The sequence below is a fragment of the Pelodiscus sinensis genome, chromosome 12 (assembly GCF_052426305.1).
Source record: "Pelodiscus sinensis isolate ZL-2025 chromosome 12, ASM5242630v1, whole genome shotgun sequence".
NCBI lineage: Eukaryota > Metazoa > Chordata > Testudines > Trionychidae > Pelodiscus > Pelodiscus sinensis.
Window position 1 is genome coordinate 40,911,349 of NC_143063.1, and position 246,623 is coordinate 41,157,971.

At 44.4% G+C, this 246,623-nt stretch overlaps 3 protein-coding genes and 2 long non-coding RNA genes across 7 annotated transcripts; 3 read left to right on the forward strand and 2 right to left on the reverse strand.

The window, feature by feature from the left end:
- The first annotated feature begins 16,381 nt into the window (after nucleotides 1–16,381).
- Nucleotides 16,382–115,401, forward strand: PLCG2 (phospholipase C gamma 2). Of its 2 annotated transcripts, XM_075939997.2 has the most exons (33): nucleotides 16,382–16,523; nucleotides 24,351–24,590; nucleotides 46,240–46,380; nucleotides 52,390–52,483; nucleotides 54,231–54,278; nucleotides 60,949–61,033; nucleotides 61,699–61,782; nucleotides 63,710–63,753; nucleotides 65,204–65,276; nucleotides 66,565–66,666; nucleotides 66,846–66,964; nucleotides 69,495–69,580; nucleotides 70,936–71,056; nucleotides 72,029–72,197; nucleotides 77,499–77,603; nucleotides 77,895–77,984; nucleotides 80,195–80,373; nucleotides 81,151–81,351; nucleotides 82,868–82,987; nucleotides 85,141–85,321; nucleotides 85,910–85,978; nucleotides 86,842–86,951; nucleotides 88,077–88,173; nucleotides 89,225–89,291; nucleotides 89,559–89,716; nucleotides 94,492–94,594; nucleotides 95,903–96,112; nucleotides 97,263–97,408; nucleotides 100,511–100,625; nucleotides 102,380–102,547; nucleotides 103,440–103,528; nucleotides 110,615–110,799; nucleotides 112,386–115,401. In XM_075939997.2, exons 2-33 carry the CDS (start codon nucleotides 24,374–24,376, stop codon nucleotides 112,426–112,428), a joined length of 3,819 nt encoding a protein of 1,272 aa, XP_075796112.2. In that variant the 5' UTR covers nucleotides 16,382–16,523; nucleotides 24,351–24,373; the 3' UTR covers nucleotides 112,429–115,401. The 2 variants fall into 2 exon arrangements, 1 of the variants encoding a protein (XP_075796112.2); XR_012906659.2 differs by lacking the exons at nucleotides 103,440–103,528; nucleotides 110,615–110,799; nucleotides 112,386–115,401 and having other exon boundaries at nucleotides 100,518–100,625; nucleotides 102,380–102,520.
- Nucleotides 115,402–115,542: 141 nt separating this feature from the next.
- Nucleotides 115,543–128,063, reverse strand: SDR42E1 (short chain dehydrogenase/reductase family 42E, member 1). The gene is made up of 3 exons (XM_006122665.5): nucleotides 127,931–128,063; nucleotides 123,690–123,796; nucleotides 115,543–122,234 (listed from the first exon to the last, which is right to left on the reverse strand). The coding sequence occupies exons 2-3, from the start codon at nucleotides 123,755–123,757 to the stop codon at nucleotides 121,127–121,129; spliced, it is 1,176 nt and encodes a 391-aa protein (XP_006122727.3). The 5' UTR covers nucleotides 123,758–123,796; nucleotides 127,931–128,063; the 3' UTR covers nucleotides 115,543–121,126.
- LOC142831052 (uncharacterized) lies at nucleotides 127,999–145,993 on the forward strand. Its single transcript, XR_012906660.2, has 3 exons — nucleotides 127,999–128,295; nucleotides 130,781–130,857; nucleotides 145,604–145,993. It is a non-coding gene; the product is annotated as an uncharacterized LOC142831052 (long non-coding RNA).
- A 3,193-nt stretch (nucleotides 145,994–149,186) lies between these two features.
- Nucleotides 149,187–164,413, reverse strand: LOC142831050 (uncharacterized). 2 transcript variants are annotated; one of them, XR_012906657.2, is made up of 4 exons: nucleotides 163,768–164,413; nucleotides 160,340–160,407; nucleotides 150,621–150,788; nucleotides 149,187–149,341 (listed from the first exon to the last, which is right to left on the reverse strand). It is a non-coding gene; the product is annotated as an uncharacterized LOC142831050 (long non-coding RNA). The 2 variants fall into 2 exon arrangements; XR_012906656.2 differs by having other exon boundaries at nucleotides 149,187–149,345.
- Nucleotides 164,414–179,043: 14,630 nt separating this feature from the next.
- On the forward strand, nucleotides 179,044–206,762 carry HSD17B2 (hydroxysteroid 17-beta dehydrogenase 2). The gene is made up of 5 exons (XM_006122663.5): nucleotides 179,044–179,474; nucleotides 194,132–194,344; nucleotides 194,974–195,159; nucleotides 198,825–198,962; nucleotides 204,324–206,762. The coding sequence occupies exons 1-5, from the start codon at nucleotides 179,162–179,164 to the stop codon at nucleotides 204,680–204,682; spliced, it is 1,209 nt and encodes a 402-aa protein (XP_006122725.4). The 5' UTR covers nucleotides 179,044–179,161; the 3' UTR covers nucleotides 204,683–206,762.
- Nucleotides 206,763–246,623: the final 39,861 nt, after the last annotated feature.

Consider the following 246,623-nt stretch of genomic DNA (forward strand, 5'->3'; position numbering starts at 1 on the left):
GGTGCTGGTCCCTCCCCTGCAGGTGTCTGCCCTTCTGCTTCACCCCCAGAATCCCCTGGCACCTGCACCTTCCCTTACCCCTTCACCCTCCTGGTGCCTCCCCCTTCCCTCACTGCCCCTGCGCCCTTTGTCCTGTTTTTCCCTGATGCCCACCACATCACCACCCTCTGCCCCCATGCTTTCACACATGCCTTGCTCCATCCCCACCTTCCTCATGCCCACCCCTCCTTTCAAGCCTTCTCCCAGCACCTCCCTCTCCCCCCTTTAGCCCTCAATGCCCTTACCCTCTCCTCTCCCAGCATCACCTTGTCCCCCCCTCCCACTGACACCTCCCCTCCTGCCCTTTTCCTCATTGTCTCCACTTGGCCCCCTGGCATTTGTCTCTCCTCCCCTTTCTTTTCCTGACCTGCCCCTCTCCCCTCAGCACATGCTCCTTCCTCTGCCATCCACCTTATGCCTTCCAGTGTGCAGGGTGGCTGTGGCCCAGGCTCCAGGCCACATGCCGAACTGTGAGGTGCAACGCTGGGCCGCGCGGTTTTGAAGTCCCAGGCCAATGCCACGCCACGCCATCTCCCCTCTCAGCTGTTGCGTGGCATTTCAGCACGCCGCGCATGTGCTCACTCGGCCCCACGTGGCCCATACTGGCCGGCGCCGGGGAATTTCAAAAGTGCGGGGCTGCGGGGCCCCGCCATAATCCCCCCGCTCCTCAGCAGCTGCCAGCTGGCCCTTCGGCAGACTGCCCACCGGGAAATTCCCAGTATCCTGCTGGGCCAGTCCGCCCCTGGCGCTGGCGTGGGGCCTGTTGAAGCGCGGGGCCCGGGACAGCCGCCCTGCTCGCCCTGCCCTATATCCGCCACTGTCACTCATTATTGTTCACAGGATTAAAAGAAAACTCAGTGTTGCCCTTCCAGGACTGGGCTTAAGTGACCCTTGATGAGCAGCTGAAGGTTCTGTTATCTAAGATAGTTGGGTTTGGACTGTCTCCTACATGCATAGTAGTTAACACAGTAGTTCTTAGCAACAGGATGTCCGAAAGATAAGGCTCGGATTGACAGTGCCTTCGTGTTTCATGAGGTAAAGACAGTGGTTGTCATAGGAGGGCATTAATATTCTTGAAAAAAATCTTACAATCCGCACAATGGTTTTAATAAAGGGAAACTCAAGGGGAACTCAAAAAGTTTGGATATTTATTTTAAAAATTGTGGTATAATACAGAAAAAAATTGGTGTAGGTCTGCCCTTTGCATGAATGAATGTGGCAGGGTATGCATGGTATTCTCCTGTCCAATACTGAGTGCTGTGCAGAAGGGCCAGAGACAACCACAACCACTATGCTCCAGGGTGCACAGTGCAGATTGCCCTTGGAGAGGACAGAATAGGGCTATGAAAACACCGTGACCCGCTGAAGATTGCCAACCATAGAGAAGAGCATTCTACTCCCTCCACAAACGTAGAGCAGGTTAGGTGCATCACTAGTGTTGGATAGCAAGGATACCCCTCTGCTAGTGATGCATAATCCTTCCTGAGATTCCCCCCATGGCAGGTTAGTTCTACACTGCCCCCAGCAAAAACCAGTAGCTAACTGCCACAATCTGTTCCTCTGTTTTGTTATCTTGCTCACTTCTGTTTGTCCCCATGTTCCTTCTGCTTAAATTCTCCTTTTCAGCCCAGCATTCCCCTGACGGCTCACAAGGATAATGAATGAGAGCAAGAGGCTAATGATGGGAACGGAGTGACTTCTGCTTCTGTACTTGCTTACTGCAGTGTTCTTGCCAGTGGATAAGTCATGGAAGGGTCAAGGGATTACTGAACAGTGGTTCTAGGCTCTGTTTTGCTGAGCTGCAATGCACTTGAAAGCACCATCAAGTGCTGGGTTTATCAGAATTGGCAATCTGCCGCTACTTTTGTTCCTGCAAAATGGTTTTGCTTTATTGGCATGAAAAAAAAAAGTACAGTAAAACTCCAACTGTCTGGCATCCAGTGGTCCGGCACTCCTGATAGTCCGGCACTAGCTGGAACCGGGAAGTGCTCCGGACAGCAGGACAATTGGAGCTGCTCTGCCCCGGCTTTCCCAAGTCAGCCGCTGCTGAAACTGACCAGCGGCTGACTTCGGGAAGCCGGGGGCAGAGCAGCCGCCCTTTCCCATGCTGCGCAGTTCCCCGCCAACCCCCCACCCCCACCCCAGACCCCTCATAGCCCCCCTCCACCCCTGCTGCTGCAGGCTCTTTAAATTGCTCTGGTAGTACTGCACCATGTGCTCCGTGCAGCTCTGAGGGCTGGCTGCCCTTGGCCCCGCCCCTTCTGGGAATGCATTGTCACTCCCACCCACCTTGCCCATGGGCCCATGAAGGCTATGGGCTCCCCTGGGAGGGAAAGGAAGAAGGTAGAAATGCAGTTGGGAGTGGAGGTTTTTAGTGGGCTATAGATTTTTTTATTGGGCCTTAAACCCAGTGTCTTTATTCAGTCCATGATTTTTGGTGTCTAGCAAAGTTATGAATTTAAGCTCTCAGGCTTGTCATTTGAAAGCGTTGAACAGGTTTCCTTGGAGCCTGAGGACTGATAGCTCAGATAAAAAAGTGATCACCCACAGGTGATAGGGTGTTTTTATCTTTTATCATTTTTCTGTGAGAGTTCAATTGGGAGCATAGTGATTGTCTGGTCTTATCCACTTAGTGTTACTTGGGCACTCAGCACACTGGATGAGGGGCACTACATATTATGATAGGCATGTGTAGGATCTTGAAAGGCAGGTTGTGTGTGTGTGGGGGGGGGGCTGTTTGATCATTGTTGCAGTGGAGCTATAGTTGTTGGTTTGGCATCTGTTGTTCTGGTGCTGCTGTGACTTGGTATGGCCCTGTCAGTAGGGGCTTGCTTCTGATGATCAGTTTAGAGAGGTTGGGGGCAATGTTCTCAATAATTTTTTCCATCTATGTGCAGAATAAATGTTGTTGGGTGCAAGATGTGCAGATGTGAACCACCAATAGAAACACATGCTGCCGGCAGTGGGTGTCTGTGGGCAATCTTCTAATGGCATTTGAATTTCTCCTTAGCAGCCACCCAAGCGCACAGCTTACAGAGAACACTGGTGTGTGTGGGGGGGGGGGGGGGAGGGGAAGGGGGAGGCAGGGAAGACAGTTGTCTGAAGGCCAGAGAAAGGGGTTCAGGAAAGATTTCTTTCAGGATGGGAGATCCATATGAAGGACAGCCATTCCCCAAACATTCATGTGAGCCAAAAAGCCAATTTCATAAAGGTTTGCAGATTATAAGAGGATGAGAAGATGGTAGAATTCAACAGCCATTTAGTATTTTGGGATTCAAATGTATGTCCCAGCCATTTATTTAAAAGCATAAAATCCATTCTCTCCTATGCTAAGTTTTCCACTACTGCATTTGAATAGTAGACTTTATATCGGTATTTACTTTTAAATACTATGATTAGGCTACAAAGATTTATGATGATTAAAATGTAAATCAGTAAGAACGGGGTCAAATAACTTCAACCACACTTTAAAAGAAAACCTCTTTCAAAGGAAATCTGGATTCAGTCCTGTTCAGAAGATATGGTGAGAGGATGCTAACATGATTCAAAGTGTGAAAATGTGGCCATGTCTGTAGCTGGCTCCTCTTTGCTGCCCCTGTACAATATGCTTGATGTCCAGATATAGTCTGTCAGAGCATTTAGATATGCAGTCTAGGTTTATTAGTCCCTCTGGATAACAAGCATTTTTTTCAACCTGTTAAGGGAGCCACATATATTGTGATAATATACACGAGGTTTGTTCCAGATAGGAAATGTGCATCCAAAAAAAAAAAAAAGGAATATCTATGACTACAGAGCAATGTTTCCTCTAATTTTTCCATCCATCTGTGCAATAAACGTTGCATACACTAAAGCATATAGCATGGGTGTATCACCAGTAGAAACACCTGTTGCTGGCTGTGGGATTCTCTGGGCATTCTGCTAATCAGTTGGGCAGCATTCTGGGCCGGCCTGAGGTATGGGCGAGGCGGGCTACCGACAGGGGCACCCCATTGTAGGGGGCTCTGCGCGGGGCTGCCGGGCCGGGTGGGGGCGGTGGCGGCACCGCACATGCTCCGCGCACCCGGGACAGGGCTACGCATACGCCGGGCGCCCGGGGGCGGGGCCGCACATGCGTCACACTCCATGGGGCGGCGCCACGTTCCCGGAGCCCGGGGCATGCTGATAGCCACCCAACCACTCAGCTTACATTGAACACTAGTGCAGAGATGTTAAGGGAACACTTCACCTTGCATGGTCTCTTAGAATATATTAACTACTAAACAATCGACACCACCTCACATTTGGCTTTGACATTCCATCAGACTACCTTTCCCAGACCTGAAGAAGAGTTCTGTGTAGCTTGAAAGCTTGTCTCTTTCACCAACAGATGGTGGTCAAATAAAATATATTACATCCACCACCTTGTTTCTCTCTTATCTGGGACTAACATAGCTACCACAACACTGCAAATGTCCCAAGAGGGTATTATTTGCACCTAAGAGGAAGTACAGGTATAAGGACAGGCAGTATCCTAGAGAAGTTCAATGAGTACATGAATTAGAGCTATAAAACAGCTTCTTTCTATGAAAACAAAAAAGCATCTTTTGAGTTGCTAGAAGTCCTAGTAGTCAGATAGTTTGTATTAGACTCCAGTATCTCGGTATGTAAACCTTTTCAAAGAAGTAACAAGCAATTCTGTAGGGAGATGCCATTCAATTTATGGGAGCTGCTGAACCCCAATAAACTGTCTGCCTATCTCCTTATTAGATCTCCCTGGTTCATAGGAATAGTCTATGAAAGTGGTATGAGATTATTTTCTGTGTACTGTGCCTTTAATTTTCCAAGGTCATTATAAAAATCTTATAAATATTTCCGAAAGTTTGTTTGTTTGTTTGTCCTGAAAGATCTCCGAAATGGTGAACTAGAAACACCAAATTTTGCATGGATACTACTGATTTCCTAATTTAAATAACTAGATTGGTTATATCTCGAAATCGGGTCCCCAGGGCCCCAGTTGGGCCCACTGATAATTCCAAAAGATCTCCAAGATGGTAAGAGCTAGAAACACCAAATTTTGAATGGATACTACTGATTTCCTAACTTAAATAACTGGATTGGCTATATCTCGAAATCGGTTCTCCCAGAACCCCAATTGGGCCCACTGATAATTAGCTTTTAGTAGTGCCTGATCATAGAAACAAAATTTTGCATGGATACTACTGATTTCCTAACTTACGTAACTGGTTTGGTTATATCTTGAAATTAGTTCCCCCAGAGTCCCAGTTGGGCTCCCAGAAACCCAATTGGGCCACTAATTAGCTTTTAGTAGCACCTGATCATAGGCATTTACTGGTCTCTTCTGATAAGCGTGTCACATAAACTGCAATTACAAGATCCTTTACCTATGATAATAGAAAAAGCACTAGCTATGTTCCTTTCTTAAAGTAATATATAAAAGAAAAGTATTTCCAATAAAATATGCTATGTTAATGTCATTGACGTAGTTCATTCATCACACTGTGACGGGGTCTACCCACCCCGCACTGCACAGGAGGGGAACAAGCACACCTATTGGGTGGAGTATGCCCCTCCCCCACGGCCCTGCTGGGCATGCTCCCAGGGAAGCCTAGGTATAAAAGCCCGCAAAGCAGCTCAGTATGGGCTGACCTCCAGAGTGGAAGGAGCTGCTGCATGAGCGCCGGGGCCACGGCTGCTGCAGCCGGAGCAAAAGCTGCCAAGGAAGCCTACCCCTACCCCCCACCCCCACCACTATCATACCCAGGCCGGGCACGTCCGCAACACCGGCCACTCCATACAACCCACCTATCCGCTGTTGCTGCACCAGCCGTGGATACACCAGACACCGTGCCTGCCAACGCCACTGTCGCAGTCAGACCCTCATCTCCAGGTGGGACCTCTGCCGGTCAGGGGGAGGAGGTAGGAAGCAACCCAGGGCGGGGAGCAGGAAAAACCCCGGCGGGCTCGGCACGTTTCGGGGAAAATTCCCCACTGAGCCAGTGGTGGAAACCCCCCCACCATTGATAGGGCCCTGGGTTGGGGCCCGGTGGAGAGGGCGGGCCCCCCGGGCAGGTCCCCCCCGGCCCCTCCTTCTTCCCAGACCCCAGATTAAGCGTGGAGGCTATAAAGGACTAGGCCGCAGGGCCTGTGTTTAAAGGGACTCGACCCCAGGTCCGAGCCGTGCGGGGCTAGACACCCCGCCACACACACCTTTTACTATATTTTCCCCGGGCGATGCCAGGTATATCTGCTAGTATTGAATAAAATTGGTCCCAAGCCTGATCCTTGAGAAACTCCACTAATAACCTCTCACTAGTCTGATACAGGCAGTCCCCGGGTTACGTACAAGATAGGGACTGTAGGTTTGTTCTTAAGTTGAATCTGTATGTAAGTCGGAACTGGCGTCCAGATTCAGCCGCTGCTGAAACTGACCGCCAGTTCTGACTTACATACAGATTCAACTTAAGAACCCCAAGCTTCCCCAAGACAGCTGCTGCTGAAACTGGTCAGCGCTGATTCCAGGAAGCCTGGGGCAGAGCAACTCTGCCTCGGGCTTCCTGTAGTCAGCGCTGGTCAGTTTCAGCAGCGGCTGACTTGGGGACGCCTGGGGCAGAGCAGCTGGGGTGCTGCTGGGTTGCTCCAGTAGCACCGCTCCTCGGCGCTACTGGACCAACCCAGCAGCACCCCAGCTGCTCTGCCCCAGGCGTCCTGATTCAGCCACTGCTGAAACTGACCAGCAGCGGCTGAATCAGGACCTGGGGCAGAGCAGCTGGGGTGCTGCCGGGTTGGTCCAGTAGTGCCCAGAGCGGGCGCTGCAGGACCAATCCGCAGCGCCCCAGCTACTCTGCTCCAGGGTCCAAAACAAAAGCCTGGTCTGCTGGGGGGGGGGGCACACTAGCTGCGCCCCCCCCCCCAGCAGACCAGGGACACGGGGAGCAGAGCCGCAGCGGCAGCGGGGTGCCGCGCCTCTGAGGCTTTGCTCTGGCAAAGTCTCAGAGGCGCGGGACCCCCCCGCGGCTGCGGCTTGAGTCCCGGTGCCTGTTGTCTGCTGGGGACGGTCCCTAGCAGACCACAGGCACCGGGACTCAAGCGGCAGCAGCGGCGGTTCCCCGCGCTTCTGAAACTTTGCCAGAGCAAAGCCTCAGAAGCGCGGGAACCCGCCTGGTGCCTCTGGTCTGCTGGAGACTGGAGACGGTCTCCAGCAGACCAGGGGCACCGGAGCAGCTTACGAATGGAGCTTTCTCGCCCCGGAGCTCGCAGGTAGCAATCCGCTACCTCGACCTCCGGGGCGAGAAAGCCCCGTTCGTAAGTGCGGATCCGACCTAAGTCGGATCCGCGTAAGTCGGGGACTGCCTGTAGTTGATCTTTCAGTACAAACCATTGCCCTTTCCCACTTTAATTCCTTGCCCAACTAACAACTATTGCATAAATCCCTATCTTCTATAATTTAACTAATAATTACTTAGGTGGTACCATGTCAAATGTTTTGCTGATGTCCAAGTATATTAGGTATACTGCTTTTCCCTGGCTATGGATTACAAGAAGAGAGAGATGCCTGTCTCCAAAAGAGGGGCAAGATTTAGGACACACCACTCTCATTGGCATTTTCCATTTGCTAGCTTATGTAGCTCCCTATCTTCAATACTGGCTTCTGAGAATTCCATTCTAAGGCACCTATCTCCTTCAATTTGTTGTAGGATATGAGGCACTTAACTTGGGGTATGTGGATCCCAGTGTTGTTCCAGTGCTTTCCTAGGAACCAAAGGACGCAGCTGCACTGTAAAAATAAAGTCATGGCAACAAGTCTCAAACCCTGGGTCTACACAGAATCGGCTCATGGGGCTCATGCTATGGATCTCAAACGTTGTGAGCTGTAGATATTTTTTAGGGCTGTAGCAGGAGTTGACGTCTACAGACCCAGGTTCTGAGACTCACTGGTGTGGCTTGTTTGTTTTCACAGTGGAGATAAATCTCCCAAGTCCCTTTGTGGATCTGGGTCTCTTTCCTTACCCACAAATTAAGAGAGTTTCCCATCTTAGAGTTTGCAGAAAGCAAAAATATTACATGAGAAAAAGCACACACCAAACCTATGCAGCTGTATGACTGAGATCTTAATTATGTCCAGCAAAGCTTAGGAATTCAGTGTGGAATTTAATCCTCTTCCACATATGTAATATGTTTTGTGACTATGAAACTTTTTTTTCTTTAAGACAAAGTGCTAACCATATTTTCCCAATGCTGAGTACAGGACACGTGGTAAAGGTACTCGGATTCAAGGGAGTCCAATGGCAATCAATCAGTCACACAACCATTGAAATTAACTGATCCAAATTAAAAAGAAATACTGCATAGTTGAAGTCTCTTTATTTACCTTCTTATCTTTAAGGCTTTAGGGCAGGGATGGGCACCCACGGCCTGTTGGCTGCATCCAGCCTGCAGGGAGGAAGTGGCTCTGTGTGCTGCGGTTCTCCCCACCTCCCTCCCCTCTCTCTAAAGGGGGAACGAACAGCAGCACAGGGAAGCTCTGTCCCACGCCTGCTTTCAGGTTCCACCCCCATTGCTCCTACTTCAGCTATGTCACACCACCTGCCCCCCACTCACAGGTGGGCAGGCAGCTGGCAAGCAGGAATCCAATCAGCAGTACTGACAGGAGGAGGGAGAGACAGACAGTATGGGACAACTTGCCCAGTTTTAAGAAAAAGTTTGGACACCTAAAGGCAGAGCTGTCCTATCCACAGGATGGACCAGAGCAACCACACTGGGCCCTATGCTTTAGGGGTTCTTGTGCTGCAGAAGGACATGGAGGGCAGAGTGGCCTGGGGAGTTAGCGGAGGGAGGGAGGCCTAGCACTAGCAACAGTGAGCAGCCTGGCTTCAGCCCACTCCACTGGCTCCTGGTGTTGATGGGGCGAGGAGACGGAAGCCGGAAAGAGATGGGACCGAGGCTGGAAGGAAGGGGTGGAATGGTGGCAGCGTCTAAGGTGGGTTGCCCTTGGCGTTGCACTCCCACAAAGATGGTCTTGCCTGCAGAAAGGCTTAAATACAGGCAGTCCCTGGGTTACGTACAAGATAGGGACTGTAGGTTTGTTCTTAAGTTGAATCTGTATGTAAGTCGGAACTGGCGTCAGCCGCTGCTGAAACTGATCAGTTTCAACCGCGGCTGAATCTGGATGCCAGTTCTGACTTACGTACAGATTCAACTTAAGAAACCCAGGCGTCCCCAAGTCAGCTGCTGCTGAAACTGATCAGCGGCTGATTCCAGGAAGCCTAGGGCAGAGCAACTCTGCCTCGGGCTTCCTGTAGTCAGCCACTGGTCAGTTTCAGCAGCGGCTGACTTGGGGACGCCTGCGGCAGAGCAGCTGGGGTGCTGCTGGGTTGCTCCAGTAGCGCGGCTCCTCGGCGCTACTGGAGCAACCCAGCAGCACCCCAGCTGCTCTGCCCCAGGCGTCCTGATTCAGCCGCTGCTGAAACTGACCAGCAGCGGCTGAATCAGGACGCCTGGGGCAGAGCAGCTGGGGTGCTGCCAGGTTGGTCCGGAGCGGTGCTGCGGGACCAACCCGGCAGCCCCCAGCTGCTCTACCCCAGGGGTAGGCAAGAAAAGCCTGGTCTGCTGGGGGAGGAGGGCACTAGCTGCACCCCCCCCCCCCCAGCAGACCAGGGAGACGGGGTGGCGGACCGCCCAAGTCCTCCACGGCTTTGCTCCGTCTCCCTGGTCTGCTGACCTGGGAGACGCAGAGCAAAGCCGCAGAGCACGCGGGCAGCGGGACAGTCCAGGCACGCCACGGCTGTCCCACTGCTGACGTGCTCCAAGGCTTTGCTCCCCATCTCCCTGGTCTGCTGGTCAGACCAGGGAGACGGGGAGCAAAGCCGCAGAGCACGCCCGCAGTGGGACAGCCGCGGTGCGCCTGGGCTGTCCCGCTGCGGGCGTGCTCCGCGGCTTTGCTCCTGTCCCCCTGGGAGGCTTTGCTCGTTTGCCCGGGAGCAAAGCCGTCCAGGCAGTGGCTTTGCTCGGGTGTCCCTGGTCTGATGGGGGGGTCCAGTGGCTTTGCTGGACCCCCCCAGCAGACCAGGGAGACCGGGAGAAGCTTTTCTTACCCTGGAGGACACGGGTGGTGACCCGCCGCCCGTGAGCTCCGGGGCGAGAAAAGCCCCGTTCATAAGTGCGGATCCGACATAAATCGGATTCGCGTAAGTCGGGGACTGCCTGTATGGGACTGCCCCTTAAAAACAGGACATCAGGTCATCATCTAATTAGAAGCGCAATATAGCAGAGGTACTATCGCAAGAAAGAGTGAAACTAAGAGTTCTGCAACATAGAATCATAGAACACTAGAACTGGAAGGAACCTTGAGAGGTCATGGAGTCCAGTTGTCTGCCCTCACGGCAGGACCCAGTACCATCTAGACGATCCCTGATAGATGTCTATCTAACCTGCTCTTAAATATCTCCAGAGATGGAGATTCTACAATCTCCCTGGGCAATTTATTCCAGTGTTTAACCACCCCTGACAGAAAGGTTTTCTAATGTCCAGCCTAACCCTTCCTTTCTACAGTTTAAGCCCTTGCTTCTTGTACTATCTTCAGAGACCAAGGAGAACAATTTTTCTCCCTCCTCCTTGTGACACCCTTTTAGTACTTGAAAGCGGTTATCATGTCCCTTCTCAGTCTTCTATTTTCCAAACTAAACAAACCCAGTTCTTTCAGTCTTCCCTGATAGGCCATATTTTCTAGACCTTTAATAATTTTTGTTGTTGGTGATTCAGTACAATTAGTATTCCTTCTGAGTCAACAGTGAACCACTGCATTAGCATAGTACTAGGCAAAGCCTTGTATACGCTGCAATAAGTTGTACCTAATTTCTACAATTAGAGCTCTACAATTAATAGTTAATAATGCTGAATTTTTAATAGTAATTAGGTTTCCCAAGGCCCAGACCTCTGAGAGCTATTGTTTCAGGCTAGCAACAGAGTCTGGAAAGCAACAATGTCTAGATTTATGCTCAGTTCACATTTTCAAGGGTTTTGGAAGAGTTTTTTTGTTTTGTTTTGTTTTTTCAACCATAAGAGCTAGAAATATTTTTAAATTAAAATATTAGACCCTGAAGCATAATTCTACATCAAGGGAACAGCACTGGGTAGATACTTCAACAAATTCTGCTGCCATGGATCACACGGGCTCTGGACTTTGGAGGTGATAACTTTTGAATATGTGCAAATCTGATCCTGAGAACCTGTGATGATTAGGAATTCTGTGCCACATTTCAAACAGATAAAGATATTAGCTGGTGTGTCCAGAAAGAGTTTCCCACACTTTTCTTAGTTTACATAACCAGTGGTTTTTGTGAAATATCATGAGTGGAGGTGCAATGAATGTGTGACAAACTAGTAGCAGTAAGTGAGTGTTTCTATTTCTTGGCCCCAGTCTTATTAGATTGATCCCCCTAAAAAAAAAGCCAAGTCCTTTGTCATTTGTACTGACTTTTCAGGGTGGATTGATTTAAATTAGCAATTGAAATAATTTAAATAACCAAGTGGAAAGCCTCAATTTAAATCAATTTGTACTGTGCTTCTTTTCTAAAGAAATGTGATTCTCATTGGTTCATATGACCATAAAATATGTTGATTTTGTAAGTAAATAGCGTCCATATTGTAGATTTTGCTACCAAGAAGGGTACATAACTACATTTGTTTAGCAATTATATAGATATTTTCAGATTCTTATTAATTGTACATTTTTATGTTAGAAAATGGCAAATGACATTGCTTACTAGATAATTAACTTTTTTCTCATGACTTATGTGCAATACTAGGATGGTAACTGGAATTTAAACACAAAAACTGTGTATAAATGAGATTTTAAATATTTTAAATAAATGCCTCTTATCAAAACATTTCACACTTATAACTAAATTATATTAAGCTTAGGCCTTAACATATTTTCCATTTAATTCAGATTTCATTTTAAACAGATTTATTTTTAATAAGAAAAGCTTATAATTTAAGTAATACAATAAAAAATTCAATGTAAGTAAAAAAAAGATTTAAAAAGAATCACTGATTTGTATCCATCCTGCTCTTCTGGTAACCCATTCATCTGTGCATTGAAAGGAACTGATATAGTGTGATACGCTGATATAGTGTGATACACAATTACAAAATGGCCAAAGTGAAATTATGACTTTAATTATCTTACCTGGAATCTTAAGGTGAGCAAACTTCAATTTACATCATTACTCATTTCATTGTGCAACATAACTATTTCAGAAAGAATGAGTAATCTACTACTAACTAAGTTTCAGAGAATAGCCATGTTAGACTATTTCAGCAAAAACAAATTTATCAGGACATAAGCTTTCCTGAGATATAACTCACTTCCTCAGATGCTTGAAGTGAAAGAAAGGAATATAGAAATGGGAATGTAACATCGGTGATAATTAAATCAGGGTGGATGTGCCTCACCTCCCATAGTGATGAAAAGGTGAGAGTACTAATTTTAATGGGAGACATTCCATATCTCTATTCAAACCAATCCTGGTGGTATTAAATTTGCAAATAAATTTCAGCTCAGCAGTTTCACATTGCAGTCTGTTTAGAAGCTGTTTCTCCCCCCCCCCCAAAATGGCAGCTTATAAGTCAATAACTATGTCTAGGAAGGTTAACATGTTCCCCCACTGGTTTGTATGTTGTCATTCTTGATGTCTGATTTGTGTCCATTTATTCTTGTGCGTAGAGAAAGACCAGTTTGTCCAATGTGCATGGCAGAGAGGCATTGCTGGCACACAATGGCATATATTACATTAGTAGATGTGCAGGTAAATGAGCCTTTGACGTGGTTAGGTCCTGTGATGGTGTCACTATGGTAGATCTATGGACAGAGTTGGTAATATGTTGCAGGAACAACAGTTTGTTTATCCAGTTTGTTGCAAGAATTGGTTCTGTTTTGAGATGTGAAGTTGGTGGTATTAGTTTCAGGTTGCGGGGGAAAGGAGGTTGTTTGTAAGTGAGGACTGGCCTGCCTCCCAAGATCTATACTGCAGTAGATCAATAGATCTAGATCCACAGAATCACAGAATACTAGAACTGGAAGACACCTCGAGAGGTCGAGTCCAGTCTCGTGCAGTAGATCAGATTCTTGTGTACTCATGGCAGGACCAAGCACCATCCCTGATAGATGTACGTTAAACTTGGACTACAAGTGAACTCAAATCTCATGTGGTTCCTATTCCTTCCTGTTCCTTATAGTTATTACATACAGGCAGTCCCCGGGTTACGTACAAGATAGGGACTATAGGTTTGTTCTTAAGTTGAATTTGTATGTAAGTCGGAACTGGTTCCAGATTCAGCCGCTGCTGAAACTGATCAGCAGCTGACTACAGGAAGCCCCAGGCAGAGTTGCTCTGCCCCCAGCTTCCTGGAATCAGCCGCTGATCAGTTTCAACAGCGGCTGAATCTGGACTCCTGGGACAGAACAGCTGGGGCACTGCCCGGTAGGTCCCCGCAGGACCAACCCGGCAGCACCCCAGCTGCTCTACCCCAGGCGTCCCGCAACAAAAGCCTGGTCTGCTGGGGGGGGGGGGGCGCACTAGCTGCGCCCCCTCTCCCCTCAGCAGACCAGGGAGACCTGAGCAAAGCCGTGGAGGCGCAAAGGTCCTGCCGCCTGTGCGGCTTTGCTCCTGTCTCCCTGCTGTGCTGGGGGGGAGTCCCCCCCAGCACAGCAGGGAGACCCGAGCAAAGCCGCACAGGCGGCGGGACCCCGCTGCCCGTGCGGCTTTGCTCCTTTGCCCCGGAGCAAAGCTGCACAGGCGGCGGGGTCCCCTGCATCTGCGGCTTTGCTCCTGTCTCCTTGCTGTGCTGTGGGGGAGTGCCCCCCAGCACAGCAGGGAGACCCGAGCAAAGCCGCACAGGCGGCAGGACCCCGCTGCCCGTGCGGCTTTGCTCCTTTGCCCCGGAGCAAAGCTGCACAGGCGGCGGGGTCCCCTGCCTCTGCGACTTTGCTCCTGTCTCCCTGCCTGTGCGGCTTTGCTCCGGGGCAAAGGAGCAAAGCCACACGGGCAGCGGGGTCCCGCCGCCTGTGCGGCTTTGCTCGGGTCTCCCTGCTGTACTGGGAACACACCAGGGAGACAGGAGCAAAGCCGCAGAGGCGGGGGACCCCGCCGCCTGTACGGCTTTGCTCCGGGGCAAAGGAGCAAAGCTGCACGGGCAGCGGGGTCCCGCCGCCTGTGCGGCTTTGCTCGGGTCTCCCTGCTGTGCTGGGAGCACACCAGGGAGACCCAGAGCAACTTTTCTCACCCTGGAGGACGCGGTGGCGGGATCACTGCGCTCTGGGTGGTCCCGCCGCCCGCGAGCTCCGGGGCGAGAAAAGCCCTGTTCGTAAGTGCGGATCTGACATAAGTCGGATCCGCACAAGTCGGGGACTGCCTGTACTTGGCACCATTCCATGTCAGTATCCATGCTTTGCCAGAATAGGATCTCTTGGGCTCTGCTCCTGAATCTGTGTGATCCCGTGGAGTGTGGCACTGTGACATAATACTCTACAGGAAGGATTCCATTATTTGTAGTAACTTCTTCTCTACAGACTATAAATTTGTATGCTTTTTCCCCCCATTGGTCATCCAAATAGAGTTATCCGCTTGAGCTTTTGTTGGGTTATTGGGAGTAATTCTTGGTTAAGATTGTCAAATTAGAAATGGTCAGCTTTTGAGTCATATTTATTTCCTATCTTTGGTAGTTTAGGCTTTGGATCATCCCTTTCAACCCAGAGATCAAAGAGCTTTTAAAGTAGGTCAGGCAAAGGCTTCCGGTTTCCTCAAGCAATACCTACTGCTGACTCCAAGAAATGAACCAGATTGTGCCAAACAGCTGACCTCACCCAGCAGTAGGCAACTGGGAGCCAAGGGATGAATATTCCTGTATGTGCTAATGGAAGAGCCCTGCCTGAACTGAGGGCAGTTGCATCAGTGTTGCAGCAATCTTGTCTCATGATATTTAGCCTTATCCCTGAAGCCCCAGCAGATGGAGTCCATTTGTGTGAATCTCAACTTTTAGTCAAACAAAATTACGTTTCTAGCCCTCAGGGCTGCAGAGTAATGTTCTTGCACAACGTCTTGGTAGGCTCCAACACCAGGTGGCAAAAGACTGGGAACTCAGTATTAAAAAACCCCCAACAAAATCCAACCAAAAATGGCCTGGGATTTCCAAACCAGACCAAGCCTGAGGTAGGCTTAGTCCTCTTGGGATTGGTCTGATTCTGGTCTCTACCCTTGGGGTTCCAAGCGGCTCCAGTCCTGGTGGGTACCAGTTCCTGCCTCCTCAGATCCTAGCCAGTCCTTGGCCCATGAGGAGTCAGCCCGTACCTGGCCCGGAGTGTGTGCGTTTGCGTGTGTGGGGGGGGGGGAGAAGGGGGAATCCTATCTAGCCATCTGCCCTCCTGAGGGGAGCTGCCCCTAGGGTTGCCAATCTTCCAGGATTGACCTGGGGTCTCCAGCAATTGAAAATTAATCTTTCATGAACGATGGTGAGGTGATGACATCTCCAGGAATACAGCCACCCAAACCTAGCAATGCTGGCGCCCAGCCCTCACCCCTAGGGGTCCGGCCTGGCCCTTAGCCAGTGGGGCCCCGTCCAGCCATCTCCACTCCTGAGGGGCCCCTCGCTGGGGGAGTCCCACTGGACAGCCACCCCTGAGGGGTGCTGACCCCCATACCCTAGGGGTCCTGCCTGGCCCCTTGCCGTGGGGGAACTGCCTAGCCCTTCCACTCTGGAGGGAGGCCAGAGTGAAGGTCTAGAGACCATGACCTATGAGGGAAGGCGGAAAGAACTGGGCTTGTTTAGTTTAGAGCAGACTGCGGGGGGGACAGGAGAGCCGTTTTCAGGGATCTAAAAGGGTGTCCCGAGGAGGAGGGAGAAAACTTGTTCATCTTGGCCGCTGGGGATAGGACAGGGAGCAAGGGGCTGAACCTGCAGCAAGGTTGGACATTAGGAAAAAGTTCCTACCTGTCAGGATAGTCAGACACTGGGATAAGTTGCCCAGGGAGGCTGTGGAATCCCCAGCTCTGGAGCGATGTCTCTCAGGGATGGTGTAGACGGAGCTTGGTCCTGCCTTGAGGGCGGGGGGCTGGACTCGATGACCCCTCCAGGCCGCGTATTCCATGATTCTGCACCCTGGGGGTCCCCACTGTTGAAGGGCGCTGGCAAGACTCCCTGAGGCGCGCGGGGTGGGGGGGGGGGGGACCGAGGTTCCCGTCCCGCCTCAGCCGCCCCCGGGCCGCGACTCGCCTCCCCGCACCGCCAGTAGGTGGCCGGGCAGGTCACATGACCCCGCGGCCGCCGCCGAAGCAGAAGCGGGGCGCCTCGCAGAGTCCCAGGCAGCGAGCGGCCTGGCAGCGGCAGCGCGGCAGGCACCGCCCCTCCCACCCCCCCTGCAGCCCCGCCGCCGCCAGCGCAGCCACCGGCCGGGAGGCTCCCGGGCTGCAGCTCCCCGCGCCCAGGTGAGACGGGGCAGGGCGCGGGGCGGCCTGGCGCCGGGGGGGGGGCGGTTCTCCCCGGGCCGCACCTGTCCCCGGGCCGGGGGCTCCGGCCGGCGCTGGGCTCGGCGGCCGGGCTGGGGCTGCGGCCGGGCTGCAAAAAAGAAGGAAGGAAACTCTGCAGCGCTGGGGCGGCTTTGACAGCTGCAGGCGCGGCCCGAGGGGGCTGGTGCGGCCGGGGCTCGCTGCGCTGGGTTGGGGGGGGGGGGCTCCGGGGCTCGCCGTGGGCTCGGTGGGGCGGCAGCTGCCTTCCCCGCCGTGCGGCCCGGGGCCAGCCGCTGTGCTGGGAGCCGTGCCCCGCTGTGCGAGGCGCTGCACAGAGAGCCACGACACGATAGTGTCAAAGCGGAATTCAGGGCGCGCATCCATCTGAAGTGGCTTGCCTGAGGACATGGCTCTCCAGAGGTCACTGCCAGACCGTCCTGACGGTCCCACCGGGGAGGGCTGGAAAGTACCTGGGCACATCATCAATGCGGCAGCATTTACCGTCCTCATCCATGCTGCAGCAGCTCAATAACCTACCCAATTTGGGGTTAGTGCGGGTCTTTCCCCCTCCAGCTTTTCAAAGGTCTGTGCGCAGGGAAGTGTACAGAGCACTTGCTATGCCAAGAAGTTGTCTTCACAAATTATGAAGCACTCTAGGCAAGTGGAACTAAAGTTGCAATGATCTGAATAAAAAGACGGTAGTATTTCTTATTTCTGCATGAAAGTTCTTAGTTATTTGCAAGGTTTTTTTTTTTTGTAGCTTTTGCTGCAAATTAGTGAGGTAACAGAGTAGGTTCAGTGTTCCCATTCCTGCAAGGAGAGGTGTGCAGGACCTCCAGTCAAGTCAATTGACTGCCCACATCACAATTGACTGTTGGGAGTAGGATGGGATTATCTAAAGGATTTGGGACTAGATTTGTGTAGAGGAGACCTTTGTTGGATTCCCAGCTGAGTGAGAGTCTTTTTGTGACCTTGAATTGATCATTTTTTCTCCCCCTTGCACCTGTTGACTGTACTGTAAAGGAGGAATAATACAGCCTTTCCTCACAGCAATATTGTGAAGTTAAAATCCATTGACTGTGGCATTTTTAGATATTGTGATTGATAAATGCTCTGATGAAGAGATGAAAAAAATCGTCATAGGTCAAACAGCACATTTATGCAGATCAGTGCATGGTTGTTACCAACATCACTTGTGGTGTTCTTTGCCCAGTCTAATCTCATGTGCTTTCATCATTTCCTTTAAGGTTTTAATACGTTTCATAGTTGAGAAACTCATTGTGATATTATTTTAAATGAACATGAAAAGTATTTTAAAGTTACTTTAAAGTAAATATGCGTAGATCACTTTGAAAGGTGAGGAGTAGGACTAAAAGTAGTGAAAAGTTGTATATTGTAGGAAGCAATCCTTCTTTGGTCAATGTATGTTATTTAGCCTATCCAAGAGATCTTTTCCCCTTTCTGTTCTATGAAATAGATACAATAACATTTAGAAGATTTCAGAGTACAGTATCTGATTACTGGTATATATCTTGAAATTTAGAATAAATTATCAAATAACCAATGAAGATGCTTACATCTTTAGGAGAACAAGATAATGTTTTATAATTCTCAGAAATTTTAGGAGTGGACATTTGTTAAAACCAATGTTCCATATACATTTGAAGTACAGCTTGTACCTTAACTGGGACTCTCTGGTCCGGTAACGTCCGTGGTCCGGCAGGACCACAGATGTTGCTGGACCACAGAATCCAGGTATAGGGAGGTCTGGCTGTGGGGTAGGAGTGCACTGGGGGGGGGGGGGCGGAGGGACACTTAGCCAAGAGCCCTGTGTGTGTGCGGGGAAGAAAGGGAGCTCAGCAGGGAAATCTGTCCCTAACAGCTGGGCAGTAACAGGGGGCCAGCAGCAGCGGTGCAGCTCTGGTCCCGGTGGCAGCCAGGAAGCTCTGTCCCTGAAGGCAGCTAGGGAGTTCTGGCTTTGGCTGTGCAGCTCTGGCACCAGCAGAGGACATGCAGCTCCAGCCCTGGCAGCTGCAGGGCCAGCGGAAGCTAGAGAGCTCCGGCTCAGGGAGAGACCAGGCAGCAGTGGAGTGGGCTGGAGTCTGGAGTGGGGGCGGAGGGAAGAAATGGTTTAGCACTGTCCAGGAGGGGAGAAACCTCCCCTTGTTGGGCAAATCCCCTCATTTGAGACCAGTTAGGTCCCAAGGGTGCTAAACCAGGGAGGGCCAACCTGTGTACAAAAGTCCACCCTTATTAGACAACTTACTGTTTGAAGAGATTCCCCCAAGCATTCTTCAAATGAAGTAAATTTAATTATTTTTACCTTACAGCCACTGGTTCTCCCTATTAAAGACAGATCAGATCTGTTTTGTTATTTTCATTTAGAACGCAGGCACTTGATTGTATGTAATTCAGTGGAGCATTAAAAAACAAACGTCTAAAAGTTATTTTTAAAAAACTCTGTGCAAGAGCCGCTGTTGCAAGTTCGAAAGTCAAAGTCAGATCATGGCTTGAATTTATTTTTTTTGCATGCATTGCCATTATCTTCTGTTATGGAAAGTATTGAAACGAAGGACTTATAGTTAGACCATTAGATATGAATCCACAATAATTTCTTGAACAAATTATCTAATTTCATTTTATAGAGACTAAAGAGTCAGTTATACTTTTGGCTAAATTCTACCCATACAATGACCCTGAAAGGTAAGTTGTCGTCATTCCCTGAGGTTTGCAATATATAACTCTCATTAGAGTTAATAGAAGAATTTAATATGAATAAATGGGTACAGAATACCATAACATAGGCTAAGACATGGGTTCATGCTTGAGAGAGCTTGGAATCTAATATAAAATGGGATAACAGTGCAGGTAAGAGATTGTTATCCTGTTCATCAGTGTACTGGATTCAGTGAAGTGTTATTTAAGAAGGGATTTGAAAGAGAAGGGTGACTGTAGCAGAGAACTTTGAGAAGGTTGGGAATGGGACACTATGAACGGAGTGGGTGGTGAGATGGCGAGAAGAAAGCAAATAGTTCTGGTGGGGGAGGAAAATCTGAAGAGAACAAGAGCAGTTCAGGATACAGTGATTAGGAGGAGTTGGGTTAAAGAAGGAGGTTACAGAAGGGAAGCAAGAAGCAGCAGAGCCAGATTGGTTATAAACATGGAAACTGAAACTGCTCACAGTGAAGGGTAGTGGATTGAGGCGAGAGGAAGAGAACCAGAGGAGATTCGGGAGCTGGTGATTGAAGCTGCTTGAGGGGCTTTTTAAAGCTCTTCCTGCTCCTGAGCTCTGAGGGGGGATGGTCAAGAAAGCTGTGGTGACAGCCACTGCTTCTTGTGTGAAAATTAAACCACTTCCTCCTTTGCTCACAGAAGAAAGAATACCTCCGCAGTGTCCATTGTGTGCAGCATTCTGCACTACTGCGGAGTGCAACCATGATGGCAATTAGTTCAGAGCTGCGATGGTGTGCTGGAGATTGAGACACAGAAGCCTGTTGATATGTATGAGAGTTGCAGGACGTGCATTGGGCCTGTTGTGTCTCAGTGGTGTTTAATTTGTGCCGGGGTTGTGCCCTGGAATCTTTGGGAATGGTTGGTCATAGCTCTGGCACCTCTGGCTTTGCTGCATCAATTATGAATGTAAAAATATTGCTTGCGCCTTGGCACCTAACTGCATGAGCCCTTGTACCTCTTTCATTGCAAATTAAGCAATGTGTCAGCAGTCTCCTTCAGGAATCTAAAAACCAATTAAAATAGCTAATTAGTTAAATGATTAAATGTACATCATTTAACCAGTTAACAACTATGCCACGGGCAGCGGGGTGCTCTGATCCTCTGCACTATGGGCAGGCTCTAAGAGGCTGAGCCTGCCATGGCCACAGACTGGAGGCTGTTCTGGGTTGATCTGCTGTGGTCACAGGCAGCGGGTTGTTCTGGCCCACTGCACCGCAGTCCAACTGTGTGGGCCCACCATGGCTGGGAGTGGGGGCTGTTCTGTTCAAGCCTGTTACCGGGTAAGCCAGGCAAGAAGCCTTTTGCTTACTGGGTAACCAGTTAACCTCTTACATCCCTAGTCTCTTGCTTGATGGCTGTCATATACAGAAATATGTGTCATCTGTCACATAAATAAGAGATGAGGCGACACGTGGAGATGTTAAGTACCATATGGTCATAAAGCTTTAAAGGTTAAAAGACTGATAGTAAATACAATATTGTTATTTGCTTGTATTTTTCCCCATTAAAGGATCAGATCCTTAGCTAGTGTAAATTGTTATAACCCTGCTAATTCCAGTGGAGATTTGACAATTTACACCAGTTGAGGAGCTGACCTTTTCTTCTGTTATCCCATGTTTTAGTGACTACCTTTCCGGCAGCATTCTCAGCTTGATGTGGTGTAGTGCAGGGCTACGTAACACTCAGCCCGTGGCCCATTTGTTTTCGGCCTGGAGTGCGGTTTGGGTTTACATGGGGCTCAACACGTGGCCTGCAGGTGGAATCCTTTGAACGTAGCCTCCAATGGGAAAATGCTCCATAACAGCGAGGTGTCTCCCAGGCGGCGTGAGCATTGAAAGATGCAAGCAGAAGGGCTGGCTGGAACAGATGGGTACAGGGTGTCCGCGTTTCTAGCCCCCAGGGAGGAAGTGCTGGGAGTACCGGGGCATTTTGGGAAGTGCTCTGTATTCATGCCTGTCAGTGTGAAAGAAGCTATTTGCATAGATTTGCATATATATTTGCATGTATGTGCAACCACACTGAAGTTGCGGCCCTCGACATGTGCTGTGAGTATCATTGTGGCCCCTGGGACTACCAAAGTTGAGTAGCCCTGGAAGAGAGAGATCACTAATTTGGATACAGCCAGATTTCTAACCAGATATCAAAGACCCCCTTTAGTATCAATTAGTACTTTCTTTCTAAGGCAGAGTAAGAGCAAGTTTTAGCCTCTTCCTCCCCGCATCTGGAGATGTTAAATTTCAATTAATTAACTGTCAGATAGTCGATAGGATTCCCATCGAGTATTTGATTAGTCGATAAGAACGTCCACGTTCCACCTTTGAAATGCACAAGAGCCCCAGCAGAGCTGGAGCTGGGGAGAACCAGGTTTTAAGCTGGCTTCCTCCAGCACCTCTGCCTCTTCCCCTCAACCCCTGGTGCCTCTTTGTGATAGAGGCAGCAAGGGTGGGAAGCGACTAGTCGACTAATGTGTCAGCTATCTGATAAGCTTTTGGTTATCAGATAGTTGATTAGTTGCTTACATCCCTACCTGCATCCCAATTAGAAATGATCCAGATTTTCCCCCAAGCAGTTTATAGGCAGCATTTACGCTTTGTGAGAAGGCCAAACTCAGAGTTAGGGATGGTAAGATTTTAGGGCTACTTTAAAACTGTTGCAGAGCCTTATGTTCCCTTATTGATATCTAAGCTGCTTTGATCTTAATACTCAGGATGTAAAAGATTTCTAGAGATTTCTGACAGCAGAAGACATTGTAATATCTTGGCTTTCAGGCTCAAAGGGTATGTCTTGGGCTGGTGACTGGGAGGTGGGAAGGTCTAAGGTCTCAGACTGCAGCTCAAGTTGGAATGTCTAAACCACAGCACCTCAGCCCAAGACCTGTGAGTCCAACCAGCCATGAATGTCTAATTACAGTATAGTCCTGCCTTGAAAGTTTTTAGTTTGCACATACAACACTGGGAAAAAGCTGATATAGAATATAAATATGACAGTATTCTAAATGACAAGACGTCTTATCGGAAAAAAGGAAGCACTACTTTCAGATTTGGAATAGAGCTGCTACTGTCTCTCTGTGCGTCCCTATTATAGAAAATTGCCAAGAGTGAAGGGTTAGTGGTCTCATTCCTTGTAAAACAATTTAAAAAAATGAAAAGCTGTTCTAACGATTATTGGAGAGCTGGGCCTTGGGGGTGAAGGAACATTGTTTAACATACGCTGGGAGTACCTAAAGGAAGCCAAATTCTAGACATTTGCTTATGATTTAATCTTTGAATTCATCAGATCCAGACTGCATTGAAACCTTTAGTGATACTTCTAGATCACCCTGTAAAAGAGAATAATTTGCTGAATGAGTCAAAGCTATTTTTCACCTTTTGGTGTCAATGAGATGCACCTTAGTAAAAGAAAGAAACTGGATTGGAGACTATTCTGTGGTGTGAAAGGACCCAGGGATAGATCTAATGGGGGAAAAAAGCTTACAATACAGTTTGGATCAATTATTTATGGCAAATCTACCCTAGAAAATGGTTGCCAGTCTAAATATATTTTTACAGTTATAGTAGCAAATTCTCTTGCTGACACCGCTTATACTGAAGAAGTTATTTTGCTAGTATATTTTATCATGGTTTGGTGAGCGAAATAAGATATACTGGTAGTTCCAGAAATGCTCATCTGTATTGCTGCATTATACTAGGGTTTTTGCTGCTTCAGAAATGCTGAAAACAAATCACACTTCTACCTGACATTCCTATAACAGCAAATGTTTCTATTGTAGACCTAGACTTAACATTTGAACAAAATAATTCCTCACACATATCTGGTTTTTTGATTATTTTTAGTTGCTTTCTTTGTTATAAGATAGGCAATCTTCTCTTGTGTACATCTCCTTTTAGTTTCAGATGCTTTCTCTGTCACAGCACAGCTGACACTCCTCTTTTATCTCCTCTTAAAGGGTTTTCTTTCCCATGTCTTCTCTGTTGTTTCTGGGGAGAATCAGATAATCCACTGTGTGAAATACAATTTTGAGCATCATAATATTTTAAAGAGACAGATCACATTTGTAACTGGGTATGAAGTCAAGGATCATGCATTTACGCTACCTTTGTGTGCTTGCAATCCCAGCTTTCCTGCCTACACCAAAGAGATGAGGGAGAACATTTATTCACATACTGCTGTGAATTTGGGCCTGAATGACCTTAGCTCACCTTAAGTTACTGTGGAACATTAGATAGTACACGCTGAACATCTTCAGTCTGGCATTAGTGCCAATCAAGAGAATATGCTGACCCACAGGAGGTCAATACAGAATATGAACAGATCTCCACAGGCAAGGAAAATAGAGGAACAGAGGGGTGCTGCGGCACTCCCAGGCTTTGAACCCGCACCTGGTGGCTGCTCTGCCGCTGCCAGGGGTTTTCTGATGCTGGCCTCAGGTCCCAGCCAAGGGCCCTCTGCTGCTGCCTGGAGTCCCTGCCTCCTCCCCAGTGCTCTGCTCCTGGACTCCACAGCTGCTGTGGTCCCAGGTCTAGTGCAGTGAGGGGCACAGACAGGAATAAGAGGCGGGCGTGGTACTCTGGAAGTACTGTGATGGAGGGGGAAGAGTTAGTGAGCTTAGGGCTGCCTGCGTGCGAGAGCCCTGGAGCATGCACAGAGTCGGTGCCTGAGTGCTGAACCACAGATATTACTGGACCAGAGTATGCCAGATCAGACAGGTTCAACCTATAGGTGGCATTGCATTGTTGATCAAACAGAGAAGTTCTTGTTTGGTTTAGAATCTGATATCATATTTCATTGACTGCTAGGGCTGCTCCACCCAGCTGATTGTTCTGAGTCCTGCTCCTCTGGATCACTGGTCTTTTCCCCAGCAAAACACTTTTCTCCTTGAAAACCTCACAAACTAGGTAGCACTGTTGTTACGGTTAACCAGGTAGCTGTGAGACTGTATGCTTGTACCTGAATGGCAGTGATTCATGTTGATCTTTTTTCAACACAGATCTTTTTTATTTTTTTTGTTAAATTGAAGGAAATAAAACAAAAGTGTTAAAATATTAAATTTTGCTCCCTTCTCCCCTTTTTCAGCACATCGGGATCGTATCAGTTTGATGAAATTTGATTTTTTAAAAATGTCCAGAAAGAGCATAGACTATGGAGTGCTACCGGAGTATGAGAAGAGCCAGATCAAAAGAACTCTGGAACTGGGAACGGTTATGACAGTATTCAGCCTCAAGAAGTTTACTCCAGAAAGGAGGACCATCCAAGTCATAATGGAAACTAGGCAGGTGGCCTGGAGCAAGACAGCAGACAAGATTGAAGGTTTCTGTGAGTATTGGCAAGACATGCTAGAATTTGGAGTTTTATTACAGATAAATGTAATTGACAAAGACTCATTTAAAGCATTTGACAATATGCATATTTTCACCTGAGCATAGTTAAACTTTAAAAATTACATTCTGCAAGCTCTTTTGGTTTCATGTAATGTAAACCAAATGTCTCATATAATTCACTAGTTAGTCTTCAGCAGAGCTAGCTGCTTAACTTATTGCTATTCTACTGCTTTTCTTCCTAGAGGCCTTTTGTCAAAGGCTAACAATTCAGACCCTGATCTTGCAACCTTACTTAGACATGGGTAAGCACTAAATTGAATAATTAAAAGTTCTAAGATCAGGCTATGAGTACGTACTGAAAACAAATGAGCAAATGTAATATACTGGGAAGAAACTTAACACAAGGTCTTGGGCTTAGAGCCTATTTTTTCAGAGCGTTGAGTTTGGATGAATTTGGGAGGATGTGTTGGGAAAGCCCATTTGCAAACTTTTGTGGTTGTTTTCCCTTTAAACAGTGACTCATTAATGTTTTTATAAATAAATGTTTTACAGATCATTCCTTTAACCTAAGAGTTTGACTTTTAATATATTTTCAAGTCAGAGCCATTTCATTACAAGAAGGAGAAAAATATTCTGAGTATCTATGGTAAAATGAGATCATGCTTTAATTGTAGGACTTTATTTTTAGATTTGCTTTAAAAATATTTCATTATAGGTTGAACCTCTCTAGTTGGGCATTCTCTGGTCCGCCAGCATCCATGGTCCAGCATGATTCTAGTTAGACTTTTGTCCACTTATCATGGGTGTGGCCAAGTTTCCCCTGGTCCCATAAAGTTTGTTTACAGCAGTGTTTCTTAAACTGTGTTCTGAGGCACACCAGTATCCCGTGGAGAACAACAGAATTCAAAATGGCTGCCTTTATAGGGGCAGGCGACTTTTTTTTTTTTGGCCCAACCAAAAAAAAATAAAAAATCCTTGGTGTTCCTCATTAAAAAAAAAAAAATTGTTTGGTGTTCCTTGATCTTAAAAAGAAACACTGGGTTACAGCAACCAGTCCTGGTTCTCAGTTTTATGTGCTGTCATATAGCTCTAATTTACTCTTAAATATCTTCTAAGAGCTCTTTGAGCAGTGGAAGTGTTGGACAGTATTAATCTGTAGTTTGGCCAATTCTCAAGTTCGGCATTGGTCACATCCGAATGGTGCTGGATTAGAGAGGTTCAACCTGTAGTAAAGCTTCACGGCCATCGTCTCTGTGTATAAAATAAAATAAAAATCATTTCTCTATATATGGATCTCTTAATCTTCTAAAAGAAAATCAAATCACAAATAATTAAAATACAAACCAGGCAACAAAAATAACACACAAAATGAAACTATCCAACACAAACTTTGTTGGGAGCTGAAAGAAAAGGACAAAAGAATCATAGAAATATAGGACTGGAAGGGGCCTTGAGAAGTCATTAAGTCCAAACACTGCACTGAGGAAGGACTGAGTTTACCATCCTAGACCATCTCTGACAGGTGTTTCTGTAACCTGTTCTTATTAACCACCATTAGAAGACCATTTCAGAAATCAGCTATCCTTATAATTAGTAAGTTTTCCCAACATCTAAACTATATCTCTCATGCTGCCGTTACTTCTTCTCCTACCTTCAGTAGACATGAAAAATAATTCATCCAATTTATAATAACTATTTTCAAATATGTTAAAGGCTATTAGATCTCCTCCCAGGTTTTCTTTTCTCGAGACTAAACCTGCTCAACTTTTTTAATCTTTCCTCATAGATAAGGTTTTCTAAACCTTCTGTCATTTTTGTTGCTGGTCTCTGGCCTCTCCAATTTTTAGTACTCCAGACTAGGACTCACTAGTGTTGAGTACAGTGGGACAGGTACTTGCCTAGTCTTACATAGGACACTTCTGCTAATTACTATCTAGAATTATATTAGCTTTTTTTGCAACCATATCACATTGTTGACTTGTATTCAATTTGTGATCCTCTAGAACCTCCAGAGCCTTTTCAGCAGTATTACCACCTAGCTAGTTATTCCTATTTTGAGGCTGTGCATTTGATTTTTTCTTTCTGAAGCAAAGTACTTTATACTTCTCTTTATCGAGTTTCATCTTGTTGATTTCTGGACTAATTCTCTAATTTGTCAAGGTTGTTTTGAATTTGAATTCTGTCCTCCAAAGTAAAGCAACCCCTCCCAGCGGGGTGTCAACCACTGATTTTGTGAGCACGTTTACTCCATCATCCAAGTCAGTAATGAAATGACAACCAGTGCCAAACCCAAGAGTGAGACCTGTGAGACTCCACTGAATACATCCTCCCAGTTTAAGTGCAAACTGTTGATAACTGCTTTTTGAGTATGTTCTTTCAACCCGTTACCAACTTGTTTTATAGTAATTTCATCTAGGCCATATTTCCCTAGTTTGTTCATGAGAGTGGCATGTGGAATTTTGTCAAAAGCCTTACTAAACTCCAGCTATATCATATCTACTGCTTCCTTTCATCCACTAGGCTAGTAACTCAAAAGAAGGAAATTGTTTTGGTTTGGTGCAATTTATTGTTGATAGCACCATGCTGGCTATTCCTTATGACTAGGGATGATAGCATGGCTAGCCAGCTAACCATTTAACTGATAAGCAATTGGTTATCAGTTAACGGCCCAGTTAACCGCGACACTCCTCCCAATGTGCTCTGCTTTTAAAACTTGGACCAGCAGGCTGGCTCAGTCCCAGCCGGCTGGTCCAAGTTTTAAATGAAGAGCATAGAGGGGAGCTGCCTGTCTCCCCATGCTGCTGCCTCTGATACAGGAGCCGTTCCTTGCGGGGAGCCAGTTAAACACCCCCGTGGACAGGGACTGCTGCCACCCTGCGCTGCTGCCTCTGTATCAAAGGCAGCAGCGTGGGGGATGGCAGGCAGGAGACAGTTTTTAAACTGGCTCCCCCTCATGGATTGGTTCCCGCCTGCCATCCCATGCTCCCGCTGCATGGGGTGGTGGTGGGGGGGCTCTTTGGGAGTGAGGCTGAGAGAACACTGGCTGCTGGCTTCGCCCTTGGGGGAGAGCATTTTTGTAATTGTGTAACTGTTAGTAACTGTTGTGGTTACATTATTATTAAAGTCATGGGCATCTGGTATGTTAGGTGGGGGAAGGCTTTGCTTCCCAAGCCACCAGGCATAGCCCTGCTCACACTCCACTCCCAGAACGCCTGTTGTAGGTGTTCTGCGGGCAGAGTGTTGCTGCCCCCAGCGCCCTCCCTCCCAGTGCTCTGGGGCTGGGGAGGCTGGGGCCATCGTGTGTCCTCTGCCTTCCTCACGCAGCTTGCCCTCCTCCATTCCCCAGTGCTCCGGAGCTGGAGACTCGGGGCTGAGCTGTGTGGCATGCACTCCTCCTTCTCCTGGTGCTCCAGGGCTGGGCCAGGGCAGGCCCTGTGACATCGCGTGCCTTCCCCCGGGGTTAGGTAGACTGGGGGCATGCTGTGTGCCCACTGCTCCCCTCCCTGTGGTTGGGAGGGGGGAAGCGTGTGTGTGGTGCGCTGCCCCGCCTCCCCGTGGGGCGTGGGCAAGGGGTGAGGCCTCAGCATAAGGTTGGGGGCTAGAGGTAGGGTTGGGGGCTTGTGTCCCGCAGCCCTGCCTTCACCAACCACCCATGATTAAAATAAATTATTTCTAACAACCCTACTTATAACCCTATGGTCTTTTAGATGGTCACAAATTGATTGTTTAATAATTTGCTTCAGTATCTTTCCAGCAATCTGCATTCAGCTTCTTGGTCTATAATGCCATGGGACCTCCTTGTTTCCCTTTTAAAAGATAGGTATTGGGTTTACCCTTCTCCATTCCTCTTGAGTCTTCCTCCATCTTCCACGAGTTCTGGAAAATAATTGCAAATGGTTCTAAGTTTGCGCCAGCTGCTTTTTTATGTATCCTAGGATAAATGTCATCAGCCTCTGTCCATTTAGCTTATCTAAATAGACTTTAACCTGTTATTTCCCCATTTTAGCTTGCATTTCCTACTCCTTATTACTGTTAACTGTGTTGCATCTCTGTTCATCATTAACTGTTTTAGTGCAGACTGAAGCAAAATAGGAACTGAACCCCTTTGACATAATTTTTTTGCTTTCCTTTGCCGCTAAGAAGAGGACCAATATTTTCCTTCATCATTCTGTTGCTTCTAATGTAGAAAGTAGATTCAGAGTACTCTAGTAGCTTGGCATTATGGACCATGGCTAATTACTTTCTCCTTGTACCCCGTCAGTCCCTTGTGCCAAATTCCATTACAGAGTCCACTTGACTTCAGTGGGATTTCTAAAATAGTGGATCTATATTTGCAGGATTAGGGACATAATCTGGAATTTACAGGTTTGTGTAATTTTCCCCTGGTCCTCTCCCTTAATCCAGTGGCACAAATATGAATTACCATAGGAGATCTCTAATTGTAGAATATCACGTGCAAATACTTTGTCAATGTAGTGCAAGTTTCTGGAAAAGTGAAAACAATAATTTGTGGCATAAAAGGTATTGAGAGAGCCACTGTTTGTATATAGCATCAATTTTGGTTTAATATCTAAGGCTGATACCATACTTTGAAGACCATTTTTATTATACTGTTTTTGTCTGCCTTCTTTTTTTATATTATTGTACTGTGTCAGAAAACAAAGTAGTTAAAATGACTGCAGTGGTGTGAGAAAATGACAGGAATTAGACAATGCTCTTACCAGTATGCATTTATTGACAAAAGATTACTTTCTTTTTGCAAAGTGGTTTATGTTTATTTGCTTTTGCTTTTTCAATGTGGTCTCTGCTGCTGCTTCATGGTATACTTCTGCTTCTATATGAGGAGTACGGTCAGTTCATAACTTCTGTGTTCATATCTCTGAGGTTCTTCTGTAATCCTTTTTAATCCTTTACGTTGTATTTTCTAACTTTTCATAGCTTGGTGAGAGCAAACTTAATTCATGTTAAAAGAAACTTTTTTTTATGAATACCAGTATGATTCCCTGTGTAGATACTCATATTCTGATGAGGGAGGGGGAGGGGCGGGGATATATGAATGTAACTATAGCTGTTTATTTTTACTGGTATAACTGGGAGAGTCTCCTGTGTAGATAAGTCCTGAGTCTCAGAGCGTGTCAATATTTACATGATTGAAATCCTGTTTCCTCTTGTGATTGTGTTAATTTCTGTATAACAGTCTGTAGGTCTTGAAAGGGATGCTGGAGTTTCTAAAACTGCTTTTCATTTCTAGCCCAATGTAAATGGTTGCTGCTGGACAATTAACTTTTGGTTGGAGATACTTGCCTGGTAGTCCCAGAACAGGTGATCTTTTAAAGCCTACATACCTGAGCCTTACACATAGTACAAATAGGGTTGCCAGACGGTTTCAACAAAAATACCGGACACACTTGACATTGCATCACAATCTACATTACATCTTAGTTAGAAAATACTGGACATTTATATTTTCTCATTTGTATTTTCTCAATTTGTTTCCCGGGCAGGAAGCTCAATACTGGACTGTCCAGTTCAAAACCGGACACTTGGCAACCCTAAGTACAAAATGGGCATACCCAGAGTCCAGAAAATCTCCATTTTCATAGTCCTCATCTCCACTATGGTATTTAACATTCTGTTTTAAATTTAAAACTGCCCTCTGCCACCTTGACTGGACAAGCATTTCATTATTGAGCACATCAATCGACTTAAATGTCACTGTGCACAAAGATTTTTTTTTTGCCAAAAAGCGATTTGTGTGAGAATTTTGTCTGTGTTTCTTTGTCTCCAAATTTGCAGATTACTCATGTTCTCTTGGAAGGAAGTGCTGTGTAAATGAAAGATTACTGGGCTGGATTTATAGGTGAAATACTTCACTGTTCAGCAGAGCTACACCGATGTAGGCCAGCTAAGAATCTGTCTCCATGTGTTTGGCCTATGCATTAGCCTAATGGAAAGGAGACTGTTTCTTCTAATATTTTTGGGATTAAGAATACTTTTTCATTAGGGGTGGAGCCTGACTTTACAGAGCAGCCTGAACAAGGGAAAGCGCATTGCAATCTTGTTCCTGTTTCCCCTTGCTCTGTATGGGAGGAAGAGGAAGTAATGTGCCCCAGCACTTCTGGCAAAACTTAGTTCCCACTCTGCCTGTCAGCACTAATATTGCTAAGTGCCTTGTTGACAGAAGAAGCAGATATCACGCAACTGATGTTCGTTATCAGTCTCCTCTTTGAACCTGGAGAATGTCTTGCTTTATTTAGTGTTATGGCATCTGAGGTGAATCTAAGGGAATCTAAATTGTGCAAGAAGATTAAATTTTACTATGTACTCTAGAAATTCCAAAGCTTTAAGCAAATGCACTGTGGCTGGCATGTGCAGGTTTCCAGCTGTGCTGAAATTGAGGTATCAGATCAACTGTGTGCTTTCCTTTCCAACTCCATTCTCTGTTGTAGAGGAATAAGAGTTGCCTTCTAGTTGCAAGATGAGAGGTTGCCAATAGGGAATCAAGCATCTTCCTGTCCCAGGCTTCTTGGCTAGGTTTAATGTGTCCCTTAAAGGTTTCTGATCCCTCTTCTTTCCACTTCCAAGATTTTATTACTGCAAGATAGCTTATGTAGACCTACTGCTAACTATGCTATGTAAAAATCAAATGTAGCCTGTAGTGCAGTTCAAAAGTCAGGCAGACTGAAGAAAATAACATACCTTTGTGGTAGAGCTTTTCACAGCAGGTGCTGGGCACACAGGATTTCATTAACTTATTAAAACCAACAACATGTGCATCCTTATGTGGCAACGCAAAGTGTTATGTAAATAGATGTCTGTGAAAAACAGATCTGAGCTTGCATTGTCTATGTTCACCCATGCTTTTTAGCCATCTTGCTAGTGTTCTGCACTGACACACATTTTTTAGGTTTGTGTAGTACTGAGTTCCCCAAGATACAAAACAATGAGATGAGCCTGTCTGCAAAAGTTGGCCACAAAATGACAGGCCTTCTTTCAATACTGTTTCTAATAGCCCCTCAGTTAACTCTTCTGACACCTTAGAAGCTGTCATACGGGTGAGATATTATAGAGGGTATTGATAATCAGCTACCAAACCTCTAAGTTACTAATTCAAACCATCCTATATCCACAGCAATGAAAAATTATTTAACCTTTAGTGGCTGAAACTTTGACCTTAAACTGGTTCCCATTGTACTTAAATACTACACGCTTCCATTAGCAGTATACAGGATAGCCCAGTGTTCAGAAACCTTCATTCTGTTTGTATTTCAAACTAGAAGATTTACTCGGTATTGCTCAGATCCTTAACTCAAATAAGTTTGTTTTTCTTCATTTAAAGCATTGTGCAGGGTTGGAGTTGGGGGTGAGGGGTTCAGTATGCTGGACAGCCCCAGCTCTTGCTCACCGCAGCTTGGGGCCAGGAAGAAGCACCTGTCCATGGTTGCTGGAGCTCCAGCAGGCACAACCAGGGGAGGGTTGCTTGTCCTTGGCTGGGGGACAGAGATACATAAACAGACAAACTCTCTAAAATACAGGAAAGCCCTGCCTCATGACAGCCCAAGTGGCGACCTCCCACACTTACGACCATTTTTGTAAGTGTGGAAGGGGCTGAAACCCCCGACTTATGTCCTTGGCCTGCATTTATGATGGCGCACGATGCCTATCGTAAATGAGTTACAACGCCCCCGACTTGCGACGCTTCCCCAGGAACTGACCCTGTTGCAAGTCGGGGGCTGCCTGTATATCATAGATAGCTGTTCCTTTCTCCACTCCTGCCTCCTGCTGGCCCAATTGAGTGATAACTGTTCTGGTCCCCATCTCAACCCTCTTGCTTCATTCTGCATATAACTGTCCCTCCTGCCAGATTCCCCCTTTTCCATTTCATGAAAAACAATCAAATTCCAGGCACATCCTATCCCCTGGGTTTGGTTTAAGTTATGATACGAGGAAGCTGCATACCAAATTTGATAGTCCTAGCTTTTACTGTTTAGGAGAAGTTCTTGAAGAAACAGATTCACAGATGGACGGGCAGACAGATGGACATTTCTAAAATATATAGTAAGATATTTGGTTATGCTATGGATATTGGGCTCCATCTAGCATCCACCAAAGTCCATGGGAATTTTGTCATTGATTCCCATATTACTTAAGTGGATTTGCGCTGGGGTTGTAAAATCCTATTTAATCAGTTAACCGGTTATCTTGCAGTCAATTCCCCCCCCCCCCCCCTTTGCTGCCTCTGTTAAATAGAGGCAGCAAAGGTGGGGGGAAGAAGGGGTACTTCAAAGCGGCAGCGCCACACAGCTGATCCTGGGCTCAGCTGTGCGGCGCTGCCCCCTTTGAAAAGCTGCCTGGGAACTTAGGCTCAGGGCTAAGAGGCTACAGGACTCCTGCTACATTTCAAAGGCAGAGGCACAGCAGTTGGGACCCAGCGCGAGCAAGGACTGCTTGAGTCCTTGCTCGAGCCATTTCCCCACTGCACCTCTGCCTCTCCTGCCCCTCCTCCCCCCTTTAAACCGGCTCCCTCCCAGCACTAGCTTCTGCTCTCTCCCCTTGCTGCCTATGCTTATCGGGTAGTTGACTTGTCAACTAGTTGCTTACATCCCTAGCCCTACCCCCGCTGCACTACTGGTGGTGCTGGGGACTTCCAGGGGGTTTTATGTCATCCAGAAGTGGTAGGCAAAGTTGGGGGAGCATGCAGGCTTGCAGGTGGGGCTGGGAGATGCCGGGTGGGGGAATGCCCACTAACTCACTGGGAGGATTTGAATATGGACACTGGTGCTAAGGTAAACGGAGTCTGAGCCTCCTGGCTTACATCAATCTAACTTATGTTTCTCAAAGGTCTGAAAAAGACACTCCCTTAGGTGCCAGAACAAGGTGGACCTGGGCAGGGAGCCATGGCTGTCCCTCTCTTTACCAGCTGTAAGGACGAGCGACAGGGAGAGGGGCCACAGGGGAAGAGGTGGCATGGGAGTGGGGCGTGGAGACAGTGTGACATGATGGTAGGGCTTCAGGGTTATGGGTGGAGTGGGGGTAGGGCTTAGGGAAAAGAAAAGGCATGAGGGTGGGACCTTGGGAGAATAGGGATGGGGCGATGGAATGGGGGCCTGTGGGCCTCCTACTTACAGGATGTTCTGCTGCTCCTGCCCTGAATGAGAGGGAACCCTGCTTCTGAGAGAGGTAGAAGCTATGTTGGTAGAAGAGAATCTCTTGCTGACACAGCGCCAGTGTGGAAAGTGCTTAAGTTGCTGTGACTAGCAGCCCTCACTAATCACAGCAACTTCACTTTCCATGCAGGAGTTTCTCTTCCACCAACATAGTTTCCATCTCTCCCCGAGGCAGGGTTCCCTCTAAGCTGTGTGCTTGTGTGGGGCCACTCAGGAGAAATTCAAATCCTGTGCATCTGATTAGCTAGGCTTTGTTTCTACGGGTGGCACCGTCCCATGAGCCTTGGTGCACATAAAAATTTATTCTGCACATGGAAAAGATTAGAAGGAACTTTGTGCAGAGGTGCTCTCCTGTCAGCATAAAGTGTCTTCACCGGACCTGCTACAATGGCACAGCACTTAGAACTGCTTAGATCTTTTAATCACTGTAGCAAAGTTGAAAAAAGATGGTGGTTCTATGGCATAATCCAGAGAAAAAGGCTTGAAGTGTCTGATGCTGGGTGCCTTATTTTGATATTTGAATTTGCAGCAATAGTTTCTGTTTTGTCCACACCATCTTAGAGATGTTGAGGATGCAGTTGCAAGGTTCTAACTCAAGCAGACTTTGGGTTAGCAGTGCTTTGTTTGTTATGTAGTTTCCTTGTAGTTCTGCTGTGTATTTGCCATGCCTCTCCGGCCTTTAAGAATAAGTATGTGTATGGCTACTTTTGAACTTTATGAAAGATTGGAGATCTCTTCCACTGTGAGTATGCTAGCGAAAGTGTATTTTCGCTCCAATTTCTTCTATCCGTGTAATATGAGAATAGCTAGTGAGAGTAGCAAGCAGTTCTTTTCAAGCCAGAGCCTGGATTTCCTATAATAATAATTGGACTATTTTCATCTAAGCCTGTCTAATTTAGCTTCACAAATCTGGTATTATGTCTTTTGTATTGAAGTGCAAATCGAGACCCAGAGAAGTTATGATTTGCTCTGGATCATGCAGCAAGCCACTGACAAGATCAGGGCACCAAGGAAAGAATACAGGCAGTCCCCGGGTTACGTACAAGATAGGGACTGTAGGTTTGTTCTTAAGTTGAATTTGTATGTAAGTCGGAACTGGCGTCCAGATTCAGCCGCTGCTGAAACTGACCAGAGGCTGACTACAGGAAGCCCGAGCCAGAGTTGCTCTGCCCTGGGCTTCCTGGAATCAGCTGCTGATCAGTTTCAACAGGGACTGAATCTGGATGCCTGGGACCAGAGCAGCTGCTCTACCCCAGGTGTCCCCAAGTCAGCCGCTGCTGAAACTGATCAGCTGCTGATTCCAGGAAGCCCAGGGCAGAGCAACTCTTTGAGAAAAGCCCCGTTCGTAACTGCGGAGTCGGATCCGCGTAACTCGGGGACTGCCTGTATACAACAGCCATTTTATCCTTTGACTGCATTGAACTGCTTCATAGAAAGCTTTTGAGGGAAAGTGTAGTGGTGAGTAGGTTCTGTTGGAGTCATTGGAAGATTTGCATTTTTCTGCAGACTTTTCTCTGGATTCTCACTACTTTACTTCCTGTTGGATGATTCACAGCTGTGGGAACTTACTCTCAGATGGGTTAATAGAGTCTCCGTTGAATGTGAGAGTGTGTGCATGCCTGCATGATTTTAAAAGAAGCTTTTTGCTGAACGTGAAAGGCAGGATTTTCTTGACATTTTCTTTAACTACTTGGCCATTTTGAGAGCACTTCTAATTCTCTGTAAAATGACTTCTGCAAACCTTTTTTTAAAGAAAAAGGAAGCTGACCTCGATTGTCAGTGTTTTTGATTTTTGACCATATTGGGGTTGAGTTAACTTTCAGATATGTGGAAATATTTATAAAAGGTGACACCTAGCAGTAAGGAAGCAGAGAAAAATTTGGGAAATAAATGCCAAGAGTTTGGTCCTATAGTTTGGAATTAACATATGATGGACAGACTCCTTCCCAGGTGTTTGTTTCCCTTTCCCACTTGTCAAATTTAAAAAAGACTTTGATTTTAAAGATATCCAAACTACAGTGGTAAAATTTTAAAAAATAAATTAATTTATTAAAAAAAGTTAACTATGGGTTTATTACTTAAAAATAAATCTATTTAAAATAAATTTGAATTTGACAATATATGTTATAGCCTAAGATTATAATAATTTACTGTTATAAATTAAATTAAATACATAAATGTTAAGCAGTATATGTGTGTAGGGTTGCCAGGTGTCTGGTTTTGAACCGGATAGTCCAATATTTGAGCTCTCTGTTTGGGAAACAAATTGAGAAAATATAAATGACAAAATATAAATGTCCGGTACAGTCGCTTCCCGAGTTACGAACAAGTTACGGATCAACAGTTGGTCTGTAACTCAAAGTATTTGTAACTCAGGGTGTGTCTAGACTACAGGGTTTTGTCGACAAAAGTCCACTTTTGTCGACAAAACTAAACCTGCGTCTACACTACCGCTGAGTTCTGTCGACATAACGTCGACAGAACTCAGCAGTTTTGTCGACGCTGGTAAACCTAATTTTACGAGGAATGACGCCTTCTGTTGACAGAAAGCGTTATTGCATCTAAACTGTCCTTTGCGTCTGCACTGTCATGTCGACAAAGCAGCTTGCTTTGTCGACAGAACTGAATGTAGTCTAGACGCTCTTTGTCGACAGAAGCTTTGTCGACGGTATCTGTCAACAAAACTTCTGTCGACAAAAGCCTGTAGTCTAGACGTACCCTCAGATCCCATAGAGTTACATGGCGATCGTGCTATTCATAAGAATGGATCGCCGTTCGTAACTCGGATCCGCATTTATGACCGCTTTGGTCGTAAGTGCGGATGGTTGTAAGTGGAGGTAGTCGTAACTCGGGGAGCGGCTGTATTTTCAAACTAAGATGTAATGTAGATTGTGATGTAATGTCAAGTATGTCCGGTATTTTTGTTGAAACCATCTGGTAACCCTATATGAGTGCAGTCAAATTAAAAAAGAACAACCCACCGAAATGGTGGAAGTTACCAGCTCCTGCATGCAAGGGGGGGCGGTCGATGGGTCTGTGGGAATCAATATGTGCCAGCTCCCTGCACCTATTGACTCCAGCCTGCCCACCTCACCCTCCACGCTGCTCCCTCTTTATCAGTGGTGGCAGCATGAGGTGGGGGTAGCGGGTGAATCCCGTGAATCTGGTACAGAGGCAGCAAGGGTAGAGTGAGTGCGTGTAGTCGATAGGATTAACTGATTGTTTACTTGACTATACACTAACATCCCTAGCGGGAAGCTTGCCTGACTGTCCTGTTGGCCCATGGGATGTTGGCGGGCCACATCTGTCCCATGGTCTGTATTTTGCCTGCTCCTGTTGTAGAAGGATGTGTTTTTGTCCAAGGCGCTTACAGTTGAAGTATAAGACTGGAGACAACAAGTAGATACGGCAAATGTATGAGTCAAGACAGCAAAGGGATATTTATCAAGGGTCATACACTGTGGTTATGGTGTATCAGGTGTCAGACTATTGTCTGCTATGGGTTTTTTTTTTTTTGGTCAGGCATTATATCCGAGGGAGTTTCAAGGAGATCAGTTAGGTACTTTTTCTATTGGTCTTTTTCTGCAGTTCTTCTTCTTAAAAAGTTAAATAGCTGTGTTTGTGGGTGTCAGACATAATCTCCCGGAGGCTTTGCACAGATAAGGGGTTTACAGTTGCTATACACTGGAATATAAACTTCCAGATCAAGGCTTTTAATGTTAATGATGTGCCTCAGAGTAGAGCATAATAACCGTTTCCTTTTTCTTCAGATTAGTGCTACCTTGATGCAGTGTAAGAGTGAGCCTGCTACTTTCTTCATTTCTAGTGGAAGGATGTGAAAAGCACCATAGTACAGCATCCTACTTTAGTATAAATAAAAATAAAATACTTATTATTTAACATAACCTCTCTACCTCAATTTCCTTATTTGTAAAAAAGACATAATTTTAGTATTCTAGCTAAAAATAAATCTGGCTATGGAGACCTCTTTCTACTTAGCTCTCCCCTTTCAAGTACTGGCATGAAAATACATCTTTATAACACATGGCCTGTGTTTTCTGATTGCAGTTAAACTTATTGCACATTAATATTTTAAACATTTTGGGGAAGCATTGTGGAGACACAGGGCTATGCTAAGGTCAGAAGATTTTTGAGGTCTATTCTGGCTCCTCCATTGACCTTCTGGTTGATTTCAGCATGTGACTGCCTCTTTGTATTCCTCAGTTTCCCTGTCTGTAAAATGGGAATAATGATACTGCTCAAGCCCTTTGACATCTACTGATGGAAAGCTTTCAAAAAGGGCTTGTATTCTTATTTGTGCTTGTAAATTGGGTGGATAAGTTCTCAGCTATCCATCGTACAATCATGAACCATATGGGTTTTTGTGAGAACACAAACAGAAACTCTAAACAGATTTAGAGTTTATATTGTGGAAAATGAGGGCTCAAGAGTTTGTTGAAGCTTCACAACAACCCTGTGAAGTATGTGAACAGGCACTATTCTACCCATGCAGTCCAAGAACCTTGAGAGTCCCTTCCTGACAAAGGGAATTCCTGTTTCTACACACACATGTGCACACACACAAACACGTGCTTTCTCTTCCTTCCAGCCTGTCTGATAGGTGGAATTTTCATGTTCCATTACTGATTACTCTCTTTACAGTGAATGAATTTAAGGCAGAGAATTAACCTGGAAAGTCCGTGGCAGAGACAGAAATACAATCTAGGAGTCCTATTTTACAGTTTCTGGTTCTGCTCATGAAATTGCACTGCCTTTTTTCTTATTCTTAGTTTGGATTACTCTGTACAGTAGGAACATCTGCCTGAGAAACTTGTCTCTTGCAGTATATCATCCTTTTAAAGAGGATATTTGATTATCAAGGTTTGCAAGCACTGCACTACACAGAAACACTGCAGCTGTACTGTGATTATATGGAGAGCAGCTGCAGACGGAGCAGCCATCAGGACAGAGCAAGAGGAGTTTGACCTAGATGATACATTCATATCTATAGTGCTAAAGATAGTGCCTCTCTGCTTTCTGAGGGTGGATTTCTTTTAAATACTCAACTGTATAGCTCTTGAACTTTATACTGTCATGCAAAGTGTGTTTCTGAAAAAGTAACTTAATTTTAGATTGAGAATCTTTGTTAATGGCCTTAAGTGAGAGAACAATTCAATTGTACACAACTCCTCAGCCTTCACAGACAGCGGTAAACACTTGTGAGCGCTGTTTTCAAAGTGATGGAAGTCCTGCTCTGTTGTCCGTTTCATGAGGCATACCGGAGCATATCGTCCGGGGGGACGATCAGCTGATCGTCGGCACAGCGCAGTGGCCGTTTTTATTTTACTATTCCGAATAAACTATATTACATGGCTCCATCGACTGAGCCATGTAGTCTAGACGTACCCTTACGGTCCATGCTTCAGATTGGAGCAGCTCCGCTATGTGTCTCCCTCTCCCTGACCCCTGCACTGGAGAGAAGGGGTGCAGGGGGAGGGGAGGAGAACACCCTGACTTCAGCACTTCCCCCCCCCCCCCACTGGCTCTGCACAGCTAGCAGGAGAATCCTGGGAGCAGCTTGGCTGCAGGATGGAGCAGGTCAGGGAAGAGGCAGCTGAACACACGTTGTGCATGCTCCGCTGATCAGCTGGGTGGGCTGGAGAGACAAGCTTGGTGGGCCGGATGCTGCCCGTGGGCCAGATTTTGCCCACCCTGATCTTTCTGCAGGGAACTTGCTGTGTTGTGGGAAAGTCTCTTTCCCCTTCATATGAACTGATTTAAAGACCAAAAATAAACGTGCACACCATCTACATCTTTTGGAAAAAGCGGTGAATATTTTGCATGTTTTCCTATTGAAAAGAAAAGGTTTCTATTGTGTTTAAAACAATAGAAGTGCTTCTGTTGGCTGAATTTAAGGGTTGATTATGTTGGTTTGTAGGAGTAACATTTTTTGGTTTTCAGAGCTTTGTCATTTTTTCTTCTGTCTGAATTTCCTTAATTAGCAGTGTATACAAACAGATAAAGTTTTACCACCCCAATCTCTATACATTGCATTCCATCACATCCTTTCTCTTGTACATCCTGAATGGCAACTCTCTGTTTAAATTCACTTTTTAAGGTGGGCTAATGTTACTTTTTGTTCTAGATGAAGTTAGTTTTCAAAGAGACATTAAAATTCACTTCTTTTTTTAAGTGGATCTATTTCAGTTCTTACCCAGGGGACTCTCAAGTGCTTTGGTGTGAGTGTGTGTATGTGTGTGTTTTTTCAGCAGAGTATTTAGAGCTTGGTTTCTGTGGTAAGTTGAACATGTGTAGCCTTTAACTGCTCTGTGATCACTTCTTCCCTTCAGCAGCTCATGCACTTTGTGTTTAAATGCTAATTTACAAAGGCCAGACTTCCTGTTACGGCCAGTTAGCGAAACAGGGACAGTGTTAAATGAACTTCATAAAACTTCTGCACCATAAATATTCTAAGCATCCACAACTCGCATTGCTTTACATCAGTATTTTATTTTTCAAAGCTTAGGATTCCCTTACCATTAAACATTCAATTTTTAAATTTTTATTTGATGGCTAGGGATTTAACACACCCCTCCCCCGCCACTTTTGTGTGTATACATGAAATGTTACAAAGTGGAATAGAAACTGTTGCATGTTTAAGGTGACTTGACTTTACAGTTAAAGCCATAGCCTTTTCAAAGTGACTGCTGCCTAATCTGAAAGATCCCAAACTAGAGACAACAAAAAAAAAAAAAAAAAAAAAAGTCAGTAAAGTTTTGCTGAGTTGCCTAATGAGAAGTCTTCAATTTAAAATGTAGTTACAGTCAGGAGAATGGTACTTGTCCTTAGTGTACATGACAGCTTTTGTGTGACCTGATTTTTGTTAAAATGTGCATATTAGCTGTGTACCTCCTACTAGGAATGTTAAGTTTCATTTAACTAACTAATCACATCAACTAGTTGATAAGCAGGGAACTGCAGCAGGGTTAGCTCCTAGTCCTAGGAGCTGACCCCGCTGTGGCTCTGCCTTTTAACTGTATTACAAGTCTGCTGGCTCTTAATACATTTAAAAGTCTGGAAGCTCAGCAAGGGAGACCCTGTGTGAGCCAGGACAGCTGATTCCTGGCTCGCACTGGGTCCCCCTGCTGCGCACCAGCCTTTTATAAATGTATTAAGGGTCTACCAGCTCTTAATACATTTAAAAAGCAGAGGCGCAGCATCTGGGAGCAGGCATGAGCTGGGAATCAGCTGATTCCTGGCTTGTGCCCGGTCCCCACTACCTCCTGCCCCTTCCCGCCCGAGACAGTGCTGGGGAGAACTGGCTTTTCAGCTGGCTCCCACCCAGCACTGCTCCTGCTCTGATAGAGGCAGCAAGGCAGTGGAAAGGGACTAGTCAACTGTCCAATAAGCTTTTGCTCATCGGATAGTCGACTAGTTGCTTACATCCCTACCTCCCATTAGCATCAGTCAGTCGGTCACATGGCTAAATTCCCTCTCATTGCTTTGGAATTTTAGCCCTTTGTGTCTTTGGCATTGTATCATCTCAAATCCTTAGGCTTTGTAATTGCTGTAAATAGTTTTAAGATTTCAGGGTGTGTGTACTGTCTGTACGCTTTAATGAAAAATACTGTTTTGCACTCACAGCCCACCATCATGTTCATGTTTTGACTAAAACAACAGATGTACAATGGCACACCTTGTCAGTGGCTATTTGATAGCTAAATCTTGGGTTATGTGGAAGTGAAAATGGAGCCATTGTCTCTGCTAACCACAGCAAGGTGCATTTACAAAAGGAAACTAAAAAGACTTTTTCATTTGCTGGGTGCTCATTTGCACACTTTCCTACACTGCAGAGTTCTGTGTGTCTGTTGGGTCAAGTCAGGTTTCTTCCCCTCCAAAGAAGAAACCTTCTCAAATACATGAGCAAAACTTTGGTTATAGGCAAAACCGTGCTCTGTTCATGTGTTTATTTATTTACTAGAAGATTTTGCTTGCTCAGGTCCTTTAAGGCAGGGTTGTGGGAAGTGTAGGAGTGCAGGGATTTGGGAATGTTTGTGGGGGAGGGGGGCTCAGGACAGGGATCTGGATGTGTGAGTGGGGGTGCAGGAGTTAGGATTAAGAGGTTAGGAAGGGCTCAGGGCAGGTAGTGGGGGAGCAGGAGTCAGGGCAGGAGTTTAGAAGGGGTGTGTGTATGTGTGAGTAGGGAGGGGTTTTGGGAAGGAGCGGGATGGCCGTTGGCTGCTTCCTGGGGTGGCAGGGACTGTGCAACCCAACTGCCGACTGCTCCCCGGAAAAGGATATAAGGGAGTCATAGTGGATCACAAGCAAAAATATGAGTCAATAGTGTAACACTGTTGCAAAAATGTAAACATGGTTCTAGAATGTATTAGGAGGACTGTGGTAATCAGGATACCAGAAATCCTCCTTCTGCTCTACTCTGCCCTGATTAGGTTTCAGCTGGAGTATTGTGTCCAGTTCCGGGTGCTAGAATTCAGAAAAGATGTGGACAAATTGGGGAATTCCAGAGAGGAGCAACAAAATGTAACCAATGATTACAGGTCTAGAAAACGTATGAGGGAAGATTGAAAGAACTGGGTTTGTTTAGTTTGGAAAAGAGAATACAGAGACAAGAGCTTTCAAGTACCTAAAAGTTTGTTGCAAGGAAGAGGGGAAACATTATTCTCCTTAACCTCTGATGACTGGACAAGACACAATGGACTTAAATTGCAGCAAGGGAGGTTTAGGTTGGGCCTTAGGAAAAACTTCCTAACTCTCAGGGTGATTAAACACTGGAATAAATTGTCCAGGGAGGTTGTGGAATCTCCATCGTTGCAGATTAAGAGCAGGTTAGACAAACATTAGTGAGGGATGATCTCGATGTTGCTTGTCTTCCCATGAGTGCAGGGGACTGGACTTGATGTCCTCTCAAGGTTTTTTCCAGTTCTGTGATTTTATGATTAATACAAAATAATGGCTCTTCTATAGGGTGACCTAGATTTAATCACCGTAGAAAATGCAACAGAGAATTATATCTCTTATATAAAATTTAACAAGGTAGTTAAAAACACCCTTATAGAATGTTGTCACACTCCCATCTTGGTATCTTGCCCCTCTTTTTTCTGTCTTAGGGGTTGTACTAATACAACTATATTGAGCTAAAAAAATCACTCCTCTAAGCAAAATAACCCATACACATCAGAGCGGGGAAAAAGCATGAGCATGTGTTATCAGGGTTATAATGCAGGGAAAAGAAGATAGGGAAATGTTTGCATGCACTCAATAGAGGGAAGAAATTAAGCAAGCTTGTCTCTCTGTGTCAGAGGTTAGTATGGGGTAACTCATAATGGTAACAACAATTAGGGTTGGGAAATGTTTGTTTTTATCTCTGGGTTTTGTGCATCTTGTTCAGTAGAATTATAGTCAAGTCAAAGTATCCCCATATCGGGCTGACGTGGTAATTAAGGCACATCCGTTTCATAGTTCTGAACACAAGGGAGTGATGTGGCCAGTCGTGCCCTTGTATAGTTGGGTGAACTGAAGGTGGCCTTTCATTATAAGATCCAGCAATTCTCAACCCCCCACCTTCAAGACTGGCGATGTGGAGTGATGGGTGAGTGACTAAGGCACTCAAGTAGAGTTACAGGGAACCTGATAAATGTTTCCCTGTTGGCTTACTTTAATTGAAATCTGATCTCTGCACCCTGATGGATCTTTGACAGATTTCCTTTGAAATGTTTGGTAAGTAACATCAACATTTTCAAATGTGGACACCTGACGATAGGCTCTGATACATGTTAGGTACCTAAGTAAGGATTCCAGAGAGCCTGATCACTCAGTGAGAGTTCTTCATTGTTCAGCAGGTCTGAAATTCAGGCTATGTATTTCAATGTCTAAATGTCCTCTGGCTTAAACTGCAGCAAGGGAGGTTTAGGTTGGACATTAGGAAAAAGTTCCTAACTGTCAGGGTGGTCAAACACTGGAACAAATTGCCCAGGGAGGTTGTGGAATCTCCATCTCTGGAGATACTTAAGAGTAGGTTAGATAAATGTCTATCTGGTATGGTCTAGACAGTATTTGGTCCTGCCATGAGGGCAGGGGGACTGAACTCGATGACCTCTCGAGGTCCCTTCCAGTCCTAATATTCTATGATTCTATGATAAATGGAGGTTCAGGGGCATACTCCATGCAGCCACATTTGAAAATATTGGATGGAAATTTTTCCTACACTGTTCTTACTGGGGATTTGGGGGTAGAGTCTGGGAGAAGGAGTAGTCGCTTTATCTTGCAGATGACTATCTGGGGAAAATAAAACTCCTTGGGGCAGGGACTGCCTCTTTATTCCATGTTTCTACATTACCTAGCACAGTTTATAAATGCTGCCTCAATAAGAAATAATAACCCCCCCACCTACCTAGTAATGTTCTCTGAGATAAGCAAATCAAATAGTCCAATAAGTTTGCCTGGGAATAGTTTCACTCACGGTAAGAAATTCCAAGATGTATGAATATTCCACCATCGAGGCTTTGCTGATCAACCCCTCCAGCGCCCCACGCCAAACCATATCACATAGTAATTAATCATTCTACAGAGATTTTTAAAAAGTGGTCAGCCCCTCCCCTGTTTCCCTTTAATTCACAACATTTAATAGGTTGTGATCCAGTAGCAACAAGGTTTATCTTTTAAAATATGTTATTGGTATCACTGAATTGTAAAACACAGAATCCCCCACTCAGTTTCCTCGGACACCATAAGGTTTCATAAACACATTTCAGGAGCAGCTGTGCAACTAACTTTTCTTTTTGTTCACTCCGCATCCTGCAACCAGTAACTCTTGACCTGTCAAAAGTAGGAAGAGTCTTGGGTGCCTCTGTCCAGTCTACAGGCAGAACAAAACCACTTCCTCTGTTCTCCAATGAATATCTTATCATAAAACTGCACATATTCTATTTCAGTGCTGCCTCTCAAATATTATGCAGACCCAGGCTTCAGAACATGAATAGCAGAAGACTGACTCTAGGCCACATGTCATCACAGTATTCTCACTTCATGATTCCCCTTTAAAGGGTAGCGATGCTCTGTGGGAAGGCCTAAGTCAGTCAGCAGAAGGTTTTTTAGATAGCGGGTAATAGAATAGTCGAGTAACTGCATGAATTCTTATTGGTTACTCAACTGTTCTATCAGAGGCAGTGCAGGGTGACAGGCGGGAGCTAGAGCCAGTTTAAAAACCATGCAGATGACAGCAGCCCCAGTCCATGGAAGTCCAAGCTCCCCATGTATAGAGACTGCTGGGCGGGGAAGGTAGGCTGCTTTGTCCGTGGTGGCCCTGGGCTGGTTCGGCAGCAGTCTTTATCCGTGGGGGGTCCGAGGTCCCTTCAGACAGAGGCTGTTCCGCATCCCGTGGAGCAGCTTCTCTCTGAAGGACGCAGATCAGCCTCTGTCTGCAGGGAGCTCAGACCTTCTGCGGACGGGCTGCTGCCATGAAGCAGCCTCTGTCCACGGTCTGCCTGGGTTCACTGCAGATAGACTGTTCCACGGCAGCCTCTCCCGCTTCCCCCCGCGCTACTGCCTCTGATAGAGGCAGCAGGGAGGGGTGGAGGAGGTGGCACCATGGATCTAGTGCTGGGGGGGAATTGAGTTTTAAGCCGGCTCCCCCTAACACGAGGACTGGCTCCTGCTCCCCTGCCTTGCTGCCTCTGATACAGAGACAGCAAGGTGGTTGGGAGCAGGAGCTGGTGCCCTAATATAGAGGCAGCAACGGAATGGGGAAGGTGAGTAGTCAAGAAGATTATCCGAAAAGCCTAGGCTTATCGGTTAATCATATACTTGACCACTTATTTAGCAGTGCTAAACGTTGTGTTAAAAGACAGACACCTGTTTGGATCTGAACAGAGGAAGGCTCATAAAAATCTTAATGGTTTCTTTGAGGTTTAGCAAAAAAAAAAAAAATCCTGAAATATAAATATAAAATGTAATTTTCCATTCAAAAGCTGGTCAAGTTCCGCAGACCAGAAAGTTCAAGTTGGTTTTGTGGTGCAAATAAAGGAACATCAGGTGGTGGCGGTGGTGTTTGTCCATGTAGAGTGCAATGGAACAGTTTGCCAGTCAAAAAGGGAGCTCCAAGGTCAACAACACTTGCCAAAGTATGTGGATAATTCTTCTTGGTGAGATTTTAAACATACCTTGGTCAGTGGAGAGAGTCTCACAATGACAGGAAAGTTTTCGCTGCATTCTTTGGAGTTTCTGCCAAAAAGCTACCCTTTTCTTCTTCCTCTTCTGCTCTCCCCTGCTCCAGCCTTGGGTGCAGAAACACAGTTAGGCAGTCACCGCAATAACAAGTCCTAGATGTCAGACTCATATCAATTAATACATTAATAATAATAATAATAATAAATGTTTTGACGTGTTTGTCTTCCTGCATTGGTCTCTGCTGTAATTTTGGAAACAGAATTTGTACTGATGCATGTTGTTTTCTTTCAGTGGATCTGATGGAAATAAAGGAAATTCGCCCTGGGAAAAATGCAAAGGATTTTGAGCGTGGGAAAGCAACACAATGTAAAGATCATTGCTTCACTATTTTTTATGGTACTCAGTTTGTTCTCAACACCTTAAGCTTAGCAGGTACTTTTTTTTTCTTTCTTCTTTAAACCTTAAACCATAAATCCTCCAGTCTGGGATCTATAGCATTGACAGAGCAGTAATATAAAGATTAGGCTGTTCCTTCCCTACTCCCCTAGCCTTCCTAATATACATCAAACCTTTAAAACTGTGTGAGTGTGAGAGAGAGAGAGATTTTGATCTTACTGTTCTTAAGATCATTGTATTATGCAATTTGTAATTTTTGTGTAAAGTAATTTATTAGGTATGATTGTTTTTCCTTGTGTTGTTTAAACTGATCATTTTCATGGTTATTAGTGGGTCATTTTAGGTGTCTGAATTGTCGCAAGCAGTCTCGTATGTTTTAGCAAGATGAAATGCCTTTCTCTACTGCTAGGCACAAGTATAAGTGAACTATAAACAGAAAATACATACTAAATCCCTGTGTGTTTCTGTTGATCCATTTCTTTATACCCTGCAGCTCCCTGATGCTTCTTTAGAAGGAACATTGTAGAGAGTCTCTTTTATGAAACACATATCTTTGATTCGTTCACTCAGGTTTAGGAGTATAGATCATTTGCAGTTAAACGTTTCAGGTGAGACTAACACTGGAGATCTGAGTGAAATCATGGCCCTATTGAAGTAAATGGAAGTTTTGCCCCGAGTCTGAATGGAAGTTTTTCCCTGAGTAAAAATGAATTTAAGATTCATAGACTACTTCTTGAAAACCACATCAGAGGAATCTACCACACAACAGACTGGGTCTGTTTACTTAGGCCATGTCTGCACTGTAAAAATTAAGCCAACCTAACTTACATCAGTATGTGGCCATGGCAGAAATTATGTTATTTGAATGTGTCTGCACTTTGCACCTTTTATCAGCAATAGGGATGTTAGCATATACACGTTTAAACGATTAACTGATAAGCTTGGGCTTATTGGTTAATCCAAATGATTACACGCAACCCCCCCCCCCTGCTGCCTTTGTATCAGAGACAGCAAGGTGTGGGGGACGCAGGAGACAGTGCCTGAGAGTAGCTGTTTTTTAAGCCAGCTCCCTGCGCGGCCAGTTCCTGCGGAGCTGCATGGCCCCCCTGTGCCTCCCACTGAGGCAGCAGCACGGGGGCACACACGGGCCAATGCTCAGAGGAATCTGGCTTAAAAACTGGCTCCCCGTGAGCACTGGAGCCCATGGAGACACCTGCCCCTCACCCCCATGCTGCTGCCTCTGATCGAGAAGCAGCAGCATGGAGGGTGAGGGGGACAGGCAGGAGGCAGTATTCACGTGAAGCAGGCTTTCAAGCTGGCTCCCCATACATATTGGTTCTCACAGAGCTACCTGCTCTCCTTCCTCCCCAGTGTGCTGCTGCCTCTATCTTGCAGAGGCAGCAGCATGCGGGAGGGGCAGGCGGGAGCCAATATGCGTGTGGATCTGGCTTTAAGCTGGCTCTTTACATGCTGGTTCTACAGAGATTCCTATATCAGAGGCAGTAGTGTGCAGGTGGGGATGGAGGTGGGGGTAGGGCTGCTCCGTGGGATACCGGAGCAGCCTCTGTCCATGGACAGTTCCCTGGGAGTGGGTCCGGTAACTGGGAGCACACTGGCTGCCGTCTCCTCCCCCAGGGTATGTCTACACTACCCTCCTAGTTCGAACTAGGAGGGTAATGTATGCATACCGCACTTGCTAATGAAGCCCGGGATTTGAATTTCCCGGGCTTCATTAGCATAAGCGGGGAGCCGCCATTTTTAAATCCCCGCTGCTTCGAACCCCGTGTAGCGCAGCTACACGGGGCTCGAACTAGGTAGTTCGGACTAGGGTGCCTATTCCGAACTACCGGTACACCTCGTTTCACGAGGAGTAACGGTAGTTCGGAATAGGACCCTAGTCCGAACTACCTAGTTCGAGCCCCGTGTAGCCGCGCTACACGGGGTTCGAAGCAGCGGGGATTTAAAAATGGCGGCTCCCCGCTTATGCTAATGAAGCCCGGGAAATTCAAATCCCGGGCTTCATTAGCAAGTGCGGTATGCATACATTACCCCGCTAGTTCGAACTAGCGGGGTAGTGTAGACATACTCCCAGGGAGTATTTTAGTAACTGTGTAACTCTTAAAAATTGCTGTGGTTACACGGTTACTAAAAAAATCCGATATCTAACATCCCTCGTCAGCAGTGTGCTTCCTTACCAGGAGTGTTTCTGTTAGTTGTACTGTCAGTGTGGGGCATTGTGGGATGGCTTCTGAAAGCCAGTAACAGTCCATGTAAACAGTGCAGAGTCTGTGTCATACTAACTACATGACTGTGACTCACCACTCCTCACGGAGATAGTTATTAAGTCGACATAGTGGGACTGTTACATCGGTGGAAGCAAAACATAAATGTAGGCACTTCTATAGTTAGGTTAATGTAAGCTGGCTTACATCAACCTAATTCTGTAGTGTTGACCATACCCTTGGTGAGACCAAGGACTGGAATAGGAAGTGAATTGCATGTTCAAGTGCACTGTAAGGGCAGTGCATGTCTATATGAGGTGAAGGAATGTTAATCCAATTGAAAGGTGGAGAACTAAAAACTAAAACAAGGAATACTTTTTTATGTTCATCACAATGCTATGCTACAAATCTCTTTGCCACAAGATATCATTAGGCAAAAGGTTGGAAAGATTAAAAAATGGATGGGATATTTTTATGGAAAATGAGACAATCAGATTACATTAAAAAAGGATTTATTAATAACAAAACTGGAGTTTTGGATTTGATAGATATCCTTGAATCTTCTTGGCACAGAATTACATGGGCTGCTGGTTTTATCACATATGGGAATTCCCTTGGTACTAGTTTGAGCATCACTGTCAGGTTTATGGGCATTACATTCATTTGTAAAATTGTAATAAAAACTGCAGTACTGTTCAAGACATTCCTAGTAGACTAGACACATGATCAGAGCATTGTGAGCATTATAATCCTAATAGCAGCCATAGAGGTGTTTCAACATGTGGAGTGATGTGCTCCATAGCTGAGGTTCTTTCCCATGTGTGTAACTCTTCTGCCAGGTAATGCCGGCAGCAGCCAGGGCTGGGTTCAATGTCTAGGGGTCCCTTTTTATCCATCTCACACACAACTGGCTCAAGCCCCCACCCAGAAGCCTGGGAAATTCACACACCCCTGGGCGCCTCTGAGAGGCAATGTTTCCCCACTCGCAAGCACAGAGTCTGAGCGTAGAAAAGAAACTTTTAATGAAAGAAAGAGAGAAGTCACATGGCATTAGCTTGGGAAAATACCATAACCAGAGTCCATAACCCACCCATGAGTAATCATCCAAGCTCACATGAATTGAACAATGTCCTTTACCTCTCTGGCTCACTAGTTCAACGATTTAAGGGTCCCATTCACCTACCCAAACTGTCTCCGTGCCCCACTTACAGCTCTGTCCAGTCAGTGCAGACCCAGACACATCACCCTGATGATTCCACTCACTGAGCCTGAGGCCATGCCACCTTTGTGGTGCTCCTGTGGTCCACTTGCTCCACCAGCTGCCCATCCGCTGGTCACTTCCACCAACCGTCCTGGTTGCTCTCACTAGCTTCCTGCCGCTGCTCCTACTGCCTGCCCGCCGGTCACTCTCACCAGCCATTCTGCTGGCCGCAATGGGTCTGGCTCCAGGCTGAACCAGTGACTTCAATTCTTTAGCCACCACCTAGGCTGGCAAAGAGTTTGCAGCTTTCACTGGAATAACAAAAAGACTCCTGATGGAGTCTGCTTTAGGTCTGTCCTTAAAAAGGGAGGGAAGAGACAGGTTGAACCCTTACAGCTCACACCTGGCAGGCATGAAGCAGGCTGGCTCAAGCCCCCTTCTCCCCTACCTCAGTTCACTCAACTTTGGAAGGGGGAGGCTTGTTTATCTGAGACCCCTTACAATGATGGCGTCTCTCCTGCAAGCACTGGTGTCATATTTTACAGTTCCTACATTTAGGGGTAGCATGGTTTGTGACCACACAACAGCCCCAATTAGTTACAATACATCACATTCCATTCTAACAACCGAACTGCCATCAGCCCTGAATGAACTGGATTTACATACCCACACCCCGGATTCCTTCCCCATTCCAGCATGAGCTGTATTTACATGTCAAGAGTTAATTTTCTTGCAGGGCTAAGCAACTTGAGCTGGCTGCATTGCAAGCAGTCCTTCAGACCCTTGGCTTATATGTGCATAAGCAAACTCCATATAATACAAAAAACAGGACTAAGTAGCACTTTATAAAATGCTACATAGTCCTGGTTTTTGTTTCAGCTACACCAGACTAACACAGCTACATTTATATCACTATTCCATATAATACTTGTGAAATAATGTACAGTTAATTGCACAGAGGATTGGTGAACTCAAATGTGGGTTTTGTGTGCTGAAAACTAATGGCTGCTTGTGAAAATTTTGATCCCTGTACCAGATTTCAATTTAGATTAAGACCATAGTATCCCTGAAATTTCAGATTCTTTAGTATCACTTTAAATATAACAGTGCCTTGAACACTCTTGGGCAGTGTTTTTCCTGTTGCTTTTTTCTCAAAATCTGGTCTCTGCAAGTACTTTGAGAACACTCAGTACCAGGAGGTATGTTGCCATAACACTCTGAATCTCAGAACAACATGGCTGATATTTTCAATATCAGGAAAATCCTTTTACTTTGCTAAAGCCCTTTCTCTTGGTTTCTGAGAACAATACAAATTAACTGTTACTTACGGGGGAATGGCAGCTTTTTTACGGGCAGAGTTGCTTTGGGACAGTAGACTGGCAATGGGTGGTGTCTGTCCTTCCTGAAAATGTAACTAATTAAAAACTATTTCCACAGGAATCTGAAACTGGGGCTCTGGCTTCAGTTTTGGAGAATACAGTATTGTTTGAAAGTAGACTTTTAAAAACAACCTGTATCTTTTGAGAGACTGTTTTTGTTTGAAAAGCTATTGTGGAAGTTGCTTAAGTTGGAGGTATTGTCTGGAAATAGTTCTTCAGGAGGACTGCTTTGTTCCAGGGAAGCTTTGATGAATTTCTGAACTGGAATGCTGTAATGCAGTCCTGTCCAAATTCTGCCCAACGGAGGGCTGCAAAGTCTGCAACTAATCTGCAGCATGAAAGAAAAATTACAGCCCACCCACTCACATCTTTAATAATACAAGTTTGTCCCACAGGAATGGTAGTTCCCAGCATGCAATGCATGAATTTAATCAGACTAGTAAACACTCAGATCATGTTAGATCAGTACCAGTAGGCCCTTCTGGTTTGCGGGTACTCCAAGTGCAGATGCAAACTCATTTTGGGATGAAATAGCATTTTCAGCCATTTTCCTTCTAAAAATAGACTTGAAAATGTAAAGAGAAGTATGAAAGGAACAGGTAGCTGAGCTCTAATTCTGCAGCAGGAGTTTGAGGGAACTTTAAAACTCTTCTCCCAAATACACCTTTTAGGCAAGATAAATCACTGATGTGAACTTTTCTCCAACTCCATAGTCTGACATTGACTGTGTAGCAGTGTGATTATGGCAGCCAGGGTAAAGGTTTTGTTTTTCAGGTCACTCAGAAGAGTTAAGGGCTGGAGCACTGCATGCTGGAATCTGTAGTATCCACAAGACACATGTTCGTTTTAAAGGCGAGGGTGGCTACCGTGTCAGTCTGGGGCTACAGTTCAGCCCATGGCAGGCACTTCGGCCACCTTCAGAGAAGAAGAGGGAAAAGCAAAGATTTTGCTGTATCACATTGAGGGTCTAGTGGCAGGTTTGCAGTATTTCTGCTGCAGCGTTGAAACGTCCAATATTCTGATCAACTAAGTTTTGAAAAGAAATGTTTTTTATAGATCTAGCAGTGATTTAAAAATATCCTTAAGAACTAACATTGGTGTTTCCTTTGGAATGTCTTGGATTGGCAGTGTAAATTTCACTGTAGTGAGATTATCAGAGAATGGACAACTAACCCATTTCGTGCACTAGGGATTATGTCTTTGTTTTGTATTAATGTTTCTCACAGTGTATTAAACTTTGCAGCTGATTCCAAAGATGATGCTGATAAATGGCTGTGTGGCTTGAATATCTTGCATCAAGAGGCTATGAACGCTCCCACACCTGCAATCACAGAGAGGTACATGAAAATTTCCCTCTTTTGTTTGAGAGATGCTTTAACAGTTTGACACTTCTTTGCAGTTTGACAATGAATATCTGAACAGACATTTTCAAGGATAAAACAAGCGTGGTCCATCAGTTACATTAAAAGCAATTACTCTGCAGAAAACATGCTATACTTAGAAAGCGTGGTCCAAATTCACATCTTGTAGAACCGTATGCCACTTGATAGTCTTCTGTGAAGTCTTGGCTACGTACACTGCAATGGATTTGGCTCTATGGGTGGTTAGTTGGATTTTTAATATAATCTTGCCATGTTCCAGGTTTGGCTGCAAAAAAAAAAAAAAAAAAAAAAAACTTTAAAAAGTTCATGGGAATGTCTGGTCTGTGTGTTGGCCTTTGAAAGGATTCTAGTGATCCAGAGTTTCTCAGGATCTCACACCTAGAATCTTTCCTCCCTCCACCCAGCCCTGGGCAGAGAATCCTTCTCTTCTCAACAGGCTTGAGCCACCTCCCAGACTTGTCACCCCATTCACCTTTATTTCACAATGGGGGAAAGCTATGGCCCGTCTTTCTTCCTCTGTTGTTGGTCCAAATTTCAGCTCAGGTATTGATGCGTTGCCTATCTAAGTCCAGTTCCAACTGGGAAAAAAGGATTCCTCGCATCCTGTCTTTAACTTTTGTATGATGTTGCTCTGTGCTGTTCTCCAGTTGCTGTGCATCACTCTAGGGCTATGTCTACACTGGCGGGTTGTTCCGCAAGAACATCTTGCGCAAGACTTCCTGCGCAAGAACTCTTGACAATAACACGTCCACACAGCCATGTTCTTTTGCGCAAGAGATGTGTTTTTGCGCAAGAGCATCCATGGCAGTGTGGACGCTCTCTTGCACAAAAAAAGCTCTGATGTCCATTTTAGCCATAGGGCTTTCTTGTGCAAGAAACCCCTGCTGCACGTCCACATTGCCTTCTTGCGCAAGAGCTCCTGCGCAAGAGAGCTTATACCTGTTGGAAAAGAGCGTAGCTCTTGCGCAAAAAGCCCTCTCTTCTGACGCCGTACTGTAAATCTTCTTGTGCAAGAGCGGGCGGGCAGTGTGGACGCTCTGTGGACGAACGGCCGTTCTTTCGGAAGAACCTGCTGGTGTAGACATAGCCTAGAGGTGCCTACATTTTAGCAACAAAGTGATTCTTGAATAGACAGAGCTTATTGGTTTCTATATCTTTTGAGGTGAAAGATGACATACGAACAGATCTTCATTGTCAGTATTGCTGATATCACTAAAGGGATGTTGGCCTGAAAATAGACACTTTTGCCTGATTTTATATTTTTTAACCTAAGATTGGTAAAAGATTATTACATCTGAAAGAGATTAAGCAGTTTTTTAAAAAATTTTTTACTTCATACAGTTGATGATTTATGGGACTAGATCTTCAATGTAGTTCCACTGATCTAGTGGAACTGTGTCAGTTTCTACCAGCTGAAAATGTGGCTCTTTTTGCCCAGTTATTTTCACTGATATGGTTAGTCATTTCCCCTTGTTTATGTGGGCTTGTTACACAGCACCAAGGGGAGAAAAAACTTTTGTTTTGAAAATATTATTGTAAAGCTACACAATTAAGATGATGCAGCACCTGAAAACACTTGAATAATTTTTCAGAATGTGCTAGATTTCTAGTTACTGATTACGATCATCCCTGAAACTGTGATAATGAACAGTTCTGTTTGTTCTTAATTCTTAAAACAACTTTTCTGTTGTTTTTTTTAAAGCTGGCTGAGAAAGCAGATCTACTCTGTTGACCAGAGTAGAAGGAACAGGTATGAATCTCACTCTTTTTAGGTTTTGCTTAGTTTTTATGGTCCGTTTTCATGATCCGTTTTCCTACACAAAGTATGGAAATAGAATTTAAAATAACAGACATCATTTTGCATGAGAAAGATATGACCTACATGCCCACGTGAGAGTCCGGGACAGATTAATTAGGAATTTTTGTTCTGTTATGGGGAGATCAATCATATGAAATTCACTGATGTGTGTGTATATAGTGTAACGCAGAAGGAAACAATCAACACGTGTCATTTTGTTCTTTGTCCTTTTTTTGCCTGACTGGAATTAGCATGAGTGTAGTTTTAGGCCAGGAAAGGGGATACCTTCTTCCTCCTGCTTTCCAGTCTTCAGTCCTTCCCCTCCCCTGCTCCCAGCAGCACCTAGCTGCTTCTTTTGTAGAGGCTGTTGCCCCTTGGCTAATCAGTTGGGAACCCAAAGGCTGGGTCTCTGCTTTCCTGCCTCGGCTTTGCCCCCAGCACTGCCTGAGAGGGTGAAGAGAGTGAAGTGGGGCACAGATGAGTTTACCCAGCAGCAGCAGCAACTTTCCGTCCTCCCCACAGTGAACCAGAGCCTTTCATGGGGTTACGGGGAGTGGGGGGAAGAGCATGATGGGGCAAAAATAAAGGGGGATCCTTGGAAGATGAGGTAGGGACAAGGAGATCTGTGGGGTACAGCCTGAGGAAGAACAGAGAGACCAGTTAAGGGGGGAAGGTCATCTTTGAAATCCCAGGAGGCAGACAGGCTAGGGGGGCATACGACATCCCTTGCACTTAGAGGTGGGAGGAAGCCAGGGATGGCCTTTGAAAATTAGATTGAAGGCTTTGGTGCTAATCCAGAGAGTTTGTGGATTTATCACTTGCAAGGACTTACTTTGATAGCTATAACTTGTGAAACTAACCTGGTTGTGTGCGACTGTCACGCTGCAGTGTGTCAGGATAGACCTAGGCTTAGGACTCGTGCTTCTCCACTGAGGAAGCTGCAGCATGTTGTAATTATGGAGGTGGCAAATTCGGGTTCCTGTGGGAAATGGAGTCTGTTCACTGCAGGCTTATGCAAAAATGGTGCAGATTTTAGTCTTCCAGACCTTTATGGTGAGTGAGAGTGAATCCTTGCCAAGGTGCCGTGTAGCCTGCTGCAGTGCAGAGGATGCTGACTTGCAAGTTCTGCTGCATATTTTACATTAGAATTGATGTAATTTGCATGATTCCTTAAAAAGGAAAAGTGGCACATCAGTGCAGCTTAGCTACCCCGCTTCTCCCAGCAGCATTAATGATTGTGCTTCTTATTCAGTACAGAAAATAACATTCGTTTCCTCTCATTTAGCCTTGTCCTAAGAGTAAAACAAAGCATTCTTTTATTGTGTGCCTGAAAACATGTTATTGCAGGAAATAACACCATTCAGCAGGCAATATGTAGAACAGGGCTACAGATTGCGGTACAAACTGACAGATGGAAGGACATGAACAGAACTGGGTTCCCAAGCACATGGGTTCAGAGAGATTTTAGATCTCGGAGACTGACTCGTTCAGTGTGGCGGGGAAGGATAAAGTGTGCCAGCTGCACCAATCTTTACTGAATGCCAGCTCACGTTGCTACACTTGGCACCTGCTCTCCTGTATTTAAGAAAGTGCCACAGGAGAGGGGAACCATGGAACAAATGGTTATGTTAGCTTTATCACTGGAAGGTGATAAAGCTGATCCCACTGGGATTGGAGCTGTACCAGGAGGTGATGATGATTTCACTTTTCCCAGAGAGGATTCCTACCCATGGAAAATCCAGGAATCAGATGAATGCTCTGATTAACTTTTTAAAAAGTTTTAAAATTTTTAGTTGGTTAATTATAAAGCTGGTATTTCCAGGCTACCCCCAGCAGGGAAGCATTGAAGTCTCAATTCTGGGGGAAGGCCTTTGCTTGTTAGTCCTGAAGGTGCAGTTGGGAGGCATTGTGCTCAGGCCGGGGGAGGGAAGAGGAGACAGTGCAAAGGGAAAAGTGCATGTTCTTATGGTGTAACAACAGGATCAAGAACCAGGACCTTCCCGAGCTCTAATCTCATTCTGGTCACCAACTCTTGTGTTGGCTCTTGCCTGCTCTGCCTCAGTTATCATGTCTGCAAAATGGGGATGATGGCAACTCACAGGACAGCTGTGCAGATGGATACTTGTAAAACACTTTGAAGATCAGAAGGGTTTCATAGAAGTTGTTTTTTGCTCTCAGGTGACTATTCTTGGTGATTCCTTTCACACAGCAAGCCTTTGAATGTGACCCCCGTTTATAAATTTAAAATACATTTTTTATATTTAACTCTATGGGCACGCCTAGACTACAGACTTTTGTCGACAGAGGCTTTGTCGAGAAACACTGTCGACAAAGCTTCTGTCGACAAAGCGCATCTAGACTATATCCAGTTCTGTCGACAAAGCAAGCCACTTTGTTGACATGAGAGTGTAGATACAATAATGGGACAGTGTAGATACAATAATAATGCTTTTGTCGACTGTCCACTTTTGTCGACAAAACCCTGTGTGGACAGCACCAAATTTTGAAATAAGCTATTTTGAAATTACCTCGAAATAAGCTATGCAATTTACTTATTTCAAGGTAAGGGTGCTGTGTAGACGCACCCTAAATGTTGAAGGAGAAGCAGGATTTGAGGGTGGAGGCTGATGGCTCAGGCTACACCCCCAGATAGTAACCTCACAATCCCCTGAGGTGGCTGTCACTGGAGCCCTGCAACTCCTCAGATATCAGCTTTATATCTGCGGGTGCAGATGTGGATCTCTGAGACTCACTTTTGCAGATAAGGATGTGGATGGGGATACAGGTTTTGTATCCGTGCAGGGCTCTAGCCATCACTGCGAGTTTGAGAATCCCTAATCTAAAAGGTCACAACAAAGGCCTAGAGCTTGAGGCCTTGATTCCCATCCCTGCTGTGCCAGAAGCACTCAGTGTGACTACTTAGCTGTGGGGTGCTCAGTTCACCACCTGTTGCTGTGTTGTGAAGATATGGAAATTAAAGCTCATGACGCACTCTGGGAACTGCATAATTATGGCCATATAAGCATCTAAGATACGTTGCAGCCACAGCTGGAGTGGATGAGGGAGGTGTGTAGCCCTATTTGCTCCTCAACCACAGGAGGAGGGATCACTGTATAGAGAGGTGCTCCACAGTTTGTTAAGCCCCTGTGCATCAGCCCCACCACTGAACCTCACCCCCTAAACCCAGAGGCCCTCCCGCTGAGCCCCCTGCATGCAAGCCCCTGCCTTGCCAAACCCGCTGCATCCAGACCCCCATCCCTGCACCCAAGCCACCCTCTGCTGAGCCCCCTACACTCAAAGCCCTACCCCAAACAGCCCCACTTCCTGCACCTGGACTGCCTCACAGAGCCCTAACCAGCTGCATCTGGGTCCCCACTCGACCAAGGAATTGTGACTGGCAAAGGATGTGAAGGGTAACAAGAAAGGTTTCTACAGGCATGTTAGCAAGAAGAAGGTGATCAGAGAGGGTGTGGGCCCCTACTGGATGAAGTAGGTAACCTAGTGACAGATGATGTGGGGAAAGCTGAAGTACTCAGTGCTTTCTTTGCCTCTGTCTTCATGGACAAGGTCAGCTCCCAGACTAATGCACTAAGTGATGCAAGATGGGATGAAGATGGACAGCCCGTGGTGGGTAAAGAACAGGTTAGGAACTATTTAGAAAAGCTAAACATACACAAATCCATGGGTCCGGACTTAATGCCTCCGAGGGTACTGAGGGAGTTGGCAAATGTCATTGAGGAGCCTTTGGCCATTATCTTTGAAAAGTCGTGGAGATCAGGAGAGATCCCGGATGATTGGAAAAAGGCAAATGTAGTGCCCATCTTCAAAAAAGGGAAGAAGGACGATCCAGGGAACTATAGGTTGGTCAGTCTTACCTCGGACCCTGGAAAAATCATGGAAGAGATCCTTAAGGAATCCATTTTGAGGCACTTGGAAGAGAGGAAAGTGATCAAGAATAGTCAGCATGAATTCACAAAGGGCAAGTCGTGCCTGACCAATCCGATTAGCTTCTATGATGAGGTGACTGGCTCTGAAGACATGGGAACGTCAGTGGATGTGATGTACTTTGACTTTAGCAAGGCTTTTAATACGGTCTCCCACAATATTCTTGCCAGCAAGTTAAGGGAATGTTGATTGGATAAATGGATGGTAAGATGGATAGAAAGCTGGCTAGAAGGCTGGGCCCAGCGGGTAGTGATCAACGGCTCGATGTCAGGATGGCGGTCGGTTTCTAGCGGAGTCTCCCAAGGTTCGGTTCTAGGACCGGTTTTGTTCAATATCTTTATTAATGACCTGAATGAGGGGATAGATTGCATCCTCAGCAAGTTTGCAGATGACACTAAGCTAGGGGGAGAGGTAGATACACTTGAGGGCAGAGAGAGGGTCCAGAGTGACTTAGACAAATTGGAGGATTGGGCCACAAGAAATCTGATGAGGTTCAGCAAGGACAAGTGCAGAGTCCTGCACTTGGGATGGAAGAATCCCAAGCATTGTTACAGGCTGGTAGCCAACCAGCTAAGTAGTTGTTTTGCAGAAAGGACCTGAGGATTACGGTGGATGAGAAGCTGGATATGAGTTAACAGTGTGCCCTTGTAGCCAAGAAGGCTAATGGCATATTAGGTTGCATTAGGAGGAGAATTGCCAGCAGATCCAGAGATGTGATTATTCCCCTTTATTCTGCTCTTGTGAGGCCACATCTGGAATATTATGTCCAGTTCTGGGGCCCCCACTACAAAAAGGATGTGGACGCATGGGAGAGGGTCCAGCGGGGGGCAACAAAAATGATTAGGGGGATGGAGCATATGACCTACGAGGAGAGGCTGAGGGAGTTGGGTCTGTTTAGTCTGCAGAAGAGAAGAATAAGGGGGGATTTGATAGCAGCCTTCAGCTTCCTGAAGGGAGGTTCCAAAGAGGATGGAGAAAGGCTGTTCTCAGTGACAGATGGCAGAACAAGGAGCAATGGTCTCAAGTTGCGGTGGGAGAGGTCCAGGTTGGATATGAGGAAAAACGATTTCACTAGGAGAGTGGTGAAACACTGGAATGGGTTACCTAGGGAAGTAGTGGAGTCTCCATCCCTAGAGGTGTTTAAGTCTCGGCTTGACAAAGCCCTGGCCAGTTGACAAAGCCCTGGTTGATTCAGTTGGGATTGGCCCTGCCTAGAGCAGGGGCTGGACTTGATGACCTTCTGAGGTCTCTTCCAGCTCTATGGTTCTGTGATTCTGTAAGTCCCACACCTCCAGCACGTGGAGCCTCCTCACGCTTGCAGTCCTCCTGAGCCTGCCCACCTCACGATCATGTTCACCTCTCTGCAGAATCCCATTACTCCCTTGGATCCAGAATCCCTCACTGAGCTGCTTTGCGTCCAGATCCACCACACCGAGCTGCCTGCACCCAGGTTGCCCCACACAGAACCCACTCATCCCACAGCTGGATCCCCTCACTAAGCTTCTCCATGCTTTAATCCCTGCTGGGCTGACCCTGTCTGCCTCATACCTGGATTGGAGACCAGTGATGGGCATGCTTTGAGACTCTGTCCCTCTTGCTTGCTACCTTGGTGCTCTTGGAATGGAGGGGCAGGGGTCTGGCAGGCCCAGCCCTTGCGTGGTGTCTGTGTCCTGGGGGGCTGGAGAGGGGCAGCACAGTGATCTTCCACCTCCATGCAACCAATGGCTTTTGCCCCTCCCACTGCCATCCTGGAGCCTCTACATTTATTTATTGACAAATAAAATATACAGAATTTTGTAGAATTGTTATTTTTTTGGCACAGAATTCCCTCTGGAGGCTCTTCTCTGAATTCTCTCCACTTTATCCAATTCTGAATTGTGGACACTAAAGCTGTGTCTTCTAAGGAACAACTTTTTGGTTTTTTTCACATGCAAATTTAGTTTGAGTCAGGAATATAGAGGCAGTCACCAATATAAACCAGTTGTAATGCCATAATGAAAAGTGGTTGGAATTGAGATCTGAAGTTATCAAATGCTGTACTAGATTTCACATTCCTAAAAATGTGCATACAAGTGTTTGTTCCTGCATGTTTGTTGAATACTTATTTTACACATGGAGAAGGACAATTGTGCAGACTCATTTCTGTGTGTTTGTGTCTGCAGAAATAGGTGCAGGCTGAATTGTGTGGGCTCCAAAACTGATCAGCTAATTTTTCAGATCACCAAATTGGGGACTGGTTTAAGGCTAATTGAAAATTTGACATTGGCCTTAAACCAGTCCCCAATTTGGTGATCAGAAAAATTAGCTGATCTGTTTTGGAGCCCACAAAATTCAGCCTGCACCGTTGAGATTTGGGTTGAAGTCTGCCATTCCCCCTGCATCCTGAAGTTATTGTAGTTTTTGTATCTTTAACTTTTACAATATTTGCTACCAACATATCTTTAAAAAGATAGGTATTGTTTTACAGCAAGTTCAATATTATTCCATCTGCTTCCAAAGCAGCCAGTAGTAGGCTTTCCACAGACTTCTATTGCAGTTGGGTTGGAGCAGTGGACAGAGAATGTTTTAAAAATGTATCAGTAATTTAACTTTTGGGTTGATGAAAATATATACAACTGCATAGTTGTAGGTTGCATGGATAGTAATAGAACATGATTTTTGCCATTTTGTTTTTTAGTATCAGCCTTAGAGAACTGAAGACTGTACTTCCCTTAGTAAACTTCAAAGTTGGCAGTGTGAAATTCTTGAAGGATAAATTTGCGGTAATTATCCAAAGCACCTGCTATCCAATATTTGGTGAAAATATATATTGACACTTACATATATCATCTTGTTTGTGGCTTTTGCTTCTTATATGATTTGCTTAATCTGATTTGTGTTGCTTAATTTCAGAGTTTAGGTTTGAATGTAAGGTAGAAGAGTTTTTTAATTATCTTTATTACAGTATATTACTGGTATTAATATTGCAGTATTGCCCAAATTCAAAGTCAGGCTCATGGCCCTATTGTTGGCACTGTGAAAATATATAGGAATAACTGGTCTGTGCCTGTTTTAAAGCTAGAATTTGCATTATGAATGAAGTGATACTTTTAGTTTCTATTCAACATGAATTACTATTGATAACTTTTGAGGCTCATTACAGAGGTCCTTATTTTTCCTTCTTTATACCTCTCTATTCTCAAAGTCCCAGATTATAGTTGCTGGTACTCTGGGTAATGAACACTGAATGAATCATTCTTCAGAATCTGCCACCTGTCTTCTTAATTAACTAGATCAGTGTTTCTTGACCTTTTTTTTAAATAAAGTACCCCCTTTAAAAAATGTATAAGTACCCCCGGTACCTACAGTTTTCAGACACACATATGTTGCTGTATGGCTGTAACCTAAGATATCCCAAATAACACTGTTTAATGCTTCCTCTTCACAGGAAATTGGAGCTCCCAAGGAAGAACTTAGCTTTGAACAATTTCATTTGTTTTACAAGAAAATGATGTTTGAACAACAGAAATCGGTAAATTCATTCATAGATGGCAGATCTACATACTTGTATCCTGCTTTCATTCCCTGGAATAAAAAGGGAATGCTGATTCACCTCCCCGCCCATACCATCACCACCATATCAAAGCCCTGCCTTACAGAATTGTATTTGATGTGTCTGTGGCCACCAGTGCCAATAACTGGAATCGTACAATAAATAAAGTTTGTATTGCTTCTTGGTTATTTAAAAGGTAAAAGTGTACAAACAGGTAATGGGATTTTATTTTGTTATGTGAGTCTTTTTGTCTGGTGTGTAATATGTCCTTAGATCAGGGTTTCATTTCACTTAACATTTATTAATTGCACCTGATCTAAGGACATATTACAAGCATTGGAGAGGGTCCAGCGGAGGTCAATCAAAATGATTAGGGGGCTGGAGCATATGACCTATGAGAAGAGGCTGAGGGAGTTGGGTCTGTTTAGTCTGCAGAATCGAAGAGTGAGGGGGGTTTGATAGCAGCCTTTCAGCTTCCCGAAGGGAGGTTCCAAAGAGGCTGGAGAAAGGCTGTTCTCAGTAGTGACAGATGGCAGAACAAGGAACAGTGGTCTCAAGTTGCGGTGGGAGAGGTCCAGGTTGGATATTAGGAAAAACTATTTCACTAGGAGAGTAGTGAAGCACTGGAATGATGGGTTACCTAGGGAAGTAGTGGAGTCTCCATCCCTAGAGGTGTTTAAGTCTCGGCTTGACAAAGCCCTGGCTGCGTTGATTTAGTTGGGATTGGTCCTGCCTAGAGCAGGAGGCTGGACTTGATAACCTTCTGAGGTCTTTTCCAGCTCTGTGGTTCTATGATTCTGATTCGTTTTCGCACGACTTCCTTGTATAACTTAATCCATATGCCAAAGGATAGTCTCTAAATTATACCAGTGACATGTCATGATCACTAAATAAAGATGAACACTGTCATTCTCAGTTATGTCTGGAGATGGTACGTGAATATAATTAGTGCATTGCAAAAGCCACTGGGATGTGTAAATGCGAAAGAATTAGGCTAGTGATTTGTTTAGGTAACTATTGATCATTACTTCCAAATGTTCATTTCACCCAGATTCATGAAGTCAGTGGGAACTGAAAGTATGTAGCATCTCTGAAAATCACTTATTTAGGTGCCTCACTTGAAAATGTTGGCATAAATATCTCAGTGCTAGTGTCTGCATCCTGTTAATTGTGCCTGCAAATATGTAGGAGGTTGTTAAAACAGAGGCTTTCTGTTCTCAGTTGTACATAAGCATGGTTTATTAGTAATTCTTTTTTTTTCAGCCTTGTAGATTAAGTGTAATCATTGTAATGTGGATCCATACAGTGCAATCAAAAGAGAACTATATGCTTGAAGTAGGACTTCTTTGTTTAGCCAGCCTTGTTAATGTGTCTCTCTTCATGACATTTCATTTAAACATGAAATAGAAAAATAATTACATAAAGAGGAGAGTATAGCACAAGTATTGTGAGGTAATCTGATTTCCTAGTTATCTGATTGTCCACACCCTTGGTGCAGCATTTCAAGGAAACTCCTAGTCTTGCTTAGCTACTGTTTACAGCGAAGTTTCCCAAGCTTTGAACTCTGCTGGTCTAGCCTGGAAGCCATTTAGTTTTGGGTTTTATACCTTGGTGACTAAATAGGATACACGATACATGTTTCCGGTTTTTCCAGATTCTCTTGGAGGAACCTTGACTGCTTGTGTTTGTTATGACCATTAGGAAAACTAAGTTTGGCTGTGAATTGTGTGCTTTTACATAGAGAAGGCTGAAGAGTGCATATGACAATCTGTTGTTTCTTACCTTGCATTTTAACTCAAAATTTATCTTTCTAATTTAGCATATATAAAATACAGACATTTTTATCCTGGCCAAGAGTTAAAGATATTTCTGACTGTGTGTCTCTCTTTCCCCCTCTCCCCTTAAGATTCTTGATGAATTCAAAAAGGATTCTTCTGTGTTCATTCTCGGGTGAGATTTTCTGTTACTATAAATTTGTCCATATGTGTGTTGTTTATAACATTGTAGGACTTTGCATACTCAAAGATTTCAGGGAATGGAAAAGTTAATTCATAATTTAAAGTGATGTCATTGTTTTCTATTAAGGTGTTTTCATTAGTGATGACAGATGTCATATCTTGTTGCTATGCTACTGGTTAAGACGAATAAAATTGTCATATATTCTTTTTATATGAATTTTAACACCTCACATATTAAGACACTCTTCCTAAAATTCTGAATTCGGTGGAAGATTTCCTGAGTAAGGACAGAATAAAAATAGCATAAGGAAGCTGTTGAGAGTCAAACTTTACTCACAGATAGATTTTAGTCAGAGCTGCTCATGCCTAGCAAAGAACAGACGTGGTCTCTGTTTCTTTTTATGGATAAGCTTAATTTTGAACTGAAGAGGTGTGTGGTACAGGGACTTTACAGAAGCAGGGAAGAATCCTAATGTCAAATTCTGTGGCATCATTGGATCTCAGTTTCTCAGTCTGTAAAATGGGCATAATATTAACTGAGGGGAGTTGAAAATTAACTATTTGCACAGCATGTTAAAGAAATGAGGTGCATAAAAGTGATGAGCATTGCTGCTATTATTCTTTTCTGGAACTGAATTTATCAGAACTTTAAATATTATATCAACAATTTTAGTTAAAACATTTGAGAAATTCATTTAGAAATGGCTGCCTTTAATATAGGGCCCAGTTCTTTAGCCCCATTGTGACTGCTGGCATGAGGTTTTGGTTCTCCATGTTAGCTCATCTGGTAAATATCCAGAAGACGTGGCTTGTGTGATTATGGTTATGCTAATAATTTATAATAATAAAATTTCTATAGTGACATAATTAAGCTGCACAACATCCCACTGAGATAAGTCACTGCACTGAGATAAGTCAGTGTTGTCTTCACATAAAAGGATAAACAGAAGGAGATAAAAACAAAAAACAGGACTATGTAGTACTTTAAAGACTAACAAAATGGTTTATTAGGTGATGAGTTTTCGTGGGCCAGACCCACTTCCTCAGATCAAATAGTGGAAGAAAATTGTCACAACCATATATACCAAAGGATACAATTAAAAAAATGAACACATATGAAAAGGACAAATCACATTTCAGTAACTTGCCTGGGTCACAAAGTGAGTCATTATGGAAGCTCAGAAGGGAGCTGGAAGCTCTGATTCAAAGGCTGCTGAGTCAGACATTAGACAGCTGTTTGTGGGGCCTGATCCCGAGCCCATTAGGGATAATGGAGAGACCACCTTCAACTGTATTTTGGATTAGGCTATAAATCCACGATCTAGTTGATTGAAATTCTCTAGCATGGTCCTATTATGGCCCTGTCTTAAATTATTTTTTTATCTATCTGTTTTTAAAATAAAATGTTTCTTCTAAAAATTTTCCTCTTTCTTCTGGTCTAGAAATACTGATCGCCCAGATGCTTCAGCCGTTCATTTGCATGACTTCCAGAGATTTCTGCTACATGAGCAACAGGTGAGACGCTTATGAAACTCAGAATTCTTCCTCATCAAGCCTCACAGCATTTTGTATTTTTCAAAGTCACAATCTGAAACACAGGATGACTGATAACTAGCATTGAACCTTGTGAGCTAAATCTGAGCATTAATCTTCATGATTAAGGTGTGATCTTTCACTCAGCTACTGTTTTTCCATTGCGAAAAGAACAAAATGTGTGTGCAAATGAATTTTTCTGGTCTTTGCCAAGCTGCTAAATACACTGAGGTGATTAGTGGCAGAAAATTAATAAAGTCAAGGATGACGACTGGCCCTCCATGTTAATGTTTGGGGTCGTGTTCCAAACCCATTGAAATCTAAGGGAGCTTTTCCATTGGTGTGAAGAGGGTCAGACTGTCATTCCTGATGTGTGCTGTCTTTGAAGAGGTGTCCTGTATTTGTAGGCAGATGGGTTCATTGCTCTGGGGAGGGGCTTGTCTTTGTCTATAACAGCTGAGATTCTGATTCTCAGACAGCATGACTTGGTTTGACTGATAAGGTACTGAATTAATTTAAAAAAAATTCGCTGAAGGAACCAAGCAATTCATTTCTGAAACTGTCTGCTCTATGACAGTGCATATTGTAATTCTTTGGAATATCTGGAGATCTGCTGTACAAAATGATGCTGAAAGAACATAAAGAGTCCAGAGTTAGATCTTCTCAGTCTTCAGTAGGGCCAGGATTCACTCTTAAATCAGGTCCCCACCTGTGACAGCCTACCATTTAAACAGAGGACATCTTTGATCCCTAAAACATCACATCGGCTTTTCTTCACCTGAGAGAGATATTATCTTTTATGTTTAAACTATCGTTTATTATTTGTATTTTGTAATGCTAATGAGCCCTGCTCATTGACCAAGAGCCATTGTGCTAGGTCCTGGATAAATATGTAACAACAGACATTCCTGAATATCTCTTCTGGGGGGAAAAAGCATGAGCCTAAATTACAGTAAAAAACACATTTTTTTACTGAATTCATACAACTGGAGTGGTGTGTAAAACCTTCCGGTATGCTGAAGTAAGTATTGGTTTGTGATCTGTGATTTTTAAATGCAGCAATAACTTGAACCATAGATAGTTTACTTACTGGATGGGTTCATCAAAAGATGAAGTCAGTTCACTGTCACCAGTTAAGAATGCAATGTAGTAAATTACTGCTATGGATGTCTGTCTCTTATATAATACACAATTTCATTCACAAAATCTTACTACCTTTTTTGGTAATACAATAAAACAACATACACAATAAACTTTTCTTAATTTGAAGGAGGCTTGGGCACTGGATCTCCCTAAAGTCCGAGAACGAATGACAAAGTTTATAGATGACACTATGAGGGAAACTGCCGAGCCCTTCCTCTTTGTGGATGAGGTAAGAGAAAATATTTGTTATAGCTCTATATATGTTTAACGTTCTCTTCTAATTCCTTGAAATTTAATTTGCTGGTCAGGACCCTTTTTATTAGCAAGATGGAAGTTCCTCTAAGCTCTGTTTTTATATTCTTTTCTTATTGCATGCATTTAATTTCATTCTCTTTTTTTACATTTTAGTTTCTCACTTACCTTTTCTCAAAAGAAAACAGTATTTGGGATGATAAATATGATGCAGTAGATGCCCAGGATATGAATAATCCTTTGTCCCACTACTGGATTTCTTCCTCTCACAACACGTAAGTTTTAAAAAAAATCTCATCAGACAGACTGGATGTACGTTACAAGAAGAAAGTATCAGTTTACATGTTGTCAAGAGTACTCAAACTGGGTCAGTGAAAGCTTTCTGAGAAAGTGCATCAGACAGGGCTCACTGACTTTTAAAAAAGGCTTTAGAATGTTGTGAGGAGCACAGAGTTATAATAGCAGACCCGCCACCCTTTCTGTCTCTCTCTCCCTCTGCATAAAAAACAAAACAAAAAACAAACAAAAAACCAAGATACTTTGTTAATAGAATGTAGGACAGAAGCTGCTACAGTGAGCTTCCTGTAACTTTTTGATGCCAGAAGGCAGGGGATTGAATAACTCAGGGTGCAAAATTTCATGTTGATCAAAAAGTCTCTTTCTCCCAGCACCTAAAGCCCTGTTCAGTTAGTCTCATTGTGCCTGGGTGTTCTAGTGCTTAAAGGGTCACATCCTGATGGTCACATGTAGTGGGATGTTTGCCTGACAGTGGGCTGCAAACTTCAGTCAAAGTCCTCCATCAGAGTCTCCATGGCACATGATTATTTACCACTCCATTTCACTGTGGAAGGATGTACACAAAGATAGATCCTGATATTCTTGAGTATCATCTGAATTACAGCATTTTAATCTGTTGAGCATGCATCTGTGCTTATAAACATCTAGAGAAGTGTTCCAATAGTATTCTGAGCTTAGGTATTTTGACCTCATGTATTATCTACCATTTCAAAAGAAGTATGTATAGCATAGAAACTGGGTGCCCTACCTTCTGAAAGCCAGGTAATGTGTATTATAATTTTAACGTGGGTGGGGCATCTTGGGGAAACTGCTGTCCTTCTTTGTGTGACCTGGAAAGTAACGGAACTTGCAGTGGTTGGGCTGATTGACAGTGGGGAAAAGCAGATTTCTGGTGGGGGTGGCGAGTCTGTGAAAAGCTCAGTGACAGTTCACACTGCAGAAGGGGTGGTTCAGGGAACAGGAAGCATGTGGTTAGTGGGTCCTGGAGCAACACGTTTCCACTCGGGAGCTAGCCTTACATGGCCTTTGTAGGGGAGACAAGCAGGATTCTAGCAGTCGGAGAGACAATATATGCTGCTATAAAGAGTTTAAAGAGAAGCTAGATAATTTCATGGAGGTTAGGTCCATAAAAGGCTGTTAGCCAGGGGATAAAATGGTGTCCTTGGCCTCTGTTTGTCAGAGGCTGGAGAGAGATGGCAGGATACAAATCGCTTGATCATTGTCTTCAGTCCACCCTCTCTGGGGCACCTGGTGTTGGCCACTGTCGGCAGACAGGATACTGGGCTAGAAGGACCTTTGGTCTGACCCAGTACGGCTGTTCTTATGTTCTTATAAGAAGGCACTTGGGAACTGAATTAAAAGTAGCAGCATTCACTTGGATCTTCCTTATTGTTCTGGATTTATTGCACAACCAAAATGTAGTTTTTAAAGACTTCTGTGCTTATCAAGTTGGTTGGCAGTTATCATTCTGGGGTCAGGCTTCTTGTTAAACCTTTCATTATTATTATGAATCTTGTTTATTACAGTAATACCTCAGACTAACCAAGAATGGGGCTACATTGTGTTCTGAACAGAGTGTTAGATGACTCTGGCCCAGGCAGCTTATAATCTGAATAGACAAGACCCACACAGGGCAAGGGATGGGGGATAACACAAATAGTTTGATAGCAGCAAATGTCATGTTAGTTCCACAATTACTTTTTGGGCTGTTTTTTGGGGGGGTTAGTTAGATGGAAAGTGGAGTCTGGGGTGAAGTGGTACAGGTCAGGGGAGTTTGGCAAAAAGGGTAAGAGGAGGAGGTGTGGAGTGAAACTGAGGTGAAGGGACTGCGAAGTAGTGGTAGGGTGAGAAGGGGAGAGTTGGAGCAAACAGCCAATTAGCACAATTTCTATAGTTTTGACCAGATTTTTTTCTGCTTTGTCTGACTCATAGTAAGGCTCTCACTACTTGTTCTCCATAAACTGTGGCATGTAGACAGTTAGGCCAGATACAAATCTATGTGGTGGTTAATTTTCATACTTACACGGTTCTGGATGTAACAGCAACATGACAACGTTCATTCACAGGAATGTGGAAGTTTATCATCTAACATAGTTTTGTTTAAAGTGGAGAGTATATCCCAAATAATTTATATAATATGTACAGTGAGAAAAAATGGCTTGTGGAGTTTCTGGAGACCTTTCCCTTTCACAAGACAGGTGCGGCTGTTAGTCTTGGCCTCGACTTGATGGAGTTTGGAGATGTGTTAGAGATACATTCTTCTCTACAAAAAGCTGGCAGGGGCAACGAGTGAACATTGCTCTTGAAATCTTTTTCTAACTGAGCCCTGCCAGCGTGCTTTTACATCTTGTTCAGAGTGCTCCACTCGCTTCATAGAGAGTCAAAAATTCAGTATTCAAAACCTCCACAATAGAAAAAGATTCAACACACAGAAGCTCCGCAGTAGAATATATAGGACCCTTTTTGGAATTGTGGCCTTCCTTCTAACAGTCTCTCTTTATTGTTCAGATACCTCACAGGAGACCAGCTTCGAAGTGAATCTTCCACAGAAGCTTATATTAGGTGCCTTCGAATGGGATGTCGATGTATTGAGCGTGAGTAACAAGCTTGTGGAGTGGTTTGTGACAGGAATGTTTTTGTTCTCCACTTTGCAGAGCTTCCTGTGGTTGCGAGGCACAGCCACAACAAAGATTGTTGTTGTTTTTTAACACACACTTTGTTCCTCTCAATTTGGTAAATGAAATGCTAACTCCTACAACCAACATTCTACAGCATTCCATCATTTCACTGTTAATTTGCTCTTATTTTATTCCTTTGAAACACTTAATATTCAAGCAGCTCTTTTAAAACCTATTTCAGAGTGTACACCAGAGATGAAGCTACTAGAATTATCAAATTAATTGTTAAGCCCCATTGTGTACTTCACCAGTAAGTCTATGATAGGGGCTTGCAGTTAATTGAGTTAAATGCATGGATACATATTTTCTTAATTTAGACAAAGCCCTCTACATTTTTGTATGTTGGTGTCATTTACAAAATTTCTATTGGCCCAATTAACTTTTTATATAAGTTCATTTAACCATGCTGTGTTCTCCATGTACTGCAAGAAAAGAGCTTCTTTAGTTCTGCTCTTGTGCATCTTTCAGAAGGGTTTGGCCAAAACCTCATATTTTGCTAGTGCAGTGTGGCCTATAGGGATGTTAAAAAGCATGTAATTGGCTAACCATATAGCTGCTGAAAATTTCAGCAGTTATATGGTTATATGAGGGGTGGCAGGCAGCTTCCTGAGATGAAGTGTGTGCCAGGAGCTGGCTTTTAAGCTGGCTCCCTCCTCGTACCAGCCTCTACCTGCCACGCCGCACTGCTGCCTCTTATACAGCAGTGGGGCGGCAGGTGGCTTCTTGGGAGCCAGACTGGGAGCTGTGTGTAGCTGTTTAAGTAACAGCTTAAACGTTTACACTCTTACATTTTTAGTGGCTCACTGACTTGTGGATTTGTTGCTACTGCCTCTCGACCCTAATTACAGCAGCCCCCAGTTTGCAGTTGATTACTCTGATAATTGAGACTTTATCTTGTGTAAGGACTTCAGGACTGGGATCAAAAAGGTTTACCTGGATAGACTTTCAAAATTTCTCTTGGAGCAGCATATTTACCACTTTGAACTCTGGTGGAAACTAGTAAATCCAAAATTCAGCTGCCTAAACTCCTACTTCTCGGTTCTTAGCTGCATGCGCTTTTAGACCCCCTATTTTGTATTTTTTATCACCATTACTTTATGCAAACTTAATCTCTTCTGTGAGGGGTATAAATCTACCTAGCAAATCATCTTAATATAACATAAAAGTATATGACTCATTGTATGAAATACAGTGGCTTGTGGAATGAGTGATGTGTGCTGTATACTGGAGTTATTTAGGAGGCCTTTTATTTCTTCCCTTATCCGTTCTAGTGGATTGCTGGGATGGACCTGATGGGAAGCCAATCATTTATCATGGATGGACACGGACAACAAAAATCAAATTCGACGACGTGGTGCAGGCAATCAAGGATCACGCATTTGTCACATCTGAGTGGGTTTTTGTTAATTTATAAACCTGGTTTAGAGAATTTTAGCACTTTCCTAAGGAGAAAAGGAACCTTTCAGGTTTGATTAATTGAAAGGGCCAAGATGCTTGTCTTTTTGCTAGTGGGTTTTTTGTAAATCTTTAGGACTTTTAGCTCTAAATCAATAATTTTCAAGAAAAGGCCCACAAAATGTCAGGGTGCTGCTGGGGCAGGTAGAAAATGCCCCATGGGGCTCCCCATCTCTCTGGTTGAAGCCTTAGTTTGCAGCTGTAAAACTTTAATAAATGTGATTTTTAAAAAAGCATAAGGGGAGAGTAGCGTCAGTCAAAAGGAAGCTTGTAGCCCCAGATGACTTATTGTAAATGAGGTTGCAGCTGGGGAGATGGGGAATCCCCCCGGTGATGCCTCAGCACTGCTTCAGGCCCTGCGATGAAACACCCTGTAATAGGGAAAGTGTTAACTGATGGCAGGGAAGAGATAGGAAGGAGATGGGGCTGTAGGCTCCTTTACATCACACTGTGCAAGGTAACTGGCTAGTCCTGGAGGGGAGAACATATTGCACCCCTTTGGGGATGGGATTGGCTGAGAGACATAGGAGATGACATGTCTCCTAAAGGGCCCCACTGGGGTTGTTGCCATATACATGAGAGGCCACAATCTGGCACAGAGTTGTTGTTATTTTGGTTGGAAGCACTTCATGGATGGGGTTTTGGGAGCTTGAATAAGCAAAAAAGACATTATATTCAGGGTGTTCCAAGACTCTTTGTTGCATTTAGCATGCTGAGCTGCATGGGTATCCTCGTAATGATTAGACATTCAGATAACTATGTACAGTGCACGTAAGTGATTTCACATCCATAGACTTGACCCAGAGCCGCCTCGGTTTCCTTTGTTTGGATATTTCCCCTCTCCTTCCCCAGCATTTTCAGAAGCAGGCACTGAATGCTGCCGTCACCTTTCTGTCCCCTTCACCCCAGGTTCCCAGTGATCCTGTCAATTGAAGAGCACTGCAGCGTGGAACAGCAGCGCCACATGGCCAAAGTATTCAAGGAGGTGTTTGGGAACCAACTCCTAATGAAGCCCATTGAAGTCAGTGCAGATCAGCTGCCATCACCAACCCAGCTGAAAGAAAAGTTCATCATTAAGGCATGTTTCATCTACTATGAGTTCCTAGGGTGTTCTGGTCCTTAGAACTGGACAGTGGGAGGCAGGACTCCTGGGTTCTGTTCCTGGCTCAGCTGCTTAGTCGCTGTATGGTCTTGGATGAATCCTTTAACAGAGTCATGTCTCTGATTACTTGCATATTATGGGTGTAATTGTAAAGCATTTGGGGCTCCTTTGGGATTGAAGAGGGTACATGCTGCAAGTGCATACGACTATCATTTGACAACATTTTATTGAGTTTTGTTTAAATGCGTACTAAAATAATTGCTATTGGATTTCTTTGCAATTAATGTTGCTCAATCAAGTGCCAAAGAAATGTCTTTTTCTAAAGGTCTCCCAGAAAACCTTTCTGCCTCTAAAATGTCACTATTAAATTTCAGAGAAGTTTTCTGCTACAGATGCTCATCATAGACCTTTTGCAAAATAACACTCTGCTTAAAAATGTTAAAGGTGTGCTCTGGAATGGAAAATCACATTAATTTTATTAATAATTGGTATTTATATAACTCCTTTCATTCTAATGGCTCCCAAAGCACTTTACAGACTGAGGTTTCAGCAGATGACACTTAACTATAAATTGCAAAAGCAAATGAACACTTACTAACACAAAAAGAGTAAAGATGTGATTTACATTCGCAATTTAGGTAGCAGCTTTGAAAAAATAGAGGTTTCCCTTATTGACAGGATTCAAAACAACAAATAGTCTGGTAGCACTTTATAGACTAACAAAACGTGTAGATGGTATCATGAGCGTTCGTGGGCACAGCCCACTTCTTCAGATGACCAGAGTTATGAGTTTGGGATGTGAACACCGGAAATAAATAGGAAAGGGGAGGGCGGAGGGCAGCATGATACCATCTACATGTTTTGTTAGTCTATAAAGTGCTACTAGACCATTTTTTTTTCTGTAACGGACTAACTCGGCTACCTCCTGAAGCTTCAGATAGGATTCAGTTACTCTTATAATCACTCAACCCACCCATTTTGATCCAACAGTACCACACATCAGTCTGTAGGTAGGTAAGTGAAGTTAAAACTGCAGTGGAGTTTTCAGAGTAGTAGAAAGCTGAAATTTGGCAAGAACACTGAGGCAGACTCACCATATTTTTAAATAGAAGAAAATAATGATGACAGCTCTGGTTGATCAAGGCTTCAGCCTTAAAGCTCCTATTAGAAAACAATAACCCAGAGTCTAAACTTAAAAGACTCATGCAGTACAAGAACATGGAAATGTTCCCTTCTTTAATGCAGTACAGAAAATGGCAGCAGGGCGTTCCACTGTGAGTTATAGAGGAGCACAAAATAGAGCATTCTGACCTGTAAGCTTTGATCTTAATCTATGAATTCTTACACTTTGTGACCATATGAAGCAAAGAAGAGGAACTGCAAGCATGTAGTAAAAATCTATACATCTCTAGCACCATTGTCCCTCCAGACTCCAAAGTTTACAAATTACAGTGACTCCTGCACAAGAAAAGTGTTCTAAGGATTAGAACCTGTTTTTACCTTGGATTTAGGTATTGAAATACAGTATACTGATTTACCATTTGAGCTGTTACTGTTGGATGTGTAGGTGAGAAGCATGGCCCATGACTGAGGAATAGTCTGCATGTGAATTCCAGTGTATACAAGTGTGCCTCGCATTAACTGGCCCATGTGGACCAGGCTGACGTGCGTTAAATACTCCCAGTGCATGTTAATGTACTGTAAAATCGTGAGTATAATGCACACTTTTTCTCCCGTTTTTTTTTAGGCTCAAAGCCGGAGTGCGCATTATACATAGGAGCGAATTGTTAAAGTTTTAAACTCCCCTTCCCCTCCACACAGAAACTTTCCCGCCGCAGCGCGGGGGCCGCCACCCCGCCAGGCTCCCGGACAAGGCGAGGAGCCGGTGGCGTCGCCAGGCTGCAGTGCCCTGGCTCGCTATCTGCCCAGTGCTCCTTCAGGCTACTCCTGGGGGGCCACCGGGGGTCCCCATGGCAGGTGCGAGCTCGGCACGGTGCGCGAGCAGCTGTCTGCTGCGCGCGTGTTTCCCAGGCGAGCCTGCAGGTAGGAGCGGCACGTCCCTTCCTCCCGCTCTCCTGCGGGCGAGGCTGGACTTGGTGCTGGTGGGTCAGCTCCTGGCACAGCGGGGCAGGCCATGTTGCTGCCCATAGCACCCAGGCAGCTGTCTGGGAGAGCGGGGGGGCAGGTTTCAAACTCCGCCGTCGGCTCCCCGGGCTGCGTACGCATTTCCCTGTAGCTCCAGGTCTGGTTAAGGATAATCAAATGTTGTGTTCCAGTTTAGTAGAGACCAAGACATTCTGGATTTCAGAAACAGGTTACCTCCCATTCTCCTGTACAATGGGGTGCGCATTGTACATAGTAGTTCAGTTTTTTTTTAATTATGCTAAGATTTTAAAGTCAGGGTGAGCATTATACATAGGTGCGCATTATACTCGCGATTTTACGGTAGTTCCTTTTCAAACAGTACTACATGAATATGTGTGCCCGCTGGATTCACATGGGATGGTTAGTGTACAACATGCTACTGTGCACTAATTTAACCTCTCCAGGGCAAACTAACATGCTGTGTAGACAAGCCTGGAGACTTCCTCTTAGTTTATTGGTGCCTTTCGTTCAGACTGGATACTAGAATATTTGAAAGCAAGTAGATTTCATGCAGACACAGTTAATCTATTTTAAATAATAAATATGTGTCAGAATGTAATTACAAAAATCAAAGGCATTGCTCTGAAAGGAGAAAATTATTGTAGAAGTAGAGCGGGGCAATAAATAGAGTTTTCAGATCACTGGCAGTTCTTAGGGTTTTTTTGTTTTTTTTTAAAAAGGTAAATTGAACCAAAAAACAATTTTTTAGAAACTTTCAGCAAATCGAAAAGTTGAAAAAAAATATTTTGGATCAATTTAAACATTTCATTTCAACAAAATTGAAGTGTTTCATTTTGATTTCAACCATTAAGTTATGTTTATTTTAAAAAATTAAATTAAAGGACATTTTGAAATTAAGTAATTTTGAACCAGAAAAGTAAAAAGTTTTGTTGCTAAAAAAAATGTCAAAATGAAACATTTTTTTATTTTTTCAAATTTTTTTTTCCATCCAATACAATTTGGCAAAGTTATGTGAAACATTTCAGTGTCGTCAAATCTACATTTTTTGCTGAGAAAATGTTGATCAAAAATTTTTGCCCAGCTCTTATTAGAACCCTTCCTGTTTGCTTTGCTGTGCATCATATGCCGTGTCTGGTTCCTCTTTCTTAAACTACTATCACAAAATATCTCACCTGTTGCCATTTCATTTGTTTAAACTTCTCTGGAGTATCAGCTATTGGTTAGATCTTCACTTTGTTTTCTCATTGTACAGTCTTGTTTTAGCCTTTTATTATATATCTCCATGTCACTCTGGGATGTTCTAAATCTTTTGCTGCCTCTTTTTTCATTGTAGCTGAAGACTTTGTTGAACAAGTTATTAGGGATATTAAAATGAGTTTATTTAGGTAAATGTGTAACATGTGGTGGTGGTGGCGGGGATGGGAGGAGACGGCTCCTATGGAGCTGCCTGTCCCTCCCTCCCATGCTGCTGCCTCTGTATCAGTGGCAGCAGCCTGGGGTCTGCGGACAGGTGGCTCCGTGGGAACTGGTACACGCAGCGATCTGGCTTAAAGATGACTCCCCACATATACCAGCTCTTGTCTGTCCCCCTGCGCTTCTGCCCAGGCTCATTGGTTAATTGTGTACACATTTACACTTTCACATCTGTAAGAGTTACACATGAGCTGAAAACCCTCTTCTCCAGGCTGCTGGCATATGCTTTGTATGCACCTTTCATCCGCCAAAACTTGGCCCGCTGAACAACATACAAAACTTCATATATATATATTTGTGAAACAAGAATCTTCTTCCTCCTCCATCTGTGAGCATCTTTTCTCCCATTAGATGGGATTTTGTAGTTACAGACGTGCTGGTTAAGCCCTTAAAGTGCCCACACCGGACCTGTGGGCCCTCCGGCTGAAGAGAGATCTGTCCTGAAGCACATCTCTGTGACATGCACATAAACTTTTACCCCTTGGCACACTAGACTTGTAGTGGTGCTAAGGGTAGGGTTTTATATCCCTATGTGGAGAAGCAAGCAGGATTTGTTTCCACTGATTTGAAATAATCACCTCAGTTTCCTTCTTATCCCTTTCCTCTTCTCTCCTTAATTTCCCTCCCTTTATGCATATTCTTTTTCTCTTCCCCTTGAGGCCTAGCAACTGCTGCTCATTTATCTTCATTCCTTCCTTGCCACATAAAGGTCTTTTAACATTCTGTCTCCTCTAATCAAGTGTATGTTTTTATCAGAATAATTGCTCCTCCATCTCCTTATTTGGTGCTTGCTCTAAAGAAATTAGAGGAGCACTTGGCTTGTCTATAGCCTTGCCAAGGCAGCTGCCAGCAAAGTATATGCCCAATGGGATTGGCTTGAATTAGGCTTGCTGTAAAAAGGCAATGCGGCTTTTTTTGTCTTGCGAATCCTGGTGGCCTTGCTTGTCTATATGACAAGCTCCTGCCAGGGCATGACTCTCCAGCACATTAGTATGCTCCACAGTAATGGCCTGGTGTGGTCATTGCTTCAGCGTAGTGCAAGTCCTAGTGTGTGGTTCTCATTGCATTCCAGTGTGTGAATTGACTGCTGCCCTGTTGGTTCACACCGTGGCTTGCCACATGGAGACAAACTCCCAGGTTAAATTTGCAGTCACTGAAAAAAACTGCCCCTAGGCTGTCTACACACTGGCCACTTATTCTGGAAAATCAGCCGCTTTTCTACACTGGCCCCTTGAATTTCCGGAAAAGCACTGACGATCTGCTGTAAAATCATCAGTGCTTTTCCAGAAAAACTATGCTGCTCCCGTTCAGGCAAAAGTCCTTTTCTGGAAAACTGTTCCGGAAAAGGGCCAGTGTAGACAGCACAGATTTCTTTTCCACAAAAAAGCCCTGATCGCAAAAATGATGATCGGGGCTTTTTTGCGGAAAAGCGCGTCTACATTGGCATGGACGCTTTTCTGGAAAAAGTGCTTTTCCGGAAAAGCATCCTGCCAATGTAGACACTCTTTTTCCGGAAATACTTATAACGGAAAACTGTTCCATTTTAAGCATTTCCGGAAAAGGGTGCCAGTGTAGACGTAGCCCTAATGTTTAAACCCACTTGTAGCCTTCACTCTTAAAGCCCAGACAGAAGGGATGCTTCAGATGTGCCAAGGTGATGTGACCAGGCTTACATATTATTTTTATTTATATTTTTAGCATAAAAAACTGGGACCAAAGGGAGACATAGATGTGAACCCAGAAGAAAAGAAAGAAGAGAAAAAGCAACAAGGAGAACTCTATATGTGGGACGCGATAGAACAGGTATGTCTTCCTAGATTTTTGCTGCAGTTTGTTACTAGGTGTTCTAAGTTCTTTGGTGTCTGAGATTTAAATGAGCATTCTCAACAGCAATAAGGAAAAATATTTGCTCCTACCTGACCTGGGGTGAGTATGGAAAAGAGACACTGTGAAGGTGTTACATTGTTAAATTACTGTTTATTATTAAAAAATATTGCTGTTGGTTGGTAGGTTTTATTTTTAATCTTTTTAATTTTATGGCTAGAATTCTCTTCTTGTCTTGTTAACTGTTCTAACGCTTGTCTTACATTCTAGAAATGGACTCGGCACTATTGTGCTATAGCAGATGAAAAGCTCTCATTCGGTGATGATATAGAACAGAACGCTGATGATGATTCATTAAAGGTGATTGCTGGGCTTTTGGTTGTTCATTAAGATTTCTCCTGATATGGCAACATCTTAGTAAAAAATTCTAGCTAAATGTATTTTAGTGTCATAACCAGGCTGGAGAAATTGAATTCATCTAGTTTGTTATCCCACGCGTCTAGAAATGAATATTTTCCATCTTCCTCTCTACTGCTTTAAATCCCACTCTTCTAGGAATGAATATTTTCCATCTTCCTCTCTACTGCTTTAAGCCAAATGAGAATTCTACCACAGTGGGGCTAAATCTAGACCACAAAGAAAAGTCTGAAAAAGATATGCAAATTGCCAACTGCAATTTGTGTATCTTTTTCCGCTTTTTTTATTTTTTTGGAAGAGGCTTTTTCAAAATCTGGCCTGTCTACCCGGGGCCAAATTTTGGAAAAACCTCCTCTTTCAGAACATCTCTTCTTCCTCGTACAATGAGGAGTACAGGGATGCTGAAAGAATGCATCTGCTTTTTTGGAAACTGTTCCAAAAAAGCGGACGCATTCTTTGGACACAGCATAGCTTTTACAGGATACCTCTGGTAGTATAGACGTAGCCTGGGTGTAGACATAGCCTGGGTTTCTGAATAAAAAGAAGAGGTGTACTGAAGTTCTTTTTTGTTTACATTGAATAAGTTTAAAGGGAACTGAACTGCAGAATGTTGTGGGATTACTCACTTCATATTTTAAAAATGTATTAAATATAACTCCTGTCAAGTTTGAATACTTTTTTTTAATACAGTCTCTCTTCACCAATGGGAATTATGTGCTCACATCAAGAGAATAATAAAAGATTCTTTTCTCCCTTTAATAGAAAACTGAAGGGAGGTGAGTTTTATATTGAGCTTTTTAAAGTTTAAAGTCAAATTCATCCTCTTAAACTTCTGCTACTATGTTTGCAGATGCATTTGTTTGCACTCCTTTCAGTGGAGGGTCTGGGCCAGGTAATTGGATGCACTTGCAAATATCACTTAATGAAAATTTGAGTCTTTAATAAGCACTTTGATAATCCCGTTTTCAGTAAAACAAAGTACCTTTAGTGCCTGGTTAATGTTCAGGGTAGCCGAGTGTACATCATAATGAAATGGCTTGTGGGCAGGGAAGTGCTTAAACAGGTGTGTTTAACAACAATCAGATGTTTTATAGTGAGTATATCCCTCTGCCAGAATATTATTTCTATTCTAAGACCAAACAAAAGATGATTCATTAAGTAATGATACATAACACAACACACCTTTTCCCCCTTTTTACTATTTATTTATTTAGGAAGCATTAACAGGTTTATAAATCCTTGCTATGTAAATATCAGTAAAAAAACAATAATCATTTCAACAGTGAACTTTTGTTTAAACAGGCATTTCATAGGAATAGAGTCACCAGGTCTCTCTGGCAGGGTGTTATCATATTACAGAATGAGGTGATGTTATTAAATGAAGTGAAATATCCGATTATGCATATTTAACAGACCAGGCATGCCAGCCAACTGCCTACGTCTATGGGTGGATTATCTTTCTTTTCCTAGTGAGAGATTACCAATAGCCATACAGTTACTAACAAATGAAAGGTTAATTCTTTATTTCCTTTTGTGTGACCATTAGAAAGCCCCATGAGAATTACCTAAGGATCATTTTGGAATAAGTGTCCAACAGTTTGTGATATCTGGTTATGAATTGCATCCTGATACTCTATAGTGACTGGAGGTATCCACCAAATATGCCTAAAAGTACCTTCTTTATCATAACTTCTCCACCGTGTTTTCCTGTTCAACATATATTAACATAGTTAATATATTAATGGTGTGAGATACCATTGGAACAGTATCTTAATTTTTTTTCTTTTATTGGTTGCTGGTCCAATGAGATTGCTCATCTTATTTTCCAGATCAGACCTCATTCTTTTGGGAAAATTTATCTATCCAGGTCTTTTTCCCATTGTATCACATAGGGACATATATTGGTGAAGAAAATTGTCTACAAAGATTGATATAAGTTCACGTTTTCATTTCCTAATTAAAGTTATCTTTAATTTGACAGTAAATCAAACTCCAGATTTTAGACAAACATTCCTTTTTTGAGGGTATTGAAAGTTCAAGGAAGCTAGAAAGTTGAACTACCATTATAGAAGCCTTTTTAACCAAGACAGAACTATATACAGTGTCATGGTAAAATACAAGTTAAAAGTGGAAATTTGTCTCTTGGGATCTAGGAGGTGAAACGTACTGAGCTGCACTGCAGTGAGAAATGGTTCCATGGGAAAATGAAAGAGGGGAGAACAACTGCTGAGAAGCTGCTCCAGGAATATTGTGCTGAAATGGGTGGCAAGGATGGAACATTTCTAGTGAGAGAAAGTGAAACTTTCCCTAATGATTACACCCTGTCTTTCTGGTATGTTTTTTTTTAATTCTGGTAATGTTTATTCTATTATATTTTGTAGGAATATATATTTTTTAAAAATATGGTTTTACAGCTGGTATGGGAGGAAGTAGGGGTAGTGGGTTCAGTGCAGTTGTGGAAAGATTAAAAAAACCCTCTTTTGTTAAGGTGAAATTTAGTCCAATTTTGGTAGGCCCGATAGGCCTCTATTTTGGGTTATGTTCATTGATTGGAATAGGTAATAGAAGTCTAATTGGTCTGATCTTTCACTCACATAAAGCTATAGGAGCACGAAGGGTTTGTTACAATATTTCTCCCACACATGGGCCAAAATTGGATTACATTTGCACTAGTGTAAATCATCAGTTTCCAAGCTGAGCAGGTAGTTTCCCAAGTTCATTTCCCTTATCAGAGTTTGATCTTGTTGATAAAAGAGGACATCACTGTAGGGAAAAGAGTAAAAGATTTTGCCTAATTTTTCCCAGTCTGGAGTTATAAGTAATAGTATATCAGATGTACTGGTGAGAGCCTTCTATGCTAATTCTAGTGACATATATTACTACATTTACATTTAAATTAGCCTTCTATGCTAATTCTAGTGACATATATTACTACATTAGTTCAGTAGGCTAAAATGAACACCTCCCAACAATATTAATATTTTCCACAGAAACAACATGATTTGCTGGAACTTTACTAATTCACAAAATAGAATCAACCAAGAGCAGGTTAGAAAACATCCCAAATGCCAATCTTTATTAACTGCTGTTTTTCCTCTGTTTTCTTAAGGCGGTCAGGTAGGGTCCAGCATTGTCGTATCCGTTCTTATAGTGATGGCGATATCATGAAATATTACCTGACAGATAACCTCACCTTTGATAGTATCTATGATCTCGTTCAACACTACAAGGAAGCCCACTTGCGATGTGCGGAATTTGAGCTGCGTCTGACTGATGCTGTGCCTAACCCCAAACCTCATGAAACTAAAGAGTAGGTACAGATGAAGTGAAGCTCTCTGGTTCTGTAAAAGGATGTAACTTTTTGTTGTCATACATGGCCATGGATTTCATGCATTCAGGGAAAAATTGGGTAGCTGCTATCATAGATTTCTAAGAGCCTTGAAAAATTCAGGTTAGACTCTGGGTTTCATGGGGAATTAATGGTAAAGCAGGTGCTCATTGATATAAGAGTCAGAGAAACAGTGAAAGCTATAAATCACCCAGAGGGTGCAAAGTCCTTCCTTTCCCAGTTCCCTTTCTTTGTTCACTAATTTAAAATACTCAGGAAATAGTTGAATTGTTGTCTGTGGCCTGGGAACTAATTTGAGAAATTCAGAAGTTACTGTTCATGCACCAGGTCCATCCTTAAACATATTCAGCTGCATAGGGCACCAGTTGTACCCCAGATTTGGTAGTGCCCTATGCTACACATGCCTCATGCCACTGCTGGCTGTAGGCAGTTCCGGCTCTGGTGGTCCTAATCCCCCGTCTCCTGCTTCACCTGCTGGCCTTGGTAGCTCCAGGCTCCTTCCATCTGCTACAGCTTCTGGCCCGCAGCTCCATCCAGCTGTGGTGTCCCCTTCTGCCCACTTTGCCTCCCATTCCATAGCTCCTGCCAGCTGTGTTGCTCAGTATCCCTGCTCCCCTGCCAGCCTATCTGCCTTGTTCCTGGCCCCATAGGTCCTGCTCCCGCAACCCTGAGCACAGCCCCCTTCCTGCTGAAGGGCCAGCCTCCTCTCCCACCAGTGTGGGAGGGAGGTGCAGGCACGAGGGTAGCATAGGTTAACAGAACTCATAAGAACGGCCCTTTCATGCGTCATGTATGCTTTTGGTCCATTGTTTGTTTTACAGATTGAAAAAGAAAATTTACTTTGTGTGCAGAATTTATGTCCAGGAATTAAGACAATTTTTATGTTCTGAGGCCTGATTCTCTAACGTACTATATACTTTGAGATGCCCTCTGAAATTAGTGAGAGTTAAGGGTGTCCTGTGTTTTTGTTTTTACATCACTGGATGGAGATCTTCAACTAATGTATATTATTCTAGCACCACTGAAATCATTACTCACCTTGAATAGGTACTGTGTGAGTGACAGCATCTGGTTGTAAGGAGGGGTCCATTGGCTGCTGTTTTCTCTTAGCTCATATCTAGACTCTTCCTTAAAATCTTTAACATCAAAACTTTGGCTTCAGTCTGACACTTGGTTATGAACAGAAAAATCTGCATTCTCTGTCGCTGTTCTATGGAGACAAATTGATTTATGTTATATTGTTATAAGCAGACAAGATTAGGATATTTTTCTGATGGTTTTATCCCAAATAAGCTGATGTGCTACAGTATTTTGCTTTAAGATACTGTCATATGTGCTAAGATGAGGAAAATTAAATATATAATTTATCTTGTAATGTCTGAAGCTTTAATTCTAGTAACACTGCCAGTTATTCTTATTGAGTGACACTTTGACAAGCTTTGTAATCACTTGTCCATTTTCTTTCCCTCTGTTGCAGTTGGTACTATAGTAACCTAAGCCGAGGAGAAGCAGAAGACATGTTAATGCGAATTCCCCGAGATGGAGCATTTCTGATTAGAAAGAGAGATGAGCCTGATTCATTTGCCATGACGTTCAGGTAAGAAAAGACAAATGCAGCTGTGCAACATAGAGGGCCATTTATGCTGTCTGGTACATAAAAATCTTCCCTTTGCATGAATAAAACCTGAGTGTGTGCTCTTGAAGTTTAGGCAGTTAACCACACAGTTTCTTGATGTGCACAAGTAAGTGGATGCAGAAGCAAAATACATGTGCATACAGCGCCGGATCAGTACCTCAGATGCCAAGTCTCTGGCCAGAGGAGACCTAATTAAGTGGCATAATAATTTCAGATTCATTCAGCGTCTGTTACATTATGCAGTTCACTAAAAGTGAAGTTTCCATCTCTCTGCTATTCAGTAACCTTGCCAAAAGTAACTGCTCTATAACAACAGTTTCTGATTGAAACGGAAACAAAATACAGGACTATGTAGCACTTTAGAGACTAACAAGATGGTTTATTAGATGATGAGCTTTCGTGGGCTAGACCCACTTCCTCAGATCAAATAGTGGAAGAAAATAGTCACAACCATATATACCAAAGGATACAATTAAAAAAAAGAACACATGAAAAGGACAAATCAAATTTCAGAACAGAAGGGGAATGCAGGGCGGGGGAGGGGGGGGGCAGGTAAATGTCTGTGAGCTAATGGTATTAGAGGTGATAATTGGGGAAGCTATCTTTGTAATGGGTAAGATAACTGGGGTCTTTGTTGAGACCCACGCATAGAGTGTCGAATTTTAGCATGAATGACAGTTCAGAGGATTCCCTTTCAAGTGCAGATTTAAAAGGCTTCTGAAGCAGGATGCAGGTAATTAAGTCGTTGAGACAGTGTCCTTTCTGGTTGAAATGGCAAGAAACTGTTTTTTCTTTGTGATCCTGTCTAATATCTGTTTTGTGGGCATTGATCCTTTGGCGAAGTGTCTGAGACGTTTGTCCAATGTACAAAGCAGACGGACACTTTCGGCACATGATCGCATAAATTATATTTCTAGATGCGCAGGAATATGTATTCTTGGTCTTATAACTCACTTGGTTAGGTCCAATAATGGTATCAGCAGAGTGAATATGTTCACAAAGCTGGCAATGGGGTTTGTTGCAAGGGAAGGTACCAGGGTTGGTATTAGTGTGGTATGTCCTGTGGTTGTTGGCAAGAATCATCCTGAGGTTAGGTGGTTGTCTATAGGAGACTATGAATCTAATAAACCATCTTGTTAGTCTTTAAAGTGCTACATAGTCCTGTATTTGGTTTCAGCTACACCAGACTAATACGGCTACATTTCTATCACTATTCTGATTGAAACTGGTGTGTGTTTTCTAATAACTATAATGCAATTTTGAATCATATTAAGTTTCTTTAATCATGTCTGCTAATGCAATGTAGAAGGTTGTCTTGGAGAGCAGATACATGCTGTCTTTTATTTAAGTATTTTATTTTGCAGTGAAGATTTTCAGACTTCTCAAGTCTGCAGTGAGCTTGGTTTCATCTTTCTTGGATTGGGAAGATAGGGTATTAAAGTCCATTATCGATTCTATGAGCAGTGTCCTTATGAAAACACTTCATTGCCAGAAGAGTTTTCAGGTATCTTCCATGTCTAGGAAAGTGGAAGGGTGATGGTTTGGGTAGTGATTACCAAAATTTCAAAACTTGGGCTCAACCAGATAGGAATTTTTCCTTTGGGCTCAAGTGAATACAGATCCTTCCTATAAAAGTGGATTGCAGTGGCTATCAGGTATATTGTAGGTATAAAATGGCCACTGTTTCTGGAGAGACTTCTTCTTGTCACTTGATAGTGTTTGACAGTGATTGGCTTAAAAAAAAACCTTTGTTCAGATAAATACTTCTTGGCTAGATGACTGGTGAAGTTGAGATGAATCGAGAGTGAGGGATGATGGGGAAATGAAAGCAGGAAAAAATGAGGGTATTTCCAATGCTCCCAAATTGGAGATGAGCGAGACCATTTTCGATTCTGTTTTATTTGTGAATTGAATGGGGCAACCTGAAATTAATTTGGATAAATGAGGCTTTGGAAAAGCACGGAACTTTTCAATACATTTTTAACATGTCTGGGGATAATAAGTGAGGTTTTTCTACGTTAGATCCCAATGGCTTTTACTACGGTAAGTGAGGTTTTTCTGTGTTACTTTCAAAGCCATTGGGATCTATCACAGCACCTGTATTAATTCCACAGAGCCGAGGGGAAAGTGAAGCACTGCCGAATTAAACAAGAAGGCCGCCACTTTGTGCTGGGAACCTCTGCCTATTTTGAAAGCTTAGTCGAACTGGTGACCTACTATGAAAAGCACTGCTTGTACAGAAAAATGAAACTGCGTTATCCTGTGACTGAGGAACTGCTAGACCGCTACAGCACGGCAAGTGATTACCTTGTAATGAAGTGAGTCAGTGAAAGATAAATGCCATCCTCCTTCATGATAGGAGGCGAAGGAGGATAAAATTCCAACCCCCACCACAAAAAAAAAAGGACCCATGTACCTCAAAGCACTTCTGTAAACAAGGAGACCTGCAGTGATTAGAGAACCTAAACTATAGCAACATGGTTCTAATACCTGAAGTATAACAGCTGTTGTTATTTTTTTTTTCAGTTCCACATCATAATCTCACTCAGCCTCTCAAAGGTCTTTACAAACATTTAATGAATTAAGTGATATTTCTGTGAGGTAATATGGTCATAATACTGTTTCATCAGACATAGGCACAGGCAGGTGAAATGTCTTTCCCAAAGTACATGGTGACCTAGTGATAGAAATGGATCTCTAGCAGAGATGGGCTCCCAGCTCTGGTCAACCCTCCCTCCCCCCAGTTTCTGAATTGCTGATATGCTAGATAAGTATAGATATGTATGTACTACACATAGGGGTCCCTCCTTGCTCTACTAGAACAGTCTTGCTGTAGATTTAAAATATACTTCCCTAACTTTGTTTTTTCCCCAACGTTTTTAGGAGAAAGATATTAATTCGCTTTATGATGTCAAGATGTATGTAGAGCCTAACGAAATAACCCCAACTGTGGTATGTTTACATTCAAGTGATTTGTTTTCAAACTAAATCTTCCTGCCTTTAATAGATGTGAGAACATTTGCATTGATATTTCCATACTTTTCAATAGGTGTACCTGAATTGTGGGGGAAGGTAAAACTCAGGAGGGGTTTAATTTTTCAGTGTATCCTTTTAATTTTTTTTTTATTCTTGCAAAAGCCATCTTGGCTGTAAATGTACATTCCTGTGTAATTCTTTCTCTTTGTGACTAATGATTTGACATTCTTGTGGAAGAATTCAGGTAGCGGTAAATTCAATATAGGGAAATTCCTTGTCCTGATCAAAACTTGAATTTCCTAGAGGAAATTTATTCTGTAGTATTGTTGATGAAGTTTTGAAGCAGATGATAGGATTGATGCAGAGCCTGAAGAGAGACTGCTTCCCAGCTTTGAAAAATTTGTATTCTCATCTGTATCCACAAAAATGAGTCGCAGATATCCACATGGACCTCCATCGATGTGGATAGCTGTGTATATCTGCAAATTTGCAGAGTTCTAGATAGAAAATTTGTATCCACTTCCATATCTGCAAAAAGGAGTTGTGGATATCCGCAGCCACATCTGCCCATATAAAGCGACTATCCATGGATTTGCAGGGCTCTTTGAATCCGGGTGCGTGTAAGCAGGGATGATAGCTCACAGTTCTCTGTGTTTGTTTAACCACAAAAGAAGTTATCTTTTGCCTCTCCCTTATACCAGTAGATGTCACTCTGGAACCTTAGAGTGACGCTTACCACGTCTAATAAAGAAAAAGATCTTCTTTCTTTTGGGAAGGGTTTATTGATAGTTTTGTGACCTGTCCCTTTCTCTAACCCCCTTTTTTTGGTTTTCTTAAAGCCTCAGAGAACAGTGAAAGCCATATATGACTATAAAGCCAAAAGAAATGATGAACTGAGCTTCTGCAGAGGGGCCCTAATTCATAACGTCACAAAGGAAACAGGAGGCTGGTAAGGAGCGTGATTCCTTGTGGAAGAGCTGCCATGTCATGCATGTAATGTGGAAATGAATTCAGCTTTGTGTAGTGGTTCTTAAAATCGTGGCTTATTACCCTGCTGCTGATTCTTAGACTTATTCTTATACATCCCAGAAGTTGATGAAGAAAGAAAACCCCTTTTAATTTTCTCAAGCTTCCCACCTTGAGACTCATAGCTCCTGCCTGGTTTTTTGCTAAGAAGTACTGCATGGTATTTGCAGTACCATCAAAGAGCTTTTGAGAGGAGCGACCCATGCCAACAACCTATGCTTGGTACAGCCTAATTCTAGCACATCAGGATTGCCCCTTTTCCCCTTGGCACTCCTCCTGAACACTCACTTCCTGCAGGAGAAGTTGTGCAAAACAGGGGCCAAAGGCTAATCCTGTATCAGCAGCACAGCATGCACCTCCCTGCTTTGTACAACACTTCTTGAAAACCAAAGTGCTTTTAAATTGTGTTTCTTTCCAACCTGGCTTATATATTGATTTGAATGCTTGGGAATTTAATGTCCTCTTGTTGAAACTCTTAGTTTGGCAACACCCCGGTCCTGCATCATTGGGGTGGCCCTGTGGGGCCAGGAGCATTGCCAGACTAGGGGGTTGAGAGAGCGGAGCCTTTGGTGGCAGTGGAGCCTCCCGACACAGCATGGAGTCCCTGGCAGCAAGGGGGCCGGTGGGGAGAGACCTTAGAGGCAGTAGAGCCACCGGGTGGAGTGTGGAGCCTTGGGTGGCAGTGGGACCTGTTGAGGGGAGCGCAGAGCCTCCCTCCCTGTGGCAATAGAGTCACAGGGCAAAAGCGGACCCCCAGGTGGCAACAGAGCTGTGGGGAAAAGCAGAGACCTCCACCCCGTAGGGAGAGCAGAGCCCTGGGTGGCAGTGGGGCAGCCAAAGAGGAAAAGCAGAGCCTCTGGTGCATTGACTTTCCCTGGTCTGGCTAATTCCCTGGTCCAAGACTAGTCAGGTCCCAAGGGTGTTGGACCAGGGAGGTGCAAGCTGGTCTTGGGTATTAATGACCAACTTCTTGAGGATTGTTGTTTAATTGATGGCCCGTGTTTTGAAGGATTTCAGTTGTGTCTCTTTTTTGTTTTTTAAATTTCAGGTGGAAAGGAGATTATGGAGAAAAAGTCCAACAGTATTTTCCATCTAATTACGTTGAGGACATGTCGGATGATAACTCGGCAGATCTTGAAAACCAGGTGAGGATTATAGGGTTTGTTTCATGTCTTCCATTAGTATGATGCTGCCCTTTGAGCTGGTTTCTCTCATTCATGAGATTATAATTGTAGGTTGTACATGATTCAGTCTTAGTGCAGAGTAGAAAAGTACTATTTGCTCTTCTTGGAGCTGTTTCAGACTCAATTCTCTTCTGTGCTTGATGCCACTAGCTGTGTTTGGCAGGTTGTTCATTATGGAACAGTGTTTAGGGAGAGTTGTTGACCAGTGGATTTATAAAGAGGCCATAACAGTTGCCGGTAGTGCTAGCATACAGAGTCAGATTTTCAGATTGATGTGTGGAACAATTATATGCCCCACGTATGCATCTAATTAGCCCACATAGTTACTGCAGTGGTCTTCGCAAATGGGAATATGGGGTGCACAAATTCATCTAATTAGCTATTTTCACACCTTGTTACCCAGTATGTAACTGAGCCAATTGTGATTGCCAAAAGCATGTGAAAATCTGTTCCAGAGTCTTGGACAAAGAGCAATTTGATCTAACAAATGACAGCAAAAATCTGAGTAGGCAGTTATTAAATTGCACAAATTCTTTTGGTTTTTTAAAATAAAATGTTCAATGAGCCCTCAGATCAGCGTTGGCTAGGGAGTGTGTTAGAGAAGTTTATATGAACATTTTGATCTTTTTAGTATTGTATAAAGGGAAGCTTAGAAAAGGAACGATTACGCCAGGATAGTAGCTTTGTAATGCAACAGTCAAAATACGCATTTGATTTCTGAATTCAAGTGGTACATGTCTGCAAGTTAGGAAACAGGGAACTGGTCTCGTTGAAGACCCACAGATGAACAAGAATTATTCCTAGCCAGTGTTGCTAGTCATCTTTCATCCATAATAAGACATTCTCTCATTAAAATGAACTTTTTAAACAGAGCCCTTAGCAGTTTCTCCACGACATTGTGGGCAGTTATAAGCAGTTAACTCTGTGTTTCATTTTTGTTATGCATCCTGTGACTACTGATTAAAATGGAAAAGATTAAGTGAATCAAATTAAACACATTGTTTCTTCACAGATTATTGAGGACAACCCCTTAGGCTCTTTGTGTCGTGGCATACTGGTCCTCAATGCATACAATGTCGGTACGTAGCCTCTGGAGCTTGTAGCAAGATTCTTAGGTTTTCTTCCTTTATTTGGGCTGTTTCTCATTGAGCAGGAAAAGTTTTGTGAAACTTCCTTATGTTTATATGGCCTATAATGCAGCCTGATGATGCCATCTATTTAGCCTGACAAGAGGTTTTATAGTGGAAGTCTGTATGGCTGGCTACTGCATTGAACCAGCATGCACTTAAGACTAAAAGAGTTGATAAATTTGAGTATGTCTCTGTTATTACTGGTCTGTCCAATAGTGAAAATGCCACAAGGGAAGCACGATAAGGCTTTTGTCTTCCTACTGGAGCCCAGGAATCCAGAAGATCCTCCTGTTGAATTTGCAACCGATACAGTTGAAGAGCTGTTTGAATGGTACCAAAGCATCAGGGAAATCACATGGAAAACTGCAGAAGAGGTACCAGGAGAAAATAATTGTTTTGTTTTATTTTCCAATGGATGGTTATAAAATTAGGAAATAATGAGCCTTTGCCTGTTTGAGAACCACTTAAGCTTCCCAAGCTTCACTAAAGCCCGAACACATGAATTTTTGCATATATATTTTATAGGACTTGTTTCAGCAGTTTGACTTCAGTGGGACTATTTACATAAAGTAAGGTACCTTGCTAATCTGGATCTGCTTTCCTAAACTTTCAGGCATTTCAGGATAGTTTGCAGAACATCAGCCATCAGTTTCAAAAGTTTGTTCTGCAGAGTTCTCAAGTAGACAGCTGGAGTCTCCTCTGCTTTATACTCCATGTTGTTGCGTGCAACTAGGCAAAGTAGATAGGAAATAGTAAAGAATTATAATGGTAGTGTTTGACATCCACTTTGCACAGGGGTAAAATATGACATGCTTGGTACAAGGCAGTGGAGAACCGAGTTTGAAAAGTAATCCACTACTGCATGTGCTCTGTGAGCTCTTTTGCCCAAACTCCTCTTCATAGTCCTGCTTCTGACCTCTGCTTTCCAGTGAATGAATATATAAAACACTTTCCTACTTGTGTGTGAATAACTTCATTATATCAGACTAGTAATAACCTGCAGCATGGAATTCCTCTTTTTATCTTCACCTGGGTGTTTTCCAGATCTCTGATAGCAGAATGATTTCCCCTCTACTTCAGCTTCTCCATCATTGAGGCTTTTCTGCCTCTTCAGAAGGACAGGGTAGGACATTCTGCAGAGCCTGCCACTGATGCTCCATAACCCTTCCCTTTGGCTGTTCTCTTTTTCTCTCCTCTTTACCTTTCTAGTATGTAAAAAGCCTTTGACCCATTGAGAACACGCAAAGGAGCAACTTTACTTAGATATCCTGTTTTCTGCATTCCTCCTCCTCTTTTTTTATTATTCCTTGTGTGATTTGAATGACAATGATCTGTGTTTCTTTTCATTTCATTGGCTCCTACTGCTTATCCCTCAGCTGAGGTCTTCATGGTTTGCTTTGTGTCCACAGAATTATATCTACAACTACAGCAAACTTACTTGATGTCACAAGCAGAGAGCTGTCACTTCAGCTAGGGAGGAAGCAGCAGGAGCTGTTGATTTGTTATGAAAGAAATGCTCTGTTTTCATGCCTGTGGCATTACAGTAGGTTATAAAAATGTGGGGAAGGAAAACATGATCCAGTAGAAATGTCTCTAAATAGAATATTTTTTCAGATGTATTAGCAGCCCTTTAAGAGGCAGTTTTCTCATCCTTTTGCCGTCAGAGAAGCATTTAATAGCTCCCTAGTTCTAACGTCCTCTCCTGCCAATGGGACACTCATGGTTTGCCACTGGATTACCACTTTAAAGCTCATTGAGTAGGCAGCAATGTACACTTTGCAAGGGTCGAGATGTACAGTACAAAGAGGGACAACATGTCAGTATGATGGGATATAAAGATTTTATCATTATGCATTGGGAGGTGTGTGTTACGCATGAGGAGGGCCCTGTCAAATTCACAGCCATGAAAAATGCATCACAGAATGTGAAATCTGGCCTTCCCCCTCTAAAATCTGGCCTTTTTGTGTGCACTTTTACTATGTACTGTGCAGACTTCATGGAGGGCGAGGAGGGAGACCAGCGTTTCTCAACTTGGGGGTCCTGACCTAAAAGGGAGTTGCAGGTTATTTTGCAGTATTCCAAGTGAACTGGATGGCTGGAGAGCAGCAGTTGTTGGTTAGGCACCAGCTCTGAAGGCAGTGCTTTGCCAGTAGCAGCACAGAAGTAAGCGGGGCAATATGCCACCTTTACTACTTTGCTGTGCTGGCGATTGCTCTGCCTTGAGAACGAGGCTCCCAGTGAGCAGCCACTGTGCTCTGGCCATGCAGCTCTGAAGGGAGCGCTGCCAGCAGCAGCAGTGCACAAGAGTAGCAGCATCACAACCCCTCCCTTACAATAACCTATGACCCTCTCCCAACAACTCCTTCTGGGTCAGGACCCTTACAATTACAGCACAACGAAATTGTAATTTAAATAGCTGAACTCACAACATTTCCATTTTTAAAATCTCATGGCTGTGAAGTTGACTAAAATGGACCGTGAATAGGCTAGGGCCCTACACTTGAGCAGTGAAATGATGAGATTTCAACTTGGAGCTTTATCCACTTTGTCATCCCTGTTTTATAATGGCAATAACCACACTCCAAGGAGTGGTCCATTCCTGTTGGTATTGATTTCTGTTTAGCTGTCCATAGAAGTGTACTTCTGAGAATGAGCTTACAGCACCTGGAACTACTCCTTTTCATGAAAGCATTCACTGCTTACAAGTGAAGGTTGCACGGCTATTAAGATGTTACATTGCAGTGGGCATTACAAAGAGGCAATAGCTCATATCTGCATTTGTCCAAGATGATGTCAGTTCATAATCCTAAATCCCCTCTTTGCTTTTCCTAGACCACAGCACCCGCTCTCTGGTCTGGTGACTGCTTCTGGAAAAACGTCTCTCTGCAGCTCCTGTTTTCCTCCCTCCTCCTGCTGTTGTGAGAATTTCTTTTGGAGATTTCCTGTTTCCTTCTGCTTTATCACCTTTTGTCCTGAAGCTAGTAACTGTTCAGTATGCGACTCCATTTATACCTTCTGCCTGCAATCACTTTTTGTGTCTTTTGTAATTTTGATCACCTTCTGCCAAATTCTGCCTTCACTTAATGCAGGGCTCTCATTGACTTCAGTGGCTTATAAATCTCGACCAAGTGCCTGCCAAAGTGAGGAGTGGCCTGGCTTCCCTACTCTCATTTGAATAGGTTTGCAGGTGCTCTCAATCAGATCCCACAGCACCAAGAGTTAAACCCCTAGCCTTGCAGTAGATTGTGGATGTTTCAGTTAACTCTTATGTTATTTTTTGTACCTGCTGGAAATGCTGGCTTGCTTTGCAAAAAGTGAACTGCTGGAGCACTGGGCTGTGCATTTGGAGGCAACTGCATGACATCCTTGGGGGAGTCACTAGAGGCACTTAATCCTGATTTAGATGATAAATAAGTGGAGATAAACTTCATGATGCTTTGCATTGTTCTTTGGTCTGTGCATTGATATGATGTTTTGAGTTAAGAATTTAGCTAGATTTATATATATCTATATTAAAAACAGTAATTCAACTGCCAGGTTTATATGATTCCTATTCAGGAAAGTGCTTAGAGCCAGATTTTTAAAGGTATTGAGGCAGTTGCTGCACTCCACTTTACAATGTCCAAGTCTCTTTTTAAAAAGTAATTTAGATGCTAGGGATGTAAATGAGTAGTTGAGTATACGATGGATTGATAAGCTGGTCTGCACAGGGAGTTGATTTTTAAACTGACTTTTCTCACAGTTCAGCTCCTGCCTGGCACCACGCGCTGCTGCCTCTGGTACAGCAGCAGCGTGGAGTAGCAGGGGGTTCCCCGGAGTGTAGCTGGAGCGCACTGGCTGCTGCCCCTGCACCTGGAGACTATAGAGTAGTGAAGTGATTGATGATGTTTTATGTAGTTACTCAGCTATTCTATTACCCAATATCTGACATCCCTATTAGATACTTAGGAGTGAAAATCTTATTGACTGTCAATGGGATTTTGACAGCTAAGTGCCTAAATCCCTTTTGAAAATGATACTTAAACCACAACAGTGAGTAGCAGCCTTTTAAAACTCAGGTTTTTAAGACATACTTAACTGCTTTCTTGAATTGGGACTTAAATGTGTGTTGGGCCTCTGGATTTAGATTTCAGTCAACACTCCCCCATTAAAAATGAAATAGATTTTTTTAATCTAGTAAGAACTGGATAAACTGCATCTAAGTGTTTGTCCACACAGAGCAATAATGAGGACTACAGGGGTATGATTTCTAAAGCACAATAATGTGTTGGGCATTAATTGGTCTATGTAGACCCTGCTGGTGTGCAGTACAGTATGCCTGTGTCTACACTGGCATGAATTTCAGGAACTGCTTAAAACGGAATATTATTCCGTTTTCAGTTTTTCTGGAAAAGGAGCGTCTACATTGGCAGGCTGCTTTTCCGGAAAAGCCCCTTTTCCAGAAAAGCATCTGTGGCCAATGTAGACGCGCTTTTCCGGAAAAGAGCCCTGATCGCCATTTTCGCGATCGGGGCTTTTTTCCGGAAAAGACTACTGGGCTGTCTACACTGGCCCTTTTCCAGAACAGTGTTCCGGAATAAGGACTTATGCCCGAGCGGGAGCAGAATAGTTTTTCCGGAATAGCGGCTGATTTTGTACAGTAGAGTATCGTTGCTTTTCCGGAAATTCAAGGGCCAGTGTAGACAGCTCGCAGCTTATTCCGGAAAAGCGGCTGATTTTCCGGAATAAGTGGCCCAGTGTAGACACAGCCTATAGGTTCCCTAATGTGCTTTAATGTAGTGCTGTCTGAAACATCACTACGTTAAAATGCCTTAAGGAACATTACAAAGAGATGACAGGTTTCAGTATATACTACTGTATATACATTACAGTACAAAATAGAGACCCCAAAATCCCCAGTTACTGGAAATCAACATACAATTCAAATATTGCTAAAAATGAACCCCCAAAATTATATTAATAAACCCTGAAAAACAGAAGCCCCAAATTTGTCCTATCCAAGTATGTTTGTGAAGTGTTAAATATGAAATCAGGGAGCAAGGAATGTTTTAACATAATTATCCTCCCTTTAGATAATTTAGTTTATTGTTTATTGTGCCTTCGTGTTCTTCGTATATGCAATCTAAAATATTTTTTTAATCTGAAACAGGAGAATAGGAGGAAGTACTGGGAAAAGAATCAATTAATTGCCATTGAATTATCTGACTTGGTAATCTACTGTAAACCAACAAGCAAATCCAAGGACAATTTAGGTGATTTATTTTTAATAATAAATGTCACGTTGTCTGTTTGCATGCCAATCCTGTTCAAAGAAACACTTGAAATTTTAGAACGGAAAATAAAATACCTGCTTTCTACACTGGGACAATTCAGCCTCAGACATGCAGGGTTTTCAGTGACATACTGGAGCGAGCTTTACAATATTCAAATGTTAAAATGTCAGGTGAACTCTAGTGAATTATCAGAATTGTTTTGAGCATGCATCTCAACTTGTCAAGGCTTAAGTCTAGGATTAAATACGGAACATACTACTGAAAGGAGAGAGAGAAGAGATCATAAAGAAGGAAGGAAAGCTCTGAGGAGACGAGAATGACTTGGAAATGATTCATTCAGATTTTTCTTTTCCGTATGCTACATTACTAATGTTCATGAAATGACAGTGACAAAGAGTAGGAAGCTCTAGTGTCTGTTGATGGAGTGAAGTAATGACATTGTCTTTTATAATTGAAGATGTCAGAGAGATACGCTCTGGAGCAGTGGCAAATTTCCACTTGGCCTATTCAAGCCACTCTTCCAGTGTAACACTGATAGTGAAGCTGACCAGAAATCAACATGCACACTTGGCTCCTTTCGTTTTAGAAGATGAGAAAAGGCTCTGAATAAATTATTTTGTGATTTGTGAAAAAACTCAACCTTAAAATCGACTTGCTTTATACTTTGTAATATTTTACTATGAGAGCCTGCTTGTCATTTACAAGGAGGCTCCTGGAAATAATGTGAAGGTGTCTGAGTGTAAATGAGAATGGGGTGAAATATCAGTAAAAATTCCTGGATTGAGGCTGAAATTGATTACTTGCTGGCTTTTGGTCATTGAAACTAGATCCAAGGAGTACCAAACAAGTATCCTCTTCCTGCTTAAGATTCTTTGCGAATGCTTGCAGTAAACCATCAGTGTAGATAGACACTACAATTGCAATCATTGTCGGAGGCGTTGTTAAGCATGGCTTGCCCTCCATCCCCCCCACTCACACATAGGAAAGGATGTCTTATTTAAAAATGTGCTGCCGTGATCAAAGGAGCTTTATTAGTAGTGATGGGATGAGAACAACACTGTAGCCTTCATCCAGTCCCCCCACAATGAGCGATTAGAGGACTTGTCAGGCAGACAGGTTATTTTAATTTTCAGACTTGACGTTCAGCCAGTTTGCGGTGTGTGTATTAACTAACAGTCAATTTATTGTGTTAAAGGATAAGGTAAAGCAAAACTCCAGTGGAAATGGAGAATAAATGGTGGTTTCTTGTCCCTTTTTTCCCCTTCCCTCCCCCCTCACCCCATGTAGACAATCCTGATTTCAGAGAAATCCGGTCTTTTGTGGAAACCAAGGCTGAAAGTGTTGTCAAGCAGAAGCCTGGTGAGCTGCTGAAGTACAACCAAAAGGGACTGACGCGAGTATACCCTAAAGGACAGAGGGTTGACTCATCCAATTATGACCCGTTTCGCCTCTGGTTTTGTGGTGCCCAGATGGTGTCTCTTAATTTCCAGACCCCAGGTAACATTCTTGTGAAGAGGAGCCTAATTGTCTTTCATTCTTTCCATTGATTATTATAAATTTCCCCCTCTAATCTGTCCCCAGTCATGATCACTATGACTCTCCTTTCCAAGGTATCTTACTAAATGGAAAAAGGAATGTGAGTGCCTGAGAGGATTGAAAGTAGATGTTTGCTTGTGACTTTGTGGATTGGCTACAAGGATAAATCCCAGAAAATTAATCTCCAGCCACCCTGTAGAATTTACTTGTGCAACCTGATCCAACTCCCTTGAAATCCTGGAGTCTGTCTCTTTACTTTGTAAAGGGTGTTGGACCAGGCAGTATGGCCACAACATCAGCTGGTATAAATGCATAACTCCACTGATTTTGATAGTGATACTAATTAAGAGCAGCTGACAATCTACTAGACCGCATTTTGTGGAGCTGTATTGACAATAATTCCATTTAATGATCAAGAGCTATTAGAAGAGCTGGTTGGAGAAACTGTGATGGAACCACATTCTGTCAGAATGCACAGTTACATTGAAATTGACACATTTCATGAAATCATGTGAGGTGCACAAGAATTTAATTTCTTGTTTCTACATTTTTGGATATGGAGTACGTATTTTTTTTTCATTTTGAGATCACTTGTCATTTTGTTTCTTAATTTCGTATGGTCAGAATTTTTTTTTAAAGGCCACAATCTAAACAAAATGTTTCAATTTTGTCAAAATGAAATGTTTTGTTCTCTTGGAAAAAAAAAACAGTAATTTTCTTCCAATGGGAAATTTTGAAATTAGTTTTTGTTCCTTTTCAAAATCTTAACATGTTTTTTGGAAAGGAGCTTCTTCTCTCTGCACAGCTCTAGATATCAGCTTGTGTTTATTACTGAATAGATATTTTAACCTGTTCACTGACGAGTGAAAATGTGTGTGAACTGAAAATTCCCAACATTTCTGGTTTGACAGAATTTTCTCTAGGCTTTGGTATGAAGTTGAGTGTCTATCAGATATCTAATCATTGAACCAAGGACAATCGTTCTAATTACTGAAGTGAAACATTAGTGGGAATGACACTCTGGAGCCATCAAAGAGGGATACTTTGTCAACCTTTTGGATTAAATAAAATGGGAAACTGTACTATCATGGCTATCTCATTCTCTCCCCAGATAAATACGTGCAAATAAACCATGCCTTGTTTTCACTTAATGGACGGACTGGATACATTTTGCAGCCAGAAAACATGAGAAACGAGGACTATGACCCAATGCCAAGTGAATCAAAGAGGAAATTGCAGATGATTTTGACAGTGAGGGTAAATCTTTTCTTTTGTAAATATATTTTTATAAGCAATAAAGGTCCATATGACTAAAAATAAAACTATTATATTTTCAGAGCAGGAGCTGTGACAAATTGCCAAAACATACTTTATTTAAATGCCAGTATTTAAAAATAAAACTAATTCTGCCATTTTCCATTAAATTAAATACATTTCTCTTTGTCATATCAATTAATATAGAACCGAAAAATGGAATGTATATGGTGACTATTAAAAATCACATCAACTTGCATTGACCTCCACTGTAGTCCTCATTAGAAAGATCCAATTAGAGACTGGTTAGCAACAGATTTATTAGTTCAACAGGTTTCCAATTTGAATGAAATAGGTTTTTATAATGGAAAAAAAGAAACTAAGCCAGAACACAATAGGAGAAAATGTGGCTATTTTGCTACACTCCATCATGTCAGAATGTTATTTTTTATGAAGAGAAAGAGTTTATTGTTTGAAAATTACACTATAGTGGGTCCTGGCACCATCTGTAAATTGAACTTGTTTGTGTTCTCAGCTGCTATTTAGCAACAGAGATGTCTTCCAAAATAGCATATGTTTTATGAGAAATGATGGTAAGGAACAAATACACTTCTCACTACAGTTTGAACGCAGACACGAGTTGTAAAAGTAAAACAAAAGAACAAACGCTTTTTAAGAAACATAGGAAAGGCTAAAAGAGTACAAAAGGCTCACTATTATCTGATCATCATGAGAATCGAACAGTGGCAATTGAAGTGAGGAGTCTTCTGTATGTTCTGTGAGAGTGTGGTGTACAGAGCTGGATTTTCATTCGCTGTCCCTCATTTTTGCAGACACATTTTTTGCACCCATAATTATTTATGCTCATGATTTAGGTGACTCTGATGTTTGCCATTGATTTACAAGTGCATTCATTGATCAGCCTGTATAAGTCACCAGAACTCTTGGCACAAATAATTGCTCATGCCAGATTACACCTGCAGTTATTTTTGCTTGCAAGAATGGAGGTCCACTTTGTCATTTTTAGGGAGAGGGGCACTGAAATTTGATTCAGACTATTGAATGGCTATCAGCAAGAGAGAAAGAAAGATAAGAAAGAGAAACGTGTTTGTGCATGTATCTATATATTGCATAGAAAAGCTGCTTTGAACAAAAGTCAACCACACACAAATCAGACCAGAATTAAGTTGGCCTGTGCAAGTCTGACTCAGCCCCTTTGTGTTTATACATTGTGGTACTGTCTTAAATTATATAGTCACATACTGTTTCCCCCCACTGAATCTCACCTCATTCAATGAATGGGTATTTATTCAATGTTCATTTCCCCCTCTTCATTCAGTATGTGACCCCAGGTCTTATTAGCATGTACCATACAAACCCTATACTGAAAACAGACTTGTTAATTTCCTTTTAGGTGTTTCTGAAGTGTTTTCATCATGGTAGCTGAGGGCTCACAAACGTGAATTAATCCTCTCAACTCCCTTGTGAATTTAGGTAGGGGAACTGAAGCACAGAGATTAAGGTCAGGATTGTCAAAAGGATCCACTGACTTGAGTGTCAATCTTGAGACACCTAGGCCCTGATTTGTCAGAATACTGAGAATTTTATGGCACTTCATATTCCCAAAGCACAGTTCCAGTCAAATCAGTTGCAGTTGTGAGCACTCAGCACTTTTGCAAATCAAACCCCAAGCATTCTCCTGTTGATCATGGAGAAAATGAAGAACACCCAATTAGTGGCCAACTGTGATTGCATTTGACTTGCTTAGAATCACGTAGACACTCAGTGGCACAGGAAGGTATAGAATCCAATTACCTAGAATGACACTCAGTTTCCTTAACCACGAGACCTTTCTGTTTCTGCAGTCCCTCATCTCATTCCTTAAGAGTGTAATAATTGAGGCAGGAGAGCTACTGAGAGCCACCTCTTTCACTACAAGAATGCTGATTCATTCTCAGAACATCATTCACCCTCTCTTTCCCTTAATCCACTTTTCATTCCTCTGTATTTGAGTCAGGCACCGTCCCACTCCTACCTCATGTTACCTGCAGGAGAGTATCAAGAGCACTGGAAGTACAGCCTCCCTGCTCTCAGTTTCTGTTTCTGGTACCACAGTGGTCCTCAGCAGCTGGGAAAAGCCATTGCAAGTAAAGTCCTGCAACCCTTTGCTCGCACTGTAGGGAAGGCACATGCACAGTCTGGTTGCTAGGCCCAGTACAGACAGAATCACTGGAGAATTTAATTGAGGATATGTGATTCTTTTTCCCCTGGAGGCTTAAAAGTTGGATAGATTTGCATGTATTTTCACGGGCATGTCAGTGGGCACTTCCCTGTCATCAGGGCAACCCCATAACAAATGTCAAGTCACTGCTTGGAAGCGTACAGGTGCTAGATCTCCTTAATGGAAGGGTGCTAAGAGGTTTTTTTTTTCACATGGGCAAAACATCGTATTGATGAAAGGTATAGGAAACATGACCTATGAATGATGGAAGACTGAAAGAACTGGGTTTGTTTACTTTGGAAAAGAGAAGACTGAGAAGGGACATGATAACAGCTTTCAAGTAATTAAAAGAGTGTTACAAGGAGGAGGGAGTACAATTGTTCTCCTTGGCATCTGATGATAGGACAGGAAGCAATGGGCTTAAACTGCAGCAAGGAAGGTTTAGGTTGGACATTAGGAAAAACTTCCTAATTGTCAGGGTGGTTAAACACTGGAATAAATTGCCTAGGGAGGATGTGGAATTTCCATCTCTGGAGATATTTAAGAGCAGGTTAGATAGACATCTATCAGGGATGTTCTAGAATGGTGCTTGGTCCTGTCGTGAGGGCAGGAGACTGGACTTGGTGACCTCTGAAGGTCCCTTCCAGCTCTAGTGTTCTATGATTCTATGCTATTTCTATATACACACACATAAACAGATTATGTATCTCTGTATAATATATTGGAGAGAAATTGCATGTGTGTGTTTTCTTGTGGACTATTTGAGGAAAAAAATGTCTTTTTCAGTGGCACTGTTTAATAGTTCTGTAATCCAGTAGCAGTACATAAATTAAAATGCCAAGTTTCCTTTTCAAATATTGGTATAATCTATTGTCCCTTTATAGGTTTTAGGTGCTCGCCATCTGCCTAAACCTGGCAGAAGCATTGCCTGTCCATTTGTAGAGGTGGAAATTTGTGGGGCTGAATGTGATAATAGCAAGTTCAAGACAACTGTTGTGAGTGAGTATCTGCACAACCTTCTGGGTGGAGTAGAGTTACACTTCCAGTGTACTAAATAAAATTGATAGGGGACTTTCATCTTACACGATATTTATAACAAACATTAAAACTATTATCATGCATGATATCTATAACAAAGGTTAATATTTTGTTGTGGTTATTTTAATAAAAGTTAATGAACAAAAATTCACAGAAGCCCATGGCTTGTCTGACTTTTACTAGAAATAATGAAGAGGGGGTTTGACGGAGGTAGGACTGGGAAGAAAATGGGACGGGGGAGCCTTTCTGGGCGGAGAGGGGGGGAATCTAGTACCTCATGCCTGTCACTGTAGGGCTGAAGCAGAAAATCTCATGGAGATCTCTGCAAGTCCCAGAATCCATGACCTCTGTGACATAATCTTTTCCTTTATCTGTAATTTAGAAACATTGTATACCAGAAGGATAAGAGCATAAGGAAGCTTTATTGCTCTTAAGTGATGATGCATGGATTAGTACTCTAGAGCTTGCCCCAGAACCAGTTAATTTTAGAACCTTCACTATGTGTCAAATTTAGGCAAAGAAACATGCAAGTGTTAGGTTCACAATAAACTTCATTTCTGTTAAGTTTCTGGCTATTTGTAATTTCCATATTTTAAAATTGCTTGGTAAGTTGAAGGCGTCTCCGAAGATGCTCTATGTGGTGTTCTAGGCTCTGTGTAATTTGAAAGCTTGTGGTTTTCAACAGCAGAAGTTGGTCCAATAAAAGATATTCCCTAACCGACCATGTCTCTTTCTGAAGGGGCACTTCAAGCAGAAAAGTTCTAAGGTCATGAGACTATTATTATTTAGGTTTGAGTTCAAATATTAGATAATTTCTTTGGATATATATTGGACAAGAAATGTGGTAGTACAGCAATAGAGAATGCAAAGCCCTATCATCTTGATCCAGAACCCAACAATATCAAGGAAATATCCCCTTGAGAATGGGAGCTGTGTGTGCAAATGAAGTTCATTTAATACCTGTATCTGTGTGGGACATTTTCACCCAAAGTCCAATGGGGGTAAGGATTTAAATGTGAGGCTGCTGCTTCTTTATGTTTTTTCTTACTTTAAGCCATCTGATTAGCTGTCTATTTTATTGCCTGATTTGACATTTTCAGAGGCATTGATGCTTCTTTGGGACAGATAAAACCTTATTTCTAGTTATCCACACTGCAGAACTCGGCGAGTGGAATGAATGCAGAATGTTCAGTAGGGAGCAGCACCTCTAGGGAAACCACAGTATTCCCCATAGGAGAGTAGTTTGATCTTTATATATTGAACTGGTGATCAACCTTCAAAACCAGATTTTCAGCCACCAGAACACATGCAGATGACCCCAAAAAACTTCTGCAATGGGTATGCAAACTAGATAGTTTCATATCCGTCTACTTAGTATATTTCACGCTAGTGTCTGTTTTTATGCTCAGACCTAGGGCTTGTTTTTCAATACTGCCTGGCAAGCAGTTCACCTTTTAAAAATAGATCTCCTGGGAGGTTTTTTATATAAATATTTTAAATATGAGCAAATGTATTTAAATCTAGGGTTTTTTTTTTTTAAATCAATTTTTCCCCTTTCCCCCAAGAACTTCTTGAGTGGGCATATAAAAACAGGAGGGATAAGGAATTTCAGTCTTTGTGTCTAATCCCAGTATATGCCCTTGGATATACACACTTGTATGTACACGAAAGGGGAGCGATTGCATCATAACACAAAAGTTTTCCTTTTGTTCCAGATGACAATGGACTTAACCCAGTTTGGGCACCCTGTCCGGAGCAAGTGAAGTTTGAAATTTATGATCCTAACTTAGCATTTCTGCGTTTTGTTGTTTATGAAGAAGATATGTTCAGTGATCCCAACTTCTTAGCACATGCCACTTTTCCCATAAAAGGAATCAAATCAGGTAAAGCTCAATAGGGTGTCATACTGGGTTAAGCAAGAAACATGCTCTTTAGATCTGTCAGTAATGTGCATTTGGTTTCAAAATTTAAGGAGTAAAGTGCCCATCCTGCTAAAACATACCCTGGGAGATAGCTTCTTTAAGGTGAAAATGCCATTCTCTCACTCTGATCTAGGATGTTAGGTGTATTGGAAATAATCTTTTAAATTAATCACCTACCACCAAATTGTTTTTCATTCTTTTCGCAATAAGAAAGAGTTACATAGATCAAGTTGTATCAGCAACTAGAAAATGGGTATGGAACTACATACCATAGCAGTATGGTCGGTTTCACAGTGGAAAGTAAAGACCGTTCCTGCATTCTTGGCTGAAACAGATGGATTTAAATCTGACCCTCTGGATTAGGAGAGAGCCGTTGACAAAAAAGATTGATGTTCTCCAGCCTCCTCAATACCCAGTTACAGGTTTATTCTGGAAAGGGACCAGTGTCAGTGCTGCAGTGTTTGTGCCTACCTTCTCATGATTTGATTATGGAATGATTACTGTGATTTAGTTAATTTGATTGTGTGCTCAGAATGAGTTCTGGAGAGATCACTTCTTTAGACTCTTCTGCTATCTTGGGTTCTGCTTTTGCTTTTTAGCAGATCAAAATGTGGGCATCCCTTGAGTTAACTTCTGATTTCTCCAGGCCTGGTATGATTAACAAGGCTTTGGGAAAACTTCATTACTCCATCTTTGCTGGCTGCTTCTTTATAAATTTCAAAGCTTTGCCTGCTCAAAAGATGGAGCAAGTGAGTGGAGTAGAAAGATCCTCCCAGTCCCCTACATGCTTGTCCCCAATTCCAAGCAACCCTCCCTTCTTTGCTTTAATTACCTCTCTGCATCCTCTCCCCAGGTTTTAGGTCAATTCCTCTCAAAAATGGTTACAGTGAAGATATAGAGCTGGCTTCCCTCCTGGTATTCTGTGAAATGCAGCAAGTTCTGGTAAGTGCAAAACTACTTCCTGTGTTACACTTTCGTCACCACTTCCACTACACCCAGGGAATGTGTCAGTGAGCTCTTTGTAGTAACCAAGAGGTGACAATTCAGCTTATTGTCCTGTGGCTGATGACGTACGACCCTAAAGCAGCAATGGGCAACCTAGGCTAGTGAGTGGGCTGCATGAGTGACCTTGGGCTGCATGAGTGGCCTCCTTCATCTGAGTGGGCCGCAAGATTGTCGTAACCAAAACGGTCTCCCAGAAAAGGGCAATTTTGCTTACTGCACACGGGTACCTAGTATTTGCGGGGTGTGCTGATTGAACCATAGCAGCACTCTGATTGTTTGCAGAGGGAGCACATGGCTCTTGCTGCCAATGTGGTGTGCAGTCAGCACATGCCTCACTTCACATGCCGTCGCTTTACGTGCGTGTCACTTTAGTGATATTGGTAGGAAAAAAACGACATAGTCAAAAACCAGCAGAATCTGGCAACCCTCCTCCTAGTAACAGTAAACACTATGTCTTGCGTGCCACATGTAGATCCCCGATGGGCTGCATGCGGCCCAGGGACTGCAGGTTGCTCGCCACTGCCCTGAAGTCTTTCACACTGGTTCCTGAATGTTTATTAACCTGATTTCAGATGCTCACTGTGTGGGGATGTTGTCTCTCACTTTTTAAGAACATTCTGTTCATGCAGCAACTCTGCTGCTGGCCTCCTTGATTGGAATGAAAGTGTCTAGAATTTAATTCTTCGGCAGTAGCAAAGAGTCTCTCTCAAGCTAGTTTGCCCCTCTTAAAGGTGAAACTCAGTAATATTGACATCTCACTTGGCAATAGATACTCAGGATAGAATATATTCCCTCTAGAATCAGTCTCTGGAAAAGGACAGAGCTTTTCCAAAGAGCAAAAGTGAAGGCAGTAATGGCCAGTGTTTCAGAAAAAAATCAGAGACCCAGCGCTAGATCCCACTGCAGATAAAGCTGACTCATTTAAGTCTTCACAGCACATCTGTTTGAACCACTCACATTTTGTTTGCACTTAACCCCCTTCTTGGAAAAACAATTATTACACATCCTCAGTCATGGAATCAGTCAGATAGCTGGGTGAGCCATAAACAATTATTATTGACACTTGAAGGTGTTGCTACAGTACTTTAAACTACAGCAATCATGTTTAGTCAGCATACTCTCCACCCTCCAAATTCTCAAGTCACAATTCTCCAGGCTTGATGATGCGGCCCCGGCGTGATCTCCCATATACTGCAAATTTCAGAGGAAAAAATACTCCGTTTCTGCTTTACGTTGGTGTAAGCCCACTAGAGTTGATAGAGTGACTCTAGACAGAGGCTTCTGTAACTGACATCAGAATCAGGTTATTGCATTTCTTATAGCAAACCACTGTGTGCTTCTCAACAGTAAGTCATTAGGTCTCTGGAGGGATTTAGCCCTGCAGCTACATAGACACTGAAATGGAAAGGATTGTTTTCACAGTCCTGCTCCGTTTCCCTGGTGAAGCAGCAGCTTTGGAAAAGGGTAGTTCCCATCCCAGCTCTTCCACGTTGTGTAGAAAGTCTCATGGGATGCCATTGCACACTGACTTGTATGTAATCCTGTCACAGCTTCTTGGCAGACATTGTAGCTTTCCATTACCTGCTGGAGAAGGGAGAGTAAAGAGGAATTGCAGTGAGGGGATCTGAAGGGAAATGAGAACGTGGGAATGCAGGATCATAAAGGGGAAGGAAAGGTTCTATGGAACGAAAGGGGCCAAAAGTGAATGGCCACAAAAGGGGAAAATATGAGACTGATGCATATAAATATAATGTCTATCTTTTTAAAAGTTTTGAAACATGTAAGGGCTCAAATCCCATGGGGATGAGCCTTGCATAGAGGGATAGATCAGGGGTGGGCAATAATTTTTGATGGGGGGGCACTCCAAAAATGTGGTAAGTGGTCAGGGGCTGCACTTTTCATTGGAGAGGGTACAGGGTCTGAGATGTGGGTTGGGTGCCAAAGGGAGCTTGGGGTAGGTGATTGAGGTGCAGCAGGGAGTATGGGGTCTGGGAGAGAGTTTGGATGAAGGTTGGGACCTGGGAAAGGGAATTGGACTGCAGGAGGGGGTGCAGTGTTCAGGAGCGGGCATGGGTGCAGAATAGTATTCTAACCTGTAGGAGGGGATGCAGGGTCTCAGAGCGGATTGTGACCTATGGTTGCAGGGATTTGGATTGTGACCTAGGACAAGGGATTGGGGTGCAGAAGATGACTCTGACTTGGAAGAGGGGGGTGCGATCTGGAAGAGACTTGCCACTTGGGGCAGGGGTTTAGGGTGCAGAGTCTGGGAAGGGTATGGGTGTAGGAGGGGGTGCAGAGGGTTTGATTTGTGAACTGGGGCAGGGAGTTGGGAGGGAGGAGGCAGGGTGCCAAGTGCAGACTTTGGCAGGGAGGCACTTACCTAGGCTGTTCCCAGCCAGCTATCCAGTGGCAGCCTCGGGCAGGTTCCTGCCTTCTGCACCCCCACATACTGCTTAAGCCAAAATTAAGATGTAGTGGAAATGTCTATTTACAATGATGAAACATCAAGGTGATGATGCAGTGTTTGGAGACATTTTGAAGATTTTTTGACAGCCTGTAGTGAACAAAGACTTGTCACGGTCATAAAACTTTTAGAACCTTTGCCAAACAAATTTAGAAGTATCATAAAAAAGATCAAGACCTTGTCCATCTGTTAGGCTGCTTAAAAAAATTCCTCCATAAAATGTTATAATTTAATAACAGGTCTGTTTATTCAGAAAGCCCATCTGCATACACTTGGAAAGAAAATGTAAAATTATGAAAGGGCTTGCAGATGGTTTTGAAATTTGTTGAGACAGAGAGATGCAAAAATGTAAAGGTGTATAAATTGTCATGTCAGCCCATATCCAATTCCTACTGAAATTACCTGGAATATTTCAGTATATTCTAGAAAGGCAAGTGTATTAAGAAAGTTTTAAAATTTAGAAGCATGTCTTATTTGCTTGCAAATCTGATTTACTTGCTGAGAAAATGTTTGACTGTTTTTGAAGCATTCTCGGATTACAGTCAGTTTAGCTAGTACTTGTGTTTGTAACATACAGATTAAAGTGGACACTTCTGAAATTAGCATTGGTGGATACAATTATTTGTTAGAACAAATGAGAGCATGTAGATGTCTAAAAGATTAGCAATTGGCCATTTGCATGTCCTTGTTTATGGCTGAAGGAGGCGAGATGGGTCTTGAAAAATCAGAGCCTTTATTCTAGGGACGTAAAATCCTGTTTTTAAAATGTTAACCCATTACACCATATGGTTAACTGGTTAATAATATTAAATGATTAAACGATATGTCTGACAGGTTGACTGGCTAGCTGCATTGCAGGCAGGGAGCCACTGGAGCAGCCCCTGCCCATGGCTCTGTGGTCACAGCAGCATGGTGAGCCCTGCCAAACTGGAGCAATGCCCCCGACCAGAGCCAGTCTTAGGGGTGGGTGACCCAGGCAATTTTCAAGGGGCCGCCGACAGAGCTAGTCTTAGGGGCGGACTGCGACCGCATTTCGGCCGGACCTTCTGAATCCTTGCCCCGGGTTTCCCTGGTTACTCCCTCACCCTTTTTTTTTTTTTTTGCTTGACAAATTTTTGTCCGGTATTTTTTTTCCAACTATCTGGCAATCCTACAGGTGAGCCAATTGGTTAGGACTGGCCCTGCCCCCCACCCAGTGACACTACATGGCTGGGAACTGCTCCAGCCAGATGCCAGTTAACTGGTTACACTAGTAAGCATTCTGGTAAGGCAATGTTTATCAGATAATCGGTTACCCTTTTATATCCCTACTTTATTCCATAATTTGTATTGCAGAACAGAGAGGATGTGATTCAGCTCCTTGATGTCCTCAAAGAGGGAGCTGCAGCAGGGTTTTAGCTACAGTGCAGGGGTGGCCAATAATTTTTGCAGGGGGGTCACTTAATGAAATTTGATACATGGTCACAAGCTGGCTCCACCCCTGGAAGAGGCAGGGTCTGGGGTGGAAGAGGTGGGGTTGGGGACGAGCCTCCCCCCAGTGTTGTCTGGGACCATAGGCTTTGAATTAAAAACACAGCAAAGGCCAGCTCCTGGCCCCACTGCTACTGTGTTGCCAGGCAGCCTTCCGGGGTTGCTGAGGCTATTTAAGGAGTTTGCAGCCCTTGCCGGGGTAGCACCGGGGTAGCACCACAACCATGAGTTTGAGCCATTCAAATAGGATCCTGCTGCCTGAACCACTGCCTGGAAATTTGCTGGCACAAGCAGCAGGATATAAATAGAGACCAGATACAGTCCATGGGCCAGATCTAAGTGTTAAGTGGGCCAGATCTGGCCCTTGGGCCACATTTAGCCCAGCCCTGGGTGCCCTGTGTGTGTGCGTGTGCGTAACAGAGCACTTGCCATTATTTTAGAGTTTGTTAACTTGGCATCTGGGGAGTCAGTGGCTGAGGAATAAAAGGGGCTTGATTATTCGTACATCTGCTGCACAGTGTCTTCTGTTTATTGGTCACATGATTCTTTTTGATGTGGGATGTTGTGATATTAGTGTGGAAAGTAAGATCCCAGTCTGTTCAAGACTTACAAAGAAGGAAAACTACATAATGTTTTAAAATAGGCCATTAATAGTTATGTGGTTTCCTGTTCATTTCTGAAGAGTTTTGACAGCCCTTTTTATACAAGATGACATGCAAATACAAATTAAAAGAAAAGGCTTTACCCTGCAGCCGAAACAGAGTCTCTCAATCCCATTAGACAGACCCGCTACAGCATGACTCAGGCTAATGCAAGAGGTTTCAGACTCTGGGTTGCAGCATGTAAGGGCAAATCACTAGCTGGCCATGAGACACCATTAGCTTTGTTTACCTGCACCTCTGCAGCTATAGGTAATCGCAGCAACCATTGGACATGGATCACTGTTCCCGGCCAATGGGAGCTGTGGGAAGTGGTGCACATCAGGACATTGCTTCCCACTGGCCAGGAATGCTGTGATCCCCTGTACCTGCGGAGGCACAGGTAAGCAAAGCATCTCACAGTCAACTGTTGGTTTGCCCTTTCAAGCCGTGACCCAGAGTTTGAAAACCCCTGGGCTAATGTGCTAAAAATAACAATGTGGACTTAGTGGCTTGAGTGGCAGGTTGAAGCTTCAAGCCCACCTGTATGTGAACTTGCATGGCTAGTCTGAGTCTTTGCTGGAGCAGCAATCTCTGCTTCTATTTTTAGTATACTAGGTTGCATTCTATTAGCCAAATATGTCTGCTTGGATAGAGAGGCTCATTCCTGGCAGTGGTGTAGACATACCCTAAAGGGCAGATGCTCTGCTGGTACAGGCAGTCCCCGACTTACGTTGATCCAACTTATGTCGGATCCGCCTTTTTTAAGAACGGGGCTTTTCTCGCCCAGGAGCTCACGGGCGGCGGGTTGCCACCCGTGTCCTCCGGGGCGAGAAAAGCTTCTCCCGGTCTCCCTGGTCTGCTGGGGGGGTCCAGCAAAGCCGCTGGACCCCCCCCCCCCAGCAGACCAGGGACACCAGAGCAAAGCCGCCCAGGCGGCGGGAATCCCGCCGCCTGGGCGGCTTTGCTCCTGTCCCCCTGGTCTGCTGGGGGGGTCCAGCAAAGCCGCTGGACCCCCCCCCCTCCCAGCAGACCTGGGACACCCGAGCCAAGCCGCCGCCTGGGCGGCTTTGCTCGTTTGCCCTGGAGCAAAGCCGCCCAGGCAGCGGGACTCCCGCCGCCTGGGCGGCTTTGCTCTGGTGTCCCTGGTCTGCTGGGGGGGGTCCAGCGGCTTTGCTCCCCGTCTCCCTGGTCGGCAGGGAGACGGGGAGCAAAGCCTTGGAGCACGCCCGCAGCGGGACAGCCCGGGCGCGCTTGGGCTGTCCCGCTGCGGGCGCGCTCCGCGGCTTTGCTCTCTGTCTCCCTGGTCTGCTGGGGGGGGGGGTGCAGCTAGTGCTCCCCCCCCCCGAGCAGACCAGGCTTTTCTTGCCTACCCCTGTGGTAGAGCAGCTGGGGGCTTCCGGGTTGGTCCCACAGCGCCGCTACGGACCAACCCGGCAGCACCCCAGCTGCTCTGCCCCAGGCGTCCTGATTCAGCCGCTGCTGGTCAGTTTCAGCAGCGGCTGAATCAGGACGCCTGGGGCAGAGCAGCTGGGGTGCTGCTGAGTTGCTCCAGTAGCGCCGAGGAGCCGCGCTACTGGAGCAACCCAGCAGCACCCCAGCTGCTCTGCCCCAGGCGTCCCCAAGTCAGCCGCTGCTGAAACTGACCAGCAGCTGACTACAGGAAGCCCGGGTCAGAGTTGCTCTGCCCCAGGCTTCCTGGAATCAGCCGCTGATCAGTTTCAGCAGCAGCTGACTTGGGGACGCCTGGGTTTCTTAAGTTGAATCTGTATGTAAGTCAGAACTGGCATCCAGATTCAGCCGGGGTTGAAACTGATCAGTTTCAGCAGCGGCTGACGCCAGTTCCGACTTACATACAGATTCAACTTAAGAACAAACCTACAGTCCCTATCTTGTACGTAACCTGGGGACTGTCTGTATAACCTGTCATAGCTCTGTTCACTTCACTGCAGCTATGACCGTTTACACCAGTGAAGGATCTGCCCTTCCCACAGATGGTCCCATTTAATACTTCTTGTTTGCAGGATCTGACCTTTTCTTTGCAATATAATAAGAAACTCCACTGAAAGCAATGTGACTTAGTAGTAAGCCCCGTCCTTGGTGGTGTTTGCATATCAGATGTAACCCTGAAAATAAGAATTTCATTCCAGTGTTTTAAGACTGTTAGAAGATAACTGCAGTCGTTACACTAGCCTCCTCCCCTTCTTTCTTCAGTATATGTAAAAACTCGATGGAATGCTTTCTCTGTAATTTATTTATTTCTCGCTGATCACAGTGATGATCACAAAGCTAATTTTTATGTCATCTTTTTTTTCAATTTTTTTCTGGTTTTTTTTTCCTCAGATGTGTGTTATAAAAATGAATTTACAAACCACCTCTTAGAAAAAAATCTAGGAAGAATAGCTTGTGTAAGACATTGAATTGATTTCTGGTGTTCTTTTCCTCTTGAAGGAAAGCGAAGAAGAGCTTTATTCATCGTGTCGGCAGCTTCGGAAGCGCCAAGCAGAACTGAACAACCAGCTGTTCTTGTATGACACCCATCAGAACTTAAGGAACCCTAACAGAGATGCTTTACTAAAAGAATTCAGTGTGAATGAGAACCAATTACAACTGTACCAAGAGACATGCAACAGGAGGTAGGTTTAATCCTCTTTATCTTCCCTGGGGAATCCCCAAAATAATTCTCATATTTAAGGGGTCCAGTATGGCACAAAGACATCAGGTTTATACTTTCTAGTTCATTTGACTTGAACCAGAAGCCACACTTCCTTCCAGTGAGTTTGAGCTGCCACTGAACCAGACTCCAGCAGCACACATCAATAAATCTTTGTTCCCCACGACACCCTGAATGCCACAATCTTTGCAGCTTAGACCCTTCCCTACCATCCAGATTAAACAGCCAGATAAAGTGCTCACCATAAAGACTACATTGTTAAACAGATAGAACATGTGGGACCAGAACAGTTCTGGGGCTGCACCACAGCCTGTCTCCTGCTCTGGCACATGGCTGGGGGGAAGCAGCGCTGTAGCCCAGGCAGTGCTAAGGACTGACTGCCCTTGGCCCCCACCTCTTCTGGGGGTGTGGGCCATCATCCACCCCACCTTGCCCTGGGGTCAAACCTCATAGTTCTGGTTTGATCTAAATACAAATGAAAATGCGACAAGGTGGAATTTCCAGTTAAACACCCAAACTCTATCCTAAGGAAAAAGACCCTTTACCTTAAGCCTTTCCGCAGGTCATGGCTAGGTACAGAGAGACAGGACTTTTCTGTAGTAGGAGGAGATCCTGAATTGATCTACGCTCACCCCTTAGCCTAAAGCGAGGAGAGGGATCAAATCCTTTCCTCCCAGCCAAACAGATGCCAGTCTTTCAGGTCTCTTTAGAACCAGAGAAGTGACCAATGCCACAGCTCAGTGCAGAGCCAGGCTGATTGTCCAGTAGGAGCAAGGCACTTTTGGCCTTCAACTAGGGAAGACCTAGCTTGCCATTTCCCTATCACATTGTGAGTCTGTGGTGTAGCTAAGGGTAAGTAGCTGAGCAAATATTACGAGCTAGTGGTAGAAGCAAAGGACTGGGAGTTGACATTCATGAACTCTATCCATAAGTCTACATAACTTCTGTGTATTAGTATCTCTCTGTGTTCCGAGGTACAGATGATACTTGGGGTGTTGTGTGTGTTTGAGATCCCTGAATGGAAGGTGCTTTAAGTATATGTTGTTATAATTATAAGCAAACTCCAAGAAATGCTTATCTTGTAACAAACTGTGAGGAAATTGGGATATTTGGGGACCAAATATTTAAAGATGGAGGGAAAATGGATGTTCCTACAAGTTCCTGCAAATAGAGTGCTGTGAAAGTAGTTCGTGTGTGCATTTTTGTGGGAATGTCCATGTTTTTTTGGCCCTTTATTGGTGTGTATACAAAGCTTTGAACATATGAAGGGCCATATATCTAGAATCTTGCAATACGCAGATATCTGTGGGTATCCATATCCACAGATATCTATGGGTATCTGCAGCTCATTTTTGTGGATATGGCTGTGGATAAAAATTTTGTATCTTTGCAGGGCTCTACATACATTTATGTTTTTACTGAGTTCACATTTTAACACAGAGTTGCTGTTACTCTAGTTGCTGTACAATGTTAAGTGAATTTACTTTTATATTTCCCCTCAGAATACCTAGCACAAGTTGTTGACTTTAATTTTCTTTTTTCCTGAAGATTGAAGGAGAAGAAAGTCAGTAACAGCAAATTCTATTCCTAGAGAAGCTATTCCCTGTGCTGCACCTTTATAGAAGGCACTCAGGAAGAGACATTAATTTACCCTGGTCATTCAACTCGATGAAAGTCTCATCAGGCTGAATTTACTAAGAAGAGGGAAGATGGATTTCCTTGGTATTTTCTTGTTATAAGAGGAACTTGTTTCATTGTTGTTTAATTTATCATCTGAACAAACTATACACAGAGTGCAGGCTAGATTTTCTGGAGATTCTAGTTCTTCTTTACATTTGGTATCATAAACCATAGAGTAAATAGGAAACTAAGGGTCAGTGTTTCAAAGTTACGTGGTGTGCAGACAACTTGCATGCATTTGTGCAGGCTTAACTTACCCTTTAAAATACCGAAAGTACAGTTACAAAATATCTACAGTATTTGTGTGCACAGGACACAAGTCAGGCATTCACAACCATTTGCACGCCCACAACTTAATAGTCTGACTCTTTGTGAGTGAAAGATAATCAGTTTAATTTATTAAATGCTGTGAAAGCACTTTTATGAGATGATTGTGACATCAGATACAGCAGATTGTATTCCACACATATAAAATATTCTCGGCAACAGATGGTTGATGCTATATTTTCTTCTGATAGATGTTTCTTGTTACATTTTTAATACCAGTGAATGAGTTAATTTTCAAAACCCAAATTTATTCCAAGACTGTAGATGGTTTATTTGTTGGATTATGTGAAAAACTTTGAAAAGAGAAATATGATATTATTTTGTGTCATGTAAATCAGCTCCATCAAGGCAGTGAAAGAAAATATTTTAATACATAAGGTAGAAGCTATCCTTTGCTCCTAGAAAGGAAAGGTGTTTAAATTTACTTTGGTGTAACAGCCTTTCTCAAGTCCTTCCAGCTGCTAATCTGCATACAAATGAATTGTTTGCAAATTATCCACCTGTAATCTAGCAGACTTTCTTACAAGATAATGTCAAACAGTGCTTTGTTTTTTTAATGTAGTCTGTTTTCCCAAAATATATTTAATCCCTAACATGACTGTGCAGAAATACAGACAGAGACAGTAGGAACATAGAAGATATATATACAAAAGAAGATATAGATAGGGAAAAAACCCTATTAGATCAGAAAATTTGTTTCTCAGAAGAGCAGAACAGTCTTTGGATAATGTGTCAAAGACCAGACATCTTAATTTTTATATGCGTTGATTCTTCTTGTTAGCAGCACATTATTCATTAATAAGAAACAACTAGATTATCTTGATGTTAGTGGAGTTTTGCACTGTTATGTTTGAATGTGCATTTAATAAGCACAGAAGAGATTATTTTCTTGTAAGTAATTGCCCAAAGCTTAAAGTGATACATAGGGAATGCTGTATCTCTCATCATTGAAAGCCTACTTTAGTTCAGAATTCATCGTACAGTGAACTGCCTCAGCGGTTTTCAGAGTCACTTGCTCTCCATGCCACCACTTTTCCTTATATACTGTCTCAAGATTAATTTAATTGATTCCACTATGCATTCACAGATGATAGTTCAAGGAACACCCTTGCGGTTTTAGTTATTCCATAAAGACATGGCATTTCTCTCATGACTTTGATACTGTTGATAGAGATATGTCTGATGTTGTTTACCCAAGAGGTGAAGTCTGTATCTACGTGGAAGGATGGTAATCCTGATGTTCACCCCAAAACATTAAACAAGGGAACAAATTTCTGCAGTGCAATTCCCTTAATTACACAGACAAATGCCCCTTTGTATGAGCACACACCACTGTTCATGTAAATTTTCTGTCACTTGGGGTCCTTCAGTCAAGGCTGGAAGTCCTTCCAACAGATCAGTTTTTGTTCAGCTACATCTTGTTGGGTGTGGTGCAGGAATCACTGTAGCCTGGGTGATGCAGGAGTTCAGACTAGATTATTTTAATGGCCTCTGCTGGCCTTGAATTCTATGAATAGAGTATGTGCCAAATTAGAGGCCAGGTTGAGGCTAGCTGAAAATGTACATACATTCTGAATGTTTTCCTCAGACACACCTAGAAATGTCTTCATTTTGGCCATGATTTTAATGTTGTAGTTTCTTTTAACTAACATTGCAAATGAGAGCTGAATAGAGAGATCCAGAAAAAACCATTATTGAATACACTGGAATCAATCAAGAGGCAGTGGTCTCTGTCTGTAGCATGAGTTGAGAGGAGATTTTTATTGACATCAGTGAATCGAGTCAGGATGTAAGTATTTCCACGTATGATCTCAATGGGTTGTCCAGACTGGAATATTGTTTACCTCCTCAGAAACTGAGTCTTATCACATGACTATTTTAGTCAATCAAGAGCCAAGATTTTCTTCTCCTATGTAACTAGTGTTTATGGGCATGTCTGCATAGCATCTGGGTCCAACCTTTCCAGCCCCGGTCCACAGCCCCACATTAGTTTCCTATAAATAGCTGTAGAGGCTGCAGCTTGGGCTGGAACTCAGACCAACCATAACTTGGGCTTGAAATTTTGGGTTTAGATTCAGTGCAGACTTGCTCCATGTGCAACCTAGGTTGTTAGTTTGATTTTGATGAGTTCCAACTCTATTTCTGTTTAGTTCTAATCAACATTCTTAGGTCCCAAGTGTACACTTAACTAAAGCATGAGTTATCCAATGGATTTAATGGAAGTGCTTTTCTGGATTGGGCTCTTAATCCTTGGTATCAAACACACCTCCCAGGGCTACTAGAGAGAAGGATTTCTGCCATGTGTGTAAACCACCAATGCTTAGAAAATGTTCCTTGGGGATCATGTTATATTGTTAGATTAAATGATCTAGCGTGTTGTTGAAAATATGGGGACTTTTTCAGTAATTAGAAATTAATGAACAATTTTGAAGGAAAATTTTGTTTTGTGTTGTTTTTAGAAGCAGAGTCCGTAAAAACCCACTCGATTCTCTGGGAAATGGGGTGGAGGTAATTGAAGTTTAATTTATTTTTTTAAATAAATAAGTATATATGTGCATTAAAAGTGTGTGTATTTAAACTGTGTGCGTATTTAAGTTGTGTGCGTGTCCCATATTGACACTGAACTTACATTGATACCTGTTACTTCTGTGACAGGTTAAATAACTGCCCAAATTCTCAATTAATCTCTAGTAGTGTGTTAATTTTAATTGTATCACTTCTAAAATGTCAATAGACTCTTTTTCAATTTCTAGCTGTACTTCTGGTAATTCAGCTGGGGAACACAAATAATGTACTACAGTTTGGAAACATTGTGGCATAACATCATGTGAGTTAAATAATAACCTTAATTATCTTTACTTGGTTGCACAAGGAAAAAATCTGGATTATATGAAGGATTGTCATAAAACATTTGAAATGGAACACCTGCAGCTGATCTTGGGGAACATTTAAAAGCTGCAGGTTTCTTATTTTGAAAAGTGAAAACAACAGGGTGTCTCTCTTTTCTATCACCAGTCCTTTGCTCTATTTACTAAGAAGAGCTGGAACACAGAAGAATTATTGACTATACAATTATTGACTATAGAACATGCTGACCTAATATGGGCTAGTTTATATGGTGCATTTTAAAGTGCTGTACAAAAGGAGGTCAGCATCATTTTTGCCATATTACTCATGAACAGCTAACTCATTGTGGGAATGGATGAGCAGGCTATTTTGGGGGGCTAGGAAGGCGTGTTTCCTGCCTGTGCAGGCTGTCAGGAAAATGGGCTGGGGAAGGGAGCTAAAGGATCTGCCATTCCATGGATCCATGTCTTTCCACCTGCAGGGAGTAGTGGCTAGCGACGAGTTCCGTGGGCAAGCAGTGAATGATTCCTCTTGTATGCTGCTTACTTCTGCACAGTTCTCCAGTGTCTAGCTGAGCACCGTAAGCTGGTCAGACATTGGAGAGAGGCTCCTGGAGGCACCACTATGCTTCTGGTGGTTTATTGGTTTGATTTGTATGCATTTTGCCTCACCATAGGAAAATACTATCTTCCTCATTGTTCTGCTCATCCTGGACTAAGAGTCTGGACCAGATCCCAGAGCCCTTACTTTTGCAAATAATCTAGTTGAAGTGATTCAGACCTGCTCTTATAAGTAACTGCTACAAGTGATCCAGTGCTGCACATAATTTTTATCTAGGCATCCAGGTCTTTTACCCCTCAGAAATAATGTCACGGCTTAAACTTTCCACTCAAGATGTTGGCTCCTCTCCCTGAGGTTCCCAGCAAAGTTGTCATTGAAGCATTATAAACACACAGATTTTCACTGTCTGCCTCAGAGGCTTTGAGCCAAGGTCCTCAAATACAGGGTATGACTTACTTCACTACTCTGGCATCAGTGCTGTCTTCTACCATGGTGATCATGGACTAGGAGATGTATAGAACATTGTTGCATCTTAGCTGGGAAACCAGCACCCATTCCATGGGACTTATCAAGTCTCAGTGGCCAGACTTAGGTGGGTGCCCTGGGCGGAGATAAGCAAAGGAGCAACTTTGATGCACACTTTCACTATATGCTGCTCTTTGCATGCCCAGTTTGGAAGAGCAATGCTCTAACCCATATTTAGCTAAGAAGTCAGCCACCATCTCCAAGTAGGGCATTGGTTCTTGAAGAAGAGAGGTTATAGACTATAATTGTTGTTGTTCAAGAGTTGTCTCTGTGTATTCATGCTAGCCACCCTCCTTCTCCTTAAAATTCCTGAGCTTATGTAGAACTCTGTGGTCCAGGCAGAAGGAACTGGGGCTGTCAGGATAGAGCTGGGTGGTAACAGAAATGAAATTGCTGGGGAATTTCTTTTAAACATCAGAATTAAGGTCTCCAATTTTAAAACTGGAGATTATTTAAAATTTAGCTACAAAGCCAAGTGTGAATTTGACTTTTCAACATAAAGGACAGGAACAAAATTGTTCTGAAAATTGTGACTGTTGGAATGTGTCAGTATTTCCCTTGGGTAGTAAACTGAAAAATAGTCTACTCAGAAGTGCTGCTCTGAGTGGAAATCCAGGTTTCATAATATAAAATGTTCATAGTGTCTCATAAAACCATTAAGTCCCTTTGGGGTGATACTACATGTTAAGGAAATGATTGTAATACTTTTTTTAAAAGCTTGAAAAACAATAGAACACAAAAATAAGTTAGTTGAAGGCAGTTGATGGAATGGTGTTTAACTGTTGGTTAATACTGAGGTTGTCAGCTGCTAAAGAATAAGTAAAGATAATTTTCTTAACACTTCAACCAACTTGTTCATTTTAAATAAGCATTTTTTATAGTTGGATAAAATCTATACAGCTGAGCTGCTTCAAGCACTTGGTAAAAATAATTGCTACTCAATATAAATGTGGTCCAGAATGTGATTGAGTATGTCTACACAGCCAAACCGCTATTTTGAAATAAATTCGAAATAGCGAAGCACTTATTTAGAATTTGGTAAACCTCATTCTACGAGGAATAACGCCAAATTTGAAATAGCTATTTCGAAATAAGTGCCGTGTAGATACTTATTTCAAAATAGGGAGCCTCCAACCTTCCCAAGGTGACCTGGTGGCCACTCCAGCCTCAACCAAGAACACTTCTCTTCCTCTCTCCCTCCCTAGAGCCCTTAAAGGGATAGACTCTGGCCATAGTACCCCTGACCCAGTGGCCCCAAAGCATGAGCCAGCAAGCCACTGGCAGCCAACCCTCCACCGCTCCCCAGGAGCAGTCTGCCAGCTCCCAGGAGCCTGCCAGGGCTCAGAGAAGGCAGGCGCCTTCCTGGTCCAGGGCGGAGCTCATGGACCTTATTCAGGTTTGGGGGGAATGCCCCCAACATCCATGATCTCCACACTAGATGGAGGAACACGGCCATCTATGGCAGGATAGCTGCTAGCCTGGCCACCACAGGCCACATGCGAACCCAGGAGCAGGTTTCCATGACAAACAAGTTGGTCCGGCAAGACCCCCAGCCCTGAGCTTCCCCTCCCCCTTCTTCCTCTTGCAGCTTCCCCCTTCCAGCTCTCTCCTCCCAGGTTTCCCCTTTCCTACCCTCTCTTTTCCCCTCTCCCACCTCCTTTCCCCAGTCTCACCAGAGTTTCATTTCCTCCCCTCCAGTTTTGTTAAATAAAGAGATTGTGTTCATAAAAATATGTGCATTTTATTTTAATTCGAAGGGGGGATAGGGAGGGGTAAGTGGAAGGATGTGAGAGAAGAATGAGGCACAAGCCCCTGGGGGGGGAGACCAGCGAGGCTTAGTGCTCCTCAGGGTGGAAGCTCTCCCACAGGGCCTCCTGGATACTGACAGCCCCCCGATGGACCTCCTGGATGGCAGCCTGCAGAAAGTGCAGTCAGGCTCACAGCAACACATCCAAGAGAAGCACCAGAGTGCTCAGGGGCAGCTCTGGCTCCATGTTGCAAAGTACTGTGGTGTCCCGAGTGAGGGCAATCAGAGCAAGCAGAGACAAAATGCTTTGTTGTCCCTCATCGAGGTAGACAAGCAAGCAAGGAACTGGCTGTCCGGGGGGACGTGGGTAGGGTCCCTTTAAGCACAGACCTCAGATAGCCTCAAGCAGCAGCCCCACACAGTAAGTCCTGACCTGGTGCTCTGTTGGAACTGGTTCCAGCCAGCCATAAATGCATTTCAGAGTCCACTCAGTGTGGACGTGCTATTTCGAACTGCATTTTGTGTGTAGATGCGTTATTTCAAAATAAGCTATTCCAAAATAACACTGTAGTGTAGACATACGCATCCAGAATAAGACATTACACATCTAATACAGTTAACTCATAAAAGCACCCCTTTTAGTTCCTTTTTTAGTTTTTGTCCTGTGTAAGAATACTAACTGGTTAATTGCAAATCCACCAAGTCAAATTCATCTGTAACATTACTCCACATAATTCAATACCAGAGATGAATTTGGCTCTGAATGAAAATGTGACTGCACCAGTGTTAGTTTGCAAATCATCAAACTCTTATTAGAGCTGCAAGACCTGAAGACTATTTGTAAGGGTTAAAACTGAGGGATTTTCAAGTTAACAACATGCTTGCTTTCTGTTTATCGCCAATGTACCAAATCATGAGATTACCAAAATTAACCTATGTGGTACAAACTGCTAAGCAAGATCTTGACACCAGCTAGTGGTTTGTGTTTCCAAACTTGTTTTCAGACAATCCAATAATCAGGGCAGTCGATGAGCCTGTCACACTACCTAATTCACTGTTCCTGTGACCATAAAGGCTATTAGAGTAGATGGTTGCCTTTGTCACAATGAAACAAGATCAGCAGTAGATCTGATCTAGTATAACACAACTGACTGATGTGTAAGGATTTACCACTTGGACAGACCTTAACTTTTCTAATGTTAATCCTAATGGAAAAATTCCATGTGTAAATTTACACATGAAATAGCTTTAGGTAAGGGATGGGCAATAAGTGGCCCACAGGCCCGACAAGAGGCCACTAGATGCCTTATTTACTTGTGCATCTACAGGTACAGCCGTTTGCAACTCCCAGTGGCTGCGGATCACTGTTTCTAGCCAATGGGAGCTGAAGGAAGCAGCACAGAATAGGACTCTGCTTCCTTCAGCTCCCATTGGCTGGGAACAGCAATTTGTCACTAAGGGGAGTTGCGAGCAGCTGTTCCTGATAACATAGGTAAACAGCTTCTGGTGGGTTGCCAGATGCTTTAACTAGTGAAGCCCATCCAGCCTCAGGTCACTTATTGTCCTCCCCTGCTTCAAGTATATTCCTCTGTCTTAGATCACAGCTCATTTTTTATCAGGTCTGTCTGTATCAAAGGATAGGAGTGGACAATTTATGATCTTTTCAGAATATAATTCCTTTGGGTAGGGGTACAGTAATTCCTCTGGACCACATAATGTGCACTTCAAAAGAAATAATTAGTAGGAAAGATCATGCACATAATCCTCAATGTGAAAAAGGCCAATTAACACAATTTGTTATACACTTTGCAGCATGCTGCTATAACGGAAAACAATATCCCATTTGCAATCATATTCACAGTCCCTGTGTATGACTCCCTGGTAAACGTAATTGTATTTTGAGAAGGGATTGCACACATTTGTAATCAGCAGTTCCATCCTGTTCGTGTATTCACTGATCTCACCTATTTAGCCTCATAACACAAATGGATTGTTCAGTCCTTTGCTCCAATCCTCAAAACATGGGAGCTGGATTCTGTTTTTATGTATCACATATCAAATCAGCATCACCCATTTCCAATCAGCTATACCCACAAAAGCTGCTGAAAGCACTAATCGCCTAACTAAAATACAATGGGATTGCAGATGTCCCTGAGGGTCCAATTTGGCCACAGAACTTTTATTTCTTGTGATAAGAAAGAAGCTTAACATTCAGTTAAAAAGAAAACCTCTCCTTTGATACGGAAGTCCCTGAGTCATGAGGAAGCCTGCAATGGCATTATTTTAGAGCATAACCTCACTTTAATGTACAGTGCATATTATAAATGTATACATACTTTTGTTATAAAACAGTAATATTGTTAATTAATTTAAATTGAACAGTCTCTTCAGCAGATTTGAAAAACATATTTCCTACAAATGCTAAATGTTTGGCACGTATTACAACATAGTTTTGGAATGCCAAAACTTTTGAAATTGAAAATTATTTTCAACAGTGATCATATATGCACTTTTTCAGAGAACTCAATGAGATCTAATTTTCAAGTAGTTTGCATATTTTACCACCCTATAAAAAGAGGCTGAAGTCTGTGTTCAACATCTTTCAAACAGAGAATGATACTGCTGCTGGAAACCACGAGAGCACCACTGCGACCAACAGCAAGATCAACCCTCCATCCCTAATCAGATGTTTTACAGTATAGATTCTGAGTTTTTTTCCATGTCCTTGGGACTTAAACCATTCAACTACTTCTCTCAGATTAAATGGCTTAGGTTTGTATCCTAGCTCTTTCCTGGCCTTTTCCATGCTGAAATAATGTGTGACGCCTGTTTTGTAAACCTCAGTGCGAGTGAGGAGAGGCTGAAAATTATAAAGATGGCCTACAAGAAAATGGATCATTTCAATTAGGAATGCAGAAAAATATACAAAGGACAGAGGAAGACGAACAGTTGGGAATTTGTAACCCAAGCCTTCAACTAAAGGCCGGAAAAATTCAAAGTTGTTTACTGGCCTACCGTCTGAAATGAAATAAGCGTGGCCAGCAGCTATGTGCCGTTTGGTGGCTTTGAGTGCTTCTGAAGCAAGGATATGAGCTTGAATTAGGTTATCTACGTGGACAAATTCCACTAAACTCAGAGGGTCTCCATATACAAATTTAAACAAGCCCCTCTCAATATAGCTAACTATTCTTGGAAGATGCCTTTGCTCTCCGGGCCCATAGATTCCAGCTGGTCGGAGAGCACAGGTCCTTAACACACCTTTCCCTTCTTCAAGCTCTGTGCCATTTGCCTGCAGCACTTTCATTTCAGCTAAAGACTTGGTCCTGGAGTAGTGATCGGGATGAAGATGAAGTGGAAGATAAGGCAGAGATTCGTCCCCATTTTCTATAACTTGCCCCCCAAAGACTACATTGTATGTACTTGTATAAACCAGACTTGACACTCCTGCTTTCTTGCAAGCCAAGATAATATTTTCTGTTCCTCTCACATTAACGTCTTCTATAAGTTTTCGGTTCAGTTGCTCCCTCCCTGACATTCCATAGGAAGCAATATGAAATACACAGATTACATCTCTGAGAGCTTTTTCCACTTCAGAGAGACAGCAGACATTCCCCTGTATGAACTTCACTCCCTCTGGCACAGCTTGGACCGGCTTCAGGACATCAAAGAGAATCACGTCAACTCCCTTTTTGTATAGGACACAACCTAAACTAAAACATGACAGGGACCATATATTACTACTATACACAGCATAACAGTGCATGAAACATTTCACCTGTGGGTAGAAGAAACTTGTAAACACTTTCAGTGCTGAATTCTTGCTGGTCAGAGGGCTGGTCTACATCGAATACTTACGTCACTGTATCTCTGCTTCCACATCCCCTAAGAGACATAGGTATGCTGACTTCACCCCTTGTGTAGATGGTGTTAGATCAATGCCTCTTGGGAAGGTGGAATAATTACAGTTATGGGCAGGGCTCGACAAAGCATTGAATCTGCTTGCCCAGGGCGAGGAGATTTTAGCTGGTTGCCCTGTTCACCGGTGGCACAGGCATGCGCAATGCGGGTCTTGCGCATGCGCAGTGCAAGGCTGGCGAGCGGATTTCGCCGCCATTTGTCAAGCCCTGGTTATGGGAGAACCTCTCCTGTTTCTATAGGAAATGTCAACATGGAAGTGCTTTAGCTGCACTGATTTAAGTGTAGACATATCCAAAGAATCAGTGTTACCTATTCTGGGGTGATTAAAGTACAACACCTTCATAGCCAATAGTACACAAGGGAATAATGTGGTCCCATCACATGGTGATCACTTTTGACAGCTTTAACCCGATAAATCAGGTACTCCTATTGCGGTTGGTGAATTGGATGTAGTCTTTCACTATGGGTACGTCTAGACTACATGCCTCTGTCACCAGAGGCATGTAGATTAGGCTACCAGACATAGGAAAATGAAGCGGCGATTTAAATAATCGCCGCTTCATTTAAATTTACATGGCTGCCGCGCTGAGCCGACAAACAGCTGATCAGCTGTTTGTCGGCTCAGTGCGATAGTCTGGACGCGCAGGTGGCGACATCAAAGGTATTTGTCGACCACCCAGGTATGCCTCCTGGGATGAGGTATACCTGGGTGGTCGACAAATACCTTTGATGTCGACACCTGCGCGTCCAGACTATCGCGCTGAGCCGACAAACAGCTAATCAGCTGTTTGTCGGCTCAGCGCGGCAGTCATGTAAATTTAAATGAAGCGGCGATTATTTAAATCGCCGCTTCATTTTCCTATGTCTGGTAGCCTAATCTACATGCCTCTGGCGACAGAGGCATGTAATCTAGACATACCCTATAAGAGCAAGCAAGGTGCAACCCCCTGACTTTGTAGTATTGTAGTTGAGGTACTGGAATCGCAAAGGGTACATCTACATTGCTCATTCTGGCGCAAGAAGATATGCAAAGGAGGCACGGTGATGAATATCGCCGTACCTCATTTGCATACCTAATGAGCCACCATTTTGTGCAAGAAGGAGCAGTCGCAATATAGACGTAGCTTAAGAGAGAAGAAACACAGAGCCCTGTGATACCATTTTTAGAGACCCACTTCACTAAGATCTGCACCATAAAGTGTTTATTATATTTAATGTAAAATAAAGTTAATATTTTATGCACTAACCGGAAACCAAAGTAACCACCTCCTCCTGTAATAAGGACAGTTTCCTTGGTCACATTTTCCGTGAGCATCTTTTTTCCTTTGGCGCTACTTTATTTGACCAAATTTACCTGTAGGTTAAAAAAATGCATGACAAAACTGCATAATTGAATATAAGTTTCACTTCATTTTAACATCTCCACATATTTAGCAATTCTAAGATATTTGTAATGTGCTTTAATTTTAGAAGACTGGCTACACCATGCACTAATAACTGCAGGACTAAATCGCATCCCTTTATTCTTCTAGGCTATGTCTACACTACAGGGTTTTTGTGCAAAAACCCGCGGAACGTCCACACCTCAAGCGCGTTTTTGCGCAAAAAACCCCCCCAAAAAAACCAGTAAATAGACAGGACAGAGGGCTTTTGCCGGTAGAGTTATTCCTCTTCCCACGAGGAATAACTCCTTTTTGCACAAGAGTTCTTGCGCAAAAAGGTGTGTGCAGATGCCCAACAGGGGTGTCTTGTGCAAAAAGAGCCTCTCACAAAAAGCACAGGTGCTCTGACAGCCATTTTGTGAATGGTAATCAGAACGTTCTTACACAAGAGTGTCCGTGCAGTGTGGACGCTTTCTTGTGCAAAAGCACATTGCTTTTGCAATGCGCTTTTGTGGTATGGACACACTTTTGTGCAAGACAAAGTGTAGACAGTGTAGACAAAGCCCTAAAAGGTGAATAGAAACCAACAAAAAGGCCATACTTGAGAATAACAATTACTAATATACTAACTAATAGCCAAATAAGCAAGAGAGTTATAAGTTTCCATTAATTAGGCCATATTCTGATGTTATACAGTAGGGATGACAATGTGTGGTCGACTATACAATTAAGCCTAGGCTTATTGGTTAATATTATTGACTATATGTACTCACCCCTCCCTGGGGGAGGAGAGATGGGAGCCTGTGCCAGTGGAGTGCTGGCTTAAATCCAGGCTCTCTGTGGACGGAGGCTGCACCACGGGATGCAGGCGCAGGCTCTGTCCACTGGAGCTCAGGCTCCCAGAGACATGGGCCGCAGGGCAGGAGCTGGTCTGCGTGGGGAGGCAGTTTTTAAACTGGCTCCCCTCATGGATTGGCTCCCACCTGCCACCCCACTCTGCTGCCTCTGATACACTGGCTGCCAGCCCTGCTCATGGGGGAATATCAAAAAGTCATATAACTGCTAAAATGTGGTGATTATTCACTTAAACACCATCTAACATCCCTATTACACAGGTGTGTATGAAATAATTCAATTACATTCACTACAAAACTACATTGTACTACAGAAATGCTACAAATTTATAAATTGAATAAATTTGCATAACAATTCTATATCCACATCCATGTAACTAAAGCTTTATCAGTGTACTGTATTGATTTATCAAGTATTCATTTCTACATATTTGTATGTGTATATCATCACCGGCTGTGATGTACCCTTCATATATTTACTTATTCCCTACTAAACCACTATACCTGTCAAAGTATTGTATATATTTCACCTATATACTGACTTGTAAATATCTCTTATCACTAGCCAATATGCTTCCAAAGTACCAATCCTGCAATGATTTCAGCATACTGTAGGATTATGCACATTCCCACTGAAGTCCACAAGCCTAATCATGCACCTAAGCCTACACAAATACTTAAGTCTATACAGGATTTGCAGGCTTTTTTATCTGTTGGGACACAACCTTCACAACACCTGTGTATCCAGATATCTAAGCATGCATACTGGAGATGTGAATGTTTAACCAATTAACCAGTACGTGGTTAAAGTTAACTGGTGGGAGCTGGAGCAGCTTCCCACCTGTTGCAAGTAAGGGGGTTCTCTAGCCCTGCAGTGATGGTCCAGGTCAGCCCCTGCCCACCGTGGGCCCCCCATTGCAGTGGAGGTGCGTGTGTGTGATACAAAGAGACAGGAGCTGCTCTGTTCGGACTGGAGCAGCCCCTGCCTGCAGTGGGGGGAAGAGGTTCTCCAGCCCAGTGGCGAGTGGTGGGGCAAGGCTGGAGCAGCCCCCCTCCCACCCTCCCTTTAATTAGTTAACCAGTTAAACAATATGTTTAACAGGTTAACCAATTAAAGGGGATTTTACATCCCTAATGCATACCTATTAAGTCAGCCAATGCAACTCATTCAGTGGAATAGTGTGGAGAGCTGGGGATGACACCAAGACTTCAGCTATGCTAGCACTTTTTGTCTGTCACGGGTGTGAAAGAAACAACCCCCAACCAATATAAGGTTTGCCAACAAAAATGCCAGTGGGGCCAGTGCTATGTCTGGAGAAGAGGCTCTTCTGCAGATCCAGCTAACAAGAGAACTCTCTCCCAGATGGCAATCAGCAACTACCGGGGACTGGATGTAAATGGTTAACTGAGATGCTTCGCCCTTAATGGTTTAGGCTTAACTATTATTGGTTATCCAGAATTGGTAAGTCTCACCTGTTAACTGGTAGTGATTGGAGCAACTTCCCACCTACTCCAGGCAAAGGCTGTTCCAACCCTATGGGGCCCAGTTCCCATGTCATAGGATATACACTGGCTACCTGGGAGTTGGCTGCAGAGTCTGCAGCGAAGCCTCCTTGGGAGTAACCCTCTCTCTCCTCCACTGCAAACAAATTTTTGTGGAGGCAAGTGCAGGCATGAATGCTGCTTTGTTGGCAGGATAGCACCCAGACAACAAACCAAAACCTGCTTGTTGGGGTATGTCTATATGACCATGTTTTGTCACCAAAAATTGCCTTTTGGCCCTGTGAGAATGTTCACACTACAATGCAACTTTTGTTGTGAAAAATGCCCAGCTTTCGCAACAAAACACTTCCAACCCTACCAGAGATTATTTTTCTTTCCCCCTTTTATTGTTATCAAAGAGCCCGCGTAGCCTGGCTGTTTTGTCCACAGCACTGTCTTCCACCACTATGCCACAATGCCAGCCCAATGGCGGTGCTCAGTGTTTTTTTTATCTTTGCTGCCCTGCAGCCTTGCACCCCTCTGTTTGAAAGCTCCAGGAAGCATCTGACACCTCAGTATGCTGCCACACATTTGGGGAAGAAAAAGCAAATCACTGGAATGCTCCTGGTCTGCCCTACACTAGAAACACAGCAGCAGGCAGTCAGCTGCTTCAGAGGAAAAGAAGGGGACAGATGCTGTGCTGCTTTGACATTCCTCCACAGGGAGCGCACAGAGCTATGGCGGATAACTCAGTGGGAATCCCATGGATGTGCAGGGCTCAGCTCTGCCTTCCCCCAAGCACAGGGCAGGCAACATACGCACAGTGCATTGCCCACACTGGCCATGTTGGTGCCCCCACTGTGGATGTAACCCACACAACTAGGCTGTGTCTACACTGGCCACTTATTCCAGAAAATCAGCCGCTTTTCTGGAATAACTTGCCAGCTGTCTACACTGGCCCCTTGAATTTCCGGAAAAGCACTGACGATCTACTGTAAAATCATCAGTGCTTTTCTGGAAAAGGGCCAGTGTAGACAGCAGAGATTTCTTTTCTTCAAAAAAGCCCCAATCGCGAAAATGACAAGCGGGGCTTTTTTGCGGAAAAGCACGTCTAGATTGGCACAGACGCTTTTCCGGAAAAAGTGCTTTTCCGGAAAAGCATCCTGCCAATGTAGACGCGCTTTTTCTGGAAATACTTATAACGGAAAACTGTTCCGTTTTAAGCATTTCCGGAAAATCGTGCCAGTGTAGACGTCGCCCGTGTGTGGTGAGTGAGCAATGCAAGTGGTACCTAGACCACAGCAACAGTTGAAATCAAGAGCCCTCTACAGCAAGGGCTGGGAGCCAGGGGGCTTTTACCTCAGAGGGTAGGGGCTCCTATACTCAGCCACTAGAGGTTCAAATCCACCTGGTGATGGTTACACGGACATGCCCTGTTGATAGAGGGGGCCAGTGTGAACACACTCGGGGGGGGGGGGGCTTTAGGCCCAGGGGTAAGTTCTGTGGACAAAGCGGGTACCGTAGCCATAGTGGGTGTGCGAGGAAGTATTGGGTCAGCCAAGGCAAACCGCATTCACGTGGGCTGACAGGGCGGGGTCGACGCAGCCTTTGCCTAGCGGCTGTGTCGCCCCTCACCCGCCTAGGGCCTGCGACGCGCCGTCGGGCGGGAACCCCACCTCTGGGTTTTACAAAGCGCCCCTTCCCCCACCCGGTGAGGCGGGAGCCGCTCCCACCCGGGGTCCCCTCAGCACCCGCTCGCCCCCCTTTTACCTCCCGAGGCCGCTTCAGCCGGTTCCGGGCTCCCTCCCGCCCGGCGAGCGGCTTCCGGAGGCTGCTCCTGAGGAGCCGCCCGCGCGACACCCGTCCCTCCCCAGGAACGGAACGAAACGAAGAGCGCGCGCCGGAACCGCCGCAACGGGCGGAGCAACGCCTGGGCTGGACTGCACCCTCCGGGATTTCCGTCAGGCGCAGTCCGTACAACAAGATGGCGGCATCGAGGCGGCGTCGGGCCTGAGCGCGGCTGTGGGCTCCGTGCAACAAGATGGCGGCTCCCAGCCCGGTTCAGGCGGGGAATCTGAAGGCGAAGGAGCTGCGCTCTGTGCTGCGGAGGCTGGACGCGACTAACCGCGCTCTGGGTAAGAGAGGCTGCCGCACGCAGCTGGGGGTGGGCACCCCAACCCTGCCTTCCTCCCCTCAGTCATAGCCCCTGCGGCGGCCCCGCCCTGCCTCATAGCTGAGCCCCGGAGTCCAGGTGGCGCGGGATCCGTGGCTGGGCCCGGCGAACCCCCAACTCTGCCGCAGCTTGATTGGGTGACCTTGATCTTCCTGCACCTCAGTTTCCAGTGTAGAAAATACGTAATAATCTTCCTTCCACCTCTCGTCTTCGCCTCTGAGTGCCTTGCTCTGTGTCTGGGTGGTGCGGAAGAGGGGGACCCTTTCTGGGTCACAGAAACACGAGCTGGTCTGTAGGTTCCCCACCCCTGCGGAGTTAGCCCTGCAATTGCTAGGAGTTAGTGACTGCTGCAAAACAAACAGAAGAAATACTAGCATGCCCATGAAGCCTGTCCTACATGCCAATTCCACAGTTTACTTTTTTTTTTTTTTTAGTGTGGCACTTTGAACCCACCTTTTTCTTTCTCTCACTTGCAAGAAAAAAAATTGACATCAGATTTTTGTTTTTTTTTAAATCAGATGATGTTTTAGAATTCAAAACTGTCCTACTTGCAATTTTTCTGGCCAGTAACTCTACCTCTGTTTTGTTCTTTTCTTCATTCGGTCCTTACAAAGGCACCTGCAGTGCCCCATTTGAATTGCCAAGAGGTCTGAGATGCTACTGGCTTTGTGGATATGAGAAAGTCAGTGGATGGGATATACCTTGACTTTAACAAGGCTTTTGATATGGTCTCCCACAATATTCTTGCCAGTAAGTTAAGGGAATATGGATTGGATAAATGGACTGTAAAATGGATTGAAAGCTGGCTAGACTGTCGGGCCCAATGGATAGTAATGAACGGCTCGATGTCGGGTTGGCGGCCAGTTTCCAAGGATCTGTCCTAGGACCGGTTTTGTTCAACATCTTTATTAATGACTTGGATGAGGGGATGGATTGCACCCTCAGCAAGTTCACAAGTGACACTAAGATAGGGGGAGAGGTAGATATGCTGGAGGGCAGGAATAGGGTCCAGAGTGACCTGGACAGATACGAGGATTGAGCTAAAGAAATCTGACAAGGTTCAACAAGGACAAGTGTAGAGTCCTGCACTTGGGAGGGAAGAATCCCGAGCATTATTACAGGCTGGGGACCGACTGGCTAAGTATCAGTTCTGCAGAAAAGAAGCTGGGGATTACAGTGGATGAGACTCTGGATATGAGTCAACAGTGTGCCCTTGTAGCCAAGAGGGCTAATGGCATATTAGGGTGCATTAGGAGGAGCACTGCCAGCAGATCCAGAGAAATGATTATTCCCCTTTATTCGGCTCTGGTGAGGCCACATCTAGAGTATTGTATCCAGTTCTGGGCCTCCCACTATAGAAAGGATGGAGAGGGTCCAGCGGAGGGCAGCTGGAGCACATGACCTATGAGGAGAGGCTGAGGGATTTGGGTTTGTTTAGTCTGCAGAAGAGAAGAGTGAGGGGAGATTTGATAGCAGCTTTCAACTTCCTGAAGGGAGAACATAAGAACGGCCGTACCAAAGGTCCATCTAGCCCAGTAGCCTGTCCGCTGACAGTGGCCAACACCAGGTGCCCCAGAGAGGTTGGACTGAAGGTTCCAAAGAGGATGGAAAGAGGCTGTTCACAGTAGTGATGGATGGCAGAACAAGGAGCAATGGTCTCAAGTTACAGAGGGAGAGGTCTAGGTTGGATATTAGGAAAAACTATTTCATTAGAAAGGTGGTGAAGCACTGGAATGGGTTACCTAGGTAGGTGGTAGAATCTCTATCCTACAGGTTTTTAAGTCTTGGCTTGACAAAGCCCTGGCTGGGTTGATTTAGTTGGGATTGTTCCTGCCTTGGTCAGGGGGCTGGACTTGATGACCTCCTGAGGTCTCGTTCCGCTCTATGATTCTGTGTTTGAGAATGTAATCTTTGCAGTTGTCGGCTAGAATGTGTCTTACTCTTTTACTGTTTTAGACATTCAGTGTCCTTGAAATTATTTTATATATCTAGAATAAGTTGCCAGATTCTGACACATTACTGTAAATCTGGAAGAATTTTGCCATCTTTGAGCAGTTTACACTGGGAAGTTACATTGAGCAGAAATGCAATCTTGAAGAACTGGGATAACTAAAACATGGTTTAGCATCTGTGTATGCAAGGGTTCACGTGACAATGTTAAATGCAACAGGTTCTTTTTATCCTTTATCTGAATACATAAAATTGCATTCCACCATGATGTAACATAACCTTCCAGTATATGCAAGCCCTTTCTGTCTTGTACAATGCTAATATAGATTTGTGACTAGTAAACAGTGCATAATGGTATTAGAGTTCTGTAGAATTACTGCAGTTTTACATCAGTTTATTTTACATCAGAATCTAGTCCAAGGAGTTTCAAACTTAAACTGGTAACAAAAAACAATGTAAAATCACATTACCAATGCTTTTCTTTCTTTGTTTTTCAGAGATGTGTATTCAGTCACTTGGGGAATGTCAAAAAACACTCCAAAAATCAATTCAGTGTCAAAACTACTTAAATCAAGTAAGCATGATTATATTTTCTAGTTTTAAAAAAATCTTAAAAGTAGGGAAAATGTACTGCTTTCTTATAAAAAATCATGACTGGTAAGAAGAGTAAAGTCAAGATCTGTGGAAGCTAAAAATTCATTCATTGTTCAATGTGGCTTATTAATGTTTTTAAACATGTTCATCTCTTATCAACGGTGTGTTCTAAGGTAAAATATATGCATTTCAGAAACAAAGCATTATGTATCTATTTTTGCTCTGATTTATAATTTCTTTTGGCTTTAAGCTAGCGCTCTCTCTCTCTCTCTCTCTCTCTCTCTCTCAAAAAAAAAAAAAAATTGGTGTATTCTTATGAACCTTTATTCATTCATATGCTTAACTACTTAACTATTTGCAGGATTGATCTTGAAATATTTGCAAACTAAGGATGTTATGAAGAGGGTGACTGACTAATCATGTACTGAATACAATTTGTATTAAGAACACAATTATTCAGTAAGCTGTGGCTCTGCAGTTTAAATGTGGTAGGCACCCCAGCTCGGCTCTTACTACATTTAAACTTCAGAGCCGCAGTGGGGTAGGTTCAGACCTGGCGCGAGCTGGGACTCATCCTGGTCCTAGAACGCTGTGGCTCTGCTTTTTAATGGAGTAAGAGTCAGTTTTTAAGGTATCTGGCTCCCTGCTGCTTCTGATACATAGGCAGCAAGGTGGGGGCAAAGCAAATAGTTGAGTAGTACTTATTGGGTAGTCAACTATTCAAGTAGTCACTTACATCCCTATTGTAAACATTTGAAAAATAAGATACTGAGCCCTGAATTTTCATTGAGATCTGTTGGCATGGTCCAGCAGTGAATTCTGATGCAATATGGGTACTTTGTGTGGTTAACACAGATTGCCCTTCCACCTGAATATGTTCAGACGCACTTACAGTGCGGTATGCAGCAATATTGTATTAACTGCTGCCCTGATCTCGCACAATGCTCTGTGTGAGCAGTACTATGCTCTTGCATGGAGTCTGATTGATCTCAGTGGTGCTCTGCATAAGATCACAGATCTCTCCATGCAGAGCAGTTTGTAGGTTCAGGACCTATCTCTCTTTTGTTGGTAATGGTTTTATGTATTCCTTTCTCTCTTGCCTTCATCGTGTTAACTCTGTTGAATGGAGTGTTAAATTCAGATTTTTAAATACCTACTGACAGATATTGATAAATATAGGATGCTGTAATGAAGACCGATATTAGACATTTGTTCTTAATTGCCAGTGGTGTATTACTTTTGTAATAATTCTACAAATTATAACACCATGAGCATGTGAGTGGGAAGGGGGTAATTAACTCATTAAACCTCACAACAGCTGTGTGGGAGAAATGGTCAAGTATTACTCTTATTTTATGGTGGTATAACTGGGTTTAGAGCAGTGGTAGGTAATCTGCAGCCCATCAGAGTTCTAGGTATGGTTCACAAGACCTTATTATTTTTTTTTTTTTTTTACTGTTGCCCTGGGTTGCCAGATTCTGCTGGTTTCTGTTTGTGCAGTTTTTTTCCTTCCAGTACCGGCAGTCCTCGAGTTACGCGGATCCGACTTATGCCGCTTTGCTCCCGGTGCCTCTGGTCTGCTGGGGACCGTCTCCAGCAGACCAGGGACACCTGGAGCAAAGCCGGGAGGCGGAGGGGTCCGGCCCCTCTGAGGCTTTGCTCTGGCAAAGCCTCAGAGGCACGGGACTCCGCCGCCGCTGCAGCTTTGCTCCCTGTGTCGCTGGTCTGCTGGGGGGGGGGGGAGGAGGTGCAGCTAGTGCCTCCCCCTCCCCCCCAGCAGACCAGGGAGACGTGGAGCAAAGCCCCGGGCCTGTGGTAGAGCAGGTGGGGCGCTGCTGGTTGGTCCCGCAGCACCGCTCCTCGGCGCTACTGGACCAACCCGGCAGCACCCCAGCTGCTCTGCCCCAGGAGTCCTGATTCAGCCGCTGCTGATCAGTTTCAGCAGCAGCTGAATCAGGACACCTGGGGCAGAGCAGCTGGGGTGCTGCTGGGTTGGTCCAGTAGCGCCGAGGAGCGGCAGCGCTACTGGACCAACCCAGCAGCACCCCAGCTGCTCTGCCCCAGGCATCCCCAAGTTAGCCACTGCTGAAACTGACCAGTGGCTGACTACAGGAAGCCCCTGCCCCGGGCTTCCTGGAATCAGCCGCTGATCAGTTTCAGCAGCGGCTGAATCTGGACGCCAGTTCCGACTTACATACAGATTCAACTTAAGAACAAACCTACAGTCCCTATCTTGTACGTAACCCTGGGACTGCCTGTATTACTAAAGTGACACGTAAAGCAAGGGAACGCGAAGTGAGGTTCATGCTGATTGCACATAATGTTGACTGACAGCCATGCGCTCCCTCTGCATCCAATCCAAGTGCTGCTATGGTTTGGTCAGCATACACTGCAAATACTAAGTACGCAAGTGGAGTTAGCAAAACTCTTCTATCCTTGAGAGACCATCTTGGTTACAGCAGATTTGTGGCCCACTCACTAATCCAGGCTGCCCATCATTTTATTAGACTCGCATTTGTAAAGGGAGGAAAACATTTCTGGACCTTTCCCATGGTTAGTCAGCTAGCCCTTAATGACTCACATTTAAAAAAAATAAAACCTCTGGTTTTAAGAATATAAGAGTGCTTACTAACATGATGTTTACCTTATAATTTTACAAATAAACTTCTTGTTCTAGTTGGCTTATTTCTTAGACAATGGAACACAAGCCTTAGAAATCTTGCACAAGTTTCAATTCTAGTTGGCTAAGGTGGCATTAGTTTTACTGCTTCAAACATAGGCCTTGCCAACATTTCAAAAGTTACTTTTTTTTTTTTTTTAGTACTAAACATATCAAGAGACCCAAACGTATTATAACATGGCTTGATCTTGCCTGTGTGAAGAGGTTCAAGCTATTGTAACTCCTTTAAGGAATCACTCTCTAACCTGGAATCCTTAAATAGTAAAATGTGCTGTACAAATGGTGTCTTATTTGTCGTGGCTTTAAATGAACCTGTGCAATGAGGCATAGGGGTCTTTAAATCAGCAGTTAAATAGAGCAAAGTAAGCAGTTGCAGTGAACTGCATAAACTAGAAATAATTAGCAGCAAGTTCATTAATATTCCAAATTGTAGTATGTAGATTTTCTGTTTTACAAAAAAAACAGATGGAAATAATTTAGTATATTGAGGTGAGCGAGAGAGAGAGACTTGTAATTTCTGAAATAGAAGTAAATCCTGACACTTATTAAAAAGGAAGGTTTTTTTTTTAGAGGTCAAGGGTGGTGGATAAAACTGTTGGGCAACATCATTTCTGCTCCTGATTCTGCTGTAGACTTTGTGTGATCTTGAGCAAATCTGTTTCCTCATCTATAACATGAGGATGATATTGCGCTTATTACCTGCTATGAAGCTAAATTCATTAATGTATATCTACAAATCACTTCTTGTCTCTCAGATGCATGATGCTATATGAATTACTCCTAAGGGAATTTGGCACCAAAGCCTTAAACATTCTACACACAATATTTTAAAATTCTGCAAAATTCTGTGTATTTTATTTTGTCAGAATAACACAGTATAAAGATACCAGTTCAATTGTTTTGAAATAAATAACCGAAATACTGTCAGCAAGTGTGTCTATAACCGTACAGAAAACAAAAAGGGTTCCAGATATGCTTTTTGACAAATTATGAGCAATCTAGCCCTATTAATACAGAGCTGCGTAACAATTCATTTAAACTGCAGTGCATATTTCTTACACCCATTGAAGCCACTGCTGATCATTGATGCCACTGTTGACTAGTATTGTTTCCTTGCATTTTCCTGTCTGTCTGTATCTTGTTGTCTGTTTATATTATACATAGATTGTAATCTTTCTGGAGTGGAGATACTTTTTGTTCAGTTTGTGCAGCACCTAACACAATATGATCCTGCTTCATGACAGAGGCTTCTGAGTGTTATGGAAGTAAAACTTACTGATAACAGGAAATCAGTTATGTTGCTTACAGACTTTTCACCTGTAGGCAAGTATGATAATCAAAATTGAGACCAGGCCTTTCCTAAAGGTCTTTACTGATAACATGGTTTTGGTCTTGGAAAGTCTCCTACATCTAGACATGCAGAATCCCCCCCCCCACCCACTCCTAGTGTACTGATCTTCGCATAGAATCCAGCAGGAATAAATCCTTCTATTACTGGAACTATTTGTTCTATTGTAGGAGAAGAAAAAGATTTCAAAACGTAATGGTGTTTGCAACACTTATCAATCTTTGTTTATTTGTTCTGTATAGAGTATGTGTGAGGTATCATTTGCATTAAATGATAATTCAAGCACTGACTGGAAGAAAGTGGGATCTGATAAATAGAGCAGAGGGATCCTATTCAAAATGGCAAATATCATGAAGCATTTTGAGACCCTTGGATGAAAGGTGATTCTTAATAGTTTGGATTACATAGTGCCAAAGAGGTGGGTGACTTCCTGTATATCTCTTCACTGAATGTCAAACATGACATACCACAGCAGTACCAATCCAGTTGTAGGCTTCTAACGTTTTCATGAAGTTTGTGGTTGAATGTTCATGGGAGGCTATGAATATTCTTTATGGGCCAGAAGTCAAATAAGAAAAAATTCATGCTACAACTTGGGCAACCATATATACAGGATTTGCTTTTCAGCAGTAGAATGGGCTGTTCTGATACTGCGCAGTTTCCTCTGTAAGTACTGTATTTTTCACTTTGACCTGACAGAGGGAGCTATTGTACCACACACCTGATTTAACACCTTTCAGAGCTGTTTTACATAACTATAATAATTACTATTGGCACCATAGCATCAGTACTTGTAATTTTACTACCAGCAAGGAGCAGCACATTCTTAGCATACCTGCAAGCCAAAGGAAAAGAGAGGCTAACTATTTTGTTCTGGATATATAGTCCCACAGTCAGTACAATTCAAGCTGGATAGTTGCTCTTGACAGTGTCAGGATGAACAGCAGGCTTTGGTATGATATGATGTATGCTGTTAGAAAATCCATGGTTTGGGGGGGGGGGATCTTCAGTATCAGTTTGAAAAAACACGTATTTTTAGCTCATGAACTCAATTCAAAGGATTCAGGCTTGATAAGAAATAATACGTGTGTGTTTTATTGTCATGAATCAAAAATTTACCCCCTTCCCCATTAGGGATGTAAGCAACTAATCGCTTCCTCCGCTTTCCCCCCTCCCTCTCCCCACTGCCTCTATCACAAAGAGGCAGCAAGGGGAGGAAAGGAGTGGGTTCTAGAGGGAGCTGGCTTCAAAGCTGGTTCTCCCCAGCTCCCTGAGAGCAGCACAGTGGCAGCCAACTTTGAAATGTACAAGAGTTCCCACTGGGGCTCTTGTACATTTCAAAGCAGAAGCACTCAGGTGGAGTCAGGGATCAGCGGGATTTCCCTGCTGGCCCTGGGCTCCGGATAGCATTTCAATCTTTGTACATTTCAAAGGCGGAACGTGGAAGTTCTTAATGACTAATCGAATAGTCAATGGAAATCCCATCGAGTATTCGATTAGTTAATCAAAATTTAACATCCCTGCTCCCCATAGCAAAGTTTTCCATTAAAAGTACAGATTTACATAAATTCAAGGTGGGCATTTTGTTATCTATTGGGCTTTTATCAAAATTTAAAAAAAATGCTTCATATGTTGGGGCAAGTTAGTGTCTAGAAGACTCAGCCAAAGACCAGAACTCCTGGCTTTGTGATCTGTTTACTGAGAACTTTTAACAAGTCGATTTTAATCAAACTTAAAAACTGGGTGCTCATGTTATATGTCTGTGTTTGGATCTACTGGAAGCCTTTAGGGCCTAATTTTCAGAGATACTGAAGATTAATTAAATGATGTGAATGGAATGCTTAGGAATTCTTAAAATGTTTGTGTCTCTAAGGCTCAGCACCTGAAATTAGCAAACAACTAGAAAATGTTGATCTTAACTTTTCTTGTCTCTAATTTCATCATTTTTAACAGGGTTGTTCTGCTTCCTGGCTCACAAGGGTATTGTGAAGCTCTCTCAATTACTATTTGTAAATACATTGATTGGGAAGTATAAAGTTGCCATTGCTGCTGTTTTTTTTGAAAGGAGGGGACTTAATTTCCTACTTCTATACATTTAAGTACAAAGGACTCAATTCTGCCCTGTTTACTTGGTGTCTAGTTCTGCAATTCAGCAGAACTATTCATAAAAGCAAGAGCTGCAGGATATAGTAGTTTTGCATCCAAGAGGCTAAAACCATCGAAAAAGTAAATGTATATGAATCTTCTATAAAAGTCTTCAAAAATCTTGTTGGAAAAAGAAACTTAAATGCAAGGTTTTTATAGCAGTATCTGTTTTTTCTCACAGATAAGGACAGAAATTCAGCTGCAGTTTTGAATCTCTTGGCTTCAGTCACTTCAAGCTAGACTTCCAATTATTTAAATAAGACTTGATTGTTCTGAGCAGGCCCCCTGACAGCAATTCCAGGTCCCAGGGCAGAACAATCAGTAGGCCCCCACGTCCATAAGGGATGTAAAATCCTGTTTAAAATGTTAACCGATTAAACTATATGGCTACGTCTACACTGGCCCCTTTTCCGGAAGGGGCATGTAAATTTCACTAGTCGTCGTAGGGAAATCCGCGGGGGATTTAAATATCCCCCGCGGCATTTAAATAAAAATGTCCGCCGCTTTTTTCCGGCTTTTAAAAAAGCCGGAAAAGAGCGTCTACACTGGCCCCGATCCTCCGGAAAAAGTGCCCTTTTCCGGAGGGTCTTATTCCTACTTCAAAGTAGGAATAAGAGCCTCCGGAAAAGGGCACTTTTTCCGGAGGATCGGGGCCAGTCTAGACGCTCTTTTCCGGCTTTTTTAAAAGCCGGAAAAAAGCGGCGGACATTTTTATTTAAATGCCGCGGGGGATATTTAAATCCCCCGCGGATTTCCCTACGACGACTAGTGAAATTTACATGCCCCTTCCGGAAAAGGGGCCAGTGTAGACGTAGCCCATGTGTAACCAGTTAACCGGCCCATTGTACCACGGGCAGGGGGCTGCTCTACCCAGGCTGGTTGAGCCCACAGCTCTGCGGATGGGAGATTGCTCAGGCCAGACAGGGCCCACAGCAGGTTTCTTCGGCCTGGCTGGGAAGGGCCCACTGGAGGGGGGCTGCTTCAGCTGGGCTGGGCAACAGTTAACTGGTTTCCCCAGTAATCATGCCAGTCAGGTGAATGCTTACTGGCTAACTGTTTACATTTCTAATGTCTGCACAGACACGCTCTGCCTTGGACGGTGCTGGCCCTGCGCTGACTGGTGCCCTGCAAGCTGCACTTCCTGGCTTGCTTTTCTGGCACATCAAGGGCTTCCATGTGTCCTTCTGTTAGGGTTGCCAACTATCTAATTGGGACTGACCTTTCTCCAGGATCCCACTTATTCCATCTTCTCTCTGTCACTCGTGCTTTCCCCCCATCCTTGCTTACTTTCACCAAGCAGGGGCAGGAGGTGGGAATGAGGGGTTGGGCTCTGAAAAGGAGTTTGAGTTGCAGGGGAGCGATTATGAGTTGTTGGAGTTTGTGTGGTCGTTAGGCTGGGAGTTGGGGTAGGAATTCAGGCTCTGGAAGAGTTTGGATTGAGCTCTGGAAGGGAGAGGGGATACTGGAGGGGCATGGCTCTGGGCTGGGGCAGGAGTTGGGAATGCACCCATGTGCAGATTCTGGGCTGGGGGGCTTAGTGCTTACCTCAGGCAACTCCTGAAAGTCATCCGCATACCTTTTTCAAGGGGCTCCCGGCAAGTGCTGCTGCCCTCAGGAACACCCCCTGCAACTCCCATTGGCTACAGTTTCCAGCCAGCGGGAGTTCCAGAGTTGGCACTTGGGGCGAGGACAGCATGCAGAGACCCCCTCCAGCCCAAGGGTTACAGGGACTGTGCTGCCTGTTTGCAAATCTGGGAGCAGCATGGAGCGACTGGGAAAGCAGGCAGGAAGTCTGCCTTAGCCCCACTCTGCTGCTGGCAATGGTAACTGGGGGCCTTCAGACCCTTTAAAATTGCCTGGGCCCCTGGGCAATTCCCCGCACCTCCAACCTTTTCTCCCTCCTGTCAGCAGGCCTGATTCCAAGACGATAATAAGTTTAATGATGAATTGAGTTTCTCTTGTGGTTGATGTTCATCCAAATACACTGATCGACAAATCAGATAACAAGGATGGTTCGTTACGTGCTAGTAATTCATACAGCAATCTGTGACTCCATACATCTCCACTGATGTGTGACATCCTCACTTTCTCATCCTGAGAGCTGCGTCAAATCAGCCTGCCATGAATCCTGAGCTCTAATTATTGAAGGTGGAAGATGCACTTCCTTTCATCACTTGAAAGAAATTAAAATCTCTCAGCTGCATTAACTTTGGATCACATGTAAGGTACAACATATGCAACCATCTTAAGGCAAAATTTCTTTTTGATCTGTACATCACACTGCATTAACTGTGTACCAACAGTGAATCTGTAGGTACAAGCAGCAGTTTTGTGGGAGATTTTTAGCAATAAAAAGTGTAATATAACTAAAAAGCATGAGCATTCCTGGTTACATTTTTGAAGCTCTTTTCACTACAACTTTTGGATTCTCTCCTCCCTCCCCCAAACACACTCCTTTCCCACCCTCCCAATAAATGTGCATGGAAGCTTTTCGCATTGTATTGAAAAAGAAGGCACCCAATGGCATGTGTTTAGGATTTAAGATTTTTTCAGAGCAATCCATCAGTAGTTTGCTACTAAACTAGGAGAAGTTATCTGGAATGGTCACATGGGTCTGCCCTGGAGCTGTTACCAGCAGTGTGTCTTAAACTTTTTAAGACAGAGGAACACCAAACAATACTTTTTTTTAGAAGGAACACCAAAGATTTTTTTGTTGGGGGGGAGGGAACAGGTCAGGGGGAAAGTTATTGAGGGGGGAAAAAAAGGTCAGGGGAAAGTATTGTTTGTTTGTTTTTTTTTCTCAATAAAAGGTAGCCTGCCCCTTTAGGGGTGGCCATTTTGAATTCTGTTCTCTGCGGCACACCTCTGACTGCCTTGCGGCACACTGGTGTGCCGTGGAACACAGTTTAAGAAACACTGTTACCAGTGTTCCCTGTAAGCTAAGCACTTTGGCGGTCACCCAGGAGAGAGTCAAAGTACTGTCCAGCCAATTAGCAGAGCACCCAGAGCTGGCAGCATGTGTTTCTACTAATGGTGCACAGCAGCACATGCTGTGGTGAACATAACAAAATTTATTCCGTGTGGGGAAAAAATGAGAACATTGTCTGTTAAATATTTTCACTAATGATTTGGATAATGGGGCAGAGAGTCCACTTTTAAAAGCTCATCGTTCCTGAAGAAATTCTGCACCAAAGAATTGAATTCTGCATATTTTCAAATTCTGCAAATTGTATTTGTCAATGTAACACAATATAATCACACCAATTTCTATTATTTTGGTCATTTATTTCACAATAGCAGTCAGCAAGTATGTCTGTAACAACACAGACAACAGAAAAGATTCAGAATTTTTTTTTGACTCATTGCTTACTGGGCATGTTAATACAGAACTCTGAATAATTTATTTAACATTTAAGCTACAATACAGAACCATATTCCTGAACCGTGCAGAAGCTGTGCAAAGACATGGGGTAGTAAGGGATAATGGCGGAGCTGAAGGAGAAGAAAGCAATAGCTGGAGAGACTCCTGGGTGTGAACTTGAGGGTTGGTTGGGTATGTCTGGAGAAAGTACAGAACGGGGCTTTTTTGGGGGAGAGGAGGAAGGACTGTTAGGGAACCTCCCCCATGCAGACCCTGGCTACTTATAGCCTCTCCCATTCAGCCAGGCACATCTGCCCCGTCCCCATGTGTTCCTCCACCCCCACTCAGACACCTACCCCCATCCATGTGTCCTTCCACATCCGCACCCCCGGTATCTCTGTGCCCCACTCATCTCCCTCCCCCTCCCCCTTGTAATAGCAGCACACTCCTGCTATGGCCCTGTACCTCCACTCCTCCCATTGACTCCTGTCCCAGTCTGTCCTCCCCCTGCTAGCCCTTATGAGCCCCTATCTGACCTCTCAGCGTCTTATGCTATCTGTCTCCCCATAGCTAATCTCCTAACCTGGCCCAACAGGTTCTGTGAAGTAGGTAGGCTGTTTTTCTTCCATGGCTGACTGGGATGTGCTTCTCCAGCCTAGCACCACAGCACCTTCTGGTGGGAAAATGGCAGAATTGAAGCAACATTCTTGCAAAAAAATTAGAAATGTTTCATTAATTATGCGCATGTGCTTTGGTGCAGAATTCCTCCCCTCCCCCAGGGGTATCTTGTAAGTGACACTGAACTGGGAGGGGTAAATCTAGGTTGCCTGTTAGCTGGTGGCTGGCTGACCCCCTCCAGCAAACTATCAAATGTCATGCACTTCAGGTCTCCCTCCCTCTTCTTCCTCTCTCCCCCCCCCCCCCCCCCAGGATCTTCCTGCTTGCTGTGCAAAGTGTGTGTATGTGGGGGAAGGTCTGATGTCAGAATCTCACTCCTCTTGTACCCTGTCTCTGCAGAGCAGGGGTGGAGGGTAGGGTGGAATGGGGGATAGGAGAGACACCAGAGGGCTCAGGAGTGGGATTGAGAGAGTTTGCTGTCAGCTGCTTCTGCATCTGAACAAGCAGCCTTCAGATTGCTAAGTGCCAATCTACTTAAAGGGGGGAGGGAATGTGTTTAAAGGGGCAAGTGTGTGTGTGTGTGTGTTTCTTTCACATTCACCTCCCAACACATATGTACTATTGTCATTATTACTTTATACTTCGAGTATAAAGTACTATGGAAGGCAGGATTAGAGTTCAAAAGGACTGTGACATTGGATAATTGGTCTGAAATTGGTAAGATGAAAATCAATTATGGCGAATGCAAAGTACTACACTTTAAGAAGGAAAAAATTAAATGTACTATTACAGAATGGGGAATAATTGTAGTACTGCTGAACAGGATCAGGGAATAATTGTGGGTTGCAAGTTGAATGTGTGCCAACAACATGATGCATTTGCCAAAAGGCTTAATACTTTAGGGTGTTTTAAGAGGAGTGCCCTATCTAAGGCGGGGGTGTGTGTGTGTGTGTGTGTGTGTGTGTGTGTGTGTGTGTGTGTAATTGCTCCTCTTTATTTGGCACTAGTGAGGTCTTTACTGGAGTATTGTATCCATTTTTTGGTACCAAACTCTTAAGAAGAATGCACACAAACTGGAGAAAGTCTTAAGAAAGAACACCAAATGATAAATGGCTTAAAAAATCTGATCTGTGACAAAGTTTAAAAAACGAACAAAAAAAACAAACTGGCATGTTTAGTCTTGATAATTGAAGACTGTTAACAGCCCTTAACTTTATTTGAACATTATTATACAAAGGACAGTGGTTGGTTGTTCTCCATATCCACTGAAGGTAGGGAAAGAAGTAATCTGTTTAGTCTCCAGCAAAGTACATTTAGGCTAAACATTAAGAAAAACATTTTATGTGTAGTTAACTGGAATAGGCTTCCAAGGAAGACTGTTGAACCCCCATCATTGCATGTTTTTAAGAACAGGGTTAGACAAGCACCTGACAGGGATGATCTAGTTTTATTTGGTCCCATCTCAGCACATGAGTTGAACCTGATGACTTTTGGAAATCCCTTCCAGTCTTTTATTTCTAAGATTCTATATCTAAAATGACTGTATTTCATAATTTTGGACTTATGAGATAAGCCTAGTATACAGAATTGCAATGTACTTGATGGCATATCTAGAGTGTCCTGCAAGGACACCCAAGGTATTTTTTCATAGTTAAATGTTTCTAACCAAGAGCAAGTGGAGAAAAGCCATTCCACTAACACTTCATAAGACCTAAGTTTTCAGTATATATCTTTCCCTTCTTCCTTACTAACTGCTTCAAAGTCCAATGCTGGTATCCTGTAGGGATGTGAAAGAGTAACCATTTATACAATTAACCAATGAGCTTGGGCTAATTGGTTAATGTGCTTGGTTACATGTAGGCTCCATCACCACCACCACGCTGCCGCCTCTGTTTCAGAGGCAGTAGTGTGGGGGAGTGAGGGGTAGGTGGAGCCTGTGCCTATAGGGAGCTGACTGCCTTCCCTCCCCCTGTATAACTCTGTAACTGCTGAAACTTTCAGCCGTTACAAATTTAACAAACACATTTTAACATTCCTAGCGTCCAGCAGACAATATTACCTTATCTTTTTCCAGTTTCATGAAGCAGTGCTTTTACAACTGTCTCTGTCCCAATCTGATAAGAATCCCTCCCTCCCCTATTCTGCTAACATAAATAGACTTTACAATTAGTACTGGAAAAATAAGCTTGTCTGGTGGGGAAAGTGAGGGGGGTAATCTGGGTTCTTTATATAATAGCCCTTATTCCTCTAATATGTTATATTATATTCTTTAGGATGAAATAGGAGCAGACGTTCACTTTCTCAGCCAGTCACCAGTTTCATTAGTATTTATACAATACCAAATCTATTTGTGGAGCTCTACAAACATATGATAATGTCCCATCCTGAAGAGTTGATAGTTTTAGAGGACAATGTCACAGGACTGTGGAACTTATTGTCATAGCTGTTGGTAGATAGCAAAGAATGGTAACATAGAATTGAATAAGATCTAACATTGTTTTCAGTGCAAAAGCTAAGTAGTCTTGGAAATAGAGTGAATCCAGAAACCACAAATATTCAAACAGTCCTACTTGCTGCACTCCTCTGTGTGTTGTGAGATGCAGTGGTTGAGCTTTAGACATGAGCTCCTAACTTTCAAGGATGAACAATGTGAAACAAGAAAATATGCACTGTTTTTTAGCCTGCAGAAGCATTCCACTTGCTCTAAAAACACTATATATTACTCAAGATGCAGTTTGGTAACAGAGAGGGAAGGAGCTTGAAAGTTAAAGCAAAAACCAACCTTTTATATGGATGCAATTTTTGAAGGGAGGGGGAGAAGACGCATCTACTTTGAAAAGGTGGCATTTAAACCATATAGTCGAAGGGCCGGGCCAGTCTTACAGAAAACTACTGAATGGTTGGACTCTTGTTGGATTTCAAGAAGATGGCCCTGCTACTGAAGCTTTTAACTGCTAGGTTTTAGTGCCACTTAATTTTTAACTTAATTCTAGAGTTGCCATACCGGACATCTAAGATCAGTTCCATCACTTTCCCTTTAAAAAACAAACAAACAAAAACGTTTTCTCTCTTCTCTCCCCCCCCCCATTCTTTCTTTTTCCTCAACACATTTTTTTCTGGCATGGTGTGGTGGTGTGTGTTTGTTTGTTTGTTTGTTTTGTTCGGTATTTTTTGGGAAACCATTTGGCAACCCTACTTAATTTATGCAGAAACAATGGCAAGAATCTTGCTTTAAACTTATTTAATTTAAAATGATTTATATATGAAATAGTTATGCTACCCTCTAATATTTGCAATGGCACCATTATCCTCCACTCTGATAGTCTACTTCTGTACCCAGTGAAGTTTGACTATAGAACTGTGAAAATGTTTCTGTTTCATATGGAAAAGGTCATAAACCCTTGAGCAGCACAGATTTATCATGTTCATTCCAAACCATGCAAAATCAAGTAGCTTTATTTTATTTGGAGTTTAAGACCAAAACCACCAAAATAGCTTGTTTTTCATTTAGAGTATGTCTACAGAGCAACATTATTTCGAAATAACTGCCTGCTGTGTAGACGCAGACTACATTATTTCAAAACAATGCTAGTTATTCCAAAATAATGTCAAACTACTGTCAAGCTGGATGTCTTTTTACTCCGACTCCTGTAACCCTCATTGTACAAGCAGTAAGGGAAGTCACAGGGAGGGAGCTCTATTTCAAAATAAGTGCTGTGGGGATGCTCCCAATTTCAAAATAAGCTATTCTGAAATAAGCTACACAATTGACGTAGCCCAATATGCGTAGCTTATTTCGAGTTAAGCCCTGCTGTGTAGACGCACCCTTAGAGTGGATTCGCAACCAGGGAGGAGAAACCCATGAATTCCTTTGAGGAGCTTCTTTATCACACATCAGTCAGTTGCAGATGTTATAGCCTCAGTTTGAGACAAGTTTGAAATATACCCTATAAAGCACTGAATAATGGCAAGGTTACTTGGTTACAAACATTTCTTTTTTGTCAATCTGTTTATTTTCCGGTTGAAACTTTTATCTGTAGAGTTTGCTTTGCTTTGTCTGAAATGGCAACACCCAAGAATACTGTACATGAGAATTATGGAAATATGGTGTTACTAAGCATCTGTTATGTTCCAGTTACTGTTTATTAATTGACTGTTTTACACCTGCTTTAATTATATAATTCAATAGCATTGCTGTCTTGTGTGTGGAGTTCTAATTCATTATGAATGTGGTCGATTGAATTATATGAGAGCGAGAACTGGGAATAACAGAAGTATTTGCTAAAGGGCTTGTTCCTGTGGGGTTTCTAAATCTTCTCAATTTTCATTCAGTTTAACAGGAGCGTTCTATGTACCTCCCAAGTGTACTTAGGTTCTGGCTTTAAATACGCAATTTACTCAAATTAGTATTTTTGCTATTTCAGGAGAACTGAATAGTTATGGAATTGGAATGTGTGAGCTATAGTAATGAGGTTTATTTGTCTAGTTCACACAGTGAAACTAAGATGACTGTATCTTGCATTTAAACATCTTTCTTCCCTCTCTTCCCCCCGCCTCCTTTTTAATTTTTACAGAGTATCCAGCCTATCAAAATGGGGTTTGTGCCAAGTGAAAATACTAGAACTGTTCCAGGGCATGCAGTACTTTAACTCTGCAGCTGTCACAGCAATCCACTGGAGTCAAATTTCAAGTATAATTCCATATAATTACACCAAACATGCGACGGATGGCCTGAAAGTGAACTTTTTCTCAAATTCTGGATGTCTTTGTATAGAGGGGAATGCTATTTTAATTGTAGAAGATCTGGAACTTGTACTCGCTGAATTTCCTGATGCTGTGCACTAGTAGTACAGTATTCTGTATTCTAAGCTTTAATTTCCATAGTTCATTTATTTTTTAATATGTACAGATCCATTCTATTCCAAACAATTCTTGGTACTTTAAATAAAGTTACATAAGGAAAATTCACTGACTTTGTTATTTTTCCCATTGTCTCCTTAACAAAGCACTTTTTCCCCCTATGATTAGTGTTGTAATATGTTACCTATCAGCAGGGTGGAGTATCCATCTTGTCTGACTCATCAAACACTGTGTCATTCCCCCCCCCCCCCACCCGCCCCGTCTGCTTAACCAAAACTGATCAAAAGAAAAACTTATAAAAGGCAATGCAAAGTTAGAGGGAGGCACACCTAAATCCCTCCATCATGGTGACTGATTTAAGGAAACTCTCTTAGCCTCATTTGCATCAAAGATGGGACTGAGAGGCATATACATTAACATACAGAATGGAGAACAGATTTCAAAGCAAGGACTGCACAGACCTCTGGGACCAGAAAAGCCAGAAAGCACTGCATGGTGGGAAATCTCTGCTGCACACAACCGGTTCAGTTGTCATCAGATAAATTCTAGTAATAAATCTTCTATTGGTATGCAAAATACTGAAGCTGCCTAATTGCATTATGAGCTCCCTCAAAGGAACACCACCCAAAGGCAGGAATGATCCGTTCTTATTGTCTAGTCAGAATAAAACAAATTTGGTATGGTCTCTTAAATCATCAGATTGCCCATAAGCAAATCCAGCGCTCTCCCTTGATCAAGTGTCCTTTTTCTACAAAAATCCCTTCCTGTATTCAAGTTGGATTCCTGGATCCAACATCTGCATCGGTTCCATTGGAACTTCATCTGCTCCTGGCTGATCATGCGAGGGGCTCTGCTCTGCCCTTCCATTACTACCTCTGGGGAACCCCAACTTGTTTCAAACTTCATGGTGTGATGAGATCATCTCTTCCCCTGCCAGCACCCCTCCTGCTCCTTCTAAGTATAGTCTTGTGATCCTGACTTGTGTGATCAGTTAGTTTGCTAAACCTGACTTTTGTCATCAAGTTTGTTAGGTTAAATATTATAACTTGTTTATTTGACTCCCCTTGTATGGTTAGTACCTGGAAATAAATAACTTTCATGGTTAAGCTGCAAAAGTGACAAGGAGTCCTGTGGCACCTTATAGACTAACTGAAGTGTAGGAGCATAAGCTTTCGTGGGCAAAGACCCACTTCGTCAGATGCATCTGATGCATCTGACAAAGTGGGTCTTTGCCCACGAAAGCTTATGCTCCTACACTTCAGTTAGTCTATAAGGTGCCACAGGACTCCTCGTCACTTTTGCAGATTCAGACTAACACAGCTACCCCTCTGATGGTTAAGCTGGTTGTCCTCTCCCCTCTCTCTCTCTCATTCATATGTGGGTGTTTGACTTACTCATTTGCTCAGCAACAATGTTTCTTGTACCCAAGCTAAAGATCCCTGCAGTGCACATACATCCTGTGGGGTTTGTTTATCAAGTGGGTTATTACCAAAATAATTGTAATGTGAAAGTGGGGATAGGGATGTACTGAACTTGAGCATATGAGAGTGGCAGCTTGAAAGTGCTGTTCAAGCTAGCTTTCTGAGTCCAAAGGCACATTAGCAGGTCAACTTGGGAGTGCTGATTAATCTGTTCCTAGTTTGACCATTGGTACATTATATTGGAGTCATTTTAACTTTTTTGCACTTCTTCCTGCCCAGGTTTAAAATAATGCTGTCTTTTTGTGAAACACCTTGGGCTCAGCAGTTACATGATGATTGTCACCTGTAAAGTTAATGTTCTAGCCAAACTAAGTGATAAACTCCCATCTGCCAATAATCTCTTGCCTGGTTTTGAAATATTGGTCTCAAGAAATAGGTGCTTTGTACTCAGAGCAAGTCTCTTCTAATTCACTTAGTATAAGCCCATGTCATAAAGTGGCTGCAACCTCTGACAGAGGACCATTTTTAGTTTTGTTGTGTTTTTTTAAGTAGCAAGATGCCTAGAGCTTACAAGTTATCAAATAAAAATGCAATTCAGAACTGTAACACACAAATAAGCAGCAGATCCCTCCCAGCATGCAACAGACAGCAGACATTCATCACCCAACTGAAATCCTCTCCCTCCCAGTCTGCAAAAAAAGCGCACTATTCTAGCTGCCTATACCTCCTGCACTCACTGTCCAAAAATACGGGCTTTGAAGCATGCTCTGAAGATTAATGTGAGAATTGCAAAATTTGGGGGGGAGGCACTGTTGTGTAAAAAAACTCGTTCTTTCTTCAAACAAAGGGAATTTCAGTTGGGGAACATTTTAACTTGATTGGGCAGCCACTAATGGATCTAAAAGTAACTATATTATTACAAAGCAGTTTTAAAAACCTACTTGAGAGAGAAGCTTCTGAACTTGGTTTCATTTACAAGTTTGACCCCTGGAATCGAGGTCTGAACACAGACCTGAACTGGATGGGCTGCTACATTCCATATCCTAATGACATAAAAAGCTAAGCACTGGGTATTTAGACTCCACTCTATTAGCCTTATTTAGGATGGACACTCTAATTGACAATTTTTCCTCAATTTTTTCCCCTTCTCTTTCCCTCCCTATCCCCTCTCTTTCTCTAGATATTTGTACCCTGGTCCCCTTAACCCACTTCTTCAGATAAATGGATTTGTGTCCAGGAAAGCTCATGATACCATCTAAATTTTTTTGTTAGTCTCTACGGTACTATGGGCCTATTGTTTTTTGAGTTATTTCAGTTACAGACTAACACAGCTACCTCTCTGAGACTTCAGTTCACTAATTACATTTGTGGCAAGATCACATAAAAAGAGGCGGTTTCTTCCTCTAACTTACTAAATGTTTAAAGAAAAGTTCCTAGATTATGAACATGAATGTTTATTAAGCTCTCAGTACACTCCAGTTATCCTCTGTCAGGAACATTCTTCACATAAAAACATAGAACTTCTCAGGTATCTTCAGGTGAGCAACTAGAAAATGATGCTCTTAAAATTAATGGACTTTAAATATTTTGGTCACGACCACCAGCTATCCGTCTTGTAAGTGTTTTGAAATAAAGAAGCTATGAAAAAGAAACTTTGTAGTTACTCCTCTTTTAATTGAACAGGGGAGAAGTTTAGTAGAAATAATGAAGCATACCACTTTGAACACTACAAACTACAATTCATACGAAGGGCATGTGGCCTCTTTCCTGCATCAAGCCAGAGTAAAAAAGCTCGACAAAGGTGCTTTGTGGGGCATGCAAACTTGCTTCTCTTTGTCTTCCCAGTGTTGTGCTGTGTGCCACTCCTGTGGCCTAGAATTGTAGCCATGGTGCCAGCTATCTTATTCTCAGCCTCTAGCTGAGGTTGGGTAGTATAGCTGCATAATTCAGGTTTTGCTAGTTATTAGATTGTGTACAGTAGCCGGTAAGGGAGACGTTAATCCTTGAGGATTGTTCAGACATCTTCATTATCTGTCTTAACATAAAATAGATAGGTGGGGTATTTTTCTTTATAAATAATAGTCTAGGAAAACCTCAATTCTATTTAATTTCCCCTGCCTCCCCACATTTTTAATAAAAAATTCCTCTATTTCCCAGTAAGATGTATTACCCACTGATTCTATGAAAGCGCAATTTAGTAAAAGTTTTGAGTGTTCCCCGTGACTTAAGTAAAATTGAGCTTTACATACATTTTTAGACTTGCTTATGGTGAGACATCACCAAATTATGTAAAAGATAGTGTTTAGAAGCTGTATAAAATCAGCTACTAAAACAATGGATGAAAATTCATTGTTACTAACTCTCATGATTGCATTGCCAATCTCACAATAGTTTATACTATCTTAAAATGCCAGTTCTTGTACAATTAAAAACCTGAACTTTGATTAAAAAAACTATAAGTTTCTACCTTCTCATGGTGAGGGGCCCTATGTAAATCATAGTTTCTCGTTAGAAAATGCATAACTCTGCAAATAGCAAAGTACTGAATTTCATGGAGTCTGCGTTGAATGGATTTTACAAGTAATGTTGGTCAATTTCAAGGATGTAATGAATTTTACAAGTAACCTTTACAAGTAAATTTTACAAGTCATTTGTCCTAAACTGACTAAATTGAGGTGTAAAATTCATTTTGTCCTTGAAATTGACTAGCTAAGGTTTTTTTTTTTTTTTTAATTTTGTATTAAAGACTTTTGGTAAACATTTTCTTCTAAAGAAGAAAATATAAGGTAAATATAAGAGGGCATTTTCATGATTTCTATGCCCTCTTTGAAATTATGACATACAAAGAGCCTTACTTAGGGTTGTGAAGAAGAGCTGGAATGTAAACCCTAAACAAGACAGCAAATAAAGACACTCAAATTTATTAACTGTAAAGATGTTCCTGATTTTAAAACAAAATCATCATTTTTCTTTGCCAGATTCATGATTTTTTGAATAGTTGGTATTGACTATGATGAAATTGAGATACTTGTGTGATAGCAAATAAGTAATTCAAGTGAAGCAAATGTGGAGATACAGGAAGCAAACAGGGGAGATAAATATAAATTCTTCCTTAGAACGAAAGTTACAACATATTTTTGAGCACATGAATATACTATGTGTGCCTAAGACAGTATCCCCATATATATAATTTTTTTGCTGCTGCACAATGACCTTTTTAAACTGCCTGCAGGGACAGAAACTCTTGGGCAATGGTTATCTGTTATAATTCCCAACTAGTCCCTTGTTGCTCACCCCACACTCTACCCACCTGGTTTTGATCTGCTCTTTCATCAGTGGTCCCTGTTGACCAGTTCTGGACCAAACAAGGTCTCCACGGAGACAGCCAATATCTTTGGGGCCTTTGTGCAGCTGTGGCACAACACAGACGATGACTCGCATTGTTGATAAATGCCTACCGACTAGGTTCAGTGGTGGTCTAGAAGAACATCATCACATCATTAAAGTTGCTATCGCTTGACTAGACGACTATGCACATGCTAAATAAAATAATAGGGAGTTTGTGAAGATTCATTCACTGAAGGTTTTGAAGTGCTTTGATGTTCCTGATTGAAAGACATCTTGTAAAGGCAAACTACTTACAATAATTAACCTTTGATTAATCCTGCCGCACCTTAGGGACTAACAAAAATGTAGATGGTATCATGAGCTTTCGTGGGCACAACCTACTTCTTCCAAAAGCTCATGATACCATCTACATTTTTTGTTAGTCTCTAAGATGCTGCAGGACTATTTGTTGTTTTTTAAATTTTTTGAGTTACAGACTAACACTACTCTGAAATAAACAACCATGTGATTTCCCTTCTCAAAAGCATTTCCATATAAAGAAAATACTGTTCTTTTTTGGTGGGGGTTGATTTTCAGAGGTGCAGAGAAAAACGAACTACTATTTGCTCTCTCCAGTCTCGGCATTTATTCCTACCCTTTGTTTCCTGTCTTTTAAGTGGATTACCTGGCAATGTTTTCATGATCATTTAACAATCCTTCAGTTGTTTTAATGACCAGCCTTTTGTTATAAAAAACAAGTAGTTCTGTAGCACCTTAGAGACTAACAAATATATATAGTTTCATGAGCTTTTGTGGGCAAAACCCACTTCTTCAGATGAGCAGAGGAAAAAAAGGGAAACCTCACAATTTATAACAGAAAAATAAGTGAAGGTGGAAATAACCATGAATTGTAGTACCAGTTCTACTGAGGCTGATTTAGTGGGCTGGAAGTGTCCCATACTTACCTTCTGATGGCAATTGGGTTTTGAATATAACTCCTCCTCTAGTTCATGTCTTTGTTGAAGACATGAGAAATAGTGTCAAATTTGCATATGAAGGCCAATTCCACAGTTTCTCTTTGTAGTTGGTTTTTGAAATTCTTTTGTAGAAGAATGGCTACTTTTAAATCCATTAATGAGTGCCCAGGTAGGTTAAAATATGCTCCTACAGGTTTTTGTTTATTACCATTTCTAATATCTGACTTGTGTCCATTTAACCTTTGTTGTTAAGACTGTCCAGTTTGGCCAATATACATGGCAGGGGGCTTTGCTGGCACTTGATGGCATATCTCACATTAGGGGATGTGCAGTTGTATGAGCCTTTGATGTTGTTAGGTCCTGTGATGGTATTGCTTGTATAGATGTGTGGACAAAATTGGCAACAGTGTTTATTGCAGAGGTAGGTTCCTGGGGCAGTATGTCTGAGGTGTGATGTGTGATTGATAGAAAGAATTTGTTTTAGGTTGGGGGGTTGTCGGTAGGCGAGGATTGGCCTGTCTCCCAAGATCTGTGAGAGGGAGGGATCATTTTTCAGGATAGGTTGTAGATTGTTAATGATGCGCTAAAGGGGTTTAAACTGGGGGGCTGGAGGTGATTAGTTGTGTTCAGTTATATTCCTTGTTGGGCCTGTTGTAAAGAAGCAGATTCCTGAGTACTTGTCTGGCTCTGTCAATCTGTTTCTCCACTTCCCCAGGTTGGTTATTTAAGTTTTAAGAATACCTGATAAAGATCCTCTAGGTATTTGTGTCTGTCTGTGGGATTGGAGCAAATCCGGTCATATCTTAAGGCTTGGCTGTAAACAGTCAATCATGTGGTGTGTCCTGGATGGAAGTTAGAGGCATGTAGGTAAGTGTGATGGTCTGGTATAAGGTGGTGATAATGTGGCCATCATTTAATTGTACTGTAGTGTCAAGAAAGTGGAACTCTTGTGTGGATTGGTCCAGGCTAAATTTGTTGGTGGGGTGCTCATCTGAGGAATTGGGTTTTGCCCACAAAAGCTCATGATACTATTGTGACGTAGTGGGGGGGTACCTTGCTGGTTGCTATGCTGGGCAGTGGGTTGTGAGTGACCTCCACTGGCTGCTGTCTGCAGCACAGCCCAGCAGGGCAGGGGATGAGTCATTATGCAAGGGGGCTTCGAACCTGTCTGACGAGTTCTTTCCCACGGAGCGGAACAATGGGAAGAAGGGGAGTGGAGCCCTGGCTGGGGGGCAGGGCTGGAAGTGTGTGAGTTAGTTTCTGTCTGGGAGCATGGAGGAGACAGCCTAGGGAAAGGGGCTGGAATTTAGGGGCCCAGTCTCCCCCATCTCAAGAGGGGCTGAGGCATCCTAGGCCTGCCCTGGAACCAGGTTACATCTGTGCTGTGCTGTATCCTGGAGAAGCAATAAACACCCTTTATTCTACTGGCTGGTGGAGTCTGTCTGTCTGCCATTACGGGGGTTCAGGTGACGGGAAAACCCCAACGTGTCGTCACAACTATATATATATATATATATATATATATAGGTGCTACAGGACTTCTTGTTGTTTCTCTGTCCCAAAGACAAAGCCGGGAGCAGCACAAGCTCTGTTGCAGCTAAGAGCTGCATCTGGGGCAAAATAATGTGCTTTACGCAGATCTCAATTACAAAATTCAGGGTTTCAAACTTTACGGGGTAGACACACCTATCATACTTAAATAGCGCCCCTGCTACTGCTGGTTGAGAAGACCCAGTTGACCAAAGCTCAGGCATCCTCTGCGGCATTCCTGGTAGACATTCCCATCCTGAACATCTGCAGAGCTGTGACATCGTCTTCTGTTCGCACATTCATGGTGCATTAAGCCATCACTCAACAAGCCAGAGACAACGCTGTGTTGGGCATAGTTGTTTTTTAATCTACATATCTGTGAACTCCGGCCCACTTCCCTTCATCCTGCTTGGGAGTCACCTGATATGGAGCTGAATAAGCACTCGAAGAAGAAAAGATATTTATCTTCTTTGAGTGCTTGCTCATGTCCATTTCATGTAGGTGTATGTGCACAGTGTGCACATAATCGGAAATTTTTCCCTTAGTAGCACCCGTTGGTCCAACAGGGGAGCCCCCTGGAATGTTGCCAACATACTGACCTATATATACCCCTCCTGGCCCTCCATCCCCTTGGTTCCTTCTTACCATCTGTGATGATCCTTGGAACGTGCTCTTGCTCTTAATTGGTAAGCGCCCTTCAGCAGTTAACTTGTCCTTTGTCCTTAAGTTCCTTTGTTCCTGTGCCAGTTGCTCAGTTTGACTTTATCTGTTCCTGATTAGTTGCTAAGTGCTGTTTTCTTAGTGATAAGTACTGTGGTTAGTCTTAAGGGCCTGTGCGGATCCTTGCTCTGTGCAGCCGGCGTGTGCAGCAGGGTATGCCCAGCCTCCAGGGCTTCAAGCCCTGTGAACGGTGCCAGCAGTCTATGCCTGCACTTGGTGACCTGCACTTGGCCTGTCTGAAGTGCCTGGGAGAGGCTCACTGGGCCTTGGTATCCATCACCTCGGACCACTGAGTCCTGGAAATGGTGGGAAGGGGATATTCTATCCCCTTCTGCTCTTCCCCTCCTTCCCATCCCCCTACCCCACCCCTCTCACAAGCTGCTCTTGCAGGAAGAGGTGCTCCAGCTCCTTTCCTTAGGGGGCACAGAGCCTGTTCCCCTGGGGGTAGTAGGCAGGGGATTCTAGTCCCCTATTCCCGTTACTTCCTGGTCCCCAAGGCCAAGGGTGGGTTCCACCCCATCCTGGATTTGTGGGGTCTCAACTGCTGCATCATCAATAAAAAATTCAAGATGGTGACTCTGGCATCCATAATCCCATCACTAGCCCCCGGAGATTGGTACATTGTCCTAGATTTGAAAAACGCATATTTTCACATCTTCATTCTGCCTCACCACCGAAGGTTCCTTTGCTTCACGATGGGCAGGGACCACTTTCAGTTTACAGCCCTCCCCTTTGGGCTGTCCACTGCACCCAGGGTCTTAACAAAGAGCATGGTGGTCATAGCCGCTGCACTCAGAAAACGGGGAGTCCAGGTGTTCCCGTACCTAGATGATTGGCTCCTGTGGGGCTGCTCTGCCGACCAGGTGTGAGCCCACATCACCCTGGTCCAAAACCTCTTTCTGGAATTGGGCCTGCTGCTGAACGTGCCCAAGTCGACTGTGGTGCCTTCCACAGTCATGGAGTTCATGGGCACCAACCTAGATGCAACAACGGACAAAGCCTCCCTCCCCAGATCACGCTTTGTGGTGATCGATTCGGCGGTTTGAGACATACAGAGGTTCCTGCTGACAACAGCCAGGACTTGCATACACCTCTTGGGCCTAATGGCTGTGTGCACTTACATGGTACAGCACTCCAGACTCCGCATGAGTCCGCTGCAGATGTGGTTGGCTCAGGTCCACAACCCCGCCTTTCATGCATGGGACAGAGTGGTGACAGTTCCTCCCGACATCCTCCACTCTCTGGACTGGTGGACCCAACTAGGAGAGGATCTGTGCTGGAGTACCATTCTCCAGGCCATTCTCAACCCTGCGGCCAGTGATGGATGCGTCAGACACCGATTGGGGTGCCCACCTCGAGGACCTGCGGACACAAGGTATGTGGACTCAGGGCAATCTATCCCTGCACATCAATGTCAGGGAGCTGTGAGTGGTTCACCTCACATGTCTGGCCTTCCTTCCTCGACTCGGGGGAGCTCGGTCCTTATCCTCTCCGACAACAAGTCGGCAGTCGCATACATCAACAGACAGGGTGGGGCCCACTCTCCTCACCTGTGTCAGGAAGCCCTTCACCTGTGGGATCTCTGCATCGGAGCAGATATTCACCTGGTTGCCTCCTACTTCCAGGGTTCCCAGAACATCCTGGCCAATCACCTGAGCAAGTCATTCTCTGCCCAAGGGGCGATGGGGCCCTAGATATCTTCCATGGGTGGGGGTTTCCCCATCTGGACCTGTTTGCGATGCTTCAGAATAGAAAGTGCTTAGAGTTCTGCTCCCTCATGGACCTGGGCAGTGGTTCCCGAGGAGAAGAGCTCCTAACACCTTGGCCCAGGGCTCTGCTGTATGTTTCCCCCGTTCTCGCTGATTCACCGAGTACTCCTCTGGGTGCAGGAGTTCAGGGTGTCCCTGATCCTTATCACGCGGGCATGGCCCAGGCAGCATTGGTTCTCCACCCTCCTGAATCTATTGTGCGACAAGCTGGTGGTGATCCCGTTAGTCCCTGACGTAATCACGCAGGACTTTGGGAGACTTCGCCACCACAATCTGTGATCCCTGTACCTGATGGGGTGGAGGCTCCATGGTTAACAATGGGGGAGCTGCTGTGCTCAGCACATGTGCAGGAAGTATTATTGGGGAGTAGGAAGCTGTCCGCTAGGGCAACTTATTTGGCCAAATGGGAATGGTTCCACTGTTGGGCCACCCAAAGAGGGGCAAGTCCTGACCTACCTAATCCTAGATTAACTTTTGGACCTTAGGCTTCAGGGACTATCCTCCTCGCTTAAGGTGCACCTGGTGGCTATTTCTGCCTTTCTCCCATGGGTTGGGGGAAAAACGGTCTTTGCTGTCCCGATGGCAAACAAGTCCCTGAAAGGCCTGGACAGGCTTTACCTGCACGTTCGGCTGCCTGTCCCATAGTGGGATCTTAATTTGGTCCTGACCAAATTTATGGAGTCACTGGCAATGTGTTCATTGCTCCACCTGTCCTACAAGGTGTCCCTGCTGGTGGCCATCATGTCAGCTAGATGGGTTAGAACTAAGGGCCCTCAACACGGATCTTCCGTATTCAGTTTTCTTTAAGACAAGGTTAGGTTATGTCCCCCCCCCAAGCCTTCCTGCCTAAGGTGGTGTCAAAATTTCACGTGTCTCACGACATCTTCTTGCCTGTCTTCTACCCCAAGCCGCATGCCTCAAGTTATACACTCTGGATGTTAGGAGGGCTTTAGCTTTTTATTTGGAAAGGAGAAAGACATTTCGCAAATGGCCTCAGCTTTTTATCGCCATTGCGAAGCGGCTGAAGGGTTAGGCAGTCTCAGCACAGAGGATTTCCTCATGGATCACAGCCTGTATCAGGGAGTGCTATGGGCTGGCCAGAGTTTCAGCCCCTCCCCTTACGGCTCACTCTACTAGAGCTCAGGCCTCCTCTGCAGCTCATGTGACCCAGGTGCCCATCCTGGACATCTTCAGGGCTGCCGCGTGGTCTTCAGTTCATACCTTTGCCAACCATTATGCTCTGGTGCACCAGGCAAGGGAGGATGCTGCCCTGGGTAAGGCTATTCCGATCCCTCCTCCTAGGGGTGCTGCTTTGGAGTCACCTACATGGAATGGACATGAGCAAGCACTCGAAGAAGAAAGAATGGTTACTTCCCTTGTAACTTGTTCTTCGAGATGTGTTGCTCATGTCCATTCCAAATCCCTCCCACTTCCCCTTCTTCGGAGTAGTCCGATAAGAAGGAACTAAGGGGGTAGAGGGCCAGCAGGGGTATATATTGGCCAGTATACCAGCACTACTCCAGGAGGCTCCCCTGCTGGCCCAACGGGTGCTGCTAAGGGAAAAATTTCTGACGATGCATGCACACTGCACACAAGCACCTATGTGGAATGGACATGAGCAACATATCTCGAAGAACAACAGTTACCAGGGAAGTAACCGTTCTTTTGCATAACTGGTACTCTTTGAGATGTGTTGCTCATGTCCGTTCCATGACCTACCTGCCTTCCTCACTGTTGAGTTTCCCGCAAGAGAGAACTGAGGATGGGGGGAGCCTGCAGAGCCCCTTATACCATGCCATATGAGTGCCACTCCAGGGGCCACCAGAGTGAAAAATTTCCAGCACTAGTGCATGGGACGAACACACACAGCTAATATGGAATGAACCTGAGCAACACATCCCAAAGAATGCCAGTTACAGAGAAAGGTCTTTTTTAATATAAATAATTCATAATGTATCTTATTTTAAAACTAATCATAATTAACTCTTCTCTGTAATTAGATGTAGTAATTGGAATTTTTAAAGCTCCTTTTATGACACTGCAGTTTCATTTTAACAGCAGAAAATAAATATTTTAATGAAAACTTTGCTTACATGAAAAATTGCTCCTAGGTGGAGACTGTAGGTGTCAATTTTCTTCCCAGAATAAATATTTAATAGATGAGTTAAAAAGCCCAGAAATAAGGATTTTTTTTAAATGGGAAGCACTTTAACATTAACAATTGTAGCTGTAATTTTAAAATGCATAATGTGCTGTAGGGTATGTTTAGAAAGAGGGGAAATAAAAATAGCTAGGATCCCATTATTGATAGCAATTTAGGGCTAACCTCTGTCCTTATATGTGTATGCTGCTCTCACTGACGTTAATAGTATGTTTCTGAGGTCAGAGCTTCGGACTAAAACAAAGTCTTAAATAGTTGTTTGAATTCATTGGCTGTCTCTTGGGTCTTATTGTTTGGCATGCAACTTCTAAGATTTGGGGAGATGGTAACTAGTACAAATCCAGTTCAGTAATGAGCAAAAGTGTGAAATGCATCTGATGGTGTCTCAGTCTTGTTCCACAGGGATGTTTATCAGTATGGTTGATGCCCTCGTTTGCAGCCTCAGAGGAGCCAAAGGATTTACTTAGGGCTTATCTCCACTTACCTGGAGATTAATTCCCCAGGGTCTGATGTAGCAAATCTAATAAGGACCTGCTAAATCAACTGCCGATGACACCTCCATTGACTCCGGTACTCAACCAAGAGCAAGTAGAAAGGGAAGTCAATGGGAGAGTTTCTTCCATCGATTTCCTGCTTTGGGGATGCTGCAAACATTCAACTTAAGGTACGTCAATTCCAGCTGCGCTATTCACGTAACTGAAGTTGCGTATCTTAGATTGACTTTCTCCCGTAGTGTCACAGAGGATGAGCTACCTTAAAGATACTCCCTGTATGTCAGAGTTCGGGGGAGAGTTTTCACTAGCAATAAGTACAATTAGCTAAAATTGTCGAGAAAAGAAGAATCTATTGATGTTCCTGCAGGAGGCTGCAGAGTACATGTTGAGTGGGGACAGGGTTAGGGTTAGGGTTACTTTGCTCACAACAAATAATTTCTGGAGAATGAAAATTTCCTATTTTTTCTGCTTTGAGCATGGAGGACTTCCTAGAACATGTCACCCCATGAGAGCCTGCAAAGCACTGCAGAATAGAGCTTTCCTCTGGCATCACTTTCATGGGTTAATTCAGTCACTTCTAAGAGAGTGTCTCTATATTAAAAAAAAAAAGAAGAAGAAGAGAGAAGCCTGAAGACAAGACACACAGCTTGTATATCAGCTGACATGCCTGACAAGCTCTCCAGAATTAATCTGTCTGGGTGCTGCAGTGCTGAGTTTAATTATGGAAAGGCTGCATCTGTGTTCAAAGCAATTGAGAGAAAGAAGAAAGTAAAACGTCTGTTTGATTAACTGCTTTTAGCCTGATGGAGAAAGGCAGATGGTTACTAGATATATTTTTTTTAATGGATCACAGAGCCATATTCTGTGAGTAAATTAAAGCTATAGGGTCAGAATACACCTTTGAAGATTCATGTTTGCAGCTCTCATTGACTCCAGTAGGAGTTATGTGCGGGTATCCTGGGGAAGATCCAGGCTCCGAAGCTGAGATACATTGTGTTCAAAATGCAATTTGGAAATGAAAGTTAAAAGACAAGTGATATTTTACAGTTTTGGTAGAACTGTTCATGGTGGATTATTCACAGTTCAGGAAGCCTCTTCCATGAATCATTTGTTAGAAGTACAGAGAGAAATGTTTCTTCTCTTTACTGATATAGACATGACCGTTCCCCTGCCTCTCCCACCAAACGTTTGTAATATTTCAGTCCTTACCATATAAACATGGAAAACCTCATAAAAGCTAGCCTCAGTTTATTTGCCTTGCGGATTGGTTCCCATGGCCATTTAAGTGCCTGATATGGTTGCAATTGGGTTCTGAAGCATGATTTTTTATATGGTTCAATAAAATGAATAGGTCATGGTAGAGATAAACATTTAGAATACAGGAAGAAATCATATTCAGATAGACACTTTCTTCTCAGGTCCCAGTCCTTGTAATACATATAATTAAGTGCATGTCTGTTTGCAGGATCAAGGCCTTCGTGTGTATTTAGTGTGTGTTGCTAGGTCACGTGGGGTGCTACTTCTGCAACAGGAAAAAAGGTACAGTAGTAAAGATCCAAAGTCCAGGTCAGCAGACTGGATCTATAAGGCTAAAAATAGTGTCAACAGTCCCCCATGAACTCTGAAACCCAGCAGGGGGTAGAGGGTGGTCTCAGAGCCCATGTGGAATCAGCTGACCTCCTGTTTATAGCCCTTTCGTGTGAGTTGGGGTCAGTTGACTCAGGCTTTGATACTCTGCCCTTTGTGCAATTTTTGTTTTTGCAGTATAGCTGTTGTACCTTTGGGCCCCAATTCAACTATGAACTTTAGTCTTAAAGTTACATGAAGGCTTGTAAGTAGTTCTGTTGATTTCAGTGGGACTACTCATCTGCTTACAGCTTCTGAATCTGGGCCTTTAGGTGAGCCCATAATATACAATTCTAAGAAGAGTAGTATAATAAATGAACACAAACATTAAAATACTACAACCTAGATGTCTAAAAATGACAGTTTCTAATATTCAGTTTATACGTAAACCCACAAAATGAATATGCACAAATCACTGCACTTACCAAAAATATGTTTACTCCATTGAATTGTAAGTAGGAACATTAATATTTGCTGCAGCCAGAACATTTTCCTGTTGAAAAATGGCATTTACTTACTCTCATGGACAGAGTTAAAATGAGATTGAAACAGTTATGCAGTAGCACAAACCAGTGTAAAAAATAACAATCAAATCAATAGTATTAAAGGATCTGGGATGATGTAGCACTCTGTACCTAATGCAAATACTAAGCAAAGTCATGAAATATACACAGGTTAAATAATTATGACAGGTTACATACCTTGGCTTACTTCCCAATTCATAACCAAATGACTTGTTTTTCAAGTGTGAGGAAACAGATTGCATGTCAGATAACTTCCATTTTGCCACAGTTGATCACTTAATCGTAGGTCTCAATAGGGGCACTTCAGTTTGAAAAAGGAGTAATGTTTTATGGTGCAGCATGCTGCCCTTCATGACCCTTTCCCCCTATGCCAACACAGGCTTTGGGCAGTGTCTTTGGCCAGGGCTTGGATTGGATTGACCCTTGCAGTCTGGCATAATAACACTTCTCTCCAGGTGCTATTTTGTTCTCAAGATTCTCAGCTTTCATTAATTAAAAAAAAAAAAAAAAAAAAGAGAGCGAGAGAGTGCCCTTGTCTATATTAAAATCTTAAATGCGTATATTTATGTTGATCAGAAGTGTGAAAAAGCACACTCCTAACCAACATAGTTACTTGGCCAGAACCTCCTGTGCAAATGCAGCTATACCTACATAAAGGTGTGCCTTCTGCTGGTGTATGCTGCATTTACAGTACACCGACAGTACACAGTAGTGCCATGCACTCTGTAGTGCGGACATAGCATATATCCTGGTTGTGAGGAAAATCTAAAAAAAAGATGGCGCGTATGTTTATTGATTGCAGAGATGTTTGAGCGTCTGCAGAGGCCCTGGAGCAATAAGTCTGAGAGATGCGACTACCCCATTCCTCTGAGGGAGGTGTGAACTGTTATAAGAGGAAGGATTGTCTGTTGCTTATAAGCACAAGACTAGGTGGTGTGACATCTGGGTTCTAGTCTCAGATCGTCTACCTCAATGACCACGGACAAACCAATATTTAAGCTATGACTCTGGAGTAGCTTGCAAGACTGAGCCCTGATTTGTTTAACCCTGAATCTCTCTGCTAAGAGCACACTGCAACTCTCTTTTTCTTATTTATTATAAAACCATGCAAAGTTAGACATCTGTTCACGCACGTTGCTGCTATAATTGGTACGTTCACATTTTGTTTAGGAAGACATAAGAAAAAATAAAATGTGCATTAAACCTAGTCGCATGGGGATCCTTTCACAACTGTTTCCACTGGCTAGATGACGGTGATAATTCTACCAGCACCTGGACATGTGGTAAGTGCAGGGCATGCTTTGGTCTTTTCCTACCGTTAGCTAGCTGCATAATGGTAAACTCATCCTCCTGGATGTGCTATGTCAGTCTGTCATTATTGTTTAAATGTTGGTGTTAACTCTGTCATTATCCATTTTAAGATAGAAGGAGAATCATAGATCTGCACAATTTACTGAGAGTAACAACTCTTGATAACAGAAAAGGATGTTGGGCGATACCATTGGTCTCGTCTCGCCTTCCTCCCCTACTCAAGAAGCCAGCTCTAAGGAGCCCAGGATGCTCCATAATATTGAAGTGACATTGGGGAGGACCTGAGCTGAGAGAGCTGCATGGTCATATTTTGGACCCCTGTGCTATCTACAGTGAGTGACCTGTAATTTTGGTAACTCAGTGGGGGAGGGGGAGTTGGCAGAGTAGCACATCCTAGCCCCTCCCAACCCTGAATCCTGCTGGGGGCAAGTCGCTTAGGTAAGTGAGGCTGTCTTTAAAACAGAGTTCATAGTATTTCTCTACCTCCCAGGGAAGATGAACACATTAACATGGGGCTCAACAGGCGGCCTGCAGGTGAGAGTCAAAACAAAAAAGTAGTCAATATAATGGTCTTCTGTTGATATGCATTTTAGTGGTTAAATTCCTGGATTGTCGTTGCTCATTAAAAGTGCTGTCATATGGGTGGAAATTGGGCAAATATTGCATTTTATTAATATCAGCAGAACTGACTTAAACGGGGCCTGTAGTCTTGCTTTAATCTTTGTATCCATACCTGTCGGTGTGAAAAACTCTTTGCATATATATTTGCATGTATATGCAACCACACTTAAGTTGCAGCCCTCAGCATGTGCTGTGAGTATCACTGTGGCCCCCGAGGCTTCCAAAGTTGAGTAGCCCTGTCCTAGCGTGTTAACCATAAGCCAAAATGTGTATCAAATAAACACGTTTTAAAATAAACAAAGTTCAATAACATGAATTCATGTTTTAAATATACAGTTATAAAGCTGATGGAACCAGGTCATCAGCAGGAGGGACTGAACTGCTATTTTAGGAGCTAAAGCCAACTTCTTCTTAGCTAAGGCTGTAGAACAGACATTATGTTCCCTTTCTCACAGGTCTCAGTGTCTCTAGGTTATGCAGTTTTTTTTAAACCAAAAAATTAATCCCTCTTTCCTATTGACACAGTCTACAAAAATAGCAAGGGTTAAAAGTGCATAATTTCATCTAGACACCAAGGAGTCTCTTTTTTACTTGTACTTGTTTGTGTGGGCAGCCAAGCAAATAGCATGACAGCCTGTATAATTAAGACATTTTCAGTACATAACACTTTTTTTTTTTTTTAGCTGGTGTGGTGAAAAGGACATTTGATTCAGGAATTGGGCTAAGCATTTATTTCTCAGATGACAGGAAAGTTGACAGTTTGTTACATCTTTAATCTTTAAAATGTTGCACCTGCATAGGAAGAAATGATTGTCTCTCACTACCAGCATACCTCCCTTTCAGAGCACAGAGTTTGAAAACAGAAAAGTGCAAAAGCTTTCCTTAAAATATTATTGTCATGTAACCCTTCTGCCAGATGGCACCAGCAGCAACCAGGGTCAGGTTCAATATCTAGGGGTTCTTCATCCATCCATCCAATGCAGAACTGGCTTGAGCCCCCACTCAGTAACCTGGGAAATTCACACACGCCCCTGGGTGCCTCTGGGAGGCAATGCTTCCCCAACTTGCAAGCACAGAGTCTGAGTGTGGAAAAGAAACTTTTAATAAATAGGGAGGGAAGTAACGTGGCATTAATTTGGGACACACCAAAAACAAAGTTCGTAACCAAAACCACAATAAATGTCCTAGCTCAGGTAGGTTGGGCAATGTCCTTTTCCTCTCAGGCTTTCAAGTCCAGTAATGTAAATGTTCCCTTCATATGCCTTCATATGCCCAACCCGTCTCTGCACCCCACTCACAGTTACTGCCCTTGGTCAGGGCAGACCAGAGTTCAGAGGTGATCTGGGAGGGGGAGGTAGGAGCCATCTCACCCACTTTGCTGGTCACACATCATTCACCTGGTTGCTGCTTTCCGGGGCAGCTCTGCTGGCCATTCAATCCCCCAATTGCCGCCTCTTTGCTGGCTTCTCCTCACACTTCTCCATTGGTCCCCCCTCGCTGCCGCTGCTCTGCTGGCTGCTCCTCCTGCCTCTCCGTCACCAGCCTGCTGGGTGCTCATCACATCTTCCGCTGGCTTGCGGTGGATTTGGCCCTGGGCCAGACCTAGTGAGCTCAGATCTTTGTGATTTCAGCTCTTAACCCAAAGCACAAATCAGCCCAAGATTCCAGCATCCGCTGGAGTGAATTTACATACAAAAGAGACTCCTTATGGAGCCTTTCTTTAACTCTATCATTGAAAGAGTGGGGAGAAACAGGTTGAACTAGTCTTATAGCCCATGCCTGGAGGCAGTCAGCCTTCTGACTCACTTCCCTCCCCAGCTTAATCTATAGGTATGCTAACCATACAACCCAGAAAATCCGGGACAGTCCCGAATTTCAGTCTTCTGTCCCAGTGCCCTGTAAAACATTGAAAATGTCCCGGAAATAGCAGTGCAGCTAGAAGTGGCTGCAAGCTGCTCTTTCTCTTTCCCCTCCTGCTCCCTTTTGCGGGGGAACACCTGGATCATCTTAGCTTTAAAGGCAGAGATGCGTGGGAGGGCACCAGCTGAGCTGATCCCAGTTTGTGCAGAGTGCTGGCTCTGCCTTTTAAAATTGAGTAAGAGCCACGTGGCTTCTTAGACTTAAGACAGAACCCACACTGTGCACAAACTGGGATCAGCTGATTCCCAGCTCAGCTGGCACCCTCCCACGTGGCTCTGCCTTTTAAATCTAAGACGACCCACGTGGCTCTTACTAAGTTTAAAGGGCAGAGCAGCAGTCGGACTGGGAATCAGCTGATTCCCAGCTCCATTTCCTGCTGTGCTGCCGCTCTGCATTTTAAACTTAGCAAGAGCCATAAGGGTTGTCTTAGATTTAAAAGGCAGAGCTGGCCGAGATACTTCTGCCCCCTCTCCACTGGCCAGATTCCTACCAGCATGCTGCTCCTGCTCCCTCTCCCCTGGCCAGACCTTCTACCAACACCCTGCCCCCTGGCCCAAGACCAGACCCCCACCAGCACCCTGCCCCCACCTCTTGGCCAGACCTCTATCCAGTACTCTGTTCCCTGGCCAGACATCATCCAGCACCCTAGCCCCAGGCTAGACACCCAGCAGGACCTTGCTGTTGCTCCCTGGCCAGATCCCCACCAGCATCCTACCCCTGCCTCCTAGCCAGACTCCCACCAGGACCCTGCCACTGCCCCTCGGCCAGACACCTACCTCCAGCTTGCTCCTGCACCCTACTTTCTACCCAGATTCTGCACCCCATCCCTATCCCACTCACTGGCAGCTCTGTCCCGCACACTGGATCCCGCATTTTTGGCCCTACCTCAGAGTGTAGAGGGGCCCACAAAATCCACTAACCTCGGAACCCAGAAGAAATAATCTGACCTGAGGCCTTGGACCTCGGTCCTACCTACCCTCCCTCACCATCGTGCTGGAGTTCCAGGGGAGTGAGGTGTCTCGGTGCCACATCATTGAAGCTCGGGGGGTTTTGGAGGGGTTGTTTTTTTGCATCTCACTTGTGTGATCCCTGACTGATTTTTCTGTGGGTCAGTGGCCCCTGATCCAAAACAGGTTCCCCGCAGCATCATAACACTCCTGCCCTTCCCAAAGGACCCAACCCTGTATCATATACCTGAATCCCCTGCCCTGAGCCCTTCATATCCCCACACTCCTGCACCATCCCCACACGGCAAACCTGTGCCTTGAGCCCATCATACTCCCACTCCCCTGCCCTGAACCCCTCATACACCTCAATCCAAACTCCTGCACCCCCACCTCCACAAGCCTGTGGCTTGCTCAGCATCCCACTCCTCCCCCTGATCCCAACACGCTCAAGCCTGGAGCCCCCTCCTTGAGCCAGCATCTCCTTCTCCAACCCTAACCCTAACCCTAACTCTAACCCAAATTCCCTCCCAGAGCTTGCACCTCTCACCGCTTCCCACACCCAAATCCCTCATTCTTATCCCAGAGCCTGCCCCTCCTGTCTCAACCCAGTGAGAGTGTATAAGGGCCTGGGACAGCAAATGATGGAGAGGTGAGGAATGGGGAGGGCAGGGCCTCATGGAAGGTGTGAGGTCTTGAGGAAAGGATGGGGTAGATCTTGGCTTGCCCTGACCATTAAAAAGGTTGGAGACCACTGCTCTAGATAGTTCCTTGCCTACACCCCCCGCCTACTCACTCACCACCCTGCTGAGACCCTGTACCTCCACTCCCCCCACATACACCTTCCACTGAGACCCCACACTCCCAGCTAACTCCTGCACCCTCCCCTGTTCTTGCACCTCCTTCCTAGCAAGACTCTGCACCCTACTTTCTACCCAGATTCTGCACCCCCATCCCTATCCCACTCACTGGCAGCCCTGTCCCACACACTGGACCCCTCATTTTTGAACCAACCCCAGAGACTAGGGGCCCCCACAAAATCCATTAACTCTGAAGCCCCAGAAAAGTTAACCTGGTCTGAGGCCTTGAACCTCAGTCCTCCCTGCCCCTCCTTCCACCGTGGGCTGGAGCACCAGGGAAGTGAGGTGTTTCAGTTGGGGACCATATATGAGGAGATTGGGGTTTTGGGGAGGGTTGGAGGGGGGAATTGGGAAGCATAGTGGCAGGGGCGATGGGGGGCTAGCGAGCTTAGCGAGCAGGGGGCACAGCCTATTAATGTAATTGTAAGATTTTATTTTAGTGTGAAAATGAATGCAAAAAGCAGGAACAGAATGTATACTTTTACCGAGGCTTTGCAAAAGGAATATCCTTTTTTTAAAGCAACGTGACAATCCACACATAACCTTTTTGCACCCAATGTAGTAGTGAGATAAACCTTGCTCTTGGTGGGAAATTTGACATCACTGCACATATTCAATCAAAGAAACATCAGTGAGCTGTCTGCTCTGTAGCTTCCAGTGCTTCAATAAAGAAATGTATTATAAAAGATGACACCGTTAAAATGGAACTTGTGGCAAAGGAAGCAGTAATTGCATATCATACTATAAAACACAATCACAGTTTCAGCTCTTTAGATTGCTCCTCTAAGCTAATTTCTACGTTGTTTGAACCTAAATTTTCATCAGCACAAACAAAAAGTGAAGTACAGTAAAACTCCAATATTCCGGCATCCAACTGTTTGGCACTCCTGGTACTCCGGCATCAAAATGCCAAGCGCTCCTGACCAGCTGATTAAAAAGCCTGCCGCTCAGCACAGGTGCTGGCTGTAACCAGATGGAGCATAAGGTTGGTGGGGGGGAGGAGTGAGATTGTGTTACAGTGTGGAGAAGAGCGTTTTGTTTCAGTGAAGGGGAAAGGGGAGGAGAAAGACAGGAGGATCAGGTTACAGCACGGAGGAGACCCAAAGAGGAAAGGGGAGGGAAGAGGGAGGGAGATTGTGTCCTGGCCAGCCGTTAAGCCGTGCAGCTGTACCAGACCTCCCGATTTTCTGGCAAATCTGATAATCCTAGGTCCAAAAGGTGTCAGATTATCGGAAGTCTACTGTGTGAAAAACATTCTTGCTCCAGAAGCTCAAAAGATTTTGCAACAGGAATTGGGTGAAACTTTGTGTCTCACCATTATGGTAGATTCATCTAACCACAAAGATCAAAAAGTTCTTCCTATCTTAGTAAGATATTGTCATGAAAGTATTGGAGTTAATGTGAAGTTTCTTGAACTTGATGTCCTGCCAGTGAGACAAGTGACCAATTCAATGATTATGTTTTCTGTGTTCTGAACCACACCCTTTACTTCCAATCATGTGCCCATCTCAACCTTGGAGGTACTACCCCAGCCATGGGACTTGCAGTGGCAGGTGGGCGTGGGTAAAGGGGGTTGGGGCATGGCTAAAGGAGTTTAGGGGTGTGGTTCGGAAAATACAATCACTGTATCTATCGGGCTCTGGCAAACAAGTCTCTGTCCATCCAAGTGTATTTACACTGACAGCATCTCTCCTTAAACACAGTTTGACTTTTTCTGCATTCCCCCAATAACTGCAATCATTGATCGTTATAGCTTACATTGCCACCACAACCAAATTGGTTACAATAGGCAAAACACCTTCTAACATTTGAATATCTAACATCTGCGAACAGTTAAATATCTATCAGGCTTAAGCAAATTGAGTGAACTGTATTTACATAATCACACAGGATTTCTGTTCCATTCCAGCTGACTAATGGAAGCATTGATTCAGATCCTGCTTACATTAAAAATGTCCAAATATTTCTCAGAACTGAATATTGTTTTACATGAGAAAGCCCAAAGGGATGTTTGTTGTAAGGGTATCTTCCATATCCAGTTGTTTGTGAATATCTTTGCTCTAAACGTGCTTAAAAATCTCATGCTCGTGTTTAGGTCTAGCTAGTTCAAGATCCAAGAAGTTCAAAGATAGAGAGAAGAAGGAACTCGCAAAAGGCAGGGGAACTTTAGCGTATGTGTCTTACTAAGCTGTTCCTGAGATTGTCTTGGAAGGTGCTGTGAATTCATAAGCAGAATACACAGTCAATAATTAAAATAAGCAAATCGAGCATTAGTGCAAACAGTCCACCCCCTTTCCGGTGAGAAATTTGAGAGGCTGAGCATTCTCCTGTTTTGATCAAACTGGAAGACCCTTAGATGCTTTCCAGTTCTGGATTTCCACACTATGTAATATTTGGTCATGGAGTTTAGCCTAGAATTCTCTAAGAGGAAAAAGCGATTAAATGCTCCCCTGCCCTGAATCTTCATGCTGTGAAGCACTGCTTGCATAGCATTTAAGGCTTTCCTTTTTACTTCCTCCAGATGTTTATCCTGTTGGCTATTATACGTAGAACAAATACTTAAATAAGGGAAAAATATGACCTGTGAAAATTTTGTAACTATCAGTCATCCATTTCTGTAACCTTGTTCTGCGGTCAGAGGAAATTACTTCAGTTTTCTGATAATTTGTGGTCAAGGATTCCTGGCAAAAAGAGTGAAAACCTTTTAACATATGCTTCAAAGCCCAGATGCGCTTTGGGTAGCAAAATCACGTTGTGTACCTGAAGAGGGATTGACACACTTCCGTTCACAATTTTTTGGCTTATATTGCCACTCTACCTTAACTGCTTCCCTTTGGCTATGAAGAGTTATGAAATGTAGCTGAGGTTCTAGATCAGGGGTCTCCAACCTTTTCAAGCATGAGATCACTTTTTGAATTTAAAGATCTACCTCAAACCCCAAACCTCCTTACCCCGTCTCCTTCCTGCCCCTTCTCTGAGGCCCCGCCCGCGGCTCACTCCATCCTCTCTCCCCCATCCTCCCGCACTTTTATTAGGCTGGGGGCAAGGGTTTGGGGTACAGGAGGGATTCAGGACTGGGGCTGGGGTTCAGAATGCGGGCTCCAGCTGGGCACTACTTAACACAGGTGGCTTCTGGGTGGTGGTATGGGGGCTAAGGCAGGCTCACCCCTACCCTGGCCCTGCACCACTCCCAAAAGCAGCCAGCAAACTCTCTCCATTCCTGCCCCCCCTGCTCTGTGGAGACGGGATACATAGTGGGGGAGGGCACCCTGACATCAGCACCCCCTTTTTCTTCTTCCCATGCCCTGCACAGCAAGCAGGAGGCTCCCAGGGTGAGGGGCACCTTCAAGGTAGAGGGCAGGAGCAACACAGCAGTGGTGAGAGGGGCAAGTGAAGTGCCAGCACTTGACAGCCTCCTGGCCAAACCTCTCAGGATCACCTGTCTTAGGGTATGTCTAGACTACATCCCTCTGTCGCCAGAGGGATGTAAATTAGACATACCGACATTGCAAATGAAGAGGGGATTTAAATCTCCCGTGCTTCATTTGAATAAAAATGACCACCGTGTTTTGCCGAGTCAGTAATTCATTGGCAAAAAGCTGCTGTCAAGACGGGGATCGGGCGACAAAGAAAGCCTTTGTAGGCCAATCCTGTAAACCTCATTTTATGAGGCATAAGGGATTGACTGATAAAGGCTTTCTTTGTAGCCCGATCCTCGTCTTGACAGCCGCTTTTTGCCGACAAACTGCTGACTTGGCAAAATGCGGTTGCCATTTTTATTCAAATGAAGATTTAAATCTCCGCTTCATTTGCAATGTTGGTATGTCTAATTTACATTGCTCTGTTGTCAGAGGGATGTAGTCTAGACATACCCAAAGGTTCAAAGTTCTATCAGTAGATCCTGATCTACTGGTTGGGGACCACTGGCCTAGACTCATAGGCTGTGTCTACATTGGCACCCTTTTCCGGAAAAGGGATGGTAATGAGACAAGTCGGAATTGCAAATGCCGCAGGGGATGTAAATATCCCCCGCGGCATTTGCATGAACATGGCTGCCGCTTTTTTCCGGCTCGGGGCTTTGCCGGAGAAAAGGGCCAGTCTAGACGGGATCTTTCGGAAAATAAAGCCTTTTCTGGAAGATCCCTTATTCCTCTTAAAATCAGGAACCTTTTCTAATTCAGACATATTTTTATATTCCTTTCTAAGATGAACTAATTTCTTAATAGGATTAGGGGAACCATTTTTTCTGACAGTCCTTGCTTGCTATTGCTGATGTTTCTTATGGCTGAAGCAAGGTGAATAAAACATGATTACAAACAAATCTTTTAAAGGATGAAGATTTCTTTTGTAAATGGTCAGATTATCCTGTATTTTTTTAAAATAATCTCAATCAATCCTTCAGAGATTTGTGCTGGATCACTTAGGTCCAGTTTTTCAAAACTAATACATCACTGGATGTAAGTTTCTCTGATTTTAAACAATGGATTCCTTTCAATTAGCCTCAAATGCATAGTTTAAAAAAAAAACAAGTTAGAAGCAATTTGCCAACATTTGATTGGGAGAACGTGGCCAGAGGGCAGAAATGTACTTGGAAGGAATTGATGATTGCTGTCCTGTTTAAAGCACCTGAGAAACAAATTAGTCTAAAATTTCAACTGTGAGATTTAGCAACTCCATGACTCCCTTAGGAGAGTTTTAAAATGACCCTCCAAATTATTGTCTCTGCTAGCATTCAAAACACCAGCCAAAATGTATTTAAAATTACAGAAAATGTATAACGAACGTGAGGGATTTCTTGCTTTGGCCTTGAAATATCTAATGGGAAGTGAAAGTCAGTAAACTCCATTTATTCAGTTGGAGTAATAATTAACTATTTCCTAATCCTCAGCACCCACTTGGGCTTTAATCTCCTAGAGGAGGAAAACTAAAAGATTCAGACTCTGTCCATAAAGACTTTTCATGTAAAGGATAATCCAGATGGGGAACTGCTCTCTCTTTCTCAGCAAATAATAATGTAGCCAGCAAGCAGGGACTGCTAGCAGTTAATATGTTAATTATATTATTTAATCTAGTAGAAATTAAAAGCATCTGACCACATGCCAGTCGATCCCTCAATGTATGCAACCTCTTTAAAAAGGATTCAAAGCTTGGTAAATAAAGGGACGTGTCCTTAGAAAGTTGAGATTTCCTTTAAGTCAAATTGAGATAAATAATTCCTAATAGTAATTATGAAAGGGATTTTACTGGAATCTCTCTCAGGTCCATCTAGCCAAATGTTTCCTCCCTCCCTTTCTAGGTCCTCTACAGAAAAATTGCCATTAAAAATGGCATCCTTAACTTTGTAGTTAGGCCAAGTTCTCTCAGGATTATGATCTTCCACTCTCTGGAATGCTTGTGAGACTGGAACAATAGGAGCTAAGGACATTTGGTTTCACCCAAGGGATATTGTCTGGCAGGATTTCTTGAGAACCCTGGTCATTTATTGTGTTGTTTAGTCACATTCACGGACTGTTTTCTTTTGATGTTTTCTTAATGGTATGGCTTCTCTAGTGAGGGGCAGCACTGAGGCGCCAGGTATTCTTAACTGCCTACCAGTCTTTAAACTTCTACTCCTTCTTGTGAACCTAAATTAGAGAGCCTTTTCCATCTTTTAAATTGGGTTCTGGTAGAGAATGACTCAACTTTTTCCCTAAAAATATTTTGACAAATCAAGAGCATCAGCCAGTAGTGCATAGAATGCCTTACTCTTAAATTCTGGGTCTGTGTCTACACTAGCCACTTATTCTGGAAAATCAGCCGCTTTTCCGGAATAACTTGCCAGCTGTCTACACTGGCCCCTTGAATTTCCGGAAAAGCACTGACGATCTACTGTAAGAAATCAGCCGCTTTTCCGGAAATACTATGCTGCTCCCGTTCGGGCAAAAGTCCTTTTTCCGGAAAACTGTTCCGGAAAAGGGCCAGTGTAGACAGCACAGTAGTGTTTTCCACAAAAAAGCCCCGATTGTGAAAATGACGATCAGGGCTTTTTTGCGGAAAAGCGCGTCTAGATTGGCCACTGTCCCTTTTCTGGAAAAAGTGCTTTTCCGAAAAAGCATCCTGCCAATGTAGACGCGCTTTTTCTGGAAATACTTATAGTGGAAAACTGTTCTGTTTTAAGCATTTCTGGAAAAGGGTGCCAGTGTAGACGTAGCCTGGATGTTTAAGATTAAGTCATGTTAAACCAATTTCAAAACACTTGTGGATACTCAGCACAATGTAATATAGTGTGCTAATGCTATATCAGTGGTCCCCAACCTTTCGAGGTTGTCGGGCGCCAGGGGGTGTGGCCGTTCGCCTGCCGGGCGCCAGGGGGCGGGGACACTTGCGCCCCGGGGGCGGCCCCCCTCTTAGCCACATGCCCGGGGGCGGCCCCCCCCATAGCCGCATGCCCAGGGCTGGCGCTCCCCCCCGCCAAGCGCCGCGTGCCCGGGGCCGGCGCTCCCCCCGCTATGCACCCGGAGCCAGGCCAGCCCCGAGCACCTGGCGGGCGCATGGAAATGCCCCCGCGGGCGCCATGGCGCCCGCAGGCACCGTGTTGGGGACCACGGTGCTATATTTATTGGGAACTCTTGAGTCCTCTCAAACTGAACTAAGGCTACACCTACACTGTCCCATAGTTCAGATAACAAAGTGCTGCACTGTAGCACCACCATATGGATGCTACAGGTGTGAACTAAAAGGTTTCTAGTTCACATTAATGTAATCCTAATGTAAAAGATTACATTGATACAAAGTATATGCTTTTTAGGTTGCACTCTCAATGGCCACTCATGCACTTCATATCACTGTAGTCTGAATTGTGGGGCAGTGTAGACGAGTCATAACTTTACTGCAAATTGAATTAGTTTGGTCCATTGTTCATGTGCATGCAATATTGCTGCTCTCTACTTTGGGAGTTTTCTGACTGCTATGCCACACTGCTTTGTGGGTGCGTCTATACTGCAGGGCTTAACTCAAAATAAGCTACTCAAATTGACCTATGTCAATTGCATATCTTCTTTCAAAATGTTGTCTACACAGCACTTATTTTGCGATAGAGCTCTCTTCCTCTGATTTCTCATACTCCTTGTACAATGAGGGTTACAGGAGTCGGAGTAAGAAGTCCTCCAGCTTGACAGAATTTTGACACTATTTTGAAATAACTGCCTGCTGTGTAGACAGGGACTAAGTTATTTCGAAATAGTGCTACTTATTTCAAAATAGTGTTTCAGTGTAGACATACCCTTAGTGACCTGTTTGCTTTTACCTGTGTACCCTCTGTGTTCTGTTCTGTTAAATTGCCTGTCTGTCTTTGCCCCTGTTTAAAAGCTGGTGGCAGGCCAGAGTTTGCCCATTCTGAATTCATTACTTCTGAAGCAGAATTCATTACTTCTGAATTGGTGTATATCAGCCTTGCTGTGATGTTACACCAGAAGCTCTACAATTTGTACTGAGCAGCCACCTGGGCCATGTCCAGACTCAGGGGTTTTTTCGGGAAAAGTAGCCTTTTCCCGAAAAAACTTCCCCTGCGTCCAGACTCAAGCCGCGTTCTTTCAAAATTATTTCGAAAGAACGTGGCTTTTCTTTCGATGGCGGTAAACCTCGTTTCACGAGGAAGAACGCCTTCTTTCAAAAGTTCCTCTTTCGAAAGAAGGCGTTCTTCAATGTAAAGAGGCTGTCTTCGAAAGAGAGCATCCAGACTTGCTGGGTGCTCTCTTTCGAAAAAGCGGATTTCTCTTTCGAAAGATCCGCCTGCAGTCTAGACGCGATCTTTTGAAAGAGGCTCTTTCGAAAGAAGCCTGCAGTCTAGACATAGCCCTGGAGCCCAGCTGAGACCCTGGGTTTCACCACTACCTCGGGAGAAGCACCAGTGTCAGAAGCTGCTGTAGCCAGCTACGCAGATGACTACAGGGCCCACCACCAGGACACCGAACAGTGCAGGATGAAGAGCAAACAGCTCAAGAGAACTTTCATTTAACCAAGTAAAGGGTCAGGCGGTGGAAATGAAGGAGCTGTCTGATTTTGAAGGAGCTGGGCAGAATTTTGCATAATTACCCAACCGCTCAATCCAGCAAGGTTTGGTCTCTGCCATTTGTTCTCACCCCTCCCTTTCCCTGGCAAGGATGAATAGCAAAGATGAGGAGCACAGTGAACAGCTGTCCCCAGGATTTCTTTGGGTCTCAGGGCCCTGATGCTGACCAGGTAGAAGGCGAGCCCAATTCCTGCCTTATGGCAGTCGACCCTGATTCCTGGCCAGAAACCCAGGCTGGGATTGAGGTGGTAAATCTTCTGAAGAGAGATTTGCCATAGAAGTGCCTGTCATTATAATTTACTGTTATTATTGTGCCCCACTGCAGTGGAAGTTTCTGCAGACATTTTAGGCTGATGTGAGGTAGGAGCTTTTTCAAGTCTCCACAACCAGCCTCCTTTCCTCTTTCCTTGTCCATTTGCACCTATTCCTTCTGTTTTCCAAATGGGAGCTACTCCAGTCAAGCAATGTGCCTCCGTTGCGTGGAAAAGCCCTGATTATTCATGGGTACCACTGAGGTCCTTGCACATTACTCTTTGCTACCAAAGCTGTTTCCACTCCCATTCCAGCCACAAGAGCTGCTTGTTTCCAGCTCTTGGTCTCACCAACACTAGGTGCTGCTGTTTCGGATTCAGACATTCCCTCCTGCTGCCACTTTTCCCTTCCTCGCAGCTTCAAGGTTATCATGTAGTCACCATGAAGTGATTCCCAGGCGTTTACTGCCCACTTAGCCATTTAAAAGCCTGCAAACATATTTCTGAGGCCAACATCCTTCGGGACAAACAATTTTGATGACTTAAATAACTAACCATAGAAGCTCCCTCTCACCCTGTTTTGAACTGATAGACTAATACCATAAATCTCAGTTTTCCAATGTAATGGTACCATGGGAGTTATTTCCCATAAGTAAATATGAGCCATATAGTATCAAGGAAAAAGGAGCCTGAAGGCTGTATTTTCAAGCCTTTGACTACTCCTTGGCTACATCTACACCGTCATGATTTTCCGAAAATGCTTTTAACGGAAAAGTTTTCCGTTAAAAGCATTTTCGGAAAAGCATGTCTAGATTGGCAGGATGCTTTTCTGTAAAAACACTTTTTGCAGAAAAGTGTCTGTGGCCAATCTAGACGTGCTTTTCTGCAAAAAAGCCCCGATTGCCATTTTCGCGATTGGGGCTTTTTTGTGGAAAATAGTACTATGCTGTCTACACTGGCCCTTTTGAGCAAAAGTCTTCTGGAAAAAGACTTTTGCCCGAACGGGAGCAGCATAGTATTTCCGGAAAAGCACTGACGATCTTACATGAGATCATCAGTGCTTCTGCGGAAATTCAAGCGGCCAGTGTGGACAGCTGGCAAGTTTTTCCGCAAAAGCAGATGATTTTGCGGAAAAGCTTTCCAGTCTAGACACAGCCCTTGTGTATCTACAACTTTATCCCCATTCTTTGAGTACACTAACCCATGAGGTTCTATCCAGCCAGGTACTCAGGGCACATGCTTATCTTTAAGCACACGAGTAGGTTCAGTGACTTAAGTGAGGCCACTCGAACGTTTAAAGCTAAGAAAAACTGGACACAATACTCTAGATGTGGCTTCACCAGTGCCAAATAGAGGGGAATAATTTCTTCCCTCAATTTGTTGGCAATGCTCTTACTAGTGCAGCCCAATATCCCGTTAGCCTTCTTGGCAACAAGGGCACATCGTTGACTCATATCCAGCATCTTCTTTAGTGTAATCCTTACAACATTTGCTGCACGACTTCTGATTAGCCAGGCAGTCTCCACCCTGGAGCAGTATATGGGAGTCTTCCATTATAAGTGCAGGACTCTGCACTTGTCCTTGTTGAACCTCATCAGATGTCTTATGGCCCAATCCTCCAATTTATGCAGGTCACGCCGAGCTCTATCCCTACCCTCCAGTGTACTTGTCTCTCCCCTCAGCTTAGTGTCATCCACAAAGTTGATGAGGGAACAATACATAATGATGATATAGAACAAAACCAGGCCCAGGAACAAGCCCTGGAATACCCTGCTTGATACTGGCTGCCAACTAGACATTAAGCCATTAATCACTACTCGTTAAGCCCGATGATCTAGTCAGCTTTCTATCCACCCTATATTCCATTAATTCAGGCTATACTTCTTTAACTTGCTGGCAAGAATACTGTCAGGGACCGTATCAGAAGTCAAGGTATATCATATCCACCATTTTCTTCTTTTGCTAAAGTCAAGGTATATCATATCCACCATTTTCCTCTTATCCACAGAGCCAGTTATGTTGTCATAGAAGGCAATCAGGTTGGTCAGGCATGACTTGCCCTTGGTGAATCTAAGTTGGGTCATGTTGACTGTTCCTGATCACCTTCCTCTCCTCCCAGTATTTCAAAAGCTATTTCTTGAAGATCTGCTGCATGATGTGTTTCGGAACCGAAGTGGAGCTGACCAGGAGTTGCACTCATTCAACTGTTCACTGAGGTAGTCTCCCACCCAAGTGTAAATATGCAAATTATGGCTGGTTAACTTCCACCCAGCCATGTGCGGGGCTGCAGCAGCGCGTGGTGCTTCAGCAAGATGGGTGAGGAGGCGCCCAGCAGCACTGATCTGAGTGGTCCAGGCCTCCTATACCTGGCACTGCAGCCTCGCCTTCCCTTACCCCGCATGTGGTTGGAACACCAGTGCCGGCTTCCTGCTGGGGGAGGCGTGGCATTAGAGAGAGAGAGCCCCAAGTCCTGCTGTGTGGGGAAGAGGCCCTTCTCCCCCTGGGCTGGGGAAACAGCAGTGTGCGAGTGCCGGCTAATGGGAGCAGCCGGAGGCCAAGCTTGGGACCGAAGACCAGTAATATGCCCCACCCTCTCATGCCCAGCCCCTGCCTCCCAGCCCCTTCACTTACCCCCACTGAGACCCCACATCCCAAGCCTGCTGCTGCCCATGAGCCTGCTACTGACTCCTACTCCTCCAGCCAACCTACCCCCAAGCCCACTCCTGCCCCCTCCCAGGCACCCTGCCCCCCAAGCCCACTCCTGCACCCTACCTCCCATCCAGACCTCACACCCTCAGCCCCTTCTCATCCCCCTCCCTATCCCACTCACTGGCAGCCCTGTCCCACATACAGAACCTCTCATTTTTGTCCCACCCCAGAGCCCAGGGGGACCCACAAAATCCAGTAACCCTGGAACCCCAGAAGAGTTAATCTGACCTGAGGACTTGAACCTCAGGCCCTCTCCCTTCCCCCACCATAGGGCTGGAGCACCAGGGGAGCGAGGTGTTTCAGTTGGGGGCCACATCAGTGAGGGTTCGGGGTTTTGAAAGGGGGGCTTTTTTTTCCTTCTTACTTGTGTGGTCCCAAACTGATTTTTTTCTGTGGATCAGTGGCCCCTGACTCCAAAATGGTTCCCCACCCCTGCCATAAAGGAAGACAATGCTGAAACCTTTTTGTGTTGGATATAGTATTTTACGTTATTTAAAGTGAAGCCTGGCCAACAAGCCCAGCCCCCACCTGGCTGCAGAAAGGGCGGGTGGCGGTGCCCCCCCTCTCCTGCCGCAGCATGGGTAGGAGGAGAGGGCATGATCTGGCTGCGGCGGACAGAGGGGGTTGGCGAGCGTAGCGAGCAGGGGGTGCAGGCCCCGAGTGAATTAGAAACAAGCCTTTCGGCTCATGGTTGTGTAAGGAATAGTGACCTCATCTGAAACATATACTAGATAATAGACATATTATCATTTATACATTTTTGTTAGTTTTTAAAAGATTTTATTACAAATGGAAATATCTCCTAAAACTAAAGTCACAAATGGGGCAAAATTATTTTTATTGTTTGTTGGATTCACATGCCGCCAGGCTGTACTTAAATATCCAGTAATCTTTCAGACTGTCTAGACTAGAAGAAAAGGACACCTTAAAATCAAATTCACTAAAAGATTGAAACACCACTTAGCACTCATAGTAGATACAAATTTAACACCCTTAACAGCCTGGTAGCCTATCCTTGGGGTAAGACTGGATTATAACATGACTGATTCGCATGATTTTAAAAATGTTAGTACTTATTGTAGATACAGGTTTAAGTGATGTTTCAATCATTTTAGCTAATTCTGGTTTAGCATATACTTTTCAAGAAAAAATTTAAAAGATCTTCAAAGTATTTCAGAGTAGGTGTTAAATATTTTGAATCTAATTTATTGATTGGCTGAACACCTTTATGTTGCTGGCTACAGTTGTGAACCATCTATGCCTGCCAATACTCAACTTAACATAACCTTTAAAGTTCAGTCCAAGAATTGGTCTGAAGTTAGTTGACTAGTGTTCATTTTGAATCATATCCTCAGAAACAAGAGGCAAACCTCCTCCAGTTTCAATCACCAAAACCACAGTGATCGTACAAATAGGGAACGTGTCAATAGCCAAAGGAACACATTAATTACAGGAAAGGCAATCTTGTTGGGCTTTTATGTGTCCCTGAGATAAAGTGGGTAATGACAGTGTGATGGGAACACAGTAAATATTAAGGTAACATTAGTGCAATGACAGCAATGTATTTTGAACTAGAAAGAGTAAACAATGCAGGCCTGATATGCACCATGGACTAGTGTAAATCAGAAGTAAATCCACCAAAGTCAGGCCAAAGATTCATAAGAAGGATGCTCGAATTTTTAACGGTAGTAGAAATACTTTTTTCTATTGAGTGAAACTCCATTTATGTGTGTCAAACATGTGAAAGTTATATTTTATCGTAGGCCATAGCTTACTACTTCATGCCCGTTCCTGACTCTGTCAATCATTATCCAGCCACTGTATCATTCAGAAGGTGGAGCTGAAAGGCAATACAAATAAGAGGTGAGAAGAGCAAGCAGGCTAATATTTATACTAGTATGTGGGGTGATTCAGATAAACCAGTCTTATGTTTTGCAATATTTCTTACTTTAAGATCCTAAAACAATTCTCCTCTCCCTGCCCCACCCCCTCACCCAGTTCATATAAAACTCACTCCGCCTTTAGCAACACCTTGCTATGCTGTTGTCTGTTAGTGCATGAATATCTGCCTTCTCTCTAGGAAAATGGACACTTACATCTCTAAAGCTGACCCTTCTATCTTGCTCTGCTTGGGTGTGACTGCAGCATTTGGAATAATCACCTTTTACAGAGCCAAGAAGAACCAGGTGCAGAAAAAGTATATATTTGGTCAAGGTTTCCTCCTGCTACTTTTATTGGGAATATTCTGTTTTGCCACACTGAAAAGTTATGTAAGTTTAACCCTGTTGCCTGTGGCATGTCTCATCTATTACGTTTACTTACCCGTTCAAATAATGTTACCTGTGGACAAGAAAGCTGTATTGATCACAGGTAAGAGGGAACATGCAAAGTTTGGTAAGCCAAATCTGCCCCTTTCACAGATATGCTATATAAATTTGTGTAATCTTAAAGGTTATTTGCTAAATATCTTGTCTTTTTTTTTTCTTTTTATTAATTATCCTCGTGTTTTTTCCAGGTTATTAAATGTTCTGAAATCATGTAGGAAAACATTCTTTGTGCTCATTTTATTATTAAGATTATTTATGGCTTTTTTATCTTGAAAAAAATTGAAGATAAGTTTTTCAAGATGCACTGCTAGTTTCTTTAACATTTATTAGTGAAATGCATATTATGTTCCTTATAATTGTTTAATATTTTAGAACTAAGATTTCAATGAGTAGGTGCATTTTACATTTTATCCTAATGCAATGCCTTAGTTTTACTTTTGAGAAATATTTTTTTTACCATGCACATGTGCACAATTATTTTTGACTTATGCATTTAAAAAGACTTAGTACCAAAGAATATCCAAAAAACTGATTCAATACAGTAAAATATTATACACATCCAACTTATACATTATTTGTCCATCTTTACAAAGTTATTAATGAATGAGAGATTTTCCTAGCAGTGGAAGTTCTTAAGTATCATGTGCTCATCTATGTTTTGCTCATGTATGAACTACCTATGACATGTTCTCTCTCATCTGCTTTTTGCTAAAAGATTTTATTTTGTTGTTTAAATATTTCAGTGTACTGTTTTATCTGGAGCAATTTGCTGCTGCTCATTTGCTTTACTAGCTTCCCCCCCTACTTTTTCTACCTGAAAGGGTGGATTGAATTTGAGTTGTAAAGCTGATTTATTTGGCTGAGAGTTTATACAGAAACTTGGAAAGTAATTTAGTTTGGATTGGCAAATGTTATTACTGAGATGAAAAAAGACAAATGATAAAACAACATCAGCAGCTAGGTCACGTCTATTCTTGTAGCTCAGCCAAGTTCTATCTGCTGCATCCAGTCATGGTTCATTTGTAGTGGTGTACGAAATGAGGATGGATGTGAGCGGTGGGTGAACAGGGAATACATGATTGTGAGTGAACGCACAAACCTGAATTTGATTATCCATAGCAATACTCTAGGTTTACACTGTGGACTCTGGAGAGTTTCTTTTCTCTTTTCCTTCTTTCAATATCTTTTGCAAGATGTTTAGATTTTGCCATTTCTTAATAAAAACCTGTCAGTTTCTTAGGGGGTATCTACACCAGATTGTGTGGCTTAATCAGTTGTGCTGCAGCTGATTATATTTCATTGACTCAAGTTCCATCCACCTTCAGTTAGTTAAAGAGTTGCCTTTGCATACACACTGGGCCTGCCTATAAGTCAACAAAAGTACAGCCTGTACTCTTTGACCTAGAAGGAAGTTCTACTGCTGACTAGCATGTAATCAGTTAAAACCAGGACTTATCCCCAACACATTTCTATGTTAAGTTATGCCAATTGTTGGCGCTCCAGTGATTGAAGCAATTTTGTGTGGAAATGCAAGTTCTGTCCAATTGATTTCAGCGTTGCTTTCTCCAATGTAGATGAGATTCCGTTTTAATGATATGCTGTGTTTCTCTTCACCTTTCCCCCCAAAATTGTTGTGGAATCTTGCTGTAAACTCCTGTCACATTCCACTCTGGAGATGGCAGCATTGCCGTGGAGGAGGAAGTGATCTTTGTGCGTATTTTAATCCTAGTCTTCACCACATGCTCTGGCAAGGAGTTCCACAGGTCGATGGAGCGCTGAGTGAAGAAAAACTTCCTTTTGTTTGTTTTAAACCTGCTGCCCATTAATTTCATTTGGTGACACCTAGTTCTTATATCATGGGAATAAGTAAATAACTTTTCCTTATTCACTTTTTCCACACCAGTCATGATTTTATAGATCTCTATCATATCCCCCCTTAGTCTCCTCATTTCTAAGATGAAAAGTCCAGGTCTTTTTATCTCTCTTCATAAGAGATTCTATAGCTTGAAGGACTTCCAGACCCAAGTACATGCCACAGTTCTCTGAAATGAGTGACAGAGATGCAAATGCTGTAAAATGCCTGAGAGGATGCTATGAAATAGTTGAGGAAGAGACAGCTTTATGTTTTGTGGGATGAATTTGTTGGGCACGTGCAACATTTTCCTCTTCAATCAGCCTTTGTAGGGTAAAGCGTACTAATGGTCAGATTAATGGTAGATTCTCCAGCTCTTGATGGCTTCCGTTAAGGAGTGGATGATGCCTTTCTGGAAGATGTGCTTTAGTGAAGCCCAAGTCATTGGGCCCCAAACAGGGGCAGCCGGGTGAAATTCTATGGTCAGATTAGTTGACGTAATGGTCCCTTCTGGCCTTAAAATTGATGTCCAGAACTATTACTTTAAAGGGAGCAGGGTTGGCCGCAAATCAGGTTTGTATGAGAGAGAGGTAGATTGGCTGGATGTGAGAGAAGGGCCTACCAATCCGATGCAAGTAAATGAAATGTTGCATTTACTCCTTGTCACTGCTAAACCTGTCTGCTTTCACCAACCCCTGGCCCTTTCCCTCCTTAAGGTTGTGCTATAAATGGAGTTAAGCACAGATCTCTGTCTTATATGTTCTCACTTAACAGGCAGGGCAGAGGAGAGGGCAGGTGGAGCATTCAGCACAGAAATGGGATTTTATTTCAACAAAACCCACCTCACCTTAATGAGATCTGCAACCTTTTTCATGTTTGCCCAGTGGGGATTCCAAGAGTGCATTGTTCTGGCATGTCAGAGCTATAGATAGCAATTGTCAGGAAAATTCTGGTGCTGTTCAGGAAAGTACAGATTTCATGGGGCTGATTCAGTAATGAATGTATTTGCATGCTAAATAACTCCTTCAGTCTGGCTAATGAGGCCATTCAGTGAATACTGGTACATTTAACTCAATTTGCAATTAATCTTTGTGTTCACATTTCAGGAACAATGCTCAATTTGGTTTTAGTGGCTAGGAGACATATGTAACCCATAAAGGATGTGCTGAATGTGCTTTAATAATGCTTGGGTCTGCAGTCAAAACGTCCATTGATTCAGGATTTTTGCAACAGTAAGGACTGCTGGGCGGGGTCCAACAACAACACATAATAGTTTTACCCTGTGCAGTGCTTTATAGAGCTTAAGTATCATTACCCCACAGTGAGGTTGGTAAGTAAGGAGTATGGGCCTTGTTTAACACATGAGTAAACTGAGGCAGGAAGTTAAATTACTTTTCCATGGCCACAGAAAGAGTTAATGTCATGACTCGGATTAGGGCCCAGGAGTGCTAGTTTGTAGGCCTGTGTTAAGACATCTAAGCCATACAGCATAGTGTATTTGGATGTCAGGAGTCTCTACCTAATGAATTTCCATTACATGAACTAGCCAGTTGCTAGTGTAATGTCCTTAATTTCAGTGTATGCAAGAGCTTCTTTGGAGTACATAGGGTGCAGATGTCTAGCCATGCTGTTTAATGCACTGCTGGAAGGATACAAATCCATTATGGGAAGAGCGCACTACAAAACCCCATACAGAACAGAATAATAAAGAAGCATGGTATGACTTAACAATCTCTCTCTTCCTTACACATTCAGTTCTGAGACTCAGTGTTACAGCGTGTCATGGCCCCTCCCGCTGTGGCCGCAGTTCCTTCTAGCTGAGCTCCTCCTGAACCATTTCCCAGGAATCTCCCTGAAAAGATGAGGGAGGACAGTGCTTCGCGCATGGTGAAGGGTCAAACAAGAGGGCCCGTTTGGCAGGAAGGGGAGGAGCCAGTATCTTAACAAGGCACGTCCAATTCCAACCCCCTCCCGCCTGTGAATGCATTGAGCTCCTAGAGAGGTGAGAGATTGGTGAATGCATTCATGCGGTCACCAACCAGTTGATCACAATCGACTGGTCGATCCTGGGGAGTCTCCCGGTCGATCATAATCTCTGTTGGTAGAGCGGGGTTGTCACTAAGGCAGGCTTCCTGCTGGTCTTGGCCCCACACTGCCAGCCCATTCCCAGAAGTGGCCAGTGTGGCCCTATGGGCCCGGGAGTGTGGAGGGGGGGAGGAACAGGAGTCTCAATGCACTGCTCCAGCCTCAAGCACCATCCCCCGCAGCTCACATTGGCCAGGAAGGGGGAACGGTGGCCAATGGGAGCAGAGGGGGTGGTGCTAGCAGAGAGGGACAGCATGCGGTGCCATTTGCTCCCCCCCGCAGGGCCAGAGGGGCATGTTGGCCCCTTCCATGAGAGGCATGGGGCTGGGACAGACACGGAGGCTGCCTCAGCCTCACTGTGCTGCTGACTGGGAGCCATTGGCCATTAAGTGCTGCCTGACAGGAGGCCACACACCAACCTCCAACCCCCTCCTGTAGCCAGCCCTCCATACCCTCTCCTGCACCCCAGCCCACTGTCTCACCCCCTGAATCCCCTCTTAGAGCCAGCACCCCATATTGCTTCTTTCACTCTAAACCCCCTCCTGCACCCTGATCCCCACCCCAGCTCTTAACCCTCTCTCAGAGCCAGCACCCAATATTCCCACCTGCACCCTGAACCCCTTCCTGTACGTCAAACACCTGCCCTGCTCTGACCCCCATCTCAGAACCAGCACCTCGCACCTGCTTCTGCACCCCAACCTCCTGCCCCAGCCCTGTGAAAGTGAGGGAAAGGGGGGGGGATGGAGTGAGCAGGGTGTGGCTTTGGGGAAGGGGCCGGGTCTTGGGGAAGGGGCAGAGTGGATCTTGGGTTGCCCTTACATTCAGAAAGAGCTCTTGGGCATAAAAAGGTTGGAGGCCACTTTCGTATGGTGAGTGGAGCCACACAGCTGTCACCAAGCGAGAAGCAGTCAAACAAACTAACGTAAGGGGCGTCTGCTGGACACAATCCCAGGGTTTTTCCTAAATGTGGGTATGTCTACACTACCACCCTAGTTCGAACTAGGGTGGTTAATGTAGTCAATTGAAGTTGCAAATGAAGCCCGGGATTTAAATAACCTGGGCTTCATTTGCATCTTGCCGGGCACCACCATTTTTAAATCCCCGGTAGTTCGGACTTCGTGCCCGCGGCTACACGTGGCACGGAGTAGGTAGTTCGAATTAGAGGTGTAACAGTAGTTCGAATTAGAGGTGTAGCGGTAGTAGGTAGTAGGTAGTTCGAATTAGAGGTGTAACGGTAGTTCAAATTAGAAAGCCTAATTCGAACTACCTACTCCATGCCACGTGTAGCCGCGGGCACGGAGTCCGAACTACCGGGGATTTAAAAATGGCGGCGCCCGGCAAGATGCAAATGAAGCCCGGGATCTTTAAATCCCGGGCTTCATTTGCAACTTTGATTGACTACATTAACCTCCCTAGTTCGATCTAGGGTGGTAGTGTAGACATACCCAGAGGTACTACCTAGACTGGAACACAGTGCTCAGAGTCTGTGTTTTTTAAAGTAGGGGTGGGCGGTTAAGGGGGATGTGGAATTTATCTCACAACTTGGTCTATTTTACAGATAGAAGTTTTTCTTCACAAGCGTTTTTGTGAGTCTCATGGATCAAGAGGTGGGCTCCCTTGCAGGCTGAGAAACCTCTTGCCTCTTTTCAGTTTGGTGGCGGAACGTGCCTGGAGGAGCTGGCTTCAGCTCATAGAGTTTCGGATTGTATTTTGCATAACGTAACCTCGCTTGGCTCAAAAGTAATTCTGCAGAATGATTTCTTTGAGCCCCCAGAGTACTTTGTATGATTGTCTGTTTCCACTGAGATTTCAAGACCTGCAAAGGCAAATATCTCTTAGGGTTTGCCTTGTTTATTTCAGGGAAAAGCTTTGCTATAACCAAGATTTCAATCTGAACGCTCTCTTGCATGGAAGCCATTCGGCTTTTTCATTCTGCTTCTCTAGCGTGTTGAGTCAAACCCTAACAGTGCAGGCGACCTGCACAAAATGAGCAGATGCCATCATCTCCAGAGCCTGACCGTCTGAGAGACATTCTCCCCGAGGCCTGGTCTGCACTATGAAGTTAGGTTGTCATATGTGTATACGCACAATACTGAGCTCCTTCCACCCACCTAAAGAGTGTATAAAGTCGACTTCCATATTCCACCTCTGTGAGAGGCATAGTACTTCAGTCAACATCTGTGTGTTGCCATAGGGATGTGTAGACATCGTGCTGTGTAATTTGAAGGGATCATCCATTAGGCGGTGTCCCAGAGGGCTCTGTTATTACCGCTCTGGAGAGCAGTACCAAATGCATTTCTTCCAGGTACACAGGAAACAGCCGCTCCCCTATTAAAGCCCTGGGAAATTTTGAATCCATATCCTGTTGGATCGTCATGGAGAGCTCACCAGCACAGCTGACCATGAATGCCCAGGGCCATGAACACGCCCCAGCATGGAGCACACAGGAGATACTGGATCTGATTCCTATGCGGGGACAAGAGTCTGTTCAGACAGAGCTCCGAACCAGCAGAAGAAATACAAATATCTATGCTAAAATCTCACCGGCCATGCGGGACAAGTACACCAAGGACACAAGAGTGCCTGATGAAAATAAAGAAGTTTAGGCAAGTGTACCAGAGGACAGGAAGGGGAATCAGAGCCACAGATAGGCCAGTTCTATGAGGAGTTGCATGCGATTTTAGGCATTGACCACACTACTCCGCCAAAACTCTCCATGGCTACCTCCTAGGCAACAACGAGGAGGACATTATTGGCCAGGAAGAGGAGGAGGAGGAGAATGTACAGCAGGCAAGCAGAGGATCTCTTTAACCTGACGGCCACAAACTTTTTAACACTGGAAACTTTCCCTTCACAGGAGCAGTTGGTGGTGGAGTGTGAAGCTGGGAAAAGCACCTCTGGTGAAGAAAACATTTTTCAATCAAACCGTCCAGGTCAAATGCAATTATTTGTAATGTTTAGTCTGAAGTTAAAAAACTGGGATAGTAGTTAGTGACGACCACTCTAGCCACGCCGAGCATGCTCTCCGAAAAAGACTGCTTATGTGCTTGGGGTGGGATTAGGAATTGTCCATGGAGATCTGGGGGAACGTCTTGTGGAGTCAGCCTGCAATTCTTTGCAGAAGGTTTCTGGGAAGGACTGCCCTGGGACACTTTCCTACGCTGCTCCGCTGTTAACTCTGCCAGCAACATTGCAGCACACGGACAGGGTCTGTACCCAGACACATGCAGCATCTGCTCTGCTACACTCAGGGGAGTGATACTGCATAAGGCTACCTAGGAGAAATGGGGGAAGTTTAATAAGTGCTAGTCCTGGAGGCTGCAAGCAATTTGATAAGTAACCGGCCCCTGTTTGCTGATCAAAAAACACGTTTTCCCTGGCGTGCCCTGTCTGGGTTTGGGAGGGATTGCCCAGGACCCCAGGCCGTGCCTCCTGTTTCAGTCCTTGTCACCCCAACCCAGTTCTGCTTCTTTTAAACAAGCAAACTTTTTAACACAGGGCTTGATGTTGCTGTGCTAAGGTAGAAACCATTAAAAACTGCAGCAAAAGACTTCATCCTCTCCTTGTGGGCTTACTTATCATGGCTCTGACACCAGACTGATCGTTGCAGGAACCAGTGGTTTTGCTTGTTTGTTGCTTGCCGGGAAGTGCTTGCCGGCTGCTTTTAAAAAAAATATAATTTAACCTTTCACCTCAAACCATGTATACACTGTCAATGCTGCCCTGGTGCTTTGCATTCTTTGCCCTGAAACTTTGTTCATGGGAGTATCCTCCACACTGGACCAGAGACTTCCCAGATTAAAAGGTGGAAAAAGAAGATAGAGGAGGGCATGTTCAGTGGGTCAATGAATGTCTCTGAGACTGGCAAGACCAAGCTCAGTGCATGGTGCATTTCACAATGACCAAGAGGACAGGAGAGCAGACAGTGAACACGAATGTGTCATGCAGGACAAGATGGTGTGGATTATGAGGGAGCAAACGGATATAAAGAGGTGTTTGGCTGAGGTTCAGAAAAGACAGCTGGATGCTAGAGTCCTGCTATACCCTATTCTGAACCTACTATCCTCATCAACAAGTTCCACATCCTCCTCCTTTCCCAGATATTTTTGAATGTGGGGTGGGGGAAGCTTTGGTATCCTTTGTACTCACTTATGGGGGCGGATACAAGGAACAGAAGACGCCAATTCATCATCTTTGATTGTGATTGCAGTGCAACTGTAAGCAGCCCGTCCTTGTTTTTCCCCCCACCCCACAGTTTTATGAGCCTCTTAGCCCCAGGTTAGCTTTACTTTTCTTTGCTGATTCTCATCAGTGTTTATGACCATAATACAATTAATGGTTTGAGAATAAAAGGCTCTTTATTCAGTCAGCACACTGTGGTTAGCAGGGGTTTAGTTTACAGGGCAGTACATGCAATCAAGGAGGCAGCTTGGTAAGGAACAACACCAATAAGTGGGTCATTGATTAAACTGGTTTTCGAACCTCATGAAGATGCAATGCTCCTCGATAGTCTCTTCTTATTGGCTTGGTATATGGCTGTTCAAAATTGTCTGCCAGGCAACCTACTTCAACCCCTCACACCACTGGAAACTTTTCTCCTTTAGTTTCACAGATATTATGCAGAACACAGCAAACAGCAACAGACAACAGGAATCTTGCTTTCTAACTTACAAAGCAAACAGCGTCAGCATGCTTTTAAATGTCCAAAGGCACATTCCACCATGATTCTGCACTGGTTTAGCCTATGGCTGAACTGCTCCTTACGGCAATGCACGTTGCCTGGATCTGCTTCATGAACCACAAGAGCAAAGAGTAGGATGGGTCCTGAAGGATAATGATTGGCATTTTAACATCACCAAAAGTAATTTTGCTTTCTGGAAAGAAAGTTCCTTCCTGAGGATTTCTGAACGGACCGGAGTTCCTAAAGATGTGCACATCGTGAAGCTTTATCAGTCATCCCATGCTGATGTTGGTGAAACTACCCTTGTGATCCACTAGCACTTGTAAACATGATTAAGAAATACTCCTTGTGATTTATGTACTCTTTGGCACAGTGGTCTGGTGCCAAGATAGAGATATATGTTCTGGTTATTGCCCCACTGAAGTTAGGTAACCCTATCACTGCACATCTATCTACTATGTCCTGCCCATTTTTCAGAGTCACTAACCTTCTTAGCAGAAGTCTGTTGGATCACAGCAGCCCACATGGGAGATTTACCCACTACAAATTGATTTCCCACTGGCTGGTAACAGTTTGAGGTTGTAGATAGGGATATTGCTACTCACTTCTCAATTGTCAGCACAGGTCTCAGTTCGGTATAGCTGGGGAAAGCTTATTGCACGGTTACATGAAAGTGGCCTTACTCATTTGAAAGTTCTGCTACCACTGATCCTCATCCCATAGCTGTGTGACTCTGCAGTCCCGCCAGTCAGTGCATGTTTCCCAAAAGTCACGTTCCACCCTGTCAAGGTGCGTGACTATTGCCAACATCTGCAAAGTGCTCCTGTCCCTGGCTACCAGCATTGCTGTTTGCAGGTCATCACATTGTTCTGCCTGGTGGCTCCTTCTGCAAATACCTCAGGATATGGTGCAAGGGGGTTACAATGCTTGCAAGAACAGTGTACAGCTGAGAAGGATCCATGCTTGCCGGGCTATAGTGTCTCCATGCTTAACTCAGGTTTAGTTTAAAAAGGCACGAACAAGGCTTGGATTGTTTGCCATTGATTTCAAGGAATGGCAGAGGTAAGTGCATTTATGGGAGTCTAACACCATGTATACATAGACACCAGTGAAAACGAGGTATTGCAAGCTCATGCCAACATTCCAATCCGTGCCACGCACTGTGGGATAGCTACCCACAGTGCATCACTCCACAAGTCAATGCAAGCCCTGCTAGTGAGGATGTGCTCCGCTGACCAAATGTACATCGTGGGAGCATGCAGAATTGACTTGCTTAAACCAAAAGCTCAATGCTGACTTAAATAAAATCAACCTAATTTGTGTAGACATACCCTGAGAGACTGAGGGTATGTCTACACTACAAAGTTAGTTCGAACTAACGGACGTTAGTTCGAACTAACTTTGATAGGCGCTACACTAGCGCTCCGTTAGTTCAAATTTAATTCGAACTAACGGAGCGCTTAGTTCGAACTAGGTAAACCTCATTCCACGAGGATTAAGCCTAGTTCGAACTAGCTAGTTCGAATTAAGGGGTGTGTAGCCCCTTAATTCAAACTAGTGGGAGGCTAGCCCTCCCCAGGTTTCCCTGGTGGCCACTCTGGCCAACACCAGGGAAACTCTACTGCCCCCCTCCTGGCCCCGGACCCCTTAAAGGGGCACGGGCTGGCTATGGTGCCCGTGCCAGGTGCAAGCCTGCCAGCACCCAGCCAGCAGACCCTGCACCTGGCACGGATCGAGCCACCCACCCGATGCTCCCCAGCCCTCCCCCTCTTCCCGGGACCAGGCTGGCGGCTCCCGGGAGCTTGCCCGGAACCGCAAGAGGCGGGCACCCACCTGGGCTAGTGCGGACATCGTGGACCTCGTCCATGATCTCCACACTAGGCACAGGAAAGTGGCCGGCTTGGGTAGGATAGCTGCCAGCCTGGCCACCCAGGAGCAGGTGTGCAAGAGAATCAAGGGGGTCCACTGAGACCGCTGACCCTGAGCTTACAATGGCCGTACTGGGTCAGACCAAAGGTCCATCTAGCCCAGTAGCCTGTCTGCCGACAGCGGCCAACCCTAGGGACCCTGGAGGGGATGGACCGAAGACAGTGACCAAGCCATTTGTCTCGTGCCATCCCTCTCCAGCCTTCCACAAACTTTGGGCAGGGACACCACTCCTACCCCCTGGCTAATAGCACTCCATGGACCCAACCTCCATGACTTGAACAGAGTTTAAAGGGAAGTGAGATCTAGTTCTAGCCTTCACAGCCTCCTGCAGCAAGGAGTTCCACAGGTTGACTCTTTGCTTTGTGAAGAACAACTTTCTGTTACTAGTTTGAAGCCTGCTACCCATTCCTTTCCTTTGGTGTCCTCTAGTCCTTCTTTATGGGAACTAATGAAGAACTTTTCTGTATGCACCGTCTCCACCCAACTCCTGCTTTTAGAGACCTCTATCCTGTCCCCCCTCCGTCTCCTCTTTTCTAAGCTGAAAAGTCCCAGTCTCTTTAGCCTCTCTTCATATGGGACCTGTTCCCAACCCCTGATCATTTTAGTTGCCCTCCCTCTCCCAGCCTCTCTCTTCCCCTCTCCCACCTCCTTTTCCCAGTCTCCCCCAGTTTTGTTCAATAAGGACAGATTCCATTTTGGAAGACACGTTATCTTTATTTTGTACATCAAGAAGAGGGGCTAGGGAAGGGTAAGTGGAAGGAGGTGAGGGAGGAATGGGGCACGAGCCCCCGATGGGGAGGACTGGGCTGGCTCTGTGGGCTTCTGGGGGTGGAAGCTCTCCTGCAGCCCCCCAATTGCTCCCTCTCCCCAGATGGCAGCCTGCGGCAAGTGCAGCCAGAATGATGGCCGAGTTCTGTGATGTGCCCAGTGTGGGCACTCAGGGCACTCCAAGCCAGGACTGGTTTGCAAGCGGGGCACCCCTGAGAACTGTCTGTCCGGGGTGGGGGTCGGGACCCTTTAAGCACAGCCCTCGGCTAGCCTGAGACAGCAGCTCCACGCTCTAAGTCCTCCTCTGATGCCCTGCCGGCACTGCTTCCAGCCATCCTTAACCCCGCTTCAGGGTCCACTTAATGTGGACGCGCTAGTTCGAATTAGCAAAACGCTAATTCGAACTAGTTTTTAGTTCTAGATGCGTTAGTTCGAATTAGCATAGTTCGAATTAACTAATTAGAACTAAGTTAGTTCGAATTAGTGCTGTAGTGTAGACATACCCTCAGCTATGCTTCCTTGGATGCATAAAGACTAGGTTTGCATAGGCAGTCTCCAAGTTCCCACAGATGCTTCCCTTATAGCTGTATCTAACTTCCTTAAACTTAGTCTTGGAATGATTAGATTGTTTTTATCAGTAAAGGTACGTCTAGACTGCAAGGCTATTTCGGGATACCAAGGGATACAAGTCCAAGGATCGCGTCCTCTATTTTGAAATAAAATTTTTGAAATAATGGATGCATTATTTTGACATCCCTGTAAACCTCATTCCACGAGAAATAAGGGATGTCTCGAAATAGCACTTTATTTTGAAATTTGGCACTGTGTAGACACGCCAAATTTCGAAATAGTCTATTTTGAAATAAAATCTAAATATCTTATTTCGACTTTAGAGTACAGTCTAGACATACCCTCAGTGTCACTAAACATCAATTCTATAGCACAAACACAAACTAGCAAAGAATATTTTCATCAGTAATCAAAATTTGCAGTTAGGTGAAGTACAAAGCATGCTGTTTGAGAATGTAGGGTTTGATTTAAGGATCTTTGATTTGGAATATTTCCATGTGATGTTGACAGTTTATATTTGAATGGTTATAAAGGTTTAGTTTGCTGCATCTCGACGTACACAGTCATTACGTAATTGTCTGAGTCACATAATTTCCTGCAACTGTGAAATTTTTGTACAGATTCTAAATCTAAAAAAATGCTTGGAAATGAACAGCTGTTATCCATGAAAATTGTTTAAAAAAATAAAACGTGAATTCTGCCAGGCCTACTGATATTGTAGTAGCAGACTTACCCAGCATTGTCGGGTTCCTTCAGGGCAGGGCCTTGGGGATGTGGGTGGGGGTGCAGGAGGCCGGAGGCCAGAGACCAGTTGATTCCCCTGCCTGCCAAGGGCCTGCTATCTCCCTCTTGCAGGACTCCCCTTCCCCAGCCCACCAAAGGCCTGTTGTCTCCCCCTGTAACCTGGTCGGTCGTTCAGGGGTCCTGGGGCACCCCCAGTTCGCGAGCCCGGGCTGCAATGGGTCCTGAGCTACCCCTGTTCCCAGCCTCTACTTCGCCGCTCCCACGGTCCTCTCTCTGCAGTCGGCTCCCACCGAGCTCGCTACTCCGCCATCCACTCCTGTCTTCCCCAGGATCGCCGGGCCCCCAGCCCCCAACTGTCCGCCCGGCGACCGCTGCCGACCTGGGACCACGCCGTCCCGTCCTGCTCCTCCCTGGTCCGGCTGTCTGCCTTGGGTGCTGGGATTCGGGCTCTGGGCGCCGCACTGCCTCCTGCGGAGTCTCTGGCGTGCCCTGTGGAGGAGGCTGAGAGCAGAAACTCCCCTGCCCCCCCCCACCTGTTCCTCCCACCACCCTTTTGAATTTCCCGCTTGGCGTCCGGCCCGCCCCTCCGTTGGCCGCCCTGCTGCCCCGGGTCCTAGTGCCCGCCGGCTATCACCCGGGCCACCCTGTGCATGCGCGCCGGCCGTGCCGGGTTTCCCTGGCTCCTCTGCCTGTGCCGCCGTGCCGCGCCGGACTCCCGGCACCAGCTGATCGGCCGCACGGGGTGCGGGGCCTTGGGTCTGGGGGACGAGAGTGCGGGGGTGAGTCCCCCCGTCACACCCCCCAAACTTCCCCAGCCCTCCAGGGTCCAGTGGTGGCCCATCAATACAGGTGAACTAGGTGGTCACCTAGGGTGCCAAGATAAATGGCCGTTGAGGGCTTTGGAGGTGGGGGCGCCGATCGCGCATTTTGCCTAGGGCACAAGTTGCCGGTAGCTCATCTAGGGCCACTCCTGCCAGGGTCCTGTTGTCTCCCTCCTCTGGATCCTCCCCCATCACTGTGGCCAACGGCCAGGATGGAGGGCAAGGTATTTGGGGAAGTGGGGCTACTTACTGATGAACTGGCACACCAAAACTCTGACCTTGCTGTAAGTAAGAAGCAGAGGAAGTTGCATTCCAAATTTGGTAACTGTTTAGAAGTTTGGGTACGTCTATACAGCAGCATTATTTTGGAATAATGGATGTCCTTATCTACACACAAGCAGTTATTGGTTTGCGTCTACACACAAGCAGTTATTGGTTTGCGTCTACACACAAGCAGTTATTTAGTCAAAATGTTGAAATATTGTCAAGCTGGAAGACTGCTTACTTCGACTCCTGTAACCCTCATTGTACGGGGATTAAGGGAAATTGGGGGAAGAGTGCTCTATCTTGAAATAAGTGCTGTGTAAACGTGCCAGAATTTGAAATAAGCTATTTCAACTTATGCTCTGCAATTAGCATAGCTCAAGTTGCGTAGCTTATTTTGAGTTTAACCCTGCTGTGTAGATGTATCCTTCTAGTGGTCCACAAAGAGTCTGCTTTATAAAGATCTGATACCCGGCCGGCTCTTGGATGTGTTCATGGTTTTCCTAGGAATCATTCTTAATAGATGAGGAAGAGCTGGGGGAAAGTTTCTTGTCTTTTTTCCCCCCCAAAACCGCACAGATTTAAGTTAACCCAAAAGTAATTTGTGCCAAAGTCATTGTTTTTTTCCCAAAACAAACAACAATAATAAAAGCCCAATATATAATATTTCATTTTGAAATTTACTTCAAATTGTATGCTAATTTTATTTTGAAGGATTTAAAAAAACCTGAAACAAAACCAAATGTCTCTTGTTTTGATTGAACAAAATGTTTCTTTTGACCAAGACAGATGTTTGTTAACTTACTGGTTGAATGAAAAGTAAAAGAAAAAATCAGATTGACTCTCAACAATTATTTTCCCATAACAGTCAGTGAACCAAAAAACCGCTCAAAGAACAACAACAACAAACATTTTCACAGTTCTGTTTAGGAAGATGTTTTCACATTTAATTTTGCCTAATTTTTTTCTGATTGTGGTGCTATTAGGAAGCGATTCCGGCATCGGACATGAATTGGCGAAGTACCTTGATAACTTAGGATTTGTTGTGTTTGCTGGTGTCCTGAATAAAAACGGACCTGGAGCTGAAAAATTAAAAAGGAGCTGTTCCCAGAGACTTTGTGTCCTGCAGATGGATATAACTAGCTCAGAACAAATTAAAGAAGCCTATCTACAAATTTCAGAGATGGTGCAGAACACAGGTATGGCTGACATTTTACATACCTGCTTGCAAGGAGCTTCCAATGCAGCAATGTTTGTTTGCAAATGTGTCCTTCTGGGTGTGGGAATTTGTGTTCTGCATTTCCCCTTTCTGTGCCTATGACCAGTCAGGATATTTATGGTGCTATCTGGCTGAAACTTTTGCTTTATAGAGCACTCCAAAAACAAGATCCTTGGCAAATGGCAGCAGTGTGTCAGCTAACAGAAGCAAGTGAGTCAACAGGAGGAAAGCAATGTGTATCTAAAATTGCCCAGCTTCCTAACTTTGTTCTGGGTTGGGCCATCCAGACTAGAAGCTGGCATTTTAACAAGCATTCTTCTTTTTAGAGACACTATATTTGCTTACCTTCTTTGGCTGGGACTCCAGAACAGTAACATACATTTCCCTTTAATAGATAAATTCATGGAGGTTAGATCCATCAATACTTATTAGCCAGGATGGGTACGAATGGTGTCTCTAGCCTCTGTTTATCAGAGGCTGGGAATGGGTGACAGCAGAGGGATCACTTGACTCTCTCTGGGGCATTTGGCATTGGCCACTGTTGGAAGACAGGATATTGGTCAGGATGGGCCTGACCCAGTATGGCTGTTCTTATGTTCTCTTCTTCAGGTTTATGGGGTGTGGTTAACAACGCAGGAGTCCTGGGGTTTCCTGGAGATGGTGAGCTACTACCCATGAGCATGTACAAGCAGTGTATGGAGGTGAATTTCTTTGGGCCTGTAGAGGTCACCAAAATGTTCCTACCATTACTTCGGAAATCCAAAGGAAGGCTCATTAATATCTCCAGTATGGCAGGTGAGTTAAACTAATGTTCCAAGTGGAGCATGCTGTACCAATAATGATTTATAATGTACCTGAAGTAAATACTGAGCAAGGTGTGGGCCAGTTTATCTCTGATAATTCTACGAAGTCCATAGTTGCTTATTATTTGATTATCTATAGCCTCAATGACTTGTCCTGTGACTGCCTCCCATAACCAGCCCTTGAAGAAGAATAGTTTTATAGGGATAAAAACTGTGGAATTCTAGAGGAATTAATTCTTATTCCATAGAAACTAATATATTAATCTAGCATGCCTCGATCTGGATGTGATAGGTAGAAAATCCCCAGCAGGAGAACAACCAAGTGTTGGCAGGGATACAAAAATAGGTCTGGAACCAGGAGCATGGGGGGTATGGCAGCAACCCCTGGCTTGAATTGCTTTTCCATTATATAGAGGGTTTACAATTTGGATCAATGACTCACAGCACCCCTAAAATTGTTCTAGCACCCCACGGCACATAGAAACTTGAGGGACACACAGAGCAAAGCACCCCAGAAGTTTTGAGCAGAAGGGAGGGACAAATTTTCATAGTGGGTGTTTTCCTGTCTAACTATGGGACCCGCATGCTCAGAGAAAGCTAGCTGACCTAGAAATGGAAAGCAGTGCCATGATTATGTAGAGGAAAGATCCTGGGCATCTGAGAGGACTTGGCCCAACGAACTGTAGAAGTGTGAACGCTAAGAACCAGAGTGATCAGGAAACTGAGGCAGGGAAACGTGTATTGGGGTATTGATGATTTTGTCTAGATCTATATTAAATAAGGAGTAAGCATGTCCTATGGAGAGTTTTTGTATCTGTTGGCTTTCACTTGCATGCCACTGAACAGTTAGACTCTGAGGGTATGTCTAGACTGCGGAGTTTTTGTGGGATCCCAGAGGTATCCCAGAAAAACTCTGCTGTGTCCAGGGAACACATCTTCTCTTCTGCTTTTTTTGCAGCAGAGCAGATGCGCTCTTTCAGGAACCCTATCTTCCTCATTCTATGAGGAAGAAGGGCTCTTCTGAAAGAGAAGGTTTTTCCAAAATTTGGCCCAGTGTAGATAGGACAAATTTTGGAAAAGCGTCTTATAGAATCATAGAACTATAGAGCTGGAAGAGAACTCAGGAGGGCATCAAGTCCAGCCCCCTGCCCAAGGCAGGACCCATATCAACTAAATCAACCCAGCCAGGGCTTTGTCAAGCCGAGATTTAAAAGTATCAGAAAAAGGTAGGCAAATTGTGGAGTGCAATTTGCGTACCTTTTTCCGATACAAGTTTGTAGTCTAGACATAGCCTGAGTGTCCACACAGACAGAATTCTGAGAGAGGGTGTATTTACGTGATGGAGAACTCTGAGAGGCCTGCTGTAGTCCTAAGGACGAGCAATTGGACTGCAGGATTGCGATGGTCCCCAAATGCCACGTAACTGGTAAGTGTCTATTCAGAGGGTTTCTGTCTATAACTGTGTTGAAGTCTGCTCATGCAGAATAGTCTGTTAACAATTTAAGGCCTGAATTATTTTTTTTAAATCAGAAAGATTTCAGTTCCCTTTGAGGGATCTATTTTTATCCCCCTCCTCTGACCTTTTCCACATTTGTGAATATAGACTTGGAAATCCACATCAGGGTTATCGTCCCCTTCACTAATTTGAGCAATTACTATTGGCTTATGCAAATTTTAAATGCGCTGGCATAAATTTGGAGACATGACATGACAAAGGATCTGTATTTCAACTGGCTGGCTCCCCCTGAAGTAAATGACAAATACGCATGGACTCCAGTCTGAGCAAACTCAGCTGCCCATATTCTGGGTGACAGCCTGGCTCTATTAAGTCAATGAGAATTTTGCCAGGAGGGAGAAAAATTGTTCTCCTTGACTTCTGATGATAGAACAAGAAGCAATGGGCTTACATTGCAGCAAGGGAGGTTTAGGTTGGACACAAGGAAAAACTTCATAATTGTCAAGGTGGTTAAATAATGGAATAAATTGCCTTCGGAGATCGTGGAATCTCCACTGGAGATATTTAAGAGTGGGTTAGATAGACATCTGAGCACTAAGTTGGTGCTTTGTCCTGCTGTGAGGGCAGGGGACTGGATGTGATGACCTCTCGAGCCACGTTCCCTCTAAACTGTGTGGTAGCACAGTTTAGTCAGTCAGCTCCTTGTACTGAGCCCTGAGCCTCCGACTGGGTGGGGCTGATTAATCACCCGTGATATTGTGCTGCCCCGCAGCTTCGAGGGAATCCTGCTCTTGAGGGCCCTTCCATTTCTAATATTCTATGAGTCTATGATTTCATCCTCTTGTGCATCCTAACTTAGTTACCTAAGATGTATATACTCCCTCAGCAAACTAATGAAAAAAGTCAATATTTCTGCGTGAAGGTAGGTTTGTTTTCAGGTCGTGTTTTCTTACATATGAAACCTTAGAATTTTGAGGGAAGTGAAGGAAAAGTGAAGGGAACAGTTCATTGAGCATTTTAAAACCAACTGTTCTAAAGTGGGTGATCACCTAAATGTATGTTCTCCTGGAAACAGGAGCAACAATAGGAGCTGGCAGTCAGTAGAGGTGTTAGGACTCTTAGATGCAGGATCCCAAGCTTCCAGAAGAGTCTGGTTTGATGAAGACAAGTTAAAGGATTGCAGTATTGGCTTGTTTATTATCAAGTGATTGTTACTGTTGGAAGGAGGGGGAACCACTACCTCTCTCATTGATAAAGGAGAGAAAATCTGTATGAGCTTTTTTTGCACACAACGGACATGTCCACACTGCTTGTTTTTGCGCAAAAATGATTGGAAGAGACTATGCAAATGAAGCGCAAGAAAATGCTAATAAGCACTTCATTTGCATTGTCTCTTCCATAAAAAAACAGTGTAGACATAGCCTTCCAGAACAGCTGGAAGAATCTCATTATGTGTCTTGGTGGGGAAAGAGTCCACTCCAACTAGCGTTAACTCTGACCTTGAAGGAAAGGAATGCTTTGATTCAAGAAAGAAGGAGGTAATGTCAGTTCACAGAAGACAGGAGTTGACTAGACTGTCTTTAAAACAAAGACTCTCTGCTTTTATTTGCAGTTAACACATGTCTTTGGCCACTGCAGTAAGAAATTGGGTAGAAATTTTGTTGAAACCATCTAGCAACCCTACTTGACACATCTGTGATTTAATAACTGTGGTAACTGAACGCCGACATAAATTAAGTCGACACAATTCTGTAGCATCGACATGGCCTAAAGCTGGAACTGAGACTGTGTCATTCGTGGCTGATCTGCATGACAGTGACTTCAAAGCCACTGCCTTTATTCACCCTTTTAAAAAAACAGCAGAATAAAACCCTGCCCCTTAATTATTAACACTCTAAAATGTTGCCTGCCTGATTTCCCTTTCTGAACACAGCAGCCATTGTGATTCTCTCGGCCTTGCATTCCAAAATGCAGTCCAATGTTGAAAGGTGACAGGTGGCCAGGTGTGACTGTGGCTGCAGTTGCTTGGCGCGACTGCCATTTTAGGATTTTTGGGGGTCCAGAAACAAATGAGCCCCTGGACATCTTGCCTGGACCCTCAGTGAGAGCGGTGTCATTTTGGATCATTCTTTTTCATTATGGAGCTAACGTAGCCCAGAAAGCACTGGATTCAAACGTGGTCATGTTTATGTTGCTCCTAGGATGCATTCCGTTGGCACGGTTTGCTGCGTATGGCTCATCGAAAGCAGCCCTCTCCATGTTTTCTGGAGTCATGAGGCAGGAGCTCGCCCAATGGGGAGTTAAAGTCGCTGCAGTTCATCCGACGGGCTTCAGAACATGTAGGTATTCGACTTTTCAGGAGTTGTCCTTCCATTGGATTGCTCCCTATCGACCAGCATTCTCAAGTGAAAATCATGGTTGATTCTCAGCAGCCACCGTTACTTCCTCTCCTTTACTTCCGTTACTCAAAGTAAGTGCCAGCTTTCTTAAGGGAATTTAAAATCCTCCAACCAACCTCCCCCCTACAAAGGTAGTGAGGGATTTATTGATTCCAAGCAACCAACCTATAATGATCTTTATCAAGGAAGGACTGAATCCCTTTCTTTGCCTTTCCCGAGGAACAGAACGTACTGAATGACTAGTAGTGGCATGTCTTAGGGGCTTGTCTACCCTGCTACTTTATTGCCCTGTCACGTTCTCACTTAGGGGTGTGAAAAAACACCCCCTCCCCAAGCACAGCCAGTTACAGCGATGTGAAGTGGCAGTGTAAACAGTCTCCCAGTGCTGTTAGCTATTCCCCTCATGGAGGTAATTACCTACAATGCTGAGGAGGCCTGCCCCCGGGCAACCCTCCCCCAAGCTCATCCCCTGCTCTGCCTCTTCCTGCCCCTGCTCTCCCCTCCCGGCCCCCAAACCCCACCTCTCACTCCATCCTCACACTGCTTCTTAATGCCCCTGCTCCTTTCCGTCCCTCAAAGCCCCACCCCTCACTCTAGCCCCACACTGCTTCTTCCTGCCCCTGCTCCGCCCTCTCCTGCTCCCATTTCATGCCTTCCCTGAAGTCCCCCTCCCTGAGAGAGGTGAGGGATTACTGGGGGGTCCTGATGTGGGGAGAAGCAGGGGTTCCCCCCACTCACTGCAGTGTCAGAACCTGGAGTAACCCAGCAGCCTGCTCTGCTCTGCTGCAATCTCCCAGCTGGGTCACTCTGCTTCAGCGATGTGGCGGGAAGCAGAGAGATCCAGACTCAGCTTGCCCCCCAAAGCGATGCAGGCTGGGGCTAGGGTTGGGGCACTTTGCTTCCTCCACCGGGATGAAGTGGAGTGACCTGGCTGGGACATGGCAGAGCTTTTTGCTTTCCACAGCTGCTGCCACCCTGGTGAGTGCCAGGGACCTGACCCCTGCCTGGTGCTATGACCACTCTGTCATTGTGTGCACTGAAGCACTAAGGCGGCTGTGGGTTTAAACATACAAGTATAGGCAAAGCCTATGTGTTTGTCAGCCATTCCCGATGCGGGAGGCAGTCGTTTCTCTTTTTTGGTTTTGTCTGCCTTACTAAAACGAAAAAGCAGATTTCTAGTGTGGGTCTGACTTGATTCAGGAAGCCACAAGAAGTAATTAAGAACATCCATCCTTCTCTAATCCTCTTTATCAAACTGTTTTCCTGTGTAATGAGTGGTCTGGTTCTTTAATATCTTGCATTGCTTCAAGGTGCTACTCATTTTTACTATGCCTTTCTACCTTTTTAATCCCTTCCACCCACATTCCAAAAGCCCTTACAACTCTAAATTTTTTGTTCCCTCCACCATGTTAGGGTATGTCTACACTACAGCTCTAATTCGAACTAATTTAATTCGAGTTGGGTCCATGGAGTGCTATTAGCCAGGGGGTAGGAACGGTGTCCCTGGCTTCTGTTTGTGGAAGGCTGGAGATGGACGGCACGGGACAAATCGCTTGGTCATTGTCTTCGGTCCATCCCCTCCGGGGTACCTGGTGCTGGCTGCTGTCGGCAGACAGGCTACTGGGCTAGATGGACCTTTGGTCTGACCCAGTACGGCCATTCTTATGTTCTTATGTTCTAAGCTCAGGGCTCAGGGTCGAGGGTCTCACTGGACCAACTTGATTTTCATGTAAACCTGCTCCTGGGTTCGCATGTGGCCTTTGGTGGCCAGGCTGGCAGGTATCCTGCCTTAGTCGGCCACTTTCCTGTGCCTAGTGCGGAGATTGTGGTTGTTGGAGGCCTCCTCCCAAACCTCGATGAGGGCCACGATCTCCGCACTAGACCAGGCGGGCACCCGCCTCTTGTGGCCCTGGGCAGGCTCCTGTGAGCCGCCAGCCTGGTCCTGGGAAGAGGCAGAGAGCTGGGTGGCAGCGAGTGGCTGACTCATGCTGTGCCAGGTGCAGGGTCTGCTGGCTGGGTGATGGCAGGCTTGCACCTGGCACAAGCACCGTAGCCAGACCGTGCCCCTTTAAAGGCTCCGGGGCCGGGAGGGGGGCAGAAGAGTTTCCCTGGTTTGGCCCAGAGTGGCCACCAGGGCAACCTGGGGAGGGCTAGCCTCCCACTAGTTCCAATTAAGTGGCTACACAGCCCTTAATTCGAACTACTTAATTCGAACTAGGCATTAGTCCTCGTAGAATGAGGTTTACCTAGTTCGAATTAAGTGCTCCGCTAGTTCGATTTAAATTCAAACTAGCGGTTTGTATGTGTAGCCCCTATTAAAGTTAACTCAAACTAACCGCTGTTAGTTCGAATTAACTTTGTAGTGTAGACATACCCTTAAGGCTATGTCTACACTACAGAGTTTTTCCAGGATACCTCCGGTATCCCAGAAAAACTCCGCTGCATCCAGGGAATGTGTCTGCTCTTCTGACATTTTTTGCGGAAGAGCAGACGCGTGCTTTTGGAAGACCTGTAAACCTCTTTTCACGAGGAAGAAAGGCTCTTCCGAAAGAGAAGGTTTTTTCCAAAATTTGGCCAAATCTCGGAAAAGCCACTTCCAAAAAAACAATTGGAAAAAGATACCCAAAAAAGAAGTGTAGTGTAGACATAGCCTCAACGAGGCACACAGATAGTTCGGAATAGGAAGCCTAGTCCGAACTATCTAGTTCGTGCTGCGTGTAGCCACGGGCACGGAGTCCGCACTAGCGGACATTTAAAAATGGCGGCTCCCGGCAACATGCAAATGAAGCCCGGGAAATTCAAATCCCGGGCTTCATTTGCAAGTTCGTATGACTACATTAACCACCCTAGTTCGAACTAGGGTGGTAGTGTAGACATACCCTTACATCCTAAAGCCTGTATTCCCTGTCTCTGTGGATGTGTTTAGTTCTGGTGAGGAAAATGGAAAATGAACTTCCAGTGCTCTGTCTCCAGAATCTTTTATTAGCACTAAAAATTGTGTTTTCAAAGACATTAAAAAGCAAACAGAATTGTCTGTGGTTATAAACGCCCATTAAATATATTCCATGTAAAATAACTTGGAATGGCCTGATTGAGAACGCTTTTCTGAAGGGGCAGGGGTCTAAAATTTCCTGGCTATTCCTCTCTATTTATATATGCCTTAGGTTAGCAAAGTACCAGTTTGGAAGCAAAGACAAAAAGGAGTGAAATCCCTCAACCCACACTTTGCAGTAGGCTGTCCTGTCCTGTGCTAGCAATAAGTTTTGATATTTTGAAAACCCTCAGTCTTAATATCAAACAATTAGGCCTAGCGATAGGTGTGGGGGGAGGGGCAGTTGCCCCAGGGCCTCGATATTTAAAAGAATCTGGGGCTCCAGGCCCGTACACAGGAATTTCTCTGTGTGTGTGCGTGTGTGGGGGTGCTCTTTTTTGTAAACGTAGACAGCAAAGCTGCTAACGCACCCCCCATGGTCCCTCAAGTAAGTGTGCTCTGGCTGGCCAGAGGAAGCCTGGGGCTGATTTCTGCCCCCCGCCCCGGAGCGAGGCCCAGTCTACCCCCTGGCCTTGCTCTTGGGGAGAAAGGGGAAATCAGACCCAGCCTTGCCCCGGCCAGGTAGAGCTTGAGGGAGGAAGGCTCGGGCAGTGCGTTGCCTCTGTCTTCCCCTGGCCGACCGGAGCACACTTACTTGGGGGACCATGCCAGGATGGTGCATTTGCACCCTTCACCCCCCCCCCCCCCACGTATGGTCCTGGGCTCCCAGCCGCCACCACTGCTACATCCAGAGTGGTGGCAGCTGGAGCCCTGTGCCCTTTAAATCGCCGTCAGAGCGCTGCATGTCATGCTCTGGGAGGCTGTGAGGGCTGGAGGCAGGGGCGGACACGGTATGCTCCAGGCGGGCTGGCTGCCCCAGCTCTGCTCCTTCTGCCTGAGGCCACGCCCCTCGCTGGAGTGTGGAGCTGCCCCCCTTCCACCTTGCCCAGGGTCCCAGCATGTCTGTTGGCCACTCTGCAAAGAATGAAAGTGTTTCATACACTGTAGATGTTCAGAACAACAATAGGGAGGAAAAAAAGACCCAATGTATTTACTTACGTTGAACTGTGATTTTTTTTAAAGGGATAGAGAATAAGACAGAGAATATCTTCTTGCCTCTATATAAATTCATTGTATGCCCACATCTTAAATACTGCTTACAGATGTGGTTGCCTCATCTCAAAAAAGATATCGGCATTGGAAAAGGTTCAGAAGAGGGCAACAAACATGACTGGGGGCTTGGAACAGGTGCCATATGAATAGAGATTAAAAAGACTGGGACTTTTCAGCTTAGGAAACAGGAGACTAAGAGGGGAAATGATAGAGGTCTAAAAATCATGACAGGAATGGAGAAAGTGAATAAGGAAAATTTATTTACCTGTTCCCAGAACATAAGAACTAGGGGTCACCAAATGAAATGAATAGGTAGCAAGTTTAAAACAAACAAAAGGAAGTTCTTCTTCACACCACACACAGTCAACCTGTGGAACTCCTTGCCAGAGGATGCTGTGAAGACTAGGGCTGTGTCTAGACTTCACCCCTTTTGCAGAAAAGGGATGCAGATTAGACACAATGCAATTGCAAATGAAGCGGGGATTTAAATCTCCCCCGCTTCATTTGTATGAACATGGCTGCCGCTTTTTTCCGGCTTGGGGCTTTGCCGGCAAAAAGCGCCAGTCTAGACGGGGATCTTTTGAAAAATAAAGCCTTTTCTGAAAGATCCCTTATTCCTCTTAAAATCAGGAATAAGGGATCTTTCAGAAAAGGCTTTATTTTCCGAAAGATCCCGTCTAGACTGGCGCTTTTTGCCGGCAAAGCCCCGAGCCGGAAGAAAGCAGCAGCCATGTTCATACAAATGAAGCGGGGGAGATTTTAATCCCCACTGCATTTGCAATTGTGCTGTGTCTAATCTGCATCCCTTTTCCGCAAAAGGGGTGCAGTCTAGACACAGCCCCGGACTTTAACACGTTTCAAGAAAGAACTAGATAAATTCATGGAGGACAAGTCCATCAATACTCATTAGCCAAAATGGGTAGGAATGGTGTCCCTAGCCTGTCTGGAAATGGATTACAGGAGAGGGATCATCAAATGGATGATTACCTGTTTCTGCTCATTCCTTCTGGGTGATCAGGCATTGGCCACTGTCGGAAGACAGTATACTGGCTAGATGGACCTTTGGTCTGACCCAGTATGGCCGTTCTTATGTTCTTATGACTGTGAAGTTAACGTCCAAAGCCCAGATACTCATAAACTTGAGTTTGTTATTGCAGCCATTACCGGCACACCTGAGTTGTGGGCTCAGAAGAAAAACCATCTTCTGGAGAATCTCACACCAGAGCTGAAGAAAGATTACGGTGAAGACTACATTGAAGCACTGAAAAATGTCCTTCTGAACATGTCGGTTAATTGTGCCTCTGACCTCTCCCCAGTATTAGATGACATTCTCCATGCTTTATTGGCAACGAGTCCACGTGGTTCATACACTCCAGGCAAACACGCTTACCTCTCTGTTTGCATATTTTGCTATTTTCCGCTCTGGCTTTATGATTTTTTCACTGCTAAGTTTCAAAGAAGCAAGAATGTTCCCAGTGCTCTCAAGGTATTTGAGGCCAAAAGCAAGAACATCTAGGCAGAGCGCGGGACTCCATCCGCAGTTTGAATCACCCTGGGAGAGCACAGCAGGGTTGTGTGTGAAGACTGTGTTTGCCTCACTGCAACTGAGTGGGACCCTTCTGTCAAACTGCATCCCAGCTGCTGGGCCATGGGGTGGGAGGAAAATCTTGAAGCTTTTTGTATTCGTTCAGGAAAGGTGGAGGAAGGACAGCACCGGCAGCAACAGTGACGGCTTCCCCTCACACTACCTCTCACCTCCTCCCCCATCCCCAGCCTTTACCTATGGGAAGCAAGAGGTTAGTTCCAGCCTCCATGCCCAGTCCGTCTGCCTTTTTTGCTGAGTTTGCTTCATCTTGCCAGTGAAAGCCAAACACAGTGAAGCTCATATGAAGCCACATGTTCTCCTGTGTGTCCAGAGTGGTGTACGATTCCCTCCTCCTTAGCACACTCTGAACCTGGCTTGAGGAATGGCGAGGAAGTAGGGGGCCGCATTGCGGGTACTCCCTGTGTTGGGGGGTGTATATAGCTCACACTAATGAGAAAGCTTTCCAGAGACCCTGAGTGTCAAGGCTAGCCCTGCCCCTTCAGCCCCCTCAATCATGCAAGGTAGGAAGGACACTGCAGACAGATAGGCGAGGAGCAGGATTGCCGTAAGACTGTTGGACTCCTAGAGGCACAGCTAAGAGATCTGCACTCCAACCCTACAGAGAATGCAGTGAGCTCCCAATGTAAGCTGTGCTGATTAAGCCCAGGCAGAGAGATTTCTCAGAACCTTTATGCAGCGGTATCATTGGTAGAGCTGTGGACTCCTCCCACATCTTTAGGGAGTCCTAGCAAGGGGGTACCTCCAAGGCATTGGGGCATTTGACTTGCTTTTTCTTCCCCCCATCCAGAGAAACGTAAGGCCTGCAGAGCACAGGGTCCCCGGTAAGGAAGAGAGACCTGTGCTGACGCCTCCCAGTGCAAGTAACTAGGCATGGTCAGGTTCTCCCCCCATCTGGGAGAAAAGCCCCAAGGGTCTCCCTTCCTGCTCAGGCATAAGTGATATATGTGTGTGGGGCATGAAGGGTCACGTGCCTCATAGATTTTAATTGTTGAAGCTGGGTTCCCTTACTCTGCCCCCTCCTTCCCCTGCAGGATATGGGTCTTCTTGGCTCTCAGATAGGTCAGTGGGGAGTGGGAGTCAGAGAAGGCCAGGTGGCCAGTGAAACAGGTGAGTGGGTGCAAGGGCCAATGGGGTGGCAGAAGCATGCTGCACCCAGTGAAGGGGGAAGGAGTGGTGGGTGGGAACATCCCTTTCCCAAGTCTGACTCTAAAGTCTCAAGCTAGCGCGAGAGTGTTTAAAGCCATATTGTCACGTGTCACATTTTGGAAATGAAAGTGACCATAGGTCAGACTGTTTTTCTCTTTTTCTGCTGTTCCTGTTAGGGTGTGGATACATGGATGGTTTGCGAAGAATTGAGTAGAATTGGTTGCATGAGTAGAATTAGTTTTGGTTTTCAACAAATAATCAACTTTTGACCAAAATGGCCAAAGGTGGTTTTTTCATCACTAGTCATCCCACTTGTCTTGTGTTAAGGCGATACTGTGACTTTTGCCGCAAGAGCCTATGCAAATGAAGCGCAGATTAGCATTTTCTCGTGCTTCATTTGCATACTCTCTTTCGGTCTGTTTTTGTGCTAGGGGTTTTTGCTCAAAAACAGGCAGTGTGGCCATGGCCGTATTGCACAAAAACCTCTAGCGCAAAAATGGACCGAAAGAGTATGGGTAAATGCTAATCCGTGCTTCATTTGCATAGGCTCTTGTGGCAAATCTTGTAGTGTAGCCAAAGTTTCAGAATATAGTGGGGGAAAGTCTGGCTCTATTGAAAGACAAGGGGAGTTTTGGTATTGAATTCAGTGGAGCCAGACTGTAACCTAGAGATTTAAATTATGCCAAGCGCAAAGACAAGAAACCTTCACTATGTTCCAGTGAAGATTTCCATACACAGAACTTTGTTTCTTAATCCTATCTCTTTATGTACGTCTTTTGAGAGGTTTTTTTTTGTATTTGTATTCGCTTTTTGGCAATAAAATAAATAAAAATAACTTCCTTTTTTTTGAGTGCCACACGGTTTGTTTTTTGTTTTTATATTTTAGCACTTGGGGATCAAATGCTTTTCATCTGTGGGAAAACTCAATCATCGTCAAATGAAGTTTTACTTTAAAACAGTCTCTCTTTGGGTTCAGAATGTAATGTTAAATTTTAGCACTAAGGGTAATTTTTCTGAAAAAAAGCGTTAGGGGCTTAAAGTAGAAATGCTGCTTCCTCATCAGGAGTTAAACACAGTGCATGTTCACTGGTGAGTGAGAGTTGAGATTTGTGTGATGCTGATTTTCAGTGAACAAAGCCAAATAATAAAGCAAGCGTGAAAACTCATGCATGGGAGTTTGCAAAGAACATCTGGGCACCATTTGATTAAAAAGCCAACTTACACGGTGAATATATATAAACTTCTGACTCTTCTTCAGAGCCATATGAATGACACGTGTGTAAAATGTAAGCAGCTGCTCCAAATAGTGCCTTGAGCACGCTGTAACTCACAAAAGAGAGTTCTATGAGCAGGGGCACCAGTAGAATTGCCACTCCCTGGGCACAGTGAGGGGGCCAGCTCCATGCTCCAGGAAGGGGTACCAGGTACCTGGAGCTCCCAATTGCAAGATCACGTGGAAGAAAAACACGAACCAGCGCAAATAATAATATATCAGACTATGCCTTCAGGGTTGGGAAAACTTTTTTGGGTTGGGGGCTGCTGACCCACAGAGAAATCGCTCGGGGGCTGCACGCAAGAAAGAAGCAAAAAGAACGCCCCACCCCAACCCTCATTGACGTGGCTCCCTGACAGAGATTTATCTGTCCCTCTGCCTTCTGATAGTTTGTAACTCGTTTATGACACCAGTTTCCAACAATCAGCATCACAACAGACTGGTAATGCTCCTGCTTCGATGCCGGTTCACATCCTGTTGCTAGATAAACAGAAGCAACAGTAAACACTGACACGTTCATTAGGACAGAAGCTTTCCCACGGTAGCGCATACAACTGTTTACTGAGGTGAGTACTGCCCAGAAGCCATCTAGACACTGGGATGACTGTTCTGCTCATTGTTGTATGAGTATGCATCCTGCTTGCACTAGTGGGACTGACGGACTCACTGAGCCCCTGGGCAAGGCAGGGAGGCCCTAGGTCTGTGCCCCTGCCAGGTGTGGGGCCTCGGATAGAAATGGTGGGGCTAGTTCCCTCCAAGGCAGCCTCAGCTTCAGCCAGAGTACACTGCGCCTACCCCGGGCAGCCTCGGCGTCAGCCAGAACACACTGCGCCTACCCCCGGCAGCCTCAGCATCAGCCAGAACACACTGCGCCTACCTCGGGCAGCCTCGGCGTCAGCCATTATGCTCTGCGCCTACCCCGGGCAGCATCGGCGTCAGCCAGAGCGCACTGCGCCTACCCCCGGCAGCCTCAGCGTCAGCCACAACACACTGCGCCTACCCCAGGCAGCCTCAGCGTCAGCCAGAACACACCGCACCTACCCCAGCAGACTCGGCATCAGCCAGAACACACCGCGTCTACCCTGGGAAGCCTCGGCGTCAGCCAGAGCACACTGCGCCTACCCCGGGCAGCCACGGCGTCAGCCAGAGCACACTGCGCCTATCCCGGGCAGCCTCGGCGTCAGCCAGAACACACTGAGCCTACCCCGGCAGCCTCAGCGTCAGCCAGAACACACTGCGCCTACCCCAGCAGCCTCAGCGTCAGCCAAAGCCCACTTCGCAGCCTCAGCATGCATTTCAGTAGCCATTTAAAGGGCCGTGCTGGGCCCTGTCACATTACCAGGCTTCCGGTCAGTTGCCTCCTTTGCCCCCCTCCTTTTATTAACCTTCCTTTGCGACACTCAGGCCGCGATGGCGCCTGGGGAAGTATTGCCTCACAGAGGTGCCTGGGATGGTCTGTCATTTCCCCAGGCACCTGGGTAGGGGCTTGAGGTGGTTCTGTGCTGTTGAAAAGGAGCCCTTCGCTATTGATCCCGGCCCTGCCGGCTGCTGGCTGCACCTGGCAGGAGGGTTGCACGTGTGGCGAATTACTGAGCTAAAAATCCCTCTCTGGCTCCTGGGAAGCCTGCCTGAACAAGCTAGTAAGAGACGCTCAGTGGCTGGGCTCATGTCGCTCCCATACTGCCTTGAGCCAGGCGTGGTCAAACCGGAATGTTTCACTACAGCGCCTCTGACTCAAGGGGTGCTAACGAACGCCCACATAGGCAGCATGTCTGCCTGGCTGGAGGGTAAATGGCGGCGCTTTGGAGCGCATCAAAGGACCAGGGCATTAGGAAGAACAACTAGGTCCTTGGTAGCTTAAAGCAGATATATGAGCACGCAGCCTTGGGTCAGTGCAGCCTGCCCCACAGTTGGGAAGCAGTTTCGGGGGGAACACCAGGCTGCACTGAAGACAATAATAATACCCCCCCCCCCCTTCAGCCATTGGCTTCAGAGGGGCCAGGAGCTCAGCCTTTGTCATAGAAATGTGTGGCGCAGGTTCTCACCTTCAGCCCCTGCACTGAGGCAGGCCCAGGTAAACCTAGATTTCCCCAGCTGGCAGGGACAAAGTAAAGTTGCCTGGGGACCTGGCTCAGCGCCAATGAGGGGGCATCTCCATCCCTTTCCCAGATCGCCGTCTGTTCCACCCAGGGCCCCCTTCCTTCTGCCGCCTCACCTTGCAACCCACCCCAACTGTTTGCTCACTTCTGGGGCAATTGCAGCCCCAAGACCGGAGAAGCTCTGTCCCTGTGCCACAGCCCTGGCTGTGAGAGACTCCCCAGGCTGCAGCAGAGTCCAGTCCTGGGGCGTCCCCTGCCACCCTGTGTGCTTGTGCAGGGAACGAGGGTCGGGGTGTCTCCCCCTACACTTCTGCCATAAAGGACCACCCCACAGTGTCTGCTGGGGATGGGGATGGGGTCAGGGTGTGTGTGCTAGGTCTGCCCCACCCAGTAGCTTCTTCTGGGGATGAGGTAAGGGAGGACTGCTGAGGGTTTCCCCATCCTGTTGCTTCTGTGGGGATGGAGGTGGGACGGTGGGGAAGGGGGCTCCAGAGGCTACACCGCACCCTGCAACTTTGTCTGGGATTGGTATTGGGGACCTTTGCCCATCCTGCAGTTTCGTCTATGGACAAGATGGAGGGGCCTCCTTGCAGCCTCATCTCATAGCTACTACCAGGGATAGGGGCAGCAGGGGCTGAGGGGGCGTCTTCACCGTGCAGCTTGTGCCAGGAAGGCACTGGGCAGGGTGTTCCCCCATCTCATGGCTTATGCCGGGGGCACCATGGGGGAGAGGGAGGTTCCGCTATCTCACAGCGTCTGTCGGGAATGGGGTGGAGGCTGCAGGGGTGGCTTCCCTCACACGTGGCTTCTGTTGGGGACGAGGTTGGGGCCACTGGAGATGCTTTCGCTGGGCTGAGGCTTCTGCTGGTGTGTGTGTGTGTGTGTGTGTGTACGCTGTGGGGAGCTGGAAACTCCCTCATCTTGCAGCTTCTGTCAGAGGTGGCAGCAAGAGGGATGCTGGCGAGTGGATTTCCCCCTCCCATCGCTTCTGATGGGGACAGGGTAGGGGGTTAGGAGTTGCCACCATGTGGTGGCTTCTGCAAGGCCAGAGTTGTTGCTGCAGGCTTCTGCTGGGGATGGCACCAAGGAGCCGGGGGGAGAGGGGGAATGGACACGAGGGCTTTTCCCATCCCCTCCGCCCAGCCCTGCTGCCAGAGAGCGATGTCGGGGTGCAGCCTTCTGAGCACTTGGCAGTGGGGTTTTCATCTGCCCCTTTCCTTTTGTGGTTCCCCTGGGCACTAGCCCCATCAGCCCAGTGGCTATTTCACTGCTGGTGACCAGTGTTTGTCCAACCTACTCTTAAAAAAGCCCTCCAATGATGGGGACTCCATCCCTCCCCTTGGAAACTGGTCCAGTAAACGAGCCTTCTTAATTCGTCCGGTCCATCTCTAACCTAAATCTCTTGTGCTGCAGCTTAGGTTGCTTGTCCGACCTTCAGTGGAGCTGGAGAACAACTGATCAGCGTCCCCTTTTATAAGAGTCCTCAACATGCATGAAGATGAATCAGCCCTCCCCGTCCCCGTCACCTTTTCTCAACACTAAACACACCCATGTTTTTTAAATGTCTCCCCCTAGAACAGGATTCTTCGAACCTTTAATCAGTTTGTTCCTCTCCTCCGGGCTCTCTCCAGGAGTACACCAGCTTCAGCCTTACCAGTGCCATGTGGAGTAGGACAGCTACCTCCAGTGTCAAACAAGTGGCACTCCTCTTTCTAGATCCCAGAATTCAATTAGACTTTTTTGCAACCACATGACCCCCCAGGCCTTTTCAGCTGTACTCCTTCTCGCCAATTCCGCAGTGTTACATTGGATGTTTCCTTCCTAAGGGTAGCGCTTTGCATTGGTCTGCATAGAATTTCATCTTGTCACCTCAGACCCATTTGTCAAGGTCATTTTGAATTCTAAACCCAGCCTCGAAAGTGCTAGCAACCCCCATCTCCTTGCCCATGATGGTGTCACAACCACATCCAACCTAAAACATTTTCAGACTCATCCTTAGGGGGTGGGAGGAAGAGGGATCACATTTCAAAGGCATCATTATATGGGTTTGACTTTTTTTTAAATCTCTATACAGGTTGTTTCATTTTCATGTCTCATGTGCAGGCAGGTAAATCCTAGGGCATGTCAAAAAGTCTCCGAACATGTCAACCTTTAGTAAAAGTCAGTCCGGAACTTGTCTGCTATGTGTTTTCCTCATTGCCTGGTGCACCTTTAATCAGCGTTATGGCAGCAGCAACAGAGCCTGACATTTTATAAGGTACACAGTAAAACTCCACTCACGGATACACCCACCTGCAGCGGACCTGACCATGTTTTTAAGAATTTTCCAGTGTGTCATTCTGATGCAGGGTCCATCTTAGGAACTGCATAGACAAAGTGCCTGCCCTGGTTCTATTCAATAGCAGATCTCCAGCACAGCAGACCCTAGCGTAGACAGGCCAAGCTACTACTTGCATGAACAGATGTGACTTCTGCTTGAAATAGGGATATAAATGGCAACTGTGCCCATCTACACCAGCCTTGTACTAGTGCAGCTATATTGAAAGCTGGAATCGAAGCAACTCCCAGGGAGACCTCTGTCTTCTTGCTGCAACTGAACCATTTGTTCTCATGAGTTTGACAGGCACAGCCGGCTGGAAGGGATTAAATACATGATAGGCAGTGAACAAGCGCAAGGCCACTAATTAATCCCCAGCTGTACTCAACAGCAGAGATAGATTTGTCCCAAGCACTCCTTCTATGCCTAAGGACCCGACCTCTTCTCCTATACATGTTGCAACCTTTCTTGGTTGCCAAAAGCAATGGGAAACAGGTTTTCCCACATGACTTACTGCTGCTGACTCTCAGTCAGAAGCCATTTAAAGCAGCAAAGGAGGGTTCACTCGCAGAAGACCTGAGGGTGACATTGTTCTATGAATTGTCCTCTAAAAAATGGAGAGTGTTACACAGCTGGATACATTGAAACAAAAACTAAACATTGCTTGGAGAAAAGTGTGGTCATAAAAAAAATCTTCCACAAAGCTGAACATTTGATACTTCCTGGAAAGTCACTCCCTTCCAACACCTGCAAAGCAAACATCACATTTTATGTATCTATTTCAGTTACCTGGGACAGAAATGAACCACAAAAAGGCCTTATTAGTGAATGGTTGTCTCTTAAAGCAGAGCTTATCAGTTTTGGCCTAGCAAACCCAGGCTACCCAGTCTAAGGCCCAGGGCTGCAAGGAGGCAGTCATGAAGGGCAGGGCTCGCACGGAGGCAGTCCTAAAAAGGCCAGGCTGCAAGGAGGCAGCCTCAGTTCACAAGGAGGCAGTTGAGATAGGCTGGGGCAGTTCGAGCCATGGAAGCCCCAGGCCATAAGTCCGCAAGGCAGAGTTGAAGAAGAACTGGGGATCCTAGGGGGGACCCTGGAGGAGGAGTGGAGGAAGAACTATGACTCCCCCGGTGCAGACCAAGATTGGAGTGGTCACTGCCGGAAGGCAGTGCCCTGAAGACAACACCACACCTAAAAGGGCATGCCGGAGCAGCCAGCTACTTCCCCAAAAGCTACCCTGGGGGAAGAAGCCATGCTGAAAGAGAGTCAACCCATTATAGTCTATAAAATATGAATAGTGTGCAGAAAGTATTATTTTCTCTTTCATAAAACATAGGAACTAGGGAGGTCATGCAATTAAATTAATAGCAGCTTTAAAACAAACAAAAGGAAATATTTCTTCACATAATTCACACTCAACCTGTGGCGTTCTTGTGAAGGGATGTTCATGGAGGATAGATTCACCAATGGCTATTAGCCAAGATGGAATATAGGTAAACGGGGCTGGGTCCCTAGACACTGTCAACCTTTTACTTGGTTAAACCACTTATCATTTTAAGGCCTCAGCAAGCAGGAAATGGAAATGTGCTCAGGGCGTGAGTGGATGAATGGCAGAGAAACAATGACAGTTTTCTCTAGGTCATAAGACCAGCCTATGGCTTTAATGATTAGAAGTCATGGCATGCCTCAACTCATCCCAGCGAAGGAATGCAAAGTCATGTCATGTTGCTCTCATGCTGCTCTATGTTGAAATTGAGCATGTGTTTGCAGATCAGAACAAAGGAAAGGTCAGCTGGGAGGGAGCTTCTAAAATGGAACAAAGGTTAAATCGGATTACGCATAACTAGGATTGGACCAGTTTAGAATCATAAAATCATAGAATACTAGGACTGGAAGGGACCTCGAGAGGTCATCGAGTCCAGTCCCCTGTCTCCATGGCAGGACCAAATACTGTCTAGATCATCCCTGATAGACATTTATCTAACCTACTCTTAAATATCTCTAGAGATGGAGATTCCACAACCTCCCTGGGCAATTTATTCCAGTGTCTGACTATCCTGACAGTTAGGAACTTTTTTCTAATGTCCAACCTAAACCTCCCTTGCTGCAGTTTAAGCCCATTGCTTCTTGTTCTATCCTCAGAGGCCAAGATGAACAAGTTTTCTCCCTCCTCCTTATGACACCCTTTTAAATATCTGAAAACTGCTATTATTGTCCCCCCTCAATCTTCTCTTATCTAAACTAAACAAACCCAATTCCTTCAGCCTTCCCTCATAGGTCATGTTCTCTAGCGGATGAGAGCTGTGGTACTCTACATCGCTTGGAAAGAGTCCTACGAGGTGTCATGAGGTACAACCCACTCAAATCACAGCTCTAACAGTGAAATGTTTTTTTTTTCAAGCCATCTTGACTGCAAAAAACTCTACTTTTCCAGGGCAAGGTTGAAGGAAAGCATAGACCCAGTCCATCACAGACCAGAGGGCTGTACAGCTTGTGGTATCAAGGGAGAAGTCATTTGACATCAATGTGCTGAAGACCAAGCAAGCTGAAGAACTGTTCCTTTTTGTTTGCTAGGTAAGATTTTGTTCCTTTATTTTGAATATACTTGTCCAGACATCTGCCAATTTAATGAGTCACTTAAGCTTTTTTGAAATGTTAATGTATGAATGTTTAAATAATAGCATGTGGCTACATATGTTTAAAATGGTACCCTTAACTAGTGAGTAACCTAACATTTAATAACAAATGGTCTGGTAGCACTTTATAGACTAACAAAACATGTAGATGGTATCATGAGCTTTCGGGGGCACAGCCCACTTCTTCAGATGACTGGAATTTTGAGTTTAGGCTGTGCAGAACCAAAATAAATAGGAGAGAAGGGGGGATACGTGGGCATAGTTGGCATCACGTTTGGTTGCATGGCTGGGTTCCTGGATGCTTATGATGTGGTTGTGTGGCATGGTTACCGGAAAGAATTCGTTTCAGGTCGTTGGGTAACCATGCCACACAACCACATCATAAGCATCCAGGAACCCAGCCCTGCAACCAAACACAATGCCAACTCTGTCCACATATCTATACTAGCGAATTCATCACTGGAGCCAACAACATAAGCTGCCAAATCAAAAGGTCATTTGACTGCACATCCAGTAATTTGACCTATGCCAGCAATGCCCCACTGCTACATATATTGGACAAACTGGACAGTCTCTGTGGGAAAGAATCAATGGACACAAATCAGATATACGTAAAAGGAACATACAGAAACCTGTTGGAACACTTTAATCTTCCTAATCACTGTTTAAAAGATCTTCAAGTGGCTGTCTTGTCACAAACCAATTCTACTAGCCAGATACACAGAGAAGCATTGGAATTAGAATTCATCTGCAAATTCAATTCTCATGCTAATAGACACAATTATGATGAAGGATGGTTTGGATACTATCAACCTAACATTCAATGAAGGTGCAAACAGCTCTTTGTATGGATTCCTATGTTAGGAAGGATACCATCTATTGACTTTGATTCTTATCTGCTTCGTTTTAACTACCCAGTCTTCAGATACTGATTCCCAGCTCTGCCTTCCTTTTTTTTCCTTTGATTTTCCATACCCTCTGTTCCGTGTTTCTTCCCCCCCTTTTTTCCCTCCCCCCTCTCCTATTTATTTTGGGTCTGCACATCCTAAACTCAAAACTCCAGTCATCTGAAGAAGTGGGCTGTGCCCACAAAAGCTCATGATACCATCAACATGTTTTGTTAGTCTATAAAGTGCTACCAGACCATTTGCTGTTTTTTCCTGTACAGAGTAACTCGGCTACTCCCTGAAGCTTCTAAAGTTTAATCAAATCCTACCACAAGGGGAAATCATGCATTGCTATTCACCAAAGTACTAAAAGTAAAAACATTAGCTGGAAAGGGAGCACACAAAAGTACATCAATCAAGTGAAGGAAAGTAGTACCATATCAGAGTTGAGACAGAGCGTAGGCCTGTTGGATGGCCTTGTTTTATTTTAGTTTTTGTAACATTCATAGGCTGTGTCTAGACTGGCAAGTTTTTCCGCAAAAGCAGATGCTTTTGCGGAAAAACTTGCCAGCTGTCTACACTGGCCGCTTGATTTTGCACAAAAGCACTGACGTTCTACTGTCCGAAATCAGTGCTTCTTGCGCAAATACTATGCTGCTCCCATTCAAGCAAAAGCCCTCTTCCAGAAATGCTTTTGCGCAAAAGGGCCAGTGTTGACAGCTGAAAACTGTTTTGCGCAAAAATGCCCTGATGGCGAAAATGGCGATTGGGGCTTTCTTGCGCAAAACCGCATCTAGATTGGCATGGACGCTTTTCTGCAAAAAGTGCTTTTGCGGAAAAGCGGCCGTACCAATCTAGACGCTCTTTTCCACAAATGCTTTTAACAGAAAAACTTTTCCGTTAAAAGCATTTGCAGAAAATCATGCAAGTCTAGACGTAGCCCTAATGTATTACACTGACCTCATGCTCTGATACTTAAGTGTGTCGAGTAGATGATTTGATCAGTTGTGGAGCCCATTTCATGTTATTGTTAATTCCATGATTAAGTAATTGAATCTCAATTGTAAGCCAGCTGACCAAGCACAAGTAAATTAATCAGATATATTTGTTCAGTTTCTCTTATTCATTTTCTTAGTATAATTGATAAAGAATTAGTTCACTCTCACGAAATGGAAACATGGCCTAACGACCTGGAAAGGTATATCAGGGCCACTGAACTGCTTCTGAATTAAACCTCCTTTCCACGACAAAAAAAATTCACAGCTTAACTAAATGGGTTCTTTCCTAGGGTGAATTAAAAAGAAATCAGCGAGGCATACTCAAAACAGGAAATGGGGTGTATTTTTTTTTTTTAAACTGTGAGGAAAATTAACCATGAGGACAACTAACTCAGGGTTGTGGTGGTTTGCCATGACAGTCGATTTTTAAATCAAGATGGGATGGTTTTCTTAAAGAGCTGCTCTATGAACTATTTGGGCCTGTGACAGACAGAAGCCCAGATTAGATGACCACAATAGTCTCTTCAAACTTCGGAATTTATGAAAGGATAACCAGCTTGATTGCAATCACTGTATCAAATTATAAGAAAGATCAAACCCAGAAAGTCAGTCAGCCAGGGGAGCTGACAGCCTGCATGGGTCCCTATGTAAGGTGGTGGTGGTGGGGGGACAGCTATGTGCTCCTGGAAAGGGAGGGGAATGGATGCTGGGGGCACCTAGAGTGCGACCTGCCATCCCCCCAGAGCTGCATGCGGCATGCACTGCGGTGCTCCTGCAGTGATTTAAAGGGCCCATAGCAGCATCAGCATCTGGGAACCCCAGATCCCTTTGCCTACCCCTGTGCCCCCATTGACAGGCCTGCTGTCAGCAGATCTACGTATGCCTGAACGGTTGCCAACAAATTAGGAAAAATGTCAATAGCCATTCCATTTGCCATGGATGCTGGAGATAAGTGTTGCTTATTATTCATATGGAGTTGTGTTCTGAAAACCTTGAGGAGGTTGGGTTCCAAACACAGCAATAAAAATAATGCTGTAATTTTCAGAGCGTGGCCCAGTGCATAAAACAAACCTTTCTGTCACGCTGGGAAAGGAGGCACATAGTGAATCTCTCTGATGGTACGATAATTGTGGTTTGTAAATCTATCTATCAGGTCATCATAACCTGAGAGTTAATGATGCTGATCTTGGCTTCCTGCATGGGGGTACATAGTATGACACACACTACAGCTTAGGTGGTTTTAATGCCCTAGCATCTGAGTTAAACAAATTAACAGGCATGTCTGCATGCTGCCTTTAAGTCCATCGAGAACACAGCACAAAGAGGAATGGTATTCACGAGCACCAAATATTTATCTCAACACCCACTGAGAATGATGCAAGTAGAGAAGGCTTAAGTGTCTACAGATTAGGGTCTCAGTACAACAGCCAAGCCAGCCCAGCCCTGAAACCTGTCAAAGGAAGTAAATCAAGTTCCATTCACTTCAATGCATACAGGGCTTTCATCTGAGTTTTTAAAGGCGAGAGTGATGGTCTCCCTTTCTCAGACACTTTTGCTCTGTAAAAGCAACTGCATTTGCCCTAGTGTGATTGGCCAAAATTTCCCTTTTTCCATCTCATGTTCTAAATGCTCTGTGGTAGGCACCCACTGCTGTCCACCCCCATCTGAAATCATAGCTACACTTTTTAATGCACTCTGACTGGCTGGAACCTCAGTGTTGCCTCTCCCCATACTTTCAGCCCTCTGATATAGACAGGTAAGTGCTCACATTAGGATCCTTTCACATGGAAAGTACCATTTATATATACGCACAGTGGTTCTCAGACATAGTTGATCGCACCCCTCTTTTTTGTGTCTGTCGTTCACCCCAGGCAGCATAGCACATATACTGATTTTAAAAAACCAATATGCAACTCTCAGTAAACATTAAAAGTAATAAAATATTGATTCAAATAGAGCCTTCGGTGTTGGGAACCTGGCCAGCAGCCTCCACTCTGCCTTCTCACTTCCACATTCTGCACCTCCTGCATCACAGTTTGATATATCTACTGGATATTTTAGGGTTAGTCTGCTTGTTTGATCAAGAATTTCTCCTAAATGCTAGGAGGTAGGACCACTAAATTCACTATGCAGCTTCCCTTTATCATAACGTAAAGCAACGTAAGGGTTTGATTGTGCCAGGAAAACAAGCTGTACCTGGAATGGGATTGCTTCTCATGAGATCAACCAGAAAAGAGACAGAATCATCAAATCAAGTACAGATCCAAAAATTGACACAACTGAGCAAAAGTTGAAAGAAACTGATCCAAGATGAACCAGAAAAAAAGGATGAATCTGGAATAGGATTGCTTCTCAATAAACCTTACAGAAAAGAGATAATATGGAGAAAGTCAGAGTAGTGCTCGGTTTTGACACAGTTACATCCATGGTTAAGGTTTGAAAATTAGAAGAAAATGTTAATGGAAACCAAATGGATTATAGCCCTTTTTCATTAAAACATAGCAAATGATAAGAGTTTATAGGGATGAACAAAAAAATTCATTTGATGGAATTCCCATTAACAAATTTTTACTAAAAAAATTAAATGGGGAAATTTTAACAATTACTTTTTTAAAGAAATCTGAAATGAAAATTTAACTTCATAAAAATAACACCAGTATTTTAAAAAATAGTCATTTCAGTAAAGCACGTATAGTTCCTTTTTATTTAAAATAAAATATTAATTGAGTTAAGGACCTGAGAAACGCCAGATAAATTGCTGCTGCTATTGTTGCAGTTCTCATATATAGCTAAGCATTTAGCTCTGCAGTCTGAATCTTAATGCACCAAGTCAGATGCACCGTGGGCATGGGAACCAGCTGTATTGTCTGTGTTTATTCGTCTCAACACTCACTGAGGATAATGCAAGTGGAGAAAACTTAAACTACATAAAAAATGCCAACGCAGTCTGTATCTGTTTGATGCAACTCTGTGGCACTTTTCACATGCAGCCTGGAAATAATATTGTCAATCCTGCTCAAACCTGTCACATGCTGATCTTATCACAGAGTCCTGTTCCTTGGGACTGATGCCAGTCCTCTGGAGACTGCGCTTCAGATGATCTTTTTGAAGGGTTTCTCCCTCTCTCTTTGGCCATAGCTCAGCTCCCCATACAAGATCTGTTTTGGGAGATGGTGGTCTTCCATCCCAATGACAGGCCCAGAGCACCTAAGTTGAGGTCTCATTAATATTTGTTTGCTCCCTCAAGAATCTTAATATTGGTCATTCTGTCCTGGCAGCAAATGCTCATTAGTGAGTGTAGGGAGCACATGTGAAATTCTTCAAGCTAGTTAATGGGATGTCTATAAAGAATTCCTGTCTCAGCCATGGATTTGCAGGGCTCTACCTGTATGGCTCTATCTGCTTTATGTCCAGGGGTAACTGCATCCACGGATGTGGGTGTGAATAACTGCAGCTCATTTTTGTGGATACAGATGTGGATACAAAAGGTTGTATCCATGTGGGGCTCTATGAACAGGGGAGATGTTAGAACTGCTGCACAGTAGATCTTTAATTTAGTGGAGATACAGATATTGCATGGGTTAAGAACTTTTGTTCAAAGTTGGCCACCGGCCTGGCTGGCTTTACTAATTATGGAGGAGGTATCCTTATCAAGGGACCTGTCACTTGAGCTGATATTGCCCAGAGGTTTCTTTATCAAGGGAGATGTCACTTGAGATGGTACTGCCCAAATACCCCACATTTTTCAACTGTGTGCCTTGGATGAAATGGCTGGCACCGGGGCATTGGAATGAGGTGCTGGTTAGAACAAGACTTCCGTCTTCCTGAGGTGAATGGTGATGTTAAAGAGCTGGATTGCTTCAGAACTACTGACCTAAAGATCATTATTTTTATATATACACAACGTTGTGATCAAGTCACTATCAGTTGCGTATGTGCGTGGGGAGGGGAGATGACAGGACTTGTTGGATTTTTTTTTTGTTATGGATATGAACTTTTTGTTTTGCTTTTGGTTTTGGGACCTTTTTTTTTTTTAGCCTCAGAGATGAAACGAAGCTGAAAATGGTGACACCTACTGACCTCTTGGCACAAAACAATGATGACAAAAAAGCTGACAAGTCTAAGGGGAAAGTGGTGGATGTAGTATACCTAGATTTTAGTAAAGCATTAGATACGGTGTTGCATGACCTGCTTACCAATAAACTAGGGAAACCTAGATGGGGCTAATATAAGGTGGATGCCTAACTGTCTGGATAACTGTTCTCAGAGAATAGTTACTAATGGTTCTCAGTTTGGGACCAGTTCTGTTCAATATCTTCATCAACTATTTAGATATTGGCATAGAATATGCACTTATTAAGTTTGCAGATGATACCAAGCTGGGAGGGGTTGAAGCCACTTTGGTGGATAGGGTCATAATTCAAAATGATCTGGACAAACTGGAGAAATGGTCTGCGGTAAATAAGATGAAGTTTAATAAGGACAAATGCAAAGTACTCCACTTAGGAAGAAACAATCAGTTTCACGCATACAGAATGGGAAGCAACTGTCTAGGAAGGAGTACTGCTGAAAGGGATTTAGGGGTCATGGTGGACCAGAAGCTAAATGAGTCAACAGTGTGACACTGTTGCAAAAAAAGCAACCATGATTCTGGGATGCATTAACAGGAGCGTTGAGAGCAAGACACGATAAGTCTTTCTCTTGCTCTACTCTGCACTGATTAGGCCTCAGTAGGCGTCTAGTTCTGGGCACTACATTGCAAGAAAGATATGGAAAAACTGGAAAAGGTCCAGAGAAGAGCAACAAAAATGATTAAAGGTCTAGAAAACATGACCTGTGAGGGAAGACTGATTGTTTAGTTTAGAAAAGAGAAGACCAAGAGGGGACGTGATAGCAGTTTTCAAGTATCTCAAAGGGTGTTGAAGGAAGAGGGAGAAACATTGTTCTCCTTGGCCTCTGATCATGGCACAAGAAGCAATGTGTTTAAATTGCAGCAAGAGAGGCTTAGAAGAAAGGTTAGGAAGAAAAACTTCCTAACTATCAAGGTGGAATAAATTTACTTAGGGGGTTGTAGACTCTCCATCACTGGAGATATTTAAGAGCAGGTTGCATACATATCTATCAGGGAATACCTAAATGGTACTTGGTCCTGCTGTGAGGGCAGGGGACTGGACTTGATGACCTTTCAAGGTCCCTTCTAGTTCTAGTATTCCATGATTCTTAATGATTCCATGCTACTTTCACATCCAATAGACATGATAAATTAGTTTGGGTAACATACAAATTGGTCATCACACTTGCCTAAACCTTTTACCAAGACCCTGTTCTTTTATCCCATTTATAGATGCCCTTGTCTGACCTGAGTTGGATGTGACACTCTTAACCAATCTCAGGACTCCGCTGTGCTAGGCAGTGGCCAAGGGATGTGCCTCCATCCCTTCACCACCCAAAGATCTTACACTCAAAATACACAAGACAGACAATGGTGGGAAAAGAAGCAGAGCTATGAAGTGGCATGCTTGTAAGAAGGGATGAAGCTGAGGTAGAATCGAGGCTGCCTGCTCATTGGCCACTACATGCCCTTAATTCCCCTGGGTATGTCTACACTACCCCGCTAGTTCGAACTAGCGGGGTAATGTATGCATACCGAACTTGCTAATGAAGCCCGGGATTTGAATTTCCCGGGCTTCATTAGCATAAAGCCGGCGCCGCCATTTTTAAAAGCCGGCTAGTGCGAACCCCGTGCCGCGCGGCTACACGCGGCACGGGCTAGATAGTTCAAACTACGTAGCCATTCCGAACTATCTAGCCCATGGAACGAGGAGTACAGATAGTTCAGAATGGCTACATAGTTCGAACTATCTAGCCCGTGCCGCGTGTAGCCGCGCGGCACGGGGTTCGCACTAGCCGGCTTTTAAAAATGGCGGCGCCGGCTTTATGCTAATGAAGCCCAGGAAATTCAAATCCCGGGCTTCATTAGCAAGTTCGGTATGCATACATTACCCCGCTAGTTCGAACTAGCGGGGTAGTGTAGACATACCCCCTGTCTCTTTGTTTGTGTACATACAGCTCTGTGTTTGCCACTTGCAGCTGCTTGCAGAAGCCTGGAAACATAGGAACAAGGCTGATTTGGCTGTATTGTTTTGTATTAGTCAACAACTATCTGGACTCTCACAAAAGAACCAGTTCATACTCTATTTCTAGCCTCTTTGTGGACAGATTGTTTACTCAGATTGAACCACCATCTGCTGAGCAGGTTATCCACCACTAAAATCAGCTCCTTGGGAGTATTTGCATTTGTAGCCTTTGCACACAGAAATCAGGGCCACAAATTCACATACACTTTTATGGCAAAATTGTCTGCCCACCTGCCCCTGTGTGCAACTCTTTTTTTTTTTCATCTTTACTCTTTCCACCTAGATTCACTGCTTTGGTCTCAGTAAATTTAGTGCAGTTAGAAATTGTTCCTGGCATACGAATTCTGGGGTCTTTCATCAGCCAAAACTACAGTTGCTCTTGGTGATTTATTCAGTAGTAAAGTTCCACCACAACCCCCTTTCCTTTATGGATAATTGGCCCTATCATCTTATGGCATGAATTTCCTACTTTGGAATAACAGAGAGAGCTGAAATAGAGATGAAAGGATCTAAGGATTAAAGCCACAAAGAAAACAAACAAAGCACCGAAAAGATGAAAGATAACAAGAGATTTAAAACAGATTTCTGCAATATGTTTGAACCTGCTCAACTGTGTTCACACCTCATGCTCCATCTCATGCTAAACTATCATGGTGGGTTTCTTTTCCCTCATAGTACCCTGGCAACTCCACCTACTTTTGTAGCATCTGATAATGTTAGGATATTGTAACCTGCCCTATCAGAGCCCCAACATGAGAAGTTAAATGATTATATCACCTTGGTGTTCCATGTCAAGCCAGTGACAGCTGGCCATGACAGACAGGCCCTTGTAAGGTGCTGACAAAGCTGGGAAAATATGCTTCTGTGCTTACTTACTGCTATTTTTTTTGGGAAGTTGTGGCAAAGGTGTTGGTGGAAATGGGTCCTCAGGCAGTGAAGAATTTGTCCATTTGTATGGCATGTGAAGCTAGATTAAATAAATATTTCATGCCTGAAGTGAAAACAAAAATAACCTCAGCATAGAGGCATCCTCTGGGGATTGCATTGTCAGCCGACGGTCAGGGCAGTGTGTGCGTGTGTGTTACACCCAAGTCTTCAACTGCTGAGACACAAAGTCTCGTTGCAGTGGGCAGCCTAGGAGGCTGGAGGGCGCCCCAAAAAATAGTTTAACGTCTGTGACTTTACTGCTAGGACCGGGGTCCCATCGCAGAGGGCAGCCAACAAGGCTCTCAGACGCCCCGAGTTTATAGGAAGAGCTTATTACACCTTAGATTTCAGCTGCTAGAATTCATAATTCCTTCACAGCGGGCAGCCTTGGGGAAAGACTGAAAGGTGCCCCAGTGGATTGTGCCACCTGGGTGTGACACAAATCCAAACGCCCAAGCTCTCCCTATATCTGTCCCTAATGACCGGCTGAAGTTCTTTTAAATTGTGCTTGGTTCTATTACAGCAACTGAAGGAGTCAGGTTAAAACTTAAACAGTTACAGGTTTATTTGAGGAAGCTTATAAATCATATGGTTGCAATGGCTATTGTTCTATTTCTTAACTACTAGCAAAATATAGATCTTAAAAATGGTTACAAAGAAGATAAAGATAGAAAAATAGAAATAATGGTACCAAGTAACAGCTTACTCTTTCTATGTGTACACTTAAGACAGAGGACCACATCCAGGTACAATTTTTACCCCCTTCTGTGCCTCTCGACTCCAGCATGCCAGGCCAGGGCCGGTCCCTCAATTCCTAGGAAAGACGAAAATACGAGGTGGGCATCCCCATAGAACCTCGGGAGGTCAAACACCTAACCCGACCAGCAGGTAGAGGGTAGAATGACACTCAAAAGAGAGTGTCCTGCTGTACCACCTTTATACTCATGGGGTCACGTATTTCTCTTTTTTATCTGTCATGCCAAATGGGGCTGGTCTGTCTTTTGTGAGACCAGTTCTTACAAGGGAGTTGTGAACTTAATTTACACTTGTAAGAGAGAGAACTAAACTGGAATTACTGGGGATTCTTTTCTCAGTGGGAAATTCCTCTCCCAGGGACTGTGTGTGTGTTCAAATCAACATGGGTGCCAGCCAGGGGCAGTTCTCGCAGCCTCGAGGCCAGCTTACTGACTTAATCGCTCTCTCTCCACATATCTGTTTTTTCAGCTTCTCAGGATCAGATGAGTCAGCATAGACTATGCTGATTTTACTGCTCTTTCTCTGCCCTGTATACAGACATCTCAGAGGGCAAGCAAGATTGTTTGAGATGGGCGGGGGGGGCTGTCTGGCTACATGCATTTTCAGTGTGTTACCTGGGGATTTAGCTGCCTGGTTTCAGTTTTCCAACCGGTTCTGTGAGAGTGGCATTGCAAACTGCCGACACTTGTTTTTTTTTTTTTTTGGTGTGTGTGTGTGTGCGCGCGCGCAAATGAACACATCCCATCAGTCGGGAGTATGACTCTAGGCGAGGGCAAGCAGTACTCCAGCAGGGTACGGCCCTGAATAAACTGACCCTGTAGGTACAGAGTTTCTGTTGTGCCCAACGTTGTTCAGAATATCATGGAGGCAAGTGTCCTGTCAAGGCATTGAGTCTGACTCCTTGGTTTTTACTGAGGATCTGTGCTACCCTGAGCCTTGGCACGAGTACAAACAATGTGGGGATTACTCTAATTTATGCTAGTTAGCTATGGTCCCTGAAGGCGTGTCTGCAATCCTCTCTACTCCTCTACCAAGGAGAGAGGTGTGTGGGGGAGGGAATGTTGGTACAGGGAGCTGGCAATACGCCAGATGAAAAATTCCCTCCTTCTGTCCAGAACTGGCTGTTCTATACCCTTTGACTTTCTTTCTGCCCAGGGAGAAAAAATCCTGCTGCATCTTGTGTCAGTTACTTGTTAGACACAGTCACTTCTATCTCTAGAAACTGTGAGAGCTTACGGGGGGTATTTCTGCCTCCAATTCCCTGTACACCTGCCGCATCCCTCAGCATGGTTCTAGGCTATTTATTGCTCCACCGAGGTAGGAGAAAACCTCGAAATTGGCAACTATCCAGAGAATGAAGCAAACAAGTGGAAGGTGAAAGAGATAAATGTGTGTGAAGAGAAGTGGTACATAATATCCCATGGGAAGCAGGCCCATGGGAAAACCAGTTTAGGAGAGTTGGCAGTTCTTAAAAGAGACGTTATTAAGAACACAAGAGCAAATTCTCCCAATGTGTAGGAAAGATAGACAATATGGTATGAATAAGAACAACCCAAAGAATTCTAGACCTGTTAAAATTAACTTTGGTACCTGGAAGGAGAATGGAACAAATAACTGAAATATCAGATGTAAGACCTAGAAGATAATGTGATAAGCAAGAGTCAATAATGATTTGTCTAGAACAAATTGTGACAAACTCACCTAACAAGGCTTGTGGATGTAGAGAAGCAGTAGATATGATATAGCTTAATTTTAGTTAGCCTTTTAATGCATTTCTCCCGTGACCTTTTCATAAGCAAACTAGGGAAACACAGCATCAAGGAACCGACTATATGGTGGGTGCACAACTGTTTGGAAAACTGTAGCCAGAACATAGTTATCAATGAGAAGCTGGATATGAGTCAACAGTGTGCCCTTGTAGCCAAGAAGGCTAATGGCATATTAGGTTGCATTAAGAGGAGCATTGCCAGCAGATCCAGAGATGTCATTATTCCCCTTTATTCGGCTCTGTTGAGGCCACATCTGGAGTATTGTGTCCAGTTCTGGGCCCCCCACTACAAAAAGAATGTGGACGCATTGGAGAGGGTCCAGCAGAGGGCAACCAAAATGATTAGGGGGCTGGAGCATATGACCTACGAGGAGAGGCTGAGAGAGTTGGGTCTGTTTAGTCTGTAGAAGCAAAGAGTGAGGGGGGGATTTGATAGCAGCCTTCAACTTCCTGAAGGGAGTTTCCAAAGAGAATGGAGAAAGGCTGTTCTCAGTAGTGACAGATGGCAGAACAAGGCGCAATGGTCTCAAGTTGCGTTGGGAGAGGTTCGGGTTGGATATTAGGAAAAACTATTTCACTAGGGCTACGTCTACACTGGCATGATTTTCCGGAAATGCTTTTAATGGAAAAGTTTTCCGTTAAAAGCAGTTTCGGAAAAGTGCATCTAGATTGGCAGGACGCTTTTCCGCAAAAGCACTTTTTGCAGAAAAGCGTCCGTGGCCAATCTAGATGCGCTTTTCTGCAAAAAAGCCTCGTTCGCCATTTTTGCGATCGGGGCTTTTTTGCGGAAAACAAATCTCTGCTGTCGACACTGGCCCTCTTGCGCAAAAGTTTTTCGGAAAAATACTCTTGCCCGAACGGGAGCAGCATAGTATTTCCGCAAAAGCACTGACAATCTTACACGAGATCGTCAGTGCTTTTGGGGAAATTCAGGCAGCCAGTGTAGACAGCTGGCAAGCTTTTCCGGAAAATCAGCCGCTGTTCCGGAAAAACTGGCCAGTCTAGACACAGCCTAGGAGGGTAGTGAAGCACTGGAATGGGTTACCTAGGGAAGTAGTGGAGTTTCCATCCCTAGAGGTGTTTAAGACTTGGCTTGACAAAGCCCTGGCTGGGTTGATCTAGTTGGGATTGGTCCTGCCTAGAGTAGGGGGCTGGACTTGATGACTTTCTGAGGTCTCTTCCAGATCTATGATTCTATGATCAAGGGTTTACAGTAAAGTGGAAAACGCATATTGAGTTGGAGTCTCACAGGGAGCTGCCACGGGGTCCAGTTTTATTCAATATCTTCATAGATAAGTTGTGTAATGGAATACAGAGTATAATACTAATGCTTGTGGATAATACTGACCAGGCATAGGTTATAATTATCTTGACAAATTGAAGAAATGGTTTGAAATAAATAGGATGAAATTTAGTAAGTAGAAATGCAAAGTACTACCCTTAGGAAGGAATATTCAATTGCTCAGGTACAGAATGGGAAATGATTGCCTATGAAGAAGTACAGGTTAGACCTCCCTGGTCTGGCACCCTCGGGACCTGAGCAGTCCCAGATGATGGATTTTGCTGGACCAGGGGACATCATTTCTGGCTCCCCTGCTACTGGCTCCACCCAGCCCTGGACCAGATGTCAGCTTTCTGGCCAGCTGCCCCTTGCTGCTAGCCTCCTGCTCTGCTGGCCCCCCTCTCCCCATCTCCTGCCCTGTTATGCCGGACAGCCCAGCTTCCTGCACACTGAGTTCCTGGCCCCACCAGGCAACCCTGCTATGGCATGCCAAGCTTCTGGCCCTGCCAATCACCCTCGCTGCAATGCGCCAGGCTGCTGGCCTCACCGGGCAGCTCCACCACAGCATGGTGGACTCCTGGCCCTGCCAGGCAGCTCCGTTGGGTTGTGCCGGGCTGCCCAGCTGCGGGGAGCCCAGCCACCAGCCTGCCACTGGAACATCCGTGGTCCTTCTGGATGACGGATGTTGCTGGACCAGGGAGTCCTGGATGACAGAAGTTCAGCCTGTACTTCATAAGGGTTAGAGTGGGTTATAAACTAACCATGAGTCAACCATGTAAAACTTGCAAAAAATCTGGAATGTATTAACGGGAGTGAGGTAAGTAAAACACGAGATGTAATTCTTTCATTCCACTCAGTACCAATAATGCCTCAAATAGAATACTCTGGAGAGTTCTGAGCACCACACTTTGGGAAAGATGTGGACAAATTGTAGAAATTTAGACTCCAAGGAGGAGCCTGAAAAATGATTAATGTACTAGGAAAGCATGACCTAGGAAAAAACACTGGGGTGGAAAAAAAAAACCTGGGTGTGTTTGAGTGAGTCTGGAGAAGACTGAAGAGGGACAGATTGTATGTAAAAGATTGTTATAAAGAGGAGTGTAATAAATTGTTTTCTTTATCCCCTGAGGACATGTGATGGATAGGAGGAGTGCTGGCCTTTTCTGAACATCCCAGCGTTTGGTGACGAAGGGGTTAAACTTAGGTTGCGGGAGGGTGTTGGCAGGGAGCCAGGAGAGCCAATGGGAGAAGGTGTTGAGATTTAATTGGAAGACATACCTGCCTGCTGTTCTTTGTGTGAGTTTTACGCCAAGAGTTGGGGAACAAGATGAATTGAACCAGGCAAAAATACAATGAATATTGGGAATGGAAATGGACTGGACCCTGAAGCACAAATCATAAGTAAACAGGGAAATGTCTATTTAGACACCATCAGGTTATTTTCTTTGTTTTGTTTGATTAAACTCCTCTGTGCTGAGTCCATGTGAGACCCCCTCCCCCATACTGTACTTTAAGTTGTATTGGAGGGATGGAATTTCCTCTGGTTTTTTAGATGCTTTATAACACCTAGCAACCTAGTATGTTTCACCAAGTATATCTTATTGTTTTGTTTAATAACATCACCTTTTTAAGGCAATGATTTGATTCTAGTGTCCTGGAAGATAACAGGAGCTCTGTGTATGCCTAAGACTGAGAGGTCAGCTATCAGAGACTGCAGTTTGTTTTCTCTTCTCCCCCTTCCCTCCCACAAGCTCTCTTGTGGTAACTGAGCTTGGGGGTACCCTCTGGAAGTCCAAATGCTTTCTTCCTGGGTTCAAGAAGAAAGGGTTTTTTTACTTGGTGGTGGCGCTTATCTCCCAAGGCTAGGGAATCTGTGACCTGGGGGAGCTTTTAAGCAGAAACCTATAGAGGCAAGGCATTTTCAGGTCTCCTGTGGGCCCCCATCTTCTGCACTCGGAGTCCCAGAGTGGGGAACAAGCTTGGCATGGCAGGATAAGAAGTACTGGGCCTAAATTAAAGCCAGGGAGAATTAGGAAAAAATTCCTAGTATTAAGGGTAGTCGAACACTGGAATAAATTACCTAGAGAAGTTTTGACTCTCCATACTGGAGGCTTGTAAGAACAGGTTAGACAAACACTAGTCAGGGATGATCCAGAGACTTTTACTCGCATAGGCGATAAGTGCAGGGGATTGGACCAGATGACCTATCAAAGTCCCTTCCAGTCCTTCATTTAAATGATTCTCTCTCAGAAAGCATCTTCATGCCTTTAGTTTCCAACGGAAGCACAATTCATAGCCCTAAGGAGAAGTTCCTGATGAGCTAATTTAATTAAAAGACCATGAAAAAAGGCCTCCAAAGTAGAGCAAATATGATCTAATTAGTGGCCTCTGCTATATATACATGCAGCTATGGAATCCTGCTGCGTTCCTGACAAAGATGAATGAGGGGACTAATCGGAGGTTTAAAAAAATGCAGCACTTCCGCAAATCTGTTTTTTAGCACAGAAAATATTTTAAAAAAATTAATGCAGGGAGTCCGCCATTTTGTAGTCTCCTTTGAAACATGCATGAGCCCCATGTTCCCTAACTCTCCTTAATAGCAAGCTGAATGCCCTGGTCGGAAACTGGAGGGTAGGGGTTGGTGATGATCACAAGGAGGATTATGAAAGAAACACAAATAACTTTGAAATATCACGCTGGGACATCAGTATTGCTCTTTCAAGAACAGGTTAGACCAGTGTTTCTCAAACTGTGCTCCGTGGAGCCCCTGGGGCTCCACGAGACATCTCCAGCGGTTCCGCAAGGTTGACAAACTCATACAATCACATTACAACACATACAATCAGTGGACCACTAGGGCGCTGTATACATTTTTACGCATCTAAAGGGCTCCGGAGCCCAAAAAGTTTGAGAACCTCTGGGTTAGCCAAACACTCAAGGACGGGAAGACGTTCAAAAAGGGAACAAATCGACGAGATAGATGAATACGCTCAGCCTGTAGGTTGAACACATATTGCAGAGTAGCTCATGGGACATGCTCTCAACATAATGAGTGGCCACATCCAGAACACACAGTTTTATAGCAATGAACCTTCACTAGTGTTGGCTGAATTCTTTAGAGACGTGCACGCCCACGCAGCAATTACACAACTCCAAAAAGAACTCAAGTGCTCCTAATTGAACAGAAAACAGACCCAGACGTGCCAAGTGCATCTCAGAATGAGTTTTGCATTAAGATGCATCAGCGTTGAGGTACACTGGTCATCCATTCTCATCTCCTGTGGGAGTGAAGGTCTGTGGGTGAAAACCAGTCCCTAAGGCTTTGGGTTTTTTTGGATCTAGGCTATTTTCTTTCCAGATTTTGAAAGCACATCATCCCTTTGCAAGGTGTCCTGACTAGACTGCATGACCACATGCTTTAATGTCTCCACTGCATTACTGTTGCGGACAAGAAGGGGTATCACCCAGCTGGGGTCACTTTAGGCCACAACGGACACCAGGCAATGGATAGTGGCAGTACGAAGCACTGAACAAGCTTTTACTTTACCTGTGGGCCTCACTATCGTCTCTGTCTCTGACAGCTTCTATATACACGTCTTGGGTGACCCCTGAAGACCATTCAAATAGCAGCTGCTCCTGTTGGCTTATCGGTGCTTCTCAAGCAAACATGCCACAGGGCGGGTTCTGGCTTACAGTGCATTTCTAGAGGCAAGTCAGAGTATATGTTAGGGACCCAGGTTTCAGGCAGCACATGGGATCAGCGAGGGAACTCTAGCTGACTGTACTAGACTGGTGTATGCTCAGATGGTGGAGCACTGGAACATGCAGCTCCTTGGTCTGACAGGCCCTGAGTTTATTGACCTTTATGAGGGCTGTCAGGGCAGGGACAGGGTTTTGTGTTTCTTCGGGGAGCAGAAGAGTCATTTTGACGACATTAGTTCACATTCAGCATCGGTGGCTTTGATTTTGCTGACTGCCTATGGTCTTTAGCAGTATAGTTGTATTCTGCCTATACCCATCTTCCACCCTTTCTGTCCCAAACATATTCCTATTTTGTGGGCTGTGGAAAAAGGCGGTGTAGGAGCCAGGTTTGCTAGTTAGGGCAATCCCTAACTGGAAAGCACTCTCGACTTTCCAGATATTTTGTGTTCTCAGAGCACTGCAAAGGAGTTGGATTGCCAAAGAAAAATGGACCCTAAGTTTTTGGCCACTGCCTTTAATTCTCTATTTAATAGCTCGGCTTCTGAAACTTTGAGGACCAACCTGATACGTTTTAACTAATAGATGTTCCTTGCTAATTGCATGAGTATTTCACATTAGAGAAAGGCTGGCTTGTGGAGATAAGATGCTGATAAACCTTGACATTAATAGCCACCCTTGATAAATTGCAAGTGATTAAACTTAAACTTACTGTGTGCACCGAGTTAAAATTCTACCAGACAAAATGTATTAGGAGTACAATAGGGTGCACTGTACTTCAGCCTGTTTACACTCTGGAACATTGCCTCAGGCTATACATCATGTTCCAGGGCAGATCTTGTCATAGTGCACATTCTATTTGTACTGTCACCTTGTATCATCTTTCCGCCACTTTTAATGGCAGCTCTCTCTTCTCAGAGTGCTTAGTACGGCTGCGAGTCGGTCAGCTTGTTCCAGTCCCAAAAACGTAGAGGGTTTAAATTAGGTTTATATTTTCATAAAATCATAGAACTGGGAAGAACCTCAAAAGGTTCCTGTACTCCTGGCAGGACCAAACACCACCTAGACCAACCCCAACAGGAGTTTGTCTAGCCTGCTCTTAAAAATCTCCAATGAATGAGATTCCACAACCTCCCTGGGCAATTTATTCTAGTGCTTAACCATCTTGACAGGAAGTTTTTCCTAATGTCCAACCCAAACCACTCTTGCTGAAATTTAAGCCCATTGCTTCTTGTCCTATCATCAGAGGTTAAGAGGTATAATTTTTCTCCCTCCTCCTGGTCACACCATTTTAGGTACTTGAAAGCTCTTATCTCCACTCAGTCTTCTCTTTTCCAGACTAATCAAACCCAGTTCTTTCCATCTTCCCTCACAGGTCATGTTTTCTACCTTTAATCATTTTTGTTGCTCTTTTCTGGACCTTCTCCAATTTCTCCAGCTCTTCCTCAAATGTGGTGCCCTGAACTGGACACAGTACTACAACTGAGGCCTAATTAGTGCAGAGTAGAGCTCAAGAATTATTTCTCATGTCGTGCTTATGACACTTCTATTAATACATCCCAAATGATGTTTGCTTTTTTTGGCAACATGTCATGCTATTGACTTATATTTAGCTTCTGGTCAGTATGACCCCTAGATCCCTTTCTGCAGGACTCCATCCTAGACAGTCACTTCCCATTCTGTATGTGTGAAACTGATTGTTCCTTCCTAAGCGGAGTACTTAGGATTTGTCCTTATTAAACTTTATCCTGTTTACCTCAGACCATTTCTCTAGTTTGTCCAGATTATTTTGAATTTGGACCCTATCTTCCAAAGTACTTGCAACCCCTCTCAGCTTGGTATCATCTGCAAACTTAATAAGCATACTCTCTATGCCATTATCTAAATTGTTGATGAAGATATTGAACAGAACTGGTCCCAAAACTGATCCCTGAAGAAACCCCACTGCCTTCCATCATGACTGTGAAGCACTGATGACTACTCTGAGAACAATTATCCAAACAGTTCTGTATCCACCTTGTAGTAACCCATCTAAGTTGTATTTCCCTAGTTTATTATTATTATTGTGTTCCTCATACCTCATTTAAGTAGGATTGGAGTCATCATCTCTTTGAAATTGGGTTATTGCTAGAATGCCAGTCACCTGCATGGTAAGGCTGGTAGTGACCAATTTTGTTATCGTGTGGCAAGCATTTGGAGATTGAATGGAATGAATTGGAGTTGTATGGACTTGTCTCCACCTCCTGAAAATGATCAGTAGAATGGTCCTTGATTGCCAGCAGTCTAGGTGGCATTCTCTGTAGAATCCCCACACCTGATTTTTTCATGGCACTACAAAGCTTACCAGTATGCTGACTGGGTAATTGTTTAACACTCCTAACGAGACATTGGCAAAGGAAAGAGCCACCACAGTCTTTTCTTTCTGTAATTATTCTTTAGACAAAGTGCAGCTGGGCCTATTGGTTAAGCACAGTCACAGAGCAGTCTATTGTCTTTTAGTCAAGATGAAGAAAAGAGTCTTGGAATTCAGTCAGGCTTTGAACCACTAAGAACAAAAACAAACACAGCATGACAGAGGCTGTAAATACGGGACTAACTGCAGTTATCTCCTATGTATTTGAGTTTGTCTGTCTGTTTGTTCAAGAGTTCCTCCTAAATGGTAAGAGGTAGGACAGTCAAATTTGGTATGCTGCTTCATCGTGTAACTTAAAGCAAGGTAAGGGTTTGGTTGTGCCAGGACAATGGGATGTGCTTAGAATGGGATTGCTTTTCATAAAACCATACAGAAAAGAGACAGACTTACCAGGTGGGTGAAAGGGGCTGACTGGTGGTGCCCCGCCCCAGCAGGGACTGTCCCAGCCCTGAGCCTCCCACCCCTGAGGTGCTGTTTAGACCTTGAGAACATTAATATGTCCCCCTCCCCCCATACTATTATGACTGAAGGTACTGCTTAGAACTCAGGCCTTTCAGGGGATGGACAGGCAATTGCCTACTTATTAACTCCAAATGTAAAAGAGCACAAATGCCCTGGAGAAATACTATAGGGTATGTCTACACTACAGCACTAATTCGAACTAACTTAATTTGAATTAGTTAATTAGAACTAAGCTAATTTGAATTAGTGCATCTAGAGCTAAAAACTAATTCGAATTAGCATTTTGCCCGGCTGCACTTGCTGCAGGCTGCCATCCAGGGGGGGGTCAATCGGAGGGCTGTCAGGATCCAGGAGGCCCTGCAGGAGAGCTTCTACCCCAAGGAGCCCGCAGAGCCGCCCCAGTCCTCCCCATCGGGGGCTCGTCCCCCATTCCCCCCTCACCTCCTTCCACTTACCCCTCCCTAGCCCCCCTTCCTAATGTAAAAAATAAAGGACACGTGTGTTCAAAAATAGAAACTCTCTTCATTTAACAAAACTATGGGTGTGTGTGTGTGGGGGGGGAAATGAACCTCTGGATAGACTGGGAAAAGAAGGTGGGAGAAGTGAAGACAGAGGGTGGGAGAGGGGAGGGGGAAACCTGGAAGGAGGGAGCTGGAAGGGGGAAGCCAGGGGAAGAAGGAGGAGGGGAAGTATAAAACTATGGTCCACCATATCTTCAGTACTGTGTACAGATGTGATCTCCTCACCTCAAAAAAGATATTTTGTCCTTGGAAAGGGTTCAGAAAAGGGCAACTACAATGATTAGGGGTTTGGAACAGGTCCCATATGAAGAGAGGCTAAAGAGACTAGGACTTTTCAGCTTAGAAAAGAGGAGACTGAGGGGGGATATGATAGAGGTCTATAAAAGCATGAGTGGTGTGGAGAGGGTGAATAAAGAAAAGTTCTTCATTAGTTCACATAATAGAAGGACTAGAGGACACCAGATGAAATGAATGAACAGCAGGTTTCAAACTAATAAGCGAACGTTCTTCTTCACACAGCACGTAGTCAACCTGTGGAACTCCTTGCCACAGGAGGCTGTGAAGGCTAGAACTAGAACAGAGTTTAAAGAGAAGTTAGATAAATTCATGGAGTTTGGGTCCATGGAGTGCTATTAGCCAGGGGGTAGGAATGGTGTCCCTGGCCTCTGTTTGTGGAAGTCTGGAGATGGATGACACGAGACAAATCGCTTGGTCACTGTCTTCGGTCCATTCCCTCCGGGATACCTGGTGCTGGCCGCTGTTGGCAGACAGGCTACTGAGCTATATGGACCTTTGGTCTGACCCAGTACGGCCATTCTTATGTTCTTATGTTCTAAGCTCAGGGCTCAGGGGGTTGGGGGTCTCACTGGGCCAACTTGATTTTCATGCAAACCTGCTCCTGGGTTCGCATGTGGCCTTTGGTGGCCAGGGTGGCAGCTATCCTGCCCTAGACGGCTGCATTCATGTGCCTAGTGCGGAGGTCGTGGACGTTGGAGGCCTCCCCCCAAACCTCGATGAGGTCTACGATCTCTGCACTAGACCAGGCGGGCGCCCACCTCTTGTGGCCCCGGGCAGGTTTCTGGGAGCCGCCAGCCTGGTCCTGGTACGAGGCAGAGGGCTGAGTGGCAGTGGGTGGCTGGCTCATACGGTGCTAGGTGCAGGGTCTGCTGGCTGGGTGCTGGCAGGGTGTCAGCCGACGGTCAGGGCAGTGTGTGCGTGTGTGTGTGTGTGTGTGCTATACACCCGAGACTTCAACTGCTGAGACCCGGGCCCCTTGCAGCGGGCAACCTGGAGGAGGTTGACGAGTGCCCCAGTTCTGCCAACCAGTGGTCAGGGCAGTGAGTGGTGTGTGTGTGTATACTATACACTCGAGACTTTAACTGCTGAGACCGGGGTCCCTTGCAGCGGGCAACCTGGAGGAAGTTGACGAGTGCCCCAATTCTGCCAACCGATGGTCAGGGCTCCCTATATCTGTCCCTTTATGACCGGCTGAAGTTCTTTTAAATTGTGCTTGGTTCTATTACAGCAACTGAAGGAGTCAGGTTAAAGCTTAAGCAGTTACAGGTTTATTGAGGAAGCTTATAAATCATATGGTTGCAATGGCTATTGTTCTATTTCTTAACTGCTAGCAAAATATAGATCTTAAAAATGGTTACAAAGAAGATAAAGATAGAAAAATAGAAATAATGGTACCAAGTAACAGCTTACTCTTTCTATGTGTACACTTAAGACAGAGGACCACATCCAGGTACAATTTTTACCCCCTTCTGTGCCTCTCGACTTCAGCATGTCAGGCCAGGGCCGGTCCCTCAATTCCTAGGAAAGACGAAAATACGAGGTGGGCGTCCCCATAGAACCTCGGGAGGTCAAACACCTAACCCGACCAGCAGGTAGAGGGTAGAATGACACTCAAAGTGAGTATGTGCTGGACCTATCTTATATACCTATGGGGTCACGTATTTCTCTTTCTTGTCTGTCATGTCAGATGGGGCTGGTCTGTCTTTTGTGAGACCAGTTCTTACAAGGGAGTTGTGAACTTAATTTACACTTGTAAGAGAGATAACTAAATTGGAAGTACTGGACATTCTTTTCTCAGTGGGAAATTCCTCTTCCAGGGATTGTGTGTGTGTTCGAATCAACATGGGTGCCAGCCGGGGGCAATTCTCACAGCCTCAAGGCCAGCTTATTGACTTAATCGCTCTCTCTCCACATATCTGTTTTTTTCAGCTTCTCAGGATCAGATGAGTCAGCATAGACTATGCTGATTTTACTGCTCCTTCTCTGCCCTGTATGCTTCAGAGAGGCAAATAAGATGGATGATATGGGGGGGGTGGCTGCCTGGCTACACAGGGTGCTGGCAGGCTTGCAATTGGCACGAGCACCGTAGCCAGACCATGCCCCTTTAAGGGCTCCGGGGCCGGTAGGGGGGCAGAAAAGTTTCCCCGGTTGTGCCCAGAGTTGCCACAAGGGCAAGCTGGGGAGGGCTAGCCTCCAATTAGTTCGAATTAAGTGGCTACACAGCCCTTAATTCGAACTACTTAATTCAAACTAGGTGTTAGTCCTCGTAGAATGAGGTTTACCTAGTTCGAATTAAGTGCTCCGCTAGTTTGAATTAAGTTCGAACTAGCGGTTTGCATGTATAGATGCTATGAAAGCTAATTCGAACTAACAGCTTTTAGTTTGAATTAACTTTGTAGTGTAGACATACCCATAGATACCCAGAAAGCACTGCTGAATCAAGAATGAGAGCACACAGGGGACTACAACACAGAAATTGCATATAACAGCAGTGAAGATGAAAGGTTAACCTTTCAATTTCTTCACCGGCCTGTCTTCAGCTCTCAGGGGAAGCATTTGCCCACATAGACTTTCTCCACAGAGGATCCTTCTTTCTGCCTTTGTGTGGACACTCATTTTTTCCCCAAAGTGGCTTATTTTAGTTTAGCTCAAGCTGATTCCCAATCAGCTTAAGCTTAACAGAAATAAACCATTCACTTAAAGAGAGGTTTGCATGGTGCTAACTAAATTGGTTTAAAAAACACACCTTACTGTTAGTTCAATCCGGGGGACTTGCCTGTAGGCTCTTAAGTCACTTGTCAATGCAGACAAGCCTGTAGGCTCTTAAGTCACTTGACATTTTGGAAAACATTTCACTTGGCTCTTAAAAAAGCAAATACCTCTCCTTTCCCAGTAAAACTCAATAAGAAAAATCTCCAGTATGTGAAAAGGAGACAAGATACCACTTATGTTATTTAGCTTGGTTTTGTACTTTAGGTTTTTTCCCTCTTAGTTATATTTATTAAAGCTATCTTGATGAAAAATGTTTCAGTGCAGTACTATTCCTAGCAATGAAATCCAATGGCAAATGTGATACTATTGCAACCATCCATCAAGGTTCTGGATTTCTGAGAAACAAGCTGGACAGACCTGATGATGCACTGAGCTGGAAAGCTTTTTGGGGGTAGGAGGGAAGGAGGTCAAAGTTTTGAAGTTTGAAAAGAACTCAAAATCTGTGATCACTGATGGCTAATAATAACAATACTTGGCACTTATCTTCAACATGCTTTATCAGTATCAATGAACTATTTAAAAGCTACTGATAATATGTCTGCATCCTCTGGTCAACTCCATCTCTCGCTTCCATTGGTGTGCCTCTGGTGACTTCAGTGGCTTGCTTAAATATATGTGGAGAATGGACCTTGAGTCTACTCCCCTGACTTCATGGCTGGACCAAATACTATCCCCAACAGATTTACCCCAGGTCCCTAAATGACCCCCTGTCAAGGATTGAACTCACACCGTTAGGGTTAGGAGGTCAATGCTCAACCCCCTGAGCTATCCCACCCCCTTGTACCCTAAGGATCTGTAAGAGAAGAACCAGCCCACCCATAATTCTTTTTGGTGTTTATCTGCCCTCCAGCTAAATGCCTCTGTAAAGCATAGACACAACCATTTTGCTTTAAAAATAAGCACATTCCTATAATATCTCCATTCTCTCCCGTGCATCCCTCACATGCAAGCCAGGAATGACAAGTTAATCCATCCCCACTCTCTTTCCTTACTCAGAGACCTGGTAGCAGTCTCTCCTCAGAGCATGATGAGGCACATTCTGTTGTGTGCTCCATCTGTGCTCGATCCAAGGACTGGCTCAAGTAGAATTTAGATCAGGTTCAGGATCACTGCACCACGGCATGCTCCAGTGACCCAACTCACCCTCCCCTCCCCTGGATGACATGTCTGTGATGCATGGGGGCAGAGGCAGCTGGCTCCGAGCTGGTTAGACTGACTTATTGCTTCCCAGGGATTCCCCTCAGTAAGGCCTAATCGCCAGCTAGCTCATTAAGGTGTATTGCTGGCTGTGTGGCAACGGCTGAGCAGAGCCAGAGAGCAGGAGAGGATTTGCCTCCCTATTAGGATTCTCTGCTCCCACCAAATGTCTGAAATTAAGTCTTTGTGGTTTTTCTTCTTTGTTTTTTGAGACGTGCACATGGAGCTAGTGAAATCTGGGGCTTAGTTTGGCCCAAGCAGGCAGTGTCTACTGATTTACTTGGGAGGAGTAGAATACTTCATTAGTTGTAACAGTATTGATGTGATGTGTCTTCAGGCCAGCCGACAGAGGAGAGCAAAGGGGACAACTGCCCCTGGACCCGGCGATTCAAAAGGGCCTGGGGCCACCAGCTGCTGCTGCTACTGTGGCAGCAATGGTGTCTGGAGCCCGGGCACTTTAAATCATCGCCGGAGCTCCACACAGTGGAGGGATCGGTTGAAAAAGGCTTTCTTTCTCTATAGATCCCCCTCTAGACTGCTGCTTTTTGCCGACAAAGTGCTGAATCAGCAAAATGCGGTGGCCATTTTTATGCAAATTAGGCACCGAATACTTAAATCCCTGCCTCATTTGCAATGTCGACCTGCCTAATCTGCATTCCTCTGCTAACAGACATACCGTTAGTGGATACATTTCATGACATTAGAGATTTGGGGGACACTTGAACTGGCTAGTCCTGCTATAATTCATTAAAAGATATTTTGGTGCCCCTAATTCTCTGCCCTGGGGCTGTTCTGAATGTTAGTGTGTCACCAAGGTGACAATTTTCAAATCCATCCAGCACTGGCCTCAATATGCTCCCCCTGAAGTTAGAGGTAAAATGCCTATTGATTCTAGTGATGGCAGAGCTAGAGCAGCAATTGAACTCTTGGAAAATACCACCCTAAGGGAAGGAGACAGGAAATGTTTGGGGTAATAATAATTTATCATTGCATCCTTAATACTTATTCAACAATGTTTGTCATCTTCTAGTTTGTCCGAACATTTGACATTATATAGAGGGTTACCAGATACCTTCACAAAAAATCCCAAACATGGCAGGGAAAAAAATTAGTTGAGCAAAAAAAAAAAAAAAACAAAAAAAAAGACGCTGCACCTTTAAATTCCCGTGCTTTCCCCACCCCAGCCAGATGCAACAGGGGAAAAATGTCCTCGCCAGCCTTCTGTTTTTTGGGTTTTTTTTTAACCAGACAGAAGACGCAATTGCCAGACTGTCTGGGTGAAAACCGGACACCTGGCAACTCTAATTATGTACTAAGTGATGGGCAGCATGTCAACAGGCTGTGGGGGAAAGGCTAGCTCCCAACCCTTCTCCTTCTGTCTTCCCTCCCCTGGCAGGAGCACAGAGCACCCCAGCTGTGGCTGGGTGGCATGGCCGCAGCACCTCTAGCCCCAGTGCATTGGGCCACATGGCTGCAGTGCCCTAGCCCTGAGCACCAGGAAGTTGGGTGGCATGGTCCCAGCATTCTCAGCCCGCATGATCTCAGTGCCCCCAGCACCCTGAATAGGCAGTGTAGCATCGTCTCAGTACCCCCAGTCCTAGGCCTTGTAAGCTCCAGCCCCGGGCACCCTGTGACCTGGCTACAGACTGGTCCACTCCAACCCCAGTCAGCCCTGGGTGGTGGTATTGTAGGAATTGCAGAAAGTGGGGGTGGGGCAGGTTGGGGTGATGTTTGGGGAGACTCAGCCTCTCACAGTCTATCGGACCCACTACTCATGTATGTTAGAATGGCATAAATTTTACAGTGAAAACAATCCTGCTATGTAAAAAGAAGAAGAATTTTTCCCAAAGGCTATGTCTAGACTGCAAGCCTCTTTCGAAAGAGGCTCTTTCGAAAGATACTTTCGAAAGAGCCTCTTTCGAAAGAGAGCGTCTAGACTGCACGCGGAACTTTCGAAAGAGCAAGCCGCTTTTTCGAAAGAAAGCACCCAGTGAGTCTGGATGCTCTCTTTCGAAGAAGCCCTATTTACATTCAAGAACGCCTCCTTTCGAAAGAAGCACTTTCAAAAGAAGGCGTTCTTCCTCGTGAAATGAGGTTTACCGCCGTCGAAAGAAAAGCCGCGTTCTTTCGATTTAATTTCGAAAGAACGCGGCTGCAGTCTAGATGCAGGTGAAGTTTTTTCGGAAAAAGGCTACTTTTCCCGAAAAACCCTGAGTCTGGACACAGCCCAACTGAGCAACAATATTCAAAGGGAGTTTAAATCTCTCAATTTTCTTCTGCTCATCTGTAAGATGAAAGGAGTTCGACCTCAAGGAAACAGCCTAAATTTGCACAGCAGCTTTGTAGATAAATAGAAAGACCATCCAGATGGAATACAGATGACAAAACCACTGTATTCGGAATCACAAATAGGAACGGTAAAAGCAAAAGTAACAGGGGAGAAGGGAAAATAGAGGGGTAAGATAATATCTTTTACTGGACCAGCTGCAACAAACAAAACAATGCAGGCATCATTCTTTGTTTCGGTCTTCACTGAGAAGTCTGGAGGTGTGCCTAATGTAGTGAATACAAGCAGAGAGAGGGTAAGTTTAGAAGATAGGATACACAAAGAACAAGTTAAAAATCACTTAGGAAAGTTAGATGTCAGCAAGTCACCAGGTCCTGATGAAATGCATCCCAGGATACTCAAGGAGCTGATAGAGGAGGTATCTGAGCCTTTAGCTATGATCTTTGAAAAATCATGGAAGACAGGGGAGATTCCAGAAGACTGGAAAAGGGCAAATATTGTGCCCATCTATAAAAAGGGGAATAAGAACAACCCAGGAAACTAGAGACCGGTCAGTTTAACGTCTGTCCCAGGGAAGATAATGGAGGAGGTAATTAAGGAAATCATATGCAAACACTTGGAAGGTAATAAAGTGATAGGGAATAGCCAGCATGGGTTTGTGAAGAACAAGTCATGCCAAACTAATCTGATAGCTTTCTTTGATAGGATAACGAGCCTTGTGGATAAGGGAGAAGCAGTGGATGTCATATACCTAAACTTTAGTAAGGCATTTGATGCGGTCTCGCATGATATTCTTATTGATAAACTAGGCAAATACAACTTAGATAGGGCCACGATAAGGTGGGTGCATAATTGGCTGGATAACCGTAGTCAGAGAGTTGTTGTTAATGGTGCTAAATCCTGCTGGAAAGGGATAACAAGTGGAGTTCCGCAAGGGTCTGTTTTGGGAACCGTACTGTTCAATATCTTCATCAATGATGTTGATATTGGGATAGAGAGTATGCTTATTAAGTTTGCAGATGATACCAAACTGGGTGGGGTTGCAACTTCTTTTGAGGATAGGGACATAATTCAAAATGACCTTAGCAAGTTAGAGAAATGGTCAGAGGTAAACAGGATGAAGTTTAATAAAGAGAAATGCAAAGTGCTCCACTTAGGAAGGAGCAATCAGTTCGATACATACAAGATGGGAAGCGACTACCTAGGAAGGAGCATGGCGGAAAGGGATCTAGGGGTCATAGTGGACCACAAGTTGAATATGAGTCAACAGTGTGATGCTGTTGCAAAAAAAGCAAATATGATTCTAGGTTGTATCAACAGGTGTGTTGTAAGCAAAACTCGTGAAGTCATTCTGCCGCTCTACTCTGCACTAGTTAGGCCTCAGCTGGAGTACTGTGTCCAGTTCTGGGCGCCACATTTCAAGAAAGATGTGGGGAAATTGGAAAGGGTACAGAGAAGAGCGACAAGAATGATTAAAGGTCTAGAGAACATGACCTATGAAGCCAGGCTTCATGAACTGGGCTTGTTTAGTTTGGAAAAAAGAAGATTAAGGGGGGACATGATAGCGGTTTTCAAATATCTAAAAGGGTGTCACAAGGAGGAAGGAGAAAATTTGTTCCTCTTGGTTTCTGAGGACAGGACAAGGAGTAATGGGCTTAAAGTGCAGCAAGGGAGGTTTAGATTGGACATTAGGAAAAAATTCCTAACTGTCAGGGTGGTCAAATATTGGAATAAATTGCCAAGGGAGGTGGTGGAATCTCCCTCTCTGGAGATATTTAAGAACAGGTTAGATAGACATCTGTCAGGGATGGTGTAGACGGAGCTTGGTCCTGCCTTGAGGGCGGGGGGCTGGACTCGATGACCTCTCGAGGTCCCTTCCAGTCCAATGATTCTATGATCATAATCTAATGTATCGGGGCATTTGAGATGTTGTGATGAATATAGGTTGCCAGTGGAATAACTCCTTTTAAAATAATGAGAATGAAAATTAGCAAGAGTTCTATTGCTTTGCATAAAAAAGTCCACCTAAAGGAGGGTTAGGTGCTTAGCCTCCGCGCCCACTAGTGCCTGTGTAGGTTGCACATGGGACCAGGTCCTCAAAGGTATTTAAGTGTCTAGCTTCCATTGAAATCAAGCTTTTTACTAAGACCTGGTTTAGAAGAACACAATCCTTTGTGGACATACCATTTGAAAGTCATCTTCTGCATCCTAGTGGTACTAGCTGGCAATTAGGATTTGAAACAGAATAAAGACCATCCATGAATGCTCTTTTCCCAAAACTACCTGCCTTCCAGCTACCAAACACACCTAACAGAGGTGACTCTGTTATTGCATCTCTGGATCCAAAAATGGTAGTGGGCTGACCAGGAAGAAAGAAGTTTTTGAAAACCCTCTTTTATCTCTGTATGCTTACAAAGCAAATGATAGTTACTCCAGCTCCTAGGAAGCCATGGGAGTTTCAAGGAGGAGGGAGAAAAATTATTCTAAGAAGTCTCTGATGTTAGGACAAGAGGCAATGGGCTTAAATTGCAACAAGGGAGATCCTGCCATGAGGGTAGGGGACTGGACTTGAGATGACCTCTTGAGGTCCCTTTCATAGACTCACATAATCATAAGGCCGGAAGAGACCTCAGGAGGTCATCGAGTCCAATCCCCTACCCAAAGCAGGACCAACCCCAACTAAGTCATCCCATCCAGCGCTTTGTCAAGTTGGAACTTAAAAACTTCTTGGGATGGAGATTCTACTGCCTCCCTAAGTAACCCATTCCAGTGCTTCACCACCCTCCTAGTGAAATAGTTTTTCCTAATATCCAACACTGTAATGTGAGACAATTGCTCCTCGTTCTGCCATCCTCTTTGGAACCTCAGTCACTACTGAGAACAGCCTCTCTCCATCCTCTTTGGAACCTCTCTTCAGGAAGTTGAAGGCTGCTATCAAATCCCCCTCACTCTTCTCTTCTGCAGACTAAACAAGCCCAAATCCCTCAGCATCTCTGTGTAAGTCATGTGTGCCAGAACCCCTAATCATTTTTGTTGCCTTTCAGTTCTAGTACTCTATGATTCTATGATCTGAGAAGCGAGGAGAAGGCACCTATCCCATTCATTTGCAGTGTTGTTGGAGCTGTGCTGGTCCCAGAATACTAGGTAGACAAGATGGATGAGGTCATATCTTGCATTGGACCAATACATGTGGAGAATTAGGAGTCTTAATCACAAAGTATTGTTTCTGGATTTCTAGCTTTGATTGGCTCCTTTTACAGCTTTTACCTAGTCGACCAGTATGTTCCTGGGGATCAGTCAGCGAAAAACAGTTCTCTATGCCCTGGCCTCTCCATCCTTTCCAGAATTCCTGATTCCCCTGTGGTGAAAGCCAAGAATGGAGGGGAAGCGCTAATGATGCCTCTTGAATTTCTTTCTTAGCAGGTTGATGATGAGGCAACCAGAAGAGGACAACTGGCTCAAATTCCTCTTTCCATACCCAAGCACTTCTAAATATAGAAGGTGTCCAAACTATGAATGCAGGTCTGAATCAGGATTTTTAACAGGCCATTTTTCTTTAGAATGGTCTGACTCAGAGCCTCAGACCCAGACACCCTTCAACTTTGGAGTTTTTGAAATTCAGATCCAAACGGGGTAGCTTCAGCTCAGGTCCAAGTAAGCTGTCTGGGGCAAACATGGAGCATGCTCAGTGGATTCTCTAGTACCATTCTGAAGAGCCTAAATGCAAGGTAAGCAGTTCTGCACCAGGGAAGGGGAGTCACAGAGTTCGGCTGTGCTTGATGGCTGCTGCAGATGGGTGATTTAACACACTGAAATGCTGTCTTGCCCCTGCAGCTGCACTTTAAAACAATTTTAAACTTGTGTAAGCAGGGGCTGAACTGCTGCTTGCTATCAGCCAGCTAAAAGGAGGGGTGGGTGTGCCCACTACTATTGTTTAGCTCTGCAAGGTAATTAACTGTTAACTGTTGAGCTCAGGAGAGAATACGAGGTGTGGCTATGTAAATCCCATTCAGCCAGGGCTGATGGAGGGTCAGTGTTGGAATGGAATGTGGAGAATTGTATATAATTCGGGACTGTTGTGGGGGTCACTAATCATACTACCCCTAAATGTGGGAACTGTAAAACATGCCACCAGTGCTTGCAGGAGGGACACCACCATCATGGTAAGAGGTCTCGGAAGAACAAGCCTCCGTCCTTCCAGAGTTGAGTGAACTGATCTGGGGGGAAGGGTTAAAGCACTTGAGTAAGCCTGCTTCACACCTGCCAGGTGTGAGCTATAAGACTGGCCCAGCCTGGACCTTTACTTCTTTGTTTTAAGAACAGACATAAAGCAGACTCCCGGAGGAGTCTTTTCTTTTGCTAGTCCAGTGAAAGCTGGTTTCATTTGCCAGTCCAGCTGGTGGCTAAAGAGTTGAAATCACTGAGAGCTGAAATCACCGGTTGGGCTGAGAGCCAGACCTATTGCAGCCAGTGAAGTGGCGGCGACCAGCAGCGTGGTGTGGAGCAGCGGCAGGCGAGGAGCGGCCACTAGCGGCGTGGTGTGGACTGGCGGCAGGCAAGGAGTGGCCACCAGTGGCGGCAGCAGATGAGGAGCGGTGGCAGGTGTCCAGCGGAGCGTCCAGTGGCGTGGGACGAGACAGCTGGTGGAGCGTGGCAGAGTTTCGTATAAGGTGCCTCCTATCTATACCCCACCCCCATTTCTAACCAGGTTGGGAGGTGAAACCCTGTGGGTGAACTTTGAGACTCTGGGTGGCACGGACCAGGGACAGAGATTTTTGGGGTGTCGGACTCTTTGGACTTTGGTCGATTCTTGGCTGGGGGGGAGGGCTTGGCTCATGTTTGGGTTATAAACTCTGTTTGTGGTGTTTTCCCCAAGTTAATGCCATATGACTTCTCTCTCTGTTTCATTAAATGTTTCTTTCGTACACTCAGACTCAGTGCTTGCGAGTGGGGAAACATTGCCTCTCAGAGGCGCCCAGGGGTACGTGAATTTCCCAGATTACTGGGTGGGGGCTTGAGCCAGTTCTATGTGAGATGGACCCCAAGATATTGAACCCAGCCCTGGTTACTGCCAGGCCTACCCGGCAGAAGGGTTACATTTTGGGGGCTCGTCCGGGATACACTGGGTCAATACCCCTCACAAGCACATGTTGAGTGAGTTGCAGTTGTGGGAAATAATTGTGATTTGTATTTGAGGAAATTAGTGTTTGTATCATGGCTTGTCTGTCAGGTTTGTTGGGTCCTGGCTCAGAAGCCTCTAGCTCAGAGGCAGCCACCTCAGCAGATGATTGGGCAAAAGCCCTGGGGCAAATCTTGGAGAAATGTGTGCTATCCCATGCTATGGCAAGCTCCTATTGTAAGTTAAGATTATTCCCTGGGGAAGAGGAGTTTGAACCCTGGCTGGAACACACCACTGAAATGCTAAACCAGTGGGCTGTGCCAGACAGAGAAAAACAAAAATGTTTAGTAGACAGTCTCCGGGGCCCAGCTTTAGATGTGATTAGCACCTTGAAGCTCACTAACCCTGAGGTCAGTGTAAAGGACTGCCTAGAGGCCCCCACTCACACTTTTGGGAGCATGGAGGGTCCTGAAGACAGTTTCTGTAACTTTCTCAATGCTAAGCAGCACCGGGGAGGGAAGGTCTCAACCTATATACAGAGGTTGGAGAGGCTGCTACAGAGAGCTGTTATTAGGGGAGCAGTGACTGCTGAGCAGATGGACCAGACCAGACTGGCTCAAATTGTAAGAGGAACTCCATATTAAAGCCCGATTCTACTACACCTCCGGCTAAGAGAACGACAGGAACACTTTCCTACATATTCCCAACTGATAAAGGAGGTCAGAGAGGAGGAAGAAAGGCAGGCTGCCAGTGGGCCTTGGGAGGCCCAGATGCCTAAGCCAACCATCACTGCACCCCAACAAATAGCCGGCGTGCTGATGGTGAACACCAGAGGAGACCTTGCCCAACAAGTTCAGGTCC

Excerpts from the sequence above, each read along its gene's own strand:
- PLCG2 (XM_075939997.2), top strand. The coding sequence starts at position 24,374 with ATGAAATTTGATTTTTTAAAAATGTCCAGAAAGAGCATAGACTATGGA. Across the intron at positions 72,198-77,498 it reads AAGAAAAGTTCATCATTAAG|CATAAAAAACTGGGACCAAA; the intron begins GCATGTTTCATC and ends TTATATTTTTAG. Across the intron at positions 82,988-85,140 it reads TCATTTGCCATGACGTTCAG|AGCCGAGGGGAAAGTGAAGC; the intron begins GTAAGAAAAGAC and ends TTAATTCCACAG.
- SDR42E1 (XM_006122665.5), bottom strand. The coding sequence starts at position 123,757 with ATGCTCACGGAAAATGTGACCAAGGAAACTGTCCTTATTACAGGAGGA. Across the intron at positions 122,235-123,689 it reads GGTGGTTACTTTGGTTTCCG|TTTAGGTTGTGTCCTATACA; the intron begins GTTAGTGCATAA and ends GTCATGTTTTAG.
- HSD17B2 (XM_006122663.5), top strand. The coding sequence starts at position 179,162 with ATGAATATCTGCCTTCTCTCTAGGAAAATGGACACTTACATCTCTAAA. Across the intron at positions 179,475-194,131 it reads GAAAGCTGTATTGATCACAG|GAAGCGATTCCGGCATCGGA; the intron begins GTAAGAGGGAAC and ends TGGTGCTATTAG. Across the intron at positions 194,345-194,973 it reads AGAGATGGTGCAGAACACAG|GTTTATGGGGTGTGGTTAAC; the intron begins GTATGGCTGACA and ends TCTCTTCTTCAG.